Below are 288,358 nucleotides of genomic sequence, written 5' to 3' on the forward strand. Positions count from 1 at the left end.
AGCGTAAATCGGCCGATTCTGCTACAATTTCAAGTTCGATATTCTTATGAAGTTCATCAACCGTCACTGGCTATCATCCATTTGGCGCCAAAAATATTATGTTATCATTTAACATAAGCGAAACCCATTCACAATAAAGTGCCGGTCTTGATCATCACAGAAGGAATACAGCCCAATTACTCCGTCATACCATAAAAGACATTCAGGCAAAAATGAGCCTCATCGCTGAAGATGATTTTTCGATGAAAATCCGAATCATTTTCAAGTTGTTGCTCAGCAGAACAAACAAACATACTACGCTTCTGGTGGTCAAAAGGCTTCAGTTCTTGAGTCAATTTAATCTTATAAGTATGTAGGCTAAGATTTGTTCGCAAAATTCGGTACAACGATGTCATAGAGTTGGCCAACGCTTGAGAACGACGTGTGAGAGACATAGTTAAGTTAGGCTTTCTGCAACTGAAGCCTCAGGCGCAGCAATATTCTCAACACTACGGGCACTTCTTTGTCTCACTGGAACGGGGACATTTTGTACTGCGAATGTTGATTCAAATGTTTGCACTAGAAGCTCAATTGTTGATCTGGATTATGACAACGATAAATTGGACGTAGCGCTCTTAACGTTGACGCCACTGACTTCGAATTTCGGTAGTAAATTTTAATGATTTCGTTCTACTTTTGTAGCATGCCAAGTGGCCACTATTGCAGCACAATTCGGGCTTTCCTCCGGAAAATTTCAATGCTCCAAACTGCTCACAAACAACCTCCATTGGCTCAATGCAAAAGCTAGGATGCAAGCAGTAGGTAATCATAGCTGCTCTTAATGAAGATTCAGATAATTTGTAATGTTATCTATTTAAATGAGTGTAAATTATTGCCTCTATTCTTTCCCCATCATGGATTAGCCGTGTATACAGGAAATGATGTTGCATACCAACTTCAGCCACAATACAATTGTTGTTCTTACACAAATTTTAACGTCATGTGGTTAAACTTTACGGGAAATAGGCACATCTTCCGTCCATGTTTTCTTTATCGAGGTCGAAATCTGGACAAAAGTTCAACTTTTAACGAATGATACTCTGTCTGACTCTATTCAAAGAATTGTTGCTCATTATCCTTAAACTGAAATAGTCATTTCGGGCGAAGGTATATTGAAGTCTTTAGTGAGTTAAATCAATTAACTCAGCTTGTTGACAAGCCAACTCGATTTCCTGATGTTGCAGGCTTGCAGGTCAATCTGCCAACCCCCTAGACTTTTGCCAATTTGCTTGCAGAACAGATTACAAATTCAACGATACCACAGTGTGTTGCAAGTCCTTCTGTTCTTGGGAGTGTAGACAATTTCTTGGAAGAATCTACTTTCGCACTCGTGCAGTTGCGAAAGTACTAAAAGACCTTGACATTCACAAATCCGCTGATCCGGATGGTATCCCCCTATTGTTCTGAAGAGGTGTGCGTCAACGCTGATAAAACCACTGCGTAAGCTATTCCATTTTTAATACAACACAGGCCTCTTTCCAAGCGTATGAAAAATACCATTTGTCCAAATTGTGCCTAAAAAATGTAAATCCTTACCCCTAAAACTATCGTCCAATTGCACTTACGTCTCTTCTTTCCAGTGTCATGGAAACACTGATTAATTAAAATATTATACATAATTCTAGAAAACCGCAATAAACCTCAATCGACCTTTGCCCTCAGGCTGAACATAACACAGGCCATTGCTCAAATTCATCTGGGTCTATGCGGAAGTCATTGAAAACACTTAGATCAGTGCCATAGTAAGAATCCGATAGACGGGCATTTGAATGATGTCATATTCCATACTTAATGGCATACATTCGCCTTTTAAATTAAAAAATTTTGTTGTTAACACTTCACAAACAACTTGTTTCATTCCATTTCAACATCTAACCGCCCTTATTGAAAAACCATTTATATTCCAGATTTGATAAATTCGCTGAATTAAAGGAGAACTCCGATTTCTACTGACTGTAAACTTCTTGAAAAAATCAAAACACATCTGTTAATACCAAAACACAGTTTTAATGACTTTGTAAACAATTATACTTCCGATAAACTTTCATAATGTAACTATTCTTTTTTGTGATCAGACTTGATATCTTTTGGAAAACCAAATCTTCGAACCAACTTATTAAAACAATACTTAATCAACATCTTTCCCAACTTGAAGCTTATGTACAACATTAATAACAGGAACAATATAACATCGACACTATTCTCTTGGAGAACATTCAAATCCTTCAAAGGACTCTGCATATGAGGAGCACCTCTGTGCCTTATAACATATTCTATCCAATAGACGGCAGTTTGTTTCGCTGTCATTGGTCGATCTTTGTAAAGCCTCGAAAATGTCTGTACATTATTTTTGTATGTTTTATTTTTCAAAACTTCATTGATGGCTTCTCGAAACGTTTCCTTTGTCATTGTTGTGTGATCCAGGACCAGCCCATGACCCTTGGCTTGCATATTCCTTGCATTGCTCGGTTGGTCATCCATTATTGGCAATGCAACCATTGGAACTTCATGGTACTCTGCTTCGGTTACACCTCCTTTGCCAGCATGAGTTATGAAAAGTTTGACATTCTTATGTGGCAGGATATCGTCCTGAGGCAGCCAAGATTTGTAAAGGATATTTGATGCGTTTCCCGGATGTTTAATTTCATCGAGTTTCCATATGACGTTGTACTTAAGGGAAGAAAGTACTTCAAATATCATTTTGTAGGTGTGTTCCTTGACGTGCAAGCCACAGGCATTCGACCCAAGACTAAAATATATGACGCCTTGTGATGAATTGTCTAAATAGTCTTGAAGGTCCTTTAAAAATAAAGAAAAAAACTTATTAAACTAATCGAGAAAGTTGATAAAGTTTTGTTTTCGAAACCTTTGGTAATGGATCAGGTTTCTCCTTTATCTGAATGCCTCCGATTTCAATGAGACCCGGTACTAAAGGCCTCACTGGTGCTTCACTAAAATGATGGTTGTAAAATATAAGTGAAATATTTTTCTTAGTCTTCCAATATGATGGGTACTCCGGACTTGGATAAATTTGACTGAAATTGTACAAAAAAAATAAACAAACAGATTTTTGAAACTTGTTTCTTAACACAACAAAGTTGCCACTTACTCGTAATAAATTTTCAAAACGTGTTCAAAAATTTTAGTGATGATTCCTTCAACAACATAAAATATATAATTCAAAACCCTGTGGGTAAAATCCATTGCATTCGGTGGAATAAACGGCGAATAAGGGACAAAAGCCGGAAGATTCGGATTACCAATCAATCTGGAAATATGACCAAATGGCTGCATCATCCAGACAAGTACCGAAGGACACTTAAAATGAGCTGCCTCTCCCAAATTCAACTCATTGTATTGATACCCGAGCAATACAAGATCGAAATGGTTGTTTTCCTTTTTAAAGCTTATGTAATCCGGATCCAAATTGTAGCTCGAATATTTTTCTATCATTTCTTTGCCAACGAGAAAAAATTTGTATGGCTTGAGATAGAAAGGCGCACTGATGACAGTGTCCATCATAGTGAACGTGTCGTTTTGAGTATGTTCGAGAGTCTTTAGGTAGATATGCCTATAGCCAAAATTCGGATCTTTCAAGCGCATCGAAGTTACCACCGTGACATTGTGGCCCCGTTTAACTAGAGCCCGCACTACGCCCATGTGGACGATAACATGGGACGGGCTATGAGTGAGAAATAAACCGAGTATGTTTGATGAAATGACGTCATTTGTTGATAGAATCAACAAAATACCGATTATTCCAAGTCGGGGGAACTTCATTTTCGCGGTATATGTACTCGTAAGCTATTAGACGCTGAACAGCGATTGTTAGAACGCTTCGAGCACAAGTATCGAACTGAGAATGAGAACGAGAAGTTCATGAATGGAAAAAGTAACGCATGGCTGTTGGATTATATTTATAATAAATTTGTGTTTTTGTTTGTTTAAATAAAATGTGTATTGTTTTTTTTACATGTATCAAAATACAAAATTTTAAAATAAGTTATCGCTTAGATAAATGCTGAGTCCTTTGTCTAATATTCCAAAATGAAAGAGGTCGGGTATTAAAATAATTTATAGATCATATAAGCACTTTATCATAAAAATACAATATTTAAAAACAAATTAAGAGAAAAAGTGTTTAAAGTAGCATTGCAATTGTTGCTTTTCAGTTATAAAAATAGAATCGTAGATATTTGCGATGCACATTGTCCACATAGAACAGAAATTAACTGAGAAGTCGAGTTACAATAGGGGCGAGTTTTTCTTACAACTATAATTTCCGAACAAACTGCGAGCTTCTTATTTTAGAACACTGAAAGCTTCTAATGGTCATACATAATGGAACTCAGTATTATGCTTTATTTGCAGATAGTTTTCATTGAAATGCTTGTGATTAGTTTGTAAATTTTAAATATTGCCCGCTAAGCGTTTAAAACAGCTTTGCACATTTATTAAAAAAAAACTGACAAACGGAATAGTTTGGAAGTTCAGGTATGGTAGGCACCTATAAGTTCATTTTAAGCACTTGTTTTTTTACTTATCTAAAAGAAGTGATAACATTTAATAGATGATTCGATTTGTTTAAAAAAATCAAAGTCGAGTTAAGTATGTTATACATACAGTGGTGGACAAGAATTTAGCACACTTGTAAAAAGAAAATAAAAACCATTTAATTTTCAATTTGTTTTCTTAGGTATAGTGAAATTAGTTACATATATTTTATTTATACATTACATATTCACAGCACTATGTTTTCATAGTATTTCTTCAAATATGTTTAACATCTGTAAGAAGAAAAAAGTATGGAATGTAGAAACATCAATTTTTCGCCTGGACACGAATTTATCACATTCATTAGTTTCTTGATAAAATTTTACCTACCGTTATCAATTCTAAGTTTTTCTTGTTATTTGGTAGGAAACCCTTTATTTTGCAGTACAGAAGCAATTCTTCTTGGGAAACTTTCAACCAAAGCCTCACATCGTTACTGTGGAACAATTGTGTTAAATTGGTTGTTTTTATTTCCTCAATGTCAACATCATTCCACAATTTCTCGATCGGATTAAGATCGGGTGATTATGCTGGCCACTTCAAAACGTCGATTTTATTCACCTCTAAAGGCACACTTCACTTTGAAGGCACACGTTACTTACTTTGAAGTGTGTTTAGGGTCGTTGTCGTGCATGAAGCGCCATAATAACGGCTAATTGCCTTCTGTGTAGGGTATCATATGATCCAACAGGATATCTCTGTACATGTTCTGGTCCATTCTGGAGTCAATTTTTACGATGGGGCCAACGCCGCGCCGCGCCGTGCCATGAAAAAGCAGCCCAGACCATAACGTTGCCTCCACCGTGTTTCACCGTCCTAATGGTATACCTTGGATCATATTCCCTCTTTTTTGAACGCCATACATATTTTTTACCACCCGATCCGAACCGTCATAATTTTGAATTCATCGCTCCAGAACACGTTTTTCTAAAAACTAATTGGTTTGTCTATATGAACTTTGGCAAACTGTAAGCTAGATTTCAGATTATTTTTATACAAGCGGTTTTCTCTGAGCAACGCACCCACGTATGTAGATTGTTTTCATTTAATGGGCGGGTTATGGTCCTTGAGGAAACATTTACTCAATAGTTGGTTAAAAGTTCGCTTCGAATGGTACTGGAGGTCTTAAACAGATCCTTGGTCGGTAATCTATAAATAATTCTATCTTCATTTGTAGTTGTCTTTCTGGCCCGGGGGTTTTGTTTAACGTTTTCAATCACTCCAATCATTTTGAAATGACGAAGGGCATTCCAGCTTCCTGGAGCGTTCTAACAACTTAGAATATCTTAATTTATGTCCAGCTAAAAACAACGCAAATCACAAACAATCTTAGCTTTTAGCAAAAGGGTATTTTACTTTTCAATCATTGACACATTTTTATTACCATATAAGGTAGTCATAGTAACAACATAAAAATGAACCGTTACCTGCAAGTAATAAAGAATTAAAAGTAGAAAAATACTTATAGTCTTTTCAACGTAGGCTAGGCCAACGATATCGGAATTTAATAAATTCTATTTATCTATTAAACGTAGAACTCTTCAAATTTTCTGTAAACAGGAATTATTTTGCTGATACGAACTGCATAATAAGTACTTGTTAGCTTTATAAGAGGCACAATTAAATATAAACTATTCAACTAATTTTTATGAACATTTTGAAAACAAACAAATATTTTCCGAAAAGGAATTTTTAATCCTGAATTTTAAACTGGACCTATATGAATTCTTCATCACATTTTGTTGATTTTTTAATTCTTACCGCTAATTTCTTCACAAAGTTCTAATCCTCAAGGTCTAAAGCGTTAGAACTCTGATTAAGACCTGTGTTTGTGTAAGAACTTCGATTTATTATAGGCTCTCAAATTTCTGGGTCTAGAAATTAGCGTGCAACAATATTATATTCGATTTCAAAATCTATTAACGAGATTCATAGTCGTAAACAAATTTTTACAAAAAGAGGCTGGGATGCGACCTACACTGATAACTTCCCATCCCGTCTGCAGATTTGTCTTCCTTAAAAAGTTTGTAGGTTTTCGTGTTTTATTAAAAAAGTTGTCAGTTGAGTTATTTTAAAAAATTTAAAAATTACCAACAATGTTTTGCATATTATGAAATAGTTTTATTTCAAAATCTAGTTTTGTTAAAGAGATTTTTAGTCGAAAACCATTTTTTACCAATTTCAGTAGCATTTCTTAAATAGGTTGTATTTCTTATAAATATAAACACATACAAATTGAATAAATGAAATTAAATTGAGAGATATCGAGAACCGAACATCAATTCTTACTAAATGTGCGTATTATTTTTTTAGATTTTATTTTTTTTTATAAAAAAACGAACTGTTGGATTCTTATAAAAAATAACTGAATGGCGAAAGAAATATTTTCTGTGAGATAAAATAAGCCAATATTTTAAATTTTTGAAAAGATATTTGAGTCGAATGTTAATTTTTACCGAGTTTTAGTACTGTTTTTTTAGGTTTTTATGTTTTGTAAGAAAAACTGTCAGTTCGATATTGAGCAAAATTTTACAGAATATTGGAAACAATATTTTTTTTTTAATAAAATTAGTTTAAAGTTAATATTTCAAAGGTTTGAAAAGATATTTAATTCAAAAAACAGTTTTTACCAATTTTGGTTTTTTTTTTTAGGTTTTTATTTTGTATAAGAAAACTGTTTACTTGATTTTTCTCAAAATTTTACCAGATGTCAAAAACGTTATTTTCGTTGCACATAACTATTTTGGAGATAAAGTCAGTTCTTGTTCCTAAGATATTCGAGGTGTAAGATATTTTTTTCAGTTTTTTTGATTAAAAAAAAATACAATTAATTGGATGTTTTCCAAAAATATAATTTAAAACTGAATTCAAGTCCTAAGCGCCATTGGTTCTTGAGATATGTTGGGTTAAATAAAATGTTCAGCTATTTTTGTCGTGCTATGGACGACAAAAAATGTAGCGAACTTACGTACACACGGTCAGGCATCTCTCTAAAAATCTATGGACCTTAAAACGTCGAAAATGTCAAAATTTTCAATTCGACAAATTGGACCGATTACAGTAACTTCGTATGGAAAGTTAAGAAACCACTCACTCAAATTTATTGAAAGTCCTCTCTGCACCTTTCTGTGTTATTATCTGTATATTTGAAGTTGATATCTCTTCTGGTTCTTGAGATATGGAAGATGAAAAATGGTATATCGAACCTACAGACGTAGTAACGTAAATGCACACGCATACAAAAATATATCTCTAGCGTAGTAAGTACGGCTAAATTACGAATGTCTGTACTTGAGCCTAGCAGAAGTTGGGTTTGAGGGTATACTGATAACTGATGAGCATACCTAGATGCGTGAGTATTAAACTATTCAGCTAGAGGAATGCAGCTGGCTGTTCTAGAGCATAAACCGTTAAAATAACGGTAAACAATGGTTAGAGAAAAAACGTTCCGACGATGTTCAAGTGAAGTAAGTTAACTAATGGTGATATTATCACAAATCAATTCGAATGCTTTACGTTTAATATTGTCCAAGAGGCTATGGCTATAGTACGATGAAGGAGCACAAAGATGATAAGTCTTGTAAATAACAGCCAGATCAGAAGGGAAGACAAATGTATTCCATTGTGTCAAAAAGCCTAGAAATCTTTCCATAAGAGAACCTGATGCCAAACTCTATCAAATGCCTTTGATCGATTGCAATAATCTCACTTTCTCCAAAACGATGGATGAAATCACCAGTGGACCTATTGTTGCAAAACCCGTACAATCGATCATTCGAGATATTTCTTGAGGTGATAAATAATAATCAGCGTTTCCATGACCTTGGAAAGAAGGGACGTAAGTCACTATAATAAGAGGATGAAGAAGTTTCGCCTTCTTCAGGGATGGGCTGAATAAATGCTGTTTTCCATCTGATTGCAACTAGGCCTGTAGAGTATGAAATATGAAAGAGTTTACGCAGTAATTTTTCCAGCGGCGTTGAAGAACACCTCTTTAGGAGGGATACCATCCGGACCAGCGGATTTATGTGTTTTTAGATCTTTTAGGACTCTTGGCATGGTCCCCTAGAATCACCAACGCGCTCAAGTAAAGGTGGAGTCACAACACTTACTGGCAACGTTGATTTGGCGACCAAGAACCAAGGAAGAATTCCTCATGTTTATTGCAAATGATCAAACATTTTTTTGTCATGCATAAATTGTGTCCCTCGAATATGGGCGCTGCAGGCCTTCCTGACTTGCTTGAATTTTTTCCGTTCTTTCTCAGTTGGGTTGGGCTTAAAACAACGGAAACATACTTCCTTGGCCCTAATAAGCTCTTTACAGTAGGCATCGAACCATGCGTTTTCCTTAGGTCTTAATCTTTTAACCCTGTTCGGGATATAAGTTCTCATTTCCAGGAGAATCAAACTTGTGATCATATCAGCGCTGGCGTTTACTCCACTATCAAGAAAGCATAGCAGACAGTTTAAGATCCTGAAACAATTACGTGTGTTAGGACCATTCCAGTTGGCAATTTCGTATTGCCAAACGGTTCTCTTAAGAGCGCTTTCTTTAACTGTCGTTCGTTATTTGACAGTTCGTCTTGTAATTCCTATGGCTGCATAGTTCTATCTTAATTTACACTATGTCGAAGTAACAACAGTTTGCTTACATGGTAATTGAAAAAATCAATTCAAGCATCAAATAGAAGGATTTGTTGATCCTCAGTTCCCTAATCGAGTATGCAGACTTAAAAAATCTCTTTATAGGCTCAAGCAAGCAGAAAGAGAATGGAACAGGAAAATAAATGACACAATGCAAAAACTCAGTTTTCGGCGTTGTAATGGCGGTACGTGTGTCTACACAAAATGTATTGGTAAAATGTTATGCATTGTTGGCATATACGTTGATGATATGATAATTGCGGCGACGAAGATTTGAAATCTGTCAAGTCTCTGATCGGCTCTGAAATTGACAATGTGGACAAATGTGAGCTGAGTTATTAGTTGGGCGTTCAAATCAAAACCATAATGACCAAATCGAAATTCTTCAACAAAAATACATCAAGGAACTTACCATGAAGTTTAACTTATTGGAAAGTTAACCCCGATATACACCTTTGGACCCCGGCATGAAATTAGTGCAGGAGAACGCATAGATTCAACGAAGTAGCAGTCGTTGATAGGAGCACTTCTCTACATTGCGGTGTCAACCCGTCGTGACATAATGACCAATCTAACTGGATACGTCGATGCAGATTGGGCTTGTAATATTAATGACCGGCGGTCGAATACCGGCTTTGCTTTTCTTATGGGAGGTGGAGCAGTATCATGGGAATCGAAGAAACAAACTTCTGTCGGTTTGAGAAGAACAAAAGCGGAATATATGGCTCTTTTTTAGGCGTCTAAGAAGGAATCGTATCTTCGGAATTTGTTAAATGATTTCCAATATGAAAAGGTATCATTTAAATCTATTTTAATCCATTCTGATAATTTAGGTGCACATCCGCTTATAAGAAACCCCGTAATTCATCATCGAAGCAAGCACATATACATTCGATATAATTTTGTGCGTCAACTGTATGAAGATGTTGATTGAGCTGAAGTACACACAGAACAAAACACGAGAACCTTTCAACTTTAATGGAAATCAAATATTGAAATTTAAAATTTTGTTGCTTATGAAAACTTTTGATAATTGCATTCAGGGGGACTGTTATTCATAATTTTTAAGCACTACTGTGCGCTGTATATAAAAGTCTAAATTCTAGCAATGCAATTTTATAGTTTTTTCTAATGTTATATTAATCACTCTCAATATATACTTCTTTGAATAAATGTACGGCTTTTATAGTGTTGTTAAATCGTGGACTGTTTTACTTCCTTAAATTCCAATATAAATCATAAAACTTCTCAGAAGCCAATTTTTTCGAAACAAATTAAGTTTTCTTTTTAACACTCTCATCATTTTTGACAATTCTTTCGAGTTAACAAGCAGAGGGATGTGTTGAAAATAAATTTTCTCTGAGTACACATCCCTGGGTTAAATTGAAAATTAGTCGCTGTCTGCGAATAGAAATAAAATCTCATGTGAAAGAAAAGTCAAAATATGCGAACATCCACAGTTCGCAGTTCGTAGCTCATGTACTTAAAAGGGTCAGAGGTAAAAAACAAGTCAAGAACTCAAGAATGTTTTCTGCTCGAACTTCAACGTCGGATATTTGAATGAGTTCAACGCAGCGAGAACCTCAGCACACACTGCTTCGTGTGTTATCTGACCCGAATGTTTAAATTTTAAAACCCGGTACGAGTATGATAACTATGGTTACTAAATTTACAATCATTTTTTACTTTATAAACATTGACTTGAAATCTAAAAAGATATGTGACATTTTATTGACTGTACAATTGCTGAAAATAAGTTTCGTTTATTTTTACCAAATGAATTCCTGAATATGAAGTGGTCATGATACGAGAAAATTGAACTTGTCAAGCTGTTCAAGGAAAAGATAACAATATCTGCCAATTCATCTAGCAATACAAAAAAAAAACAGTTTTCAACTAGGAACTGTTTGAAAAATAAGACCATTATTATTATTTTTGTTTTAATTTTTATTCGAAATAAATTGACATGCACATCATTAGTAATTTTTATTGATTTCTTAATTATATTTATCATCAATTTATTTTTAGACTTTAACATTTAATAAATCTTATATATTTTACATGCATCTAATTTCTACACAATACAATCAAGTTCATATAACTTAACAGAGAGGGAATTATTTTATTAATTTATTATTAACAATCACAAAAACATTGTCAAGTTTTTCTATTTTTTGTTTTCCTCTAATATTAAGTTTTCTATATTTTCCTACATAAATACATAACCACATATTTTTTTTATATCTTTGTAAATTCTTTTAAGCTTATTAAATAAATTGCACTATATTTAAGTTTAAGTTAAAGTAAACAATTTATTATTTAGTAATAGTACATCATAGATACATAACTCTATAGGTTTTTATATTTTTCAAAAAAGTGAAAATGTGTGTTAATTTTATTGCTGTAGAATTTGTATTTGAAAATATATGTCTCACAGAATTGCGTTATAAAGATTAGTTATTTAGTTACAATATTTTTGTGTTATATACTAATCCTTAAAAATAGTTATTTGATTTTATTTTATTTTTATAACTAAGCAACTAATTTTAATTTAATATATCCATTTAAAATAGTTTTTAAAATTAAACTTTAATCAACTTCATTTTATTTATATATTTTTTAAAAGTAGATATAGTTAGACATTTTTTTAGAATTCTATAGTTTTTAAATTTACATTGTTTTTCATTAAATTTATGACTTAGTGTTGAATTGTAAAATGCGAAGCTTATCACTTAAATTATATAGTTTTATTTTTTAAGTATTTTATAAATACATAGTTTTTGTGTTAATATAGTTATTTTGTCGAGTGTTTTTTTTTCAATATTATTTTTGTAGTGTGTATTGTGTATAGTTTTGAAATCTATGAAATTCTGTTCTAAAAAAGTACAGAAATCTTTCTTTTCTTCGACCTTAAATAGATCACATATTTTGACATTTACATATTTAAAGTGTAACGGAAATGTAGTTATATAAGTACAACAATATTAATCTATTTTTATGTTTGTTTTTTGTTTTTTGCTATTTGTTTTTTAATTACGTTTCTATTTCTGAACTTTTGTAAACATTTTCCAATTTATTTTTTTGAAAAACTACTTTTGATTTGAGTTACATTTTGTGCTCACATTTTGATATTTGTTAATCGTTTTGGATTTTATTCAAGTTAAGTTTTTGTTATATTTTAGTTTAAATATAAACTAAAAAACTATTGTTGTTGAAATTCTATAAAAATGTTTTTTACTCAAATAAAAAAAAGAATCCTTATGAATGAAAATAAGAAAATCCAACGAAAATTTTAGTCCTGCTTTGGTAAGAATAAAAAACATTCAATCATTAAGAAAAGGACTTCTTGACGACATAAATGAGTGATGTGAAGAAAAAAGATTTTATAACCTTTTTTCAGAATGCTATAAAACGGCTCTAGTAGTTTTCCGGTGGAATTTTTAAGTAATTTTTTCATATAAACCTCTCAATATTCATAACTTCATCAAAATCTTACACATTTGTAAGTAGACTTCAATGCAGAATGAGCCATCTAAGAGCTTTGTTTTAAATCATATTGTCGGCTTAGCGTGTAAACCTGCTGACTCCACTTTTGAGCGAAATTGAGTTAGGTATGCAGTTTGAAAGGTATTAGGAAGCCGCATCGTCTGACATAAAAACGAACGTTCACTTGACGAAAACAACACATTTTATAGCTATAGTTATTTGTGGAGTAAAACTGAAGAGAACGCAAGGGCGAATCCAGACTTTTAATCAGGGGGATCACACATTTAACATATAGACGAGTTTTTACTCACTGCTTGAAAATGTTTATTAATGTTCTGTAAAGAAAGTTAACACAATTTAAATAACATAATGTGTATCTCAACCTTAAATGTACACATTTCAAGGGCTAAAGTAACAACTTTATAGCTATTAAATTATTTTAGAACGCTGTTGTCCAGCAAGGTATAGTCTAACTATTTAATTTGGTTGACTCTGTATACATGAAAGTATTAAAAGGGTTTTTGTTGTTTTCACGCAGAAATTGTTTTGAAAAAGAAAATATATTTTTTTTCCAATTTCTATTAATGCGAAAAAACGCTACAAAAATTAAAAACCCAGAAAATGAGGAAAAATCTGATATCAAGAATTTTCTGGCTTTTTTGACATAGGTTTTTCGTGCTCAATTTTTAGGAATCTATTGTTGCTATTGCTATAAATCTTATAACACGTAGATTGGAGCTGAAAATAAGTTTTTCTCAAAAATTTAAATGCCATTCTAAAAAAAAAAAACAAATTAACTTAAGTTTTTTTTTCCGAAAATCATTTATATATACGATTTTTAAACTTTATCTTTAAATATTTTTGGTATGCAGTTATTTTGTTGTTATAAATGTACATTTTATATTTAAGTTTCGTTAAATAATGTTCAGCCCTTTCTTAAATATAATTTGTAAAAAAAATTTTATTTTTTTAAAACTAAAACAAAAATAATGAAATTTTTGATCATCAAAAATCATCATCAATTTGAAAATTTGAGCAACGACAAGAGCTTGCACTGTAAGACAAGATTATTGAAATCGGTCAATTAGTTCTTGAAAAACTTAAAAAACAAGATAACGGTTTTATGAGGGGTCCATTTTTGAAAAAAATCGAATTTTTGGATTTGAAGTCGAAAATTTTGTACTGTTGTTATTTTTCGTATTAAAAAAATGACAAAAAAAAACTCTTTAAGCTAATCGGCTGAGAACCTTAATAACAATCGGCACAATGGTTTAGGCTGTAGGGGCCAGGACAGACAGACGGATGGAATCACGGGACCCACTTTTTTCAATTTATCTACCATCGTAATGTCATGTTTGATTCGAAATTTTTTGCGAATGCAATGCTTTCTATACGTAGCAGGTAAAAATCACTTCAATGTTCACTATTTATGTGCATAAAAAAAGATGGAATTGAAGGCCAGTTTCAGGAATTTAAAGGCAACTTAATATAAAATTTATGAACTCTTATCCAAGGTTTCTTCTTAAAAACCTCAATATTTGACATTTTTCTCAGAAACAAATTTTATTAAAATACTAAAGTTACTAATATTTAAGTTGTTTTGACATCAAACCATTTTTTGGTGAATGTCATTAAATTACTAACAAATCTTTAGATGAAATCTTTACTTTTATAACTTAACTGTAAAAGCTTTATGGCTCATATGATTCCATAAACTCAACACTATAAGTTTTGAATTAAACTCAATTCCTATAAAAATACAACAAAATTATCTGCCTGGTGGGGATGGGGGCGTCATGACTCCTACGACACCACCATTAAGGGGACGTTAATGCAGAAGAATTCGCTAGTATTCAAATCGATTTGATTGAAAAATATGTGGTTTTACAAACCAAAAGAACTTTTCCGATTAGGGAAATATTTTATAGTGTTGCTTGCACTCATCAAAACAGAAACTGTGTTATATCAAACGCTCTGTTTATTCTGCAAAATATCACAATATATTAATATGTATAGCAAAATTGTCTTGAAGTTGAATTAACTCAAATAGAAGCAGATTGTATCCATTCTAATGTCTAACGAGCCCTAAGAAATAAGAACAATAATGTTCATGCAGATTATCGCCCATGTTCGGAATTTCGAAATCACTTTTCAATTTCACGTGAAATGAAATTGCATGGTCTTTAATTCGATCGATTTCGAAAACTTCGAAATTGCTTCGAACTGTCACAACTGAAGGATCATCCATTTTTATTTTGTTTCTGAAGTAAAATTGTTGCTGTTTTGAAGATGGATGCAAGAGAAAAAATAAGAAGACAAAAATTTTGCGAGACAAATCAAATGATATTCGATTGTTGTAATAAATAAAGCAAATTCTTGATTTTCTCTTCCATTGTAATTTTAAATTAAGCAAAGACGCTTTTTTATATGTTCTAAGGGAAATAGAACCTTATCCAATTCTTCAATTTAAAAACTTGCTGCAACCCTCTGATTCCTAGCAGAAGGAAGCTATTTAAGATCAATCCAAAGAAATAAAAATTGTGATTTGAATGGGTATAAAACATGGAACAAACCGAAATACAGAACATCCATTTGCATGTTCGAAAATCCAATTCACAATAACGAATTGTGGAACACCCAAATTTCGCAAAATGCATTCACAATAAGTGAAATACAGAACATTGGCATATATATATATTTGCAAATCCGCCCGAAAAAAAAAACAAAGTTCTATGACGTATCATATCAGTATCACAACTTTTTAAAAATTTAAACAAAGTTCAATTTTTTAAAGTTATTGGTCTTGGTCACGGCTAAAGTTACTGATATTAAAGCTTCACGATGTACTTTCAATGGTGGTGAAATAAGAAAGAAATTAACGTCATTAACTCACTTAAACTTTAGCTCTCTTCAAAAACTGTACCACAACAGGAATTTTGGCGATCTTCATTTCTTGAAAAAACACCTGGAAACATGAAAATTACGACAACAACGACAACTTTCCTGAAAAATACAGACTACCGTCATTATTACGACAACCTCCTTCTTGATTGACATAAACTACAACTTTTAAATATCCCTATTTATGTATAATAGTGCTCGCTTAAAATAACTTTAAACACCTCTATTTGTTTCCTTTTATAACTTATTGTTGCTCTTTTAAATTTATTTGAAAAGTTCTTTCTTTCTCATTTCAAATTTCCTTTAATAGAGTTAGCAGGTTTACACTCTAAGCTAACGATATGTTGTTTTGACAAAAAGATAGTATCATGCCTTCGCGGAATGAAATGAGTCTTTTGAACAACGTTGGGAAACATTTTGGCACAAAGATGTTCTAAAATTTGTGGGACTGATATGCTACTATACTTTAACACTGCTTTCATCGTCGAACGGTGCATAAAGACATAAGGAAAATTAGGCAGCTGAATCCGATTCTGATTCTGTGACTCTGAGTTTACGAGCATCAATTCATCGTTAACCCCACCCCCTGGGAGATTATTCTTTTAATTTTAGTAGGAATTCCCCTGAAAACAAAACCAATATGATCACTCTTATTTTTAAATAATTTATTTTTTATATTTTAATGCTATAAACTCTGTTGCTAAAAATACTACTTATAACTAAGGACTGATGGACCAAGAACATAATATGAATCGGAAATCCAGACCTATTCCAATCGCTCAATATATATTCAAACCAGGGGGATCATCTTAAGATTTGTTAGTAATTTAACGATATTCACCAAAAGAAGGTTTGCTGTCAAAAACAACTAAAATCTTTGATTTCACACAATTTTGAATTTGAAATAACTTTAGTAATGCTTTAATTAATTTTCTGAGAGAAAGAGCAAATATTTTCTATCTTAGAACGAAACTTTGGATAAAAGATTGACAATTTGATATTAAGTTGCTTTTAAACTCCTTAAAGTCATCTTCAATTCCATCGTATTTTTTTTGACGCACATAAATAGTGAAAGACTTTCTTAAATCGATCTACTATTAAAAACCAAAACTTTTAAGATCTTTCAAAATAGAAGAAATCTATAATTTTTGAAGTGAATTTTCTTTGGATGCTCTATCTATCTATTAATTTAATATAAAAGCTTTGAATCTTTCGAGAACTGAAGTGAAAAGAGATTCTGCAACGTGTAATTTGTGAGTGAAACTTTAAAGTTTCTTCCCAACTTATTTGTTTTCATTTAATTTTTTGAGGAATTATGTACCTATTTCCTTAAATTCAAGAAAAACCTTTTTTTTCTCCACAATTTTTGAGTTTTGTTGAATCCTTTAAGATCAAACTATTTTGTAAAGGTTCTCACAAACCAGTCATATTTTAAAATTTGTCTTCTAGCATCAGCTCCAACCACGAGTAAGCAGACTGATAACGATAATAATAAAAGACTCCCGAAAATTGAGTCCGAAAAATAAGTCAAGAGCCAGAAAATTCTTTCAATCGGTTTTATTTTCGTACGAATAAAAATCAAAGTTTTTGGAAAACTTTCTCATTGCTCGGTATTTTTCATCATCATTTGTGTTTTTTGCATTTATAGAAATCCCAACAAGGGCAGAATATATTATCAATCGAAAAAGCAACTTTTCAACACAATTTCTAACATTCTTACATATTTAGAATCCTGTTGTTCTAACATATTTAGAGTGTTGCTTTCATGTGTAGTAAGTAGTCCAAATCAAATAATTAGATCATATCTTCTTGGACAACAGTTTTCTAAAATAATCTGATAACTAAAGTTATCACTTTAGAGAAAAAAATCTTAAGTGTGGAATTTGTAGGTGGCAACAAAACGTACTGATTTTCAGGAGATCCCTGGAACATTATATAGTAATATATATGTAGCCTATGTTACTCAGTGATAATGTAGCTTCCTAATGAAAAAAGAATTAATAAACGGTTCAGTACTTTTTGAGTTTATTCGTTACATAAAAAAATACAAATCTTTCCTCTTTATAATATTAGTGTAGATTTGTCAGCCTCCTTAAGTAAACATTAAATCACATTTTGACGAGATGCTCAAAAACTCTTCTTTATCTTAAGTGTGTGGAAACTATACCCCCCTGATTAAAAATCGGGATCCACCCTTATCCGGGATACAATGCAAACAATTTGGTGAAATCTTTTGACAATTTTACTTCGAAAATGTGGCTGAAAACTACGTTTTGGTCAAAAGTCGGCGTTACAAAGTTAACTTAAATTTTAGTTTTTGTTAAAATTAATACCCGTGGATTTTAACACAACTTTACACAGCTTATGCCAATATCGATCTTTTGTGTACTAAATTACTTAATTGTGTTATCAGCGCTCTTGGTAATGTCTTCGATAGTCGACGGATCCCATCGATGCTGTAGCATGCGCTACTGCGAAGCAAGCCGAGAATTGTTTGAATTGTTGGTCTACTGGAAAAGATTTAATTGTGTTCAAGTAACTTTTTTTCTGAATTTTTTTTTGATGGAATACAACATCTTATGAGTACTTAAGATAGTTTTCCTTGTGTCTTTAAGGGATTTTTTGTTTACTTAGAGTCTTTGATGTGACAAAATCAAATTATCTAAGTTGAACCAAGATTTCTAACTTTTCTAACAGAGGTCGCATAAATTTTAATAAAATTATGTGTCAAAAAAATATGTCTTAAATTATGAATCGTCGAATTCTATATACCAGAAGTTACGATTAAGTACATTTCTAAAACCCGATGAAGCAGCTTAAAGCCACATAAACAATTTAACTTTCTTAATCCCTTTTTCTTCTAAATTTTACTCCAAAAATAATTCAACCTTGAATATAAGAAATATGGAAATTATTGTAAACAAACAAAATCCATTCATGCCCAAGAGTGAAAAACACCTGGAGCGTTCGCATATTATTCCTTCACATATTCCAATGTTTATCCTTATCCCAACCGTATCCTTATACACCGTCCTCCTAGACACCTCGCGTGAATGGAACTTTTCTTCTGGGTTGTTGTTTTTCATATGCCTAAATTGATTTCTTCTGTTAAAAGGGAAATTTAATCAACATTAAACTAGGTACATTTTCAAAAACACCACCGCACATCATTATAATATGATGGCGGTACAAAATACGTTTACGTCTAACTTTTTGAGCACAGCATGATGTTATACGTAAATGCTGCTCATATTAAGGACACAACTCAAATTTGCAATCTCATTTAATTAAAAAACAAAAACCAAAACCAAAACCTAAAAATAAGTAAGAAAATGTTTTGAACAATACCAAAACTTTCTCTGTGTTCTATAGGATAAGCCCGCAGTCGCGTCGTCGTCGCAGCTCCTCGGGCGCAAAATTTGCTTCAACAGGTATACACGAGCGATGCACAAAAACTTAAATTATTATTATTTTCAGATATTAACACCGATGATGCTAAGAAAGGACGGAAAAGCAACTTTTGGGTTACAAGTTGTATACAACTAAGAAGTTTCTTGGAACAAAGTACATAGTTAACAATGAAAACAATCACTAACCTTCTCAAGGACTAAATGACACCACCGCAGCGGAGCAGCGGCGCTACAACGACGACGATACTGACGACAACGACAATAAAAATGACGCCGTCAATGACGACGCTGCTGTCACCGACAACGCTAACGCCAACGACAACACGAAAGGATTAAACTATTAAGTTAATCCTGGCTCCTAATACCTGCACCATTGTACCTGTTGCCTTTGCACATCAAGGACCAAATTTACCTCCTTTATTCACACAAAGTTTTGTTCTTCTGTTTTGTTAGTGTTTTCTTTTTGTGATAAAATTAAACCAATTAAAATTTGAAAAAGCCCCCACTCCCCTCCTTCAGACACAAACTATGTTGTGCTACCCGACGACGAAGAGGGGGCTTTCAAATTCTAATTGGACGGTTTTCGTCACAAAAGCGCACACAGCTTTGAGCGTTTCTTTGACTTATCAGGCATTTGGTTTGATGATTGTGGACTGGTGGGACTTTTATCAGCATTTGTTCCACCCCCTAAGCCTCCGCCATCTTGATGATGATGATGATGAGATGATACTTTAGAATCCTTAGACGTTTCAACATCTAATAGTGGTTTGAGGGGTGTTTTAGGCTTTGCCCCATCCATGCTATTGTACAAAGACTTATTTAACTTGGAACGAACCACTTTTCCAAATGCTCCTGGTTTTTTAATACTTATGCGGGTGCCTCGGTGTTCAGGTGTTGACGTATCATTTGACTCACTACCGCCGCTGGCATGTTGACAGTTTAATGTTGTAACGGTGAATTCAATATCCTTAATTTCCTCCTCCTTGCAAGCTGTGAAGGATAAAACAGTAAAAACAAAAAGACAATAGCATAAAGTTAAGTTTGAGTAAAATTGATTTTAAGAAAATAAAAAGAAAACGCATTTCAAAAGATAAAAACGGAGAACGAAGAAAAATAACCGTGAGGTTATTTATCTTCGCGTTTTTTGAACAGTGGGGTTTGTGGTATTTTTCCAGGGCTAAAGAAAAAAAAGAAGATTTTGAGGCAGCTGATCCTGGGAACTCTAAAAGAAAAACAATAGAATTTTATTTAATGTTGTGATATTTGTTTGAAACGAGGCTTGCATGTGCATATGGCCCAGAATTAAGGACCCTCTATGCCTTCTTTGAGACGAAATAAGAAAGTTCTTGTTAGACTTTTTGAAAAGTTTGACAGTTTAACAAAAATACTTAAATATTTCTCATTATGACACGTTTTTAAAAAATCGTATTAAGTCAAATACAAAAATTTCCTAGAACCAACTGCCCTGCACCCACTGTACCGGCATTAGTCAAGAAGTATTTTTGTCAGTTTTTTACTGTTTGGAAAAAGCTCGTAAAAAAGGACATGAGATAGAATTAATACATTTTTTCAGCAGCTGTCCTTGGCATCTTTCCTTTTTCGGATTCAAAATTTAAGTAAAACGAAAAAAAAGAATAACTAGCTTCATAAATTTTACCTGCAAACTCTTCCACAGGCTTATCAATGGTATCGTGGTCAATCCATGTCAAACCCATCTCGACTTTTTCGGCTAGATCCTGCCAATTACGTTTGTTTTCCATTGTACCCTCATATAATGGCGTTATCCATGGAAAAGCATCACACAGCACTCGATAAAGTGGCAAACAAATTATATCGATGAAACCAACTTGCATTTTTGGCAATTCGTCTTTACGTTCTCTGTGAAGAAAAAATAAGAATGGAAAAATTTAATTAATAAAGTTTACAAGAAGATCCATACACCCAATGCATTTTATGATTCAAGTACTCTTGTAGTATAAGTTAAATTACAGCTAGAATCCTGAAGTTGTAAGATACTTTGAAATTTCAAATTCATTATTTGTCAAGTATTTGGTCACAAAGGAGCAATAAAAACATCGAAGCAAAACTTTTAGTACCTGATCAAGTCAAAATTAATCTATAATTGGTCATGTTCTTGAAAGTAAATAATTGGAATATGTCTGAAGTACTTATATGTAAAAATGGTAGACATGTGCATTCAATAGGAAACAATAAGCGTCCAAAGTCTAGCTCCTACTCTCAGCTCCCCGCGGTGAACATAGGGTGTATATAGTACCACATCTGGAGATTGGGTTTCAACCCAAGTGTAAAGTTTTTGGAGTTAGCAAATGAAAGAAGGGGGAGGGGAGAGGAGAGGAGTTCCCAATAAAACACCTTTCCTTTCATCCAGACGGCAGCGGAGGAATTCCCAAGGTGGAATCAACGGATGCGTCTACAGTTCCAGTTAGCTACTTATTGAATAACTTATAGGGCTACTACGATATATTCAAAGCCTAGGGCTGTAATGAGCGGTTATGCAGTGTGGGCTCTCGCCCCCTAGAGTTAAATCAAGTGAAGGTCGTGCGTCAGTGTGACTTCCTGACCACGTAAAGAAAGCCCAGTTCGGGAGCACCAACAAGCCTCGAATACGGACAAACTTACTGCTGACTGACGTATTTACTGCTGGCAACGCACGCAAACGGTAGTATCCGTGGCATGATGGTTAGTGCGTTGGACTGTCATGCCAGAGGTCTTGGTTTCGATCCCTGCCTATGCCATCTAAAGTTTTTATCACCGGTACTGCCTGATGCGAGGAATTGACAAATTCTTCAAGAGTAATTCTTCCAAATGACTAATCGATTTTACTGCGAGGCAAACCGTCATGTTCACCAGTGCGCAATTTTCACATCTCAACATCCACAAACGAACTTGGAGTTCTCCAGATCAATCTACATCAACCAGAGTAACTATATTGCGATCGACGCTAGACACGCTTCTTGCATCATGGTTGTTCGAACTTTCTGAGGAGATAAATCGACTCGGACAACTACCTCGTTTCCGAAAAGATAGCACTTTTGGTTTATAGACCCAATGCAAAACAGGGATATGCTGGGAGAAGTTACAAACGGCTACAATCGTAAGAAATCGCCAAATCCTTCTCCAAATAAGTCACAAGTCACCCATTTTGGAGTTCCAAAAAGAAATCCCTGGTTTGATGAGGAATGATGGCAGACAAATACATCCAAACAACAGGCACACGAAAGTAATCAGCACCTGCTAACGAAACGAAAGTCAATTCTGAGGATATGGGAGGACCACTTTTGCAGACTGTATGTAGAACCGCATTCCGCTGTCAGGCAAATTGATCTATTCAATATGGACTACAAAAGCCAACAATCTCATCTTCCCGACTGAGATAACTAGAGACTGCCATATATAAGCTGAAGTCTAACAAAAGCCATTGGAGCTTTCATGTGATTAGTTTGACATCGTTCTTGAAAGAACAGTGCAGAGCTTTTTCAAAAGTTTGACCAATTAGGTACTTACATAAGCTCATGACATTGACATAATAAAATCAACTGAGGTTGAGGTCCGGTTACAAAAATGGGTTTAATTAAGAACTTTGTCTAAGTATGCTCCACTTCGAACACGGAAAACAACACCAGCGCTGAGATCAAACAAAAATTACTCTTACTGACCGCTGTTTCGTAGGGCTAAGAAATTAACTGAGGAGTAAAGCCTCTCTGGAGCGTCCAAAATGACTCTATATTAGATCCTCGTCATCCCCGTCCTACTATACGGTGCATAAGCATGGACTATGACAAAGGGGATGATAGTACCTTGTGTCGTTTCGAGAGAAAAGTTATTCGTGTGATCTACGGTCCCATATTTATTAAGCTGATAATTAATCAGCATTTCCATGACCTAAGAAAGAAGGGAAATTAGTCATATCGGCCGATAATTTGCGGGAGAAGAAGATTCTCCTTTTTTGGGATTTGCTAAACAAATGCTATTTTCTAACTACTCGGAACGAACCCAGAAGAATAGGATAGATGGAAAAGAGCGTGGAAGAAGACGGTCAGGAACCTTTTCTTGATTTACTGCTCGTTTTGTGTTTTACGTAGCTGTACAGCCCGTCTTGTTGGAAATAATCGCCGTTCAATCTAGTAAACTCATTCGAGTTCTAATAATATGAATCTTAGTCAACCGCAGCTCATTTTTTTTTAACCATTAAAGAGCTGACTTTAAAATTTGCACTGGCTTCTCGTGAGAATATCGATGAGCGTCAAACAATTCAATTTATAACCGATGATTTTCGCGATCGTTCAAATAATATAGCTGTTTTATATCCTGCTTGCAATCTTAATGAATTAAAACAGTTACCTATCTCACCGTTATTCTCAATTTCATGATATGAATTCCGTTCACGTAAATGTATCTCATTCAACTGATTTAAAACCTGCAACTTCGTCTAGAATAATTGGAAAGAATATTAGACAAAAGATGTTAATACGTATCCTAAACCGACACTTTGCTACAATTGTTTCTGGTGTTGGACATTTTTCATCATCGTGTCCTGAGTGAAAAAGAGAACGAGCATCATGTTTTTGATGTGGCTCCACACAACATGTAATCAACGATTGCCCAAAACAACCATCAACAATCCGACTAGTGGCATTAATAGATGAATTTCGATTTGGTTCCGATGCCGAACAAATTAATACTAGAAGTTCCGCAGAAACTACATGTATTGATGAAATAAATAACGTTAGTGTAAATTTTATGCCTAAGAGTTCTGTTGCACACTGTAGTACATTTGTTTCTCGTTTCGATTCCGGTACTCAAATCAGTTTAATTAAACATTCCGCTGTTCCCAAAGAAGTGCAGTTTGGACCCATTGAGCCATCTAGTTTTAGTGGAGTAGGCAATTTCAAAATCTGTACCAACGGTGAAATTACAATATACCTTCCCTTCCGTGAAGTTAGCAAACTAATCAAATTTAGGATATTCCTGATTATTTAAATAAAAATTGGTTATTATTCCGTTGAAAAAATATCGCTTTAGGAAGCAGCTCAGATAATTTAGACAATGATAAAATACCGCAGTTATTGAACACGATTACGAGATGAAAATACATCTTACTTCCGATATACCTATAAATCACGCTCCTCGAAGAATATCATATTCGGATAAAAAGAACATTCAAAATTCAGGAACTATTAGAAAAAGGTTTTATTCGTCCGAGTGAATCGCCTTACGCTTTTCCACTAGTTCTGGTTCCAAGGAAATGTGTCGAGAAACTCCAATTTGTAGACTATAGGCCATTGAATAAAATAACAGTTCGTGATAGTTCTCCATTACCTGTTATTGTTTAGAAAAGTAAGGAGGAAAAAAAACTACTTTAGACTTAAGAAAGGGATTCCATCAAATTCGTTTGGATGAAGATTCTGTTAAGTACACCGCTTTTGTGACCCCAGATGGACAGTACGAGTATTTAGTTATGCCTTTTGGTTTGAAAAATGGTCCACCTAAATTCCAGCGATTTATCACGTGCATCTGATACAATTGAAGAATATTATATTTTACTTAAACGTGTCTTACGTCATTAAACTAAATTCCGATTACAACTCAAAATTCACAAATGTCAATTTTGTTACACCCAAATAAAATATTTGGGATTCACTGTGAGCGGAGTCGGTATTAGACCTAACAATCAACATTTGAGTATCATAAAGTATCTTAAATTTCCTTCTAATGTTACTGAATTATGAAAATGTCTTAAAGCTTTTTCCACAATTTCCTACCCTTTAAGACAGCTGATTTAACCAAACAGAGTTTTCACTTCTTTCCGTGAACAGTAAATGACTAGCCCAGTACTAGCTCTTTTCGACACAACACGTGAAACTCTAATTGAATTGTGATGCTAGTTCGTTAGGATATGGGGGTATTCTTCTTCAGAGACAGGATAATGAAAAGTTTCATCCAATTGGATACTTTTTAATAGAAATTTCCGACGGTGAGTCTCGTTATCGCAGCTACGGTATTAGAAACATTAGCTATAATCTATTCTCTTGAAAATTTTCAAGCACACGTTGATGGAATTTCCTTCCGAAAAATCACTGATTGTAATTCATTAGATCAAAATTTAGAAAAGCAGGCTATTAATCCCCGCATAGCTCGTTGGGCCCCAGCTTTAGAAAAATACAACTAAACAATAAAGTACAGAAATGGGTCATTGATGGAGCACGTATATAAAGGGTGATTTTTTTGAGGTTAGGATTTTTATGCATTAGTATTTGACAAATCACGCGGGATTTCAGACATGGTGTCAAAGAGAAAGATGCTCAGTATGCTTTGACATTTCATCATGAATAGACTTACTAACGAGCAACGCTTGCAAATCATTGAATTTTATTACCAAAATCAGTGTTCGGTTCGAAATGTGTTTCGCGCTTTACGTCCGATTTATGGTCTACATAATCGACCAAGTGAGCAAACAATTAATGCGATTGTGACCAAGTTTCGCACTCAGTTTACTTTATTGCACATTAAACCAACCACACGAATGCGTACAGAAGAGAATATTGCGTCTGTTTCTGAGAGTGTTGCTGAAGACCGTGAAATGTCGATTCGTCGCCGTTCGCAGCAATTGGGTTTGTGTTATTCGACCACATGGAAGATTTTACGCAAAGATCTTGGTGTAAAACCGTATAAAATACAGCTCGTGCAAGAACTGAAGCCGAACGATCTGCCACAACGTCGAATTTTCAGTGAATGGGCCCTAGAAAAGTTGGCAGAAAATCCGCTTTTTTATCGACAAATTTTGTTCAGCGATGAGGCTCTTTTCTGGTTGAATGGCTACGTAAATAAGCAAAATTGCTGCATTTGGAGTGAAGAGCAACCAGAAGCCGTTCAAGAACTGCCCATGCATCCCGAAAAATGCACTGTTTGGTGTGGTTTGTACGCTGGTGGAATCATTGGACCGTATTTTTTCAAAGATGCTGTTGGACGCAACGTTACGGTGAATGGCGATCGCTATCGTTCAATGCTAACAAACTTTTTGTTGCCAAAAATGGAAGAACTGAACTTGGTTGACATGTGGTTTCAACAAGATGGCGCTACATGCCACACAGCTCGCGATTCTTTGGCCATTTTGAGGGAAAACTTCGGAGAACAATTCATCTCAAGGAATGGACCGGTAAGTTGGCCACCAAGATCATGCGATTTGACGCCTTTAGACTATTTTTGTGGGGCTACGTCAAGTCTAAAGTCTACACAAATAAGCCAGCAACTATTCCAGCTTTGGAAGACAACATTTCCGAAGAAATTCGGGCTATTCCGGCCGAAATTCTCGAAAAAGTTACCCAAAATTGGACTTTCCGAATGGACCACCTAAGACGCAGCCGCGGTCAACATTTAAATGAAATTATCTTCAAAAAGTAAATGTCATGAACCAATCTAACTCAAATAAAGAATCGATGAGATTTTGCAAATTTTATGCGTTTTTTTTTTTAAAGTTCTCAAGCTCTTAAAAAATCACCGTTTAGATACTTTAAGTCGATATTTTCGAGTTTGTACAGAAAATAAATCAAAGTCTTTTATACCCGCTATTGATATTGACGACTTTGATTTTCTACAAGCTACAAGCCACACAAAATCATAACGACCACATTGCTCCATTAAAAAAAAAAATAGAATTGGAATTAATTCCTGACTCTGTTTTAGATAATGGACTAGTCTATAAAAAAGATCAAAACTGTCGTTTATTATTCTATGTTCCTCGCGAAATGGAAATTAATGTTATAAGAGCTGCTCACGAAAAAATTTCATTTGAATACTGGAAAATGTCTTGATCAAATTAAGATGAATTATTGGTTTCCGAATATGAACGAGAAAGTTGAATGCATCATTTAAAATTGTTTAAAATGCATTAAGGATTCCATTCCGTCATTGTAATAATCGAACCCTTCATTCTATACCGAAGAAACCTATTCCATTTGACCACTTCCCTATATTCGTTCGAAAAGAAAACATATTCTAGTAATTGTAGATGCATTTACAAAGAATGTAAAGCTTTATCCTGTGAATTCCACTATTAGCAATAAAGTTCGTGCATGTTTAGATAGTTACTTGTCCTAAAGTCTATGCTCGCAAAGCTTTCCGAACCCATTCAACATTCTGATTGGACACAAATGTTAACAAACGTAGAATATGCTATGAATATTTCTGTGCACTGTAGCACCGGCAAAATTTTTTTCAAGCTACTATATGGGGTAGATCAGCTGGGTCCTAAAGTTGATATCTTTACTGAATACTTGTATAAAAAGTTTGAATCTTTTGATCGTGATTTAGACGGAAAAGGTGAAAATGCTTTCAAGCAATTTGAAAAGCTCAGCAAAGAAACTCAGAATGGATTAAAAAGAAATTTTTGCCACACATAAGATTCTTTGAAGGTGAGTTTATTATTGATTAATACATAATATAAGGGCCCATATAAAGTTTATAAAGTGCATCTGAATGACAGATATTTATTTAGGGTTTTTGAAGACTGTCAACTTACTCAATTGCCATATGACGGTGTTATTGAAGCTAGACACATAAGAAATTGGGCTGATTGGTGTTTGGATGATGATATTAATTCTGATTAAAACTAACACTAATTTTATATTAATTAGATTAGGTATAATCTTAATTTTTGTAACTAACATCATTATACTGTACTTATGATTTTTTTTTTTAATCATAATGATGTAATATTTCAATTGTTAAAAGTAGTTAATGCTCGCAGATGAAATGTCATGATTGGCCGAGTTATAAGTACGTTACTTTTTACTTGTTTATAATCTAAAAAAACCTTAGAACAGCTTTTTATTGAAATTATTTGATTTGATGTTTACAATTATTATTATTCTTCTTGAACTGAATTTGAACATACTTTGTTACTTATATATTATTATTTAAATAAATAAGCCTTTACAACACCTTTAAAAGTGACGATTGCTCAATAAGCGGGCTATTTTGAATAAGACCTCTTATTGAAAAACCCTTCAAAAGCAGAATTGTTTCTAAGAATCTATTATATTTAAAAAATTTAACAAGATGAAAAGGTTTTCATAATTGACAACTAACAAAACTTGTTTTATGATAAACTATACAAACGTTTTAGAGCAAAAAAAAAGAGTCACACTCGATAATGAACACATTTTTAAACGCTTACTTTTCAAAGCTAATAAATGCAAATGTCTCTTTATTGATTTTTGCATAAATTTGTTTATTTTCAAACACATCTCAAAACAATTCCAAACGTTTTATTCAACCCTGGCCGTTTAGTTTTTAAAGCTTTGAGCTTTCAACCATAAACAAAAATGTATAAGTACACATTTGTATGAACTTAATCCTTAATGTCGCATAAGAGCTGAAAAAAATGTAAAACCAAATCCCTATAGTGCTTACCTGTCCATCATTGCCACAGGCTGCGTGTTCAGCTGCAATTTTTCCAAATCGCCTTGATCAAAAAATTCATCAGCAACTAACTTTGCCACTCTATGTTGAACTTCCCAGGGCTTAGCAATTGCACTCACATCACAGGCTGTCATCATCATCCCACATAACACTACAAACAAAAGGATATAAATCAAATTTAAAAAGAAAAATGTGATTAGAAAAAATTCAAAACGGAATAAAGGACGACAAATATTATTTCGACTCCTTTGTCCCAAATACCAAAAAAATATAAAACATTTTATATTGGATTGTGAAATACGTCCACATATAGCTGATTCTATGAAAACAAATTTTCCAAAAAATATGTAAAGCTGGAAAAATCATAAACAAAAGAATTTCAAGGACTCTTGTTGATGGATTGATTTATTTCATTCGACAACGTTCGTCGCCGTCATCGTCATCGTTTGCTGTTCGATGATCAATTCCATCCGCGCCATAATAATCGCCATCACAGCGGAAACACGTTGTGCTCTGAATCATTTTTGAAATGGTTTCTTTTTTATGCATTATGCGAGTACGAGTATTATAAATTGCAAAGTTAGTATCATCGGGTATTGATATGAATAAATTTCGACTCGCGTTTTTAAAGTGGATTGAAGGAAATGAATGAAAAACATTCCAAGTATGTCGAAAGCAATTGAACATTATTTATTAACAAAGCTTGATGTGAATAAAATGTTTATTGTCATTTCAAAAATGTTTGTCTCAAAATCATCCATTTTTATATCGCATTTCTTTAGCAGATGATAATATTCTGATTTGCTTATTTCTTTCAGTTTTTACAAAATATTTACGAAAATATTGAGTAAAAGTGTTAAATCACTAAATATTGAAAGAAATACTAAAAGCAAGTGCAAGACCGTATTCATTCGAAGATTTTAAGTCAACTGGGTGTTCTTGCAGGAACAAAATACAAGTGTTTGTTCACTTTTTTCAACTGGTTTTTTTAAACACCGTTCTGTTTTCCAATCTACAAGAGTGTCTTTCTGTTCGGTTGTGAAAGTTAATTAATATAATCAAAAAAGCATTACAACAAACAACATCAAGAAGAAAAGTTTTAGGACAGAATCAAAAATGGTTCGACATTGAATGTTTGAGAGCTAGAAATACGTCTTTTGCTTTTTTGAAACTAGAAAGAACGACCAACAATTGTCACTTCAAATTGCTATATAAGAAAAAAAAGCGAAATGGATCGGAGAAATATTGAGGCAATAAACAAAACAAAATCTTTAGCGGAGTTTCGGAAAGCAGTTAGGCATGTAAGTGGAAAAAACATGACCTGCACAGTTATCAATATAGAAGAGTTAAAATGCATTGCTTGAATCTTCTCAACACAGCACAAATATCAACATCGCTTCAGTATGCGGCACCATACATATTTGAGGAATTATTAGAAGCTCCTATCACGCTCTCTGAGGTAGAATTGGTTATAGAGAAAGGATAGAATGCCCTTTGAATGTTTTAAAAATCTAATACCCGAATTTTAAAACTTTCTAACCGTGGAGTACAACAGACTTTTTAAGACAGGTGATTTTCCGGGAAGTTTTAGAAGAGCAATCATTTTCCCACTACACAAGAAAGGAGATCCTGAAGATCCGAATAATTACAGAGGCATTTAATTTCTCAATGTAGTGGCAGTTATTTGGAGCAATACTATTCAACTGGTTAAGCGAGTGGGTCGAAAACAAGCAGAATTTTAAGCTGGTTTAAGAAAAATCTATTCAACGATAGAACAAATTTTCTCTTTGGTAAATATTGATACATCTATAAAAAGAGAGGCAAAAAGCTGCATGCCGGCAGCTTTCAAAGGTATGGGATAGTAAATTCCTCTCAGACGAGTTTGAAACGTCAATGGGCGTTAAACAAGGTTGTGTTCTTAGTACTTTATTTTTTGTTTTGTACATAATCGACATTGTCGATAGTGTAACAGGGGGAATTGTTATGAGTGGAAAAAACATACCAGACTTAATGTTTGCAGATGATTTAGTCTTCCTATCGGCCATCGGAGACTATAAACGGGATGCAGCTAATGATAAACCGACTCGAACGGTACTGCAAAACCTGGAATTTATAGGTTAATCTTGCCAAGTCGAAAATTATGATTATGAGAAGGGGGGGGGGGGTGGCAGGTTTTCGATGTGTGAAAAGTGGACGTTTGACGAGGAACCAATAGTACAAGTACCTAGGAGTCTTAATTGCTTCTAATCAAACCTTAAATAAGCATCTTCAATACAAACTAACTGAAGCTAAACGAGCTATGTGTTCTATGTGGATAAGTTGTATTGAAAGGAAAAACATATCACATGGAGAAAAGTATCAAATCTTTTGTACAGCTGCATTATCAATTCTCTTCTACGGAGCCCTATTGGGCATATATTTCCTTTGAGGATGTGGAAAAATGTCTTGGTTTTTTATACCGAATACTTTCAAGCTGGCTGGTAGTTCACCAAATTATATGTTATACTTAGAAACAGGTATAGCACCGCTATTTTTGGTATCAACCACCGATAATAATGAAGCCATGAAGTTAAAATTCAAAGATTTGCTAAGGAAAGTTGGAAATATGATTTATGAAAAGTTCACTAAGGAAACAGAGTCGTCGCAACCTACTATAGCAAGCTGAATCATTTTTTTAAATACAAACACGTATTTCTTGGCACAAAACACAACAGAACAAATCAGTATGCTATTTAAAATTCTACAACAAGAAACTGGGATAATTTTCACAATTTTGTTATAAAAATGATAGCAAATCTTTAAAACTAACAAATAATTGTGAATTTGATCACAAATTCTGTTGAATATACAAATAAACAGTTAGTTGTAAATTTGATTGCATCTTGTTGTGAAATTTACTGTAGAGATTTTTTCGGGTGCTTTATTTTTAATAAAACAAACTGTGAATTCGATTTTTCCCAAATATTAAAATTCATTTTTTGTCCCCGAAATATTCAAGATGGCAAACTTTTGTTTTTGATTTATGAAAAAAACGTTAATACTCGTATACAAATATAAAATTTAATTCGAGTTTTTAGCTTTATTTGTTCGAGAGATATTTAGGATTAACAAAAATGTTCACCTTGTTCCAACTTGTTATATTTTTTAGATTCTAAAAAGTGTGAAATGTATATTTTAAAATACATTGGCTCTGCACATATCCGGAACTATACTTCGTGATATTACTTCGAACAGGATGTCCTTACAATTTTCTATGTTGTCAATATTTAAAGTAAAATGGAGAATACAGTTTTCGCGAGACTTGACAACTCTGTGTAAAAGCTTTAATTATCTTAGCTTTAAGAACCACCTTCCTAACAAAACGGGACTGAGGCATCTTGATGGCATTCATAAGATAGTCAGCGTGCAGTTTAAGTGTTTTATTGAAAAGAGAACAAGTCCCGTTTCTAACATGATAACGTTATTGGGCGTATTCGATAGTAGGCGAAATATTATCTTAAAGTGTTAGAGTTTTTCTACAATTTTAAAATTTTTGCAACCCCACACTAGACAGCCATACAGAAGTTTATTTTCAGCAACTGCTTCAAACTTTTTGAATTTGCTGCTGTGCGCAATGTTTGCGTTTTTAAAAATCTTTTCCACAAGCAATTAATACCAGCTTTAGCTTTTTGCAGTTTTTTTTTAGAATAAGCAAACATAACTACATCATCCGCAAATAATAAAGCTTTGATACAAACTCCTGTGAAATCGACCAGGAAGGTAAGGTCATTGATGAAAAGCGAAATGTGCAACCTTGCCTCACTCCTATTATTGTTGCGAGTTAGTCAGAAAGTTCTGCACTATTCCACACTGAGTTAATTTGTAAAACCGAATTTGAGTGTATCTCCAAAACCATACAACTTATAAAATAAAGCTACCCGGTTAATTGTGTCAAAAGTTGCTTTGACGTTGGGAAAAAATAAATACAGGTTCTTAAATTGCAAGCTAAAGCTCTCCTTTAGACGACTAAGAATGAAATTATTACCAATCGTCTAAAGCCAGTTTTTTTCAAACTTTCTCTGTTACTGTCCAGGTTGTGCACCGCTTGTGTAGAATCGTTTCAAAAATCTCCTACGTTGCGTTAGGAAAAGAAATTCCACTATTTTTTGAAGATTTCATCACTGATTCTTTTTTTATGGTAAAATTATGGATACATTTTAGAGTTAAATTGCATCTTAAGATTCCTTAATTCCCATATCTCCTTCAATAACTTTATTAAGGTTTAACTAGTGAATTTAGAGAATAATTTCTTCACTTGTGAATCGAGGTGACAAATAATACCAAATTTTTAGTGCCTTAGATTTTTGGGAACAGCAAATTTCCTGTCATTTAAGTCCCAGACCAATTTCAAAAATTCTGTTGAATTTTTGCAATTTGCCAATTTATTGGGTTCACCTTCCTTATATTTTTATCTTTCCATAGGAAGTTATTGTAATCGGTCCGATTTGTCAAATAGAAAATTTGACATTTCTCGACGTTTCAAGGTACCTAGTGTCGAAATAAAAGGTTTTTAGAAAGATGCCTGTACGTTCGAAACTTTTTTTTTAGTCGTCCATAGCTCAAGAACAAGTAGAGATATCGACTTCAAATAAATTTTGTTATACAGATAATAATGCAGAAAGATGCAAAAAAGGCTCTCAAGAAAATAGAGTGGGTGGTTTTTTACCATAACAGTTTAAAAAAAGGTGAACATTTTAGTTACCCTAAATATCTCACAAATCAAAACCGCTATAAAATTGAGTTATATTGTAACGTGATACCAAACCAGTATATTTTTGGAAAAAAAATCCAATTAACGGTTTTTTTATAAATAAAAAAAACTGAAAAAAATTGTCATCTCGAAATTTTTACGAATAAGAAATGATTTCATCTCCAAAACCGAAAAATAAGGTTTTTAACATCTGGTAAAATTTTGAGAAAAATCAAATTGATAGTTTGTTTTATAAAAAATAAAAACTCAAATAACTTTTCAAGACTTTAAGATATTGTTTTAAGCTAATTTTTTTTTTAAATGTTGTTGTCAATATTCAGTAACACTTTGAGAAAAATCGAATCGCCAGTTTTTTTTTACAAAGAATTAAAAACCAAACAAAAATTAACACAAGTTGATAAAAATTTATTTTCGACTTAAATATCCTTTCAATAAACTTTGAGATTTTGGCTTGAATCTAATTTTATCTTATGAGAAAAATAAAATTAAATCTTAAAAAAACAGTAAGAACATTTCGTAAAACGATGTTCGGTTCTCGATATCACGTGAAAAATAGAAGTTATTGACTTCAAATTCATTTCATTCATCCATTTTGTATTTGTTTATATAAGAAATAAAAACTTTTAAGAAAATAAGAAAATTTTAAGGAATGCTACTATTGGTAAAAATTTGTTAACGACTAAAAATCTCGTCAACAAAAATAGATTTTGAAATCAAACTATTTCATCATATGAAAAACATTATGATTAATTTAAATTTTTTTTATATATAATTCAATTGACAACTTTTTTAACAAATCGTACAGCAAACAATCAGCCAACACCCTTACGTTCAAGGAACGCAAGGGAAACATCGACGCGGTCTGTGAAAGTGTACAGCAGAACCCGCGGCAGTCTACTCGCCGTGCACAAAAACTTGGCCTTTCGCAGGCTTCAACTTAATGAATTTTGCGTCGGGGCTCTGACCTACACACGTACAAGGTCCAACTGACGCATGGGTCGAAGTTCATTATCATAGGCAATGCTTTTTTTCTCTGATTGGGCTTCAAATCGTTTGAAAGAGGACCCTTATTTTGGCCCAACAATCATTTTTAGTGACTAGGCGCATTTTTGGATGAATGGCTGTGTAAACAAGCTAAATTGCGGTATATGGGATAAACATAACCCACGAGAGGTTCAACAGGGAGATTATGCATCCTTAAAAATAACTGTTTGGCTGGTGGCGTAATTGGTCCGTACTTTTTTGAAAACGACGTTAGCAAGGCGGTCAACAACCGTCAACAGCGAGCGCTGCATTACGATGATAACTAATTTCTTGTGGCCCAAATTGAACCATATGAATTTAGACGACATGTGGTTCCAGCAGGACGGGGCTAGGTGCCACACTGCTACGATTTACATTGACAACATCTTCCCGCCCTTATTTAAAAAGCCTATATAAGCAGATCGGTTCGCACGACCCCATCTGTTGCACTGGGCACGCTACCCAACACCTCTTGATATACTTAGCAAACAAATACTTTTAAGCCCTGCTATTCACCTCAAAGCTTCATTGCCGTGGGCTTACAGCAACTTTGGCCACTCCATAATTCCTTAGTACGAGTATTTAGAATCAATTCCAAAGAATACAGACTACAGCATCCACCAACTGCAATTCTACAGAAACTTCCAGATTTCTATAACTTCCAGATCTTTCTGGGAGAACAGGGTATTCCTGGAAAAATAAACAATACACTTTTACACAGATGGATAAAAAAAAACGACAAAAACGAACGACTGAAATTAACTTTCTCATTCTGCGTTCCCAATTATTGTAGCGTGTTCCAGGACTAACTGTTGGCGATAAAAGTAGTCTTGTCACCAGAAATGGTACAGTACAACCCATTTTACCACTTCTGGTTAATGCTGGCATACCAATCACAACGCTATGAAGAAGGCAAATATCAACATCAACTATCCTTAAGAAGATCGGTTATAGGCTGGAGAATGGGTATCATAACCGGGCACTGTCTAATATTAAAGCACGCCTAACGGTTAGTCGTAATCTCAAATTACTTTTCCAGAAGCTGTATGGATGAGAAAGATTAGGAAACAGATGTTTACCTCCTCTATACATGCCCTGCTCTAACTCAAAAATGCAACACTTTCCTAGGAGAATTTTTCTTTAACGATCTAAACAATTTCAACCAAAATTAGTTTTCCACGTTTCGTGATTTGATAAGATTTGTGCAAGGTTTTCTTGTGAATTCGTTTTTCGGAAATTATTTTTCATTAAATTTTTTGAATTTTTTCGTGTGAACTTTAAAATTAATTTGATTAAAAATTGGAAACTCATATTTTGCTCTAACTTTGTTCTCACTAAAATTTTTCTCACTCTATCTGGGAAATGTCTTAACTTATTAAGATGGCGTTTTATAAGCTGAGCCTTATAAGTCTTTAAAAGAAATGACAGAACGAGTGAATTTCGATTTGCTCATAATAAAAATTCTAGGAAACCACTTCAAAGTCTTAGATGATTTTTAAGGATCATTATGTTTGGAGAAAAAACAACATTAAAAATGCCATCACACTTTTCGGACATTTTTCATTAAAATATTTTATCGCAAAATTTAACTGCTAAGTTAAGGATATGATTTTGCTATTTTTAAACGTATACAGAACCTTAAAGTCTTTTACAATTTTATTTAAATCAAGATAATTAAGATCGAATTCATTTTTTTTTTCAAACTAGTAAATAGCACCACTCTTGTATTTGACTTTATATTTTTAAAAATTGTAAAAATAAGAGCCATAAAATGCTTAATCCTGTCCCCTTCCCACGTGCTTTTTAAATGTTTTATTTTAAAGAGTTACTCACATTCCTTTTTCTCTTCACTCTGCCAATCGAATTCTCCGTTTTCAACCAATTCAATAAAGTTGTTTCGTTTTTTAAAGTACATTGCCAAATCCGTTGAAAGAATGGCATTTTCAACTGTTTTCATAACCGATCGATAATCGTCAGGAGAAAGCGCCTGAAATTAATTTAAAGAACATACAATTTTTATTATTTATCTAAATAAATAAAAGTATTTATTAAAAACCCTTTCAAACATACCTGAAAAATATTATTCCCCTCGGAATTTAATATCATAACACACTGATCGAAATGATGATGCTCCATCGTGCTGGTCGTGTACAATATCGCCAAAGGACTCTCGGTTTTCGTCTGAAACGCATTATTCGTTCCACGATGATCCAAGTCGTGGCACAAACAAGCCACCAGTAAACCTAATATCTCTAAATCAGTCATAAAGCGTTCCATTTTGCCAGTCTTGAGCATGGCAAACATGGTTTGGGACACATTCAAGGCGTGTCGCCAATTGTGATACTTAACAGGACGGTAATTCTTGCGAACACTTAGCACCCATCGACAAAGGACCTTTAAATTTTATCAACAAAAAAAAGAAATTGTAAACACTCACTTGAACCCATCACAAGCTGAAAAACGACTTAAATTAACATAAAAGCAAAAAAAGAACCTACATCATAGGGTATCTGAAACTGTTGGACCAAATTACACTGCAAGAACATCCTCAGTACCGCCTTACACGTGTCGTCGTCCTTGAGATCGAAATCTGCAATTTAAATGACACAATCATCCCTAAATCGCTTTGTCCGGCAATAAAAACAAACAAAAAAAAAAACAAACATCCATTAAGTCCAATACTCACCGATAAACTTAAAACTGTACAAGCTATAGTCCTCAGCACTGGCCACAGTGTCCTGAACCAATTGGTTTGTTTGCTCCTGACTAGCAGTGGCATGATACGAAAGACATTCGAGGGCGACTTTCTGCTTGGCCATTAATTTGCATGCGTTCTCGTACATTTGCGTGTTATGGATACCAAGTCCGCAGAAAATAGCAAACGCCTCGAAAATTGAGACATCCGAGTCAGTGAATGGCAGACCGTTTCCCTGTAAGCAAAAGAAACAAAAAAAAGATGAGAAGGACGCAATTATTTTTGTAGTCATAGTTGAGTCGAGTCAAGTATTCTTCATACAGATATTTTCAAGAGCTATGTCGGTTCAAATTGCCAAATAGTCGTACAGATTGGATTTTGTTTTTTGGGGAGGATACAGATACAGAACATTCTTCTTCGCCTTTGCACATTCGGATTCCAAATTGTGACTTTGGGCTAACCGAAATTGCAAACAGCAATTCATATTGATATGTTTATCTCATCTGGGGAGTAAAATCGATACATGTACCTATAAGCAGTAAGCACTGTGTTGGAACTCGAAAGACGGGCTAGAGATGAAATTAGGATTGTATATAGGTACTTCTTGGTGGTGCCAGCTGCAGCACATCTAAAATATACCCGATATGAATGAAACCCCAAAATAACGAAGCCATCCGATAAATTGAAAACTTGATTGGAAACACAAACATGAGACTTCTGTACCAGAAAACTTATGCATTGTTTATGTGAACTAAACCACTCAGGCGATAGAAGTCTTTCATATGTTCCAATTATTGACAAACAACAGCATTTTAACGGTATATTTGGAATTTCCTAGCATTGTTTGACAATGTACATTATACCTACCCATGATTTTATATAATTTATACGAAGATATTTTGGTTGTATTTAAAATTTCAATCCTTTATAGACCATAAAGAAGGTAAGTAAAGATTGACACATAGGAACAAGATATTTTAGATTTAAATCATTAAATATATCCGTAAAATAACGTGATCTTATAAAAACGGTTCCTTAAAGTTAACTCAATGAAATTAAAGAAAAATAATTTAAAAGTTAAAGTAAGTGCAATATTCAAAACTTAGTCATTTAGACTCCCTAGAGTATGCCTTACTTTATCATTTCAGCCTTATCATACAGCCTTTTTATCGACTTCTCCATTAACACAAATACAGCAAAAAGTTATAACAATGATAAAAGTTTTAACAGTTTAAATTCAAAGTATTTAAAATTCAACGAGATCAAGAAGTAGTGATTAGAATTAAAAAATATAAAAAATCAAAATGACAAATTATACTCATGAAAATGAAACTAATGATAGGTGTCTGAGATTATAATTTGCCTGAAAATTAATATTTGTTATTTTAAAACTGTTATAATTTACAACAATTACTTTTAAGACTTTGAAAAACATTCAAGTTCAAGAAGTTAAAAAAATTAATTTCTCTCGAGAAGTCAATAAAATATTTAGTAAAGTTTTAAGCTAACATAAAATTTGTTCAGCTTTTTCCCACGGTAATCTCTTAAATTTTCATTGTGAGCTTTTTTCACCTAGAAATATTTTTTTAAAATCAGTTTTCTTACTTAAAATCTTAAGTCATTAAATAAATGTAAAGGTTAATTAGTCTTCAATTTCTTTTTTCCGACATGGAAGAGAAGTTTAAAAAAGTGGGTCCTGTGAGTTCGTGTCTTCGCCCCAACAATATAAGCCATTGGGTCGATTGAGCTCAGATATGGAAATTAAGGTCAGAAGCAGACTCGCATTAGGCATTATTGTTTTCATATTTCTTAGACCAAAAATAAAAATAGCCCCCATACAAATTTCAAAAATTGGAACTTCGAGTTTTTGAAAAATTTTCTTTAAAAATTATTTTTTTAGCTTGATTTATTTCAATACCAAATGTGAACATTTTCAGTAGGGTACCACTAAGAAACATTATTTCGTTTTTTTCAGGTACTAATTCGAATCGAAAATCGATTTTTAACAAATTGAGCACAAAAACCAATCTACGATACTTTTTGAAATGTCGTCAGGTTCATGAAATTTCAAAATGTTTAAAGTGGAAGATGTTCTAAACCGAGCCGGGATTATAGCACTTAATTAGACTAAAAACAGAGTTAAATTAGCCCATCAATAGTTTGTTTAATTCCCATAGGAAGTTATTGTAATGGGATTGTTCGAATTGAAAATGATTAACATTTTTCGGCGATGGACCATGAAGTCCATATAATCTTAATAAAATATTTTTAGAGAGATGTTTGCGTGGTCGTACTTTCGGGAAGTTTTTTTCGTCGTCCATATCTTAAGAACCGCAGCAGCCCGTAGCATGATGGTTAGTGCGTTGGACTGTCATGCAAGGGGTCTTGGGTTCAATCCCTGCCTGTGCCACCTTAATTTAAAAAAAATTAATTTTCGCGGGTACTGCCTCTTGCGAGGAATTGACAAATCCTTCAAGAGTAATTCTTGTCATGAAAAAGTGCTTTCTCAAACTAGCCGTTCGGATTCGGCCTTAAATTGTAGGTCCCTTCCATTCCTGACAACAGTACTCGCACACAGGAATGGTTGAGAGTTGTAAGTCACTAGGCCCTGGTTCACAACGGACTGTTGCGCCACCCCATTTGATTTTTTGATATCTTAAGAACAAATCGACATGAAATAAATTTCGTTATACAGATAATAATGTAGAAATATGCAGAAAGGACACTCAAACCTATTAAGTAGTTGGTTTGTCCAAAATGTTATGAAATATTATAAATTGTGACGTGATACCGAACTTATATAATTTTAAAAATAAAAATCAAAAAAGTAATAATAATAATAATAATCACCTATACCTCTAGTGTGGGTTGCACCCCAGCCTTTATTTAAAAACCGTTTCAGGTTTAGAATTTTTAGACAGAATTTTTATTTTGAGCTTTAAATTTTGTGGTAAAGCCATAAATTGCCAAATTTAAAAACTGGACTAACTTAGACTACTTTCGGAGCGCAAAAATTAATCTTCGATTTTTGTATGTGAAAATTTCAAAATTTGTTGGTGTGAAAATCACTTTTGGAATGTACTTTTGAACCAAGCTAGGACTATAGCGCTAAATTAGCTTTGAATTTGTTCCGCGAGCTAAATAACCCAAAAATGTTTCTAAATAACCGCATCGTTAAAATGTCAAAAATTTCAATAATTTAGAGGGTAATGTCTTTTAAAACCAATCTGGAATCCCGCGAAACTAAGAGTCCATAAAGAGCATCCTTATCATTAGTATATAAATATAGTGAGAGTTAAGCTGTAGTTGTTCCACCTTGACCCAAAGTTTGGATCACCACAAGTTTGAGGGGGAAGGGGTTTTTAAACCAAGCCGGGCACTAAATTAGCAGACAAAAAACCCCAATATTATTGCATGAATGTTGTTTTTGATATCAATGTTTGTAAAATTTTAACCAACAAAATTACAGTTCATTTTCTAACGCAAAATTCAGTCTACAATCGTAATAATCTATGCAGAAAATTTTTGTTAATAACTGAAAAAGCTTAAGCATTAATAAATTGATAGATTTTTATTAAAACAAAATTGGGTTCCAATTTGTCTAGAGTTAATGGCTTCACTTACACAGTGTTTCAAGAATCAAATGAATTTTGAATAGAAAGTAACAGACAAATTTTCAAGTGAACCCACAAAATTGTTTCAAATAATCGCTGAAGAGAAAATATTAACGTAAACATGTTAATTTTAGAAACCGAAATATTTTAAATTCTTATTTATTTGTTTGGTTTTATTAAATGAGAATTCTTAAATTTTTGTTTCGCTAGAAATTTTAGTTTTTGACAGTAAAATTTTAAAAGCAAAACGGTTTTGGAAAAACTGAATTTTGTTGGTAAGTATTTAAAATCAATAATAAATTCGAACTAATTATCTGAAAGACTTAAAAATAATAAACTATTCTTTTGTTGTTCTATTATTAATAATTTTATAAATCAAAACAACTCAAAACTTTTTATGAATAGAAAATGATATTAATTCCAGAGTAAATATAACCTAAAAAAGCATTACTATGCTTGGTAAAGTTGGTAAAAATTGATTTACGACTTGAATATCTTTTTAATTATTAAAAATATTGACTTCAAAAAAATTTCATCTAAAAGAAAATAAATTGAGGTATTTTCTTTTGAAATTATTTAATTTTGTGCTAAATTTTGTTTTTAACTTAAGATATTGTTAACGAAAGACATGTATTTGTTTATATTAGAAATGAAAAATTTTAAAAAATGGTACGTAAAATGGTAAACATTGGTTGTCGTCTAAAAATATCGTTAGTAAAACTAAATTTTGTAATCAAACTATATTGACTTCAAATTATTTATTTCACACAAATTAATGTTATGAATATTTTGTTAAAGCCAAAAGACGGAATGGTAAGTTATTAGTGTGGGTCGCATTCCAGCCTCTGGTTCTCATTCCTTTAAGATTTAATTTTTTCTAAAATATTTTTTCTTAACTAGGCCTTGCTCCATAAGGGTAAACCACATAATTGCTATTAACTTCAAATTGAACGACGTTTCAAAGTTCCTAGAGTCGAAATAAAAAACCTTTAGAGCGATGTCTGTGCGTGCGTGTGTACGTACGTCCGTACGTTCGCGACGTTTTTTTCGTCGTCCATAGCTAAAGAACCAGAAGAGATATAGACTTCGAATAAATTTTGTTATACAGATAATAATGCAGAAGGTGCTATCAAGAAAATTGGTTGGTTGTTTTTTTTTACAATAGCAGTTTAAAAAAAAGGTGAACATTTTGGTTTACCCTAAATATCTTACGAACCAAAAACGCTAGAGACTTGAGTAAAATTTTTTATAATATATTGTAACGTGATACCAAACCAGTATATTTTTAGAAACAAATCCAATTAAAATTTTTGTATACATAAAAAAACTGAAACAAAAATTTGTCAACAGGAAAATTTTACGAATACAAATTTGTTTTATCTCCAAACAATTTTGTGCAACGAAGAATAACATTTTAAATATTTGGTAAAGTTTTAAGAAAAATATAGTTGACAGTTTTTTTATACACAAACTAAGAACCTAAAAAAAACAGTACTAAAAACTTGCTAAAAATTTACTTTAGACTCATTGCTTTCGATATTCAATAGTTTTTTTTATAAAAATCATCCGATTTATAAAAATTTATGAAATGCTTGGTACTAAAATTGGTAAAAATTGGTTTTCGACTAAAAAGCTCGTTAAAAAAATAATAATTTCATTGTATGCGAAATATAATTGGTAATTCTAAAATTTTTAAGAATAATTTAACTGACAACTTTCTTACAACACGAAAACCTACAAACTTTTTAGCAAGACAAATCGACAGACAGGATGGGAAGATATCAGTGTGGGTCGCTTCCCAGCCTCATTTTAATTATGTGCAAGTTTGTGTTATCCAGTCGTGCATTTTATTTACTAAACAATTTACAACCCCGAAGATTATTAGCAAAACACTCGATATTTTTCTTTGGTCTAACAATTCTTGAATCGAAAACCACTAGTTTTTAGTTATTTTTTGTTGTTTTCGTAAAAAAATTGTCTTTTGTAAGAAAAGTTGTCACTTGAATTTTTCTTTAAAAAATACTACAAGTTAGTTTTGCGATGTTGCGAATATTCGCAGCCGCAATTGCGGATTATTCACAGATTTGAGGATATAAAAGCTCTTGCTAAGTGGCCAGAGGATACAGTTTATTTTTATATATTAATTGAAAAATTGATACAAATAAATAAATAAACATTAAATAAACATAAATGCCATGCCGCCAACAACAAAAAGCAGATTTAGGATCCATTTTAATTTAAATAAAAATGATCCTGACAAGTCCGAATCCAAAATATGTCGTAAAACTTCTTCGTTGAAAAACCACTTGAAGTCAAAGCACCCAGAAGAGTTTCTTTTATTTGAGAGCGCCAACAATGAAAATCTTTTAAAAAAAAAGAAAGAAGATGCAGGTATGATATTTTTTTTGTAAACATAAAACAGTAGCTTCATCAACTGAAGACGAAGGTGAAGGAGAAACTGATAACTCTAGTCACGAAGCACTTTCCCGAAGGGAGTTAGCATGTTACCGAAATAAAAAAAGACTAGAATTGGATAATAATCCACATGATTGGTAGGAAGTCCATCAAACAGACTTTAATAGGCTCTCCAAAGTTGCACTGAGATATTTATCACTTCCAAAAGCCAGTGTTCCCAGCGAACAACTATTAAGCGGAGTTGGATTAATATACGATCCACAAAGAAACAGATAACAGTCTGAGAAGGCTGCAATCTTGCTTTTTAACTTCCCATAGGAAGTTATTGTAATGGGTACGATTTGTCAAATTGAAAATTTTGACATTTCTCGACGTTTCAAGGTCCCTAGAGTCGAAATAAAAGATTTTTAGAAAGATGTCTGTGCGTGCGTGTGTACGTACGTTTGTACGTCCGTACGTTCGCGACGTTTTTTTCGTTGTCCATAGCTCAAGAACCAGAAGAGATATCGACTTCAAATAAATTTTGTTATACAGATAATAAGGCAGAAAGATGCAGAAAGGGCTCTCAAGAAAATTGCGTGGGTGGTTTTTTTACTATAGCAGTTTGAAAAAATGGTGAAAATTTTGGTTAACCCTAAATATCTTACGAACCAAAAACGCTAAAGACTTGAATTAAATTTTATATAATAGATTGTAACGTGATACCAAACAGGTATATTTTTTTGAAAAAAATCAATATAACGGTTTTTTTTTTAAATCAATAAAACTGAAAAAAAAAATTTGTCACCTCCAAAATTTTACGACTGAAATATGATTTTATCTCTAAAACAATTTTGTGCAACGAAGAATAATGTTTTTGACATCTGATAAGATTTTGAGAAAAATCTAATTGACAGTTTTTTATAAAAAATAAAAATCAAAAAAAAAACATTATTCAAAGTTCGTAAAAATTGAATATCAATTCAAATATCTTTTCAAAAACTTGAAATTAAGGCTTCAATTTTATTTTATCTTATAAGAAATATTGTTTTCAACATTCTGAAAAATTTTGAGAAAAATCGAATTGACAGTTTTTTTTACAAAAAATAAAAACCTAAAAAAAAAATTTATAAAAGTTGGTAAAAATTGATTTTCGACTCGAATATCTTTTCAAAACTTTGAGATATTGGCTTTAATTTACTTTTATCTTTCAAAAAATTTTGTTGTCAACATACAATTAAAGTTTGAAAAAAATCGAATTGACAGTTTTTTTTACAAAAAATAAAAACCTAAACAAAAAATTTATAAAAGTTGGTAAAAATTGATTTTCGACTCAAATATATTTTCAAAACTTTGAGATATTGGCTTTTATTTACTTTTATCTTTCAAAAAATCTTGTTGTCAACATTCAGTTAAAGTTTGAAAAAAATCGAATTGACAGTTTTTTTACATAAAACTAAAACCTACAAAAAAAAATTATAAAAGTTGGTAAAAATTGATTTTCGACTCAAATATCTTTTCAAAACTTTGAGATATTGGCTTTAATTTACTTTTATCTTTCAAAACATCTTGTTGTCAACATTCAGTTAAAGTTTGAAAAAAATCGAATTGACGGTTTTTTTTACAAAAAATAAAAACCTAAAAAAAAAATGTATAAAAGTGGGTAAAAATTGATTTTCGACTCAAATATCTTTTCAAAACTTTGAGATATTGGCTTTAATTTACTTTTATCTTTCAAAACATCTTGTTGTCAACATTCAGTTAAAGTTTGAAAAAAATCGGATTGATAGTTTTCTTTACAAAAACTAAAAACCTAAAAAAAATAATTTATAAAAGTTGGTAAAAATTGATTTTTGACTCAAATATCTTTTCAAAACTTTGAGATATTGGCTTTAATTATCTTTTAACTTTCAAAAAATCTTGTTGTCAACATACAATTAAAGTTTGAAAAAAATTGAATTGATAGTTTTTTACAAAAAATAAAAACCTAAAAAAAATAATTTATAAAAGTTGATAAAAATTGATTTTCGACTCAAATATCTTTTCAAAACTTTGAGATATTGGCTTTAATTTACTTTTATCTTTCAAAAAATCTTGCTGTCAACATTCAATTAAAGTTTGAAAAAAATCGAATTGACAGTTTTTTTACAAAAAATAAAAACCTAAAAAAAATGTATAAAAGTTGGTAAAAATTGATTTTCGACTCAAATATCTCTTTAAAAATTTTAAGTATTGGCTTTAAAGTAATTTTATCTCATAAGAAATATTGTTGGTAAAATTTTTAAAAAATCGAATTGACAGTTTTTTTTTACAAAAAATAAAACTCTAAAATAAAACAATACCAAGTTTTACTTGGTAAAAATTTACTTTCGGCTCAAACAGCTTTTCAAAACTTAAAAATATTGGCTTGAAACTTATTTTATTTCACAAAATAATATTGTTTTCGATATTCAGTAATTTTAATATAAAAATCCAACAGTCCGTTTTTTCATATAAAAAATAAAATCTACAAAAAGAGTACGCAAATTTGGTAAAAATTGATACGAGTACATAAAGACAAACTTTTAAGCAAGACAAATCGACAGACGGGATGGGAAGTTATCAGTGTGGGTCGCATCCCAGCCTCTTTTTATTAAATGTAACTCAATCATTTTTAAATATAATTATTAAACGCAAAGATATCAATACAATTTTCCTTTATTTACGGACTTAAAATTGTTTTTATGTAATAAATTCTAAAATCCGCATCCGCATACGCATCCGCGGATGTGAGTCTCAAAAAATCCACATGATGTCAAAATTTGTACATCCGCAACAACTCTTATATGAAACAATAAGTTTAATTTTAAAATCTGTTTTAAGTTAATAGGATTTTAGTCGAAAACCAATTTTAACCAATTTTAGTAGCATTTTTTTTAAAGTTTTTATTTTTTATTACAAAAATACCGAAAATTTTGCAAATCATTTTTGTAGAATTTTTTGAAGATGCTTATTTTTATAATAAAAACCGGCTGTTTGATTTTTTTCAAAAATGTCAATAAATGTTCAAGACAGTAGATAATTTTCATTAAATTATATTATATCTTGTTACCAAGATATTCAAGTCAAAAATCAATTAAAGAAAAATAAAGTAGTGGTTTTTCGATTTTTCTGAAAATATTATACTTCGTTGCAATGGAACGGTGCGAACGCCCACAAATACATCTCTCTTAAGGTCTTTCATTTAGATTCTTGTGACCCAGAAATGTCAAAATGTTCAACTCTACAAATCAGGCCGACTATAATAACTTCTTTTGAAACTTAGTTATTTGAAAATATGTGTTTATAAACATTTTAATTTTCGAATTTTCAGCAATCTAAAAATTAAAACTAGAAAAGAACTGCAATAATAACAAATTCAAATTACCGAGAGCAATCAGCTTCAGCAATTAAACAAAACAAAAAGCAACCTCCAAAACCAATCGGTTTAAATACTGCAATTTGAATGGGTTCAGAATAAGTTCCACAATCTACATAACATAAAGTAATTAAATTAAATATCTTATCAGTTTTATTATTTTACAAATTTCATTCACATAAATTTGGTAGCTGCAATATTAATTATTAATAACAACGATTATCAAAATTCAAAAACCAAATATCGTGATAATCGAAGGAAAAAAAAGACATTGTCACAAGAGTGATTAGATGATATGAAATTTTATTGTTACTTTAGATTCGATTTTATCGCTGATAGGAAGGATCATGAGCGGAATCACATGAATTAAAAATCATATGCAAGTGACGATCGCTATCAATCGTTGAATTCGTGTAGAGTCAGATATAATACACAGAGATAGTTGTAAATTCAATTTATGGAAAGTGTTCAAAAGTAGAATTTTACAGTCTCGTTTACTTGATTAGGGATAGAATTAATTTGTGTGCCTTAATAATCAACAATGAAGTAAATTTGACAGGTTAACTCTAGGTAAAATATCTAAGAAACAATTTTAAATGTGAAAAAAGCTAAAGTCTTGACCATCGTTAAGAATTGTTTGATTTGGTCATCGTTTACATTGTGATAAGAATTTCTATCCCCTTTAATATGTTCAGATAAGTTTCAATATTACGAGCACAACATTTACTTAAATTGTACTTAATTTCGATTAAATTGACAGTGTGTGAAATTTAAATGTAGACCCAATAGTTGACTTGACATAAATTGAAGAAAATGCTATATTCAATCTTAAATGTTGTTGCATTATTTTTTTTTTGTCGTAAGTCTAACCAAGAGAACTGCACTGTAATATTTCAAGTATTTTTGATCTAAGCAATTGAAAAACACTTAAAAAGCTTAAATCTTCGATGAATACGTAAGTAGTTCAAGCACCAATATATTGTTGTTTTATACACTTTTATGTCAGGATTGATATTTGGATTATTAGTGTATGTCAAGGTCTCAAACCAACACTATCTCTTAAGAATGCAAATAGAAAACCATTGTAAGTGCAAACAATATAATAATGATAAATTTGCTGGAAAGAACTTCTTAGCCACATTTGAAATTGGACAACCATCCCGACTGCTTACTTTGTCCTTAAATTCCATTCATACATAAAATATAAAATGAATTTGCAATTAAAAAGCAGTTTAACAGTTTTCATACTTCTTATCCAACTCTTGAAAACGTCAGAAGCTTCAAATATCCTTGGTGTTTTCCTGACACACAGTCCATCCAATGTGATTCATCATATGGCCGTAGTTCGAGCTTTAGTTGAACGTGGTCATAATGTCACCGTGATAACATCGATCCCCTTGAAGGCAGTTGATTCAAAACCTCCTCGATATAGACACATATTTCTCAAGCAAGAAGAACTCTCCCAAAAGGACATGGACGCCATTATAAATGAAGCCAAATCGACACCGGCTCATTTGAAAATCTTCAAAGTGTATTCGCTGATCAGGAAAATAATCAACCAATATTCAGAATTTACATCGGATCCAGATTTCGTGAATTTCATGAAAGAGGATAATCATTTTGATTTGATGATTCTGGGTTACGCTTTCAATGACCTGCCTTTGGGAATAGCAGCTCATTTTAAGTGTCCAGTAGTGGTGTCGTTTCCCATTCAACCTTTTGGTCATGTGTCTCGGTTGATTGGGAATCCAACGCATACGTCATTTGTGCCGTTTTCACCATTCATGGAATCAAATCCAATGGATATTTCTGGAAGGATAATAAATGTTTTCCTCAGCACTGCCGAGAGACTTCTTACCATGTTATTGCACTTTTTTTCTGAGAGGCTTTATGAGTAAGTTATGACAGAGATATTTAATCAATTTCACATGATTAATGCCTTTTTCTCAGGAAAAACTTCCCTTCGGACCGTTATCGATCGTTATCAGAGATGAAAGAAAATATATCCCTAATCCTGTTCAATCATCATTTCAGTGAGGGTCCTGTGAGGCCTTTAGTTCCAGGTCTGGTTGAAATTGGTGGAATTCAAATAAAGGATAAACCTGATCCATTGCCTAAGGTTAGTCATTCATCTTTTGAGGATTGAAATTCATTTTAAACTATTTTTTCCATAGGATATTGAAAGGTTTCTAGAAAAGTCTGAAAAAGGTGCAATTTTGTTCAGTCTGGGCTCCAATGTTCGTGAACATCATTTAGGACCAAATAGCACCACCATCATCTACAAAGTGCTTTCATCCCTGCCTTATAATGTTATCTGGAAATTTGATTCTGATAAGGAGCTGCCAGGGAATTCAACAAATATCCTTGTTTCAAAATGGCTTCCACAGGACGATATTCTAGCTCACAGGAATCTTAAACTTTTCATAAATCACGGTGGCAAAGGCAGCATAACTGAATCAGAATACCACGAAGTACCAATGGTTTCACTGCCGGTCTATGGGGATCAGCCTAAAAATGCTGCAATCATGCAAAATAAAGGACATGGCATTGTATTGGACTATCGAATCCTATCAGAAGATTCTTTAAGAGAAACTGTGCTAGAAGTAATGCAAAATGATAAATATAGAAATGCAGTGCAAAAGTTTTCAAGAGTCTACCGCGATCGACCTTTGACCGCACGACAAAATGCCGTCTATTGGATTGAGTATGTGATAAGACATCAAGGAGCCAAACATATGCAAAGTCCTTTGAAATCAATGAATTTCTTCGAGGAAAACAGTCTCGATGTGTTTGTGATATTGTTTTGTGTTGTTTTTTTAATTGTTAAATTTGTAAATTTATTTGTTAAGTTATCATTTAGAGCGGCGGAGAAAATGGCTGAATTAGCTTTGAAACAAAAATTAGAATAAAATTTCTCAAATAGTTTTGTATAATTAATTTTCTATTAGATTAAGATTATTTTTGGACTGTTATTTATTTGTAATTTTAAAATAGAAATGTATTTATATGTTTTACTTTTGTTTTTGGAGAATAAGTAAAAGGTATAAGATAGAAATACTTGTACATCTATTTTGAAATTCAAGACAGAATGTTTTTAAGAAAAGTGAACTTCAACAATAAACATGTTGCTTTTGGAACCTAGAAAAAGTATTTTCGAGAAAAATAAAAACTGACCACGTTTAGATTAAGTCATAGTAAGATTGTCCAAATGTAGGATGTTTGTTTGCTCCTACAATTTCCTTAACCAGTTATTTCGATCTCAGAAAACAGACACAATGATTTAAGAATTCAATTAAAGAATTTAAAGGTCTGAAGTGTAGGGCGAAAGTTGGTTGAGTAAAAGTAATGTATTTCCTAACTCTAAGATTTTGAGTAATTTTTCTTTTGAATTGAAATATTGAAATTTTATTGTGAAATTCAATTTTTGAAAAAAGGCTATGATGTGACCTACACTGATAACTTCCCATCCCGTCTATCGATTTGTCTTGCTACAAAGTTTGAAGGTTTTCATGTTGTGTTAAAAAGTTTTGAGTTGAATTATTCTTACAAATTTTTAAATTACCAACAATATTTTTCATTTGTAGAATTTATTATATTATGACAAAACGGACTGTTGTATTTTTATAAAAAAAACTACTGAATATCGAAAACATTATTTTCTGTGAAATAAAAAAATTGAAGCCAATATTTTTAACTTCCCATAGGAAGTTATTGTTATGAGCCCGATTTGTCACATTGAAAATTTTGACATTTCTCGACTTTTCAAGGTCCCTAGAGTCGAAATAAAAGATTTTTAGAAAGATGTCTGTGCGTGCGTGTGTACGTTAGCGATGTTTTTTTCGTCCTCCATTGGTCAAGAACCAGACGAGATATCGACTTCTAATACATTTTGTTATACAGATAATAAGGCAAAAAGATACAGAAAGGGCTCTCAAGAAAATTGCGTGGGTGGTTTTTTTACCATAGCAGTTTAAAAAAAAAGGTGAACATTTTGGTTAACAATAAAAATCTTACGAACCAAAAACGCAAGAAACTTGAAATAATTTTTTAATAATATACTGTAACGTGATATCGAAGAAGTATATTTTTTGAAAAAAAAATCCATCAAACGGATTCTTTATAAATCAAAAAAACTGAAAAAAAAATTTTCACCTCCAAAATTTTACGATTTAAATATGATTTCATCTTCAAAACAATTTTGTGCAACGAAGAATAATGTTTTTGACATCTCATAAAATTTTGAGCAAAATCGAATTGACAGTTTTTTTTATAAAATCTAATCTATAAAATCTTTTATAAAAATCTAAAAAAAACATTATACTCAAAGTTAGTAAAAATTGAATATCGACTCAAATACCTTTTCAAAAACTTGAAATTTAAGCTTCAAACTTATTTTATTTTACAAGAAATATTGTTTTTAACATTTTGAAAAATCTTGAGAACAATCAAATTGACAGTTTTTTTACAAAAAATAAAAACCTAAAAAAAAAAAATGAATAAAAGTTGGTAAAAAATGATTTTCGACCAAATATCTTTTCAAAAATTGTAGATATTGGCTTTAAACTACTTTTATATATCAAAAACTATTGTTGTTAACATTCATTAAAATTTTGAAAAAAATCTAATTCACAGTTTTTTGTACAAAAAATTAAAAACCTAAAAATCATTAAACAAAAGTTGGTAAAATTTGATTTTCGACTCAAATATCTTTTCAAAAAGAGGCTGGGATGCGACCCACACTGATAACTTCCCGTCCCGTCTGTCGATTTGTCTTGCTTAAAAGTTTTTCTATATGTACTCGTATCAATTTTTACCAAATTTGCGTAGTATTTTTTGTAGATTTTATTTTTTATGAAAAAACGGACTGTTGGACTGTTGGATTGAAAACAATATTTTCGTTGAAATAAAATAAGTTTGAAGCCAATATTTTTAATTTTTGAAAAGCTATTTGAGCCGAAAGTAAATTTTTACCAAGTTTCAGGATTGCTTTTTTTTAAAGAGTTTTATTTTTTGTAAGAAAACTGTCAATTCGATTTTTTTTCAAAATTTTATCAGATGTCAAAAACATTATTCTTCGTTGTACAAAATTATTTTAGAGATAAAATCATATTGCAGTCGTAAAATTTTGGAGGTGACAAATTTTTTTTTTCAGTTTTTGTTGATTTATAAAAAAAAACCGTTGTACTGATTTTTTTCAAAAACTTTACCTGTTTGGTATCACGTTACAATATATCATATAAAATTTAATTCAAGTCGCTCTAGCCTTTTTGGTTCGTAAGATATTTAAGGTTAACCAAAATTTTCACCTTTTTTTCAAACTGCTATGGTAAAAAAACCACCCACGCAATTTTCTTGAGAACCCTTTCTGCATCTTTTTGCCTTATTATCTGTATTATGAAATTTATTTGAAGTTGATATCTCTTCTGGTTCTTGAGCTACGGAGGACGAAAAAAACGTCGCGAACGTACGGACGTACGAACGTACGTACACACGCACGCACAGAGATCTTTCTAAAAATCTTTTATTTCGACACTAGGGACCCTGAAACGTCAAGAAATGTCAAAATTTTCAATTTGACAAATCGAACCCATTACAATAAGATCCTATGGAAGTTAAAAATTTGAAATAGTGGCTTCAAACTTATTTTATTTCACAGAAAATATTGTTTTCGATATTCAGTAATTTTTATATAAAAATCCAACAGCCCGTTTTTTCATACAAAATAAAATCTACAAAAAATACTACGCAAGTTTGGTAAAAATTGATACTTTTAAACAAGACAAATCGACAGACGGGATGGGAAGTTATCAGTGTGGGTCGCATCCCAACCTCTTTTTAATTTTTGGAAAGCTATTTTAGTTGAAAGTAAATTTCTACCAAGTTTTAGTATTGTTTTTCTGTTAGGTTTTTATTTTTTAAAAAGAACCTTGATTTTAGTTTTTTTTAAATTTTCTAATAAATACAAAAATAAGTAAAATTTAAATTGAAGTAAAATAGATCTAAGGGCCGAAAGGCAAGTATTATTGTTTAACTTACAGTTTCCGTATGGCACCAGTAAGCTAGTTGTAAGTTATGGTAATTTAGGCTAGTTTTATTAATTTTTGTCTAGCTTTAAGACAGGTTTAAGATTGAATTAATAAAAATGAATTCAAAAAATAAAGTGCGGTGGACTGTCATGCAAGGGGTCTTGGGTTCAATCCCTGCCTGTGCGACCTAACTTTTTTCATTGGTACTGCCTTTTTCGAGGAATTGACAAATTCTCCAAGAGTAATCCTTTTCATGAAAAAGTGCTTTCTCAAATTAACCGTTCGGATTCGTTATATAAACTGTAGGTCCCTTCCATCTCTGACAATATTACTCGCACACAGTAATGGTTGAGAGCAGGGGCGAACGCAGAAAAAAATTTCGGGGGGGGTTTCAATAAATATATGTTATATTATTTTTTTTTATTTTAAATTTCAAGTCATAATCGATGTCTATTTCTTTGTAGATGTTAAGTAACATCAAGCCGTTCAGCCGCTTTTCACCGGTTTTGCTTCGCAGATAAGTCTTTAATCTGCGCAGACATGAGAAAGACCGCTCACTTGTAGCCACAGATACTGGCAGTGTCGCACCGATTTGCATATAGCGATGAACTGTCTTATATAAAGAAGCATCGCAAACACTTAAGGCGTCTATAAAGTTTTTGGGCCGTTTTTCATCTGACATACTCAAGCAATGTCTGCAACAATAGTTTATTTAACATTGACAACTATAAAGATTTTATAAGAAATAAGAGTAACATTTTAACCTGCGCCACATTCTCATCTCAGCTAAAAAATCATCAAAACATCATCCTCTTATATCATCTGGCCATTCATGAGTAAATACTTCAACAGTTCTTTTCATGTCTTCTTCATGAAGTTTGCAACATTTTTGTGGTAAAATATTTTGAATTTTGGAAATTCACGATGGTCGAGGAACCGACATTTTAACTCAACAATATGGTCCAAAAAAGGAACATAGACATACCGACGAAAATATTCTTCCGGACCACCCGCTTAATTGTCACGTTTTGTCTGTTTGGCAATAATTCGTGGGACTACCAATTGTAAGCCCATTTTATCAGCCATTTCCTTAGCTTCTGTAAATATGCTACCAAATCTTGTTTCGGAATTATGTCACATTTCGACAATTTCTTCGTAAAGATGGTTGGCATATTCTACGCAGCTGCTGAGATCGCAATCTTTTTTTTGGAGAAACTCACTAAGATTCTTAAAAAGGCTAAAAATTGGCTTTATCACTGTTTTTATATACAAAAGAATGTCAAGTAGTACCTATGTATTTATGCAGTATGCAGAAATAAATTCTAAAAAAAGGCACACGCAATTATCAAAAGACGCATTTTTGGATAGTTTTCAAAAAGTAAACGATTGTGTCTAGGTGCAAAACTAGCCCCGTATCTACGTAGCTTACCCGTATATAAAAAAACGATTGTTTCTAATTTCAATTTTAGGGAAATAACGTACTTTTCAAATCCTATATCTATACTTTTGTATATGTATGATAGATAAAGATATATATGTATGCTCAGTACTTGTTCTACTTTAAATACAAACTCAATATTGTGTGTCTTAAATACAGTCAGAGTGTACGTTTAGTGCCGGTAAAAAAATAGTACCACTAATACATTTTTCACCATAAGAAACATGGCGTAATTTTTAAGGACGGACAAAAGCAAAATTGTTTTGCTTGGAGGAAAATGATCACGCGGAGAACAACTCAAATTACACTCTCAAAATGGTAGGTCATGGAGGATAAAGCATAATGGTTTGGGCTTGCTTTTCCTACTATGGCTTTGAACCAATGTTGGATCAACACGTTTATATTGACATTTTCAAAAACATTATGCTATCCTATGAAGATCAAGAAATTCCGCTTTTGTCGGTCTTCCAAGAGGTTAAAGACCCAAAAATATGAGCAAGAAGGCTATTTGTTTGGTTTCAACTCCATACAATAAATGTGAAAAGTGGCCAGTCCAGTCGCCTAATCTCAATCCAATTGAGAATGTGGTGGGCTGACTTATACAAAGCAGTTCCAGAAATCAAACCAACTAGCAACGAAGCACTGTGGGACGTAATAAAGGTCTCCTGGAAAAATATTTCGCTATAGAACATTCCAGGATATGGATCGATGACCAGGCGATGTGAGTTGGTAATAGCCAACAAAAACTTTGTCACGAAGTATTAATTTTATTTCAACACATTATTTAGAATACAATTTTGTTGATTGTTTTTTTTCATGTTTTTCAAAGTAATAATTTTTTATTAAGAAATGTAGTAGTGGTGCTATTTTTTCACCGGCTATTTTTAGAGTAGGTTTTGAAAAAAAAATTTCGAATAAATTATATGTATGATTAAAATTTAATTTTTTTTAGAAGTCAGTTGCTTATTTTTCCATAGATATTGATTTAACTTTATTCTTAAAAGACAATTAAATATGTTTTTGGTTCTATTGTTTTTACAGCAGCTGTATACTGCAATATAATAACTTACATTTCGGTTTTCACTGTTCTGTGACACCTCTAGTTTTTGCTTTCTTGTGGGGGGACTTTTTTCGTCAGCATTCGTAACTGTTGCACTTTTAGCATTTGTGTTCACTGTCGGTTTAAAAAACTTCAGAATATTATTTTTACTCATTTTACTCTAAGTTTTCAAAAACTAAATATAAATCAGATCCAAATGTCAAAAAATGCTAAAAAATGACTTGCTTTCACGATTCACAAAACAGTTTGACTTTGACTTCAAAGCTAAAACTTAATTTTCATATGCATTATGCATGTATAATTTTTTTTTCTATTTTCACAGTTCCCTTTTTTTTGTTTTCGCATTTTCAAATTTCCCGTAGATTGCTTGATTGAACTTTGAAATTGTAGCAAATTTATTAAAATTTTTCGTTTAACATAGTTTGAGAAATTAATTTTGTATCATTTCTGTTGAACAATAATGGATATTTGTTTACTGCACATATTCTGATATTTCGGGGGGGGGGGGGGGGGGGATTTAACCCCCAACCCCCCCCCCCTGCGTTCGCCCCTGGTTGAGAGTTGTAAGGCACTTGGCTAGTGATAGATAGTTCCTCATGGACTGTTACGCCACCTAATTTATTTGTATATACTTGGTCTCGACTTCATTGACCACTAAACCCATCTTCTTCGCTTCCGTCGCAATGCTCAAAAACGCTCCACTGACATCACGCTTTGATCTTCCAATTATGTCAATATCACCTGCGTATCCGAGTAATTGGATGGACCTTTGGAAGATTGTGCTTCTAGTGTTGACGGTTGAGTTTTGCACAATTCTTTCCAGAACGATGTTGAAGAAGTCGCATGACAGTGTATCGCCTTGTCTAAATTCTATTTTGACATCAAATGCATCGGTGAGATGTTCTCCGACCTTAATTGAGTAGCGTGCATTCTCCATAACTGGATAAGTTTGACAGGGATGCCAAAACTAGACATGGCTCTGTATAGCTCTTCCCTTTGGATGCTGTCATACGCGGCTTTAAAATCTATAAATAGATCGTGGGTATCGATTTGAAGTTCCTGTTTTTTTTTTTCAAGATCTGCCGTGGTTGGAATATTGGTCGATAGTGGACTTTCCTGGTCTGATGCCACATTGATAAGGTCCCATCAGGTTGTTGACGAACGGCTTCAGACGTTCACATAACACGGCAGAGAGGATCTTATATGCAATGTTAAGTAGACTAATGCCTCTGCTAGTCAGCATTAAATGAATTAACCCCCAAGCGAGCCCTCTACGTTCAGATTTGATGTCAAGGAAAGCAATCTATGATGAAGGAAGTATTAAATGGTACATACTAAGGTGTGTATCGCCGCGGCCGTTTCCACCGATTTTACAGTAGGTCTTTGGGATAAAGACACAAGTTGAGTTTCAATGCTTGCCCTTAAATGGATATCAATTAATCTTTCTAAGGTTTTAAGAAGGAATGATGATAGACTTATAGATCGTAGAGTCATAAAGTTGATTTTCAGGCATTTCGCTGCTTTGGGTTTAAAAACAACAAATTTTGTAACCATCGAATTTCACCCGCCAGCTCTTCTATTTCACAGAATTATCTTTTGGGTACCTTCGGAGAACTCTACAAATCACATCAAATACCAATTCTATGAATTTTAAATTTAAATAAATCAAAAAGTCATCCCAACTTCGAAGCCCCAAGGCACTTATTTCACAACATATTGACTGAGATTCATCATAATAGCAGTGTTTGATTTTTCAAATTGTTCAGGAGAATAATAGACATATACATTCAATCAAAGGTCAGGCCAATGCGAGAGTGGATAAACAAAAATTCCATTAAAAGATCCTTGGTAAAAATTCTTAGAAATAATAATAATACAAAAAAAACGTTAGTAACTATTTTGTCCTTCTCAGTCTAGGGATTTTTAAAATCAACCTTTCGTATCACAATTCAAAAATATGTCGCCGACATATCCCTCTCCGAAAAAGTTCTGTTTTATTGTTCATTCTTTTCGAAAACTTGTTTCCTTGACTCGATTTCATGGTAAACATTTTTTCATCCAATTGATTATTTTTAATTCTTTCACCTTTTTCAATTCCATCTGAATTCTTTTTTTTTTGTTTGAGTTGAGTTTTTTGGATTGGGATTAATTAAGGTTTCGAAACTTTGTTGTTTGAATTTAGTTCCTTGTGGAACGTTTTTTTTTCAATTGTGTTTCGTATTCCCCGATGAAGAATGTAAAAAATGTTTGTTTGACTTTGTTTGTATGTTTTTATTTTATTATTGGTTTTGTTAACAATAAATCTACAAGTGTTTTTTGAGATTATATTTACTTTTATTGTTGAAGCGAACATGGGACCCAAGGTATGTCAGGTTTAACTTCGAGATACAAGATACTCCCACTTTTTTCAACATTTGATTGAAAAGACTTACAAAATACGTACATAATATTAATTCTGTTTTTTTTTTATTTGTATAGCTTAAAATTTCAAGAACGACTTAAAAGCGTGATTTGTATTTTGTAACTTTTACACAATATAATTTCATTCGAAGAGTTTTCTCCTAGGAAAAGGTGTATTCAAACAGTTTGCTCTTAGGAAGGTGTATCTTCCTTCAAATGAATGTATTTGTAATCAAATATGGAATTTCTAAGGAATTTAATTCTTTTTATTCGAAAAATGAAGGAGTAGGAAGTTTAAGTGGGAAGGTTTGTTTATTTCACTTTAAATATCTTTAGATTTCTCTTGAACACAATTTATAAGGAAATTCCTAAGGATTAATATTATAGGAATTTTGCAACGAGTGCAGCATCTTTTCCATTTTATTGGAAGGAGTACTCAAGGCTGCTTTAAATTTCGACTGAATTTTTATAAGAAAAGAGAAATTATGAATATAGAAAGCGAACTTTTGTTTTTAATTAATAACAATGAGCAAATTTAGTTTGATAATTTTCTTTATTTTCCGGGTTTTCTTCCCTTTAAGACAGTCCTCTCGAAAGGTCTCAAAAAATCGTCTGTCTATCAACTCCTACTCTTTGCCCAAAAACACAAAGAAAGAAAACCCTTTTAATTGAGCCATCTACAGAAGCTTATCAGTTTGGTTTAAGACCAAGAAAGTCCACCATTGACAAAATACGCCAGATCTTGGAAAAATCACAATAACTTCAAATCGATATCCACATTCTCTTTATTGATTTTAAAGGTCGGAAAAGATCGCAATGATGTATTTGATGTTAACAAAAACTTTTGACAATGCAATGCACTATCATGAGACTTCTTCATCATCAAGAATTGTGCAACACTCAGCTGTCAACACAATCTTCGAAAAGTCTATCCAATTACTCGGATTCGCCGATGATACTGAAGTTATTGGAAGATCAAGAGTGATGTGATGCGTTTTTGAGCATTGCGACTGTCATTAAAAAATTAAAATGAAACACGACGTCTTGGGGTAGTTAAGTTCTTTATCTACTTAGGCACCACTATAAATTCAGACACCGATACCAGCGCCGATGAAGCAGCGTAAAGTCCTCTTATAAGCATCTTAAGTCATCATTTTATATGACACTCCCGGTTTCGCATTTATGGGTTGAGGCTTGCAAACTGTCAAGGAAAAATGGGAGCGTCTTAAAGATGCGTCGAGAGAAAAATTCTTCGTGGGATTTTTGGTCCCTTCTGCATAGAATAAAGAAAATACAACAACGAACTGTACCGTCTGTACAGCGACACTGACATGTTTAAAAGAATAAAAGTTCAACAACTTGGATGGCTTGTTCATATAGAACGCATGGACATCAACAATCTCGAAGGACTCGGCTCAGGTGGCATCCTTAGGTGGGACAGGAGCTAAACCAAATAGGCGTGCGAAACTAAAAACGCATGTTGGTTGAGGCCCTGGTCGGCTACAGACTATAGCGTTACCTTTATTAAGTAAATTAATCGATTAGGCAACTATTTCAGATCCTTCTCTGACCGAGTTACAAGTAACCTCTCTCGAAGTTTTGTGCCGCCAACACAATGTATTGAAAAACAGTGGCCACATTGCCAAAATGCAATCAGAGAAGCCGCCTCTTATGTGCTGAAAACCACTAACAAGGAACCCCTGGTTTGATGAGGAATGTCGGCAGGCAAATGCAGCCAATAACAGGCACGCAAAGCGGCGCTGCATAAAAGGACGACAGCTACTTATGAGTTCTATGAGCAGAAGAGGCGAGAGGAACACTGGCTTCTCAGAACGAAAAAGAGAGAGCATACGAAATTGTTGAGAGGTTTAAAAGCAGGAATGAAGTTCAAAAGTTTTATGAACAGGTGAAACGAAATTCATGGGTACATAAACCTAGAGCCGAAGGCTGCAAAGACGAAAGTGGAAACATCATAGTGGAATCCCAGTCAATGCTGAGGATATGGTAGGACCACTTCTGCAGACTGTATAATAGCGACGACGAACCGAATTCCGCTGTCAGGTAGAATGATCAATTCAACAAAGACGACGAAAGCCAACAATCCCGTCCTCCCGACTTAGACGAAGTAAAGATTGCCATATCTAAGCTGAAGTCTAATAAAGCCGCTGGAGCAGATGGCTTGAATGCCGAGCTCTTTAAAGCAGCTGGAGATAAGTTGGTTAGGAGCATGCACCAATTTATCTGTAAGATATGGTGGGAAGAAAGCATGCCTGATGAATGGTACCTCAACTGGAGATTCGGTCTTACTCCAGTGGAAAATTGTTGAGGGTAGCAAACGAGGAAGGAGGTAGAGGTGTTACCACTAAGGCACCTCTTCCTTTCCAGACGGCAACAGAGATATTCCCGATAAAAAATCAACGGTGGCGTTAACAGTTCCAGTTAGGTTCAGCTTATTCGACATATTCGGAGCCCAGGCCTGTAAAGAGCGGTTTTTCCGGCTCCCCGACTTTTGAAGTTATACTAAGCAACTGCCCCTCCACGTTGGGGTTTGTGCCATCGAAGTGAATTCTAGACAACGTACAAATATTTAACTGTGACGCACTAACAAGCGGACGGATATACTTACGTGATGACAAAACAAGCAAACGAAATAAAGTCAACAAACTTCGTGGAATGTTAAGTCCCATAATTGACCACGTGCACCCGAACAGTTATCGGAAATCCTTAACTGCTGTAAGGCAAATATTACCGCCATTCAAGAAGTGCGATGAGATGGGGCGGCCAAACAATGAAAGCGTCTATTTGGGTGTGGTTTTGTTGTTGGAACTAGACTCAGGCAAAAAGTCTTGAGTTTCAACAGTGTGAGTGAGCGCATTACGACTATCCGCTTCATATGCGGTCATGTGCCAACAGAGGAGAAAGATGAAGACAACAAAAACAAGACATATGAGCAGTGCCCTAGCTATGACATTAAAATTGTCTTAGGAGATTTTTATTAGAGTTGGACAGAAGGACCAGACCTCCTCGTGAGCTCCACGAGTAGAAGAGGAGCACCGGCTACTTAAATGGAAAAAAATTAAGTATGAGAAGTACACGATCGAGGAGAAAGAGGTATATCATTACTGGAATGAGGTTTGTAAACAATTTCCCAAAGGCACCAGCCATGAACCGAACCGCTGTTAGGGAGATAGAACAACTCAACCTAGGCGACGGATAGCAACAATTCTTCCTACCCGACCTCAACGAAGTTAGGATAGCTATACCAAAACTGAAGTCCAACAAAGCTGCTGGAGCTGACGGTATCGCTGCCGAATTATTAAAGAATTGTGCAAAACTCAACCGTCAACTTACTTACTTACTTAAGGTGGCGCTACAGTCCGTGTGAACTAGGGCCTCACCCAACAAACTTCTCCATTTAGCTCGGTCCCTAGCTAGATGTCTTTTCGTGCTCCAAGTTGGGTGAGGTCACTTGATCCGCGGTCTTCCTCTACTGCGCTGCCCTGTGGGTGTGGATTCGAAGACTTTCCGGGCCGGAGCATTGGTTTCCATGCGCTCTACGTGACCCAGCCATCTTAGTCGTTGGACTTTTACCCTTCTGGCTAAGTCTACGTCGCTGTACAGCCCGTACAGCTCGTCGTTCCATCTTCTTCTCCACTCCCCTTCGATGCATACGGGACCGTACAAGAACTTTTCTCTCGAAGCGCCCCAAGGTGCACCGTGTAGCAGGACAGGGATGAAAAGGGTCTTATAAAGCAACACTTTGGTCCCTCGAGAGAGGACTTTACCACTCAATTGCTTTTTAGTCCAAAGAAACAGCGGTAAGCAAGAGTTATTCTTCGTTTGATCTCAGCGCTGGTGTTGTTTTCTGCGTTTTCAGCGGAGCCTAGGTAGACGAAGTCCTTGACCTACTCAAAGTTACGTCTGTCGATGGTGACGTTTTGACCAATACGTCGGTGTTGTAAGTCCTTTTTTGTCGCCTCTGCCTCAATACTCACAAAAGCCCCATTGACATCAAGCTAAGTTCTTCCGATTATGTCAATGTCATCAGCATATGCCAGTAATTGGACAGACTTTTGAAAGATAGTGCCTCTAGTGTTGACGTGTGGGCTCTGCACTATTCTTTCAAGCACGATGTTAAAAAAAAATCACATGACAGCACATCACCTTGTCGAAAACCTTTTTTGACATCGAAAGGTTCTGTTAAAATGTTTTCAACCTTTATGGAGCAGCGTGATTTCTCCATGGTCATCCTGTACAAACGGACTTGTTTGGCAGGGATGCCAAAACTAGACATGGCTTTATACAGCTCGTGCCTGTAGATGCTGTCATATTCGGCCTTGAAATTGATGAAAAGATGGTGGGTGTCAATTTTGTGTTCTTGTGTTTTTTCCAGGATTTGCCGTAATGTGAATATTTGATCAACTGTGGACTTTCCTGGTCTTAAACCACACTGATAAGGGCCTAACAGGTTGTGTACGATGGGCTTTAGACGTTCACATATTACTGCAGAGGAGATTTTATATGCGATGTTAAGTAGACAGATTCCTCTATAGTTGGTGCAGTTTAGAGAGTCTTCTTATTTTTGGGATCGGGCAAACAATACTAAGGTTCCATTTATCGGGCATGCTTTCTTCCGACCATATCTTACGGATAAGTTGATGCATGCTCCTAACCAACTTATCTCCAGCTGCTTTAAAGAGCTCGGCATTAGGGCCATCCTCTCCAGCGGCTTTATTAGACTTCAGCTAAGATATGGCAATCTTTACTTCGTCTAAGTCGAAAGGACGGGATTGTTGGCTTTCGTCGTCTATGTTGAATTTATCATTCTGCGTGACAGCGAAATTCAGTTCGTCGTCGCCGTTATATTGTCTGCAAAAGTGGTCCTTCCATATCCTCAGCATTGACTGCGGTTCCACTATGATGTTTCCACCTTCGTCTTTGCAGCCTTCGGTTCTAGGTTTATGTACCTGTGAATTTCGTTTCACCTGTTCATAAAACTTTCGAACTTCATTTCTGCTTTTATACCTCTCAACATCTTCGACCGCACGCTTCTCATGCCCTCTCTTTATCCTTCTGAGAAGTCGGCGTTCCTCTGGCCTCTTCTGCTCATAGAGCTCATGAGCAGCTCTCGTCCTTTTATACAGCGCCGTTTTGCGTGCGTTGTTTGGCTGCATTTGCCTGCCGACATTGCTCAAACCAGGGGTTCCTTGTTGGTGGCTGTTTGAAACCCATCACATCAGAGGCGGCTTCTCTGATTGCATCTTGGCAATGTTGCCACTGGTTTTCGATACATTGTGTTTGCGGCAGAGAACTTCGAGAGAGGTAACTTGTAACTCGGTCGGAAAAGGATTCTGCGATTTTTGGCGATTGTAGCCGTTCGATGTTGTACCTTCTCCCAGCACCTCCCTGTTTTGTCTTGGATCTGGAAATCCGAAGTGCTACCTTGGCTACAACGAGGTAGTAGTCCGAGTCGCTGTTAGCTCCTCGGAAAGTTCGTACTTCCATGATGCTGGAAGCTTGTCTGTCGTCGATCGCAATATGGTCAATCTGGTTGACGGTAGATTGATCTGGAGATGTCCAAGTTCCTTTGTGGATGTTGAAGTGTGAAAAACGTACTGGCTACCATGAAGTTTCGCCCCGCAGCAAAATCTATGAGGCTGAATCCGTTGTCGGAAGTGTTGTCGTGCAAGCTGTCCTTCCCGATTATTCCACCAAAGTTGTTTCCCCTTCCTAGCTTGGCATTAAACTCGCCCAAAACTATTTTAATATCGTAGCCAGGGCACTGTTCATATGTTTTGTCTAGGAGCTCGAAGAACATATCTTTGGTGTTGTCATCTTTCTCTTGTGTGGGGGCGTGCGCGCATATCAGGCTAATGTTGCCAAATTTAGCCTTGATGCGTATGGTCATGAGGCTCTCCCTGATGCACCTATAACTCAAGACTTCTTGCCTAAGTGTGGCTCCAATGACGAAGCCGCATCCAAATAAGCTCTGTGGGTTTTCGTGGTAGCAGCCAGCATAGTAAATATCGCAGTTTTTCATCCTCTTTTTGCCAGACCCATCCCATCGTATTTTCTGGATGGCGGTGATGTCTGCTTTATAGCAGTCTAGGGTCTCCGCTAATTCTTCGGCCGACGGCACAACCCTCAACCTGGAGGGCCAGATCCTAAGTATAACTACAAGGATGGGGAGCCAGATAAAACCGCTCCTTATAGGCCTGGGCTCGGAATAATTCGAAGGAGCCCTATAAGGTGTTCACTAAGTAGTTTAACCTTACTGGAACTGTAGACGCCACCATTGATTCCATCTCGGGAATTCCTCCGCTGCCGTCTGGATAAGGAGAGGTGCCTTAGTGGAAACACCTCTCCCCACCTCTCTCGTTTGCTTCCCCCAACAACTTTCCACTGGGGTTGGAACCCAATCTCCAGTTGAGGTACTAGGCACCCGATGTTCACCACGGGGAGGTTAGAGTAGGAGTTGATCGACAGAGGTGGGTTTTGAGAAAAACTTGTGGACGCTTGTGTCCTCTTGAATGCACATGTCTACCATTTGAACATAAACCGTCAACAGTAGAGGTAAAATCTTCCAAAGGTCCATCCAATTACTCGAATACGCTATGATATTGACATAATTGGAAGATCAAAGCGTAATGTCAGTGAAGGATTTTTGAGCATTCCAACGGAAGCTAAGAAGATGGGTTTAGTGGTCAATGAGGGGAAGACCAAGTATATGCTGTCATCAAAAAAGATCATTGAACAACGACGTCATGGAAAAAGCGTCACCATGGACAGCTATAACTTTGTAGTTGTTGGACTTTGTCTACCTAGGCACCGCTATTAACACAGACAACGACACCAGCGCTGAAATCAAACGAAGAATAACTCTTGCAAATTGCTGCTTCTTTTTACTTAAAAGGCAATTGAGTAGTAAAGTCCTCTCTCGAGCATCTAAAATCACCATCTATAAGACACTCTTTATTCCGGTTCTCATTTATGGCGCTGAGGATTGGATACTATTAAAGAAAGATAAAATCCCATTAGGATGCTTCGCGAAAAAAAATGATTCGGGTTATTTTTGGTCCAGTCCGCATGGATGCAGAGTTGAAGAGAAGATACAATGACAAACTGTACAAGCCGACACAAGCGACACTGAGTTGGTTAAAAGAATAAAAGCAAAACGACTTAGATGACGAACGAATCGATATCAACTTTCCAGCCCGGAAACTCTTCGAACTTAATACCAAGGGATGGCAATAGGGAAAGAGCTGGCTGAAGACGCGTGTTGGTTGAGGCAAACAACGTTATCGACCTGGCAATTATTTCAGATTATAATAGTAAAATTTAAGTTCGAAGTTTGAAGTATTTCAGGAAAGACAAGGATATTCAGTCGCGTACAGAGAGTGACGGGGCCGCGCAAGATAACGATTACGTTGGATATATTAAGACCTATTAGAATTTCAGAATATCTGTTTTTTTTTTTAACTACCCATAGGAAGTTATTGTAATGGGTCCGATTGGTCGAATTGAAATTTTTTCTCTGACAGTGAGGCTGCTATTAAATCTTTTGAAGGTGTCTCAACCAAATCTCAACCGGCCCTCGATTGGCGATCGTCTCTAATGGAGATGGCGTCGGGCCACAGAGACATCACTTGAAATTGTAGAGCCGATGAACTCGCTAAAAATGGAACCCTCATGCCTATTTCACCTGAAAAGGAGGAGATAGGTATACCGATAGCTACATGTAAACTCCTGCTAAAAGAAACAGCTTTTACGATAACAAGCTCTAGGTGGCACAATTACAATTAATTAGTATGACCTTCACTGGACCTAAAGCGCTCTAAAGACTTGTTATCTCAAAGCAGACTTCACATTAGCTCCCTAATAGGTTACCTTACCGAACACTGTCTTATAGGCAGATACGCAATACGACTTGGTGTAGCCTCAAATGACTTCTGCAGGAGCTGTATGGATGGGGAAAAAGAGGAAGAAATCTCTCACCTTCTCTGCACTTGCGCTGCTCTTTCACTGACTTCATCTGGGAGACTACCTTTTTGATAATCCCAGTAAACTAGCTAATAAGGATATCAAGTAATTTCTTCGCTTTATAAAAAGCTCAAAATGGTTCGACTAGTAAGAAGTAATTGTCTATGTCTAGATTCATGTGGTATCACAATGGGCCTTTTCTTTTGGCGTAAGTGTGTGGATTTTGAATCTTCAGCCACTTTAACCTAACCTAACCTAGTAAAAATTGATTTTTAACTTAAATAACTTTTCAAAACTTTGAGACATTGGCTTTAAACTAATTTTATTTTTAAAACTATTGATGTCAAAATAAAGTAACATATTGTGAAAAAATTTCGAATTGACGGTTCTCAATATCACGTGAGCAATAGAAAGTTTTGACTTCAAATTAATTTCATTCATCCAATTTGTATTTGTTTACATACGAAATAAAAACTTTTAAGAAATGCTGCTAAAATTAGTAAAAATTTGTTTTCGACTAAAAATCACGGAGACACGGATATTCAGTCGGGTACGCAGAGCGCCTGGGGCTGTGCAATATAACGATTACGTTGGATATACTATATATAATATACTATACGTATTAAGACTTATTACAATTTTTTGAAAATGTTTGCATTTCAAAAACATTGTTTTTTGTTTTTGAAACCTGTTCGAAGTCATGTTTTTAGACTTTGCTGGAAGATAACTAAAAAAGTTCTCAAAGTATTTTTTTCCAGTATGAAATGCAACTCTATGTGAACTAGCAATTTGAAAAAAAGTTTTCAATTATTAATATTTTTTTTTAATTTTCGATTTTTGAAAGTAACATATAAATTAAATATTCTTAACGAAGAAAACAAAACACAAATATTTGCCTTAAGTTGAAAATAACTTCTGTTTCGGTTATCATATGACCATAACGCTTTCAATTGACGGTGACAGTCGTTGCATCGTCGTTTTCGAAGAAGTAAGGTCCAATTACACCTCCAGGCCAAAGGCGCACCAAACAGTCACTTTTTTTTGGATGTTATGGTTTCTCTGTCATTACTTGAAGATTTTCAAAACCAAAAATACGACAGTTTTGTTTATTAACATACCCACCTATTGAGAAAAGTTCTTCATCGCCGTCCTAAGCCTGTTTTTAAGGACACATTCGATGTATCTACGACGACTCGACTTTGGGAATGGTCAGCTGGCTTTAGTTGTTTTGTTCGCTGGACTTTATATGAGTGTAGTTGTAGATCCAAATGCAAAATACTCCATGACGTGCCGTAAGACAGTTCTTATTCCTAAGAACGACAAGGAATTGACACTTTCGGGTCTTCAGTAACACTTTTACTTAAAGCAGCGATAATTAAAGTGCAACAAGAGAAACGATGATGCACAGGCCTTACAATATCTGCACCCTATCCAGTTTTTTAAAATTTCTTCACAATTTTTGCAATTGCTTCCGCAATTGCACGATTATGTAAACCATAATCTCCTCTTCAAGCACGATATGTGGCTGTTGCAGAATCACCATTTTTGTACTAGGTTTTAATAATTTGTATGTATAAATGTCAGACTATCAACTGAAAAAAAATTGGTTTAAGAACTTAGTTTGAAGGATGTCTAATTTCAGCCCTACACTTTTGAAAACGCTAAATAGATAACCCGTTATGTTAATATAGCTAAGAGTTCAACCTCAAGTTTAATATTTTTATATGAACAGCAAAGATTGTTCAATGTCCAGCATATTTTTTTGTGCTATTCCAAAATAAGTGCAATCAACACGTTAATTTTCCAATTATTTGTATTTTTGCTAATAATTTCCTAATTTGATTGTACATTTTTTAGAAACAATCCAAATAATTCGGTGACACTAAAAAATTGTTATTTGACACAACTAATCTAACAAAAACAACGGAACAATATTCCAAGGGACTATTTTATTCTTTCAAATGTTTCCTTATGCCATTTCCGGTTGTTCTTGTTATTTGCTTCTTATTATCCCGACAAACCATTTCTATTTATGTGTAATTTTTGTTTTCCTTTTTCTCACTTAGCAATTCTGTTTGTGTCCTTTTTTTTCTTCCTTTTCTGTTTATACATAAAAAGGATATGGCTTATATCTTTGTATTTAATTAAAGTAAGCAATTAGGATACTTTCATTCTTGGGTCTTTCTGATAATCCATTTATAATTGTTGTGTTTTTGACTTTGCATATTTTGTTGCTGAACAATTGCAACTTATAGCAATTAAAAATACATTAAACAATAATTTCTAACATGGTTGTCAAGTAAATAATATTTAATGATAACACGGATACCAATTATAATTTAGTGTACGTGAGATTAAACTTTGCTGTCCAAAACTATATTTTGCAAATTATTTACACTTCGAACATTTTGTGTTTTTAAATTTTGAATAATTCATTTTGATTTAGAGATACAATATAATTTAGATGGACAGGATATACATATAATCGATTTCGCATCTAAATTTTATTATTAAAACATGACAGCAAAATACATCAGCCACATCCGATTGCATCACCGGACAATCTATAAAATTTAAATTGCAATCGAATGCAATCCAAATGTAATTAGGAACGTTTAGCGGTTTATCAAAACGTGATGACTTTAGCTTTGACTATTGACATAGGCAGGGATGTCGAAAGTATTTTAATTGTTTATACTCCTATATCTGACTTTAAAATATTGATTGTAATTGCTGAAAACCCTTCTTAAATATGAATTGTAATGTGACTTAGTCTATTGGGCAAAAAATATAATACTTACAAATATGACTTATAATTCAGATAAGTAAATGGAATCAAAAGTTTCTTCAAAAGTTTGAAAAAATATAGCTTATAAAAATACGAGTTTTTTGTTTCTTTTATTTTTTAATGTACTTATAAAACAAACAACCAAATTCCAGGGCTGTAAAGTCAGTTTTGTAGGTTCCTCGTTTCTTGATAATTGGATTTTTCTAAATAAATAAAAGTAACAAAAAAATATTTTCCATATCATAAATAAGTTAGATTTCAATATCTGTTCTTGTTTGCGAGATACTTTAGTCAAAAACAAGTTCTTAACAATTTTTGAAGGCTTTTATGTCTTGTATTGAAAATAGAGTCATTTAGATTTTTCTAACAATGTTAGTAAATGTATCGAGAAGAACAAGAAGCTGTATGTGTGTTTTGTGGGCTTAAAAGCGGATACGACACAGTTAATAGGATTTTCAAGAAAAGTTGTTAATGTTATACATGATACGGGGGCGTAAACTTGCGGGAGATCTTATAAAAGTTTCTTTGCTATGCATATGACTTGGTGCTGATATCAGATAATCCTGTTTCGCTTCAACTTCAAATAAATTGATTAGAAACGTCCTTGAAGACATTTGATCTTCATATCAACATATTGAAAACGAAAATCATGATCTTCGAAAATTGACAGATAGGAAGACCAGAGAAGAAACTCCAAGTTTCAATAATGAGCGGATAGATGTGGTGACCGAAATTAAATGCCTCGGTGTATTATTATCATCAACCCAAAACTTTGGCAAAAATGTAAAGGAAAAAAAATTTAGATATATTGGTAATTAAATTGATGTGGTCGAAATATTTGGCAAATACAATCCATTGTTCTTACATCCAAATATCAAATCTTTAACGCTACTGTCAAAACGTGTTTGTGTTATGGAGAGTACGCGTTTGAGGTCAGTACTTTTGAAGAATTTGAAGCTGTTCAAAGATATTTTTTTAAGCGACTTTTCCATTAACTGAACTCTATTAAAACTTATACCATAATGTGGAAGTGCATTCAGATTATTTAATAAATGTGACGAAAAAAATATATAATAGGATTCATATATTAATCCCCAAGATCATATATATTACATAATGTATATATTCCATCTGTATCTTCTTGGAAGGATCTTCCATTGTTATAAAGTAGCCCGCAGCGAGCTTTAAAAGTTATGGAAATCATATCACGTGAATTGGAACCATCAAAGTAGTTCGGTATGCCACAGTATATCAAGTTGCAATATTCATCGTGAAATTGAGACTGTGTTGCACTAACTGTAAATTCAGTCCAGTGTTTTTCTTTCATTTCAGTAAGAGAATGTTATGTAAGCTGTGCCATTAAAGTAGATTCATTTCAAAAGAAAAATCCAACGAACATCCATGGAAAAGATCCAACCAATTCTTAGCCCAGAAGATTTTTTTGTTTTATCTCGCAGCAGTCTTGACCACGCGTTGATAGAATTTTTAGATACTGCCAATCTGTTTGCTAGATGTTCATTCCAAGACATGTTGTACTTAAACACTACGCCAAGATATTTGTATTGATTAGACATCTTCATTTCTGAATTATTGTAAAACCATTTTTCGCACGCTGCGAACAACATTGCGAAATATTACTATTTCCGACTAATCGAGATTTATTTCAAGATTCCATTGAATGCAGTAAGTCTTAAAACCCTCAATTAGCTGTTGCAAATTGGAAGGATCATCTGACAACAGTATGTTATCGTCCGCTTATAAGAGGACGTTAATTTGAAGAATGTGTCAAACAATACCGATTGGAAGATCATTTCAAAACAGAACGAAAAGACGAAAGCTTAGAACACATCCTTGACGAATACCTTTCTTCGTGGGGAGAAGTCTGACAAACACGAACCTTACCTTCCCAAACAGCTACAGTTGTATCCTTATAAAGATACTTTATAGTAGCCAGTTTCTTCGAAGATATTTCCAGAGTCGATAGTTTATAAATAAGAGCATTCTTGTAAATGCTATCAAAAGCAGCCTTAAGATCGATGAAAAATGCGTAGAGTTTCTTCTTTTGGCAAAGTTGAAGATGGATTATGCGTGAAAGATTATAAAATTCGTCTACAGTACAATAGTTGGTTCTATATGTAGCTTGAAATTCATTGATGTGTTGTTTTTTTCTAACCAAGAAAAAAAATATATGACCAGAAATTAACTAGAACATCATCATCAACCTATTGCCTGTTCACCGGCTCTTCATGGAGATGGAAAACCTAACAGTTACAGACTGTGGAACTGTGTTGTGGATAGATCAACATTTTTAAAAATTCACAATTTGACTGGCTCTCCAGATTTGACAACATTTGCTGTCAGGTTATTTTTTTTGTATGTAATTTACGGCTACTCAAGGGGCAGCATGTTTAAAGTTTAAACACAGTACGAGTTTTTGGAAAGTAAAAATGGATTAAGAAGGAAATCTTAAACATTGATCTTAAACTTTTGAATATCAAATAGGGAAAACAGAGTGGGGTAAAACATTTCACATTCTCGATGTTTGGTTGAAAAACGGATATCTTTACTTGACAGTACGTCCGAAATTAACTGAGGGAGGGAATGGATATAGTATCAAAAGTTATATTCAATTTTTGGAAATGAAGGCTTTGTAAATTACACCCAGATCAGAAGGGGTGAACAATTGCTTGCACCGTTGCGTTGGAGGAATCCTAAGCACCTAGCAGCGTTTTTGGCGATATCGACGATGTGATCAGTCCATAGAAATTATTCCGTAATAAAGAGTACTGAAAGTTGAAAGCGGCATTGAGGGTGGGTTACGCTTTGACGACAGCAGACAGCATTGAGTTTTTGAAGCATAAAATTCTACACGGATTTTAATTCCAATTGGAAAATGCAGCTTATACAGTTTGATGAATAAGAAGTGGAAGACAAGAGTTTGTTCATGAATTTCAAGAAGAGAGTCGGAGACAAAAGGGAGCCCTGGGGAACACCAGTATATATTTTATAAATTTCAGGCTTGAAACCATCCAAAACAACTTGTATTGAACTGTTAAAAAGGCATTTTCGAATTCAAAGAAGAAAAGAGTCATCAATAGAAATAAAATGAATCCATAAGAGAGCTTGGTGCCAAAATCTATCAAATGCTTTTAAAATATCCAGTGCAATAATCTCATTTTCTCCAAAACTATGTAAAGATTTGTTCCACTGTTCGGTGAGATGAACCATGAGAGAGATTCTTCGAAATATTTCTTAAGCTGATAATTAATCAATGTTCCAATGACCTTGGAAAGAAGGGACGTAAATGCTATTGGACGATAGTTGGAGGGGGAGAAGGATTCACCTTTTTTAAGGACATACTGGACAAATGCTGTTTTCCATTCCCTCGGAAAGAGACCCGAAAGTAGGAAAGATGCAAAAGAACACCTCTTCAGAACAATAGGAGAGATACTATCAGAGCCAGTGGATTCGTGTATGTCAAGGTCTTTCAGTAATCTTGCAACAGCACAAATGCGTAAGAAGATTGTTCCATAAAATGGTATACACTCTTAAGGGGAAAAGTGAACTGACTCATGACACTCTGTAATACCTTTGGTTTAATCCTTCGAGCTTACATAGGGAATGTCATAGTGGACGAGCGTTGGAACCGACGATGACATAGTTTTTCGTACGTTTTTTTGCAAATGACCAGAAACTTTTACTACCTTTAGGACATTGTAGTACTTTTTGGCATAATTCCAAAAAATTTTGTTCGTCTAATACGACTGTTGCAGGTCCTTCTAGCTTGTTTGATTCTATTCAGGTTTCATCAGTGTGGTTGGCTTTATAAGTACGGAGATTAACATCGCTGATCTTAAAAACCCTCCTTAAGCTTGAAATAAACCATGAGGTTTTTCAGGTTTGATTAATCTTGTAACCGTATCTTCGCTGGAATCCAGGTCACTATCGAGGAAAGAAAACGACCAGTTAAAGTTCTTAAAGAATTGGTTGAGTTTGGAGTGTATTAACCCTGCACTATAAAGAAGTTGGATGAGAACACTGCTGCTAAAATACAGGCTCTGAGCCCAGATATTCTACCAAGGTCTCTAGTTAATCCTCTAAAAACAACTCGTCTTTCTATGAGCATGAAGCTTTTTTCTTATCGAGGGACAATGTATTTCACCCTTAGTACAATAAAATCTCTATAAATTATCTTTTGTGATAGTGGTTGTAAATTATTAATACAAAAGTCTATACAAATAACTGTCAGTGAAAATTTTGAAGGTTTTCTTAACTCCTAAATTAAAAAATTAGTCATCATAAAAATATCCTAAGTTTCAAATCAAAAGCTACGCATTCAAATCCAATCTGTGTGAATTTAAAAATCGACAGCCCTGTTAGCTTCATCCACATTTTATTTTTATTTTAACATCTGTATATAAATCATCGATATAAATATATGATACATACCTTGTTTATCAGTTGTGCTACACCGATTACAATCTTCTGGGCATTCACAATGGGCATACATAAAATAGCCTTAGTACAATCGATTTCACCCTCACTGTGAATTTTATTGTGGTCCCGCACCCATTCCCGGACATCCGATATGTTCACAGTTTGGCCACTTGTCGCCACATATTGCGCTATTTGGGCCAAAGTTGAATTGCTTAAATCATTTACTGACGGTCGGGATATGTTAGCTGATTGATTCTCGGCGCCCAATTCAAAAAGCACTGTGAAACGAGTCCTTGAGTTTTGCTAAAAATTGAAATAAATTAATTACCATCAATTAAATAAATTATTATTTTGTATTGATATGTTTTTTGAGGGACTTAAACTATCAACAAATAAACGCTAAAATTGGTAAACTACACCTATTCTGTTATTGCAGTCAAAAGGATTAAAATACAATAAGTTGGCAGGTATATATTTACCCTTAGAAGGTGTGTTAAATTTATAATCACATTATTAGTACATAAATAGTCAATTAAAAGCTAATTTCGATGGTATGATGGCATGAGTAAAAATTGATACAAATGCTTGTGGTATCGAATCTAGACGCATGAACCCTGCGAAATTATATACTTGAAATTATCACACCATTAATTTTGAATGTAGATTAAATTTAAGTCTTTTTTATTACTGCGGCAGCAGTATATTTTTATTTATTGAGGTCTTAATCGGAATAACTTTATAGCTTTGGCATCATCATCGTTGGGGGAATCCACACCATAACAAAGAAAAATGTTATTCAGTTGGTCTTGTTCTGGATTTAAAATGATTTAAAATAGAACCGTACGAGCCTTATGAAATATAAAGTAAGCGTTTTTGAATAACATGGAACACTTCGAGTACATTTGTTGTGAATAATTAAAAAGGACAACAAGAAGTCAAAATAGAGAATTCACAGTGTTTTAAAAAACGTGATATGAATACGAGGAATTGAAATTTGAATAGAAGATCAGTTAATGGTGTAACTTCAGGAATTCAACCAAAACGTAATCATTTTCAAGCTTTAAATTTTAATTCACTTTTTTGGAAAACAAAAAAGGAGTTACACTTGCTTTAAATCCTTGAAAATAAAGGCTCTCAATTTGAATATCGAATAAGAAGAAAACTCCAAGCGAACATTTTTAATGTCATTTATTTCGTGACTCAAATTTTAAGTTTACTTCAAAACTCAAAAGTTGTGCAATAGAAATGTTATTTTATTTTTCATTTCAATGCTTTTAATGAACCAAAACGAAAGTTCGATGCACAATCCAATATGCAGACAAAATTTACTTATTAAGTTATTTTTATCTGTTTGTGAAGAATTTTGTAAAAGATTGTATGTCCAGTTCGACTTTACTCTTTCGAATGTTTACACAGCATACATTGGAAAAGTTTGGAAGGAAAATCTAAAGGCTTTATGCTAATGTTAGTGGAAGATAAAGTTTTTTAACTTTTCAACGAAAAAGGAGAGATATAAAAATCATTCAATTAGTTTTGTCATAAAGTTAAAAATGTTAAACAAACTTCAAAAAACTTAATTAGACTCATCTTGAAGTTTAATCATTTCATTCAATAAGACTAACGGAAGCTTCTACGAAACATTTCTAAAAGTTCTCAAGTTGGAAAACAGATCTAATTTGTGGGCCTGAATAGTTTTAAGGTCAATATAACTGGTCGGTTAAATAAACGGTGATTTTTTTGAGGTTAGGATTTTCATGCATTAGTATTTGACAAATCACGCGGGATTTCAGACATGGTGTCAAAGAGAAAGATGCTCAGTATGCTTTGACATTTCATCATGAATAGACTTACTAACGAGCAACGCTTGCAAATCATTGAATTTTATTACCAAAATCAGTGTTCGGTTCGAAATGTGTTTCGCGACAAATTTTGTTCAGCGATGAGGCTCATTTCTGGTTGAATGGCTACGTAAATAAGCAAAATTGCCGCATTTGGAGTGAAGAGCAACCAGAAGCCGTTCAAGAACTGCCCAATCATCCCGAAAAATGCACTGTTTGGTGTGGTTTGTACGCTGGTGGAATCATTGGCCTTTAGACTATTTTTTGTGGGGCTACGTCAAGTCTAAAGTCTACACAAATAAGCCAGCAACTATTCCAGCTTTGGAAGACAACATTTCCGAAGAAATTCGGGCTATTCCTGCCGAAATGCTCGAAAAAGTTACCCAAAATTGGACTTTCCGAATGGACCACCTAAGACGCAGCCGCGGTCAACATTTAAATGAAATTATCTTCAAAAAGTAAATGTCATGGACCAATCTAACGTTTCAATTAAAGAATCGATGAGATTTTGCAAATTTTATGGTTTTTTTTTTTTTTTAAAGTTCTCAAGCTCTTAAAAAATCACCGTTTAGTAGTACCCGTTGCATGATGGTTAGTGCGTTGGAGTGTCATGCAAGGGGTCTTGAGTTCAATCCCTGCCTGTGCCACCTTAATTTAAAAAAAAATAATTTTTGCGGGTACTGCCTCTTCCGAGGAATTGACAAATCCTTCAAGAGTAATTCTTGCCATAAAAAAGTGCTTTCTCAAACTAGCCGTAGGGATTCGGCCTAAAATTGTAGGTCCCTTCCATTCCTGACAACAGTACTCGCACACAGGAATGGTTGAGAGCTGTAAGTCACTAGGCCCTGGTTCACAACGGACTGTTGCGCCACCCATTTTGATTTGATTTGATAACTGGTCGGCAATCAGCATGTCTACAGTAAAGGTACATCGGTGGAAACGGCGTTATACACCTTAATACACACCTTAATTTCTCCATCTGAACTTATAAAGTTCGCTTTTACTGGCAACGGCCTAGTCACTGATAAAGCTTCGGTTCCCATCGATCACCGAGATCAAGCATCAGTGAGCGTGGTTAGTAGAAAGATGGGGGACCGTCTCGAAACCTACTGCGTGCTGTTGTCATGTGTTCTTTCTTTCTGTTGTTCTTTCTCTTCTGTCCTTCTGTCTTGTATTAATGTCTTATGTTGTTATCACCTTACATAGCCTAGTTGCTCAAGGTGCTGTGTTCTCTAGTCTGCACATTTATGTGCAGAGTAGTGTGAAATGTAATGTAATGTAATGTAGTTCGCTTTTGGGGAGTTAATTAATTTAATACTAAAATGCTTAACTTAAAACTGGGCAACTCTTCTACTAGCAGATTCCTTAGCAGAGGGACACTGCAGGCGGGTGTTCTGTCTCTTCCTCTGTGGAACCTGTGGTGGTAAATGAAATCCTAACTGGTCTTGATGCGCAGGGTTTCAGAGTGATTGCCTATGCGAAAGACGTTGCTATAGTGGTCTCGGGAAACCATCTTAACATTCTAAAAGATCTCTTATAAAACGCCCTAGGTAAACTTATACTTTGTGCTGGTCGGTGTGGACTGGGTGTGAACCCACACAAACCCTTTTTAGTCGTATTTTCGAGAAAATGCAAAGTTCGATATGTTAACCCTCCAAAAAATTAAACGGTGTGGCAGTTTGGTTGATAATTTTAGCAAAATCTATAAACCGTGAGAAACTAAAAAATGTTTCAACTTGCCTATGCACAATTGGATCTTTTCGTATACCACCCCACCTGCGACACTGAATACCCTACTTTACCTTACACCTCTTGATTTAATTAGCAAACAAGTTCTGCTTTTCGCCTAAAAGCTTCATCGCAGTGGGTTAACAATAACATTGGCCACTCCGTATATTTTCCAAAACACGCAAACTACACCACCCCTCAACTACAATTCGACAGAAATTTTCATATTTCTATACGTTTCAGCTTTCTGGTAGGATAGGTCATTTTTGGAGGACGAGTCAATCCCCTCTTACACATATGGATCAAAAATAAATGAATGGTTTAGTGTTGGTGTGTCTCTAATTTTGCCTTCCCAAGCATTGTAGCATGTTACAAGCGAAGCTTTTGACGATAAAAGAAGAAAGAAGTCTTGTACTGGCTTAAAAAAGACGTGATATTAACATCTGGTATCCGTATTATCTCAGATAGTCATGTCGCTATCAAATGATAGATAGACATGGCACAACAACAATGCTTGCCTTTGCAAGGCTTAGGGACATCCCAGGAATTTGTATGGCACGTTTGGCTAATGCAGGTATAAGAATCGCCTCACGTAAACTATTGCTAATGCAAAACGCTATGAAGAAGGCAAACATCGGTATGAATAGCACAGATCGCTTATAAGCTCGTTAATCGGGCACTTTCTAATAGGAAAAGACGCCATGTGACTAGGCGTATTTTCAAATGACTTTAGCAGAAGCTGTATGGATGAGGAAGAGCAGAAAACAGTCCTTCACTTCCTTTGTACAAGTACTGCTCTAGTTCAAAAACGAAAAGCTTACCCAGGAGAGTTCTTGTATAATAATCTTCTCAAACTGTTTTTATTGAGCTTAGAGGAAAGCTTCAAGTATCATGTGGTATTACACTAGGCCATTATACTGATTATTTATCGGCAAGGTTTTCATCCAAACAATGAAATTGGACTTTGATGTCCGAAATTCAATTGCAACTTCAAAATTAACGTATCAATTCGGGGTTTTACTTTTTAATATTAATAAAAAACAATGACATAAGAGTTTTCGAGGCTACCTTAAATTATGAAGTAGTTTTTTTTTTCATGAAATCTGTGAAAGTTTTCCAAATCTATAATCTTTGTCCTTAACATTCAATTCAAATATTTATATAATTTCATTTAATATTCGAAAAATCTGGATAAGTTTGTAGATAGACATGTTGTTTTACAAAAATCTAAAAGAAACGCTAAACTAAACGCTGGTAAAACGGTTCTCAACACAAAAAGACGAAACGATTTGAAAGTTAGTTTTATTGTTGTAAGGAATATGTTGTCTAAACAATTCCATTATATCAAATTTTTGAAATGTATTCAAAAATATGAAAATAAAAATAGAGTTGAAAGTATTTTAAAATCTTAAGCCAATAGTTAAAATCAAAATTCGGTTTTAAAATAAGTACTAAAAATTAGCGTCAAAATGTATGTTACAAAACTATGAAAATAATAAATTCAAGGTTTGTTCAAAACTTCATATACAGAGTCAAATAAAGGCTGGTAACTAATTAGAATTTCTAGAAACTAAGTGAAACACAAATCGATGATGAATGGGCATATTTTAAAAACCTGATAATATTTGAACTTAGGACATCGTAATCATTTTAAAAGGTACCTCGGTATGAATTTGAGTTAACTTAATATTTTTTTTCAGAAACGACTGGATTTATTCAAAAACTTCACTTTGCACTATCAAGTTTCTGATATTGAAATATTGTGAAAATTAAGACAAAACTTCTTTAAAAAGCTTAAAAATTTTTTTCTTTTAAGGATTGGACAAAATTGAAAATACTTACTTGTTCTTTAAGAATTTCTTCCACGTTAACATTATTGCTTAACCTTCTCGCAGTTGAAACTGATTGATTTGGTTTTTCTAGAATTTTTTCCAAATGGCTCTGAAAATATTTAAAAAGAAATATAATATTAATCAAATAGAATGTTTGCACAAGTATAGTTTTGATATACAATTTTTGTTTTCATTATCATTATTGTCTTCAAATGTTTATTAGATTAAAATTGGTATAATAAATGTATAAATTGAATGTAATTAAATAATAGAAAATAAGGATTGGATGCAACCCACACTGATAAATTTCCATCCCGTCTGTTGATTTGTCTTGCTTAAAAGTTTTGTATATTTTCGGTGTTTTGTTAAAAAAGTTGTCAATTGAATTATTCTAAAAAATTTAAAAATTAATAATAATATATGATAAAATAGTTTGATTTCAAAATCTAGTTTTGCTAACGAAATTTTTTAGTCGTTAACTAATTTTTACCAATTTTAGTAGAATTTCTCAAAAGTTATTATTTCTTATACAAAAAAATACAAATTGGATGAATGAAGTCAATACCTGCTATTGTTCACGTGATATCGAGAACCGAACATCATTCATGTTCGTACTATTTTTGTAGATTTTATTTTTTATAAAAAAAACTTGACTGTTGGATTCTTGACAAAAATTCACTAAATGTCGAATATTATGAGACTTTGTATATATATTTGCATAGTACTATTATGAAAAGGAACGCTCGACCTGACATCTTTTTACGACTTCCTTAACAGTTCGTTTCACATGTTTTGCATATGGAATGTATTGGGGTGGGGGTAAAAATGAGCGAGAATTACAATAGAAAATAATAAATTTCCAAATTGTTAAAGAACAGAAGGTGGAGAAGAATACATACAATTTCACCGAAAGTTCGGGGGCGGCAATGAGAAGACATTATTGTTATGATTTATTATTTTTATTTTGTATAGTGTTGTTTTTTCATTGGTTGTTTGGGAATGAAGAAAATTAAGAACAAAGACAACAAAATAAAAAAAAGAATTATAATGTAAAATTTTTGTGGTTGTTAAGTAGAAAAATTAAGGTTTTACCTATACTTTTATCGAATCATATTCAAATGAGACAGATATTTTTAAGAAATGCTTATAATAGTGGAACATTTATAATAATATTTCATTTCAATTTACATATTTATACATAAAAGTGTCATTTTAGTTCAAGCGAACATTGAAATGCACATGAACATCAATACTTTAAAATAATGAAATAAACGAAAATTTTATTTCGATTTTGGAGAAAATCTTAGTTTTTTCATTTTTTCATTAAATCAAGTAAAGTCTAGAAGGAGGCAATAATTATTTTTTTACTTGAAAAGTATTTTTTGTAAATATATTGTCCCTTTTCCTGAGAATGCAAAAAGCTATTACATTATAGTTTGCCATTTGTCCGTTTTTTTTTAAACCAAAATGATGGTGAGGAGGAATTTAGGTTCAAAACATTAATTTAACAAAATTATTCCCTAAAAACTGTCTTACATTTTTATCTATGCAACAACCTGCCAACCTAAACAGATACTATCGTACTTATTCTTGTACTTATTTCAACCCTGGGCCTATCTGCTTACAAAGGGATAAATATAGGAAAATATGTTTGCAGTGTTTTTTGCACTGAAAAATATTAAAGAAAAAAGTCTGAAGCTACTATTAGTAGGTTAACGTAAACGGCCAACGCGTTGACTATTTGCGTTAAAAATGACGTCATTTGTAGACCTACAATTAAAAAGTAAGCAATAATTATGTTATTTTCTTACTGTGTACCAATTTTAACATCTTTCACACCCTTGTATGAAAAAAAATAGAAATAACGTTGGCTTAAATAAATATTTTGTCAAATCGTGTGATAGTGTGATAGTCAACGTCTTAAAAATTGACGCTGTGAACGTTGACGGTGCGTTGAAAACGTAAATAGATGTTTGTATGACGTCAGAGAGTCAACTGGTTGACCCTTTAAGTTGATTGTTTAATTCTAACTTGAGTCATACCTTAATTCCAATTACGAAACAACTTAAGTCCTTAAATTAAATCTTAATTTAGTTACCGACTTTCCATCCTTAATACTTACTTTTTTACATAACTACCCACCCACTACCCACATTACAATAAAAGATACAAATTTAAAAAAATACCTGCATCGAATGTATTTGCTATATAGAAATTCAAAATATGGCAACGAAGCATTGTATCAAAACTTAAATTTGAAAACGTTGCTTTTAAATGTTCAGATTCCACAAAAATAGAAAATCTAAAATCAAATGAATACAATTTTCTGCTAACAAATCTGAAACACATACAATTAAATGTATTGTATATGCATAGTGCATATCTTTTATACATTGATGGGTATGAATAAAACAAATCTCAGGTAGAGTTGGCAATGACTGATTTTTGTTTACATTTGAGTAATTTATTTTATTTATTTTGTTCAATATTTGTATACTTCCAGTCACTCTTAGATTCCACACTTAATTTTCATACAGGCAGCACCCCTTTGTCCGCCTTCCGTAACAAAATTTTTTTTTATGATAGTACTATTTAAATATACATATATATAAAGTATGTGAGATAAAATAATTTTAAAAAAACAATATTTTTAAGTTTTGAAAAGACATTTGAGTCGAAAATTAATTTTTACGAACTTTAAAAAATACTTTTTTTAGGTTTTTATTTTTTTTTTAACCTTCAATTTGATTTTTTTTTTAAAATTACGGAATATTAAAAACAGTATTTTTCATAAGATAAATTAGATTCAAGCCAAGATCTCAAAATTTTGAAAAGATATTTAAGTCGAAAATCTATTTTTACCTACCTTTGTTAATTATTTTGTAGGTATTTAATTTTTTGTAAAAAACTGTCAACTGAATTTTTCTCAAAATGTTACTCAATTTTCACAACATTTTTAAAAATAAAATAAGTTTAAAGCAAATGTCTCAAAGTTTTGAAAATGTATTTGAATCGAAAATCAATTTTCATTAACTTTTATTATAATTTTTTTTTATTTTTTGTAAAAAAAACTGTCAATTCGATTCTCAAAATTTTACCAGATTTAAAAAATGTTGTTTTTCGTTGCACACAATTGATTTGAAGACCAATTTGTTTGGTATCACGTTACGATATGTTATATAAAATATAGATCAATTCTCGAGCGTTTTGCTTCGTGAGATATTTGGGGTTAACCAAAATGTTCACTTTTTTTTAAATTGCTATGTTACAAATTGTGTGGGTGTTTTTTTACCATTGCAGTTTAAAAAAAGGTCAACATTTTGGGTAAACCTAAATATCTCACGAACCAATGACGCTAGAGACTTCAATTAAACGTCATCTTAAATATTGTAACTTGATACCAAACCATTATCGTTTTTAACATCTGGTATAATTTTGAGAAAAATCAAATTGACAATTTTTCTTTATAAAAAATATAATCCCAAACAAAAACTAATACCCAAAGATGGTAAAAATTGAATTTCGACTCAAATATCTTTTCAAAAACTTTAGATTATAGCTTCAAACTTATATTATCTTATATGAATATTGTTTTCAACATTCGGTCTAATTTTGAGAAAATCTTATTGACAGTTTTTTTTACAAAAAAAAATAAAACCTAAAGAAAACAATACAAAAACTTAGTAATAATTTCTTTCGACTTAAATAACTTTTCAAAAATAAAAAATATTGTCTTAAACGTTTTTATTTCACAGAAAATATTGTTTTCGATATTCAGTAGTTTTTTATAAAAATCAAACAGTCGGTTATTTCAAAAAAGGAATAAAATCTACAAAAAAAGTGTATGCAAATTTGGTAAAAATTGATGTTGGGTTCTTGATATCTCATTGATCCAATTGAGAAAGTTTAAGAAATGCTACTAAAATTATTAAAAATTTGTTTTCGGCTAAAAATCCATTTAACAAAACTAGATTTTCAAACTAAACTATTTCTTTAACTGACAATTTTTTTAACACAACACGAAAACCTACTAACTTTTAAGCGAGACAAGTCCACAGACAGGAGGGGAAGTTATCAATGTAGGTCGCATACCAGCCTCTTTTTTAGTTATTGTTGATAAATTAATTGATTTTAGATATTTAACTGTACAACCTAAAGCTCTAATTTTATTTATGTTTAACATATTCCATACAATTTATATCCGAATACGTCAAAGTGGTGCGAAGGCACTTCGTTTAAAAGCTATCAAAAAAACCCCATTATACACGTTCATCATCTTTTTGGTATCATTTCCCCAAAAAAACATTTTCCTTAATAAAACATTTTTTTTTTAAATTTCTTATTAATTAAATATCAACTTAAAAAAAGAAAACTTAAATTAGTTTTGTACCAAACTCAAAGGTTATTTCCATGCAATGGTGCTGCTGTTTTAAAATTAAAATTGAAAAAAAGATGAAAAAAAATCTCATGCATATTAATTTTCTTTTAAAAAGCAATTTTTCTTTATCTATTTTTCATATAATAATAAAAAATATAAAATAAAAGAACCCAACTTGACTTTTGTTTCATCCTTTTTTTAGCTTTACCCGTTACGAAGAATTTATGAGAGAGAGGAAGTTTTAATTGATGAATTTTTATTTTCCCACAAAAATTAACCTCGCCCATGTTTTTATAGGCTATTGAAAAAAGTCGTCCTTGTCGCAGTCGCAGCACAAGTTAATTGAATATCGTTCGATAGCGTCAAAATTTCAAACAAAATGGTGAGGTTGAATATAAAATCGACAGACATAAAAGAAATATAATAAAACTTTGTAAACGTTACGTATTTTCGTTCATTATGAAAAGAGTTAACTGAAAGTCCTGCCTGAATCCTTGAATTTTTAATATTTTTAAAATTCAATTTGTTTTTCGGCAGGAGGCGTATCAAACGAAATGAAACGGTTCGATTTCAGTCCCAACAATTAGTTTATTCTTTTCCAAAAAAAAAGAATGTGAACAAATTCATTTGATTAAGTTAGGGTATACAAAAAAGACCCCACAGCAGCGTCCTTATCGAAGTAATTTTGAAGCAACAAAAATATGTTGTTTTCTTTCTATATTTAGTTAAAAACTCTACTTCCCTAGATAAATGATGATCACTCTTACTCGTTTAAGTTTTTATATATTTCAAAATTTGCATATAAATCTATCCTTTATCCGAGGATATTTCATATTATCAAAACTACCTTTGGCCCGTTGAGTTGCTTTGCGTTGAGTTGTTAAGGGAATGAGGAAGGCAGTAGGTTTCTCTATATAGGGATCGGGTATCGGGGAAACATCAGGACTCTAGGGTGAAAAGCTAAATGGTTTATGAAGTAAGGACATGACGCTGTATAAATTTGCATATTACTATAAAATCGTAATGCTCTCTTGTGTTTGCGATGACAAGCCAAGCGGTGAGGTGTGTTGTTTGTTTTATTTACAAAACTCTGTATGCTCTCAGAGGATCTTTCAAGTGTTACTATATGCACAAGCATCACACTTCACATACCTCTTACAACAGAGAACGTCCTGATGGGAGTTTACTTTAGTCCTATTTGTATACCTTACCTAGTACCTACTTCTTAGTCCTATATCCTACGCCTACCCACCCAACCTCACCTCACTAAAGTAAAATCATTTTAACATTTTTCGTTGTGGAAAACGAAGTCCTTATGGCAGCATTCATCTCCATTTTCCACTGTAATTTTTGATCTAAAAAATATAAGAAATTCAAATGTTTATGTATGTGGAAGGCAGCGTGGAGCAGCCGGAAATGAATTTGGTTAGAGCCGCAGTAATATTTACATTTTAGAGCAATTTTGTTTCTAAACTTTATATCACTCCTCTCGTCTGCAACTAGATAACTTATTTTTATAATTTGAAATAACACTCGTACAGTATATGTTAGCATCATTTTGAAATTTGAGAACAGAAATTTCAAAACGAAGCATAAATACAAAAGAATGAATTTTCAATTTGTAAACTTTACTTTAACTTGGTTTTTTTTTACTACCTATGTTTTAATCTATTTCAAAAATAAACTGAGGAAGTCCTAAAACTTTTTGCTCTCGATATAAATTGGTTCATAAACACTTGTCTACTACTTTTCTACTTTTTGTTGACTTTTAAAAAATTACGGCTTTAAAATATGTGCTCAGCTGGATACAAAATAAATTATGTGGTGCAACAGTCCGTAGAGAAGTAGGGCCTAGTGACTTATAACTCACAACCTCAACTATTCCTGTGTATTAGTCATGTAAGGAATTAGGGGACAAGTGCGGTTTTCGGACGGCTTAGTTGAGAAAACATTTTACATAGCAAGAACTACTCTTGAAGGGATTGTCAATTTCTTGGAAGAGACAGTACGTGTGAAATAAAGACTTTAGGTGACACATTCAGAGATTGAACAGAAGACCTCTTGCTTAACGGTTATACTCACTAATTTTTTTTTTTTTTGAATTCATTTTTATTAATTCATTCTTAAACCTATTTTAAAGCTAGACAAAAATTCATAAAACTAGCCTAATTATCCATAACTTACAACTAACTTAATGGTCCCATACGGACACTCTAAGTTAAACTATAACACTAACCACTAATGCCTTTCGGCCCTAAGATCTTTTTTAACTTCAATTCACTTTTATTTATTTTTGTATTCATTAGAAAATTTAAAAAACTAATATCAGTATCCTTTTTATATTTACTTAAAAACTACTTACAATTAGGTGCTTAAATAAAACTTAAAGCGAACTTAAACTACCTATTCTACCTATAAACTACTTAAAACTAGAACAACCACAGCAGCAAATCTAACTATCTAACATTTTTGTTTTTTATTATTTTTTTTTTTTATATGTTTTTTAATGTTTTTTTTTATTTTTTTATTTTTTTATTTTTATTTTTTTTGGTTTTGTTTTTTTTTTGTATTTTTTTTTTCGTGCCACCATGCCTATTCTACTTAAAACTAAACCCTAATACTATAAAACAAGTATGTAAGCCGGCCAAGGCTTAAAACCCCATCCCGACTACCGCCGATTGAAGCCACCAAAACTGGTTCTCCTGCTTCACCCTATCAGTTCGGTCCCGTTCGGACACAGCCCTACTGAACCGAAGGAACTCTGCTCCGCCTTGTGCCATAACGTCCCGATTGTACAGGAGTCGCCTATCCACGGTTCGTCGTCTGACGTGGTAGATTAACGGAACTGCCAATCTATCCTGTATCAGACCGCATTTGTTTAAAAAGAGGAATGCCTCTGGGGGAATTAAGCCGCTCAACGTGCACTCTCAAAATACTCGTCGTTCGGATAGAACGCCCCGAAAATTAAATTCTTGGTCGAAGACATAGCTCTTGTAATGTGACCTCGAACGAGTTTTATCACGAAATTGTCAATTCTGTTGCTTCAAGCCCCGTTGTATAGGACCTCATTGGAATAGTAATGCATGTAGGAAGATTCGGCTGTTCGATATAAGCCAGTACAGCGTCGTAAACACTGCCGTTCGAACACCCAAAACTTCTTCATCTGGGAAGGGGCAACATTGAACAACACAGGACAACCATAAACGATCATTGGCCGTATGAGGGCCATGTAGCAAATTACCTTCACTCGGGGTCAAGACGACTGCTAAAAAACAGCCGTTTCGCCAGAGCAAAGGCTCCTCTGGCCCTGGTCAGAGCAGCATTTATATGTCTGTTGAAATATAAATACTGATCTAACCAGATATCGAGGTACTTCACTACACTTTTGCTCGCTAATGGCTACCCGTGAAGATCAACCATGACCATCTTACGCCAATTCTTGCACGTATCCCTAGTGGCCCTAGCCAACGGAGTCCGAAACAGAATTGTCTCTGACTTCTGGACATTTATTTTCAGTTTCCAGTCTTCGCAATATCGCTGAATCTAGTCGAAATCACACTGCAAGAGAATTCTAATAACCTCAACCTTACTCGCCTGGGAAAGGAAATCAAAATATCACATAAGGATATTCTAGGGGTAAGTACTAAGTATTAGGTACTAAGGACTGCCATGCAAGAGGTCTTGGGCTAGATCCATGCCTGTACCATCTAAAGTTTTTTTTTTCACGGATACTACCTCTTGCGAGGAATTGATGATTTCTTCAAGAGTAATTCTTGTCATGAAAAATGCTTTCTCAAATTAGTCGTTCGGATTATTCGGTTTTAAACTGTAGGTCCCTTCCATTACTGACAAAATTGTTCGCACACAGGAATGGTTGAGAGTTATAAGTAGCCCTTGCACATTATTTATCGTCATAGCGAAACTAACTTTAATGGGGAATTGATGCCTTAAACGCCATGGTAGCCAGTACGCGTTTTCCACACTTCAACAAGCACAAATGGAACTTTGAGTTCTCCATATCAATCTATCGCTAACCAGATTGACCATATTGCAAGCAACGCTAGACACGTTTTCAGCTTCATTGATGTCCGAACTTTCCGAGGAGCTACCATCGATTCGGACCACTACCTCGTAGACAAGATTTTCACACCCAAGGCAAGGCACGGAAATTCTGGAAAAAAATACAACGTTGAACGGCTCCAATCGCAAGAAATCGCCAAATCCTTCTTAGTTACGAGAAACTTCTTTGGAAGTTCTCTGCCACCAACACAATGTGTTGAGAATCAGTGGCATCATTGTCAAGATGTAACGTGCTGGGTTTCAAGCAGCCACAAACAAGAAATCCCTGGTTTGATGTGAAATGTCGGCAGGTAAACGCAGCCAAACAACAGGAACGCAAAGTGGAGCTGCTTAGAAGTACAAAAGCAACTCACGAACTCCATTAGAGGAGGAGGAGGAGAGAGTAACACCGACTTCTCAGAAGGCATGAGAAGCGTGAGGTGGAAGATGCTGACAGTTTCAAAAGCAGAAATGATTTTCGAAAGTCTTATAAGCAGTTGAAACGAAAATTACAATTGCGACACGAAGGCTGCAAAAGACGAAAGTGGAAACATCATATTGAAAGGGGCAGACAATGCTGAAGATATAAAAGGACCACTTCAACAGAGCGTATAACGTTGTCGACGAATCAAATTCCTTTGTCAGGCAGGATAATCCATTTAACGAAAGGCAACTATCCCGTATTAGCAACATGTACAAAGTAAAGATTGTCATGTCAAGCTGAAGTCTAACAAAGCCGCTAGAGCAGATTGCTTTAATGATAACTTATCTGTTGGAAGAAAGCATGTGCGATGAATGAAAACTCGCAGTATTGTTTGCCCGATACCGAACAAAGTGCAGTGGACCCTGAAAACGGCCTACTTAACATAGCTTACACAATCTTCTCTGTCGTAATATGTGAACGTCTAAAACCGATCGTCAACAACCGGATAGGTTCTTATAAGTGTGGTTTTTGACTAGAAAAGTCCACATTCGATCAAATATTCGCATTACGACAGATCCTGGAAAAAAACCCAACGCTAATTGTGACGCATCTGTAGGAACAAACTGTATAAAGCCTTAAAGGCTTTAGGCAAGGTGTTGTGCTATCATACTATGAGTATTGAGGCAGATGCGCCAAAAATGAAATTGGTGGAAAAACAAAGTACATACGGTACAAAAGCTTGGACTTTTTTTTTTTTTTTATAATTAGCAAACACTAAAAAGGTTTCTTATACCTTTAATATGCCAAAGACACAGTGTGAGCATTAGGAAAAGAGGGAAGGGTTGGATAGGAGGTGTCGGTGTACATTGGTTTTAAATTTCTGAACATTGCAATGACAGGGAAAGATAGAGCGTGGCAAGGCGTTCCACATTCGTGTAGTACGGCTAAAAAAAGAATCTCTGTACTTCATAGTACGCCCGAAGTTGGGCTCAAGGGTAAACTGATGGGCATTCCTAGAAGCGCGGGTATTACGGTTAAATTGTTTAAGGGGAGGAATGCAACCGGCTATTTCACTAGAGCATAGTCCGTTAAAATAACTGTCAAAAAGGGTGAGGCAAGAAACCTTGCGTCGATGTTCGAGTGATGTAAACGAGTTGATGATGTTAATGTCACCAATCATTTTAAAAGCTCTTTTTTGAATACTGTCCAAGAGGCTTAAATAAGTTACTGGAGCACCAGCCCAGAGATGAGAGTTATATTCAAGTTTCGGACGTATATAGGTTTTGTAGATTGTAGCCAGATCAGACGGAGAAAAAAATTTTTTGCAACGTCTCAAAAAACCTAGACATCTTGCGGAATTTTTGGCAACATCGCGTATGTGATCGCTCCACAATAGGTGGTTGCAGATGCATATTCCGAGGATGTCAAGATTTTCTGTTTCGTTGATGCAAGTGCCACTCATAGATAGTGGCAAAGACGGTTTATCTCGCTTTAACGATGCAAGACAGCATTGCGTTTTCGAAGCATTAAATTCCACACGATTTTTTATTCCCCATTGTACAATGCTGTGTAAGTCGGAATTTAATGAGCTAATCATATTTTGCCGTTGCAGTTCCACATCCGAAGAGGAGGGTTGTGAGTCTGGAAACGAATATGAAAAGCTAAGAGTGCTATCGTCAGCGAAACAATGTATTGGATTAGAAGTAGCAGACAGGAGATCATTTATAAAAATAAGGAAGAGGGTCGGAGACAAAACGGAGCCCTGGGGCACACCAGCGTTTATTTTATGAGTTCCAGACTTGAATCCGTCCAAAACAACTTGTATTGAACGGTTCGAAAGAAAATTTCTAATCCAACGAAGAAGAGATTCGTCGATACCGAAACAATACTATGATCGTCGATACTATGACAAAAGTGTAATAAAGCACCTTGGATCTTTTCGACAGAAAAGAAGGGGAGGGGAGAAGAAGATGGATTTGTACTGGTTGTAAGACACCGTAGACTTAGCCAAAATAGTAATCATTCAACTACTGATATGTCCAATACTCTGGCACGGAAAGCCCTCGAAACTACTCCCACAGGACTTACAATTTGGAGTGCACCAACTGGAGACATCTAGCTAGGGAACGAGCTAGATAAAGAAGTTTGTTGGATGAGAGCCTAGTTCACAAATTGGAAACAAAATCTGTGGGAATTATTGGGATTTGGGGAATTATAACATTTTCCCCCTTTCCATCATCGGCGCGGCGGTTTAGATGTTAGCAGTAATAATGTTTCGATCCAGTTGTCTGACACGAAGTTTACTTAATCGAGTGAAATAATTTACATTAGCATTACTGGCGCTCTGAATTTCAATTCAAGCTATTGTAAAGGTGCACCGGAAAGCTCAAGTGAATTAAGAAAATCTACTGGGTATAAAATGTTCTTTTTCTGATTCCATGGCAGTGTCTTTTGACAAATACTTATTCATATCTACTGCTACTTGATCAAAAAATGTGTAATGTATTTTCAAAACAAAATCGGTTCTTGGTACTCTTATCAGTTTATCACTCTTTGACAGATAAATTGACTGTCATATATCAGATCATATATAATTTCAATATTCAAAATTACTATCTACTAAGTAAAAACAATCTTTCTTTCGAATATCCAATAATAACAAAAATCACGTCATTATACAGATCCGTTGCAACGTGAAGGATGAACAAACAAGCAAACAGACAAACAAAGCATGAAAACAGACATTATATGCCCAAATTCTTTATATTATATTACTAAAATTAGTTATTTTGCTGATAGATAGATAGATTCCACTGTACTTGAGTACATTTATTGCGACTCTTTTATCACACTTTAAATTTTATTGAAATCGATTTGGTCATTCAGGATTTATTACATAATTTCCACTCTTATACGCAACTAGCCATTACTGCGTGCAACGTTTCCCACCTCAAACACTTTATCTAAATAAGTTAGGAATTTTAAATGAAGACAATTCGGATTGTCATAATACAGTCTATATTTCTGTATATCTCTAATCACAATTACGACTCACAAAGTGCCATAATTTATTCTACATTGTTTTTTTCACAAATATTCCCCCCCCCCCCCACAAAAAATCGAAAAAAAACAAACTAAAATTCTTATACACCTAATTAGAGATGAATTAACTCACCGCTTCACAACAATCCAAATCCACCAAAAATACCGAACATCTTTCACACTTGAGCAGCTCTCTAGCTTCAGTCATAATTTTCGTCACCAGACATTCCAAATTATTTTGCTCCTCGAAAATACTCCTGGCCAAATTCAAAAGGATTTGATTTCGTCGATATTCCTGGACGGACATCTCGAAGAGCTGAGCATTTTGAATGCCAATACCACAGAATGTCAAATACCGTCGGAATATCTCAATATCGTGCTCATCGAATTCCAATGAACCTGAAATTTTATCCATAAATCAATCAAACCTCAACACACAACAAATACAAATTCTCGCTAAACAGAAATACGTCCAAATAAAAAAGGACGAAAACACAAAAATCTTACCATTTGTCTTATTGATGATTTGAGCCACGCCAATTATGTCGCCTTCGTAGTTGCAAATTGGCATCGAGAGTATCGTATTTGTTTTGTAGCCGGTTTTTAAGTCGATTTCACAATTGAAACGTGAATCCTTGTAGGCTTCCTTGATGTTAATCATCTCCTTCGTCTGGGCAACTGTACCAGCAATGCCCACACCAAATGGGATAATGATTTCCTCGGATCTCGCCTTGGTGACAGCTTCCCGCAGGGCTAAGAGAAACAAACAAAAAGAAAAAAATGTACGCCATCAGTTAAACCCTCATCTGTAAATCATCTCCTTTCGACTCACGATTCTCGTTAACGTATATCTTTTATTTATATTTTCAAAAACTGTCGCGAAACTTTTCTCGTGCAGTTGTTGTTGTTCTAAGCAACGAAATATGAAATTTAAATTGGGAATTGTAACTGAAAGGACTCAAAGTTCTCATAGAAAATAAAAAAAAAAAAACAAACAGGAGGAACTCCTATCAAGTTCAATTTGTTTCGCTCACTTTTAAGGATCATGATTTAAGCAACGACGATGTTGTTGTTGTATTAGCACAAGTTAATGATGCATAAAACAGCTGGCTTGAGAGCAGAGACAAATTAAATTCATTTCAAGAAAACCATAAATGAAAATGGAATTGCTTATTAGCAAAGACAAAGTTGAATCTTGGATACACTTCCACGCACAGAGTTCGAAATGAACGCCTAAAGGCGCGATGGTGATAGGAGGAGTGTGTATAGTGTAAGATGCCAAGGGAAAGACTGGATTACATGATAATTTAATTTGACAATTTTCTGGAAATTGTTGAACTTGTACTTGCCATGGAATTTTCTTTTACTCATGTTTCAGAATAATTTTATTCGGACACTCGCGAAAGATTATGATTATGATGAGTAAATAATTAGACTTACATTCTAAAGGAATGATAAGTCGTTGTGGATAAGAAAAAAAAGTCCAAGTAGGTAAGGTATCATTTTGTTTTTAAGATTTAACTTCTTAAGACTTTGTACAGACAACAACAATGTCATTTAAAATTAATTTATTGTTTAAAACAGGTAATAAACTTAGGGACCGACTTGAAAATTTTAATCAAAATTCATTGAACAACGTTTAATGCCAAAAATCTTTTTGTTATTGGAAGCAGATTTTTGACATAAACAAAATATAATAATCGATATTCAGAAAAAAATGGTATTAAAAAATTCTATATAAGCTGAGAAAATATTTTCGTGAAAAACTAAATTTTAGAAAATGTTCCTCAAGAAATCCTCGAAAGAATAAAATCACGTAATAAATGTATGGTTAAAGTAAGTTAAAATAACAAGAATTCCAAATGTAAGAACCTGGTTCCTCTGCGGTGATTCTTTAGCTATTACCTCTTTGGCAATACTGGTTTAAGCAGCTGACGCACGTTTCATGTTTTGTTCCACTGTCAAATATCTTCAATTTGGTCTTTAATTTAATAACGAATAGTCTTACAAACGAACATCGCTTGCAAATTAATGAATTTCATTATTAGAATGCGAGCTTCTCCCATTTTATGGTCAGTTTATTCGGCTCAGTGAAGCGGCTATTCGGGCTATTGTGACTTAATTTCGCACCAAATTTACATTGTTGAGTGCGCACTGAAGAAAATATCGCAGCTGTATCGGCCAGAGTTAATGATGACCATCAATTATCGATTCGTCGCCGCTTGCATTAATTTTGTGGAAGGATTTAGGTGTTATGCCTTTCAAAACACAGATCGTGCAAAGGCGAATGGTTTCTGCAACGTAACATTTTTGGGGAAAAGGTTCCTAGAAGTTTGGCCTGAGATGAACTTCTTACCAAAAAATTGTGTAAAGCGACGAAGCTCATTTTTGGCTCAATGGGTACGTAAATGAGCAGAATTGTCGATTTTGGAGAGAATATCAGCCAGAAGCATTGTAAGAGCTACCAATGCATTCAATCATGGTTAGGTGTGGTTTATAGGCTGCAAGGTCTTGCATGACATGTGGTTTTAACAAGAGTGTGCCACATGCCACACATCACGCGCAACATTGTACTTATCTTCATTATAATAACAAATCAACAAATGGCATGATGGTTAGTGCGTTGGACTCGTTTCAACAACGCCTTAGCGAGAGAACTTCGTTCGATGGAACGATGGAACGGACAATACCAAAGTACAAAGAACGGGACCAAATGGACGCATACAGAAACGCGACTATTGACGCACTGCGAAGGCACAAGATTGGCTTACTGACAAGACTCAAAAACTTGTACAGACGACTTACAGACCCACACGACTTGGAGGTTAAGACACTGAAGTCGTCAATAATAAATGTCAATCTGTTGATTAAGGAGAACTACAGGTTATCAATTAACAAGTACTGAGAACGCAAGATTCGGTCAGTTAATTCAAGTGACCCTAGTATGTTCCCTAAAATCAACAAAATATTCAGAAAAAAGAACGACAATGACCTTCCCTTTCTGAAACTCCAAAGAACCGAAGAGAACAAAGACGTACTCAGGACAGCGCAAATAGATCCAAAAGAAGCCATCTTTGACGATGACTTTTACATAATTGAAGATCCGAAGGAAAAAGTAGAGGCGGTTGGAGCTGCTTTCCAGCAAGTGTACAAGGTGAATGTTAGCATTCACCCCAACCACGACCTGGAAAACAGAAACCTACTTAATCACTTTTACCTCCGTAATGATATCACACATTGGCGATCTGAGAACCGCGGTTTCATGCGGTTCAATGACGATTCCTTGGCAAATGCCATAATCGCCGAGCAAACGGGACCAAGCCGCTTGTTAGTGACGAAGGTTGAGCTTCAGCTCATCTTCAATTCAATAAAAAACAAAAAGTCAGCAGGTGTCGATGGTATATCCAACGTTGTACTAAGACATTTACCGATGGAAGCAATTGACATTTACACCACGCTCTTCAATAATGCACTGAATAATGCATATTATCCAGAGCATTGGAAGACCGCTGTGGTTCATCCTCTCCCGAAAAAGGGAAAGGACAACTCCAACCCGTCAAATCTACGGTCGATAAGTCTTCTTCCGAGCATCAGCAAAGTTTTCGAAAAGATCATTAATAGGGCTCTGACTAAGTGGGCTGCGGACAACAAAATAATTCCGGATAATCAGTTCGGGTTCAAGGCGGGTCATGACACAATTCATGCTGCGTCTAAACTCGTTTCTGATATCCAATGGAATAAATCAAAACAACAATGCACAGGTGCTGTTCTGGTTGATTTGGAAAAGGCCTTTGACACCGTATGGTTAGAGGGTCTTTACCTAAAACTGAGCAGGCTTGGCATAAGCAAGCCATTGTTCTACATACTTTATGATATGCTTAACGGCTCTGACCAGGGCCAGAGGAGCCTTCGCTCTGACGAAACGGCTGTTTTTTAGCAGTCGGCTTGACCCCAGAGTGAAGGTAATTTGCTACATGGCCCTCATACGGCCAATGATCGTGTATGGTTGTCATGTGTGGTTCAACGTTGCCCCTTCCCAGATGGAGAAGTTTTGGGTGTTCGAGCGGCAGTGTTTACGACGCTGTACCGGCTTATATCGAACAGCAGAATCTTCTTATGTGCATTACTATTCCAACGAGGTCCTGTACAACGGGGCTCGAATCAACAGAATTGACAATTTCGTGATAAAACTCGTTCGAGGTCACATTGCAAGAGCTATGTCTTCGACCAACAATTTAATTTTCGGGGCGTTCTCTCCGAACGACAAGTATTTTGAGAGTGCACGCTTGAGCGGCTTCATTCCACCAGAGGCATTCCTCTTTTTAGACAAATGCGGTTTGATACAGGATAGATTGGCAGTTCCGTTAATCTACCACGTCAGACGAAGAACCGTGGATAGGCGACTCCCGTACAGTCGGGACGTCATGGCACAAGGCGGAGCGGAGCTCCTTCGGTTCAGTAGGGCTGTGTCCGAACGGGACCGAACTGATAGGGTGAAGCAGGAGAACCAGTTTTGGTGGCTTCAATCGGCACTTGATAGTGGGTAGTCGGGATGGGGTTTAAGCCTTGGCCGGCTTACATACTTGTTTTATAGTTTTAAGGTTAAGTTTTAAGTAGAATAGGCATGGTGGCACAAAAAAAAATACAAAAAAAAAATAAAAATAAAAAAAAACAAAAAAAAAAACATGGAATTTAAAAAACAAACAAAATTTAAAAAAAAAAACATACACAAAAAAGACAGTAAAATATAAAAATATAAAAAGTTAGATTTGCTGCTGTGGTTGGTCTAGTTTTAAGTAGTTTATAGGTAGAATAGGTAGTTTAAGTTAGTTTTAAGTTTTATTTAAGGACCTTATTTTAAGTAGTTTGTAAGTAAAAATAAATAAAAAAGGTTATTGATATTAGTTTTTTTTTCAAAATTTTTTTAAAATTTAAATTGAAGTAAAATAGATCTTAAGGCCGAAAGGCATTAGTAATTAGTGTTATAGTTTAGCTTAGAGTGTCCGTATGGGACCATTAAGTTAGTTGTAAGTTATGGATAATTAGGCTAGTTTTATGAATTTTTGTCTAGCTTTAAGATAGGTTTAAGATTGAATAAATAAAAATGAATTTACAAAAAAAAAAAAAAAAAGTGCGTTGGACTGTCATGCAAGGGGTCTTGGGTTCAATCCCTGCCTGTGCCACCTCAAGTTTTTTTTCACGGGTGAGGGATTGACAAACTCTGCAAGAGTAATTCTTGTCATCAAAAGTGCTTTCTCAAATTAGCTGTTCGGATTCGGCCTATAATTGTAGGTCCCTTCCATTTATGACAAAAGTTCTCGCACACAGGAATGGTTGAGAGTTGTAAGTCACTAGGCCCTGGTTCACAACGGACTATTGCGCCACCCCATTTGATTTTTTTTTTATTTTTTTTATGGAAAAACGGACTGTTGGATTTTTATAAAAAAAATACTGAATACCGCAAACAATGTTTGTGAAATAAAAAAAGTTTGAGTCGAGAGCAATTTTTTACCAAGTTTTAGTTTTGGGTTTTTAGAAACCCAAAAACTGTCAATTAGATTTTTCTCAAATTGTAACGGAATTTTGACAACAATATTTGTTTAGAGTAGTAGTAGTTTAAAGCCAACAGCTCAAAGATTTGAGAAGATATTTAAGTCGAAAATCAATTTTTACCAAGTTTTGTTAAATTTTGTTTAGGTTTTTATTTTTTTCTAAAAAAACTGTCAATTCGATTATTCTCAAAAATTTACTGAATGCTGACAACAATATTTAGAAAAAAGAGGCTGGGATGCGACCCACACTGATAACTTCCCATCCCGTCTGTCGATTTGTCTTGCTTAAAAGTTTGTCTATATGTACTCGTATCAATTTTTGACAAATTTGCTTACTATTTTATGTAGATTAAATTTTTTATGAAAAAACGGACTGTTGGATGTTTTACATAAAAATTACTGAATATCAGAAACAATATTTCTGTGAAATGAAATAATTTTGAAGCCAATATCTACAATTTTTGAAAAGATATTTCAGTCGAAAATTAATTATTACCAACTTTCGTTATTTTTTTTTTGTAAAAAAACTGTCAATTAGATTTTTTTCAAAATGTTACCGAATGTTGACAACACTATATTTTGAAAGATAAAAGTAAATTAGAGCCAATATCTCCAAGTTTTAAAAAGATATTTGTGTCGAAAATCAATATTTACCAACATTTATTCATTTTTTTTTAGGTTTTTATTTTTCGTAAAAAACTGTCAATTCGATTTTTTTCAAAATTTTATCAGGTGTCAAAAACTTTATTCTTCGTTGCACAAAATTGTTTTGGAGATGAAATAATATTTTAGTCGTAAAATTTTGGAGGTGACAAATTTTTTTTTCAGTTTTTTTGATTTATAAAAAAACCGTTAAATCGATTTTTTTCAAAATAAATACGTTACAATATATTATAAACAATTTAATTCAAGTCTCTAGCGTTTTTGGTTCGTAAGATATTTAGGGTTAACCAAAATTTTCACCTTTTTTTCAAACTGCTATGGTAAAAAAACCACCCACGCAGTTTTGTTGAGAGCCCTTTCTGCATCTTTCTGCCTTATTACCTGTATAACAAAATTTATTTGAAGTCGATATCTCTTCTGGTTCTTGTTCTATGGAGGACGAAAAAAAGGTCGCGAACGTACGGACGTACAAACGTACGTACACACGCACGCACAGACATCTTTCTAAAAATCTTTTATTTCGACTCTAGGGACCTTGAAACGTCGAGAAATGTTAAAATTGTCAATTCGACAATTCTGACCCATTACAATAACTTTCTCTGTGGTAAAATTAACGATTATTTAAAAAAAACTATCGGTTTGCTTTAGAGAAAATTTCAATTTTCGATTTTGTGTTGAAAACCTTAATTCAAAATTTAAAATCAATCGACCAAATGCATTGGTCTGCATTAAGCAGAACAGCCACATAGGCAGACGGGCAGAATCGGGGGACCCACATTGTTTGATTTCTGCACCATGGAGTTTGAAATTTTTTTCGAACATGAAATGATATTAATTTCAAAATATTTTTTATAATGGAAAATAATGTTTTAAACATCTGGTAATTTTTTTAGTAAAGTCGAATTGATAGTTTTTGTTACAAAAATAAAAACTTAAAAAAGGAAAAGTGATTTTCCACTCAAATGGCAGAAACTAAAGATATTGACATAGAAATAGTTTTACCTTATAATGGATGTTGTTGTTACTTTTATAAAAAAAATTCAAAAAATAAGACTTAAATTTAGTACAAAAATTAATTTCGAGTCGAATCGAGAACAAATTGATTGATTGACAAAAACACGATAGTCTAATAATACATTTTTGAAAATGAAAAACAAACATTTTTGACGCCAAACTCTGTTTATTTTAAAAATAAATCCAAAAAAATTAAGATAAAAACATATGTTGTTTAAATTAAGATAACTAAAAAAACCTCGCACAAAAAAGGTATTAAGAAGTACTAAAGATTAAATTTTGAGTTAAATATATTGATACTGTCATTCAAAATGTGTCAAATAGCAAACCTACATCATAATAAATTGACGATTTTACTCACGGAATTTTTTTTAATAATAAACTGCACTCTGCGAGTGTAAGGAAAATAGGGAAGGATTAAAGAGGAGATACCGATGCACATTGGTCTTAAAGTTTTGAATATCAAAATGATAGGGAAAAACAGGGCTGGGTAAAGCAATCCACATTCTCGATGTGCGGTAAAAAAAAAAGAATCTCTATACTTGACAGTATGTCCGAAATTGAGCTCAAGGTTAAACTGACGTGCATTCCTAGAAGTACGAGTATTACGGCTAAATTGTTTGAGGGGGCGAATGCAACTGGCTAATTCGACAGAACACTGTTTATGATAATATCGGTAGAACAAAGAAAGGCATGAAACATTGCTGCGGTGTTCAAATGACGTGATTGTTTCGGTTATAGTTCTATCGCCTATCATATTTAAAGCTCTTGTTTGGATCCTGTCCAAAATACTTAAACTTGTTTAAGGGGCATCTGCCCAAATATGCGAGTTATATTCAAGTTTTGGACGAACGAAGGCTTTATAAATTACAGCCAGATCAGAAGAGGTGAAAAATTTCTTGCACCGTCGGAGAAATCCTAAGCACCTAGCAGCATTTTTTCCAATATCGAATATGAAAGTTGATAGTTTTCTGGATGCAAGTGCCGCTCATGGATAGCGGCATCGGATGTGGGTTACGCTTTAGCGACAGGAGACAGCATTGATTTTTCGAAGCATTAAATTCCACATGGATTTTGATTCCCCATTGTACAGTACAATGCTGTCGAGATCAGAATTTAATGAGCTTATCATACGCTGCCGTTGAAGTTCCACATCCGAAGGACAAGGATGAGAATCTAAAAACGATTATGAAAAGCTGCTGAGCAACTGTCATCAGCAAAACAATTTAGTGGGTTAGAAGTTTCAGACAAAAGATCATTTATAAAAATAAAAAAGAGCGTCGGAGACAAAACGGAGCAACGTTTATTTTGTGAATATCAGATTTGAACCCTTCCAACACTACTTGAATTGAACGGTCAAAGGTAATTTCTTACCCAACGAAGAGGGGATTCTTCTGTACCAAAAGCACGCATTTTCGATAAGAGAGCTTGATGCTAAACTCTATCAAATGCTTTTGAAATATCGAGTGAAATAATTTTAATTTCTCCAAAACGATGTAAAGATTTGTTCCATTGTTCGGTGAGATAAACCATGAGATCACCAGTGGACCTATTGCTATGAAAGCGATACTGCCGGTCATTAAGAAGCTTCCGTTCTTCAAGATTTTTCTTAAGCTGATAATTAATCAGCGTTTCCATGACCTTGGAAAGAAGGGAAGTGAGTGCTATTGGACGAATAGAGGTGGGAGGACGATTCGCCTTTTTTAGGGACAGGCTGTACAAATGCTGTTTTCCATCCGTTTGGAAAGGGACCTGTAAAATTTTTTTATTAATGCTAAAAGAGCTGACAAAATAACAACTTATGAGTATTTTTTCCAAGTCTCTGTCTTTTCTTTACACTTAACTAAAAAAATAATAAAAACCATATCGAGGACAAATCTGCTTTTGTTTCCATTTCCATACATCTATCTCGTCGTCGTGGCATAGTCCTCAATTCCGTCATCAACATTCAACAAGCTTAAAAGTCTCAAATTTTGTATACCTTACCTACTCGTATTCTCGCAATTGGTAGGTTAGGTACCTTATGTGTGTCATTGTCAATCATGTCAGCTGTGTAAACAAGAGTCATGTGATACATTATACAAAGCTAACCGTTTGGCAAGCTTTTAGCCAATTCAATCTTTGTGCATAGATGCCGTTAGTTGGTTGGCTATAACTACACTATACACCATTACGGCAGAGGATAGGGCTTTAATCAAATATGTCAATCACTAAAAATAACAAGTGAGGTGATGGTTACTGGCTCGCGATGATGATGGCTACATAGCTGAAGGGAAAAGGACCAAAAACCGATGGTGCACATCAGAGACGAGCAAGAGGACAATGTCAGTGACGGTCTTTCTTGTTTTAAACCATATGGTATCGAGTTGTGTTGGTATTTCAAAGGACAGAAAGGCAGTAGATTGTACAATTATTTATGTAATTTTGATTTTTGAATTAATTACTTAAATGAATCTATAAAATCAACTCTTTGTATTTACATATTATATTGATTGACAAAGTTTTGAAATTGACAGCTATCGTATACTCAAATGTTTAACTTCCCATAGGAAGTTATTGTAATCGGTCGGATTTGCCGAACTAAACATTTTAATATTTCTCGACGTTTCAAGGTCCTTAGAATCTTAATAAAAGATTTTTAGAGAGATTTGTGTGTGTACGTACGGTCGTACATTCGGGGCGATTTTTTCGTCGTCCATATCTCAAGAACGAGAAGAGATTCAACTAAATTTCGATATACAGGTAACAATGCAGAAATATTTTTTTTTTATAATTAATAAGCACTCAAATGGTTATTAATACCCTTAACATGTTTACGTTTACAGACATTGCGGGTGCTAGGAAAATAGGGACGGATTTAAGAGGAGATACCGATATACATTGGTCTTAAAAGTTTGGATATTAAAATGGGAGAGAAAAACAAAGTTCATTAAAGCATTCCATATTCTCGTTGAGTTGTTAAAAAAGAATATCTTTACTTAACATTACGTCTAAAATTGAGCTCAAGGGTATACTGCGAAGGTTGCGGCTGAATTGTTTGAGGAGGGGGAATGCATGTTCAACAATGAAAAAAAATATTTGTAAAACAACGAAAGGCATGAAACATTGTGTCATTGTTCGAGTAATGTATGTATATGTTTCGGTTATAGCTCTATCGCCTATCATTTTCAAATATTTTGAATAGAGCCTTGCTACCTTACATCTCTTATCAAATGCTACTAAAATGGGTCTTGCAATAAAACAACTACAACTTCCCGAAGCACAGAAGTCGAGCCCCAAAATAATCGCTACGAATAAACGTAATTAAGGTTATAGGTTGGCCGACACAATCACCCACTTATGGAGAGATTTAAAGAAAGAGATAAGAAAAGCCAAGTCTACAAATAATCAGGAACTGTTTTACAAAGGAATCTTCAGAAAAAAATTCCAATTGCGTCTGAAAATAAGATTTGCATACCATTATTTTTTTTTAATTCCAATTTAAAAACGGAAAAAAAAAAACAAATGAACAAATTTTAAAGCGTCAGCAATCTTCAATCATTCGATTGGATTTATATCGTGATGCAACTTTGCAATAGTTATACATCTTGGAAACATCCATCTCATTCAGAATGCTAAGGACTTTTTCCACTGATAAAAAGTCACTTCCAAGAATACTTCTTCGAGTTTCCCTTAAAGTTGGACACGTTCAGACGAAATGTATGACGTTCTCTCTTTTTGCTAAATTGCACACTCCAGTGATAAATTAGGTCTATGCGGTATGAAGTTCAGCTTTAATAGTTCGCTTCTTAACTTGACCATTGTAGCAATGACGTTTGCATTATTTGCGAGATTATGGTTAAGCCTACTGTAAGTTGTTCTGCAAAAGGAACCAACTGCTTTGGCTGCATATTCTGCTCTACACTTCTCATCTACAGTTACTATAACTGTTCGATAGCTTAGTAGAAAAAGAGAAATATTAGAAGTTTATTTAAATTTATTTTAGTATAATAAAAAGTTAGAATATTTGTATTAATATATGCAATTATGAGGAAAAGAACTTATCCCGATGCGGTATGCAGCCAAAGTGAAAGAGATTACGGCCAACTTGCTCTTGGCTTAAGCTAAAGGTGTTGCCATTAGTTTCGTTAAGATTTACAATATTATTTTCGGACATAATTGTAATAGATCTTAAACATACCGCCGGGGAAGAACAACTGTTCTTTACTTAAGATACAATAAAAGATAGATTCTTTGATAAAGATAAAAATAAAGGTATACAAGCATTTCCTCTTATATACATTAGAATGAATGTTGAAATAAAAAGGATCAGGATTTTTAGCGCCTGATACTCGCTAACGTTGTTGAGCATATTGAATCCTTTTGAAATTATTAAAGATGTGTAAATAAAGTTGAATGTTGTTATGTTGTGGAATTGTCGTTACATGCCGAATTTGGTGTGTTAACTTCCGGAAGTAGACATAACTTTGTGATTGGGCGTTTGAATTGTTTTCCATTTGCATACACAGATACCACCCTGCATATGCCGTCTGCACCTGGATGAGTCTCCACTACTCTAGCCAGTGGCCACTTCGCTGGAGGATATCTTTCATCTTTGATGATTACTATGTCGTTTCTTTCGATGTTTCTTTTGGATTTGGTCCACTTTGGACGTTGTTGAAGGCGTGATAGATATTCCTTGTGCCATCTAGCCCAAAAGTGCTGGAACATTTGTTGGATATGTTGCCATCTGTTGAGTCGGTTGGTCTTAAGATCAAGTAGTGATGGTTCTGGAACAATATTCGTAGGCTCTCCAATAAGGAAATGGGCAGGAGTGAGTACACTTAAGTCCGTAGGGTCATCGGTAAGTGGGCAAAGCGGTCTGGAGTTTAGTGAGGCTTCGATTTGAACTAGAAGTGTATACATTTCTTCATATGAATGAATTCTATTTAATAATATACGTTTAAGATGGTACTTAACTGATTTTACTCCTGCCTCCCATAATCCACCAAAGTGTGGTGAGGCAGGCGGAATAAAACTCCAGGAAGTTCCTTCATTTTCCATCTGGGCACGGACGTCAGGCGAAAGAATTTGAAGAAATTGATGATTCATCTTTATAAGCTCTTTGTTGGCTCCCACAAAGTTGGTTCCATTGTCACTGTATAAATGACTACAACTTCCTCTTCGCGCAGTGAACCTTCGGAATGCAGCCAAAAAACCTTCGGATGTCATATCTGAGACAAGCTCGATATGAATAGCTTTTGTGACCAAACAAATAAATATGCAAATAAAACCCTTGTAGGTCTTCGTCGATCTACCTTTGGAAAGCTTAAGGTCGAAAGGACCAGCATAATCTACACCGCTATGTCGAAATGCCCTGCTTTTATTCACTCTTACTTTGGGAAGTGAACCCATTAGTTGCGTGGTACGCATTTTGTTAAAGCGAGTGCAAGTAACACAAGCATGAAATTCTGCTTTTGCAACATTTCTTAAGTTTGTTATCCAATACTTGGTTCGAATATAGGTCATAATTAATTGTTGTCCACCATGTAGGGTTTTTAAGTGCGCGTCAGCAACAAGAAGTTTTGAAAGATTACAAGAACCTGATAGAATCAAAGGATATTTTGAATCGTCGTCTATGTTCGCAAAACGAAGTCGACCTCCAACACGAAGTTGGTTATTTTTATCAACGAATGGATGTAAATTAAGAATTTTACTTTTGAAAGAAATTTCCTTTTTAGTTGTAAGACTTTTAATTTCGTTAGGAAATGATAAGGATTGAGATAAAGTTATGAGATGTTTTAATGAAGTTTGAATTTCTATAGCCTTTAAGTAACCACTGAAAATTCTCAGCCTTTTAGGTCGAAGTCTTAGGATATAAGACGTCACTCGTAGTAAACGGTTTAATGAACTGAATCTACTTAAGAGGTTAGTGGAAAATTGAATAATTACATTAGTACATGCAAATATTTTCGTTTTTTGCTCAAGATCAGTAAAAAATCGAGAGGTATCTTGACTGGGCCAATCGACTTTTGAGCAACTTAACCACCGAGGACCGTTCCACCAGAGTTCATGGTTTTCTAAATCTTGAGGTTGAACTCCTCTAGAAGCACAATCAGCTGGATTGTCCTCTGAACTTACATGAAACCATTGATTTACATTCGTTATTTCTTGAATTTCACTTACACGGTTGGCGACAAAAGTTTTCCAACGAATAGGTAAAGCATGAATCCAGCTTAGAACTATGGTAGAATCTGTCCAGAAGTATGATTCTAAGTTATAAGTTTCAATTTGAGTAGCCGATATAAATTTTTTAAACAACTTAGCCAAGAGAACTGCACCGCACAACTCTAGTCGCGGTAATGAAATTTGTTTAATTGGTGCAACTTTAGTTTTTGCAGTAATAATATTGACAAAAATCTGTCCGTTAGGTCTATGAGTTCTACAATAGAGAACGGCAGAATATGCATTGTTCGAAGCATCGGAAAAGCCATGAATTTCTATAGATGAAGAACTTATAGTACCTAGCCATCTAGGTATTTTTATAGTTTGTAAGAATGATAGATTATTTCTATACTGTTCCCATTCGGAACTTAATTTATGTGGAAGAGGATCATCCCATCCAATACCTTCCAGCCAAAGTTGCTGAAAATATATTTTAGCCAGAATTGTTGTTGGCGCCAGTAAGCCAAGTGGATCGAAAAGCTTCGATGCATCGGAAAGTAATGTTCTTTTTGTGAAAATATTACACATGGAAAGCGATATTTTGAAGAAGAAATAGTCATATTTTGGATTCCAATATAAACCCAACGCTTTAACTGATGAGTTTGAATCATCAAGATTGAATGAAAACTCACAATCTTCTGGTTGTAAATCAGAAAGGAGTTCTGGACAATTTGAAGTCCACTTTCTTAGATTAAACCCTCCGGAACTTAAAAGCTTCTTGAGTTGCTTTTGAATTGTCTTTGCTGAACTGAGGTCGTCAGCACCAGAAATTATATCGTCAACGTAAATGTCGTTTTTCAAAACTTCAGCTCCTTTAGGAAAATTTTCTGCTTCATCATTTGCTAACTGTTGCAAAACTTTGATTGAAAGATATGGAGCACAAGTTGTACCATAAGTAACTGTTTGCAGTTCATACAGTTGAAGTGAACTGAACGTATCGGGACGCCATAGGATCCTCTGGAACTTTGTTTCTTCAGGATGAACAATGATTTGTCGAAACATTTTCTCAATGTCCGATGTGAAAACGAAGAGAAATTTACGCCATTTCAGAATGACTGATGAAAGATCGTTTTGTAACGATGGACCGGGAAGAAGCTCTTCATTGAGAGAAGTGGAGTTGACTGGTTTTGATGATCCATCAAATACAACTCTTAACTTTGTTGTAGAGCTACTTTCCTTCCATATTCCATGATGTGGTAGTATGAAACCATTTTCAGTTGGAGGAAGATCTTGAAGATAACATTTAAATTTCATATGACTGAGGCTTATGTACTCATTAATGAATTTTGAATACTCTTCTTTAAGAGTTTGATTTTTTGGAAACACTCTTTGTTCAAGATGAGTGAACCTTTTCTGCGCATTAAGCAAGGAATTTTTAAAGATCGGGTAGTCTTCATTGAGCACTTTGGATTTGAAAGGAAGTTTTACTATATATCTTTCATTAGCAGAACGAGAAAATGTATTTTGAAAGTAATTGTCACAAGCTGTTTCTTCAGGAGTAGAAATTCTTGAAGTAGAAACTTCTTCTAGTTCCCAGAACTTTCGAAGTGAATTATCAATTGCATTGACTTGTGTATGAAATGAGCTTGTGTTTTCAATAGATAAACTATTTTTTGAATTAATAGGACCAGATAATATCCAACCCAATTCAGTATGCTGGGCTAAAGGTCCGTTTTGAGGCCTTATTACACCATCAAGAATTATTACGTGGAAGATATCAGCACCGATGAGAATATCTATATTACCAGGCTCAGAAAAAGATGGATCAGCTAGAGTAATATTGTCGAATTCTTTTGGTAAAGTTGACGAAACTGGATACCTTTGTAGGTAGTCACTAATGGATGACATAACTAGTGCTTTTACTAGCGTTTCGAAACTAGAATTTGTGCAAGATTTCAAAAGAAATTCTACAAAACTTTTACAGACGTTTGAAATTGATGATCCGATTCCACTGACTACGCTGTGTTTTGGACGTACCATTATTTGAACTTTGTACACTGGAAGAATTATTGTATGCGGCAGTTGTATTTAATTTTACACTGTGATACAGTATGTCCTTGGACAAGACAATTTAGGCAAAGATTATTGTTTTTTGCAAACTCTATTTTTTTGTCGGAAGAAAAAGCCTTATATTGTGGACAAAGATATAGGTAATGTGTTTCGTGACAGCAAATGCAAGATGGAGTTTTGAAATTGCGCTTCGAAGTATGCAAAGATCTTGAACAAACTTGAGTTTTATTTCTTTTCTTTGCTATGTATTGAGATCTTGGTTTCAACGGCTTCCAAGGAACGAAAAGAATCTTCTAGGAAAGTGAAAAAATCTTCGAGTTTTGGTAACTCGTTTGTTTTATTTTTGAAACTTGAGTTTTTATGCACCAGGAAATTTTCCCAATTTCGTCGAGATGATTTATCTAATTTTTGGGATATTAGAAAAATAACAAAGAGATCCCACGAATCTGTCGAAACACCAAGATTACTAATTGAATCTAAACACTCTTTTGTAGTATACAAAAGCTTACGAATAGAAGAAGATGATTCCTTTTGCATATCAGGTTGCTCACATAGAATTTTTAGATAAGAATCAACAAGAAACCTTTTATTGTCATAACGATCACAAAGAGTTTTCCATGCAGTAGCATAATTGACATTTGTGCACTTTATGGATCGAATGAGAGCTTCAGCATCACCACTTAAACACTTTTTTAGAAAATAAAGCTTTTGTGCATTAGAGATATTGGTTTTTATATGAATCATACTAGTGTACAAATCATGAAACATTGACCAATTTTCATAAGTTCCATCAACTTCTGGAAGTTTTACTTTTGGAAGATGAATGTCGTTTTCATCGCGAAATGAATGTTCAAAGAATGTTTGGTTAACTGAACTAGAACTAGGTTCTTTAGAAGTAGAGGCTTCTAGAAGTAGAATTTTATCTAAAATATCTCCTTTTATGTCCATAAATTTTTGTTCAAATTGTTCATACTCAGAATCAATGAAGTAACTAAAATCATTTTTAGTTTTCTTAACACCTTTAAGTGAATTAAAAATCTTCAAGTGGTTACTTTTATATGGTGCCATATAAGCCTCACATTGTTCTAATCTGCTACGTAGGTAGCCCATCTTTGAAAGATTTTCCGGTCTGGACTCAGTGAAACTTATTTGGAAAGCTGTTAAATCAGCTTCATTTAATCTTTGTTCTTCAATTAATGCTTTGATTTGTTCCATATTTCAAAATTGAAAATTTAACGAATGAAGAAGAAAAAAAATATAACTCAATCAAAAACCAAAATAATGTAATCGTAGAAAAAATTTGCTTTGATTCACTGTAGCAAAAGCTAACCACCAAGGAGAGTAACGATTCTAAAGTATTAAATTGATAAAACGTATTAAATCTAATTCGTACAGTTTAGCACAAAATATATAGTTCACAAACGATGAAATTGAATACTAAGAAACACACTTAGTATTGGATTTGAACATAACGTACTAAAAGTACTGAACACAAATCAAACTTTTTCGACAGCACTGTGTTTTTTGTGCATGTTTTTGCAACAAGAGAAAACACTGATCAAATTAGCGATAAGGTGTATGCACTGAGAAAAATATTAGAATCTTTTGTTCTATTTTATTTTTTAATTTTCAGAATCATTGAAAGAAAATTGATAGCACTCAATAAACTTTATATAGTTTTTAACTGTTTAAAATAGTTTTGCTTCAATTTAAATGAAAATTAAGCATGTGCTTTAAGTTCAATTATAAAAGTACCGCCATATATATGTATTATAACTGATTTTTAAAACTGTACACTTTAATTTACGATTAATTAAATCAATCTTTACGTTATCACAGTTAATATTTTTAGCAGAACTAAAACAGAATAATTTAATCAAATTTTTTTTCACTCCGTGTAACCCAAAACTGATTCAATCAATCTTAAACTAGTGCACTTGTACGAAAAAATATATATATGTATGTATATAGAATATGTAGGTACAATGTAATTTCTTTTCTACTTTCCCAATTGAAATTAAGAAATTAATTATCAAAATTACTGAGAAATAATGAATTTGCGTATAGAATTATATATCAATATTCAATATATAAAATTATTTATGTATAGAATTAATATTATAAAGAAATTCTGCCGAATTACTTTAATAAAATTGAAACAATTTTAAGAAGAAAAAAAAAAGAATTATGAGAGAAAGAGAATAGAAAGAAAATGAATTTACTTTTATACTATTGTAAGAAAAATGAAATGAATTTACTTTGATATTATGAGAAAACTATTGCAAGAAAATAAAAGTTAATTAAATATTAAATTCGGATCTGAAGGACCAAAATGTTCGATAGCTTAGTAGAAAAAGAGAAATATTAGAAGTTTATTTAAATTTATTTTAGTATAATAAAAAGTTAGAATATTTGTATTAATATATGCAATTATGAGGAAAAGAACTTATCCCGATGCGGTATGCAGCCAAAGTGAAAGAGATTACGGCCAACTTGCTCTTGGCTTAAGCTAAATGTGTTGCCATTAGTTTCGTTAAGATTTACAATATTATGTTCGGACATAATTGTAATAGATCTTAAACAATAACCTTGTACATAGGGGCTTTACTGTGCGAAGCATCTTCCGCATTTCAGTTGATATTTAAATTGCTATGACTCAACCACTCACCGTAACAGTGATTTTGGTCTTTTTCAGTCGGTATTCGTTCATACTGAAAAGGTGCATCTTTAGGGTCTTTATAAATAGAGGTCCGGTTTCGAGCATAATCACGTTAATTGGCGTATTTTTTGGCAGATAAAATATTGTCTTCACATAGTGTGTTTCTTTACCGTGTGAAACTTTTTGCATCCCCATACATGCAAGCCATACAAAAGTATACTTTCTGCAACTGCTTCTTATACCTTATATTTACTACTGTGAGCTTTGTTTTCGTTCATAAAACATCTTTTCCATGAAATATCAATTGCAGTTTTTGCCTTTTTGGAGTTTCTCGCTAAAATATTTCTCCAAATTCAGGTTTCTAAAAAAAGTACTCCTAGGTATTTGTATTCGTTAACACATTCTATATCTTCTCTCTCCGACTCAGTCTCCGATGAAATTCCACTTTCCATTCGATGCACTTCGTCCACCACGCTTGTTTAATATCATCACCTTAGATTTTCGAGCATTGACTGTAAGGTTAAATAGGCAGCAATAGTCATATAACGCGTCCAAACTTCAGAGACAAGCCCAGCCAGACCATATAGCTTGTAGAATAAAGCACCTCGGTTGATTGAGTCGAATGCTGCTTTGAAGTCAATAAAGAATGCATATAAATATCTTTCCTGATATTTGGAGACCCTCGGCTAGCCTCCTGACAGTGAAAATGTTATTTATTGTAGAATACCCAAATCTAAAACCTGCTTGAGTCTCTTTTTACTGGTTTTGATATGCAATCCACGTTGTGAGTCTCTTTTGCAACAGCGTTGCAAAAATCTTGAAAGTCGAATTAAGAAAAGAAATTCCACGATAGTTTGCTGCATCCAACAATTATCCTTTTTTGTATATTGGGAAAGATTATAGCGTCTTGAAAATTGACGTTTTTCAGCGTGGCTGTTCCGTATTTATAGAACTCAACCTGCCGCTTTTCCATCTATAAGAGATCCTAGAGATAATTGCACTTCTTGAAGGTTAATTTCGCATAGTGCCAATTTGTTTATATACTGCTTGGATTCAATAATTCTTTGAAATGAGTGGATAGAATGTTTGATGCACATAGTTTCTTATGCACTCCGAATAGCTTACCATTCAATTCCCACACAAGTTTCTAAAAATAGGTGGCGGTTCCGCAGGTTGCCAGTTTAGATGCCTGCATAGTTTTTCTTGTCGGTTTTACACAGCTCCTTATATTGAGAGTTGGCCTCTTAGTAGTTTTTTCCCAACAAACCTTCGGAATTCCTCAAATTTATCAACCATGCAAAGAATTTCTTACGAGCTTTTTGACGTTCTTCATCAAACCAAAGCTCTTTTCTAAATTTTCTTCTTTTTCCAAAGCCCTGTTGTTAAGGGTAAAATAACGTTAAAATTTGCTCTAACATAGGGAAGTCTGCATTTTTGTGTTTGAAGTTTCGAAATAAGTTGTTGTCTATACACAGAACGAAAACAGTCATCCTATTGACTATTTTGGTAGTCAATATAACTATTTGGTAGTCAATTTTCAGCCGATAACCGCGATAGTCAATAGAACAATTTTCGAATGTCAATTTTGGAATCCGAAATTACAATTTGGTAGTCAATATTACAACTTTGGTTGAAAGAATTTGAAACTACGGTTGTTGTATTGACTATTGTGGTATTCAATACGACAACTGCGGTAGTCAATATGACAACTGCGGTAGTCAATACGACAACTGCGGTAGTCAATATGAAAACTACGGTAGTCAATATAACAACTGCAGAAGTCAATATTACAACTTTGGTTGAAAGAATTTGAAACTACGGTTGTCGTATTGACTATTGTGGTATTCAATACGACAACTGCGGTAGTCAATATGATAACTGCGGTAGTCAATATGACAACTGCGGTAGTCAATATGACAACTTTAGTAGTCAATGTGACAACTTTGGTTGAAGGAAATTGAAACTACGGTTGTCGTATTGACTATTGTGGTATTCAATACGACAACTGCGGTAGTCAATATGACAACTGCGGTAGTCAATACGACAACTGCGGTAGTCAATATGAAAACTACGGTAGTCAACATAACAACTGCAGAAGTCAATATTACAACTTTGGTTGAAAGAATTTGAAACTACGGTTGTCGTATTGACTATTGTGGTATTCAATACGACAACTGTGGTAGTCAATATGACAACTGCTGTAGTCAATATGACAACTGCGGTAGTCAATATGACTACTGCGGTAGTCAATAGGACAATTGCGGTAGTCAATATGACAACTTTAGTAGTCAATGTGACAACTTTGGTTGAAGGAAATTGAAACTACGGTTGTCGTATTGACTATTGTGGTATTCAATACGACAACTGCGGTAGTCAATATGACAATTGCGGTAGTCAATATGATAACTGCGGTAGTCAATATGACAACTGCGATAGTCAATAGGACAACTGCGGTAGTCAATATAACAACTGCAGTAGTCAATATTACAACTTTGGTTGAAAGAAATTAAAACTACGGTTGTCGTATTGACTATTGTGGTATTCAATACGACAACTGCGGTAGTCAATACGACAACTGCGGTAGTCAACATGAAAACTACGGTAGTCAATATAACAACTGCAGTAGTCAATATTACAACTTTGGTTGAAAGAATTTGAAACTACGGTTGTCGTATTGACTATTGTGGTATTCAATACGACAACTGCGGTAGTCAATATGACAACTGCGGTAGTCAATACGACAACTGCGGTAGTCAATATGAAAACTACGGTAGTCAATATAACAACTGCAGAAGTCAATATTACAACTTTGGTTGAAAGAATTTGAAACTACGGTTGTCGTATTGACTATTGTGGTATTCAATATGATAACTGCGGTATTCAATATGACAACTGTGGTAGTCAATAATATAACAATTTATTTGGAACCCAAAATAACACCCTCCGATTGCTCTGCCTCGCGTGCTACTTCTGACAGCCGGGATCCGTTTAAACTTAAAATCTATCAATTTATTTTCAATAGTCACATAATCTTTTTCTGTTACAAAAGTTTCATATACAAATATTATATCAAAATTGTGTACAAATTTATAAAACTCGTTAAATATATTTTGAAATCCTGATGTGATAGAAAAACTATGATGTAAAATTTAAACTTAGTTGTATAATAACTAATATAATAATTTGTCATAAGACTTGGTATATTTAAAAAAATGTAAGGAGAATATTTGTCCGAATATGAATAAAATCCCAATTATTTTATCAAAAAAAAATCAAAAAAATTTCATTTATTTCCTTCCTATTCCTTGCCTAAATTTAATTCCTCTCCATAATTTATTATTCTACCTCTATGTATGTAAATATTTAATAAAACATCTTAAAATGTAGTTATCATCGTAAAACTAAACTGAAGGAAAAACAAAATATATAAATAAATAAACATTATGTCCATATGTCTCATCATACAGATTAGAAAATCAATTAAAGAGAATACCGCACATGAACGCTTATCTGTTCTGCATATTTAATGCTTCTTAATGAATTAAGCCCGACACCATCTTCAGTGGGGGTATAGATGGTGGATGGTTTATGGAAATGGCAAGACGAAGGCGAAGTTGAAGGCATCGAAGCATTATTTTTTGTTACACCTCCCATTCCACTACATGTACATATATAAGTATAGCCATCAGACACCCAGACCCATCAGACTTATGTAGACCCATATACCATGGTACTTGTCTATAAAGATCATTAATGATTTTGTGGTCCACCGCCCACAAATGACAAGTTACAAGCTCCTTTTGGAAACTTAATACTTATAGATATATACTCGTACTTGCTGCTGCAGAAATGGGGGATAATTCTGGTGCTGTAGCTGGATGTAAATTACTTTAATTATTATCAGTTTCTATACCTAAACCTAAACACTCATTGAATCGTAACGAGTCTCTTTCATTTCGTGTGCCTTGTGTACAATGTGCGAAAAACGGCTGGATTTGGTTTATTTGTTTCAAGTTAAAAAACTTGCTATCCATCTAGAAAATGGTTTACTTTTTAATAATCATTTGCTTAAATTTTGTTTGCTGATCTATTAAACGTATGAAAACTTTGACTTTAAAAAATATTTAAAGGCCTTATTTTAAATAGTCTACTGCACGCACATAATAGTGGTCTTACAGCCAATTAAATTGCACTTTACCAAAGGGCTCTGATGGCCTTTATTCAAATTCGACTACAAAAATAATGATTTACGTCAGGGTTTTGAGAAATTACCTTTAAAATACGAAATACAACTTTTGAAAGAGTTTTTGAGAATATCTAAATTTATGAAATAGCTTTTTTTAAATAAAATTCGTGATGGTTTTCCAAATCTATAATTCCTTTCTTCAATATTTAGTTGAAATATTAATATTGCTTCATACCGTATTTGGAAAATCTTCATAAGTTGTTAGATTTACAAAAATCTAAAAGAAATGATAAACCATTAAACTTTAAACGGTTTTCCCCAGAAAAAGGCGAAACGGTTTGAAAGTATGTTTTATTCTTGTAACGAATCTGTTGTCAAACAATTGTATTATATCAAGTTTTGAAATATGTTAACATATGTATATCGATATAATGTTGAAAACGGGTATTTTCAAAACTTGAGCAAATAGCTAAAATTAAAACAAAGAATTAAGTCCAAAAGGTATTTTTCAAAACGAGGAAAATATCAAATTTGAGGTTTTCATAAAACTTCATATAAAGGCAAATAAAAACTCATAACTAACAAGAATTTCAAGAAACTAAACAAGATATAAAGATTTGTGTTTTGAAAAATTATCATACAATTTATTGTCAAGAAATATTTGTTTGTTTGCTTTAAACATTTATAGAAGGGCATAGTTTTTAAAACGGGATGGAATAGATACGTTTTAAAGCAAGAATCCATTTTATAAATATCTTAATCTTTTAAAAAGATACCTATTGCTTTCTTTCTTGTCGACCAGTGATAAATAACTCTATATTGATGTCAACGCACGAAAGCTCAAGCAAAGATTTATGGTTTTAATATGCCATTAATTAGCCGTGAATTAAGTGTGCACAATTTATCGTGCAATGTTTTTTTTTCTTACTTTAATTTCCCTAAAAGAAATAGGTTTGATTGTATTATATTCGATTGTTTACTGGTTGGTAGTTTGCTGATTGTTAGTGAAGAATTATTAGTGTTAACTTCGACTCAATCCCATAAAAACTTACTTAGACTTTATAGCCTTGCCTTAAATAGTCCACTTGTTTGTTTGGAAGGAGTTTGCAACAACGTACAGAACAGTGTAGTCGAAAAAGTGCTCTAGGAATAGAACAATCTATTGCAAATCATGTTTTGACGTGATAGTTAATGCGTAGAGCTGTCATGCCAGAGGTCTTCGGTTCAACCCCTGGCTGAACCATCAACATTTTTTCACGGGTTCTGCCTTTTGCGAGGAATTGTCAAATGCTCTAAGAGTAATTCTTGTCATGAAAAGTAGTTCTCAAAATTATATGTTTGTATATGCCTCAAAAACTGTAGGTCACTGCATCCCGTGCAACAATACTCGCACATAAGAATGGTTGAGAGTTGTAAGTCACTAGGCCCTAGTTCTTTACGGACTGTTGGGCCACTAATATATTCATTTATTACAAACTAGATCATGTGTAAGTTAGAGCATAGACAGATTAATAGTAAACTAGGAGGTTCACAGATCAAAGTATCAACATCTGGAGGATCACCTAAAGGAGGTGTACTCTCTACACTTCTTTGTATTCCGGTCATGTACGAGATCCTTACCAAACTCGAATAAAGTGGTGTCAAAGCAGTTGCATACGCTGATAACGTTGGTCTACTAGCGCCATTTAAATTTCTAACTTCTATAATTGAACAACTGAACCAATCCTTATAAAATGTTGCTTGACGATTAATCCCCTCGAAAAAAAATTGAGTGCTCTTTACAAATAAGGAAATAAGGAAAATACCAGATTATACAATTATTATGTGGAAAAACCCCTCTTATATAACTAAGTCAAGCGAAATACATAGAAGTAATCCTAAACATAGAGACACAATACTGTGAAGGAAACTGATTCAAAGACACACCACTTGTTGGAAAACCAGCCACATCAGCCATGTCAGAATTTCAATAAACCCTTTAGTGCTATCTTCCCTGATAGGAACGAATGGTTGAAAAATGTCCCACCCATAAGTAGGTCCTTAGTATCCATGCATACTGACGGATCGAAAACTGATGCGGTAGTAGGTGCAGGTTGGTTTCTTTTCTGGATCACTCAATCTCAATCCGTAAGTGAAGATATTGGCCGTGACAAACGCTGCAAAACAAGTCTCAATGATGGCATTATCACTAGCTGAAAGCAATACAATCGATTTCTGTCACTGTCACAAGAAATAGGTTAGTTTGAAAATCTTGTTTTGTTAAATAGATTTTTAGTCGAAAACAAATTTTTACCAATTTTAGTAGAATTTCTTAAATTTTAAAAAATTGGATAAATGAAATTAATTTGACAGATATCTAGAACCGAACATCAATTTTTACCAAATTTGCGTATTATTTCTTGTAGATTATCTATTTTTATGAAAAAACGGATTGTTGAATTTTAATAAAAAAAAAGTACTGAATATCGAAAACAATATTTTTTGTGAAATAAAATAAGTTTTTGAAAACTATTTGCGTCTAAAGTACATTCTTACCAAGGTTAGGTTAGGTCGAGGGGCTGACAGTTGATGTCTTTACCGTCACACTTAGACCAATGCAGATCCATTGTGGTACCCGTGAGTATTGCTACTCAAGCTTATAAGAAAAACCTATGTGTTCAGTTATTCAAGCCATTAAGAGGCTTTGACGAAGTTCAGAATGTTAGTACCTGACGAGCTAGAGAATTCTTCTAAATCCCCGAAGAAATAGTTGCCAAGCAGTTTCTTCCTTTCATGGGAGAGTTGGAAGACGCTACTGTAGTTTGGAAGCCTAAGCGAGGTGATTAACTTGATAGATTCAGAATAGAAGCCTGCCCCTATACCAGTGTCCATTTTAGAGGCATCAGTATAGATAGCTATTGACGACTCACTGGATTATGGTATATTATCTATCCATTCCTCTCTTCTTTGGATGGCAGCCTGGAATGGTTTATGAAAATCAAGTTCGGCTATTTTATAGTCTGTTTTAGTACTTTGAACCATAAATTTATGAAGGATCTGGGGGGGCATGTCCTATGGAACTGTTTATCCAGACTTTAGTTTGACTAAGATTCCTGAACAAGGAGGTCTAGGGGAATTAGATTGAATATAACCACGCAGTTAGAGTGAATCTCATTGCTCCCGTAATGCTAGTGCACGCAAGTCTTTGAACTCTTATCAAAGTTTTCAGGTTCGTGCTCTTTTCTAAAGCTTTCCACCATACCAAATTACCATAGGTTAGTATTGAGGAATACATTCATCTGATAATTTTAGGGTTTGGTCCCGAGGTTTTCCCAAAAAATCAATTGCAGAAGTAAAAACTATTGCCTTTTTTAATCTATCTTTGGTGTTTAGGCCCCAGTTTAGTTTTTTATCTAAGATCACTTTGCGTGATTAGAGATTTGAAGAGAGCAGCTTTTAATTGAAGGTATTTTAATATCAGCTATTTTGCGCTTGTTAGTAAATAGCACTAGTTCTGTTTTAGCTGGATTGACTGCCAGCCCACAGTTCCTTATTGTCCATTTGCTTACCAACGAGAGCGCGTATTTGGTTTATTCACTGATAGTGGGTAGGAACTTGCCAGCCGCTAGTAATGCAAGATCATCAGCGTAGGCTATTATCCTTCCTCCACTTGATTTCAATTTAGAGAGCTTGACGTTCATGACGAGAAACCAAAGGAACGGTGAGAGAACTCGACCCTGAGGGGTGCCCTTGGATGTGGTTACTTTCCCTCTTTCTTCCGGTAGTTCAGAGTTAATATGTCTCTTTCTGAGCATACAAATTATACACTGTGTTATTACCTTTTCGACTTTGTCGTAGTACAAGGCTTGCTTCACTGTTTCGTTCTTCACGTTATTGAAAGCTTCTTCAATATCCAAGAACGTTGCAAGGGTGTATTTCTTGTCATTCAGTGATTTTTCTATGACGCTGACAACACTGTGCAATGCTGTTTCAAAGCCTTTTCCTTTAATGTAGGCATATTAAAATTCCGATATACAGTCCGGTTTCAGGGTGCTTCGGATGTGTATATCAATTAGCCTTTCAAAAGTTTTCAAGATAAACGATGTGAGACTAATGGATCTATAGTCTTTGGCCTCCGTATCGCTAGGTTAACCAGCCTTAGGGATGAAAACTACCTTTACCTCACGCCACGATAAGGGAACATACACCCATTTAAAGCTATTATTGAAAATGCTAGCTAGGTGTGGAATGATAAGGTTTATGCTCTTCTGAAGCATCATAGGGAAGATTCAGCATTTCGCCACCGGATTCAGTTTAGCTGCCAAAAACTTGGCCCTGGCTACAAGTTTTTGGATTGTCTTTTTCTTAGGTTTTTATTTTTTGTAAAAACCTGTCAATTACATTTTAAAATTTGATTAAAACAAAACTATATTTTTTGTACACAAACATGCAAATAAACAGACTATAATGCATTATCTGTAAAACCAACTCCTCCACAAAGGTTTTTCTTCACAAAATTTTAATCGACTGCGATCCCCGACTGGAATCAAGTCATATTAAGCGTATTCAGTTAGACGAGCTTTAATATGTAAATGTAGTAGTCTACGAACAAACTCCCTTCTTGAAGTTTTTATTTTATGTCAAAGCTGCAATTGTCGAATGAACTTCTTTTATAGAACCTCATTTTCCAGATGTTTTCTTACCATTTCTTCTGGAAAATTTTTTAGTTTTAGTTATTTTTTTTACTGAAGTTAATTTTAACTTTTGATTTTCATAAAACTTTCTTCTATTTGCGTGTTTTTTTAAATTATTATTCAGACAGATCTTCTTTCAGTTGTACCAATTTTTAAATACAAAAATCTGGCTACTGCCGATGCGTTTTCCTGGGAATTTTCTTCTATACTATTTATAGAATGCCAAAGAAACACGGGTACTGTCAAGTTTTTAATAGTTTAGTGTATTTTGTATGATTGTGCAGTTTTGTCTATGATACTTTGAATAATAGTTGTCAACTTTTCGAAACATCTCCCAACAAGGGCTAAAAGGCAGTAAGTTGGTTTGAAACTAGTTCTGGCAATTTGAAACTTGTTGTTTTGTTAGTTTGTCGCTCCTTTGGAATGAGATAAAAAGCCTCAAAAACGTAATCTTATCTTGAATGATTTACTGGCAAATATTTGTCCGTAGCGACAAGTTCAAATTTATTAAATTTTACAACCATTAACTTATTGTGGCAATTTAGACTTGGTTTTCTATGTCATAATTATAATTGATTTGTAACTTATTCTAAGTACTCATTGCATCGTTCAGCTTTTAATAAAATAATATTCTTTCAGAGTTCTCATTTGTTTTTATTCTTGGAACCTTTGTCAAATCCGGCCTTGTCCAAAAACCGCGAACAATTCTGTGCACATTCACATAGAGGTTCTGATGATTACACATCAGAGCACAAGCAAATAATTAATTAGAAAAGTTAGAGACTAAATTCGCGTACTTCACTTTCGGGGACATATAATTTAATTATACCCATTCGAACCGCTGATTATATGCCGTCATTTTATATTTTGTGTAATGTAAGTATACAGACGTATATTATAGGTATTCATAGGTATGTAATGTTGATGTAGTACAATATTCATCTGCATAGATGACGCTTTTATTCATCCTATTTGTCATCAAGGATCTCATTTCGCAGTGTTTTTATTGTACAGGTAGAAGAGGGTAGATACTCGTATAATATTAAGTATTGAAGGTAAATATTCCTTAATTCGTTAAGAGATTAAGCGACATGGGTTTCTTTCTAGTAAAATATACGTGTGTATGTAGGTATATAGAGTTTAAAAAAAAGTGTTATGTGGAAAGATTTTAATTTTAATTGATATTTTTGTTAAGCCTGATGAAGAACTGAAAATATGGTACTTAAAGGTGTTTAAGAAACTTTTGGCGTAGAAGAAGTTTATTAAATGCTTTAAATTAGTTGTGCTTGGGAAACCCAGAAAATGAAGCTCATTTGAAGGGCTTTATATTCCATATTTAGACCTATGGATATCTTTGTGAATAATACTTTGTGATTTTTAACAAAGTCATAAATAAAATTTTAAATAAAAAACTTACAAATTATTGGAAATATTTCGAACTCAATATACTAAAAACAGGATAGAACTTTAAACAATTCGACAGCCCAAATAAATTAGAACTTATGTGTTGGTTAACCATAGCGAATCTATAACAAGTTTCTTAAAATAAGACTTATTATGTGAAGGGGATATTTTGGCCCCCTAGAAACGCGTTACTGATGAAGTAGTTAAATACTGGCCTCTTGGATAGTATTGAACGTAGAGCATTTAGATTAATTGGTGATATTACCATCATAAGATCATTTACGTCACTTGAACATCGTCGAAATGTTTCTTGTCTCACCCTGTTTTACCGTTATTTTAATGGTTTATGCTCTAGAGAAATAGCCAGTTGCATTCCTCCCCTTAAACAGTTCAACCGTAATACTCGCGCTTCTAGGAATGCTCATCAATATACCCTCGAGCCCATCTTCGGTCGAACTGTCAAGTACAGAGATTCGTTCTTTAGCCGTACTATGCGAATGTGGAATGCCTTGCCACACTCTGTCTTTCCCAGCTATTGCAATATTCAGGAATTCAAAACCAATGTGCATCGACATCTCCTTTCAACCCCTCTCTCCCTTTCCTAGTGCTCACACTGTGTCTACATAATAAGGGTAATATATCCCCTTGAGTGTGCGCTTATTATAAAAAAAAAAAAAAAAAGAGGATATCTCAGATGAAAAAAAAACAAAGTATGTGACGAACGTGGGATGGAAAAATAAAAAGTAAAACTGCGATATTTACTTTTTAGCCAGATATAGATAACATGGCTATAGGCGCCCTAACGAGCACCTCTTGACAATCCCCATCAAGGCTGAATCCGATAACATTAGCCTAATATGAGCACATGACTCACGAAAGAGAGGGATGACAACACCAAGGATGTGTTCTTCGAGCTTTTGGACAAAGCAGTAGTGTCCTAACAATTATGTATATACAAATTGTTCTGGGAGATTTTGATGTCAAGCTAGAAAGGCCAGACATCTTTGGTGAAAAAAACAGCCTGCACGACAACACTTCTAAAAACGGCTCATCTAAATTCAGGCTCAAAAATTTTACTGCGGGACGAAACGTTATGGCAGCAAGTACGCGTTTACAACACCTTAACATCCACAAATTAATTTGGAGATCTCCAGACTAATATCCCGTCAACCAAATTGACCACTCTCTGATCGACGGTAGACTGGCCTTCAAAATCATTGATGTCCAGACTTTTTGGGAATCTAGTATCGACTCAGACCACTACCTCGTTGTAGCCAGGGTAGCACTTCGAGTTTTCAAGGCAAAATAGGGAGATGCTGGGAGAAGATACAACGTAGCAGAGCTTGAATCGCAAGAGATCGTCATCTTTGGCCGTAATCTATCTTGAAGTTCTCTGCCGCCAACAACATATATCAAGAAAAAGTGGTAATATTCCCAAGATGCAATCAGAGAAGCCGATTTTGACGTTCCGTGTTTCAAGCAGCCACCAACAAGGAACCCCTGGTTTGATGAGGAATGTCGGCAAGCAAATGCAGCCAAACAACAGGCACGCAAAGCGGCGCTGCATAAAAGGACGAGAGCTGCTCATGAGCTCTATGAGCAGAAGAGGCGAGAGAAACACCGACTTCTAAAAAGGAAAAAGAGAGGGCATCATAAGCGTGCGGTAGAATATGTTTAGAGGCTTAAAAGCAGGAATGAAGTTTGAAAGTTTTATGAACAGGTGAAACGAAATTTACAGGTACATAAACCTAGAACCGAAGGCTGCAAAGACGAAAGTGGAAACATCATATTGGAACCGCAGTCAATATTGAAGATATGGAAGGACCACTTCTAACTAATATAGCCGCTGGAGCGGATGGCTTAAATGCTTTTTTAACATCGTGCTTGAAAAAATAGTGCAGAGCTCACACGTCAACACTAGAGGCACTATTTTTCAAAAGTCTGTCCAATTACTAGCATATGCTGATGACATTGACATAATCGGATGAACTCAGCGTGATGTCAATGGGGCTTTTGTGAGTATTGAGGCAGTGGCGGCAAAAATAGGCTTAACGGTTAATGAGGGCAAAAAAAAAATACATGCTGTCGTCAAGAAAGGACCTACAACACCGACAACTCGACGTCTTGGTCAAAGCGTCACCAGCGCTGAGATCAAACGGAGAATAACTATTGATAACCGGTGTTTTTTTGGGCAATTGAGTGACAAGGTCCACTCTCGAGACCCTCATCATCCCCGTCCTGGTATACGGTGCACAAGCATGACCTATGAGAAAAGCAGATGAAAGCACCTAGGGTCGTTTCGTGAGAAAAGTTCTTCGTGTGTTACCTGCGGTTCCGTATGGAAAGAGGAGAAGTGGAGACGAAGATGGAACGACAAGCGGTACAGCGACGTAGACTTAGACGGGACGGTAAAAATGAAACGACTTAGACTTAGAAAAGTCACCTTACGCAACTTGGAACTCGAAACAGGAGACATATAGGTAGGGACCGAGCTCGGTGCAGAGGTTTGTTGGGTTCACACAGAACTGTAACGCCACCTCAAGATAGTTAGTCATCATTACATTAAGAAAGTTTAAAAAAAAAGCTTATAAAAGCTGGTTTAAACAGCTGACGCATGTTTCGTGTTTTGCTTCACTGTCAAACATCTTCAGTTTGGTCTATAATTTAACCATGAATCGTCTTACAAACGAACATAGCTTGCAATTTATTGAATTTCATTATCAAAATGCGTGCTCTCTTAGGAAAGTTCATCAGTAGACCCACTGAAGCCTCTATTCGGGCTATTGTGACTAAATTTCACACCAAATTTACATTGTGGAACATTAAAAAACCAACATGCTTACTTAGAGTGCGAACTGAAAAAAATATCGCAGCTTTATCTGCCAGTGTTAAAGATGACCATCAATTACCGATTCGTACCGTTCGCAGCAACGTGGAAAATTTTGCTGAAGGATTTAGTTGTGACGCCTTTCAAATTACAGCTGGTTCAAGAATTGAAGCCGAACGACCTTCTGCAACATACAATTTTTAGTGAATTAGCCCTTTTTTACCGAAAAATTGTGTTCAGCGACGAAGCTCATTTTTGGCTCAATGGGTACGTTAATAAGCAGAATTTTCGATTTTGGAGTGAATATCAGCCAAAAGCATTGCAAGAGCTACCAATGCATCCAGAAAAAGTCACAGATTGGTGCGGTTTATGGGCTTGTGGCATCATTGGACCGTACTTCTTCAAAGATGATGCGAAATCGTAAAGTAACTGTGAATGGTGAGCGCTACAGTGAGATGATATTCAACTTTTTTTCAAAATTGCATGAGCTTGACTTGCATGACATCATGACATGTGGTTTTAACCAGACAGCGCGGCGGCGCCACATGTCACACAGCACGCACAACAAAGGACTCATTGAGACAGAGTTCGGTGAACATTTTATATCATTCGGGACCGGTCAATTGGCCGCCTAGATCGTGCGAATTAACGCCTTTAGACTTAAGCTTTCTAAAACGACTTCTAATACAAAATGTATCTAACAAAAAGGGCGGCCTGTCACCCAGAGGTTAAGAAAATTCCACTCCAATTATGGGTAGGGTTCTATAGGGTTAAGTAAATTTTAACTTACATACATTCTTCGCCAAATTAAATCAAAATTTAATTTTTAATGAGCGACCTAAAGTAATATTATCGAAAAGAATACACTAACAATATAACAATTTTTCAAACTTAACTGCCTCAAAAATCTCACATCTTTAGATTTTTCTTTTTGTTCTCCTCTCATTACATAAAAATAAGGCACTTTTATAAAATAAAAATAAATTCAAGAAGAAATCTACCTATTAGTCTTTTATTAATTTTAAATTTGTAAGGTATATACTCTTTCTCTCTTTTTCTTCCTATGGCAGGAAAGTATAATTAAAAGATGATAAAAATGAAAATTCTCTTGTTTACCTTCTTATAATATTCATAAAAATAAAAAAACAAGAACAAAAAATCTGCAACTAAAGAACAACGCTAAACAACCATAATTCAACATCTTAATTAATATCCTTTTATCTTTACCCGGTATTCATCGACTTTATGCCTCTAAAGGTAGGCACTGGCTCATACATAATATACTTTCCTAAATCCTCGTAAATATGTATTATGCTACCTGCTGCTGTCAGGCTAAACAAAATAAAATAAGAAAAAGAAAAGAAAATAATAATAAGAAAAAAGCCAACATTTTGTTATCCTTTATTATTCTTTAAATCCTTAACATTATGCGGGAAAGCAGAACTGAAACAATAAAGATGGTTTATGAACCTAGCAAACAGTGATGTGCTAATTTTGTTTCCTTTATATTTTTAATACAAATTTTTTATCAGGCCTTTCAAAAGTTCAGGAAATCAAAATAAGTAACATGATGAAATTGTTCATAAATTAAAAATCGACAACGTGTTGTTCAAGATGGACCATTTCCTCCAGATAATAATGATAGTAGCGGAGGACATCACTAAAAATCATACTCTACGATCTTGAAGGGATTTTATTCCAGACAGCAAACACTGAATACTATAGGCCGGTCTTGGAATCCACCATTTTAACTTGAGAAGGCGTACCTCGTACCTCTTTTAAACTCTCTCGATTCTGTCACTTGAATTATTATATAGGAGGATTCCAGACTCCAATATTCCAGAATCAACCTTACTTAAGAATTATATACTGATTTTATAGGGATGTGAGAATTCTCTAGTATTTCTTTTGATAAATACAAGTATTTGATTGGCTTTACTTACCATATGGTCATAGTGAGGTAAATATGACAAGTTGGTATCTACTCGTATGATAACTCCTAGGTCTTTCATTTTTTTCACTATTTTTAACTTCATGTGATTGATACTACAATCAACAAAAAAAAGTTGGTTAAATTACTGAAGCACGACAACGCTTGACACTTTGAAATATAAGAAGTTGATGCCGTTTACACCAGTCATCCAATCTTGTTACTCGTAGATCTTTTAAAATCAGGAAACAAGCAGATTCACAGCTTATTTTACGATAAAGTTTGAGGTCATCCACAAAAAGGAGAAAAATTGAATCATTGAAAATATTAGAAACGTCGTTTACAAACAACAAAAATAGTAATGGCCCTAAAAGGCTTCCTTGTGGAACCCCTGATGAAACAGTGAAGTTATATAAAAACGAGCGATCAATTTTAACTTTTTGGATTCTACCTACGATTTTAGCCATTTCAATAAAGAAGAGTGAATACCTAAGAAAGATAATTTATGGAGTAGTACTTTATGATTTTATCTATCGAATGCTTTCGTAAATTCTGTGAAAATAATATCAGTTTGGCACATCTTTTAAATATTTGATATCATGTCATGAGTAATCAAAGATAAGTTTGTAGCGGTTGGCCTATCTGTCATAAAACTGATATTGGACTACAAATCAAATCTGAAAGTATTTGAACAACACTTGTCACACTTAAAGCAAACATTTGTCTTTGATTTTAAGACGTTATATTCCGTTTTTTAATTTTTACACGAGTCAAATGCAGCACAGAATAGCAGATAGCACACGAAATTGATTTGTTATCAGCAAATGATGCAATTCATCATGATTTAAGTTAAGATTCAATAATTTATGATAAAAGAAAAAAACGATAATTTACAGAAAATAACTGAAAGATTTACAAATAACTTAGGCTTATCACGAAGTACATTTTCCGGGCTGCGAGAATTGCAACCCAGAAACGCTTAGAACCCCAAGTACTTATCTGGTTGATGTAGAACGAATTACAGCCATATTGTCTATCACTTTGAATAATCCGATTTAGAGGATATACTAAATGTTAATCTTGAAAACCTGGAAGACATAGCAGTAACATGGCTGGAGACCATCTTTAACTATCTCAATTAGGTACCGGAGACATGGAGACAGGTTAAAGTAGGTTTTATTCGGAAATTGGGTAGGTGTGGCTATGAATACGCTAAGGATTCTCGGCCAATTATCTTGAACTCATTTGCGTTTATAACACTGGAACGCATTCTAGACATCCATGTCAGGGAAAATCTAAAAGACTGCCCGTTAAAAGAATCTCAGCACGCGTATAAAAGGCAACCCTACTGAGATAGTAGTGCGTACCATTGATAATGACAATTCATTATAAAGAATTTACTTTAGCTACCTTCCTAGACGTATAAGATGCTTTCAATAGCGTCCTTACTGAATCTATTCACAAATCACTTACTTCCGGGGAAGACGGTATTATCAAGAAGGAATCATTTCTAAGGAATCATTGCTAAGTGATAGAAGAATTCAAGCTTCGTTAGGTAACAAACATGTGAGTAGATAAAGACCCTAGGGCAGTGCAGTGTTCTCCCTTCGCTCTTATGAATTTAGCCATAAACAAGATCCCCCTAAAGTTAAAAAGTTATGACATGAAGGCGGTAGCTTATGCTAATCATTTTGTTTTACTGGTGTAGGGGACAGTTCGTTACCGTAAATAGCATAATCAGGGGAATAGCTCTGAAAAAAGTTAGCAGTAGACGAGATGTTAATCAGAGCAAAACTGTACTGATACTTTTAAAGACCAAAGCTAAAATACCTGCCTTTCCCGACTGAACAGTCAAATCCTGTCTTTATCTTAAAAAAATACTCCTGTAGAAAAACTTTTGGTAAAAAATAGGGCCTTAAGTCGAAGATGATTTTGTGGACGTACACAGTCGTTGTACGTCCTATTTTGTGTTATGGATCGATTGTGTGGTGGCTTGCGCTTATCAAGAAATACAATATCGAGAAACTAAGGAATTTTGAAACCCGTGGCATGATGGTTAGTGCGTTGGACTGTCATGCAAGGGGTCCTGCCTATGCCACAAAAAGAGTTTTTTTCACGGGTACTGCCTCGTGCGAGGAATTCACAAATTCTCCAAGAGTAATTCTTGTCATGCAAAGTACTTTCTCAAATTTGCCGTTCGGATTCGGCTTAAAACTGTAGGTTCCTTCCATCCCTGACAACAGTACTCGCATACAGTAATAGTTGAGAGTTGTCAGTCATTAGGCCCTAGTTCTCAAACGACTGTTACTGTTACACCACTCAATGGTGTGGGCACTAAAGATGCCTTAAATGTTATTCTGGACCTCCTAATAGTAGACTTGCACAATAAATATTTAGTATCGTGCAACACGCTTAGAAGAATTAAACTATTGGTTTTCCAGACCTTATGGGAATGGCAGAAGTAAAGAACTGATTCCAGCGGATATTTTTATTACGGACACAGACTACTGCATTACTGCCTTGAACCTCAAGAAAGATTTTATAGTCCTCTTTCCTGCCAAAATGAATTTGGACAATTTTTTTTGAAGGGTCCAAGAGGGATTGTGGAGTCAGGTCAGGAATCTTCTCTGAGTCCTTAAATGTCTCTAAGTCTTTTCGGATACCTAATTGTTGATATTGTATTTCAAGTAGAATTACTAGCGATCAGAGAAGCATTCCAAATACTCAAGTCAAACTTAAATCAAAATAAAAACACGGTTTTCTGCAGTGACAGCCAGGCTATCAAATCGGCTACAAAATCCTTTACACTGTTCCAAAAATGACACAATGAACTTACCAGCCTCAACATCGACGTCCATGTATTTCTTATTTGATTTCAAGATCATATTGGGATTGATGGAAATTAATGAACTGATGTGTTGGCACGGTAAAGATTGGCATTTCGTACTTCACTTATGGAAAGGATAAATATTCCTCTTGGAGCTATTAAGGGAAAAAGTTGCTCAATTTTTCTGACAGAATACAACCACAGGCGGAATAGTCTAAGCGATTGTACCACATCTAGGAAGAGATGGCCTACATATAAGAAAAATCGTTCTATCTAACTCTAATGTAGACCCAAGCATGATACAGCCAGAGTCACTATAATATGTACCGGACGTTGGCTGATTAGAGAGCAGTCAGCAAAGCTGGGTATCACTCACAATACAAAGTGCAGTAGCTGTGGAAACTGTGATTCACTTTGTCCCTAAATTTCCGGCCCTAGCAAGTTCTAGAATGTTAAGCTTTGAAAGGAAGGGAAGATCTTGATGAACTTTCCGAGATTAAAATCAAAAACCTTATTTCCTTTCTGAAGGTTACGAAATAGTTCTCGAATTGCTAGTTTTGTCGTTAAATATATGAGACCTTCAGAAGTGGCAGCTGTCCAAATAGTGGGCTATTCAAAATGAAACTTCTTATTAGAAAACACTTTAAAACTCCAAATCTTGTGTTCTATTTTAAAGTAGTTGTATTTTGACTTACATATAACTTTACATCCCAGGGACCTTGGTTAAGAAAATAGAATTGAAAATAAAGGAAAAATTTACACAGCACTGTGTATGTGGGAGTAAGAAGCATGTTATTGCCTTTTTTGTGTTTGGTACCTGAAAACGATTTTCCGGTAATTTAGAAATGGCTATAGTTTTTTTTTCATTTTTTCATCTTAAATTAAGAATATTAAATTAGTCGATGATGAAAATTGAAATTTCCAATTCTCTATCAGGTATAAATTCCTTTGAAATCACGTTGTTCACGAATTTAAAAACATTCCAAATTTGTGGTATTAAAACTTTTGCGTATAATACTTGATTAGGAGGCTTCTGTTGTTAAAAATAATATATATATGTACCTATAGATAGAAAGAAAAACTTACCTGTGGTTTGTGTAACATCAAAAAGCTTCGCCACCAAATATCGATTATTGGGTGTCCCTTTAGCCAAAAACAGTGATCCCCTATCGGCGTGCGTGAGTAAGCCAACATTGACCAGAATCTTGTGGCAAAGGATATCAATATCCAATTCATTGGCCACATCACGAATCAATTCCATGAACAGTTCACCCTCATCCAGATCCATTAGATGCTGCCGGCTATCGATTGTAGATACAACCGACGAGGACGACCGACATTTCTATAAAAGGCAAACAAAATAGAAAAATTCAGAATAGAAAAATGTTGGTTGGAAGAAGAAAAATAACTCGAAACAATGAAATCCAATTTTGAAGTAGATTTTCATTTTCATTTTCATAGAAATGGAAACACAGAGAGAAAGAGAGGCCACAATATTGCACATTCCATTAATTCAATATTTATGATTAGAACGAGTCAGTCCATAATGGTAATAGAAAATTAATATTCTCATGTACTCCAGAATAAAGCTCATGATTATAGTATTTTCAATTCCTTTAGGTTGTTTGGTATACTACAGGAAACGTTCGGGTTGCCATAGTAGATTATTTCTTAAAAACCATTCAAAAAATATAAAAACGGGTAATTTTCAAAATTTTGAGCAGAAAATTGATATCAAAGTTTGTATTCGAAATCAAATCTAACGAATTACTTTTCGAACATATTTTTCAAAGCGAAATATTATAAAAGTAGTAAACCACTCATATAGGTTTTATTAGTAAATACGAACATTCAGATTTTTTTAAAAACTTATTTTTTCGAATACAGCTGTATTCGAAGTTGCTTATTCTGTCACTACAGTTCCAGAGACTTCTTAATACTTTCGGGGCCTTTAGTTCACTGATGGCTTGTATGGTTTTTGCCTTTCTCTTCTCTAAATTGTTGGAATCGGTTCTACATGGTTCAACACAAAAATAAAGTCAAAAAGAGGCGAATGGCAGCTCAGCTCCGCAGAAAGCAATATTGTCTTCGTCAAGAAGGTTGTAATCCTTACATTTATGATAGAATTGGAGCTTCAATAATACGCGATCTTGACGAAAAATCCTGCTCAGTCTAGACCGTTTATAAATTAGGTGGTGCAAAAGTAAATAGAGACAGACGACGCCAAGGCGGGGTAGAATGACCTAAAACGTGGCATCAAATTAACCGTAAGTGCTAGAATATTGAAATTTTTGCACGATGACTTTTGAGCCTAAGCAAAAACGGCCCCTTTTCTTAATGTGCCAATTTGTATTTTTCGACTTAAGGAATTTAATTTGTTTAAGATTTATTTTTTGTCAACTAAACTGACCTTACTCACCAACTTGTGCCTTTTTAAAAAAAAATAAAAATTTAAATTTTTATGAATTAAGGCATGATGTTAATTTTAAGAAAAACAACTTATTAAATACAAACTCAAAACAAAGAAATGTTTGCAATGTATCTATATCGGAAGCAGAGGGTTTCAAGGTGATTGCCTATGCTGACGATGTTGCGATATCCGTATCTGGGAAGCATCCCCAAGTTTTCTCGGAGCTCCTACAAAATGCCCTAAACAGGCTAACTAAATGGGCTAAGTAATGTGGATTGGACGTCAACCCACACAAAACAGAATTAATACTCTTTTCGAGAAGATATAAAATTCCTCAGATTAGCCCAAGAGGAATACCATTAAGCTTTTCCGACCAAGCTAAATATTTGGGCCTCATTTTAGACAAAAAACTAAATTGGAAGGCAAATATTGATGAAAGAGTAAAAAAGGCTACTGTAGCGCTTTTTACTTGTAAAAAGGGAATAGGATCAAAATGGGGCTTCTCCCCAAAAATAACATACTGGCTATACACTTCGGTAATCTGACCGATACTCATTTATGGAGCTGTCGTATACCGCACTGGACAAGATGGTAAATCTTAATAAGCTCATCAAAGTCCAGCGGTCAGCAGGTATGTGCATCACAGGAGCACTTCGCTCAACACCAACCGCAGCACTGAAAGTGCTTTTAAGCCTAACACCACTTGACATCTTCTCCAAAAAGGTGGCTGCCAACTGATGTGTAAGGCTTAGAGCCACCTCTCAATGGACCAGTAACAATACTGGACATACTACTATTCTAGATAGTTTCAGATCTATCCGAGATCGCTTAGACCTTACCACCCCAAAAATGTTATTCGGTAAAAGCGTCCAGTCCATGTGTCCATCCCTTCAAGATCCTCCTGGGAAGAAGAGAGACCCCTGGAAGACGATGCGGTACACTTCTATACTGACGGTTCAAAGACCGATCACGGAGTTGGAAGTGATATCTTTTCAGAACAACTGAATCTCAGTCTATCCTATAGACTTCCCAATCAATGAAGTGTATTCCAGGCAGAAGTAATGGCGATTAAAGAAGAACTATCCTGGCTCAAAGAAAACGTTATATTTTGTAAGGATATACAAATCTTTTCAGACAGCCAAGCCGCTCTTAAATCTCTCGCGTCTGTCTCCACAAACTCTCAAACAGTCCATGATTGTCGATCATCTATGAATGAGCTGACGGAACAGTTTAACATTCACCTCATTTGGGTGCCGGGCCACAGAGACATTCCGGGAAATTGCAAACGGAACACTTCTGCCTAATGTTAGACAAAAACATAACATAGGAACAGCACTTCCTACATGCAAATATCTTCTCAAGCAATATGCTCTAGAAACAACAAATGCTAGATGGTCCCAAGTACCACCTGCCTAGCAACCAAGCAAATATGGCCAAGTATTGACTTAAAACGGTCAAAAGGCTTGATATCACTGAGCAGACAAAGTATAAGCTCTACAATTCGAGTAATAACGGGATACTGCCTCATAGGAAGACATGCTCTGAGGCTAGGGGTCTACACAAATGACTTCTGTAGAAGCTGCATGGACGAGGAGGAAGAGGAAACGGTCCAACACCTTCTATGTACATTAAGATTTAAGATTTAAGATTTATTTCCATTTCATGTTTACAATTATTGTCTTAGCAAAATAATGTTTAATTATAATGATTGATAGCATAAAGGTAACAATAAGCATTAAATATATCTTGTACATAAAGTATTAACAAATTCATTATTTAAAGGTTAACAGTATTTAATTATGCATAATGTTTTATACAAATCATTACTAATTAAATTAAAATTATAAAAACTATAGAAGACAAAAGAGCGTTTGACCATGAATTATTATGTCCAGCACTCTCCATTAGAAGGAATAACTTTTTCGGTAATCCCTCCTTCGATAACACCAGTGAACTGGCAACAATTGACACAAAACGTCTCTCTAACTTTATTAATAGTACAAAATGGTTTGTTTAAATTCATTACTCTATCACAATGGACCCTTGAGGTCTACGTGCGTCAATGACATCTGGACAACCACTCCAACCTAACCTAACCTTGCAATGCATCTATAATTAAAAAACATCGCTGTCATCCTCACTGTCATCCTCATCACAATCGAGCTCAGTATAAAGAAATTAAATAATATCTTCGTTCGTTTCTTCACGGATGGATTTTCTTAATAAGTTCTCATTGAAATTTTTAAAATCTTTTTTTCGTGCTTCAAAAGTGCAAATGATATAATTTCTGGGCCATTAATAAAATATGCATGCACCTGGCATGTGATACCAGGGATATTTATTGACGAAGTGCCTAGCTGTGTCAAAAGCAAATTCTCTGTACATTTCAACACCAATCTCATATCCACTGGAAACAATGTGTGCATTTTTTTAATGAGTTCAATGTCTAATTTAGTTATTTCAGCTGAAAGTTCAGGGTTTTGTAAAAATCACCTAGCTGTGTTGTCGTACCAAATCCCGGCTTTGGATCATCTACAATTGAGCCACAACTTTCTCGAAACACCCTTGAATTCGAGCCTTATTTGCTGCCACGACTTCTTTGTCGCCTTCGTGCTCTGTTTTTATTGGACGTATTATCATATGATCGACATTGTTGAAGTCTTTCGAAGTCGCAAATAGCATTTATGTGTTGATGTTGTCTCGGTTAAAGCTTTGCAAACCTTAGCATCTATCATTAAAAAAAATTAATGAGTGCTAAACCTTTAAAACACCTGTTACCGCTGAACATGGACGTTTGTTGAAGGTTTTGGATCTCTACATCCACTCGAGCTTTTTCGGATTTTGCAACATTAGTTGACTCTTTAGTGTATTCAATTTTGAATGGTCTCTAAATTTGAAGCTGGGCGAGGGTTTTGCCAGACTATATGCATATCATTTACTAGATAAAGGGGGACGAAACAGGTTATAAAAACAGAAGAATCATTTGCTTATAGACCGTGAAAAGCTTGTTTATATGATCTATGTAACGAGCTTCCATCGAAACCGCACTTTGATATTAAATAGCATTTTTCAAGCTCCAAAAACACAATCCAACATTGAAAACAGTCGTTTTAATGTTATGTAAAGCAAAGCCTAAAGACTCACATGTAACTGTGATTTTCACCACATTTCTTACTTTGCATTTCGCAGAATTTTTTAAGATGGACATTTTTCCTTGGCACTCATTCTTATTATGTTATTGTATGTTAAGTATTGATACCATGATAGTTCCGCTGCATAATGCCGCAAAAGTATCTTCTCCTGTCATACAACTTCTCTCGCTTGACTGCGAATTTTCAAAAGCTCGCCTGTATATTTAAGCAGAAGTAAGGCTTACACAATCACTTTTTTTAAAAGTTTTGAGGCTTGGATCAGTTCGGAAGCTCGTAGACTCATTTGGGTAGCATAACTGAGGACACCAAGAGCAACAGAATCTCTCAAGTCGCGGGTTTTTTCCCTTTTCGATCGCTGGTAAGAATTTTCAAACTCTACTTCCATACGACCTCGTTTATTAGCTGCGTCGGGTGCTCTACAGAACGATAGACATGTGTTTAGCCAACTTTCATTAGTTTTAAAAACTTTTTATCGATTTTGCAAGCTTTAACCCACCGCGTTTTAAAATTCGCCTTGAAATGCGGCAATATATTCGTCTTAACTTTGACTTTTCTGAGAGCTTTTCGTCATTTTGATCAATTCTTCTTTTAAGAAACTGAATTTTTTCAGCATTACAATACTCTCAGACAAGTGCTACTACACAAAAATCCAAATATAAAAAAAAGTTCAAAAAAGTAGCAGGATTTTTTTTCAGAAACACAGAGTAAACATAACACACATTTAAATTACACATATATTATAACCCGGACTCACCCAGAACACAACTTTTAATCGACGTGACTTTGGAACTTTCTAAATAACACGTGTATTAAAACTGATCACAGAGCTTCCAATCTAATTAACAATTTTGTTTGTCTTTTCTTGTGCTTTGCACATTGCTTCATACCCGATGTTGAAGATTCCATAATAATATTTCAAAACTATTTAAAGATAAAAAAATCAGCCTCAATGCAAACACGAAAAAACACTTTTTTTCCTTATTCAGAAGAGTAAAAACAAGCTTCAATTAAGCTTCGCTGCGATGAATAAAAGATATCTAAAAATGATTATTTTTTTTAACTTCCCATAGGAAGTTATTGTAATGGTGACATTTCTCGACGTTTTAAATTAATCGAAAAATACAACAAATTGAGGATATTTTTAATTTTTATTTTTGAAGTATTGCCAGCTTTTGGGTCGTTTTGCCCCAATGTGACAACGGTGTAATGGCTTACAAATATTAACCATTCCTGTGTGCGCGCCATGTCAGTAATGGAGAAATCACTTTCAATGACAACTATTACTCTTCTAAGAGTAATGACTTGTCAATTCCTTGGAAGATACAAACTTTTAAGCTGACACAGGCAGTGATTGAAGCCAAGATCTCTCAAGCGAGTTGCTGTTCGTAAATTGAGGCAAGTTTTACACGCTTGGCTTGAGAGCCACATTCTTGTCTGTGCGTACCGTTTGACGATGCGGAATTGTTATTGTTTTCAACAAGCATATTGCACTCATGAATTTCTTGCAATTTCCTTCTTTTTAAACTTTAAACGCATTATTTGCAAATAAGTGTTCAATACTTCCCAACGTAGCTTCAGTGGTAAAGTAACTCATTTCGTTTCGTCTGCGGAAGAACGGAATTGACTTTAAAACCATTTAACCACAGATTTTCTTTGTAAAAGGAATTTGAAAGGTCAAATCTGAGAAAAACATAAAATTCATTTTAAACAAATCATGTAAGTTGTGACTTAAGGAAACCTTACAAGTCTATCGGGACAAATTGGATGATCACTGTTACTATAGACTTAGGAAATGCCACTAACTATCTTAATTATGGTGATGCTGAAGTTCGTGAGAACTAGGCCCTCACGCAACAAACTTCTATATCTACCTCGGTCTCCAGTGGAGCACTCCAAGTTAGTTGAAGCCACTTTACAACTACATCACTGTCCTGTAGGCGTGGATTCAAAGACTTTCCGGCACAGAGCATTAGTTTCCATGTGCTCTATGTCACCCAGGCATCGCAGTCTATACATCGCATTGCTATCCAGTCCTCGTTTTATCTTCTCTTCAACTCATCTTCTTTGCATACGCGACATTAGATCACGCGAAATTTTATTATTTATTTATTTTATTTATTTTTAGATTTAACACTGGTGTTGTTTTCTGTGTTCATAGCGAGACAAAGTCCTTATAACTACCTTAAAGTTACATCCGTTGATGGTGAGGTTTTGACTAAGTCTTTGGAATTGTAGGGCCTTTCTTGATTGCTGCATTTACTTTTTATGCTGAGTTCTTCCGATTATATCATTGACATCAGTAAATACCAGTTATTGGACAGGTTTTTGAAAGATAGTGCCTCTTGAGTTGATTTGAGAGCTCTGCACAATCGCAGGTTTCAAATTGGTTCCAACCTTAATGGAGCAACACGAATACTCAATGGTCATCTTGCACAAACGGATAAGTTTTCCAGGGATGGCAAAACTAGACATGGCTCTATACAGCTCGTTCCTTTAGATGATGCCATATGGGGCCTTGAAATCTATGAAGAGATGATGGGTGTCCATTTGATGTTCTTGGGTTTTTTCCAGGATCTGCAGCCTTCCCTGTCTAAAATAAAACTTATAAGAATCAGGTTGTTGACGATTTTTAGACGTTCACAAATTACGGCATGGAAGATTTGATAAGTGATGTTAAGTACACTGATACCTCTATAATTGGTGTTATTTAGATGGTTCCCTTTTTATCAGTTTCGGGCAAACAATACTGGGTTTCCTTTTTTAAGGACATGCTTTTTGTCAACCATATCTTAGACATAAGTTGGTGTATGCTTCAAATCAAATTATCTCCAGCTGCTTTGAAAAGCTGTACGTTCAAGCCATCTGCTCCAGTGGCTTTGTTAGACTTCAGCTTAGATATGGGAATACTTACTTCGTCTTAGTCTGAAAGATGGGATTGTTGGCTTTCGTCGTCTGTATTGAATTTTGCCCTACAGCATTATTTATTTCGTCGTCACCGTTATACAGGCTGCAGAAGCCCGTCCTTATTCTTAGCATTAAATGCGGTTCTACTACTTTAAAATTTCCATTTTGTGTCAAAGTTTGGATTTTCTCTATTGGAAAAACCTTTATTTATAAGAACAAGACGGTTGTAATTTTTCTCCATCAAATAAACGTTACCAAAATCAATAAAACCTTCAAGAAGGTATTTAACGAAATTATTGTTTTCGAAGATAAAGGAAAAATATTTATCATACCTAAGAAAATCTATTATTATTTTCATCGAACTTACCATCTTGTTATAATTCACTAACTCAACAAATTCTCGAATTTCCAGTTGGGTAAATGACTAAGAGTATAATATCTATAAGCAGGTTGAAATGGTTGCCTTAATAAAATTGATTTATGTTAGGATTTTGTGCTTTGTATTCGAATGTATACATACATGCCCCATTATCCAGAATTAACTCCTTCATGTTTTTCAAAGGAAATAAAAGTTTTCTTTTTCTATAGTTTATCTGAGGTGTACGTTGTTCAATGTTCATGAAGTTTTTATGTTTTTCCTAATACAATATTGTACATATGATTTTGACAAGGTTATTATATGTATGAACATATTGAAATGTGTTTTTGAATTCAGATCTGGTTGAGAAAAAAATGTGGTAAGACAATAATTTTGTTAAAGAAAGTTCAAAGTATAGCATTAACAGGTTTTAGCATTTTTGGAATTCCAAGTTAGTCGTTTATTTAAGGTCAACAGTATTCAAAAGAAAAAACGTACCAAGAATACCAGTGTTTTCAGAACATTTGTAATAGTCTTTTTAAAACAATTTTAGATTCCTTGATAAGCAAAAATAAGAACAGCTTTCAGATTAGGGTCAAAATTATATTATTTTTGTTTATAATTTACACCCATCATCCAAAGCATATATAAATACAGTCTTATGCAAAAAAATTGGTGGTTAAAACATTCAACATTCTTGATGTGCGATTAAAAAAGAATTTGTTTTATATAGATCAAAGAAACATTTTAATATTGTGATTTTAACGACCCTAACACAAGTCAGAAAATTTTACGCTAAGATTTGACAATGCAGTTTTGTTTGGTTTGTTAATACTGATTTAAGGAAAAATCATTTTTATTTAAAAAATTATATGTTTTCGGTATATTATATAAATAAAAAAAGAGGCTGTGATGCGACACACACTGATAAATTCCCATTCCGTCTGTCGATTTGTGTTGCTTAAAAGTTTGTAGGTTTTCGTGTTGTGTTAAAAAAGTTGTCCGTGGAATTATTCTTAAAATTTTTTAAATTATCAACAATATTTTTCATATGAAGAAATAGTTTAGTTTGAAAATCTAGTTTTGTTAAATAGATTTTAAGTAGAAAACAATTTTTACCAATTTTAGTAGAATTTCTTTTCATTTTTATTTCGTATAAAACAAATACAAACTGGATAAATGAAAATAATTTGAGAGATATCGATAACCGAACATCAATTTTTAAAAAAATTGCGTACTATTTGTTGCATTTTTATAAAAAAAATTACTGAATGAAATAAAATAAGTTTTAAGCCAATATTTTTAATTTTTGAAAAACTATTTAAGTCGAAAGTAATTTTTTACAAAGTTTAAGTATTGTTTTTTTTTTAGATTTTTAGTTTTTGTAAAAAAAATTTGTTAATTCAATTTTTCTCAAAAATTTATCGAATGGAGAAAGCAATATTTCTTATAACATAAAATAAGTTTGTAGTTTAAAATGTTTGAAAAGATATTTAAGACAAAAATAAATGTTTACCAACTTTGAGTAATTTTTGTTTAGGTTTTTAGTTTTAGTAAAAAAGCTATCAATTCGATTTTTCATTTTACTGAATGTTGAAAAAAATATTTTTAAAAGCAAAAAATAGTTTAAAGCCATTATCTCAAAAAAAAAACCCACGCAATTTTCTTGGGAGCCCTTTCTGCACCTTTCAGCATTATTATGTGTAAAAAAATGTATTTGAAGTCGATATCTCTACTGGTTCTTGAGCTATCTAGGTAAAAACAATGTCGGGAACGTACGGACGTACGCACTTACGAAAGTACATACACACGCACGCACATACATCTTTCTAAAAATCTTTTATTTCGACTCTAGGTACCTTGAAACGTCGAGAAATGTCAACATTTTCAATCAAACAAATCGTTCTCATTAAAATAACTTCCTATTGGAACTTAATAAGGGGGGTATGACGTCTAAGACCCTCATCACCACTGTATTCGCTATTGCTCTGTACTAGGGTATCTATTCAAGATAAAATTGAAAAATACTTGAAGAAAAACAACTCTGAAACAACTTAACCAATTTCAATGAAGTTTTTATATACTTTCAGTAGGTATGAGAATAGGTTTTTATCTATTTTTTATATTCTTAAGTGCTATGGTTAAATTGCATCAACATCGTACACGATGCAACAATCTTACGATAGTATTCAGTTACGGTAAGTATAATGAAGCATTGATTAAGGATATTGGCATTATCATTGCCAACTTACCACGCAGTCATTTCGATAATGCATTCACCAAATCGAAACGCATCTGATTTAATAGACACTGAATTGAACTTGAACTACAATACAATAATGTAGAAATAGCAGCGATTGTTGCTCGCAATGTCTTACTAATAAATGGAGAAAAAAGAACCATTTATGACCCCATCATGCTCGCAATTTTGGCAGGACAAGGTATTTCTTTTTTTTGGATGTGCCAGGTGGAACTGGCAAAACATTCCTTATTTCGCTTAATTCTTGCTAAATTACGATCAAATAATGGTATCGCATTGGCCGTTGCATCTTCTGAGATTGCAGCAAGTTTATTGTATGGAGGCAGAACGGCTCATTCAGTACTTAAACTGCCCCTAAATTTTCAAAATAACCCAGTAGCGGTGTGCAATATAAAACAAATTATGAATGGCCACAGCGCTGAAATAGTTTAAATGTTCCCCTTATATGTTTATATTTAAACACATTGCAAGCGTTAGGAAAATAAGGAAGGATTTAAGAGGAGATACCGCTGCACATTGGTCTCAAAGTTCTGGACATCAAAATGGGAGGGAAAAACAGAATTGGCTAAAGCATTCCACATTCTCGATATGCGATTTAAGAAAGAATCTCTATGCTTGACAGTACGCCCGAAATTGAGCTCAAGGGTAAACTGATGAGCATTCCTGGGAGTGCGAGTATTACGGCTGAATCGTTTAAGGGGTGGAATGCAACTGGCTAATTCGCAAGAACATTGTTTGTAAAAATATCGATAAAACAACGAAAGGCATGAAACATTGCGGCGGTGTTCCAGCGATGAAAATGTTTCGATTATAGTTCTATCGCCTATCATTTTTAAATCGCTTTTTTGTATTCTATCCAAGAGATTTAAACCTGTTTTAAGGGCACCTGCCCAAATATGCAAATAATATTCAAGCTTTGGACAGATGAAGGCTTTGTAATGACTAATAACAAATCTCAAGGCCAAACGATGTGTGTCTGCGGCTCACATTTGGGCACTTCATGTGGCAAACCATCCAGTATGTTTGTATTGGCGAAAGATGGGATCAAAAAAAATATTGCACACTCTGTTGCATTAAGAGATTGATATTGTTTTTTTTGTAGTATACTCATAATTAGCGATATGTTTATAATTTCATTAATTTTTATAAATTAAAAGAAATAGTTTGGTGATTTGTTATTTTAATATTTTGTCACCGTTTACAGTGCTCTGTACCTGTCCCACTTATATATCAAATCCTTAAACATTTACAATAAGTTAGTAATTTAATTCTAGCAAAATGTTCTCTAGAAATTATTTATATGACAAAATAACGTTTGTTTGGTAACCTAGGTCTATTAAAAAACTAATTACCAGGATCTTATTCTACAGACTCATCAGTTAGGTACGATCAATCGATTGCTAAAGCATTTTGGATTATGGTTTTCGTAAGGACTTTATAATGGTTGACCATATTTTCACCTTATACCTTTAAATAAAATTAAGAGTTTTTTATCTTCTCATAACGTCTTACTTCAAGAGCTGAATCACTGCTTGCATACTTTCTTAAACAAAAAATCAGATCTCATTTAAAATATACGGAATAAGAGTGATCTATTTAGTATTTAATATTCCAGAAAACCTCGTTCTCGTTGATTCTCATCAATTGGTGTAAAAAGTCTATGCTAATAAATTTAATATCATTCGAGGACGCATGGTATTGCTCACACCATCCGCTACTGATCATCATTAAACATTAATTAAACTTAAAATGTTAGCCTCACATATAATATTTAAAAAAATTTATACTTTAAAACTTAACTAAATACCTAAGCAGAGCCCCTTCTGTGCTCGCAAATTCTTATCAATGCCATAGCTCGTTTCTCCAAATTGTATATACATAATTATCTTTGAGTTTATAATAAATACCACTAGAATTAAATTTAATATCAAACTCGATTACAATTCCCTATCGTGTGACAAAGAAAAGGTTACCGCCTTTTGTGACAAATTGGAAAGCGATTTTTATGCTAACTTTCACGACCATCGACGACTCTACCCATCCACTTGATATCTTCAAAACAAACTTCGTGAATTGCAGATTCTTAGAAAACATCACTTACTCAACCAGTCACCGGGTGTAGTGCAGCAAACATTTCCCATTCAACGCATTGCTTAAACAATGAAGAATTTGATTCTGTTTAAAAAGAAGGTCTGGTCTTTAAGCGGAAATCTTTTCAACTTCCTGTCCACCTTGTCCGCATTATACACAATTTCTTTTCAAATCGTAAATTTTACGTTTCGGTAGAAAACACCGACTTCACTCTTAAAAATTAAAGTATTACCTCGATTTGAGAATTGAGATCAACCTCTCCAAAGCAAAACTAACAAGTCTCAGAACAGCCTCAAAGAATGGTTGTAAACTCTTATCCCTGATCCTCTCTGACAGTACGGTAGTAAGACCCAAACAAAGCGTGAAATATTTTGAAATACAATTTTTTGAGAGATTTAAATTCAACCAACTTTGGCACGTTACCCTTCGAAAGGCAAATGCTGCCTTTTCTCTCATACGACCCCTTTTGCGAAAAGAGGTCATCTTCAAACCCAAAAAAAACTCTTGGTGTATATACAAGTCATCAATCCTTTTCTTATCAACTGTTTCCCCATATGGTACACAATAAGTCCCACTTAGATGAAGGATGTATAAGGTACAGCCAAGGAGTCACTGTTTAGTAAAATTTTTGTGCTGAGGTTTATTTGGTTCATAAATACAAACATTGGGAAGGTTGTCACAGTCAACGAAGCAATCGGGCGGTGTTAATTGATTTAATACTACACAATTTAAATAACGTACTCAACAGTGGTTTTTTTTTTTAATTTTTCTTATGTAAAAGCCATCGGAGTTGGCATTTTACTTCGTAAGACATATTCTCGTTAAATTGTAGCAAGTCAAAAATCTTTCTATTAAACAGAGCTAAAAAATAATTAAAGTTTCGGATGTCTTCAAAACATATAACAAAGTATACTTTTAAATTAATTAAAAGAGTATCAAACATATTTTACACATACATAGATGGTTAAGTTCAATATTTAAAGATTATAAACATTCAGTTCCAAAACATTATTAAAACTAAAACTTACAATTTGCTTTAAGCTAGGACACTAGATTAGTCTAAGTGCTAACCTTACCAAGTTTTGGTTATCGGCCATTTAAATCAACAAAAAAAAACGCGAACATAAATAATTAAGATAGAATGCCATAAAACCGAAGTATCCATCAAACACTAAATTTGTAAAAAACATTTAATAGTTTTTTTTTTGTTTATTAATGAATTGCCGGTAGATATTTAATTGTTTGTTTTGTTTTAGTCTTCTTTTTTTAATAACTCAATAAACCATTAAGCACCTCTAAAAAACTATCTAAGCAAAGCTCATCAAAATGTTGGTAAGAAAATTGTAGACTGTTGAATATCTATATTAAATACAAAAATTAACATTAAAGTTATGCGTCGCAGCGCGTAGGTAATTATTGTGCGACTATAATTTGTTTGTTCGGTGGTTATTGCGCGTCGCGTTTGTTGTTATGGTAGGTCTTTTATGGAAAGTTAAAATTAATATCGAAAATATTAAGCACTTTAACAGAGACTCATTCATGCTTTAAAAAGTTGACAAACATTAAAAATTTTCACTCGTTACTAGCTTTGATGTATAAGCTATCTCGATACTTTATTTCTCACGAATTACCGAAGTTCTGATAAGATCGACGCTTTAACGAAGACTGTTGAATTGATTGATATTGAGCTAAGATTTTAATACGAAAACAAATTAATTTGTCGGTGTTTTTTAATGGCAATGCCTAATAATTGTGAATAATATTAATTTTTATAGCTACATATGTTTACATCTACACATAAATTCAATGTAAACAAATTTTAAAAAAGTTTCTTGATTCGATGTTCAATACACCGAATGTTGAAGCCATCACAAAACACCTATTAAATGAAACAAATCGATACTATTTTTACTTTGCAAGTGTGCTTTAAGGTCTATAAGACTACTGAACCAATTGAGTTATAAACTGTTGTCTACCGTTTGTATGATTTCTTTGATTAAAATCGGTTCAACTGTTTTTGTATCCTAGGTATTAATTCCGAACACTGTTTTTTTTAGAAAAAATCGAATGCATAAAGAAACTACTATTCCATAACCAAAGTTAAATTTGTTATCACACCAGATAGATCTAATAAAAATGATGTAGATCAAGGTCGAGAAACACATTTTTATAAAAATCGTAGATTTCATAATGCAGTTAATACATTTAACGTGTTCATCAGATAAGGAATACAGGTGCAATAGCTACAACAAGCAATCAATTCTTCAGTTTTTCTATTAGACAGTGACCGATTGTGACACCTATTAACGAGCTTATAGTGATCTTCTTAGAGTTGGCAAGCATCTTGAGAGCATTGAATCAAGTGGATGGCAGATGTTTTTTGTTACCTGACACGTGGTGATGTTGTTCCACCTGGTGTTAGCCTTTTTTAAAGCGTCTTGGTATGCAAGCATTTGCCAAACGTGGTAGGACGGGCTGTACTATACCGTTCCTGGCGGGTTCATCTGCCTAACAGTTATCTGAATGTCTCTATGGACCGGCACCCAGCAAAGGTGAATATAAAAATGTTGTGCCATTTCCATTATCGATAGTTATGGACTGTTATAGAGTTTGTAGAGACAGAGTCCAGAGATTTGATAACGAGCTGAGTATCAGCTTTTGATATACCGTTTGCCTTAAACCAAAACAAGACTTCTTTCATCGCCAAAACTTCCGCCTGGAACAAACTACAATGATTAGGAAGGCGGAATGAGAAACCTAGTTTCAGTCGTTCAGAGTACAAACCTCTACCAACCGCTTCTTTGTTTTGATCCATCTGTATAAAAATGGATTGAATCGTTTTTCAGGAATGATCTATCATCCCAGAAAGGTCTTTAAGGTACAGAGATCTGGAAGTTTCTGTCAAATTGTTGTTGGGGATGGTGAAATCTGTGTGCTTGGAATTGATTCTAAATACCTAACAATTAGGGAGTGGCCAATGTTGTTGTTAGTCCACTGCGACGAAGCTTTAAGGCGAATAGCAGAGCATGCAGCTATTTCTTTGCTAAGTATATAAAGGGGTGTTAGGTTGAGTAAGGTGTCCAGTACGCAGATGAGGTCGTGCAAAGCGATCCGCTTATACGAGTACATAGGCAAGCTGAACGTTGGACTTTGTTTAATTTGTCTCGGTTTATAGCTTTCATTGCCACACCGTACATTAAAATCGGTCTAATTACCTATGTGTTTAGCCAATGCGTGATTCTGGGTTGTAAACCCCGTATGTTACCAATAGCTTTTTTAGAATAAAAGAGAACTACCGTAGCTTTTTTGGCTCTTTCCTGTCCATTGCGTTTCCAATTTAGTTTCTTATCTAAAATAAGTACCAGGTATTAAGACTCGTCTGAGAATTATAATAAGATTCATTTAATAGAGGGGTTGACAAATGGAATTTTTATATTTCCTCAAAAATAAGACTAAATCGGTATTGTGTGAGTTAACACTCAGTCCACACCGATCAGCCCAAAGTATTAGTCTGTATAAGGCATTTGTTAGAAGTTCTTTTAAGGTGTTAATATGCTTTCCTGAAACTACTATAGCTATGTCATTCGCATAGGCAATCACTCTGAAAACTTCCGCATCAAGACCAGTTAGGATTTCATTCAATACTACGTTCCGGAAGAGAGGGGATGGAACACCACCTTGCAGTGTCCCTCTTCTAACGAATCGTCTGCCAGAAGACTTGCCCACTTTTTGAGTTAATTATTCTGCTAGTCAGCACTAAATGAATTAACTCCCCAAGTGAACTATCTACGTTTAGAGATGTGCAGACGTGATTGCAGATGTGTCCACGTTGTAAAAGGCAACTTCGATGTCAGGGAAAGCAACCAAAGTGAACTCTTTATGATGGGGGGAATATTCGATGGAGCGTACTAAGGTGTGTAACGTTGTTTCCACCGATTTAGCTTTACAGTAGGAATGCTGATACGAAGACAGAAGTCAATCAATAAATCTTTCCAAGGTCTTAAGAAGGAATGATGATAGACTTATAGGTCGTAGGTCTTTACGATTGACTTGAGAGCATTACATACTTGAACGTTGCAAATTTCGGTTAGAGAACTACAAGGAAAGTGTGTGTCCAGTAGTAAAACCTGCGATTTATTACTTGAAGCCGTCTGTATCTTTCAAGCAGCTTGGCATCGCTGGATTAGTTGAAAAAATTTTCCGTAACCTGGAGGCTTCAGAATTTTCTTTCCACGGAAAGATCACCATTAGATCGCTAAGACTTCCTTTGATTGCAGTTTCCTCTTATGAGCATAAATGGACAATAAATTCTGCTCAAAAAGCCATATATGCGTTCTTTTTTTTTTAAATACATTCATTTTTAAATCGGATATGAATTAAGGCTGTCAAAATCCATTGAAAAATGCAATTAAATTGCCAGGAAGAAAACCTCGATGACCAATGTTATTTAATAGCTACTATACTAATATTTGAAAAAAAAATGTCTTTAAAGAATAAAACTAATTTAATTTATTTTAAAATAGGTCAAATGTTCTGACGTTTTAGTTTAAGAGATATGACAGCTCAAAAGTAAAGCTATCATTAAATTATTCCTATAAGTTTATCATCACTTTTTCTTTAAACTTTAAAAAAATGGTTGATATCCATTTAAGCGTTACTATTAATACAAGACTTCTGTCTATTCAATTCACTACGGTTGCTTTCCTGGAAGGTGCGTTTAACAACTTGGAAACATCCTTAATCAAATCTGCGCTATCGTAGAGGTTTCGTTTAGGGAGTTTATTCATTAAATACTAATAAATCAAAACTAGAACTTGAGCAAGAAGATTCTTTAGATACTGAAAGATGGTGTTTTATAACCTCTACTTTGAAAAGTGGTGGTAAATGCAAGCCTTGCTAGGTTTGAATGCGGAGGGCTTCAGAGTGATTGCCTATGCGGATGACGTTGCTAGCATCTTAACACATTAAAAGAACTCTTATATAATGCCTTAGACAAAGTAATACTTAAGGTTGAATTGTTGGACTGGCTTCAAACCACACAAAACCGAATTAGTCCTATTTTCTAGGAAATACAAAACTCCATTTGTTAACCCTATTTATATTTAATGTATCCAATTAAAGTTCTCAGACGAGGCTAAGTACCTGGGTCTTATTTTAGATACAAAATAAATTGGAAACGCAATGTTCAAGAAAGCTACTTTAGCACACTTTTCTTGCAAAAAATCTATCGGTGATAAATGGTGCTTACAACCTCAAATTACGAATTGGTAATACCCATAGCTAATGTGACCGATTTTAATGTACGGTATAGCAGTATGGTGGATTGCTTTGGAATAAGCTATAAACCGCCACAAACTGCATATAAGGGGATTGCATCGTGGATACCTTACTCCGCTTAAAATATCTTGCTATACTTAGCAAAAGAATTGCTGCAAACTCTTCTATTCGCCAAAAAGCTTCATCGCATTGTGTTAAGAAAAAAATTGACTACTCCGTAGTCATTTAACATTTAGAATCAATTCCGAAGCGCACTGACTACATAATCCCCCATCTGCAATTCGACAAAAACTTCCAAATCTCTATAACTTCCAAATCTTTCTGAGAAAATATGGCATTTAATGCAGACGAGTATAAACAAGTGAAGGGGTTGGGGAATGTGTGTACTCCAAACGACTGTATTAAAGTCTATCATTCCGCAGCATGTTCCAGGCGGAACTTTTAACGACAAAACAAGTCTTGTCCAGTTGGAAAACGTGATACCAACATTTGATATTCGTATTTTCTCGGATATTCAGACCGCTTTCAAATCTCTGATTCTCGATCATGTGTAACGCAGATCGCAGAACAGTTAGAGAAACAGGAAATTGTAAGGCAGATGAACTCGCCAGAAATAGTTCAGTACAACTTATTTTACTATTTTTGGCGAAACAGCTACATATAAACTATTTATAATGCAAGTCGCTTTGAAGAAAGTGGAATAACATCATCACGTGTCAGGTCACATCTGCCCTCCACTAGAGCGCTCAAGATGCTTGATATCTCTACGCACCTCGCATATAAGCTCAATAATCGGTGTCATAACGGTGCACTGTCTAATAGAGAAGAATAAGAAACAGTTCTTTAACTCCCCTGTACATGCCCTGCTCTAGCTTAAAAACGTAAGACTTACCTAGCAGAATTCTTCTATAACGACCAAACCAATCTGAACCATATAAACATAAGTTTTTCACGTTTCGTAAGGGACTCAAACTGGATTAATTGAGCTTAGAATAAAGCCTCAAGATTCATGAGGTATCACAATGGGTCATTAAACTGGCCTTAGTGTGAGTGGGAACTCTATCTGCGCAGACAGCCTGTTTAACCTAACCTAACTTATTGAGACCTTACTTAAATAAGGTCAAATTCGTTGAATGAAAAAACTAGTCCACAAGGGTGCAAATTACATTCTTGGCTTGAAGTCGAAATACTGAACATCAAAAACAACAAACACAAAAAGGACTTCAAAACTTTCATATAGAAAATACGGTTTGGCCCTATTCATGAAACCAAATTAATATTGCCATGAAATGTTGAACGTAAAATCATAAAAATTAATTAATTATTAGTATGCTTACAGAGTTTATTAGAAACATCATGAATATTTATAACAACGTCAACGTTAATTATAAAAATAACTGACCTCACAAAACTTATAAAAGAAATTCTTTTTCTAAAAACATATTGAAATGGTTCTTTGAACTCTGCGTCCACATGATTTCAAAAACTCGCTGGAAAGGAATGATATTGTAAGTTATTATATTGAAAAAGTGACATATACATAATAAACTTTGCTCCATTGACAATTCTGTCACATCGAATAAAAAATTGCCTCAGTTGTTGTAAAAATATTTGCAATATCAGGCTTATAAATCTTTTGGAAACGAATATACACGAGCCGTTATAGTTGAAGCTTGTTCTTAGGTCTACGTACAACAAAAATGTCTCCTATTTTATACATAGTACCTTCATGACTGTCCCACATAACACAACCATTTTTACCTGAACACAGTGTTCAGGAATAATGGTGCTATTTCGAAAAATGTTGTCTGAACAATATCCTGTATCCTGTATGGAGACACAACGACAGATATCAGTAACAAAAAAGGACATCAGAATATGGCTCAACACGGGGATGCGTGCCAAAATCGAATAAACTTTGGCTCGTGTTCGTTTACACTTAATAACATCAAATCACCCACGATAAGGGTCGTCCGGTTTTGGTATATATTCTGGAGCATAGCGGACGTAAAAAAAAAGAAATAATAGAGCAACATGACTCCTCCATAGTCTCTCTCTCTACTATCATCATCAGAATTCAGGACCACAGGAAAGCCACACTTAATGCTCGAGGTTGTAAGTTTAATACTTGCAAATTGACAGGGCATTTGTGCTGCTGAGGTCGTTTTCGAATGGAAGAGCGTGTTCATTATGGCCGACACGATGGCTCTATGGGGAATTATATAGACAGAGCCGTAGGTAATGTACCTTCAATGTATTCTGTACACTATATACCTATATAATTATAATAATCGTACACCATCTGAGAATTTTTAGAGCTATGTACATCCGTTTATACAAAAATAAATGTAAGAATGCATACATACATACCTACCACCTAACCTAGCACCATATTTTGTATCCTTTTTAGATGGTGTGGTCGAATAAATTAGTGTGATTGTCCTTTTTTTATATATTCGGTTTTTGTTTAAAAAGGAAAAGGTAAAGTGGCCAAAAGTTCTTGGAAATGACTTCCTGTATTGTTGGTTGGGTTTGTGCGATCACGATAGCGGCAAATGTTCAAGATTGCGACAATATAGATAAGATAGGCATTTCCTGCTCTAATTGATTGGCATTGTTTTGGGCAAAATACCACATTCATCAGATAATAATTTATATCTTTAACTTCCTACAGCATTCAGCAAGGTGTAAGGAGCTTTTTTTCTGGAAGTTTCTATAAACCTACTTTGTTCGTGTTATAAGGCTATTATTTTTGCTGAAGAGCATTAAATTTAAATGCAAGTCTTTGAGACTTTTGTCATGAAAAAAAAAGAAGTTATTTTAATTTTCACCCAATGATCAAAAATATAAGAAATGGCTGGGGGCGTCCCACACTGAGAACTTCCCATCCGAACAATACTGTCGATTCGTCTAAAACTTTATTAAAATATTAATAGCAATATTTTATGTGAGATACAAATGTTGAAGTCAATAAATTTCTTCGTTCTCCTTATACTGGAGTTATAAATCTTTTCTTAATATTCGTTAAGGCCATAAGGTGTGGTGAGTTGGTTAATAGAAGAGGCCAGAGTTTCTCAGGTTGCGGATGTAAGTGTTAAAAGAAATTGAACTATAAAAAGAGGAGCAGTCAACTGAGCCAGAGAGAATTTCCTGTAATAAGTTGAGGTTAAACAGACGGACGCGATCACGATAAGCGGGTGAGGTCCAGTAAGGCATCGAATTTAAAAACGAAGAAAAATTGATTTGGAGACCAAACCTGCGACGCATATTCAAGTAATGGTCGGACAAACGTCATTTAAAGCGATCGGGACACGTAAGGGTTATAAAATACTTTGAATCATCTTTTGACAAAACCATATGCAGAGTTGGCCTTGTGAATTATTTCGTCAATGTGAGATATAAATTTCGGTTCATGGTCAAATAAAAGGCCAAGATCCCTTATGATTTCTACTTTATTAAGATATTAAGGATGGCGAACTGTTTGAATGCATTTACGCGAAAAGTCATTGTCTGGTATTTGCTGATATTGAGCTCTAATCAATTTTTTGTGCACCAGGTTGAGAAATTGTTGTAATCTTTTTGGAGGACCTATAGGTCTTCTTGATAAGTTCCAACGATTTTGAAAAATTTTGTATCATATATCGGCGGCGTAAAGGGATATCTGGCAATATTTGAAGACCATTTCATTAATTGTAACGATGAAAAAATAGGGGGCCTAAATGACTACCTTGGGGAACACCAGAATTGGCTAAATAGGATTGAAATGAGCGGATCTAAATCAGACATAATATTTACGATTTTTAAGGAAAAAAGTAATCAGTTTGAGAAACGGCGGTTAAAAACCTAAGGAGGATAATTGTGGTGGTAGAACTTTTTAAAAGGGAGTCCTGTGCTGGATGTTTGGTAAATAAGATCCCGTCTGTCGATTTGTCTTGCTTAAAAGTTTGTCTATATGTATGTACTGGTATCAATTTTTACCAACTTTGCGTACTATTTTTTGTAGATTTTATTTTTTATGATTTTTATATAAAAATTACTTAATATCGTAAACAATATTTTCTGTGAAATAAAATAAGTTTGAAGCCAATATTTTTAATTTTTGAAAAGCTATTTGAGTCGAAAATAAATTTTTAACAAGTTTTAGTATTGTTTTTTTTAGAGTTTTATTTTTTGTACAAAAACTGTCAACTCGATTTTTTTAAAAATTTTATCGAATGTTGAAAATAATATTTCTTGAAATATAAAATTATTTTGAAGCCAATATTTCAAATTTTTGAAAAGATATTTAAGTCGAAAATCATTTTTTACCAACTTTTGTAATTTTTTTTTAGGTTTTTAATTTTTTGTACAAAAACTGTCATTTCGATTTTTTTCAAAATTTTACTGAATGTTGACAACAATATTTTTTGAAAGATTAAAGTAAATTTAAGCCAATGCCTCAAAGTTTTGAAAATATATTAGAGTCGAAAATCAATTTTTACCAACTTTTATACATTTTTTTAGGTTTTTAGTTTTTGTAAAAAAACTGTCAATTCGATTTTTCTAAAAAATTTTCAGACTGTTGAAAACAATATTTCTTATAAGATAAAATAAGTTTAAAGTCTAAATTTTAAGTTTTTGGAAAGATATTTGAATCAAAATTTAATTTTTGCCACCTTTGAGTATTTTTTTTTTAGATTTTTATTTTTTATAAAAAAAACAGTCAATTCGATTTTTCTCAAAATTGTATCAGATGTCAAAAACAATATTCTTCGTTGCACAAAATTGTTTTGGAGATGAAATCATATTATAGTCGTAAAATTTTCGAGGTGACAAATTTTTTTAAATTTTTTTTTTGATTTATAAAAAAAACCGTTCAATGGATTGTTTTTTTAAAAATATACTTCTTTGACATCACGTTACAATATATTATATTAAATTTTATTCAAGTCTCTAGCGTTTTTGGTTCATAAAATATTTTGGGTTAACCAACATTTTTGAGTGCGTGAAGTTAGCCCCCCTTTTTTGATTTTCCAATTTTGGAAAATTTTTCCAGGTTGTTCGCGGTTCGTTCCGCATTGCTCCAATGTTTTTTTGAAAATACCCAAAAATGGGGGTTTAAGAAACCAAAAACTGTTTTTGACCTAGCCCCCTCTTTTTCGAAAATCGTTTTTTTTAAATTGTTCCAAGTTGTTCTAGTTGTTCTGAACATTGTTCCAAATTTTTAGACCTCTATGATCAAAATTATAAAAGTTATGGGCAAAATTTGAAAAAATTCTAGCCCCCCTTTTTCGAAATTCTAACTTTTTTTTATTTTTTTTAGATTCTAAAAAGTGTTCTAACCATTGTTCCAAAAAATGAGAGTCGTTAAATGTATATTTTAAAAGATATTGCCTCCAATTTTTTTTTTTTTCAAAAATGCAATATACATCTCCCAATTTTTTTGTTTTTTTTAAGCCTACATTTTAATAAAACGTGATTAAGCACATGCACAGAAACCAAAACTTGGCTTATAACCTATTATTTACGCTGATGATTGATCTTTCAAAAAAATCTCTATTTTGTAAAAAATATTTTAGCCTCCCCTTTTCAAAAATCAAAAATTAAAAAAGTGTTCCAAGTCAAACCATACTTCTCCCAGCTCGTATCCAAATTTCGTCCAAAACCATAAGCAAATAAAGCTGAAGGCGCACAAAAAAGAAACAAATAATATTTACCCTCCCGAGTGCCCCCCTTCGAAAAATTTTAAAATTTTAAGCCAAAGCTGTATTCTTTCAGCAAAGAACAAAATGTCTTTAAGATTCCGACTCTATGAAATTAAAAATGATTATGCCTACATTCAAACATTCAGACAGTGAAGATTTTGAGGAAGCTTTAGATAACCAAGATGTTAACTGCATCGATGTTGAAGCAAATTATTTGTGCAAAAGTACACCGAAGAAAGGAGTTACAATGGACGGGGAACTGTTTAAATGCGTTTCCCCGAAAAGGTAATAGTCCGGAATATGCTAATATTGAGCTCTTAGTAATTTTTGGTACACCAGGTTGAGAAATTGAGCTAAGTCTTGATGAGTTACAATGATTTTGAAAAATTTCGTATCATGCATCGGCAGCGTAATCCGGCAATATTTGATGACCAGAACATGTCATTCATTGTAACGATAAAGAGAGAGTTGTGGTGGTAGATCTATTTTTTTAAAAGCCGTTCTGTGGTAGAGTGGGCTTTCAAAACTGTTTATGATATAAGAAAGTTTAGCAATTTTTCAATAGTTTATCACCTCCTCTTTCGATTCAATTCTTGTGAATTGGAGTTTTAAGAGATGTTTTCCAAATTTTTCAAAATGAACCTTAAGATAGAATAAATGAAAAATATTGTATAGAGTTGTTCAAAGAAAAATGGCAGGAAGACCATCAGGGTCCGGAATAAACTCAGCCTTTAGTTCAAAAAATTTGTTTCCAATGGCTGATGGAGAAATGTAATCGGGTAAGAGAGAGGTTGAAAGGAGTTGTCGGTGAACATTCATTTTGAGTTCCTGAATGTTGCAATGGCTGATAAGGCATTCTACATTCGCTTAGTACGGCTAAAGAACGAATCTCTGGACTTGAAGTACCACCGAAGTTGGGCTCGATGAGCATTCCTAAAAGCGCTAGTATTACGGTTGAACTGTTCAAGGGGAGTAATGAAGAATAACTAAATTATGGAATAACGGTAAAAAAGCGTGAGACGAAACATTATGATGATGTTCAAGTGACGTAAATGATCCTATGATGGTATTATTATCAATTATTTTAATTCTGTTAAGGTCGGAATTTAATGGGCGTCTCATATTTTGTCGTTGCAGTTCCACATCCGATGAACGGAGCCCTGGGGCACACCATCTTTTATTTCGTGGTTTTCAGACTTGAACCCATCCAATACTACTTGTTTTGAACGACCCAAAATGTATTTAATTACTAATTCTATAAGGCAGGGATTCATGAAAACCGAAAGCACGCATTTTCAATGAGAGGGCATGATACCAAAATAAAATAAAATGCTTTTGAAATATCAAGACGAATAAATCTTACTTTCTCCAAAACGATGTTTGTTTCTCCACTGTTCGGTGAGATGAACGACGAGATCACCAGTGGATCTATTGCTGCGAAAGCCGTACTATCGGTTATTAAAGAGTTTTCGATCTTCGATATAATTTTTTGCTGATAATTAATCAGCGCTTAAATGACCTTGCAAAGAAAGCACGAAAGTGAAATCATTCGGTAATTAAAGGATGAGGGAGATTCGCCTCTTTTGTTGATGGGCTGAACAATTTTTGTTTTCCATCCGTTTTTAAAGCTTAGGGTTTTACTAGCGTAGAAGAACACCTCTTCAGAACAATAACGGTTATACCATCCGGACAAGTGGATTTATGTATGTTGAAATCTTTTAGGACTCTCGCCGCAGTACGAGTGCGAAAAAGATTGGCCTCATAGAATCATTAACGCGATTCATAAAACTCACTGGCAGCGTTGAATTGGGGGCGAAGTGACTAGCAAAAAATTATCTTTCTCAAGAGAGCTAACATATGGTCTTTTGAGTCTGAGGAAGAACCCAAAACTTTGTCCTCACACAGAAGAACCATATTGACCAAGGTAGTTCTCAGAGGTCTAACTGTTGTCGACATTAGTAGAAGGTCGACACTATCTGTGGCAGACTCATCTTTTTTGTAAATATGAATAGTAATCGTTTCATAACCATAATTGGTCGAGCCATTGGTGAGCGCTAGATAAGCAACGTATTCTTTATTGAGTACCAAAATGGCACGTCTATAAAGACCTTTCGATTCCTTCCAGAGGTCTTTATGATTTTTGCAGTTTACCACCTTTGCTTATAAAGGTTATTGGAGGGTCTCCCCTTCACATTTATGGACTTTTGTAAGAGAGGTGTACTTTTAGAAGTTGTGCCACTACTGGTATTAGGTATTCCTTTCTACTCTCGTTACTTCCATCAACAAAAGAACAGGGTACATGGATAACCACGGCTCCTTTCGCTGTGCTGGCCGCAGGAAAAACGGTAACTGTCTCCAGCGCAAGACTACCACCAACTCCAACTCCAAACTGTTCAATCATTAAAACTTGTATTGATATAAGTTAAATCTTATAATAATATCAAATATCGAATAGGCCGAATTGTTCATTCTTTGGTATAGTTAAAACACGAGTTTGTGGCAATACTTCCTTCTATAACAACTAATCTAACCTTATACCTGTTAACTATAAAATGTATCAACCATTGAAAGAAAATAACAAGATGGAATGAAAACCTAATCTTTCTTAACTTAACAGCAATTTATCTTAATGTACTGCATAAACAACTAAATCTCTGCAAAAAAACGCTTAACTTGGTCTATTAACAAAAATCTCTGCTGTAGGTAAACCTGAGTGCAAATAAGCACTCAAGTACTGTATACAATGAAATCCCTGAAAAGCACCACCATCATCATCATCATCACAGACCGGTAAGACCTCATTATAATATACTCTTTTAAGATTGCTTCTAATTAACAATAATCTCAAAACGTTAAAAGGTACCTACCTACTCCTGCGACTTACTACTACGAGTATATAAATTAAGTCTGAAATTATTTACGAAAAGTTTCTGTAGAAGAAAGCTTTATCCTTGGTTCGTATGGCAAATATGGTATGTACGAGTATCTCAAAAAACAACAACCCTTGTCCTTTACTTTTCTTATTCAACATTCAATTCCAAAAACACGAATTGTTTGCAGTTTTGATTGCTTAGATTGCTACGGGTGCATTTCAAGACCTATATACGTGCGCCTGTAAAGTTTCGGATGTAGAATCTTTTGTACTCGCATGGTTGGTGAATACTCGTACCTACTGAATGTCATGGGAGCGTTGAATTTTCGCTTGTTATTATGTTCTGCCTGCATTGAAATAATCTATAGAAATAAAGGTGGATATGGTGGCGGTGGGTGGCGTTTTTCGTTGAAGTTGGACCCGGCCGGAAACACAGCACAAAAGTATGATTATCCTTGCATGCCAATTCACCACCGCCGCTGCTACTGTTGTCATGCTAAAGCTCATTATAAACGTTATGATATGACATTTCCCGATGTTATCCTAGATTGTACGCAGACAAAAGAAAGACACGGCTTTAATCTTATTCACATAACACACCTCTGTCTTGACAATTTCATTGCAGTATTCAGCCTTGCAGCACATCCACATCCGCATTCTATAGAAACTGCATTATTGTTTTTGATGGCAATCCTTTTGAATTTTCTATATTCATCCTCGTAGATAGGTTTATTTGTTGGTATAATTTTAAATCAACACAGATTAGATATGCATTTGAATATTGGATGATTTGAACAGACAGGCTTTTTGTATGGAAGGTATTGAATAGATAGTGGAGCAATTATGCATTAGAAATTTAATGATGCCACAAATAACGAGATATGTGAGCAATTTTCTGCTTGAGAATTTGATTTGTTTAAAATCCCAGATCTATGAAATAAACTACTTTTTATGTGCTGGAAAAAATAGTTAGTAAAGACAACTACAACATTGTTTATTGAAAATATCCTAACGTAATTACAATAAAGTGAGCAAATTAGAAGCAATTTCTGTCAATTTAAAAAAAAATAAATAAATATACAAGAGACATGCAAATTATTTCTCATATACCATAGACTATTAGAAGAAAACTCATGGTTTGAGCTGTTAAGAGGTTATTAAGATCAAAGACGTTAGTTTCCCGATTCATAAAGCCAAGCCCACTGAGGAAAACCGGGATAAGTTCAAACAAGCTAGAAAGACCTGTAACGAGCAACTCTACGTTATCGTCGGTTCCTACGATTGCCTCAAATGTACACTCCTTTTGTAAGATCGATTGATAAAGCCAATTATCATTAAAGAAAATAAGATTATTTCACTTAATATTTCAAAGGCATTTGATAGAATTTGGTATCAAGCTCTCTTATCGAAAATACGTGCTTTTGGTATTGATGAATCCCTTCTTCGTTGGATTAGAAATTACCTTTCAGACCGTTCAATTCAAGACGGGTTCAAATCTGATACACACAAAATAAACGCTGGTGTGCCCCAAGGGTCAGTTTTGTCTCCGATGCTCTTTCTTTTTTTTATAAATGATCTCTTGTCTGATACTTCTTAAACACTTAATTGTTTCACTGATGACAGAAGCCTATGATTTTCAAATTCGTTTTTAGATTCTAATCCTTGTTCTTCGGATGTGGATTACCAAACAGTATTATCCAACGGGAAATCAATAACCGTGTAGAATTTAATGCTTCGGAAAGGCAATGCTGTCTTATGGGACAAAAGCGTAACCCTCGTTCAATGCCACTATCCATGGGTGGTACTTGCGTTGAGGAGACTGAGCAGCTTCCAGTTCTATGTGCATCAAACAACCTTTTATGGAGTTATTTCATATTGGACATAGTTAAAAATGGTACCAAGCGACGATGCAAGAAGTTGTTAACACCTTCTGATATGGACGTAATTTACGAGGCTTTTATATGTCTGAAACTCGAATATAATTCTCTATTTGGACTGGTGCCCTTATTATAAAAAAAAAACTGCTCTAAAAATGATGGGCAGTCCTTCTATTACTGAGACATTTGCTACTCTTGAATTGGATATTTACACAAACAATGCTCTATCAACATTGCATCCACTCAAATAATTCAATCGCAATACTTCTAAAAATCCTCATCAGTTTATCTTTGCACACAATTTTGACGTATTTTTAAATACAGGATTCTTTCTTTAACCGCACTACACGAATGCGTAATGGTTTTAAATTATTTTTTTTTAAAGCGATGTACAGTTGTGTTCATGAAAATAGCAGTGCTCTCCCAATAAAACAAAATGGCCTTCAATGTCAACGTTATAATATATTTCATTAAACTTCTAATAACAAACTAAAATATTTTATTCATAACTAGCGGACCCGGCAGACGTTGTCCTGTCTACACGTCTTTAATTTGAAAATTTCAAACTTTTTTAATAAGCTAAAACATTCTGGACCATTTTGATGAAAATTATTATTCAAATGTTATGACAATATCTAACGTCATTGCATGTAAATTTATTACAATTAGACTAATCGATAGCGTGTGAGTATGTGTAATGAAATCTTCAACTTGTTAAATTAAAGGTAAAAAAGCTTACACTCAAACTATTTTATTTAAAAAATATATTTTTTTATTTACAAAAACTTAATTTATCGTAATGTCATTGGATGTACAATATTTTTGGTTAAACCCTGAGGTGTATAAATAAATAAATTCGATGGTTTTCCAACTCTGGAACACGCAACATATAATTGGCCGTGAGAAAAACATGGGTTTTCTAAATCTAAGCCACAAATTGTCATTGTTTTGCCAAGCGGATTGGAAATTGTAAACGTTTGAATGGTATAGGCGAATCTGAAGGAATCATTGGGATCCGTGGTAAAAGTACAACTTCACCTTGAAATTTTCCACTCAAAATAGTGGCTTCAAGAATGTTGCCCATGATTTTTTTTACAACTAATCGCATGCCATTACACAATTTTGGGGCATTTAAATTTCGAAGCAAAATTATAGGTGAGCCAATTTTCAGTCCCAAATTATGTGGTGGCATTCCAGGTAAATCTAGTGAATTTAGAAACTCTACAGGATAGTTGACAACTTCGTCAGGATCAACAACAGTGTCAATCGATTTAAATGTAATTTCATCACCAGGCAATCACTGTTGTATTTTAAAATTGATGGCGTCAACATCTAAATTTTTTGCGGCTAAAAAAGCTCGCTCTCGCAGCCATTCATGATTAGTATAATTATGTCTTAAATCTGGAAAGATACTTGTTATTAACTCATCTTTGGTAGCCACCATGTTGCAAAAATTCTCTGGAAGTCGAATATATTGTGTACCTTCATACAATTGAATTTTACCGTTGCCAATGTCTAACAATTGTTCAGAGAATCATGACGCTAATGGATCATTTTGAAGTCGAACGCGCATATTAATAGTAAGGCATAATTTGTGACACCTGGTCATAGATAAGATCCTTTAAAACATGCGTTTATTGCGTCTGCATATGTCGAGCGTGGAATGACTGGTAATGTTTGTCTGAAATCACCAGACAGCAGCAGTAGAGCACCACCGAAAAGCCGAGCATTATTTTTAATATCTTTTAGGGACCTGTCGAGAGCTTCAAGCGAATGCTTGTGGGCCATTGTACATTCATCCCAGATAATAATTTTACATTTTCTCAAAACTTCAGCCATGCCTGAATGCTTCTTTATGTCACTCATTGAGTCTTTATATTTGTTCCACAGAGCAGATGCATGAGACGGAAAACACGTTGTCAATATTATTGAAAATAATTGACGAATTTGTTATGGAGATGAGCTCAGTGCTGCATCTGCAAATGTGAGATCCCAATATTTATCGTCCTCCAATAAATGTAACTCACAACACGCATCGAAGAAAGAGTCGTATGAAGTACCATTGACTTTTCGCAAATATTGGAAGTACGTCGTCGGTTCAGGCCCAGGGACGTTAACCAGTAATAAACGCAAAAAGAAACATTCGCGTTGCTTAGGATGAACTGTATATAATCGACCTAAAGTTTTTGTCATATATATATCAGCGAATCCTGGTACTTGAATGCCTCGTTTCCGCGGTTCCCAATTCTTTGATTGTTTATTCCATGCAAAAAATTTAGAAACATCAGTGTTCATCAACGTCCTAGTTGGCCAACAGCATCTTGTCGACTACAAAGGTTAAAAAATTGAGTAAGAGTTGTTTTTGGAGCCGTCAAAGCCTGTTGTAGTGCAGTTTCCTCTGTAAAGTAAACACGCTGTCCGTTTTCAAGATGCACAGCCAAATGTATAACAGCAGGATCCCTTCCATGTATAGGGAACGTAAAAATGCGCCAAATAGCTTCGTTGCTACTTATGTATCGACCCATTTGATAACGTGTTATTTCGTCATTGTCGTTAACATTTTGAACAGCAAATATAGCTTTATCACTACCCTTGTGAAGATACTTACAAATGTATTTGATAGACTTCACCGTACTGCATAGTGCAACGTTTATGTGCGCTTTGTAGGTTTTGCACAGCAATGGCGAATATGGAACTACCCAGCGATTATCAATATCTACTCTCACACCATTTGACAGACGCAATCCATATGATTGACCACCATCTCTCCGTCGATAAGATGGATAACCGTCCATATTGGTGATAGTATCAGTTTAACATGGTTTTGGAAAATGTTTTGTACATTTTCCATTATCCATACATGGCGACATCATGTTTAGAGTGCCACATGGACCATGGATCATATTTGTAGTAACAATGTTAAACAATTCTGGATCAACATTCGGATCTGGAATTTCGGCTGAAATAATTTTGTCAATTTCTTCTGCGCGTATTTTCCACCAACCAAATTAAAATATGCGCATGAGGTAAAACTCGTTTTTGCCATTCAACAGCCACCAACGCGTTTCACCAAATACCGAGTAATGTGTAATCAAATTCATCAAAGATTTAAATTTTTGTTTAAAGACACGTGCAGTGACATCATGACGGTGCATCGATGTTTGACCTGGCAACAGTAAACTTTCATCCCAGTTTGGATTACACGTAAATGTGATGAAAAGATCAGGTCGGCCGTATGCACGTACTTAAGTCATGGCATCTTGAATATATTCCTGCATATGACTCGGGCTACCAGTGTATGATGATGGGAGAATATATGCGGTGCCAATATTTTTTATGTCATTCGTTGCATCTACGTTGCCGATTACGGCGTCACGTAAATGAATGCACTCCTCAGCACGAAGATTTACTTGATTAAATTTTATGTATCGTAATCTCTCAATTTCGATAAAATCAACAACTACTAATAAATTAAAAATTAATTAAAAAAACATTGTCCAGCGAACAAAACTTTGAATCTAAACCATTCTCAGATCCCCTTGAACACACACAAAAAATTTCATCAAAATCGGTCCAGTCCTTTAAGAGAAGTTCAGTGACATACACACTCACAGAAGAATTATATATATTAAGATAACAGAAAATAAGAATTATCGATTTTTTATCGTTAGCTTTATCACAGTAAAAACCATTTTTTAAATATATAGCTGTCTATAAAAATAGCAGTGCATGACAAAGTACTAGATCTATTTTGAAGAAGTAAGAAAAATTGTACTTGTGTTGGGGGAATTGAGCGGGCCACTCCATAACGGATAACTTCTTCTTGTTGGTATACCCAAACTAACGGCTATTCCTCTTCAGATTTGAGTAACATAACCTCCTCGAGAATTTTCACACACTCGGTTGCATCCCTTATACCCCCCATGGGATAAATAGGCCTGACCCCGTAATATGAAAAGCAAGCTCATATCATAATTTTTCCTCCACCATACTTTACTGTTTTTATAGTGTACCGTGGATCTTACGACCCTTGGAACCAAAAAGGACGACGTTGCTTTTATTACTCCACAGAATATTCCTCCATTTCTCTTTTGCCCAATCTTTATGTGCTTTAACAAACTCCATTCTCTTTGCCACATGCCTATTCGTCAAGAATGGTACCTTGCGTGGACTTCGGGCTGGTAACTTCGTATTATGACAGCGCCTATGGAAAGGTTCTGTTTTGCTAACTGAATAATTTTTCTGTCAGTTTTTTCAGTAGTCATTGGGCCTCGCGTTTTCGGTTTATTTTGCCATTTTAAGGCGTTACTGACCATTTTTGCTGAGGAGCACAGGATGTCTTGAATATTTTGGTAGGTTTTTCCCTCCAAACGACGACTTTTTTTTCGTCGTCCATAGCTCAAGAACCAGATATCGACTTCAAATACATTTTGTTATACAGATAATAATGCAAAAAGATGCAGAAAGGGCTCTGAAGACAATTACGTGGGTTTTTCCTTTTTACCATAGCAGTTTAAAAAAAAGGCTTCAATTTTGGTTAACCCTAAATATCACACGAACCAATGACGCTAGAGACTTGAATTAAATTTTATATATAGTTATATATATAAATTTTAACGTAATACCAAACCAGTATATTTTTGGAAAAAATTCGATAAACGGTTTTTATTTTATTTTATTTTAACTTATAAGAAATATTATTTTCAACATTCGAAAACATTTTGAAAAAAAATCGAATTGACAGGTTTTTTTTACAAAAAATAAAAACCTAACAAAAAAAAACGATACTAAAACTTGGTAAAAATCTGCTTTCGACTCAAAATGCTTTTTTTATTTCACTACCGATACTCGGTAGTTTTTTTTATTTTTTTTATAAAAAAATAAATTCTACAAGAAATAGTACTAAATTGGTAAGAATTGATGATAGATTCTTGATATCTCTCAAATTAATTTAATTCATCCAATATGTAAAAATTTAAGAAATGCTACTAAAATTCGTAAAAATTTGTTTTCGACTAAAAATCTATTTAACAAAACTAGATTTTCAAACTAAACTTTTTCTTTATATGAAAAATATTGTTGGTAATATTTAAATTTTTAAGGATAATTTAACTAACAACTTATTAAACCTAACACGAAAAACTACAAACTTTTAAGCAAGACAAATAGACAGACGGGATGGCAAGTTATCAGTGTGGGTCGCATTCCAGTCTCTTTTTGTAGTTTTATTCTACGCTTAGGCTTGGGCCTAAAGAAGGCCCACACATTAATTTTTAATGAACAAAAAACTTTTAAAAAAATCTTAAAACGAACTGTGGTGATATCTAAAGCAAAAAAAAACTGTTTTGTAGTCAAAGGTGTTATGCACGTAATTAGCTAAGTACGGCATTCTTATAATTAAGTTAAAAAAGGCATGTCTGACTTTCCTGGGATCTGAAGAAATCTGCGTTGTACAGTTTCAATTCTTTGAGAGTGAGAGTTCTGATGTAGAGTTTAGGCTTGACTAATGACTTGAAGATGTGTAGTGTGTAGTGATTTAGAGATATAGGGGTTCGAGAATTCTTTAGACGAACGTTTGATGAAGCCAAGGAATGAGTTAACATATAATCAAAAGGAGCTCGAAAATTTAACTCCTTGGTCGCGAATAGAACAGACAGAAATAATAATAATGCTATGAATTGGCACAAAACAAATGTTTCCAAAGCTTTGGAAAAGTAGCGCAGCCTTTCTGTAATAAATATATTAAGAAAATGTTTCAACCAAACAATTTGACATAAAATAAAAACTTCAAGAAGGGCATTTGTTCGTAGACTACTACATTAACATATGGTGTTAGAGCAAGCTTGAAGCTCGCCTAAATTCTTTATATACCTGAATCGAGTTGAAATGAGCTTGATTCGACTCGGTTCCCGTCGGGGATAGGAGTCGAGTCAAAATTTGTGAAGAACAATCTGTGCGGATAAATTGGTTTTACAGGTAATTTGTTATGGTCTGTTTATTTTTGCATGTTTGTATTCAAAAAATATTGTTTTGTCTTGCAAAATAAACACAGTTAGTCAATTTTCATTAACAAAACTAAATAATTTCAACAGTAACAGATTGATTTTTTCACCAATGGAGAAGACATGATCTCAAATGCACAACTACTCAACGAACACTGTCATCGAGATACGAATGCAATATCAATCGTACCAACATTATTGAGAACGAAATCACATAAGATTCATTCGAGACTCGTATAAATGTCAAAAACCCATCCGTAGTGAGATTCTACTCTAACTTTTATCGGTAGTATTCATACTGCGGATATTGTGTTTCTTATTCGTGTAAAATCCTACTACACTATTGTTAGATTTTCCAGCAAAACACGGGTATTGGTTTTTGAAATATTAAGCGTTAACCAATTTTTTTCACTTGTTTTAAAATTGCTTTACTTAAAATAAACTTGGTGTTATAAATTTGAACAATTTAAATGATGAGCTTAAGAGAACACAATTCATTTCTCTTAAATATGTTATTGTAAGATATTTGGATAAGACATACCTCGAAAGTGTAAAGATTCATTAGAACCCTGATTTATTGCAAAAAAGCAGATATTTGTGTCAACTTTTGAATATACCTGTCAAAAAATTAGATTCCAAGTAAACCAATTTTTTTTCTTAACGTCAAATCAAATTATAACTTTATCCAAATTTCTTTATAGGTCATAATCTGACCTTTAACTATATTTTCTTTGAAAAAATTATCATGAAAGACCGCATCATGTATAGGTTGACAATTTTCAATTCAGCTATCGGTTATTTGTTTTATTTGTTTAAGGTTTTTGTTGGTCAACTTCATTTTTCTGAATTAAATAAAATTTGCTTATATTTTTGTTTGTAATATTTTCAGAGAAAATACTCTGCATATTTCCGCTAACATTGTCACTCGTATCTAAAATCAACAAAAACTGTATTTTTAAAATATTTGTATTTATTCAAATAAAAAACACATAAAAGTAATTGGTTTTTACATATTTAATTGGAATTGAATTGTTATTACAAATCAAAGAACAACATTTAGTTGTATTGACAAAAAAAGATACATTGGATATGTCGCATTTTTCTATTTTCTATTTTTGTGTACATAATGGATATGCCAGTGTTTAAAGGAAAACCTCAATAACCCACAAAACCTTTGCGGTAGCTTTAGCTGAAAAAATTAATTGGATATGGAGGATATTGCATAAAGTCAACAAAAATAAATAGAAATATTGAGCTTCCGCATGTGAATGAAAAATAATAGACAAATATTCACAGTGAATGAATCTCTATGATATCTTTTTTCACATAAGGAAAAAGTTGTAATAGTTTTGTTAAAAATGTTTTTAAAGGGAAAACTAATAAAGGCGGATTTATGGTTTGGTTGTAGCTGCAATTCATTAAGTTATTACATTACAATGAATTTAAAAGCCATTTCCAGGAAAATAGGCTTTTCCAGTATAAACCTAGAACCTGACTTTTTCTGTCATATTTTCATAGCTGTTATTATTATGTATAAACTGTGCCTTAATAATCTTTAAACAAAAAAAAATGTATTGTTCTCGAAAAAAGGGTTTAAAAAAGATTAAGATGAATTCTTAAAAATGATTATATCGCCAAGCCTTATAACACACTGCACTAAAGAGCCAACAAATTACTTTTGAAATAAAATAGCAAAATGCACCTAAAACTACATACATCATTTACGAGTACTTGAAAACTTAAGTAGGAATTAGAAATTACAAGTAAGTTTTAAAAAGCATTATTTTTTAATCTCTCGTCTTACGAATTTTTAATTTTGGTTGACCATAAATATCTCACGCTGGTGGCGTTATACCAAATTGGTATGAACTTAAAAAAAAAAACACAAAGAAAATTGTGTGCGCAACGAAAAATAGTGTTTTTTTACATCTGATGTATTTTTTTGAATTCAGTGAAAATTCGAATTGAGAATTTTATTACAAAAACAAAGAATCTAAATAAGCTGTACTTAATATTTTAAAAACTTGATTCTCGAAAAGAATAAAAGTACAGGCTTCAAACTTATTTAATATTAATAGACAATATTTTTACTGGCAACATAAAGGAAATACATATATGGCAGGTTATACATTCGTAAACAATTTTAAACTCGAGATTTTAATCAAACATGACATTACGCTTGTAGAGAAGCTTGACGGAAGTGGGTCCCCGATTCCGTCTGTCTGCCTGTCTGCCCCCGATCTTACATACCAAACCATTTCGCCGATTGACTTCAAAAAAATGTTTTTTTTTTCCATTTATCTAAAAATAACAATATAATATTCACAAATACAAATTTTATGATCAAAAGTTTGAATTTTCTCAAGGCCAAACCGATAGGTACCGCTAGTTTAGTTACAAGCATGCTTATTAAAATTGAATTACTATATTAGAAAAAACTGCATCCTTATCTTAAAGACTGCCTGTACACTACTTTGGCTGTGGATTTGTAGGTGGCAACAAAACGTATTGATTTTCAGGAGGATATTCCTTTAATCCATACCAAGTATGGAAAAAGTTTGTCCCTGGGATTTATTTATTATTAGGGAAAAGGATATTTTCAAAGGGAACTGTAACCTTTTAAAAGATATATGGACTAATGAGTTAATAGCATCGGAATCCGCGGAACATGTGCGAGCTGACCCGTGCCGTAATAATAGTTGCTACTGTCATATTATTTCTTAATTCTTTGATCAATAGTCTTCTACCATAACACATTATTGGGATTGCTTAAATTTCTTAAAAGCATAACAGGCGTATCTATTTTTAATCTTAGTTCATGAGGTGGTAAGCCAGCTAGATTGAGGGAATTTAAAAATTCCTGTCGGTAATACACTGTATCTTCGATGATGCACACGGTGTCCACAGATTTGTAACATTTAAAATCACCTGGTACTTTTTCAATAATAATTTTGTTTACCTCATCTACTGATTCGTTTCTGGGTATCAATATTGCTCTCAAACAGAGCCAATGGAAATGTCTCACTGTAAGATTATTTATGTCGGGATGTGTCTATAAGAATTTCTTTACTGCGAACAGTTTGAGCCAGTTCAATATCCAACAGTACTCGTTAGCTGTTTGCAATTGCAGTAGTAAATTTGTCGTCTCCTAAGTTTCTGAGAAATTCCCACAGCGGGTATTGCATAAATGTGCTCTCATATTTGTGCGCAAATTGAGAGTTTTAATTCATAGCCACAAAAATGATGATTTGAGGCACGCTTTAATAACGTCGGCACTGGTAGAGTTTCCCGAAAGTCTCCAGCGAAAACAAAAGTTACGCCAAACATCATATTGCTTCAGAAGGGTACCCCTCATGTGGAGCAATACAAAAAACAGAAACGTTATTTTGTTTCTTTTTGCCCAAAACCATTACACTCAAATTTAAATAAATATCATAAAGCCCAAAAGGCCTTAACTCCCAAATAAATTTAAAACAAAAACTCGTAACCTGTTAGTTGTCATTTTGACAAAAGAATTTAAAATTTAAAATTTGGGTTTTTGTAACATTATATTTTGGGCATTACGACAAAAACGATGTCTATCCTTTTTTATAAACAGTGTGGTATGTATGAGGGGCATGCAGTCCGCCCGTGTCTGGGCTAGCTATAGGATTCGGGATAGGTGCCTCTCACCTACTCGAAATCATATATCAAATCGACAGGTTTTTTGAAAATAAAAACATATAAAAACATTACTGAAACTTGGTAAAAATTGATTTTCGACTCAACTATATTCTCATTTAGTAAGAATATTGGCTTCAAACTAACTTCATCTTTCCAAAAATACAGGTGGGTTATATATTTCTTGGATGCACCTGGTGGTACAGGCAAGACTTTGGTGTATCATTGATTTTAGCGACTATTAGATCGGAACAGAAAATTGCATTGGAACTTGCATTTTCGGTAATTGCTGCTACATTATAAGAAGGTGGTCGGACCGCCCACTTTGCATTAAAATTGCCATTGAATGCATTGGTTTTTTTTTTTTATAATAAGCGCACACTCAAGGGGATATATTACCCTTATTATGTAGACACAGTGTGAGCACTAGGAAAGGGAGAGAGGGGTTGAAAGGAGATGTCGGTGCACATTGATTTTGAATTCCTGAATATTGCAATAGCTGGGAAAGACAGTGTGGCAAGGCATTCCACATTCGCATAGTACGGCTAAAGAACAAATCTCTGTACTTGACAGTACGACCGAAGATGGGCTCGAGGGTATATTGATGAGCATTCCTAGAAGCGCGAGTATTACGGTTGAACTGTTTAAGGGCAGGAATCCAGCTGGCTATTTCTCTAGAGCATAAACCATTAAAATAACGTTAAAAAAGCGTGAGGCTTAAGTAAGTTACAGGAGCACCAGCCCAGATATGGGAGTTATACTCAAGCTTTGGACGTATATAAGTCTTGTAAAAAACACCCAGATCAGAGGGGGAGAAAAACTTCTTGCATCGCCTTAGAAAACCCAAACATCTTGCGGCATTTTTGGCGACATCGCGTATGTGATCGTTCCACAAAAGGTGGTTGGTGATGCACATACCAAGAATATCGAGATGTTCAGTTTCCTCGATGCAAGTGCCATTTATGGATAATGGAAGTGGGGATATGTTTCACTTTAACGATACAAGACAGCATTGCGTTTTCGAAGCATTAAATTCCACGCGGTTTCTTATTCCCCACTGTACAATGCTGTTTAGGTCGGAATTTAATGAGCTTATCATATTTTGTCGTTGCAGTTCCACATCCGAAGAAGAGGGGTGTGAATCTGAAAACGAATATGAAAAGCTAAGAGTACTATCGTCAGCGAAACAATGTATTGGATTAGATGTTGCAGACAGGAGATCATTAATAAAAATGAGAAAGAGTGTTGGAGATAGAACAGAGCCCTGGGGCACACCAGCATTTATTTTGTGGTTTTCAGACTTGAATCCATCCAATACTACTTGTATTGAACGATTCGAAAGGTAATTACTAATCCAATGAAGGAGGGATTCATGCAAACCGAAAGCACGCATTTTCGATAAGAGAGCCTGATGCCAAACCCTATCAAATGCTTTTGAAATATCTAGTGCAATAATTTTACTTTCTCCAAAACTATGTAAAGATTTGTTCCACTGTTCGGTGAGAAGAACCATGAGATCACCAGTGGACCTATGCTACGAAAGCCATACTGTCGGTCATTAAGAAGCTTTGGTTCTTCAAGATATTTCTTGTGCTGATAATTAATCAGCGTTTCCATGACCTTGGAAAGAAGGGACGTAAGTGCAATCGGTCGATAATTAGACGGTGAGGAAGATTCGCCTTTTTTAGGAATAGGCTTTACAAATGCGGTTTTCCATCCGCTCGGAAACTCCAACTTGCAATATTTCGAGAAATTCTGCTATGGCAAAAGTTCTGCGATTAACGTCAATTATTTTATAGGATGAGTGCACAATGGCGAATAAAAAAACAATAAAAGCATTTAATCGAACAATGCAGCTGTTTTGGGGACTCTCATCAAAAATTGCCTGGCATTCCTCAATCAACTCCTACTAATAAAATAAACGCCTGTTTGAAGTCATCAGTTTTTTTGAGATATGTTCGAAAATTGATACTGAACATAAATATTCGTATTCACCTTCATAATGCAACTGCCCATGAGTTATCAAAACAATTGTTAGAAATTGGAGATGGCAAAATACCAATCGACACTATCAATGGCTTGATCACTTTACCGAACAATTTTATACAATTGCGCAATCTATATAGATTAGTTGATTAAATGTGTTTTTCTGAATATTATTCTTTAGTTCTTTGATCATACTGTTGCGAAATATTAAATTACCAAAACTGTGTAATGGCACCAAATTGAGAGTGAAAAAGTTATTGCCAAATTTGATCGAAGCTACAATCTTAACTGGTAAATCAAAAGGAGAAGTGTGTTTGATACCGAGTATCCCTATGATTCCAACTGATATGTCATTTGAATTCAAAAGATTACAATATCCTGTGGGTTTATCATTTGCGATGTTCATAAAAAGACCGGAGGGCAAACACTTCACGTTTGTGGTGTCAATTTTAAGGAATAATGGTACCCCCAACTGTTTATTTATTCATGCTCAAAATGGAAACACTAAAAATATTGTTTATCCAACTGTTTTAGACTAACCCTAACCCATATAGACCCACCATAGTAAGAGTACCCAAGCCTTTTTGATTTTTTAGCTTTTACTCTTTGCTGATAAATATAATATAATCAATATTTCATTTGGGTAATTTTTTTGTTTAAATTAATGAACTTAATAATATTTTTTTTTATTATACGTAGCGAAGCACGTTCCGAGCCGCTAGTATATAATAATATTTAAATATATAACAATTACATTAATTTTAAGAACTTATCAACCGAAAAGTGGTATGTTTTTCGGTTTTAAAATTTCTCATATTATGAGCCTGCAGGATTACATTCTTTTATATATCCTTTTTATTCAGCCAATAAATCAAGAAAAGAAACATAGTCAAACATTAAATTAAGACTCTTTTCAAAAGATTCAATTGAATATATGTAAACCTATTTTATTGGTTGTATATAACAAAAAGGGCACAACGACATTTTCATTAAGTATATTTTATACCATAGTCCCAATGTGGGTACCTTACCTATACCAATGCACATATCCTTTTGTTATACAAAGCCTTATTTCATTCTTATACTATTATACATACATATGTGTACACATGTATGTATGTACATACATATGAACAGTTTCTTATTTCCTTAAAACGTTCGGTATCCTCGTCGTCGTAGAGAATAGTTTTCGTATAAATGAATAATCCAGCCTGTTTCGTTGTCCTTTTATTTTTTTTTTATTGAAAAGTCAAATTAAAATTTATTCCTTAAGTGTCCTTCGGTTGCCATTGTTGCACACGACACACGACACGATATGTGTGCTCGGTGTTGTTTGAATTTAAAATCTTTAAAGGGTGTTCTGGTACAATACTTAAAATACTTCGTTTCAAAGATTGTTCTGTTCGTGTCAAAAAATATTTTAAAGCCTTTTTGTCGTTATTTTATACGAAATACAATGAATGATATTATGACATTGCGGCAATGTAATGGAGCTTCTAAAAAGTCAATTAATTGAAGTTGATGATGTTTCTGTCGAAATATTTAGAACGTGTGGTATTTGATGTAAGTTTTTGTTTGTTTTTAAAAAAAGCCAACAATTTACTTTATAATAAAACCAAAAGGTTACAAAGATAATTTGTATCAGGTAACATAAGTTTAGTTGCTTTCAAAATGTTTGACCTGTAGAGGACCTGGCTTAAGAAACATTTAAAGAATAATTTATGCTAAACACGGTTGAAAAGTTAGTTTTGCTCTTTTGTAACGAATCTATGGTCATAACAAATCTATTATATTAGGTTTTTGAAATATATTAAACAATTTAAAAATAATGTTGTATGTGTTGGTTTTTCTTAAATTTGAGCAAATAGTTAAAAGTCAAGTTTGTATTCGAAATCAGCACTAAAAATTAACTCGAAAATGTATTTTCAAAACAACGAAAGTTTCAAATTTATGGTTTGCTCAAAATATATTGAGTCAAGACTCATAACTAATGAGAATTTCCATAAACTAAGTAAAATATTATAGTACCCATAGTATAATCGTTAGTGCGTTGGACTGTCATGCAAGAGGTCTCGGGTTCGATCCCTGCCTATGTCATTTAAAATTTTTTCACGAGTACAGCCTCTTGCGTGGAATTGACAAATTCTCCAAGAGTAGTTCTTGTCATAAAAAGAGTTTTCTCAAAGTACGCCACCGTAAGTCATTAGGTCCTAGTTCTCAACGGACTGTTGATCCACCTAATTCATTTATGGATTTAGAAGAAAAAGATTAGTACTTTGTAATATTCTCATACAGTTTATTGATATAAAATATTTTGTTTTTTAAGTTAGCCTTAAAACCGTGTTTTTGGTTGTCTTTAGAATGTCTAAAGGGTCATATTTTAAAAACTTGATGTGATACAAATATTTTAAGGAAATATTCGAATTGAGGACATCTTAATCATTTGAAAAAGTACTGTTTTCTTTGTCGGACAGATCGTCAAATTATTTGTATTTTTCAAATCACAGCACTAACGTTGAAGATTCGAATTCTGTGCAAGACTGACATGTTTTTTCGTGCACTTTTATGTTTTTAAAATTATATCTACAAAACACCCTCTGCATGCGAATGAATTTATTTGCACGCAATTGACTCTGCAATTTAACTGCAGCAGCATTTTGGTTCGTGTTCTATGAAACATTCATATGTGAAAATCCTATCATCGAACGGAATCGCTATCGCTACAAAACTTTTCTTTCATTTTCCTTAACTGTATATACTCTGTACATTGATGCATGGTTTGTCTCGTACTGCATGCAGTCGGCAGTGCAGTAGAATTGTCCCCCATACAGTAATTTTCACCTGAGTGCTTTAAGCAACATGCATTGCATATCGCTATCGAATAATATATTCGCCTGCAATATCTTAGTTTTCTATAAATTGTATGTTTGTCAAACTAAGAGAACATCTATAGATAAGTTTAGTGTTGCGTTATGTTGGTAAGGTACCAAGCTTTGTGTGTCCCGAGAGTGCCATAGGGAAAATTGTCGATTTACCTTTTTTTGTGTTTTAAGTTTTCTTTTCAAGTTTTGCAATATAGTTAAAGCGATTTTCTTCATGCATATTAAATGTCGTAAAGGTTCCACCAGTATCGGAACTTTTATGTCAAATTCTCTTCAGGGGAAGATTAAGAGTAATCACTAATTCTTTTGGTAACCATGCGACCGTATCGTTTTCGGTTTCTAAAAATGTATTTACCTAAATTCTTTTTATGTGCACCATTTTAAAGCGATTTCTTCATTCATGACCAAGGATCTTCTTTTGATATAACCTGAGGGCGTCTTTTTACAAATCTAAAGGTCTTTTCTTTATTGTCATATTTGCATTAGGGAAAGGATTGACAAAAAAAAAGGATTTAAAAGTTTCAATGACAAATGAACTATTAGACATTGAACCCTGTTAGTTTTTTGTAGTTTTTTCAATAAGAAGTTTCAAACTGATTAAACCACCATTTTTAAAGGTGTCATCACTTTGGAGTTATCCGCTCTGGACATTTGGTTATTAAATTACGTTACTACTGTGACAATATGTACTGTTTCAAAAATGCATTGAAATTGTGGCTGCGTGCCACTCAAGCATCAATTACAAAAGATTCCTCACCTGAGTTGAACATAATTGGCTACCGAGGTTTGTTGGATTAAGAATTAAGGATTTTTATCTGTAGGAAGTTATTGTAATCGGTCCGATTTGTAAAATTGAAAATGTTGACATTTCTCGACGTTTTAAGGTCCCTAGAGCCGAACTAAAACAATTTTATAGGGATGTCTGTGCATGCGTGTGTACGTAGTTCGAACGTCCGTTCGAATTCGTTCGGGAAGACTTTTTCATCGTCCATATACCCCAAGAACCAGTGGAGATATCGACTTTAAATAAATTTTGTTACACTGATAATAATACAGAAAGATGCAGAATGGACTCTCAAAAACATTGAGTGGGTGATTTTTTTACTTGCGACTTTAAGGAACTATATGGCAAGTTTTGCATTCGTGCAAAATTTCGAACTCGAGAACTATGGTAGAGAAGTCGAAAAAAGTGGGTCCCGCGATATCGTCTGGTCGGTTTTGTCTTTCTGTCCACGCTCCTAGAGCCTAAACCTTTGGGTCGATTGAGGTCAAGCTTGGAAGTTAAGGTTTTGAGCAGATTTGCGTTAGGCTTTTTTTTCATTTCTTTTTAAGATCAAAACTAACAGTGGCCCCCATACAATTTTTTTGGTCAAAAAACGAAAATTAGAGTTTTGACAAAAACAAACCCATAGATTTTTTTAAATTTGTTTCTAAAATTTTATTTATTTATTATTTATTTTGTTTTAACTTGGCTTCTTTAACCTTTTTTTGAATTGCTCAGGAATGGTACCGCCCATAGAACCGTTATTTTGTTTTTTAATTTGCTTAGCAACTCATGAACTGATTTCAATAATTTTTTGTTTTTGAATAATTGCCTTAACAATACTTGATTATCAAAAGTGCAATTTTTATTGTTTGGATTTAAAAAAAAAATATTTTGGATTTTTTTTTTCAAAATTCGATATCTTATAAACGGGTCAACATTTTTTTACAAAATTGAAATGTATAGCGTATATTTTTAATTTCTAAGCAACAGCATACCAAAAATATTTTTAGAATAAAATTGAAAAAATTTATATATAAAAATTAATTTAAAAAAAAACGCTCTAACGATTTTCCAAAAAAAAAATGAAAAATTAACGGTTTTTTTTATTTATAAAATGGTATTTAAATTTTTGAAGATAAACTTATTTTGCAGGTAAAATTTTGAATTCTAAAATATTTTCTTAAATTATTTTAACTGTATTTTGTATCGTTAAACATGTCATTATAAAAAGCTAAGTGAACTATTCTGTGTTCGTTTTAGACACCTCAAATCAAATGGGATGGCGCAACAGTCCGTTGTGAACCAGGGCCTAGTGACCTACAACTCTCAACCATTCCTGTGTGCGAGTAATGTTGTCAGGAATGGAAGGGACCTTTAATTTTAGGCCGAATCCGAACGGCTAATTTGAGAAAGCACTTTTTTATGACAAGAATTACTCTTGAAGGATTTGTCAATTCCTCGGTAGAGGCAGTACCCGCAAAATTAATTTTTTTAACTTAAGGTGGCACAGGTAGGGATTGAACCCAAGACCCCTTGCATGACAGTCTTAACCATCATGCCACGGGTACTACAGACCAAGACGTCCTAGAAAAAACGTCACCATGGACAGTTTTAACTTTGAAATAGTTAACGATTTTATCAACCTAGGCACTGCTATAAACACAGACAACGAAACCAGCGGCTTCTTTTGACTTAGATGGCTAGGTCATCTAGAGCGAATGGACATCAACGCTCCAGCCCGGATGGTCTTCGAATCCAATCCCGAGGGACGGCGGGAGTATGTTCGTTTAGGTTCAGTTGTGCCCCGGACTGTAGCACCACCTTAAGTAAGTAATACACTGAACCAAAAAGGTACGTAAATATAATTAAAAAGTTCGTTGAGACAATGAATATAGTGATGGAATTTGTCCAATAAACATATTAATTGTGTCAGTGAATTATCGTTTATTATTCTCCATTTCCGGCTGAAAATTTTACAAACAATTTAAAATTTTCGTTTATAACCACAATAAACTGAGTTTATTGATTTTGAAAAATCCATTAATAAAAATAAACAACCGTTTATATTTTCGTTTATAATATTAATAAACCCGTTTATAGCCTTAATGAACAGAGTTTTTTATTTTTAATAAATGCGTTCATAAATATAAACAACTGTTTATTATTTCCGTTTATAGTATTAATAAACCCGTTTATAGCCTTAATGAACACAGTTAATTAATTTTAATAAATGCGTTTATAAATATAAACAACCGTTTATTATTTCCGTTTATAATAATAATAAACCTGTTTATAACCCCAATGAACACAATTTATGAATATTAATAAATGCGTTTATTAATATAATCAATCGTTCATTATTTTCGTTTGTTATATTAAAAAACTCGTTCATTGCCTTAATGAACAAAGTTTATTGATTTTAATAAACGCATTCATTAATATTAACAATTTATTTATTAAACCTGTGTATAAAATTAACAAATAAGTTTATAACCACAATAAACAAAATTTATTGATTTCAATAAATTTGTTTATTGCGTTTATTAAACCAATTTGTTACATTCAAAAACAGGATTATTAAAATAAATCCCTTTTTTCAGGAGGATTTACATGGCTGCAAAAGTTTATTACTTTTGCCATACTTTTACCATATATCGTCAAAAGCGTGTTTTTTGACAAAACATAGTAAAGTTATGGCAAAAATGATGACACTTTTTCAGTCGTGTAAGTCCAGCATAAGATTGATCTAAAACGTATAAAAGAAAACATTCATATTAATATTGTTTAAAAAAAAGTTTCCAACTTCCAGTTACAAACCTGTTTACAGCGCCAATGAGTGACTTCATCCTGGATCTCACTATCGAAGTCTATGCTGAAAATTATAAAAATCTGAAAATAAAGAATTCCGAACTAATAAAAAGGATCTAGTTAATTTAATTTTACAGTTTTTATTTTTTGTAGTTAAGTTCATTTATCAATAAATGAGTCTTTGCGTTCATTTTATTTTGAAAATATTGTGTCTCAATTGATGATTCCATGTGATATTCGATTGCTTGGATCGTTGCACCGACCCAAACAAACGAATTCTGGGAGTCCTTGATGGTAAATCGTAAACGTTTTTTTCTCCTTTTTGTATTTCCTCAGAGTAAAGCTCAATCTTGAAAATCTGAGAAATATAAACAATTTTATTTAAAACATTTTTCATATCATCGATTAATAAAAAAATGAGTTTGTTTATTATAATTTAACAAAATTGTTTTGCGAATAGTTGTTAATAGCTGTTAAGCAACATAGTAAGTCTTGACATAAATTTTTTGAAATATTGTGTTTCGATAAAACTAAGAAATGAGGAACAAGCGATTGGGTAATGAAAATTAAAAAGTTAAACAAATTTAACAAATATCTATTGCTCTCAAAAAAGCAGTAGGTATTGTTATATCAATAATTCAATACAAATTAAACTACGTATGTACATTAATACTGTATCCGGTATGTAATATAATTTATTTATTTTATATCATGCTCAGATAACAATTTACTTTTATACCGTTGGTATCATTGGCGGATCCAGGGGTGGGTGGTCGTAGGGGTCATGACCCCCACTGGGAGATAATTTCATTACTTTTTCGTAGGAATACCCTTCAATTAATTTTAAATTATTTATTTTTTGTACATATATGAAAACAATATTTGTATTTTACTTCCTTACACTTTGTTGCTAAAAGTACTACTTTTGACAAAAGATTGGACCGAGAACATAATATGAATCGGATATAGCCCTATTCCAAAAACACAGCACAAATTCATCAACTTTTGACCAATGAACGATCCAGGGGGGAGGTCATATGAGCCATAAAGCTTATACAGTTAAGTTGTATAAGTAAAGATTTTATCTAAAGATTTGTTAGTAATTTAACGACATTCACCAAAAAGTGGTTTGCTGTCAAAAACCCCCCGATGAAAAGTCTTGATCCGCCCTTGGTTGTTATAAAATATTTTACAAATATAAACAAATTGTTTGCTCTGTGTTAACATGAGAAGACCCAAATCCAAAATATTAAAATTATAAAAACGAAATATATTACTCACTGTTAGGTATTGTGCATATTAATGCTTCATTTGACAATTTTTCCAACACTTCCAATATGTTTTTTTCCTTCACATTGTTGTCATTTAAAAGGAAGTTCAAAATTTGGGGCTGTATTAGTTCGCAATTTTCAAGAACTGGACCAGCGTTTTGGTGCAAAAAACAAAAATCCATGTCAATCTAGTTAATGAAGTCACAGTTTTATTATTAGCATATGGCATGCAACAAATATCTAACTTACCATACGATAGCCAATTAGGCATTTGTATTGCGGCCATTTCAAAAAAATTTCGGTAGTAGAGCTTGAGTTTCTTAAATCCAATAACCTTCGGTTTGTACAAGCTTTCCAGCATCGATCTAACGCTTCTCCCGCTAAATTATCATATTTTAAATAACAATATTTTTTAAAAGATAGGAGTTGTTTTAAGCCAATATCTGTAATTTTTAAAAAGATATTAACGTCGAAAAAAAAGTTTTACCAACTAATGTTATTTTTATCAAAATTTTAAAGCATGTTGAAAACAATATTTTTTCAAGGTTTAAGTTGTTTTAAGTCAATATCTAAAACTATTGAAAAGTTATTTTCGTCAAAAAAAATTTGTTTACCAACTTATGTTAATTTTTGTTTAAGTTTTTATTTTTTGTAAGAAAACTGTCAATTAGATTTAGACGAAAAAAACGTCCCGAACGTACAAACGTGTGAAATTTTATGGATGTAAATAGATGAAATAGATAGAATAGAAATGAGATGAGAATTTAAAAAAAATGTGTAGTTTACTGACGCGCGCCGCCGAAGAGTTGCTCGTGGCGGTATGCAATCAACAGATGGCGAAACCATTTTGTTGGTGTTGCGCGTTGCATTAAGGAGATTCGCAATTATAAAAATAATAACTAATAATATGACTAATAATAATATCTAATAATAATAACTAAGAAATAACTCACCTTATTAACTAATCTAATTGTTAGCTGATGCACAAATACTTTTTTAATATGTTCACTTCACTTTTCTTAATATTCACTTTAAACCACTTTTTCGTCTCGGCTTCTTTTGCTAAATGATTTGCGTTCTATTCGTTGTTGCTCGTTGAAATTCGGCGGCACTTCATTTGTTCGTTCAGTTCGGCAAAAAAACTTCTTACATTGAAAGTATTGTTAAGCTCCGTTTATACTGCCAATTTTCAAAGAAATGTTCATATTTTTTAGCTAGGAATTTGATAGTTAATTAATGGTTTATTTAAATTAATAAACAAGTTGTTTATTTATATAAACGGGTTTTTAAACGCAATAAACGATTAATTGATTTTAATAAACATGATGTTTCTCATTTCTACTCCGTTATGTTTATCAGACGCTTCGTTCAATTTGTAAATAACCCCCACGAAAATTAATAAACTGTTTATTGCCATAGTAGTAATTGGGTTAGTTAAAATCAATGAATATGGTATTTATTTATTCTATAATATATTGCCGACTTATACCACGTGTTCACTCGAACAAAAGAAAAAACTAGGAGAAAGGAAAACTTAAATCAACATTTATTTGAAAAAAAAAAGCTCATCACATTAGTAGGATTAAAACTAGATATAAAAAGATGGCGATCGAGTATACCTTAAAAATGTAAGAACTTGGTCAAGCTAAGATAAAAGATAAAATCTATAGTTATTCTTAGAACATTTAAGATATGAGTATTTTAATAAAAATTAAAATAACTATGAAGTACATTGGTTTTGGCTTACCTTATTTTTAACAACACTGTACCTACACAAATATTATTACTATTGTTAATTTTATTATTATTATTACTGTTAATATTATTATAACTTAATTGAAATATAAAATAAATAATAAATAATTAGCGATTGCTGCCAGGAATTTACGCTTGCACACATTAACACAGCAAACACTGCAAAAAACAAATGTTTGTAAATCTGAACGAAATTTTAGCGAAATTCTACACACTTTTTTTTTTAATTCTTTTTTACAATTTAAATAATAAATACACATTTACGTACCATGTAATCATGAACGTTCGTGCTTGCCAAAAGATGAAACAACCAAAAAACGAATCGTGTAATCAGACGCTTATTCGATCACTCAGTCATAGAAGATAAAACATTATAAAGATACAAATCCTTACGTTCCGTAAATACTACCGTAGATGTGTATATTTACAATGGTTAATCTATGGTATTACATTTTCTTTGGAGTGCTGAAATGGGCTTAAAGTTTCCTTTGACCCTTTGTATATATGTTTTAACTTGAAATAAGTTTGGTTTGGCTGGTTAATGTGAGGAGGTCCGGTAGAAGTAGAAGTTGATATGAGATGTGTGACATTCAACATTTTTTTTTAATAAAGGTGTGAGTAAGAGAAATGCACTATAGTTGGACATTTCACAAATTAAATTAGTCTCAAAAAATGTTTGCTCTTGTTCTCACACTCTGAGTTCACATTTCTGGGAATCATGTATACTGTAGGTGTGACATATTACGATTCCCAGCAATTACATTTTAAATATTGAATAAATAGATTTTTAGGAAAAAGTGTGAACTCTGCATCTAGGTAAAAAATACAATTTTTCGTTAAATTTTAAAAAACGATTTATTATTTTTGATAAATTGTTTATTATATATAATAATTATTAATTGAAAACACTGCCATCTACAACACACATGGTAATTACACCCAGCTTATATTACTATTATAATTAAAATAGTAAGGAAGCCCAGAAGATGCCAACGATCGAATATAACAATTATGAATGAAAATACTAATTGAAAGCTTGTGTTTTTGTTTCGTATTTTAATGTCTTTAATTGCAAGTAGAAAACTCTATATTATGATTTTATTAAGCTCTTATGATTCCTTATCATATAATATTAAATGCAAATGTTTCACATTAAAATTTAACTTAAAGATCGATTTTATAAAAAAAATGGTCTGCTTACATAAAATATAAAAGTACTTAGCCAAAATTATTACCTATATAGAATTAAAAACAAATATAAAAGACATCAATTAAGCTCTAGGACTTTTGCTCTTATAGAACGAGTTATAAATATAAATAAAACTCATCACTGAACATTTTACTTATTTTGACTGCAGCGTTACTGCGATTCACAAGAATTCGTATAAAATGATATGAAGTTTAGCAAAATACCTCATACAATTTCATAAAAATAATGTTTTTCGGCATCGTAAAGTTTAGTTCCGCTGAGTTTGAGCGCAGTGTTATCTTTATGATTTGATAATTGATTGATTCAAGGAATCAATTTCATTTTTGGAGGTTGGGATATAATATTTAGCAATTTGCCTCTTTATAATGTTGTTCATAGCAACAATAAATGGTTCACTATTTTCCAAATACCAAAGTTTATTGTGTCAGTGAATAAGTTTATACAAAATAATAAATTGCTTGTAAATTTTCCAATTCGTCTATTAATAATGTTGTTCATTACAACAATAAACAGTTTATTATTTTTTAATTGCCAAATTTGCATTTGGCAGTGAATAAGGTTATAAAAAATAATAAACTATTTGTAAATTTAAGAATTGGTTGTGATATTAGATGAAGGTTGGGATATAATCTTTAATAGTCCCCTTTCAAACGTTTTGTTAATTGTGGCAATAAACGATTAATTATTTTTAATAACAAAAATGTTTGCGGCAATCAATAGAGTTATTAATTTTAATAAACGGTGATTAAGTACTTTATTTTTCATTTAATAAACAGCTGTTAATAGTATTAACAAATGATTATCAATCGCTGAATTTTTTTTTAATAAACCGTTCACTCCGACAAGAAAAAGTTTGTTGTGACAATAAATAAGCAGTTAATAAACGCCGTTTTTTATATTAATGCACGTTTGTTTTTTCAGTGTAGATCTCTTGGTTTTATAAAGAGATGGTTAAAAGATTTTTCCAACCCCTATGTAACGAAAGCGCTTTACATTTCCCTAGTCCGTTATATACTTATATAAGTATAGGTTGCTTAAGAAAGCCTGAGTGGTCAACGTAAAATGTCTCGGATTCCATTATTGACATAAAAAGCACATCAATTCTAAACATTTTCAACATTTTGACGCTATGAGAAGATATTAGGCTAACTTTTGTATTTAATTAGTATAAGCATCATAGTCAAAAATTGATATTTGTAAAAGTTTTATAACTCAATAATTTAAGAAATTGTTCCACGAAATAGTTTTTTGAAAGTTTGTAGAACTATAATTTGATTTGAATTAATTAAAACTATTTTCTATTATTTAAAGCTTTTGACTCGTATGGATTTGTACGTCTTCCAACGTTTTATTTATAATTGCCTTTAACTTTTTATCATTAACAGAAAAACAAAAAATAAACTAATTTGGTTAATTTAAAATGTTTAATGGGTTAAGGCATTTCCTCATTTCATTCAAACAGAAATTATAAAAAAGAGTAGAAGAAGAAAAACTCAAAGTCATGGATAAATTAAATTTGTCTTTGACTTAAAAATAAAGGATCATTCATTTTAAATGCTTGTTAATACTTAGGACACACAACAACCAAAAAAGAAGAAAGGATAAAGCAATATTTTATTTTAACCTTAAAGAATTTTCCAAAAGAAAATTAAATCATAAAAGAGACTTTGACTCGTTAAAAGGATGAAATGGGAAGAAAGAGGTAAAGTTGTTGTTAATAATTTATGGGCTTAAAAGTTGAAATAAGTAAGTAACTTTATTCCAATTATAAATTATGTTGATTCTAAAGAGAAACATTAAAAATGCTTAAGAAATCATCAAATGCTCAAGTTTTAGCAAATTATTTTGATCAAAATAACTCTGAGATATCAATGCTATTAAAGCTTTTTAGAAAATTTCTTCTAACAATTTGAAATGTTTCGAAAAATTCGATTATTCTGATTTTTTGTGAGTTCGTTTTCTTTTATAATGTTAACTTAGTTGTTTGAGAAGTGAAATTCACATGCGACCAAAATTGATAACCTTCCCCCCAGACTGCCCGTTGATTTGTTTTAAAGTTCATCATAATATTATTAACAATATTTTGTGTAAGATGGACAAATTTGAAGTAATTATCTTTCTTTTTTTTCTTACTTCTTGAGTCAAAACCCATTTCTCATCGGTTTTGTTTCGTTTTTTTAAAATCTTCTTTAAGTTGAATAAAAAAACGAAAAATTACCGACAGTATTTTGCATATGATGAAATAGTTTAATTTCCATATCTATTTTTGTTAACGAAATTTTTAGTCAACACCAATTCCTATAAATTTTAGTAGCATTCCTTGAAAGTTTTAATATCTTTATGTGAACAAATACATAATTGAATTTTTTAAGAAAATTTATCACAGAATAAAACCATTTTGAAAGTCTATCAATAGTATAGTAGGATATACAATATCCGCAGTATTATTACTAACAATAACATTTAAAGTAGAATCTTACTACGGATGGGTTTTCGACATTTATACGAGTTTTGAATGGATTTTATGGGATTTCGTTCTCAAATGTTGGTAAGATTGGTATTGTATTTGTATCTCGATGGCGATGGTAGTACCCGTGGCATGATGGTTAGTGCGTTGGACTGTGCGCAAATAGATCCAGAAGAAGCCATCTTTGACGATGAATTTTATATAGTTGAAGTTCCGAAGGAAAAAGTGGAGGCGGTGGGAGCTGCTTCCCACATATGACACAATGGCGATCTGAGAACCGTGGTTTCATACGGTTCAATGACGATTCCTTGGCAAATGCCATAATCACCGAGCAAACGGGACCAAGTCCCTTGTTAGTGACGAAGGTTGAGCTTCAGCTCATCTTCAATTCAATAAAAAACAAAAAGTCAACATGTGTCGATGGTATATCCAACGTTGTACTAAGACATTTACCGATGGAAGCAATTGACATTTACACCACACTCTTCAACAATGCACTGAATAGTGCATATTATCCAGTGCATTGGAAGACCGATGTGGTTCATCCTCTCCCGAAAAAGGGAAAGGACAACTCCAACCCGTCAAATCTTCGGTCGATAAGTGTTCTTCCGAGCATCAGCAAAGTTTTCGAAAAGATAATTAATAGAGCTCTGACTAAGTGGGCTGCGGACAACAAAATAATTCCGAATCAACAGTTCGGGTTCAAGGCGGGTCATGGCACAATTCATGCTGCGTCTAAACTCGTTTCTGATATCCAATGGAATAAATCAAAACAACAATGCACAGGTGCTGTTCTGGTTGATTTGGAAAAGGCCTTTGACACCGTATGGTTAGAGGGTCTTTACCTAAAACTGAGCAGGCTTGGCATAAGCAAGCCATACTTACTTTATGATATGCTTAACGGTAGAAAGTTTGTTGTCAAAAGTGGCAATGTAACTTCTACCACAACATTCTCAATTAAAAATGGTCTTCAACAGGAAGCGGTGAATTCGCCGATTCTCTTCAGCATTTACACCAGCGATCTGATAGGTAGTCTTACAAAGGAAATTGCGTACGCCGACGATCTTATTGCGTACAGAACGGCCCGAAAGTTTGAAGTTATTAGAATTCTCTTGCAGCGTGATTTCGACAATATTCAGCGATATTGCGACGACTGGAAACTGAAAATAAATGTCCCGAAGTCGGAGACAATTCTGTTCCGGACTCCGTTGGCTAGGGCTACGAGGGATACGTGTAAGAATTGGCGCAAGATGGTCATCGTTGATCTTCACGGGCAGCCATTGGCGAGCAAAAGTGTAGTGAAGTACCTCGGTATCTGGTTAGATCAGTATTTATATTTCGACAGACATATAAATGCGGCTCTGGCCAGGGCCAGAAGAGCCTTCGCTCTGACGAAACGGCTGTTTTTTAGCAGTCGGCTTGACCCCAGAGTGAAGGTAATTTGCTACATGGCCCTCATACGGCCAATGATCGTTTATGGTTGTCCTGTGTGGTTCAACGTTGCCCCTTCCCAGATTGAGAAGTTTCGGGTATTTGAGCGGCAGTGTTTACGACGCTGTACCGGCTTATATCGAACAGGCGAATCTTCTTATGTGCATTAGTATTCCGACGAGGTCCTATACAACGGGGCTCGAATCAACAGACTTGACAATTTCGTGATAAAACTCGTCCGAGGTCACATTTTAAGAGCTATGTCTTCGACCAACAATTTAATTTTCGGGGCGTTCTATCCGAACGACGAGTATTTTGAGAGTGCACGTTGAGCGGCTTCATTCCACCAGAGGCATTCCTCTTTTTAGACAGATGCGGTCTGATACAGGACAGATTGGCACTTCCGCTAATCTACCATGTCAGACGAAGAACCGTGGATAGGCGACTCCCGTACAATCGGGACGTCATGGCACAAGGCGGAGCAGAGCTCCTTCGGTTCAGTAGGGCTGTGTCCGAACGGGACCGAGCTGATAGGGTGAAGCAGGAGAACTAGTTTTGGTTTCTTCAATCGGCCTTGTCCGGCTTACATACTTGTTTTATAGTTTTAGGGTTTAGTTTTTCAAAATCGCAACATGGAATGCAAACGGTCTCTTACAGCATGTATCAGAACTAAACATCTTTTTAGACATAGAGCATATAGACATTTGTTTGGTGTCCGAAACCCACCTCGCTATTGAACAAAATCTTGATAATAAATTACCAAACTATACATGTTACCACGCTCCGCACCCAGCTGACAAAGCTAGGGGAGGATCAGCAATACTTATAAAAAAGTGCTTAACACACTTTGAAGAACCAAAGTTTACTAAAGAAAACATGCAAGTAACAACAATTAGTATTGGTATAAAAAAGAAAGAATTCAAAATAGCAGCTATATACTGCCCTCCGAGGCGCTCTCCAACTGAAGAAGACTATGCAGAACTCCTACATTTGTTAGGACATAACTTCCTTGTTGGTGGCGACTTCAATGCTAAACACACCCAATGGGGATCTAGGCTCATAACAACAAAAGGTAAACGGCTATACCAAGCAGGCCGAAAATACAACTGCGAATTTTATTCTTCTGGTTCGCCAACATATTGGCCATCTGATACTAACAAAATACCAGACCTTATAGACTTTTTCGTAGTTAAAGGTATTAAACGAAATCATATAAGTGTCGAAGGTAATTATGATTTATCATCAGATCATACTCCAGTAATTTTATCACTGAGCGAAACAGAAATAATAGAAAAAAGTAATCCCAAGCTCGTGAATAACAGAACAAACTGGAACGAATTCAGAGACAAACTTGAAAATTTTATAAACCTAAGATCCCCTATGCAAACAATTGAACAAATTGATCATGAAGTAGAACAATTTATTGCTGATGTGCAGCAGGCTGCAGAAGAAAGTACTCAAACTATTTCGAATGCGAGAGAAAAAGAAATAAAATATCCTATCGAAATAAAGGAGTTGATATTGGAAAAAAGAAGAGCTAGAAGAAAATGGCAATCCACGAGATTCCCAGATGATAAGGTAGTTTTTAACCGTCTTAACAACGAATTAAAAAAAAGAATCTGTGAGTTTAAAAATGATTCACTAAGTAGATTCCTGAAAAGTCTGACGACGGATGCTTCTACAGAATACTCCTTATGGAAAGCAACTAAGCGCCTAAAAAGACCTCAGACACAAAACCCGCCGATAAAATCTCAAGATGGTAAATGGATCGGAAACCCGAAACAAAAGGCTGATCTCTTTGCTGAACATCTCGCGAATGTTTTCAAGCCATTCCCAGCAAGCACAGCTACAGATCCCTTACAGTTTGTTGACAGAAACGATGAATGTGAAATACCTTTTGTCACGCTCAAAGAAGTAAGAAGCATGTGTCAACATAAGCTGTCAAACAAAAAATCACCAGGGTACGATCTTATAACTGCTCAGGTTCTGAAAGAAATGCCTCTTATAGCCTTCAAGAAACTCCAATTTATAATAAACGCATGCCTTAAACTAAGATATGTGCCACATAATTGGAAAATTGCGGAAGTCATTGTTATACCTAAACAAGGTAAGCCACCAACAGAAGTTACATCTTACAGACCAATATCGCTTATACCAATCATGGCAAAAGTTTTTGAAAAACTGCTACTTAAAAGGCTTAACAAAATAATTGAAGAAAGAAGACTAATTCCGAGCCATCAGTTTGGATTTAGAAATAAACATTCCACGATAGACCAAGTGCATCGAATTACGGATGTTGTGGAAAAGGCACTTGAAGAAAAACAAGTATGCTCGTCTGTATTCTTAGATGTTGCTCAAGCTTTTGACAAGGTTTGGCACTTGGGACTTGAGTACAAACTGCATAGGGACTTCCCCAGGCAGTACTACGAAATACTGAAATCCTACGTTACGAACCGACTCTTTAGAGTACGGTACGACCAAAATTACTCGGAACTTAAGAAAATTGAAGCCGGTGTACCACAAGGTAGTGTCCTAGGACCAACCCTGTATCTGTTATATACAAGGGATATTCCAGTGGACATCAACGCTATCATGGCCACCTTTGCTGATGATACTGCAATATTGGTGCCAGATAAATCCGTTACGAAGGCTACACAAAAATTGCAAAATGCAGTCGATAAAGTTAGTGATTGGACGCACAAATGGCGTATCAAATTAAACGAAACAAAATCGACGCATATAAACTTTACAAACAAAAACATAAACAATGTTCCAATTTTTATAAACAGTACAGAAGTACCTTACTCCAATACCGCCAAATACCTTGGAATGAATTTGGATGCAAAGCTTAGATGGAAAGAACACATCAAAAAGAAAAGAGAAGAACTAAACTTGAAGTACAGAAAAATGTACTGGTTAATAGGAAAGAACTCTGACCTATCTATCCAGAACAAACTAATGTTATATAAGCAAGTATTGAAACCCGTTTGGACATATGGCATCCAACTATGGGGCTGTACAAAGAAAACAAATGCTGAACCCATCCAAAAATTCCAAAGCAAGGTCCTTCGTGGAATAATAAATGCCCCTTGGTATATAAGAAATAGCGATCTACATCGTGACCTTCAAATTGAAATGGTTACAGAAGTGGTTAAGAAACACGCTGTATCACACAATAAGCGGCTGCAAAGTCATACTAACTCTGAAATGGAGACCGTATTAAATGTACGAGACAATGTTCGGAGATTAAGAAGAACCAAGCCTCATGAGCTGATGGGCTAAAAGCTACGGGAAAGTGTTATAACCTTAAACTTCCCCCAATGCGATTTTAAAAATTAAGAAATAAAAATCATTTGTCGATCTTTCATAGATTGGTCCTGATTCACCGGTGGTTTTAGTGCGGTAAGAGTCCCACACTACTCGGTACCGATTCTTACCGAGTGTCTTTTGAAGATTTCCATCGGATATAAAAAAAAAAAAAAAAAAAAAAAAAGTTTTAAGTTGAGTAGGCATGGTGGACCAAAAAGAAATAGAAAAAAAGGAAATAGAAAAAAAAAACATTAAAAAACATGGAATAAAAAAAAAAAAAAAACGACAATAAAATATGAAAAACAAAAATGTTAGATAGTTAGATTTGCTGCTGTGGTTGTTCTAGTTTTAAGTAGTTCATAGGTAGAATAGGTAGTTTAAGTTAGCTTTAAGTTTTATTTAAAAACCTAATTTTAAGTACAAATAAAAAGGATATTGACATTAGTTTCTTTTTTAATTTTCTAATGAATACAAAAATAAATAAAATTTAAATGAATTAAAATAGATCTTAGGGCCGGAAGGCATTAGTTTTAAGTGTTATAGTTTAACTTAGAGAGTCCGTATTGGACCATTAAGTTAGTTGTAAGTTACGGATAATTAGGCTAGTTTTATGAATTTTTGTCTAGCTTTAAGATAAGTTTAAGATTAAATAAATAAAAATGAATTTGAAAAAAAAGTGCGTTGGACTGTCATGCAAAGGGTCTTGGGATCAATTCCTGCCTGTGCTACCTTAATTTAAAAAAAAAAATCGCGGGTACTGCCTTTTGCGATAAATTGACAAATCCTTCAAGAGTACCTATTTCTTGTCATGAAAAAGTGCTTTCTCAAATTAGCCGTTCGGATTCGGCCTAAAATTGTAGGTCCCTTCCATTTATGACAACAGTACTCGCACACAGAAATGGTTGAGAGTTGTATGTCACTAGGCCCTGGTTCCCAACGGATTGTTGCGACACCCAATTTAATTTTAATAATCTCGATGGCTGTGTTCGTTTAGTAGTTGTGCATTTGGAATCATGTGTTTTCCATTGGGGAAAAAATCCTTCCGTTACTGTTGATATTATAGTTTTGTTATTGAAAATGGACTAACTGGGCTTATTTTGCAAGAGAAAACAAAAGAAAAGGTTTTAAGTTTTGCTATGTTTTCACTAAAAGTTTAGATTAAATAAATCTTGTTGGTGTTTCCACCGAACAAGAAGATTTAAAAATTACTAAGTTTGACAGCGCTTTCTAAAATGCAAATGGTGTTTCGATGTTTCTTATGAAGTGCAAGTGAGATAGTTTGATTCGTGTTAGACATTGAACAACTAATAGTTCAGCACCATATAAGAATAGGCTACCTCCATAATTTTCAAATCTTCTTGTTCGGTGGAAACACTAAAAGGATTTATTTAATCTAAACTGGGATAAACCTTTAGTGGAAAAATAGAAAAAATAATTATCTTTCCTATTGCAAAATAAGGCCTGTCAGTGCATTTTCATTAATAAAACAAAATAACATCAAAAGTAACAGATTGATTTTTGTCCACAATGGCAAACACATGATTCCAAATGCACAGCTACTTAACGAACACCACCATCAAAATACAAATGCAATATCAATCGTACCAACATTTTACAACGAAATCACATAAGATTCATTCGAGTCTCGTATAAATATCAAAAAGACATCCGTAGTAAAATTCTACTTCAACTTTTATCTTATGTGTTATTGATAGATTTTCCATAAAAACACGGGTATTGTTGTTAATGTTTTGTAATATTTTAACACAGTGCTTTTCTATTAAATTGTATTGATTTAACTTCTCAAAAACATCTCCGCATGAAACCACTTAAACTTTTAATCGGATATTTACACTTTCAATTCGTCTTGATAATAAAATTGACTTGTTTCAAAAAATAACATTTGAAAACGTTAAGTGTGTACCAGTGAGAAGTTGTCATTGTAGGTTGCATTCCATCTTCTTTCTTATTTTAAATTCATAAGTTTTTTAATTTAATCTGAAAGATATTTAAATGTTTAAGACAGTTAACAATACCCAGATATTAACTTTTTCTTTAAAACATGTTCAAAACATCACATTCTTTATTATAATCCAATACCAAACCCATGACTATGATATAACTTTTTTACACGAAAAAAAGAAATCCTTCAGCTTTTGCCATTCACTCACAGTTGAATCTCATCACATTACTAGATTTTGTCAATCCTTTTTGTTAAATAAAGTCAAAAGTTTGATAAGATCTATAACCAAAGTCGTACTGCCAACTGCCCAATGTCCTGTCCATATGTCTTTATATCTGCACTCATCAGCCACATACACACAATAACATTTCAAGATTAGTTTTTCCCTACTTCGAAACTTCAAACTTAAACAAAATATTTACGACCAACCATTAGGACATCAGGAGTTTGTTCCAAACTAATTTGGTTTGTTTTTGTTATTTGTTTTGAAAACTCTTAAGTTACAAGGAAATTGAAGGAAATCACAACAAAGTATCTAAATTTCTACATATGTTTCTGTATGTATGTGTATCTAAAAGCATTCTATATATGTATGTATATGTAAAACTAAAAGTTGTAAAAAAGTAGATTACATTTGTGATTTATTGACACACGTTACATCGAGTAATGGCACACTTTGTAAAAAACCAAAACTGTTTTCGGGGCAAATCTTTCTTGCCTTATTTTTTATTTTTGTTGTTTGTGTCTTCGAGGAAAACAATGAAAACAAAATTTCTCACAGTAAAACAAAAACCAAAAAATAAGACTATAACAAATCGTTTAATCCTGTATCTCAAAAAAGGGACACTTGCTTTCATTAACTTTAATTTGACTACTTTGTTTGCATAAGGAATGTAATTCTAAAGCTGAAAGGTACACTCGGAGAAATCATTTACACTTTGCTTTTTAATTTCCTTTGAAGTGACCTAATAGAAGTTGTAGCTATGACTGCAAGGATCATTATATCATATTAAAAACCGACTTTAAAGATTTTTTAAAAGGTGAATTTTGGTTAAAAATGAAAAAAAGGTTAATTAAAAAAAACACTGAATTTCTCTCCACTCTATCGCCAAATTAATAAACATATGGGACTAATTTTCGCATAAGTTCAACATTACAAAATCACAAATATTATTCTACAAAAAAAATTTAAATGTCTGTTTTCAAAAGCACTGTGTTTTATAATAATCGCTTTCATTTTAATAATTTAACACAACACGAACGTTTCTTAAAGAAATCAATGGATAGTTATTTTGTTGCAGTCGCATGTCCTTTTCATGAAGTTTTGTTTGACAAATTCGCACATTCGAGGATGAAAGTCAACGATAACTTCACGAATTGCATCTTCAAGGACCTTAATTGATTGTGGGGCATTGGCATGAACCTCGTTTTCCACGTTGATTCAATTAAAAAAGTGTAAAAGTGTTAAATTATACTAAATTGGTGGCCAATTGTGATCAAAGCTTAAAGAAATAACACAATGAGTGAACTTGTCTTGCAAATTTTGATAATTTCAGCGTAATCTAGTTGAAAATACTACTACTACGCCAACATCAACATCTGCCGATTTAGACAATTTACTGGTGGCACAAGCTTTTTTTAAAATAAGTAAGGCCCAATCACAAGACAGTCTGAAAACCGTAATAAACAGTTGCACCTTGACGACGGTACTCCATCTTTTCAATAATCATTCTTGGATCTTACGAGCTCCAAAAAAGACAATTTTGCTTATTATCTCAAGCTCCGAGTTGGAAATGGGACACTTCTTCTGGAGATGATATTTCAATAATCTGGATAATTTTGATGCACTAAGGAAACAAGGCGCAAAGATGACAGCGAAAGAAATTCCAAGATGGAATCAACGGTGGTGTCTACAGATCCAGTTTGGTTGTACTACTAAGTTAACACTTTATAGGGCTACTGTAAGGAGCAGTTATGTTCGAGTTCAAGGACTTGGTCCATCAGGTTGAAGGTTGTGCGTCAAAGTGACTTCCTGAAAGAAAAGACCAGTTGCGAAGGAAACTGTTTAAGAACAACGAACTTTAGATATGCACGTGGATTGTTAGGTTCTTTAATAAACCACATGCACTGATGAATAAGGGCAGACCCTAGACTGCTATACAGAAGATATCACTGCCATGGAAAAGAGGATGAAAAACTGCGATATTTACTATGGAAACTGTTACCAACAACGCTCATTTGGAAACTACTTCGTCATTGGAGCCAGACTTAGGCAACAAGCCCACCTCATGACCATCCGCATCAAGACTAAATTCAGCAATATAAGCCTAATATCAATATGAGCACATGCCCCCACAGAAGAGAAGAATGACAACACCAAGGACCTCCTCGAACTCTTTACAAAGCATATGAGCGGGCTATTTTAATGCCAAGCTGGGAAGGGAAGACATCTCTAATGGAATAATTGAAAAAAAAACAGTCTGCACAGCAACACTTCCGATAACGGATTCAGGCTCATCGATTTTGCTTCGGGGCGAAACGTCATGGTACGTGTAAGCGTTTTAAACACTTCAACAGGCGATTTGTAGTTCGCTAGATACGCTTCCAGTTTCATGGATGTCCGAACTTCCGACGAGCTAACATAGACTCTGGCTACTTCCTCGTTTTAGACAAGGCAGTGCTTTGGGGTTCCAAACCAGTGGCAACATTGCCAATATATACATAAAATGACCACTTCTGCAGACTGTTTAACGGTAGCCACAACATAGGCTCGGAAACCCAAAAATCCTGTCTTCCCGACTTAGACGAATTATAAGGATTCCCATATCTAAACTAAAGTCTACCAAAGCTGGTGGAGCAGACTGCTTGATTGTTCAAAGCAGATTGAGATAATTTGGTTAGGAGTACGCACCAACTTATCTGTCAGCTTTGGTCAGAAGAAAACATTCGTCTTGAATGGAATCTCAGTATTGTTTGCCTGATACAAAATCTTCTCTGTCATAGTATCGAACGTCTAAACTCCATCTTCAACAAGCTGATAGGTCCTTATCTGTATGTTTTTAGACCATGCAAGTCTTCAGTCGATCAAATATTCACATTACTGCAGATCCTGGATTAAAACCCAAGAACATCAAATCGACACCCACCATCTTTTCATCGATTTCAAGGCCGCATATGTCAGCATCTACAGGAACGAGCTGTATAGAACCAAGTCTAGTTTTGGCATTCCTGCCAAACTCGTCCGGTTGTACAGGATGACCGGATTGCAACTTTACAGAATAATGCGCTGTCATGCGTTTTCTTTAACATCGTAATTGAAAGAATAGTGCAGAGCTCCTATGTCAATACTAGAAGCAATATTTTTCAAAGTCTGTTGAATTGCTGCCATTTGCTGATGAACTAAACATTATCGGAGTAGCTCAGCGTTATATCAGTGAGTCTTTTGCGAGTATTGAGATACAAGCGGCAAAAATGGATTTAGCGGTTAAATAGTCTAAAACTTAGCACGTGCTGTCATCAAGAAAGGGCCTACTACTCCGACGTCTTCTGTCAAAGCGTCACCATCGACAGACGTTGCTTAGAGGTAATTTAGGATTTTGTCTACCAGCGCTTAGACCAATCGAAGAATTACACTTGCTAGAGAAAGGGCTAGATTGAGAAGTTTGTTCAGACAAGACGGACTCTAGCACCACATTAAGTAAGTACATAGTAAGATTATAATAAATTAAAGTAAAATCCTATTAAATCAAGTAAAAGTATGGGAAACTAATTCAAATGTAAACTTTAATCTTAAATTTATACAACATATTTTGCTCAGTGTGAATAGCACTAAACCTGATGAAGTCAAAACAGACATAAGCTTTTAACTATACAAAATGAATAAACAAAAATAAAATTGAGGATTGCGTTGTGCGAACAACGAAAAGGACACAAAACTGAATTGCATCTGAGACTGAGACTAAGACTGAAAGGAGAGTGCCATTTGCCATAGTATGCCATTAAGGATATTTCGTGCTAAGCAGTGGAATTACTACTTGAAAACATTTTCACCATGAAAAGGATTTCAAAAATAAAAAATAAAAAAAGGATAAATAAATTGCTTCCTTTCATTTCTTTCTTTTTTGGAGAATCCTTAATATATGGATGGAAATGGGATGAACATTTTTTGTATTCTTAAATTCTATTTTCGTTATACGAGTACAAGAGCAAAATTGTTGCTTTTGAATTACTTAACTAACTTTAACTTCATGTCTTTTTATGTCCTTGTTTTGTTGTTGTTGCTGCTCCTGATGGTGCTACTGGTCCTGTTGTTGATTTTTCTTGGCTTGGTCCTTGTTGCTCATCCCTCTGCTTTATTATTACAACTTGAAGTTCAGCGTTTTGCATGTAATTTAAATTAAGTGCCAACTGCAGGAGAAGAGATTTTATTCTCTCTCCGTTAGTGTTTATTAAGACAATTCCCATGAAATAGCTATATTTTTTCAGCTGGTTTAACCCACCAAAAACCCAGTGTATATAGATACAAGAAGATCGAGAAACATATACAAAACCTAGATACGACTAAACAGTCAGACACACATCAAAGCACTGAAAAAGCTGTATGATGATGATGATGAAAAGGACGAAAAAGAAGGCAGGAGCAATAATTTTGATGGTTAAATTAGCAGAGAAGATTCTATTATCTTTTATGGGCAATCCTTAAGCTACTTTGATGATTATGATAAATTTGTTGAAAATACAATCATAATGTTATTTATGTGCCAAAAGGTAAAATTTTGATGGGTTGATTTTAAATTGTTTAATGGGCACCATTGGGATGGTTTTCGAAATGATTTTCATCTCCATTAATATGGACTTTAATATAATAAAGATAAATTATTTAGCTTATTTACGTAAACATATAATAGTTTAGCTTTAAAGTTATTTTAAGAGTTTATGAAAGCAGCTTTAGTTAGAGTTTTTCTTAAAGATTTGACTGAAAGTGAAAGAGTCCGTAAATTACCTTTATTTTTGACAAATTTAAGTTAAAACTTAATAAAGGACAAACAAATATGATGTTGGAAGAGGATAACGTAATTTAATGCTATTTAATAAGACGTTTTTGAACCGAACTTATGTATTTTTATCAAAACGTCTAGATGTTTGAACTTAAGGACGTACGGACGCACGAAAGTAAGTTCACAAGGCATCACGCATATAAATTTCTCTAAAAACAGTGGATTAATGTTCTACGAACTTGTAGGAACGTCGAGAAATGTCAAATTTGTCAAATCGGACCGATAACAATATTTTCCAAGTTCAAAGAAGTTTATATAGAAGTTTGTATCGGTAGCCTGCAATATGTAATATGTAAAAAAGAAACCTCGAGTCCTTTCTTGGAGGCTAACTCTCATCAACTCGGCGCGCGATGTAACCTTGCCATAAAACTGCTCACGTAGAATATCTATTGTGCCCGGAGATGTGTGTGCACATAGCGTCATTTTGTTGAAACCACATGCCTTCGGTATCATCCAGTTAAGGCCAAATGTTTCGAGTTTCTACAGGTTAATCCGAATCAAGGATAGATTCGCCAACACAAGCCTTACATTCGTGCTTGCCCCAGCAGATGAAAAAGAGGAAGACACCAAAGACATGTTCTTCGAATTCTTGGACATGACATATGAGCAGTGCCCTAGCTATGACATTCAAGATTGTCAACTCGATCAACGCAGCAGTATACAGGATTTCCAAACATTCCGAGGGCCCAACATTGACTCGGACCACTACCTTGTTATAGCCAAGGTACAGCTACGGATATTCCGATACAATCCAAAACAAGGAAGTACTGTAAAAAGATTCGACGTTAGATGGCTAAAAAGGCAGAAAACTGTCCTTCTACAAAAGAGTCTAAAACAAACTCTAAAGAAGTCCTAAGCTGACTGCATTAAGCATTGAAAACCAGTGGCAACATTGTAGTTCAGCCATCAGAAATGCCGCCTCTGAAGTGCTGAAGTGTTAAGTTTCATACGGCCACCACAGCAAACCCCTGGCTTCACGAAGAATGCTGGTAGGCATACAGGCATACAAAACGTCGATGACAATTCAAATTCCGCTGTAAAGGAGATAGCACCACTCAACCTAAGCGACGCAGAACAACAATTTTGCCTACTTGACGAAGTAAAGTAGCTATATCGACATTGAAGCTCAACAAATGTACTGGAGCTGATGGCATCGCTGCCGAATTATTCAAAGCAGCAAGCGATGACTTGGTAGGGAGTATGCTCCAACTCATTTACAAAATATGGTGGGAAAAAACATTTCGGATGAGTGGAACCTCAATATCGTTTGGCCAATACACAAGAAAGGAGATCTTCTGAATTATGCCAACTACATTCAGGCATCAGTCCTGAATATTGCATATAAGATCATTTCTGCCGTATTATGTGAACGTCTGAAGCCGTTCGGCAACAACTTGATTCGTCCTTCTCAGACCAGGAAAGTCAACCAATGACCAAATGTTTACATAACTGCAAATCTTGGAAAAAACGCAAGAACTTTAAATCGATACCCACCATCTTTTTGTCAATTTTTAAGCCACGTATGACAACATCTATAGGGAATAGCTTTACAGAGCAATATCTAATTTTGGCATCAATGTCAAACTTATCCGTTTGTGCAGAATGACGATGAAGAGTGCACGCTACTCTATCAATATCGGAAAACATTTTACCGGTGCGGGTTTGATATCAAAAAAGGTTTCAGGCAAGGCGAAGCATTATTATAAGACTTCTTCAACCTCGTTCTATAAAGAATTGTGCAAAACTCAACCTTCAACACTAGTGGTACAATCTTCCAAAGTTCCATTCAATCACTTAGAAACATATAAGATAAGTTTAGTGGTTAATGAGGGAAAGACCAAGTAATGCTGTCATCAAAAAAAGACATTAAACGAGGAAGTCTTGGATAAGACATCACCATGGACAGCTATAACTTTGAGGAATTTAAGGACTTTGTCTACCTAGTCACCGCTATAAATTCAAGCAACGACTCAAGGTCTCTTTCCGAGCGGATGGAAAATAACATTTGTCCAGCCTGTCCCTAAGAACGATGAATCCTCCTCTCCCTCTAACTATCGTCCAATAGCACTAACGTCCCTTCTTTCCAATGTCATGGAAAATCTGATTAATTATCAGCTCAAGAAATATCTCGAAGAAAGGAAGCTTCTTAATGACCGACAGTATGGCTTTCGTAGCCATAGGTTTATGTCACCAAACAGTGGAACAAAACTTCACATGGTTTTGGAGAAAGTAAAATTTTGATAGAGTTTGGGACTAATCTCTCTTATTGAAAATGCGTGCTTTTGGAATTGATGAATCTCTTCTTCGTTGGATTAGAATTTACTTTTCTAACCGTTCAATACAAGTTGTATTGGATGGTTCCAAGTCTGAAATTCATAAAATAAATGGTGGTGTTCCCCAGGGCTCCGTTTTGTCTCCAACTCTCTTTCTTATACTCATGAATAATCCATTACACTTTTTTGCGGATGACAGTACCCTCAGCTTTTCATAGTCGTTTCTAGATTCACATCCTTGTACTTCGGATGTGGAACTTCAACGGCAGCGTATGATAAGCTCATTAAATTCTGATCTCGACAGCATTGTTGAATGGGGAATCAAAAACCGTGTAGAATTTAATGCTTCGCAAACTCAATGCTGTCTCCTGTTGTTAAAGCGTAACACACCACCGATGCCACTATGAGTGGCACTTGCATCCAAGAAACTAATCAACTGTCAGTAATTGGAATGTGTATCACAGATCACCTTCTATGGAATGATCGGTGCAAGAAATTTGTCACCATTTCTGATCTGGCTGTAATTTACAAAGTTTTCATCCGTTCAAAGCTTGAATAAAATTCGCATATTTGGGCAGGAGCTCTTAAAACAAGTTTAAATCTCTTGGTTAGAAATCAAAAAAGGGCTTTAAAAATGATAGGCGATAGAACTATAACCGAAACCTGTTCATCGCTAGAACACCGCCGCAATTTTTCATGCCTTTCGTTGTTTTATCGATATTTTTACAAACAATGTTCTGTTGAACTAGCCAATTGCATTTTACCCCCTAAACGATTCAGCCGTAATACTCGCACTTCCAGGAATGCTCATCAGTTTACCCTTGAGCTCAATTTCGGGCGTACGGTCAAGTATAGAGATTCTTTCTTAAATCCTTCCCTATTTTCCTAATGCTTGAACTGTGTTTAAATATAAACATATAAAGGGTATTAATAACCCCTTGAGTGCCTGTTAATCATATAAAAAAAAAATAAGAGCTGATACCAAACGGATAATAACTCTTGCAAATCGCTGCTTCCTTGGACTTAGCCGGCAATTGAGATGTTAAGTACTCTCAGGCTCTCGGGAGCATCTGAAATCACCCTCTATAAGACATTCATCATCCCGGTTCTCATTTATAGATCTGTGGCCTGGAACTTGTCAAAGAAAAATACGAGCGTATTAGGATGCTTCAAGAAAAAAATTCTGCGGGAGATTTTTGGTTCCGTCTGTATAATAGGAGAGTGGCGGAGAAGATGCAACGACGAACTGTTCGGGCTGTGCAGCCACACTGATCTGGTTGAATTAAAATGTAACGACATTAACGCTTCAGCCCGGAATGTTTTCGAATCAAATGCGAGGGACCGTGCTGGAGCACACAAGTGGAAGAAGAACTCAACCAACTTGGCATGCGAAACTGGAGACGGGTAGCTAAGGATCGAGCTGGCTGTAGACTCATGTTGGTTAAGTACCAGATCAATCCAGGACTGTAGCGCCATTTTAAGTAAGTTAGTAATACTGATTAAAAAATCTGCTTTATCATAAAGTTAAAGAAACAATTTGGCCACTGGAGCTGTTGAAAAATCAACCTGTTCTTATTGGAGAACCCTAAGTGAATAGTTTTGGGTACAATTTATTTACATAAACAGGGCATTCGAAATTAGTTTAAAATCAATTGTGATATTATATGTTTTTACAATTGTTATTATTAAAACAAATATTTCAACTTGTAGCTCTCCCCAATTTCTCCCTCTTTTGAATTTGAATATGTTCAAGAGGGTGAGAATCTACGTGCGTCGATACATATCACACAACTTCATAAAATGAATATTTAAACCCTATTTTTTAGCTTCCTTATTGTCGATTCGTAAAGGGGATCATTTTATAGGACTGCTGCTTGAACAAATCCTTTTTTAAATATGTAACATCAATCAAACTTATCTATGTATTTGGGATTGCCTCCTGAAATTCAGTGTTGAACTGAGCAATAATCCCAAGTAGCTGTATTTTTAGTATTCTTCTAAACGTTATTCGAGTTTATGTTTCCAACGTTTCAAAATTCATTAATTTTTCCCCAAATGAGACCTAAGAAGACCTCGGTTTTTAAGTAATCCACAAGAAGATTTATTGGCTGATGTTATGGAGCCTTTAACTCAACAAACACAAGCTCTAGAGAAACCTAGGATAGCTTTCAAAGTTAACTAATTTCAAAACACTCTAAATAAATCATAAATAGCTTAGCCAGACCCCTTTGACCGCATGCAAATGAAAATATTGTATTTTGTTCTCCAAAGCAAAAACCTATCTTAGGAGGAAAGTTGTTCGGGTCTACTTTTAAAGCAATTGAACTTACTTTGAAATAGTTCAAATATCTTCTATAGTTCTTCAAAAGAATTCATCTTATCCAAACTTAAAGCACATCGTATTTAGAGTAAGCAGAAGAGTGTTGAATTACAAAGGACAAATTAAATTTTACTTGTTTTCATTTCATTGAATCCTTGGTTTTTATTACAAGAACTAAACTGAAAAAAAAAAATGAATTGCTTTTTCTTAACTCAAGTCCTTTTTTGCCCTGAAGTCTATTTTCTTAAGGTTTTACTAAACTACTTAAATTCAATTTTACAAACCTGAATCAAAGGATCTCTTTTTTGTCTCAAAGTGAATCCTTATTGTGTAAGAACAAAAACGAAATTGAATGGAAGTAACAATTTTTTGTGATGTTTAATAAATTAATCTCAGAAAATATTTATTAAAAGAGATGAAAGAAAAAAATAATAAAATAATTTACTTGTACAAATATCCTTCGGATGTCCTTTCTCGTTCAAAGACCAAACCAACAAAAAAAAGAAAACACTTTTTATTTTGTTTTTGCTTTTTTTAAGAGAGGACACTTTCTGATTGTCGATAGTACTTCTGGTTCTGGTTTTGATCTTATGGTCTGCCATTAAGTGGATACCTGCTACTTCTTGTCCTTTTGTTTTTATTTTAAAAACTTCAGGAGGTTAAAGTGGTCTTCTCTTCTGAAGATGTTTTCTTTTTTGTTCTAATGGGGTGAGTAAATATGAAGGTAATTTTATTGTTTTGTTTTATATTTTTTTTTTTTTATACAAATTTAATAAACATAAAAATCGGTTATTCGAACTTGAATGAATTGGAGCTACGATACTTGAAATGCTCTTTTGTTAATTTTACTTTGACTAATTTTATTCTTATTTTAATAGAAGTGCAGACAAAAATGTTTTCTTAGCTCGAAAAATGTTTCTTGAGTTAGCCATAAAAAAAGGAACTTGAATGCGACTCCCCTTTCTTGCATTTCTGGATAAAAATCAATTCTTACCAATGTTATTTAATATTTTTGTAGATTCATATTTTTAATTAAAAACTGTAATATTTGGTGGCGAAAGTCCATTGAGAACTAAGGCCTGTGATATTGTCAGGAACGAAGGAGACCTTCGGTTTTAAGCCTAATCCCAACTGATAATTTGAGGAAGAACTTTTCATGACAAAAGTTACTCTTGGATGATTTGTCAATTCCTCGCAAGAGGAAGTACCCGTGAAAAAATGGTATAGTAGCTATTAAATCTAAGACTTCGGTCATGATAGTCCCACGCACAATTACGCTACGGGTACAACTAAAATATTCCTTAGTTGCTGTCAGGATATCTAAGTCGAAAACCAATTTTTACCAACTTTTAGTAGTATTTTCTTCTTTTTTTTCTTTTTTGTAATACAAAGATCTGTTTGATTTTCCTAAAACTTTTAGCAGATTACAAAAACGTTATTTTGGGATGCACACAATTATTGTGCAGATACAATAATTTTGTGAACCCAAAATATTTTATATAACAAATATTTTTCTCATTTCTAATTTGATTTGAAAAAAAAGTTAGTTGAATTTCTGTCGAACTTATACCTATTTGGAATCAGATCAATTGTTTTTTTGAGATTTTTCCGAAGAAAGCCAACAACCCCAATTTCCTTACATAGACGAAGTAAAGAATGCCATATTTAAGCTGAAATCTAACAAAGCCGCTAAAGCAGACAGCTTGAATGCTGAACTCTTAAAAGCTGGAGATCTAAAATACGGTTGAAAGAAAGCATACCCGATGAATGGTATTGTTTTCCAGATGCAAAAAAGGTGACCCTTTAAACTGCACTAACAATAAATGAAGTAGTCTACTTATCATCGCTTACATAATCTTCTCTGTCGTATTGATATACAAACGTCTAAAGCCCATCGTTAAGTACATGAAAGGTGAGGTTTTAAACCAGGAAAGTCCAAAGTCGATCAAATATTCAACCTACGACAGATCGTAAACAATGCATATCCACCACTTTTTTGTCGATTTCATGGCCTTATATGACAGCATCTACAGTCTAGTTTCGGCTTCCCTGTCTAATTCTCCTCTGCTGAAAGACCACAGAGAGTACGCGGTGCTCCATAAATTTTGCAAACAACTTAACCGAACGTTTTGATGTCGAACAAAGATTTAGACAAGGTGATGCACTATTAAAGAATAGTGCAGAGCTCCCACATCAAAACTAGAGGGACTTTCTTTCAAAAGTCTGTCTAATTACTGGCATAAGCTGAAACATTGACATAATCGGAATTACTCGCCATGATGTCAATGGGGTTTTGTGAGTATTGAAGCTGAGGCGGCAAAAATAGGTTTAGCGGTTAATGAGGGCAAAACAAAGTACATGGTGTCATCAAAAAAAGGACCTTAAACACATTACCAGACGCATCTTTAAGTAAATGACTTTGTCTACCTTGGCTCTATTATGAGCACAGAAAAAAACATAAGTGCTGAGATCAAACGAATAATTGCTCTTACTAACCGCAGTTTTTTTGAACCAAGAAAGTAATTGAATAATAAAGCTCTCTCTCGAGCAACTAAAATAGTGTTTTCTAAGACCCTCGTGTTTTCTAAGACCTTCGCGAACAGGCTATACACTATACAGCGACGTAGACTTAGCCAGAAGGATAAAAGTCCAACGTCTGAGAGGCTGGGTTACGTAGTGCTCATGGATACCAATGTTTCGGACCGGAAAGTCTTCTGAATCTACGCGCACAGAACAGCACAGTATAGAGGAAGTCCGCTGATCACACGGCGCGCAAAAGTGGAAAGTGAGCTCACCCAACTTAAAGTGCACAACTGAAGACATCTAGATAGGGACAGAGCTAAAAGGTGATTTCTTAGCTATTATCTTTTTGGCAACACTGGTTTAAACAGATGACGCACGTTTCGTGTTTTGTTTCACTGTCAAACATCTTCAATTTGGTTTAACCATGAATCGTCTTTAATTATTGAATTTTATTATCAAAATGCGTGTTAAGAAAGTTCATCGCGCGCTTTTTCCATTTTTTGGTCAATTCAATCTACCTGCATTGAAGCGGCTATTCGGGCTATTGTGACTAAATTTCGCACCAAATTTAAATTGTTGCATATGTTGGACATTAAACCACCAACACCCTTTCCTAGAGTGCGAACTGAAGAAAAAATCGCAAATGTATTGGACATTGTTACTGATGACCATCAATTATCGATTCGTCGCTGTTAACAGTAATTGGGTCTCTGTTACTAAACAAAATGGAAAATTTTGCGGAACAATTTGGGCCGAATTAAAACTTTTGGTGAATGGGCTCTTGGAAAGTTGGACGAAGATCCATTTTTGGGAAAAATTGTGTTCAGCGACGAAGCTCATTTTAGGCGCAATTGGTAAGTCATATCAGAATTGTCGATTTTTTAGTGAATATCACTCAGAAACATTGCAAGATCTAACAATGCATCCAGAAAAAGTCACAGTTTGGTGCAGTTTATGGGCTTGTGGCATCATTGGACCGTACTTCTTCAAAGATAATGCGAATCTTAACGTAGCTGTGAATGTTAAACGCTATCAAAATACAAGAGCTTGACTTGCATAACATGTGGTTTCAACAAGGCATGGCCACATGCCTACACAGCACGCGCAACAATGGACTTATTGAGAGGCGAGTTTGGTAAACATTTTATTTCAGTTCTGGACGCCTAGATCGTGCGATTTAACGCCGTTAGACTGTTTTTTTAAGACTATGTTAAAGCTCATGCCGCTTCAATTGACGCATTGGAAGACAACATTGAAGCATTTATTAGTGAGATACCGTCTAAAAGGATAAACTATCTGAGGCGCAGTCAAGGTCAACATTTGCATGAAATAATCTTCAAACATTCAATTATATGAAACGTAGTATCGATAAAAATAAAGATTTCATGCAGATTTCTGAACTGTATGTGTTTGTTTTTTGAAACACTTTCCCGTTGCTTTTAAAAAATAAACCTTTATTTGTTTTTCTTGTGAATTGTGTGTCCTCCATAATTATGCAATAACCTGCAGAACTATTAATTATTTTACTTAATTAAGGACTTACATTTTATATTGAAAAGCAACAATGCTTTCCTATGAATCCTATTAAAAATGATTATATCAACATTTTTCTACAGAAAATCTGTGTTCTTTGCATTGAAGAGACAAATATAGACTCCGAAACTTTTTTGCATAAAGTGTTATTTCTCGTTAAATTGTAAAAAGATTGAATTAAAAAAATACTGATATTTTTTAAATTTGTTTTTATGTAAAATGCTCGAAAAATAACAGCAAATAGATTTTTACTTTCACTGCATTGAACATATAGAACTAGTCAGACAAAAATATTAGTTTCCGATTGGAAAAGTTATGGATTCGTACAAAAAAAGAAGCTGGGATGAGATCCATACTGATAACTTCCCATCCCGTCTATTGATTTATATTGCTTAAAAGTTTGTAGGTTTTCGTGTTGGGTTAAAAAAGTTATAAGTTGAATTATTCGTACAAATTTTAAAATTACCAACAATATTTTTCATATAAAGAAATAGTTAAGTTTGAAAATTGAAAAAAAAAACTGTCAATTCAATTTTTCTCAAAATTTTAGCGAATGTTTAAAACAATATTTTTTATAAAATAAAATAAGTTTGAAGCCATAATCTCAAGTTTTTGAAAAATATTTGAGTCGAAATTAAATTTTACATTAACTTTGGATAATGTTTTTTTTTTAGGTTTTCATTTTTTACAAAACAATTTGATTTTTCTCAAAATTTTACCAGATCTTAAATACGTTATTTTTCGTTGCACAAAATTGCTTTGGAGATAAAATCATTTTTTATTCGTAAAGCTTTCGGGGTGAAACATTTTTTTAAGTGTTTTAGATTTATACAATTTTTTTCTAAAATATACTGGTTTGGTATTACGTTACAATATTTAATATATAATTTTTATATTACATTTATTATACAATTCAAGTCTCTAGCGTCATTGGTTCGTGAGAAATGTAGGGTTAAGCAAAATGTTCACCTATTTTTAAACTACTATGGTAAAAAAAACCACCGACGCAATTTATTTGAGGTTCTTAAGCTAAGGACGACGTAATACCAATTAAATATAATTTTGAAAACAAAATTCAAGCAAAGTTTTTGAACAACAAATGATATTACCTCAAGAAAAATTAAGTGGGACAAAAATAACGTTACGCGTTTTTGTTTTACAAAAACTATAACAACATTATTAAAACTTGGTTAAAATTTATTTTTGACTCCAATATTTTTGCAAAAATCAAAAGCATTACCTTGGAACTACTTTCATCTTATGAAAAATGTTGTTTTCTGCATTCAGTACATTTTTTTTATAAAAATTACAACTCAACGAAACACAATTAGTAAAAAGTGATGTTCTATATTCTATGCTTGTTGTTAACGTAAGATAATGGTTTTACAAAAATCCAATTTATAACTTACTTTCAAAAAATGTTACTAAAATGTGTATTCGTTTTCGAGTATAAATCTCTTTAAATTTTAAAAATAAAACTTTTTTTACCAAACCTTAAAATGTTTAAAAACAACAAGAAACTGATTAAAAATAGTTTCGACCCAAGTATTTTAATTGTTTTTGAAAGTCATAATTAAACATCTTAATGTTAATAATAAAAACATATTCAAAATCAGACCGCTTCTTGTTCTTCTTCATATAATATTTAATATTTTAATTAATTTTCATGTAAATTGCGCAATCAAAAAAGTTGTTTAAATTTTCTTTTTTTAAATCCTAAGACAATCATTGTTTTATTTTCATTTAAAAATGATTAAAACTCTACCTTTATGTAGTTTAAATATTTAAGCAAGCCCTAGCGATGCAGCTTTTTAATTTATTTCATTTCGATTACTCGCAGTTTTTACCACGAAAAAAGTGGAAATGTGGATTTATGAAATAAAAGAATTTATATACAAGTTTCATCTACCGTATTTATGAGGAATGCATTTTAATTATTTTTCGTTCGCCATCATTTTCATTTTTTCCATTGCCGTTTTTCATTCCCATTTCATAACCTCATATTTTTTTTTACTTTTCTCTGTAACTATGTAATGTTAATGTATGCTGCAAGCTCTCTTTTTTATTTGTTTTTAAAGCAAAAATGTTGCCAGAACCGTAATATGGTTCTTATTTTCATAATTGGAAAGCTAAAAGCTAAATGATTCAATTCTGTCTTTTTCGAGTAGTCGTTTTCAACGTCAGATCATCAATGCGACCATACTTTCAATATTAAAATGTTCAGTAAATTTAATATTTTCTTACATGGTAGAAGTTACGACCGAAGAAAGAAATATTGGATGCGTTTTTAGAATTAAAGGACCAAAGACAAATATCGATTTAATGGAGCCGTTTTAAAGACTTGTTCACAATTCATCCACTTCTTGGACTGAATTGGACTGACAAATGGCGTTCATTAGGTCCTCTTAATATTTTAAAATACATCACTCGTATGAAACAAAAATCACTCGAAACTTGAAAAATACAAAATTAAATGAAGACAATATGGTACACGGTCAACTCCCTCTAAGACGAACTCCATCTTAGTCAAATGTTCATAATTTTTGCATTTCCCATACAAAAACCATCCTCTTAATCGAAATTACCTCTAAATGGAACAAATTCTTGGACTTTTTTTGAAATAATTCTAAGTTGTTTTTTTATGTGAAATTCTAAAATTTTAATTTTACAAAAGTTATCTTTAAAGAAATTGATTATGAGTTTGGTAGGTAATGCATTGTTCATGTGAGGGAAATTCTTATTTTTTACAATTCAATGATAACTTTCAGATAAATTATGGCCAAACGAAAATTTAATACCCTAGATTTTCACTTGAAGATTCGTTTAATTGAAGAAATTGAGAAAGAAGCTGAAAAGAAATGGAAAATTGCTAAAGATTTTGGAGTTTCCAAGAGTACTCTTTCTTTGATATGAACTGAAAGAGAAATGTTTAAGACTTGGCAATCACATTAAGCGAAGCAAAGTTTGTGAGTCTGAAATTGTTGATAAAGCTTTTTTCAAATGGTTCGAAAGTATTCGGGGCAATAGTTAACCTGTAAGCGGTCCAATTTTAAAAAAGAAAGTCCTCAAATTGACTGCAAATTTATAAATTTTTAGGACTTCCTTATTTCAAGGCAAGTGATTGTTAGCTAACTAGATTTTACAACAAGGCATAATATCCTGCAATAAGTTTTGTCTGATGAAAGTACTTTTGTTGATATTATAAAGAAAATTAATGGAAACAACAGATTTTAGAAGTTGTTCGAGGATTTAAACTGGACGACGGTGGGGGCTCCAACATGACAGATACAGACAAATTTTTAAGATCTTATTCATCGGTAAGATCAAAAATCCTCACTGTTTTATTAAATAATCTTAAATAAAAGCAGTCAAGGATAAATTAAAGTTTCCCCCCAAAATGACCTCAATAATTCAACTGATGGACCTGGGGATTATCATCATTATAAGCGACATATACCAACCAATATCTTAATTCTTTTCGAAACCAAATAGAGGACCAAAAGATAAAATAAAATAGTTAAAAAAGGCAATCTTCAAGGACACGACTTGGGACTAAGAAAATGAAATTCCGCTTAACCCACTAATCTTACACAAATTTTAAACTGCTTCGTCAATATTAATTACTTAAGTCCAGAAAAATGTCCACAGATAGGTTATATTTATCAATATTAGTAATTCCTTATCTAGATTTAAGAATAAGAGTACTAATAGTTTCAGAAGAAAATACTAAATCTATAATTTTATTTTTTGAGTTTTTCAATAAAACTTATTTACAAGCAAGTTACAAGGATTTTATCGAGAAAAGATAGTTCCAATTGTGAAGATGAGAGAGAGAAGCTTAAACGTAGAATTCGTCTTTGGATGGAATCCAGTCAATGTGTGGTACATTTAAATGACCTTAAAGTGAAATATTGGTGTCAGATTAGAACAAACTTATAAGAAAGTCTAACGTCAATCAGAGTTTGCTATTAATAGACTCTAAACTTGTTGGTGGAATTTTAACCTTTAGAATAAGAATATTCTTTGTCTATATCATTATTTCTACACAAACCAGTCCAATTGATAGTTCAAATGAAAAAGATATTTATTTATTTGTCATCTTTCTTATAACGGGTTTTCCATTTTGCGGTATCAAAAGTATAGGTCTGGAATTTGACACTTGTCAAACTACATTGTTAAACCATTTTTTTTTTCAGTTGAAAGTCTAAAATTTACGAAAATGGATCCCTCAACTATCGCACAACGCTGATTCTGTAAAAGCCACATATCTTTGAGCTTTGAGAGGAAATTACGGATTAAATGATATTCCAACTACCCAAGCATTTGGCAAAATTTTGAAGAAATTTTAAGAGACTGGTTCAGAGGCTTACAGATATTGTAAAGCCTGTGCAATATCACTGTTGCCGAAGACCCGAATACGTCGATTCCTCGTGGTTCTTAGGAATTAGGACTGTCTTATGGCACAAAATGTCGTATTTTGAATTTGAATCAATACCAACATCTATACAGAGTTCAGCTCAAACTACAACTGAAGCTAGCTGACCATTAACAACCTCGTGTGATTGGACCCTCGTTCTTCGAAAACGCCTAACAATAGAACGACTTTTGCTGTCAATTAGGAGCGTTATGGTCATATGATAGTACCCGTGGTATGATGGTTAGTGCGTTGGACTGTCATGCCAGAGGTCTTGGGTTCGATCCCTGCCTATGCCATCTAAAGTTTCTTCACGGGTACTGCCTCTTGCGAGGAATTCAAAAATTCTCCAAGAGTAATTCTTGTCATGAAAAGAGCTTTCTCAAACTACGCCTTGCAATTACTCACTCACAGGAATGGTTGAGAACAAACCAACCATCCTAACAGGGAGACTCCAAGCAGACTTTATAAATTATAGAAGACTTAACGACGAGAGAATGCAGAGGCATATCAAGCAATATATATCCTGCCAACGAAAACCTTCAGAAAAATGAAATCGATGGTGGCACTAAAACTCTGAAAGCAACAATGGGTAACGCTCTTGACGTTCAAAAGATGCCCATGACAGCCAAAGATAGGTACCAAAATCTCCCGGAATATAAAAAAGAAGTTGTATTCGCACCGACACAAAATCTGATGAAAAGGCTACAGACAATTCACCAGAGGGAACTCAACACAGTGAATCGGGGATATCGAACAATGAAAAGCGAACTCGAATGCGTTAACATCATGTTCCAAAACTCTATTCGACACTACAATGGCAAATCTATTAAGAAGAGATTATGAGAAATCAAACCCGAACCAGATGCTAATAGACTACTACAAACCAAAGACGTCAACAGGGCTGGATGAGGTTTCTTACTCCTTCCTGAAAAGGCTCCCTCAAGCAGTGTTTCTGACAATCGTCTTCAACAACTTTCTTTATAACGACTACTTTCAACTGTCGTCCGTAAAGGATCGCAAAAAGCGACAATATGCAGAAACTTGAATTTGAAACTCCCAAATGGATATTACGTTCAGCCAAGATTACCGTTCAGTACCTGGGAATTTATTTCCACGAGTTATTCAAGCTTAACCCACTTGGCCAGAAAGTTCTTACTAAAGCCAGCTGGGTCTTTCATCGTGTCCATCCATTAATGAAGAAGAGCAAAAGACTAAGTCAACAGACCAAGATTTTGATGTACAAACAACTGCTGAGACCAGTCATTGGAAAAAGCTTTCCCGTTTAGTACACCATCTCCGAAACGGCCATGAAGCGGCTAAAACCCTTCGAAAGGAAGATTCTGAAAATTTGCACTGGGTTGTCTTTGACTGGGAGCGTCAAAAATACTTTAAAAAAGACCGAATCTATTCTGAGAATAAATACATTGGACAACTTCCTATTACTATTGGCTAAAAATCTAAGAATAGTTGAGAATTGTAAGTCACTGGGCCCTGGCTCTCTACGGACTGTTGCCCAAGCTAATTTATTTATTTTTTGTGTGGCCATATTATAACCGAGCTTTTCTTTTCTTGTTTGCTATTAAATAATACGACTTGAAGGATACGTTGCTTAAAGAAGACGGTTACACATGCCACACAATTCGAGCGAAAATAGCTTTATTGCAAGAGACATTACCTGCCTGCAAAAGATTGTATTCTTGCAGATAAATATTTAACTCTTTAGCACTTAAAACGCAATATTCGTCATGTAATGCCTAAGACAACGACCAATATGTGTCAAAAAGCGTTCAAAAATTACCTCAACAGAATCGATGCTTGCAACACACATAATGTAAACGTTTATACTTTATAATAAAAAAGAAATATCATGAAAAATATTTATATGTGTTTTATCAACGTTTTCTTTTTAAACCATGGATAACACTGTATTAATTTAAAAAATAATAATCTCTAACTCGAATGTTTTAAAAACTCCCCCTAACTCGAACTTATTATGATATCCAATCGACTCAGAGAGAGTTCACTGTAGACACATTATTTTAAGTTGCATTACGTTACAGTCAATTGAAAATTACTAGGAAATATGGCAGCGATATTTCGGCGGACAATTAAATGCGAACTAGCTATAAGGAATTTATAATTTAAAAAACACGCTTTCGACGGTCCTGTCAAATGTGATTGAAGACCTCTTTAATTCCTTATGGGGATACGTTAAATGCGGAACGGTGTCAGCATGTGATAAACTCGCCTTTATATTAATTAATATCTGCATTTAAAATGATATCATATAAAATATTGAAGGAGTTAATTGAAACCAATTGAATCTTCATCTGACATTCAATGTGTTCACTATAGAAATCAATTAAAATAGGTATTTATATAACTTGTATATATAACTTTATTATTTAATTATTCTTTTGTTCCATTAAGTTTATGGCAACAATAAAATTTTGTAGAATACACAAAAAATAAATAAAACAACATTTAATTAATTAATTGATGAATTATTGACACTCATATGTTTACTTTATAATTTAAAAAAAATATTAATAAGCAAAAAACAAAATTAACCATCGGTTTTGTTTTTGTTTTTTTAACTTTAACTGAAACAAAAAAATAGCCTCAAGTATAAATTTTTGACTGCGGCGTATGAGTTTCTTTTTTCCCTATTTTTGTTTCGTCCTTTTTTTTAACAACATGACTTTGCGTCAAAAGGACCTAAAAATAAAATACATACAAAACACATTTAAAAAAGAGAAATCCATACAAAAGTTATATTTCCCTGTGTCAAAGGTGAAAGTCATCAGCATCATTAAGAGATTCTTTTGTTTTACTTTTTAAATGGTATTTCTTTTTTAGATTAATGGATTTTTCATGATTTCAGATCCTGATTTCGATTCCGATTTGAATAAATTACAATTTGTCATTGAAAATAATTATCCTCGATTTTCATTCAGAAATGGATACATGTAAGGTAGGTGTAGAATTTTTAACATACCTGAATTGATGGTGGAGTTTGCATCCACTGTTGAAAGAGATCCGATGTCACCGAAGGCCGTTTGACCGGTTTTCGGCTTTCAATAAATTGTTGCAGTCTTATCAAAGCCTCAGCAGGAGCTCTCTCTGTAAGCCACTTCTCAAAGGCTTCCGGTTTCTCTTCGAACAACTTGGCCACCTCATCGACATCCTGCGCCGTAACTGCTGGTCTACTGTTAGTTGTTGTTGCTGACACATTGCTGATGTCCTCTGATGGCGGAGACAAGTTTATGGCAATCGGTGATAAATGACCCCGTGTTGGGGAGCTCACCGAAACACTACTCATTCTTTTATGTTTTTTGGACGTTACTGATGATGACTCATCATTGTCATCTTCATCTTCTTCAGCTTCATCGTTAACTTCAACTTGAACTGTTCCGACATCCTTAAAATCTCTATTATTGCTTTGGTAAGAAGAAGAGGAAGAGTCTACAATTTTTGGTATTGTATTAATGATTTCCGTTTCCGCCGAGTGGATGTGGCTTTTGGAATTTCCGTTATGTAAGCCATTCGAGAGACGGTGAATTTCAACTTCAATTTGGGATTTTTCATTATCGACGGGCTTGGCTATACCCGTATTTGTGGTCAGTATTGAACTCGTTGAAGTGGCTGATACTGATGATGATTCTGGGGGTTGTGCTGTCGTTGTTGGTTTTGAGAGGTTCTCTGTCATTTTGATTTGGCTGCATTATCTATTAGTAAGTCTTAGATTTTGATTTTGATTTTATTCATGTATGCTTTTGTCAATATTCATAGCAATTTTAATGATGTCAGAACTTGTGCACTTGTTGATTCTATGTCTGTTGGTGGTGGTTATCGTAGGATATCGATAGTTTTCAAAAAAACTTTGTGTTAGACCACAGGATGTTAAATGTTTTTGGATGCTTTAAGAACCTGAAAATAAAAAATAAGGATGTTGAATTAATAGTTCACAAAAACTTGAATTTTTGAAATGTTACATAAATATTAAGTTGGCGATTGTTTTAGAATTCAATTAACTATCAAAAAATTGGAGTCAAATACTTCTTCAATGGATATAAAGGATTTATTTATTGGAGGTTCATTTTTTATAGCTCACTTTTTGGACAGCTGTCAATTTTAAAGCTGTTATTTTTTGACACTACGAGTTTACCTAAAATGTAGGGATACATGTCGTAACCACAAAGTAAAATGGTTTTAATTTACTTCAAAAATGATACAAAATTCGAAATATTAGAGAACTTTTGAATTATCTTTCTTCTCGGCCGACCATAGTTAAACATTTATAAGAACTGCACTTTTACGGCAAGTTAGTGATTTGGGGAATTGAAATTACGTGGCTCCCAAGAATATTGCTTCTGTAGCCCAAAGTGTTGAAAAAAGAAATGAGTTTTGTCGAACTTTCATGTAAGGCATTCAATCTTTGCATCACACTTTACACAAAGACTTAATTTAAGTGGGGGATAGACTCCACTTTATTTCGCTTAATTCAAGCAACAAGTATAGCTTAAAAATTACTTTAATGTAAGCTTATAACTAAAACTGGGGATGGGTCAAAAGAAGTTTGTGGTTATAAGTGCTGATGTTGAAATCAAATGAGTTTGGATTCGAATTGACCAACCAGAGCATACGGGTCAGAGATTCGTTAACGCCATAGGAGGTGTCATAAGTTGATAAACAGAGGGGGCGAGGTTTTTTCAGGTTGTGAGTTAGCGTAAAATAAATGGAATCATAGAGAGAGGAGCAGTCAATTCAGCCAGAGAGAAGCCGATAACAGTGTGCAATTTTCCTACCTTTCTGAGGTTAAGTTAAGGCTTTGTTTTTTGGTCGAAGTTGACCACGAAAAGGGGTAAGATCAAAGAATTCAACCAAGGAACGTATTGCAGTACAAAACTAAGAAACCCTCATTGGATGCTTACTATTCTTCATATGTGTATATCGTGATATGGAGACCAAACCTGAGACGCATATTCAAGTAGTGGTCGGACAAACGTCATGTAAATCGATCGGTCGTATCTTTTAACAAAACCTAATGCAGAATTGCCCTTTTGAATTATTTCGGTAATGTGAAGTGGAAATTTCAGGGTTACGTCACACAAAAGACTGCGATCTCCTATGTGTTCTACTGTATGCCTCGGATGATTATAAGTAATGACGGGGAGCTTCTTTAATGTGTTAACTCGAAAAGGTCATAGTCTGGCATTTGCTTATGTTGAGTTCTAAGCAATTTTTGGTACTCGAAGATGAGAAATTGTGCATATGTTTGGAAGAGAGATACGTCCTCATGAGTTCCAATTGTTTTGAAACATTTCGTATTATCAGCGTAAAGAGGATAGGGCCTAAATCACTACCTTGGGGAACACTAGAAGTGACTAGAATAGGGTTGGGATATTTACAATTTTCAAGGTAAGTAGTAACTTCAAGAAAAGAGGTTCAAAACTTAAGGAGGAGAGTTTGAAATATATAATAACAATATTGACTTCACTTCAGTTTTCTTAGGCTATTAGAATAAATGAAACGATCTCTACAAGGTTTATGGTTTTAGATCTATTTTTAAAGGAGCTGTTCTGTGCTGAAGTAATAATATGTAGATCTGCAACGGAAGCTGAGAAGTTCGTATAGAACGCTTTCAAAAATGTTTGGGATATGAGAAAGTTTAGCAATTGCCTGAAAGATGAAGAATGTTTTAAATATTGTAGGAAATGAACAATTTCAGATAGATGAATTGAAAGAGAAGAAAAGAATGTCATTAAGTTGATAGAATTTGTTTTCAATGGCTGATGGAGAAATGCAATTCGGTAAGAAATTATCCAACGAAAAATTTGGGCAATACTCAAAATTGGTCCGATCTGGTGTAAAAGAATCTTGTGAAATGAGGATGGATTGGATACCCATCTTATTTTTTGTTTATGATTAGCGAACTGAAAAAAGGTTCTGGAAGCGTTGACAAGGTTAGATTGAGTTGTATGTCTTTTTGGAGAGAGATTTGTACAGATCGTTGATATGAAGACAAGCACCAAAGTACTTAAAGTTGACAGTTGGGCATTAAGAGAGTAGGAATATTTCCCTTAGCTTTATCCTTATGAGTGGCTCCTTCAACAAACTTATTTTTTTTTATCAAATGAAACTCTGGATAATATAATTGTTAATTTGGGAAATTTGGACTTTATGAAAATCAAAATACAAAATACGATGTGAAGGGGGAATAACTTCTAGGCACGAGGTAAGGTAGAACGTTCTTGGCAAGAGAGGGTGATTATTATAAGTAGCGAAACAAAATTGGGACATAGAGTGACTGATAGGGTAGGTTGAGAATATAAGGTCAAGTTGTGAGTTTATATTATTTAGAACGTCACTCACTTAGCTGAGGCTTGAATCAGTTAAATGATCTACAAAAAAAAATTCTTTTGCTGCGAAAAGATTACAACTGTAATTTGATCCGTTGTCTGACACTGTCCATTTAAGGTGTGGAAAGTTGAAATTAAGAAAAAAATATACATTTCATCAAGGGGTTGCATTGTTTTATTACGTGATCGATCACAAGATCATTTGTGTGGAGAGGTTGAGAGGCCAGTATGTAGAAGCACATATGACTCCTTTGCAAGGAGAACCAACGGTAGAGCGATCATCCTCACAACACACATTAAAATGTCGTAAAGCTTCAAACTTCAGTTTATACAAGAACTCAACTCGGTCGAACGCAAGCCGGTTGAACATCAGTCGATCATTTCACATGTAAGACTAAGGAACAAGGGATCATTTTTACTGTTTATCTTCAGAAAGGAAAAACAATCAAACAAATTAATCCCTGAATCAAAGTAAAAATGAGATCGTTGCTGCAATTAAAGTACTTAAGAACAACAAAGTGGAAGGACTTGATATAATTCCTGCAGAGCTTTTACAAGCAGCGCCAACGTCATCAAGCGAACGGCTTCATCCGCTCATAAAAGAAGCCTGATGGACCACCGAAGCTTCCCCGCTGATTGGAAGAAGGGAATTATCGTCAAGCTCCCAAAAAATGAGATCTAACAAAGTGCGAAAACTTGAGATGAATTTGCGTTCTACCAACCGTTGCCGAAAAAGTAGATGAAGTCATACTGGAACGCATCACAGAACACCTTGAAGCCACACTCGATGCCGAACAAGTAGGATTCCGCGCTGGATGCTCTTGTATTGATCACATCAACCACCATGCGGATCATTATTGAACAGTGTGTTGAATATCGATCACCACTTTACCTGCTGCTCATCGACTTCGAGAAGGCCTTTGATAGCGTTAACAGGGAGTACATCTGGTGAGCTTTGCGGAGGAGAGGAATTCCAGAAAAACTAATCGGTATTATTAAAGCAGCATATGATGGATCCAAATGCCACGTTCTGTACGATGTCAGATGATATTGAAATCCGTAGCGGACTCAGACAGGGCTGCATTCTGTCCCCATTATTGTCTTTGTTGGTGAAAGCGATGTTGTGCGCGCAGCTTCGTCAGGTATAATTCAGGTGACATTCTATTTAAACCACTTGGATTACGAGGACGATGTTTGCTTACTCTCTCATAGGATCATGGATCTCCATCAAATGACAACAAGTGTGGAGAGAGAAGCAGAAGTTGTGGGGCTGAAAATTAATTTTTTTTTTTTTATAATAAGCGCACACTCAAGGGGATATATTACCCTTATTATGTAGACACAGTGTGAGCACTAGGAAAGGGAGAGAGGGGTTGAAAGGAGATGTCGGTGCACATTGGTTTTGAATTCCTGAATATTGCAATAGCTGGGAAAGACAGAGTGTGGTAAGGCATTCCACATTCGCATAGCACGGCTAAAGAACGAATCTCTATACTTGACAGTACGACCGAAGATGGACTCGAGGGTATATTGATGACCATTCCTAGAAGCGCGAGTATTACGGTTGAACTGTTTAAGGGGAGGAATGCAGCTGGCTATTTCTCTTGAGCATAAACCATTAAAATAACGGTAAAACAGGGTGAGACAAGAAACATTTCGACGATGTTCAAGTGACGTAAATGATCTTATGATGGTAATATCACCAATCAATCTAAATGCTCTACGTTCAATACTATCCAAGAGGCTTAACTAAGTTGCAGGAGCACCAGCCCAGATATGGGAGTTATACTCAAGCTTTGGACGTACATATATAAGACTTATAAATAACAGCCAGATCAGAGGGGGAGAAAAACTTCTTGCATCGCCTTAGAAAACCCAAACATCTTGCGGCATTTTTGGCGACATCGCGTATGTGATCGTTCCACAAAAGGTGGTTGGTGATACACATACCAAGAATATCCAGATGTTCAGTTTCCTCGATGCAAGTGCCATTTATGGATAATGGCAGGGGGGGTATATTTCGCTTTAACGATACAAGACAGCATTGCGTTTTCGAAGCATTAAATTCCACGCGGTTTCTTATTCCCCATTGAACAATGCTGTTTAGGTCGGAATTTAATGAGCTTATCATATTTTGTCGTTGCAGTTCCACATCCGAAGAAGAGGGGTGTGAATCTGAAAACGAATATTAAAAGCTTAGAGTACTATCGTCAGCGAAACAATGTATTGGATTAGATGTTGCAGACACGAGATCATTAATAAAAATGAGAAAGAGTGTTGGAGAAAGAACAGAGTCCTGGGGCACACCAGCATTTATTTTGTGGTTTTCAGACTTAAATCCATCCAATACAAGTTGTATTGAACGATTCGAAAGGTAATTACTAATCCAATGAAGGAGGGATTCATGCAAACCGAAAGCACGCATTTTCGATAAGAGAGCCTGATGCCAAACCCTATCAAATGCTTTTGAAATATCTAGTGCAATAATCTTACTTTCTCCAAAGCTATGTAAAGATTTGTTCCACTGTTCGGTGAGATGAACCATGAGATCACCAGTGGACCTATTGCTACAAAAGCCATACTGTCGGTCATTAAGAAGCTTCCGTTCTTCAAGATATTTCTTTAGCTGTTAATTAATCAGCGTTTCCATGACCTTGGAAAGAAGGGACGTAAGTGCAATCGGTTGATAATTAGACGGTGAGGAAGATTCGCCTTTTTTGGGAATAGGCTGGACAAATGCGGTTTCCCATCCGCTCGGAACGAGACCTGAGGAGTAGGACCAGCAGATTTGTGTATGTTAAGATCTTTTAGGACAACGAGCGTAGGAACCGAGGAAGAGGAAGAATTCCTCATATTTTTTACAAATGACCAAAAATTTGTACTGCCTTTGGGACATTGCAGTATTTTTTGCCGTAATTTTTGGTCATGTAAAAATTTGGTCCGTCGGATATGGGCGTTGCAGGCCTTCCTGTCTTGCTTGAACTTATTCCGGTTTTCCTCTGTTGGATTGGCTTTAAAACAACGGAAACTTACCTTCTTAACCCTAATAACCTCTTTACAGCTCGCATCGAACCATGTGTTTTCCTTAGGTCTGATGCTTTTAACCCTATTCGTGCGTAAGATGGGTACCACGGTTACTTTCATATCAATAAGGCAAAATATCGATTCATAAACACGGATGAAACATCAGTCGATCATTTCACATGTGAGACTAAGGAACAAGGGATAATTTTCACTTTTCAGAAAGGAAAATCAATCGAACAAACTAATCCCTGAATCCACATCTCAAAGTAAAAATGAGATCGTTGCCGCATTTAAAGCACTTAAGAACAACAAAGCGGAAAGACTTGATGAAATTTCTGCAGAGCTTTTACAAGCAGCGGTAACGTCATCAAGCGAACTGCTTCATCCACTCATAAAAGAAGCCCGGACTACAGAAAGCTTCCCTGATGAGTGGAAGAATTGAATTATCGCTAAGCTTCCAAAAAAGGAGATCTAACAAAGTGCGTAATTTAGAGAGGAATTTGCGTTCTACCTGCAATTGCCAAAATAGTAGCAAAAGTCATACTGGAACGCATTAAAAAACATCTTGAAGCCACACTCGATGCCGAACAAGCAGGATTCCACCCTGGATCCTCCCGTATTGAATACATATAAACACCCTGCGGATCATTATTGAACAGTGCGTTGAATATCGATCATCACTACACTTGCTGTTCATCGACTTCTAGAAGGCCTTCGATAGCGTTAACAGGGAGTATATCTGGTTAGCTTTGCGGAGGAGAGGCATCACAGAAAAACTAATTACAATTATTAAAGCAAATATGATTGATCCAAGAGTCACGTTCTGCACGATAGTAGGTTGTCAGATGATTTTGAAATCCGTAGCGGAGTCAGACAGGGCTGCATTTTGTCCCCAATATTGTTTTTGTTGGTGATAAGCGATGTAGTGCGAGAAGCTTTGGCAGGTAACGGAGGAAACCAATAGACTTTGACATTCTATTTGAAGGACTGGGATTACGCGGACGATGTTTGCTTACTCTCTCATAGGATCATGGATCTTCATCAAATGGCAACAAGTGCGGAGAGAAGCAGAAGTTGTGGGGCTGAATATTAATTCCGGCAAAACTTCCTCTCAAATAAATATTTACTCGCAACAGGTAGAAAAAGTGGAGACCTTTCAATACCTTGAAAGTATCGTTTCCATCGAGGGCGGAATCGAAGAAGACATCATCTGACGCATCGGCAAAGCAAAAGCGGCCGTCAGTATGCTGTCAAAAATTTGGATGAATTACTCTATCAGCTTAAGAACAAAGCTACGACTGTTTCGCACAAATGTCTAGTCTGTGCTTGTTTTTGGGTGCAGCAATTGGAAGGTTACTTCAGCCATTACAAGAAAGCTGCAAACCTTCGTAAATACATATCTTCGTAACATCCTAAGGATTTTCTGGACAAACCGATATCAAATGAGGTCCTTTATAGAAGGACAGGCCACGAACCTTTAGACTCTATAATACGAAGAAGTAAGTGGCAATGGATTGGACATACGCTTCGAAAAGATAACGACTGCATTGTAGGCCAAGCAATGCAGTGGAATCCGTTCACACAAGAATTAAGAAGAGCTTGGTGATCGAGAAGCACATGGCACAGGACAGTCGAGGTAAAATCGGTGTCACTAGCAAAAGTTGGAGGGAGCTGAAACACATCTCCGGAAATCATTAGTGGGGGCCCTATGCCCCTTAAAGGGTTCCCAACGGATTTAACAGGTCTGAGGACCTAAGTGAGTATCGAATAAGACTTCTTCTTAGGGGGTTAACATAAGATACAAACTTTCCTCTTAATTAACATAACTAATTTCATTGTTTAAGGTTAGTCAAAAGTATGAACCAAAGTTATGATAAATTAGACGTTTTGGCTTTTTTATAGAAAAACTAAGACGTGCCTTCGAATTTCCAAGAATAAATCTCAAGATATCTCAATTTCACTTTCTGTTTCTCAAGTTTAAAGATTAAAAACGCTTAATGTGAAACTCTTTTTTTTCTTACAAAAATCAACATTAATTGAATTAAAAATTGATAAATTAATTGATTTATGTGCTTTCCATTTACATATGTTTGCATTCAAAAACTGTTAGTGCTTCAGTACTGCTATTACCCCCAATAAATAACCTGTCAGCAGAAAAAAAATGTATATCAAAGTAATTTAATAGAACCTTGAATGTGATTCGTCTAAAAATCATCCCCTGAAGTCAAATCGAACAATAAATTAAATTTCTTATAGAAGTATACATACATACAAACGTATTTGAATTTATGTTTTTTTTTTAAAAAGATTTTTCTTATAAAATTATTTTCATTGAATCAATCATTTTCTCTTTTATTATTTCCTCACAATTCTTGTGAAATGACAAATAAAATTCCCATTAAGTAGGTAAGGTTGCTTCGTATATTTGTCACAGCAAAAACAAACCTAGAAAACAGTCAATAAAGAATACGATTGGCTAACTCCTACCATCGTCCTGAGTAAATAGATTTTCTGAGAATAAAATCCTTAAGGATTCATTTCTGTACTCCTTTATTAAAATTAAAACCACAGTGGAATCATTTATGCTCGTACCTGATTTCTTTTAATTTATTTTTTGCTTAGGGGATTATTATCATTTTCTAATGAGACACAAATTATGCTTGGATAAGAGTTTAAATGTTGAAATATTTTAATGAAATTAATACCTTTCGTATAAAATTTTAAAAACAAATCTATAATTCTTGAAGAAATGCAAATTTTTGAGAATGTAGGTTTAAATAGAACACATTTTGAACTCTTCGAGAAACTTTCCTTCAATATCTGACTGGCCGCTCGTTAAAAGACGAACAAAAACTTAGCGTTTCAATTGTTTTGTTCTGATAAACAGGTTGTCCGTTAAGGGTGCAAGAATTGAATTCGGAGATAGCTAAGGTTACCTTCAGAACCTACTTTTAGTCGGTTTTTAACTCACCTTGTCCGCAAAGTTAATTTTGTTTTTAATGTTCAAGAAATTTATTATATTCAACAAATATTGAAACTCTAGTTCTTCAATGAGATTCAATCAATGTTCGGTTCAAGAATAAAACTGAAAAATACTTTTAATATTACTTACTTCAAGAACTTTTCAATCGATGAAACCGCGTGAAGAACTTTAATTTTAAGTTTTGAAAACCCTTATTGATTAAGCGTTAAGAATTTTTAAACGGCACCACTTTTGACACTGTGAGACTGATGAAGTGTTTTAAAGTGAACTGCCGAATTGTTCAAAGCAGCAGGCGATGACTTGAAAGGGAGAATCTCCGCACAGTTTGTTACAATACACAAGAAAGAAGAACCTCTGAGTTGCGCAAACTTCTAAAGCCGTTCGTTAACAACGTGATAGGTCCTTATCAGTGTGGCTTCAGACCAGGACCTTCGTTGACCAAATATTAACATTATGGCAAATATTTCAAAAACTCAGGGACCATCTCTTTATCGATTTTTTAGTTTAGCTCTACAGAACAGTTTTAGCATTTCTGTCAAACATATTCGTTTGTGCAGATTGACGATGGAGAATGCACGCTGCTTTATCAAGGTCGGAAAAGATTTTACTGATTTGATACCAAAATTAGACAAGGTGATGCACTGTTATGCGACTTCTTTAACATCGTTCTGGAAAGAATTGTGCACAACTCAATCATCAATTTTTCAAAGGTTCGTATTATTATTACGATGATATTGACTTAATTGGAAGATTAAAGCTTGATGTAAGTGTAGCGGAGAAGATGGGTTTAGTGGTCAATTTGAAGAAGACCAAGTAAATATACCTATGCTGTCATCTCAAAAGGACATTTAACGACCGCTGACCTAGTTTAAAGAATTAAAGTCCAATGACTTGGATGGCTGGGTCAATATATGTCAACACTCCAACTCGGACAATACAATCTCAAATGACGCGCAGTAGAGAAAAACCATGACTCAGCTGGTGCACGCAGGAGACTGCGGACGACATAGCTGGAGACGTTGAGGCCCAGGTTCATCCAGGACTGTTCCTCACCTTAAGTAAATACTCTCTAATCACAAAAGATATGCTCTCCAACCTTGGTAAGCAGATCACGAGTCTTGGAAGTAAATTTTTAAGATTTGTAACCATTATAAGGTGATTTGATAATTCAAATATTTTAAGGCTATATATAACCAAAAAAAACTAATATCAATGTGTTTCCAAATGTTAAAAGATTATCAGCTAGGTTCTCAACATCGAGTGAAATGTAATCGAAATTTTAATAGAAATTCGATTAAAATCGTTTTCAGGATTCTACTCTTCGATCCATTTCATAACTTTGAAAATTTTTCGAAATTACTTTAAGTGAAATAACTAAAGCAGCTGCCATATTTCGCATCAGTTAATTATTAATTCAGTTGATTGTTATAGTTTTAAATAAATTCTTATGTTTTTTATTTGTTATGTTTTTTATTTATTTATTTTTGTATTTTTGTCTTTCATGACTGCATTCAAATCAAAAAAGAGACTGGAAAGCGAACCACACAAACTACTTCCCGTCTGTCAATTTGTCTCTCTTACAATTTTGTAGGTTTTCGTGTTGGGTTAAAAAAGTTGTCAGTTGAATTATTTTTAAAAAATTTTAAATTACCAACAATATTTTTCATATAGGGAAATAGTTTAGTTTGAAAATCTAGTTTTGTTAAATAGATTTTTAGTCGAAAACTATTAATTTGAGAGATGTCAAAAACCGTATATCAATGTTTACCAAATTTGCGTCCTATTTTTTTATGAAAAAACGGACAGCTGGTTTTTTTAAGTTGAAAGTAAATAGTATTGTTTTCGTCGAAAATCAATTTTTACTAACTTTTATTGATTTTTCAATCCTAAGGATACTTTATTCAAATAAGGGATTCCATATAATGCAACGATACTCCAGCAAAGGTGTGACAAGGGATAAATGAAGGGTTTTTAGTATATGGAAAAGACGAAGTTATAGAAATAAAAGCCAATATCGCGTTAACTCTAGAAATAACGTGGTCAAGTAAAAAACTCATTTTAAAAACAAAGATAACTCCAAGATCTTTTTGTGTCGTTAACCTTTTTAATGGATGATTATCAATTATGTAATTGAAACTAAATGGATCTAGTATCTTACAAACCTTAATATTAAAATATAAACCATTTATTGTACACCAGTTAACAATGCAGTCAATATCAGTTTGAACTTTACTCGCATCTAATGGAGATCTTACACAGCTAAAAATCTTGAGATCTTCGCTATATATGAGACAATTTGCATAAGAAATGTAATTTGGCAAATCATTAATAAAAAGAAAAAAAGAAGTGGTTCAAGGTGGCTGCCTTGTGGTACACCTGAAAAGTTTGATAAAACACCAATTATTTTAACATATTGACTACGTCCAACTAAATATCTTCTAATTCAATTAAGGACAGTCGAGTGAAACCGTAGCAGCTCAAGTTTTTTCAAAAGAATATTATGTTGAATACAAATGCCTTTAAAAATTCTGTGGAAATAATGTCGACTTCCGAGCGATTTTCTAAATACGCAAGACAATAATTCGTAAATATTGATAAATTGGTTTCCGTCGTCGACTTACCGCTCATAAAACCATACTGATGCTGAGAAATATGGTTTCGAACTAAACTATAAACTGTATTATTTTTATCAATTGCTTGAAATACTTTTAGGATTAACTAATTAAAATTTTCAACAGAACCCTTAGATTCAAATTTATGCATAGGAGTAATCAAAAAATATTAGTGGAAAATATTTGCATTAAGTTGATGGACAAATCAGCTAATTGTAGGCTTGCAGTTTTTTTCCAAAAGAAGTTTGGAATAATATTGTTTTGGTGTCGAAGCTTAGTTTGTGTATGTGTAAGTTTTTAAAAGAACATTGTTTTTTCGAAATGATATGGAAAAGATATTTTCATTTCATATGCTTTAACCATTACCAAAACTACAAAGTAAAAGCTTCAACTTCTCACGAACTAAGTGCACTCCATAAAGAAGTAGAGGTTCATTTCCTTGGTGAAAATACTACTACTTACTTTCTACTTAGGTCCTTAGACCTGTTAAGTCTGTTGGGAACCCCTTAAGGGGCATAGGGCCCCTACAACTCCTGCGAACCATTGTGTATGATTTCCGGAGATGTGTTTCAGCTCCCTCGAAATCTTTCCTAGTGACGCTGATTTTGCCTCGACTGTCCTGCGCCACGTGCTTCTTGGTCGTGCAGCTCTTCTACCTTCTTGTGTGAGCGGATTCGACTTGGCCTGCAATGCAGTCGTTACCTTTTCGAAGCGTATGTCCAATCCTTTGTCCCAATGGTAGTAAAACTTTCTGTTCATTTGTAAAAAATGTGCGCAACACTACGTCATCGTCAGTTCCTACGCTCGTTTATAATGACACTCCCTACGTAAGCGCGATTGATAAAACATATTTGCTTGCAGCACAGTTTGCTGTTAATTCGATGCTGCCAATTAGTGACATGACTCCGCCTGTACTTGAAACCGTAAACGATTCTATGGGACGGATCTTCTTTCGCACTCGTTCAGTTACTAGAGTACTTAAAAATCTTGACATTCACAAATCCGCTGGCCCGGATAGTATCCCCGCTATTGTTCTTCAACGCTGGCAAAACCACTGCGTAAGCTTTTCCATCTGTCCTACGCTACAGGTCTCTTTCCGAGTGGATGGAAAACTGCATTTGTCCAGCCTGTTAATAAAAAAGGCGAATCCTCCTCACCATCTAACTATCGTCCAATTGCACTTACGTCCCTTCTTTCCAAGGTCATGGAAACACTGATAAATTTTCAGCTTAAGAAATATCTTGAAGAACGGAAGCTCCTTAATGACCGGCAGTATGCCTTTCGTTGCAATAGATCCACTGGTGATCTCATGGTTTATCTCACCGAACAGTGGAACAAATCTTTACATCGTTTTGGAGAAAGTAAGATTGTTGCACTTGATATTTCAAAGGCATTTGATAGAGCTTGGCACGAAGCTCTCTTATCGAAAATGCGTGCATTTGGTATTGATGAATCCCTTCTTCGTTGGGTTAGAAATTTCCTTTCGGACCGTTCAATTCAAGTAGTCTTGGACGGGTTCAAATCTGATATCCACAAAATAAACGCTGGTGTGCCTCAGGGCTCCGTTTTGTCTCCGACACTTTTCCTTATTTTTATAAATGATCTTTTGTCTGAAACTTCTAACCCACTTAATTGTTTCGCTGATGACAGTACCCTCAGCTTTTCATATTCGTTTCTAGATTCTCATCCTTGTTCTTCGGATGTGGACTACCAACGGCAGCGTATGATGAGTTCATTAAATTCTGATCTTGACAGCATTGTCCAATGGGGAATCAAAAACCGTGTAGAATTTAATGCTTCGAAAACTCAATGCTGTCTACTGTCACAAAAGCGTAACCTTTCCCCTATGCCACTATACATGAGTGGTACTTGCATCGAGGAGACTGAACAGCTTTCAGTATTAGGTATTTGCAATACTAACCACTTGTTGTGGAGTGATCACATATTAGACATCGCCAAAAATGCTGCTAAGTGTTTAGGTTTTCTTCGAAGGTGCAAGAAGTTTTTTACTCCTACTGATCTGGCTATAATCTATGAAGCCTATATTCGTCCGAAACTCGAGTACAATTCCCATATCTGGGCAGGTGCTCCTATAACCTACTTGAGTCTCCTAGACAGAATTCAAAAGAGAGCTTTAAAGATGATAGGTGACCGTTGTCTAACTGAAACTTTTGTATCTCTCGAGCACCGTCGTAAGGTTTCATGCCTGTCTTCAGTCGCACCACACGAATGTGGAATGCTTTAAAAGAATTTTTCCCACTCATTACAATATGCAGACATTCAAAACCAATGTGCATCGGTATATACTTTCTAATCCTATCCTCCCTTCTTAATTGCTCGCACTGTGATTTATCATGATAAGGGTATTCATATCCCCTTGAGTGCGCGTATTATATAAAAAAAAAACTTACACCTTCGTAAGATAGACTCTATAGTTTCCGGGCCTATCCCTATATGAAAGACCTCATTCGATATACGGTTTGGCCAGAATATCCTTAGGATGTTACGAAGAAAGCTATTCACGAAGGTTTGCAGCTTTATTGTAATGGCTGAAGGAACCCTCCAAGTGCTGCAACCAAAAAGAAGCACAGATTAGAAATTTGTGCGAAACAGTCGTAGCTTTGTCCTTAAGCTGATAGAGGAACGCCGCTTGTGCTTTGCCAATACAGCAGATGACGTCTTGTTCGGTTCCGCCTTCAATGGAGACGATACCTTCAAGGTGTTAAAAGCCCTCCACTTTTTCCACCGGTTGCGAGAAAATATTTATTTGCGAGGATGGTTGCGTTCCGAGGCTGATCATTTTTGTTTTGCCGGAATTGATATTCAGCCTCACAACTTCTGTTTCTCCCTCCAAACTTGTTGTCATTAGATGGAGACCCACGATCCTATGAGAGAATAAGCAAACATCGTCCTCGTAATCCAAGTGCTTTAAAAAGGATGTCAAAGTCCATTGGATTCCTCCGCTACCTGACAAAAACAATATTGGCGACAGAATACAGCCTTGTCCGACGCCGCTACGAATTACAAAATCATCAGACAACCTGTTATCGTGCAGAACGTGATCCTTAATAATATCAATTAGATTTTCGGGGATGCCTCTCCTCCGCAAAGCTAACCAGATATACTCCCTGTTAACGCTGTCAAAGGCCTTCTCGAAGTTGATGAACAGCAAGTGTAGTGGTGATCGATATTTAACGCACTGTTCAATAATGATCTGCAGGGTGTTGATATGATCAATGAAGGAGAATCCAGTGCGAAATCCTACTTTTTTGACATCGAGTGTAGCCTCAAAGCGTTCTCTGATGCGTTCCAGTATGATTTTTGATACTTTTTTCGCAACTTCAGGTAGAAGATCCTTCTCAGTCTCAGGTTTTCACACTTTGTAAGAATTCTTTTTTTTTGGGAGCTTGCAGATCACTCCCTTCTTCCATTCATCGGGGAAGCTATCGATGGTCTTGGCTTCTTTTATAATCGGATGAAGCAGTTCGCTTGATGGAATTGGTGCTGCTTGTAAAAGCTCTGCGGGAATTCCATCAAGTCCTACCGCTTTGTTGGGAGGTGCGGTGCGATAAGAGGATAAGTTTGTTCCGGCGCTTCTCGGTTTAAAACCGAGGAAAAGTGTTCTTTCCACCTTCTGACTTGCTCATCCACCGAACTTATCACATTACCGTTTACTTCTTTCACCAGGTGTTGCTGTGAGCTGTGTGCACCGGTCAGCTCTTTGGTATTCTGTAATCGATCCTGCTGTCGCACTTGTTTGCAGCATCTTCTGCTTCTTGCTCCAATGCGTTGATGTAGTTACGCTTGTCAAGGCGCGGGCACACTGCGGTGAAAATACTACTGTACCTAAACAATTTCTTCTTGTCGAATTTAAATCATACCAAATTACTCTTCAAATTTCTTGACAATTGCCAATATCGAAATGTAGAACACAGATATTCACTTTGTTTTGAGTTCGAAAAAGTGAATTTGAGAACCCCAATTTATTCAAAGTTCTTTTATTTTCATGCAATGGAACTCATATGATATATGATATAAGTATTGGCTTGACATTAAAATCCCCTCTCCATTTTTCGTAGAATTCAGACATTTTTAATGATTAAAGGGAACAACATATTCTCTAAATAACAATTATTAAAATGATGCACATAAAAAACTGAAGTAAAATTTTCGTTACTTATTTTTGTTTCTCATTAGCTGTGAGCACCGTTTCATTTCCGAAATTTCGATTTCTGGCTTTGATTTCATCACAATGAATAAAAATGGTTAATCTAATCATCAAGTTCAAAATCCATAATCCATATGACAATAAAATTTGAAACTTACTCATACGCAAAACAAAATCACATCTCTCAACAAAATTTTGTCACGTTTCTAATTAATTTGGTGGATTTGCTTCCGAAACGAAAAAATAAAAATCCTTTTTAATTGATTTAAATTAACTCTTCTTTATTTTAATATCAAACTTTTGATAAAATCAAATCTTTTTGAATTTAAATCCCTCAAGCAAAGTGCAGAACCAGGAACTTCTTTTTCACAACATCAAAAAAATTATTATAATCGTATTCTAACCTTTTTTTCAATACTAAAGTTTACGGTATACAATACACTTGTGTTCGTGTTGGAATACAATCAGATTTACAAAAATAAAAGAAAATCCCTACATTATGTAAGTTTCGCCCTTAGGACAGGTATACGTATAGGGTCCACCCTGCACCTAGTAAGTCTTATGTATAACCCAAAATTTAATGCAACCTCACATCAACACCTCGTTGAATTTTAAATTGTCACGAATACAATCATTTTTGGGGATTTCCAAAACAAAAAAAATGAAAATGAAAGAAAAGTTACATGACAATGGTGTGCCTGCCTACCTATAAGTTTACCTCTGTAAGAGCAAAGGACATCAGAAGAAGTGGTTTCCTGGTTGGTAGGTTGACCTAATGGAAATTTGTATCGATTTTCGTTGTTGTTGTTCTTACTTGAAAATAGTCCCTTGTCGTTTGCCTGTAAGGACTTACACCTAACAAATCGCGCATTCCAGGGACGTACGTAAAACATTGAAAACTACAAATTCCACAAGAATTTCGATTTTTTTTGAAATGAAACGAGTAATTTTAGCAGGAAAACCTTATTTAATCCTTATTTTAAAATAAAAGCTTAGTTTTATTGAGTAAGCTTCAAGTTTTTCAAGTAAAGGACATTCCCTCAAAATAAAAATTGTCATCAATGTTCCTTTTAAAACAAAATCCCATTTAGCCACGGGTCACAAGAGTGATGCATAAAACATTTGTGCCACAAAAATAATGTATCAAAAGTTTTTCTTGTTTTGTTGCCTTTTGCCTCATGATCCTGTGGTTTTTCCGTATAAAGGATATGAATAGGTAGGAATGGTCCTTCGTTGATGGTCCGTTGGTCACGAGTCATGACGTTTTTACTTCAATTCTTGACAAAGACCAAGCAAAACAAAAATAAAGTGAAAATATATATAAAAATAAAAATGAACTTCCAGCTGGGTAAATTAACGCCCCGGAAATTGTAAACACCATTATCAATTAGTGTGACAGGAAACCACCTAAGTCAAGTGTACACACATACACATACTTTTATGTGAGGTAGATGAACAAAGTGACGTGATTGTGTGTTATAGGGTATGACATGCAATAAAAGTTAAAAGGCCAAACATACAAATGCTATTTTTATATGCAATGGAGTTTAAGTTGAGGTGTAGAATGAAATCAAGGAATGGTTAAAGTTTTATTAACTAAAAATAGTTGACATTTTACTTTTTATTTACGAAAAAACATTTTATAAGGACTTAGAGTTTTCAAGAATCTGTCAGAAATTATTACTCATAGCATTTCTCTATACCACTGGATCAGGTACATTGGACAAGAAATTAATAACTCGTGACAGATTTATTATAGATTTGACAGGTGATTGCGACTTTATTGCTAAGTCGGCAGCTATCATATTTGCTGTCATTAATTGATTCCCTCCCGTCAGTTTGATGTGAAGTAATAGTGTTTGATAAAATGTGAAAATAATTAAATTGTCTAATACAAAAGGGTAACCATCGGGTGCCTAGAACCTCAACTGAAGAGTAGAAAATTGGAGTAGAAAACGGGAGAGGGTTCTTTTCACCTCTGCTTTCATCCAGACGGCAGCGGAGGAATTCCCAAGGTGAAATTAACGGTGGCGTTTACAGTTCCAGTTAGGTTGAACTATACTTAATGAACTTTATAGGGCTTCTACGATACATTCGAAGCGCAGGCCTGAAAGGAGTGGTTATGCCGGTTCTTGCTCTTGGAGTTAAATCACAGACCTGGTCCTTCAGGGTGAATGTCATGCGTCAGGGTCCCTTCCTGAGCAAGTATAGAACAACCAGTTGCGAAGAACCAACAAGACTTACACACGAACGGACTTACTATTGACAACACACGCACAAAATTTAAGGACAATGAACTTCAGATATTTAAGTAGAATGTTAGGTCCCTTAATATACCACGCGCAGCCTGAGAATCAGCGGGAGCCTTAGGCTGCTATAAAGCAGATATCACCAATATCAAAGAAATGCGACGAAAAACTAAGATATATGGTGATTGCTACAGAGAAAAGCTACAACGCTAATTTGGATGCGGTTTGTATTGGAGTCAGACTTAGGCAAGAAGTCTTGAGCTAAAGGTGCATCAACGAGCGCCTCATGACTATCCGCATCAAGGCTAAATTCGGCAACATTAGCATAATATGCACAAACGCCTCCACACGAAGAGAAGGATGACAACACCAAGGATATGTTCTTCAAACTCTTGGACAAAGCATAGCAGCAGTGTCCTAGCTACGATATTAAAATTGTCCTGGCCGATTTTAATGCCAAGCTAGGAAAGGAAGACGTCCTACAAAGAATTCAGGCTCATAGATTTTGATGCGGGGCAAAACGTCATGGTAGCCAGTACGCGTTTTCCACACCTCAACATCCACAAAGGAACTTGGACATCTCCAGATCAATCTACCGTCAACCAGATTGACCATATTGCGATCGACGACAGACACGCTTCCAGCATCATGGAAGTACGAACTTTATGAGGAGCTTACATCAACTTGGTCTACTACCTCGTTGTAGCTAAGGTAGCACTTCGGGTTTCCAAGGCAAAACAGGGAGAAGGTACAACGTCGAACGGTTATAATCGCAAGAGATCAACAGTTACTTTTCCAACCGATTTATAAGTGACCTCTCTCGAAGTTCTCAGCCACCAACACAATGTATGGAAAACCAGTGGCAACATTGCCAAGAATCAATCAGAGAAACCGGCTCTGATGTGCTGGGTTTCAAGAAAGCACCAACAAGGAACCCCTGGTTTTGATAAGGAATGTCGACAGGTAAATGCAGCCAAACAACAGCACGCAAAGCAGCGCTGCCTAAAAGGACGAAAGCTGTTCGTGAGCTATTTGAGTAGAAGACGAGAAAGGAAAATCGACTTCTCAAAAGGAAAAAGAGTGGACATGTGAAGCGTGCGGTCGAAGATGTAGACGGGTTTAAAAGCATTAATGAAGTTCGAATGTTTTATGGACAGGTGAAACGAATTTCACTGGGACATAAACTTAGAACCGAAGGCTGCAAAGACGAAAGTGGAAACATCAAAGTGAAACCGCAGTCAATGCTGAGGATATGGGCCACTTCTGCAGACTGTATAACGGCGACGACGATCCGAATTCCGCTATCAGGCAGGATGATGATTCAAGATAAACGACAAAAGTCAACAATCCCGTCCTCCCGACTTAGACGAAGTAAAGATTGCCATATCTAAGCTGAAGGTTAATAAAGCCGCTGGAGCGGATGGCTTAAATGCCGAGCTTTTTAAAGCAGCTGAAGATAAGTTGGTTAGGAACATGCACCAACTTATCTGTAAGATATGGCCGGAAGAAAGCGTGTCCGATGAATGGATCCTCAGTATTGTTGGCCCGATCCTGAAAAAAGGAGACCCTCTAAACTGCACCAGCTAAAGAGGAATCAATCTACTTAACATCGCCTACAAAATCTTCTCTGCCGTGATGTGTGAACGTCTAACGACTATCGTCAACAACCTGATAGGTCCTTTTCACTGTGTGGTCTTACATCAGTAAAGTCCACAGTCGATCAAATATTCACATTACGGCTGATCTTGGAAAAAAAAAACAAGAGCACCAAATCGACACCCACCGCATCTTTGCATCGATTTCGAGGCATATGACAGCATCTACAGGGACGAGCTGTATAGAGTCATGTCTAGTTTTGACAACCCTGCCAAACTCGTCCGTTTTTAAAGAATGCCCATGGGGAATTCACGCTGATCCATAAATGTTAGAAACAATTTAACCGATGGAAAAGTTTGTTGGGCAAGGTTCTAATTCCCACAGGTCTGCAGCGCTACCTTAAGTAAGGTGTGTTTCATAGGTTATTTAGAAACGTCTGAACATTTTTACTACAAATAGTAGTTCATTGTAGTATTTTATGCCATAATTATGTTCTTTTTAAGTAGCCGTGGCATGATGGTAAGTACTTTGGACTTTCATGCTAGAGGTCTTGGGTTCAATCGCTGCATATCCCATCTAAATTTTTTTTCGGGTACTGCCTCTTGCGAGAAATTGCCAATTTCTCCGTGAGTAATTCTTGTCATAAAAAGTGCTTTCTCAAATTTGCAGTTCGGATTAAAAAACTGTAGGTCCGTTCCATCTCTGACAGCAGTACTCGCACACAGGAATGGTTGAAAGTTTTAGGTCCCTAGGCCCTGGTTCTCAACGGACTGTTGCGCCACCCAATTTATTTATTTATTTTGTATGCTCTTCGTATATAATTGTTATGGGTCAATTACAATTTTTCTCATTAGGTTCAGCTTTAACCATTCTGAAACGAGATACTCTAACTCTTAAAGTTCATAAGTTTTCTCATGGTTCGATAGATCTCATCCTGCATTGAGTAAAATTTCTCATGACGATAATTTTGAGGTTTCTTTTTGTATTATGGAATACAAGCAAAGAAATATTAAAATTATTATGCGCTTGTAAAGAGTTTCTACAGCATTACAATGTTAAAATTCACGCTTAAGAAACTAGTTTAACTATGCGAATAATTAAGGTTAAATTATGCCCTAACAACACATTTTTGTTATGGTCTCGTTTCTGGGTATCCTTGAATTTTGTTGAAGTTAAAAAACAACAACTTAGAATCTTAAGTGTGCATTTAAATTCTGCATTCTGCATCATAAATCATAATTTTTTTGTATGCAACTTAAGCCTTTCCCTATTTTATCCTAAATGAAAATACGTATTTAAGAAACTAATTTGAATAATAAACGCATTTAAGTTCAGCTGTTATGTACATACACAGGACGTTAAAGAGTTAGGTACAACATTTTTTTCTTCCTATGAAATCTTCTTAAAATAAATGAAATATATTTTAATGTTGTATGGACAACTTTTTCGACTTTACTTCTCGTATAGTCATATCTAAACCATCATAAAGCGGATATGTCAACCTTTATAAAGCGAATATGTTAAACAAAGATTCTTATACGTAGTTCCGAGAATTTACACAAGTGTCAAGGAATTAGCAAAAGTTTTAACTTTAAGTGATGCTTTTTGAAACTTCATCCAACATAAGATTCAAGTTATTTTTGTCACTTTGCAAATTAAAGGTTAAAACAGCATAATAAATGAAAGACATCGACATTATTCAAACTTCTCCTTTTTCCCAGTACATATACGAGTGTATATATGTATGTGCACGTATTTGAGAAAATTTGATATCCTTATAAAAGAGTTGCAAACATTTATACTTATGTATATGAGATGTAAATATATGAGATGAGAGCATATAACTTAAATTGATATAAAAATGTCTTGCATCAAAAATGTTTAACTTTTACATACATACAACAGAATGCTTGCATTAAGTTATGTGATACGATATGTGAATGGTATTGTTTTAAGATTAACTAGGACTCATTTAATTACACTTCAAAAAAGTAAAATAAATAAATTGGGTGGCGCAACAATCCGTTGAGATCCAGGGCCTAGTAACTTACAACCCTCAACCATTCCTAAGTGCGAGTACTGAGTTAAACTATAACACTTAATACAAATGCCTTTCGGCCCTAAAATCTATTTGACCATGCCTATTCCACTTAAAACTGAACCCTCAAACAATAAAACAAGTATGTAAGCCGGCCAAGGCTTAAAACCCCATCCCGACTACTCACTATCAAGTGCCGATTGAAGCCACCAAAACTAATTCTCCTGCCTCACCCTATCAGTTCGTTCCGGTTCGGACATAGCCCTACTAAACCGAAGAAGGTCTGCTCCACCTTGTGCCAAGACGCCCCGATCGTTCAGGAGTCGCCCACCCACGGTTCGTTGTCTGACGTGGTAGATTAGGGGAACTGCCAATCTACCTTGTATCAGACCGAATCTAACTAAGAAGAGGAATACTTCTGACGGAATTAAGCCGTGAAGCCGTAAAGCGTGTACTCTCAAAATACTCATCGTTCGGATAGAACGCCCCGAAAATTAAATTGCTGGTGACCTCGAACGTGTTTTATCACGAAATTTTCAATTCTGTTGATTCGAACCCCGTTGTATAGGACCTCGTTGAAATAGTAATGCACGAAAGAAGATTCGGCTGTTCGATATAAGCCGGTACAGCGTCGTAAAAACTGCCGCTCGAACACCCGAAACTTCTCCATCTTGGAAGGGGCAACTTTGGACCACTATTACAGATCATCGGTCGTATCAGGGCCATGTAGCACATAACGTGCACTCTGGGGTCAAGCGGACTGCTGTAAAACAGCAGTTTCGTCAGAGCGAAGGCTCCTCTGGCATTGGTTAGAACAGCATTTATATGTCTGTCGAAATATAAATACTGATCTAACCAGATACCGAAGTAATTCTCTACACTTTTTCTCGCTAATGACTGCCCGTGAAGATCAACAATGACCATCTTGCTACAATTCTTGCACGTATCCCTCGTGGCCCTCGCCAACGGAGTCCGGAACAGAATCTTCTCTGACTTCTGGACATTCATTTTCAGTTTCCAGTCGTCACGCTGCAAGAGTATTCTAATAACCTCAACCTTTCGGGCCGTTCTGTATGCAATTAGATCGTAGGCGTATGCAATTACTTTTGTAAGACTACCTATCAGATAGCTGGTGTAAATTCTTAAGAGGATCGGCAAATTAACCGCTCCCATTTGAAGACTATTGTAAATTGGGAATGTTGTGGTAGAAATTACATTGCCACTTTTGATAAGCAAACCCTTGGTAGAAAGTCAGAGCCCTATTGATGATCTTTTCGAAAACTTTGCTGATGCTTGGAAGAAGACTTATCGACCGAAGATTTGACGGGTTTGAGTTATCCTTTTCTTTTTTCGGGAGAGGATGGTCAAAGCGGTCTTCCAATGCACTGGATAATATGCATTTATGAAGAGTGCGGTATAAATGTCAATTGTCTCCATCGGTAAATGTCTTGGTACAACGTTGGATATACCATCGACACCTGCTGACTTTTTGTTATTTATTTAGTTGAAGATAAGCTGAAGCTAAACCTTCGTCACTAACAATGCGATTATTGCATTTGCCAAGGAATCGTTATGGAACCGCGGTTCTCAGATCGCCATTGTGTCATATCATTTCGAAGGTAAAAGTGAATGAGTAGGGCTCTGTTTTCCAGGTCGTGGTTGGGGGAGCGAATGCTAACATTCACCTTGTACATTTGCTGGAAAACAGCTTGCACCACCTCTACTTTTTCCTTCGAATCTACAATTATGAAAAAGTCATAATTGACCGGATCTTGCGGTCGCAGTACTTATCAATTAGTAACCTGTAGTTCTCCTTAATCAACATATTGACATTTTGTTATTAACGACTTTAGTATCCTAACCTCCAAGTCGTGTGGCCCTGTAAGTCGTCTGTACAAGTTTTTGAGTCTTTTCAGTAAGCCACTCTTGTGCCTACGTAGTGCGTCAATAGTCGTGTTTCTGTAAGCGTCTATTTGTTCCGTGAGAAGATGCGACGTTAGACTACTACAAAAGAGACTGCCATGTCCTTTTCCGATCGAGTGTGTAATAACCTCTTAGGAGGTCATATGCTGCCCGCATTAAGCATTGAAACCCAATGGCAACATTGCCTTGCCCCCTTCAAAGATGGAAGCCCACGTAGCTAAGCAACAGGCAAAGAGGCATTGCAAAAAAAGACCACAGCTGCTCGCGAGCTCTAATCTAGTCGAATCTTAGCATAGCTTCCTCAATACACAAGAAAAGTCTCCTGAATGTCTGAAGTCGTTCGTCAACAACCTGATAGTTACTTATGAGTGTGGCTTTAGACCAGAAAAGTCCACCCTTGACTAAATATACACATTACAGCAGATCTTAGAAAAAAATTGAACTTTAAATCGATATCCACAATATTCTTCAAAACTAGAGGCACATTCTTCCAAAGGTTCATCCAATTACGTAGATACGCAGATGATATTGACATAAATGGAAGATCAGAGCGTGTTGTCAGTGGAGCTGGGAAAATGGGTTTAGTATGGTCAATGAGAGCAAGACCAAGAAGACAAAAAGATAACCTGTTGGACAAAACGTCACAACGGACAGCTATAACTTTGAGGTAGTTGAGGACTTTGTCTACAGAGGCAGCGCTTACTATTTAGTCAATGACACTAGTGCTGAAATCAAACGAAGAGTAATTGAGAGTGTTCTACAGGGTTTTTCAACAGGGACGGTACAAAAGCAGAGCGTCAAGGACGGCAAACAACGCCAAATTTCTTACCGCTCTTTTGACATTTATCTCCAACAAAATTTGCCATTTTATTATGGAAAGATTTACTAGCCAAAAATTTACCAACGATATTCGGAGTCAATGGCCTTAACGTTAAGAGCGCTATGTCCAATTTTTAGTCGTCATAGTTGTTCTAGCAACAATTGAGCGGCTAGTGGACAAATTTGTATCCACAGGAACAGTAAAAAATATTCCCGTGCCAGTGAGACAAAGACGATACCGTAGTGTTGAGAATATTGCTGCTGCTGAGGCTTCAGTTGCAGAAAGCCCAACTGTGTCTATCACACGTCGTTCTCAAGCGTTGGCCATCTCTGTGACGTCGTTGTGACGATTTTTGAGAAAAGATCTTGGCCTACATCCTTACAAGAATACATTGACAAAAGAACTGGACCCGCTTCACAACCCGAAGCGTTGTATGTTCGGGAATTGGGCTGATCAACAACTAAAAAATGATTCGTATTTTCGTCGAAAAACCATCTTCATCGATGATGCTCATTTTTGGCTGAATGGCTTTGTCAATAAACAAAATATGTGGTATTGATCAAGACCGGCACGTTACTGTGAATGGGGATCACTACCGTTTAATGGTAAGAGAATATTTTTGGCCCCAATTTTAAGATATGGACATGTTCTTCCAACAGCGAATGCCACAATCAATTCATTGGAAATCAAGTTTGTTGCCTCACAAAATGGTCTAGTCGCTTAACCGCCCGGTTGTGCGATTTGAACGCAGCGCGCGCCGCCGTTAGACTATTTCCTGTGGGCGACGAAAGAAAAAGTTCTTACGAATATTAAACTTGAAATTGCAGCAGTATCACCTGATTTATGCTTGAAAACCGTCGAAAATTGGGTTGAGCGTTTTGACTTCTACAAGGGTTCCCATGATGGTCATGCAAAAGAAACCAAGTTCCACACATAATGGCATCAAACTTACTTTCACAGGAATAAAGAATTTCATTGATATCATAAACCGTTTTTGTTTTATTTACAAAAAAAAACTTTTGTAACGTTCTTATTGAAAGACCCGATATAAACTTCGCAAACAGCTTTATTTGTTTCAAAGTAAATTTCCACAATTTGGAGAAGTATTTTCAAATCTTTTAAAACAGAAATGTCAACACACTTTGATTCTCTCAACTTACAAAACCATGCAAAAACACAATTGAAGCCTTGCCAGTCAGCTTTAAATAAACCCTATTTAAGAGCCAAGCAATTAGATTATTTTAGAAGAATTTTCTTAAATTACTTCAAAAATAAAAAACCATTACAACTGCTCCATCTTGTAATACATTAAACTAATATTAAAAAAAAATTGCCTTACCTTGACAAGCTTAACACTTCAAAAATACTTATCCAAGCTAAACTTTATGGAATAATCACCACAGAGTTGATGCACCATCATAAAGCTTATTTTACGAACCAAACACCCTCATCTAAATAATGCACTCAATTAACCTCAGAAGATGTAAAACCTGGAAAAAACATGGAAAAATCATATTGTTCTGTTTTCATACAAATCATGCTCAAGTTTGTTTAGTCGTAGCCTTAAGAATTCTCGTGGTAAACCTTTCTAACCTCAAAATACTTAAGATTTTTCATTACAAGAAATAAAAAATACTTCGCAGAGGTAAAATAATTTCAAAGGTTTTCTGTGAACTTATATTTTAATTTAGTGCAGCTGGTGGTTGCATTCTTTTGGTTTAATGAAAGAAATAATTATAAAGAAGTTTTTCTTGCGATAAAATTTTCACAGGTACTTTTATTTGTTCATAATAATTTTATTAGCTCTTTGATAAAACAAAAGTAGAAGTATGTAAGTTGTAGTTGAAGAAAATTGTTGTGGTTTCTTTGAGGATGGCGAAAATTTCTTTCGCAAAACATGGCGTGATTTGAATACAGTTTTTTCGGTACGAATATATATTACAATATCGTTATACGATACCTTCTTTGAATAATTTTGCTGTAGCATAATTAATTAGATTAAAAATGTGTTGTAAGATTGGACTGTATACACAGTATGGGGTTTTTCAATAAGAGGTTGTGCTAATCTTGTTAGATTCATAGTTGCAGAAAATGACCACGAAAATATTGCAATATTGCAGATGTACATATAAAAAATAAATAAATTAGGTGGCACAACAGTCCGTAGAGAACCAGGATTAATCTCTCAATCATTCCTGTGTGTAAGTAATTGCAGGCTAATTATAGAGATAGCACTTTTTCATGACAAGAATTACTCTTGGAGAATTTGTCGATTCCTCGCAAAAGCGATACTACCACTGTTGATCCACCACATTTGAGGGTTGCAGGTGAGACGGAGCATCTTGGCCTAATATTCCCACCCCTCCGTGGAATCCGGCAAGCTGTTGGAAGTCCGGATTCCCATTATCAAACCTGAAAATGTTATTTTCGCCACTTCCATAGAATAAAGCTTCAAATCACCATTAAGCTGTCGCTCAACCAAAAAACAATGGCAAAAATTCGACTTTGTTCGACTTAAGGTTATTTAAACAATACTCAAAAAAACATCAAAAAGTATCAAAAACCAAAACAAAATATGGAAAATTTACCAGTTTTCTTTGGCAGACAAAACCCTGCTCAAAAGTCTCGCAATTACTTGATTGGTGTATCACTCATAAAAACAAGGCGAAGACCCTTTTTATCCTACCTACAAATAGAGCTCTATACGTGGTACGTTTCTAGGATTAAAATCTTGCTTCCCACTCGTGAGATTGGAAAGATTTCCTCCCCGGAATCTTATCAAATTGCCGGTAAAATAATTTCCCACATTCTTTTGTGGCACGCAAAAAAAATTAAAATTATGACAATTACTTTAAATATTACACAAGGAAAAATTACAAAATGGACGTTAATATTTCACTAGAAGAATGAATTTCTAACACGAAAAAAAAAATATAAACACTTCGGACGCTCTTGCGCGTCGCTTCGCTCGACCTCGCGTTCTTGGCTGAAGTTCGTATGCGCTTTTGAAGGGGGATTTTGAGCTTCTTGCTTGAGTTCAGGAACTTTGTGCTAGAAAATTTGAGCTTGAAGAACTTTTATCTTGAGCGGCTTCGGTTTTTGTGCGTAGCAGCACACTGTATGACACGTCTTGGGAATTAGTGAATCTTCGGCCAAAATCGGCTCGGACTTCGAAATGAGGTGGTTTCTCAAAGATTTGCGTTTGGACCACAAAAAAAATATATGCATAAATACAAAAAAAAACCGAAAGGGGTGTCGTTCAGCGGCTTACCGCCGGAACCTAATTTTACGTTGAAATCTGAGTCACCAATATTGTTTTCATAAAACGACTTTACTTGGCAACCGGAAAATCACGGGCTAAATGTTCCTTCTTCTTCTGGGCTGAACTGTCCCACGGCAGTCTATTATTGGACGTTCGTCATCGTTGGCAGAATTTTCACCATGCTTACCCAAAACTATCAAAACTTTGATAAAGTCAAATTGTACTCTTCCTTTCTATTTGTTAAATATCGCTTAAAGTTATGAAGACTTAAATCCCAATTTCCTCGGGAACAATTAGTTAACGAAACACTTCAAGAAGAATTACTTCGTTCAAATCAAATCAAATGGGGTGGCGCAACAGTCCGTTGTGAACCAGGGCCTAGTGACTTACAACTCTCAACCATTCCTGTGTGCGAGTACTGTTGTCAGGAATGGAAGGGACCTACAATTTAAGGCCGAATCCGAACGACTAGTTTGAGAAAGCACTTTTTCATGACAAGAAATACTCTTGGAGAATTTGTCAATTCCTCGCAAGAGGCAGTACCCGCGAAAATTATTTTTTTTAAATTAAGGTGGCACAAGCAGGGATTGAACCCTAGACCCCTTGCATGACAGTCCAACGCACTAACCATCATGCCACGGGTACTACGATTACTTCGTTCACTCCAAAAAAACTTTCAACGACTTCTTTATATCACAACTAACTTCAAATGTCGTCTAAACGGAGAAAACCCATCCGCAGGCCTTATTTCTTTATCGCCGATTTTTTACTTGCGACGTATTGGAACTATGTATATGGCAAGTTGTTTCAAACTCGAGATTTTAATCAAACATGATATTACGATGGTAGACAAGTCGAAAAAAGTGGGTCCCGCTATTCCTGTCTGTTTTGTCAGCTTGTCCACCTACAGCCTAACCCATTGGGTTGAAGTTAAGGTTTTGAGCAGATTCGCGTTAGGCGTTTTTTTTCATTTTTTTTAGATCAAAACTAACAGTGGCCCCCATACAATTTTGTTGGTCAAAAACCGATATTTCAATTTTCTCAAAAACAAGCGGATAGATTTTTTTTAATTTTCTCTTAAATTTTATTTTGAAACTTGGCTTCTTTAAATAAGAAAGACATATGTTTTGCGCAGGAAAGGTACCGCTCATAGAACCGTTATTTTGTTTTTTAATTTTCTCAGCAACTTATGAAGTGATTTCAATAATTTTTTTCGAATAAGCTCTTATATTGCCTTAAGAATATTTTTGATTTTCGAAAGTACAATCAAAAGTGCAATTTTTAATTTTTTGGATTTTTAAAAAAATATTGATTTTTTTTTCTAAATTCTAAATCTCAAAAACGGATCAACATTTTTTTACAAAATTCAAATGTTGAGCCTATATTTACAAAAACAACTGCATACCAAAAATATTTTTAGAATAAAATTGAAAAAATTTATATTTATGTATACATAAATTAATTTAAAAAAAAAACACTAACGATTTTCAAAATTTTTTTTTAAATCAAGAATTTTTTGATTTATGAAATGGCATTTAAATTTTTGAAGACAAACTTATTTAACGTAATATTTTTAAAGCTTATATAGGTACTTTAAACAGAGTATTTGAATACAGGACCAAGTACGTGCGACCCAGTTGTGCATTTTATTTCAGTCGGCTTTCAGATTTATAGTTTTTTAGTGCTTGTTCGTTATATTTGTTTTCTTAGTTGCAAGGGTGTGTACAAATTTTAGTGCGCGATATAAAACCGGGAAATAAATGTTGTTAACAATAAATAAATTTGGAACCAAATCACGGTGAGCTTTTTAAATTAATAAGTTTTAGTGAAATAGTTATACAACATTTTATGGCTTTGAAACAGTTGGGGCAGATTTGAACAAATGTATTGGGGAACGATTGAACTGCCCCGATCAGTTTCTTTCACATATTTTTGAATTGTAGTCAATAAATGAGTTCAATGCATCAATTTCTTTTCTTAAAGGGAATAATGGTGCGCACTTATAAGAGAATAAAATTCACAGTTAAAAGTGTCATAACAACAGTTTTGGATAAAAAAATGTTGAGGGGCTGCTACTGCCTTCGGAATATTGCCAACTACATTGTATAACTGTACTAAAAAGTTAACAAGTAATAAGAAGCCACAAAACATACAATTTTCAAGAAAATATTCAACACAGCAGAAGATGAATTACGGACTGACCAAAATTCAAGCTCGAGTATTAGCTTTTAAATACGCCACACTGTTGCAAAAATGTCCCGAAGCATGGAGGGAAAATCAAATGGCTGGAATTGAATGGATTTATGGCTTTATGAAGCGTCACTCAACGCTTTCAATATGAAAACCAGAGAATACAAGATTGTCAAGTGCTACTAGTTTTAACCAGAACAATCTTGAAGAATTTCATTCAAATTATGAAAGAGCACTCTGTAAGTTTAACTTTACAGCTGATCGGATTTTCAATTTGGATGCAATCAGGGTCACTACAGTAGTTCAAGCTCCAAACAGCTCCATTAAAAGCTGGATAGAAATTAAAGCCAAGCTGCCTGAATCAATTAATGCCCCAGGTACATCAAGAACATCCCCATTTTTATCGTTTGCATTTGATTTTTCAAAATACCCGTTGGGTTGAAGATAAATTATTCTATTTTAAATAATATACTATATTCTATGTTATCTTATGTTTAAATAAGGTTTTGTTGTTGTCTTTCAACTAATGAATGTGATAATTGAAGTATAAATTTTAATTTTTACGATTTTTGTTACTTTTTGATTGCTTGAAGGTGATGTCATTTTTATTTTTTAAGTTTTTTTTTAATCATTTTACTAATAATAATACTGCTGTTCAAGAGTGCCCCTTCCAATTTCAAAAGTGCGCCATACATGGCCAAAATATCGTAAGTTTACATTCATATGTGTTTTTATTTACAGCCATTATCAATACATTGTTTTTTTCCTTTCGTTTCAGGTAATTTTCCTATCGCCGACGACGCCTTGCTTACCAAACGACACCGTGCTAGGCTGCCATAACAAAGCTCTGGCGCTGCTTGAAAGTCTTACGAGAAATAGTGACGGCTGTGACTCAGGACTTTTTGGTGGGGAAGAACCCACGTCTTAGCCTACGTAAGTAAACGTATGATTACTTACTTTTTTTCATTAAATTGACTCTTTTGCTTTATTTCCATTTTAGATCTTTTCCCAGTTCTGAAGACTTCTCAATTTGTTAACCGCTCCACCAGCCGCGCCAACGCCGTTCTAGGCAGCGATAACAATTCGAGAAGAAGAATTACTTCATCATGATTTTTTATATACATATATCCGAATCCTTTGATGATTTTCAGGAACTCAATTGGCTGTTAACTAGACCTAACCCAACAAATTTTTCTATTTAATAAGGCCTCTAGCTAGATATCTCCAGATTTGGTCCACTTGATTCGCGGTCTTCCATAAGCTCTACGTGATTCAGCTTTTTCAGTCGTTTGACTTTTGTACTTCTGTCTAAGTCCATCTTCTCCATCACTGACCTTCTACGTATTCGGGACCATAGATCACCCAAAGAACTTTATTCAAGAGAGGGCTTTAATAATTCATTGCTTTCTTAGCCCAAAGAAATAGCGGTTAGCAAGAGTGATTTTTTATTTGATCCCAGCGCTGGTGTTGTTTTTTTGTGTTCATAGCAGAGCCTAGGTAGACAAAGTCCTTAAATACCTCAAAATTACGTCTGTGATGGTAACGTTTCGTTGTTGTATGTCGTTTCTAGATGACAGCATGTGCGTTGTTTTGCCCGTCGAGAAGATGCGATTGTTAGCTTTCGTCATCTATATTAAATAGATCTTCTTGTCTGACAGCAGAATACGGTTCGTTGTCACCGTTAGCAGAAGTGGTGCTCTATATTTTTAGCATTGACTGCGGTTCCACTATTATGTTTCCACTTTCGTCTTTGCAACCTTCGGTTCTAGGTTTATGTATTTGTGAATTGCGTTTCACCTGCTCATAAAACTTTGAAATTTCATTTCTGCGTCTGAACCTCGACCGCACGCTTCTTGCTCTCTCTTTTTTCCTTCTGTGAAATCGGTGTGCCTCTCTCCTCTGTTGAAATAGCCATTTGTATTTTTCCCCCCATAGTCTTCAACCAAAATACTCGTACTTTCTATTTTAACTTATCAGCTTTAAAAAAAGATCCTTTTTGAGCCGTACAATACGGCAACAATACAATATGTCTTGATATTTCCCTGATTGCAATATTGTTCAGACGGTCGAAACCTAATGTTTCGCAATATTTTAACGCCCAAATCCTTCCAAGATCTCCCCAAAAATTAGAAATGTTGCAACAGACAAATTTTTTTAATTCCTTCCACAAGTACAGAAAAAATAACTTTCTTGAGGACAAGTAGTTCTTAATAAGATGTGCTCTGGACACTTATGCATATTATTAAATTTTTATATTTTAAATTACACTTACCCCAATCAGAAGCTAAACGTTTACTTCTGAAACTTTGGTAAACAACTTCAAGCTTTACAAAAGCAACCTCTCAATATATAAATATATGCGTAGGTCCTTTAAACTTTGTTGAATGTTCTACGTCCTTCTCTGACGTCTTTCAAATATAAAACTCTATAATTAAACCACCATTTCAGAAGTATGTACTTGAAAATAAATTTAAACGCCATCCAATCTTTTTTTAAGGACACCTTTTTCTTCTTTTCCAACAGACCTGAACTTATTTCTCATTAAACTGAAACTTAAAATCATGTAATTGACATGAGTGTCAAATGTTTACGTTTAGAAAACCATTAACAAAGTCGAAGATTCTTAACGACTTACGTGGAGATAAACTGTGTATAGATATAAGAACTCTCATAAGACCACTCCAATATTACAATAAGTACTTCTTAATAGGCTTAGCTTAGTTTTGTATAGTCAAAAAGGATTAAGAGGAAGGAACAGACACATCTTATTTGTAAGTAAAATCAAATTTGAATATCCTGTTGAGGTTGTATGAAAGAAGGTGCTGAGGATGTTGACGAAGACTTCGAGCTGTAAAGACGACGATGACTACGAACGTCTTGTCTGCCGACCGCGTCCTGCCCGTCCAATGAATGAATGATTGAGGGGCACATTGGCGTGGCGCACGCACAGCACGTCTCTATAGCATCCAATTAGATCTGCTTTCAAGATACCTAATAGCACCACATTATTGCAAATCTGTTCTCTGCCTCTTCTTGCTGGCCTCCCTCGCCTTCTCGCAATATAACCCTTCCTGACAAGCAAAACCACAGTGCAACGGTTAATGAGATTTCCATTAGAACTTGAAGAAAAGTTCAACCAGGCAATCCAAGGCAAGGCAAGACAAGCCAAACCACCAAACATCCACATCCACATCGACAGCACCAATTGGAATGCCAAGGAGCAGCTAGCAGATGATGTTCGAAGAAATAGGAGGCCAAGGTCAAAAAAAAAAGATAGAATATGCTGGAACTGGAACTGGTACTGCCAATGGCAGAAGAAGAAAGACATGGGGCTGGGGCTTCGGCTGGGGCAGCATGATGATGAGATTTCTTGCAGCAAATTCGTGTTGGTTAAGGAGAAATATATAGAAAACGGAAATAGAAAACCTTATTTTGTGGGATTTTCTTGGATTTATCGAACGGAACGATGTTACGTGATCCTTGTCAATCATCATAGCTGCTGTCTGCTGTGTCTGGCTGCTGAGCTGATGGTGGTTTCTTAACTAGGAACGAACTTTAGTATACCTATAGCATTTAAAATTGAATAGGATGTCCGTAAACGACAACGGCAATGGCAATGGCAACCACACCAACAGTCTATAACAGTAAGATGCTTATTAGTGCTGACCAGTGAATTAAGGTACGTATTTGATTAGTTTGCTGACCAAAATTGTTTAAATAAATAGAATCACTGATATCTGCTGCTACTGCTTCTAGTTTTAGTTGTTCTTCTGATTGACAGGGAGGAAACTGCATTTAAAAGGACACACAAATTGAATCATTTGGTATGGACTTGCGGACTCGTATGTTTTCTAAGAGTTTCAGATATTTAATTAAATATAAAAGTATGGGTTCTTACAGGGATAAACTTTAGTTTAGTTGTCTTTTATAATCTCCTTGAAACCAATTTAGAACAAGATCTTAGAAAAGCAAGAGATATTGTTTCATCTGAAGCACTTTTTTATCCAAGAGAATTTTTAAACTATTTCCAGTTAAATTGAACTTATGAAAAACATGTTTGTCATTGGAAAAAAAAAACTATAGAAAATATTTACCACATTTCGTTTTGTAATTCTTGAACATGAGATATAAAAATTCCGAAAAACTGAACTTTGATTGAGAGTTTCATTCAACCATTCTTAACGCTTCTAAAGGCTAAACGATATTTGAAGCAATGTGCGAAATTGGGGCAGGGAGGAGGTTTGAATTGGAATAAAGTATATATATATATTAAGAGCGCACTAAAAGCGTTATGAAAATATGAATACCCCTATGATGACTTAGGGCAGTTTGAGCAATAGTTTTAAATGTCTGCACATCGTAATGACTGGAGAATATTAGGTCAGTTAAACAGTTCCACATTCGTTTAGTGCGGCTTAAGAAAGAAGCCATATACTTAACACAGCTCGTCAGGAGTTGGGCTTACGCGGTAACTGATGAGCATTCCTAAAAGTACGGGTTTTATGTTGAATTGTTTGAGGAGACGAATACAACTGGCTATTTCACTGTAGCATTGTTCGTAAAAATATCGATCAAACAATAAAAGGCATGCAACTTTGCGGCGGTGTTCAAGAGAAGCAAAACTCTCGGTAAAAAAAAACGATCTCCTACAATTTGAATAGCTTTATTTTCAATTCTATCCAAAATTAAAAGCCTTGAGTAATTTAATGGAGCTACAGCCCAAATGCGAGTTAAAGACCAATTAAAGTTTTTGTAGTATAAAACTTCTTACATCGTCGAAGAAACCCTAAGAACTTAGCAGAATCTTTGGCGATGACGAATATGTGATCACTCCACAACAAATATTTAGCGATTCTATCACCTAGAACTCAAAGCTGATAAGTCTCCTCGATGTAAGTACCACCCAACCATAGTGGCATTGGGAGATGGTAACGCTTTTTGTAGACAGCATTTATCGAACCATCAAATTTTACACGGTTTTTGATTCTCCATTAGGCAATAGATTATAGATTATAGATTATAGATTAGATATTTTAGTTACAAAAAATTCAACTAAATATACAAATTTGGTTGATAATATATACAAATCAAATAAGATAAAATACAAATTATAGGCTGTGGCATAGCCGTCTGCCAGATTTAGGCAAAACTGTCAAGATCAGAATTCAGAGAGTTTATCATATCGTTGTCCACATCCTAAGAACAAGGCCAAACGAATATGAAAAGCTGAGAGTACTGTCATCAGCGAAATAATTTAGTAAGTTACAAGTTTCAGACAAAAGATCATTTATAAAACAAAAAAAGGTTTTTTTTTAACTACACTGATAACTTTCAATCCCGTCTGTCGATTCGTGTTGCTTAAAAGTTTGTAAGTTCTCGTGTTTTGTTAAAAAAGTTGTCAGTTAAATTTTTCTTACAAATTTAAATATACCAACAATACCTAACGAGATTTTTAAACAAAAATAAATTTTTACCAATATTAGTAGCATTTGTAAAATATTTTATTTCTTGTATAAACAAATATAAATTTGATGAATGAAATTTATTTTAAGTCAATATCTCCTATTGTTCACGAGATATCAAAAATCGAATATCAATTTTTACCAAATTTGCGTACTATTTTTTATAGGTTTTACTTTTTTATGAAAAATGTACTGTTGGATCTTAACAAAAAAAATGTACTTAATGTCGAAAACAATATTTCGTGTGAGATAAAATTGATTTGAATCCAATATTTTTAATTTCTGAAAAGCTATTTGAGTCGGAAGTAAATTTTAACAAGTTTTAGTATTGTTTTATTTTTATATTTTTTTGTAAGAAAACTTTGAATTTCATTTCACTCAACTGGATGTTGGAGACAATATTTATTATAATACAACATAAGTTTGAAGCCATAATCACAGCATTTTGAAAAGATATTTAAGTCGAAAGTCAATTTTTACGAACTTTTAGTATACCTATTGGTTTAGGTTTTTTATTTTTTGTTAAAAAACTCTCAATTCGATTTTAATCAAAATTTGTAATAAGTCAAAAACGTTATTCTTCGTTGCACAAAATTGTTTTGGAGATAAAATCGTTTATTGTTCGTACATTTTCGAAGTACATTTAATTTTTTTAATTTTTTTTTTATTTATAAAAAAAACGTTAATTGGAATTGTTTCCAAAAATATATTGTCAATTCGACAAATCGGACAGAGTACAATTACTTCCTATGAGAAGTTAAAAAGAGGCTGGAATGCGACCCCCACTGATTACTTCACATTACATTTGTCGATCTGTCTTGCTTGAAACTTTAACAAAATATTAATAACAATATTTTGTGTACGATACAAAATATGAAGTCTCTTACTTTCCTTCCTCTTATACTACTTGAGTCGAAAAATATTCCTTATCAATTTTTTGTTAGTTTTGAAGGCGTTGTTCGAAAGCATTTCACCGTAAGGCAACCAGAAAGAAATAAGAATTATTTGGTGCCGGAAAAGCACCAAATATACAATTTAATTGGTGAATCATTAATGGCTTGATCCATATATGGCAAATTTATATGACTGTCAAGTTAGAACTACATTTTTCGAAATTTAAGAAACTGAGTATGAAGTTGATTGTAGCCTTTTTCTTGTAAATTAGTTGTGGAGAAAAAAAAATTTAGCTCGACGATTTTTAAAAAAAAGTGCTATGTAGTGCTAAGTGGATGTCAATAAACATTTTGATTTTGTTAAAAATAAGTACGCAATTAGTTGACAATTATTTGTTGTAAATTAGTTGTCCAAATAAAAAAAATCCAACATTTTTTTACTTTCATTCAAACAAGGGGGTAAGTAGTGAGTGCGTCAAGTTAGCCCCCTTTTTTTATTTTCCCGGTTTTTCCCGGTTCGTTCCGCATTATTCCATTTTTTTTTTTTTTGAAAAAGACCTGGAAAACTATTTTTAACCTAGCCCCCTTTTTAGAAAACAGATTTTTTGAAATTGTTGCAGGTTGTTCTGAACATTATTCCAAATATTTGGACCTCTATGACCACAATTTTAATAGATAAAGGCAAAATTTCAAACAATTCTAGAACCTCTTTTTCCATGTTCTAACTTTTTATATTTTTTTAGATTCTAAAAAGTGTTCCTACCATTGTTCCAATTTTTTTTTTTTTTTTTTCAAAAAACCCAAAATACGTCTCTTCATTTTTTTTAAGCCTACATTTTAATTAAACATGAGTAAGCACATATACAGGAATCAAAACTTGGCTTAAAAACTATTATTTACGCTGATGATCTAAATTTCAAAAATATTCTCGATGTCTTTTTTAATTTTGTGAACATTTTTTTAGCTGCCCTTTTTAAGAAACCAAAAATTCCATGTTAAATTTCCCCTAGTGCGTGTCCAAATTATTTGCAAAACCATTTGCAAATATAGCTTAAGGCGAACAAAAACAAATGTTTTGCTTCCTTAGTGCCCCCAATGGCGGATCCAGGGGTCATGGGGGTCGTGAACCACTTTCCCTCCCAGCGGGGAAATAATTTGTTTGCTTTTTCGTAGGAATTCTCTTCAATTTAAAACTAATCGTATTGCGTTAATGGATATGACCCCAATTATATTTTAAATTTGTTTATTTTTTGTATATCAAAACAACATTTGTATTTTACTTCCTTAAACTTTGTTACTAAAAGTACTACTTTTAACTGAGGACTGGAGCAAGAACATAATATGAATCGGTAATTCAGCATTTTATAAAAACGCAGTACAAAGTCATCAACTTTTGACCAACTGACGACCCAGGGAGGGTCATATGAGCCATAAAGCTTATACAGTTAATTTGTATCAATAAAGATTTCATCTATAGATTTATTACTGATTTAACGACATTCCCCAAAAAGTGGTTTGCTGTCAAAAACAACTAAAATTTTTGTTTTCACTTAATTTAGTATTTAAAAAATCCCTATTACTTACTTACTTACTTACTTACTTAAGGTGGCGCTATAGTCCGGGGCGGACCTGGGCCTCAACCAACATGTGTCTCCAGCCAGCTCGGTCCCTAGGTAGCTGTCTCCAGTTTCGCACGCCAAGTTAGTTGAGGTCCTCTCCCACCTGGGTGCGCCAACTGAGTCGCGGTCTTCCTCTACTGCACCGTCCCTCGGGATTGGATTCGAAGACCTTCCGGGCTGGAGCGTTGATGTCCATCGGCTCTACATGACCTAGCCATCTAAGCCGTTGGACTTTAATTCTGCTAACTAGATCAGTGTCGCTGTACAGCCCGTACAGTTCGTCGTTATATCTTCTCCTCCATTCTCCAGTGCAGTGATTTGCAAGAGTTATTCTTCGTTTGATTTCAGCGCTGGTGTCGTTGTCTGTATTAATAGCGGTGCCTAGGTAGACAAAGTCCTTAACTACCTCAAAGTTATAGCTGTCCATAGTGACGTTTTGTCCAAGACGTCGTTGTTCAGTGTCCTTTTTTGATGACAGCATGTACTTGGTCTTGCCCTCATTGACCACTAAACCCATCTTCTTCGCTTCCGTCGCAATGCTCAAAAACGCTCCACTGACATCACGCTTTGATCTTCCAATTATGTCAATATCATCTGCGTATCCGAGTAATTGGATGGACCTTTGAAAGCTTGTGCCTCTAGTGCTGACGGTTGAGTTTTGCACAATTCTTTTCAGAACGATGTTGAAGAAGTCGCATGAAACCTTTTTTGACATCAAATGCATCGGTAAGATCTTTTCCGACCTTAATAGAGCAGCGTGCATTCTCCATCGTCATTCTGCACAAACGGATAAGTTTGACATAATATAAGATAAGATGCCAAAACTAGGCATTGCTCTGTAGAGCTCTTCCCTATAGATGCTGTCATACGCGGCTTTAAAACCGATAAAGAGATGGTGGGTATCGATTTAAAGCTCCTGGGTTTTTCCCAAGATCTGCCAAATATATTTATTTGGTCGATAGTGGACTTTCCTGGTCTGAAGCCACACTGATAAAAACCAATCAGGTTGTTAACTTTATTAATGCTTTAAATTATTTTCATGAAAATTGTTTCTATAAGAAAAAGAGCAAACATTACGGTTCTTAAGAAGAAGCCTTGAATAAGAGATCATCAATTTTATATTAAATTGCCTTTTAATTCCTTAAACTAGCCTCCAATTTTATTATTCAATTTTTTGACACACATAAATAGTCAACATTGAAGTGATTTTGACTTGCGACATATAGGAACTATATGGCATGTTTTGCATTAGTAATCAATTTCGAAGTAGAGCATTTAAATATAGCATTACAACGGTAGAGCAGCCGTCCGTCTGTCTGTCTTTCCTGGCTCCCACAGTCCAAACAATAGTGTTTTTTTGTGAGTGCCACGCACAAACGTTTCTTCTTAACTTATTTTTGTTACCCTAATTTGTTTTAATTTAATTTTTTAGAGAAATTATGTAGGTACTCAAAAGCACCTATTAACTTTAATTCATGAACTAAACATTGACCTTTCTAAAATTTTTAAGTTTTGTTGACTCCTTTAAGATTAAAATACGAGTAAGCAGACTGATAAATAAAATTAAAATAAATTGGATGGCGCAACAGTCCGTTGAGAACTAGGGCCTAGTGACTTACAACTTTCAACCATTCCTCGTGTAATGTTGTCAAGAATGGAGGGGACCTACAGTTTATAATGCCGATTTAGAACGACTAATTTGAGAAAGCACTTTTCTTAGAGAATTTGTCAATTCCTCGCAAGAGACAGTACCCGTGAAAAGACTTTAGATGGCAAAGGCAAGGATCGAACCCAAGACCTCTGGCATGACTGTCCAACGCACTAAGCATTATGCCACGGGTAAGCAGACTGATAGCGATAGTAATAATTGGCTCCCGAAAATTGAGTTCGAAAAAACTTCGTCAAAAAAGCCCGACATTTCTTCATATCTGATCCTTTCTCATTTTTTGGATTTTTGAATTTTTTTAGGGTTCTAAGCATAAATTGAAATGGATACAAGAAACGTATATTTTATTTTTGGAAAAAAGCTACGTTTCCAAACAATTTCGCACATTTCTGCGTGAAATGCAGCAAAAACCCTCTAAACTATTGTGTTTTTTAGCTCTTAAATATGGCATATTTAAAAAAAAAATTGGAATCAGGGAATGTTTTCGTATGTAGGAGTCATACAAATTAAATAGTTAGACCATACTTTGCTGGACAACATTTGATAACTAAAGTTATCATTTTAGCAATTGAAATGTGTAAAGATTAGGTTAATATACTCGTACCCATTATGTTATTTAAATTTAAGTGTGTGACCTTCTTCAACCCATAGACAACAACAGTGCTCATTCTAAATAAACTCACCCAAAACTTTAAACATAAATTTGTCGCAAATGCCACTAAATTGTTGACCAAATTTAATATATTTTATCATAACTATATAATAAGGAAACTGATTAATTTTATCAATTCTTGTAAATAATTTAAAAATCCTTATGTCATTAAATGATACATGATTGATTTACGTGGCAGAAATACACGTGTTATTAAATCATTATGTCAAAAATTAACCCGACAATCGAGAGCTCTTGTGGAAACTCAATTATGTCCCTATACATTTATATTGATTTTACCCACCCTAATAATATATATGAACCCTCCAAGGTATCACGAGTTCAAGTATAGGTATAAAAGTTCGTTTTCATCAATCGATCGATGAAGAAATAATTAACATTGCACACGCTCGTTACATAAAAAAGTCCTTTTTGCTCCTACCTGCCTATGTATTTGTATATATTTAAAAAAAAGTACTTTGAATTCACTTAAAACGATTGAAATTGAAATTCAAATAAATAATTTTTGAATAAAAACTATCCCTTCACAACGCAAATACCGCCATTAAGTCAAAATGAATCAATGTAAATTTGTGTATCTTTCTTTTTCGTCCTTTTGAAACACGCACTTCTTTGGTTTGCCTCAAAAAAAAAAAAAAAAAACAAAGAAATATCAAAACAGAAATAACAAATCACATTCCCAACCTGACATGAATAAATTGTTTCTTCAGTTTATGATTCCTGAATTCCTTTGGGGATGGAATAAGGACAATAATATCTCAGAGTGTTGGGTAGTAGGGATATACTCTCGCCTCGTCGCGTCGTGTCGTATAGAAGGTATACCATGATAAGCGGGATTCATAACAGGCACCATTGAAAAGGACTTCTCATATTTCACATTCTATGTACATAACTGTATGTACGAGTCCCGAGAATGTCCCTAGATAAACAACAATAATATAGAAATTGCCTGTGGGACTAATGCGATGCGGGTAGGTTGTTGATGGTAGGTATCTTTGGAATGTCCGAGTTAGCTTTAGATCTGGATCTCAATTCCGAACAACAAAAAATAAAAATATTGAAATACTTTATTTATGAAGAAGTCTTATGTATTTTTGTTGTTGGCCGGGGCTATCGTTTTTTTCTTTTGTTCAATACTGAAGAGTAAATAGCAAATAATAAAATAAATCAGAATACTATCAATTTTATTAGCTTCTTATATCAAATAGTTATTAATGTACATGGCTTGTCCTCTGTGTGTATTGTGTACATGAACATCAGGATTGAATGAACTTTTGAACTTGAACTTGAAGAAGGTACGAGTACTATAGGGTTTGATTTTTTTATTTATGATTGAAATTAATGCAATAGATATGAAGAGAGAGCAAACAAATTGAACGAATCTTGAATGATTGATAAACTAGAATAAATCAAACAATGGAATCATTTTTTGATTGATCATCAGAAAACGTAAGGCTTATGTAAGAAGCTATCAAAACTTCCAGAAGCATTCATTTTCTAGTCGTGAATATTTGAAGACAAGCTTTTTTTGTAATACAATTTGGATTTGATTTTTTGAAAAACTAATTGTGTTTGGTGAGGGTGGATGGATATACCAGAACTATTATTGGTATATTGTCGATCTCAACCAATTGAACAAATTCTTCTATCAAGCGTTTAAGTTTATTCATTAAAATAATCTTTTCTTGTCCAAAATCCGAGAACATAATTGTGAAAAGTATAATATTATGCAACGTACTTTTTGTTACCACTGTACCTACTCGGAGTTGTTTAATACCTCCCTATTTACATAATATACCAATTCTGTGGTTACATAGTGTTAATAATCTTCTTAATAAATTATCACACTTTTCTGTAAATATTCTCAAGGGAACGGTCGTCTTTTCATTCTGCTAAGTTTAATAGGTTATGGTACGATTTTTTTGTCAAAAATAGTTAAGAGAAATTATTGATATTAAAAGTTTCGCAAAACATATAAATTATTTTGATATCGTGTTAGATACTTTTGTTTCAAGAATAATTTCTGAGATGGACACTGAGTATGCAAAAACTGCAAGGGTCAGAACAATGGAACATTTGGAAGTTCCACGTACAAATTATCCTAAACGCAAGCGAGGTGGTAAATGGGGAATAGATGATACCGGCAAACACTGAAGTTGTAAATTGAGGGCATGGCGTACTAAAGATCGTAAGGCTCAGAATGTCATTGGAACTTGTAGTGGACAGCAGCCAATGGTTCATATTATGAACTGTTTGACATCTTGTGACATGTGGAACAAATTATGTTCAGTTTACGAGCAGAGATCAAGCGCAAGTATAAGTTCACTTCAACAGCGTTTCTATAGCTTTCATCCAGCGAATGACATGGCCACGCACATGAGCAAATTAGCCAGGAGACGTGGGATAAGTGGTTTCTTCGTCAATGCTTATTGCAAAATTTTTAATGGCTCTGCCCAGTCGTTTCTCCTATTTTTTCAGTGCTTGGGAGTCCACAGATATTAAAAGTCGAACATTTAAAAATCATGTCCCATCATGGAAAAAGCACCTCTTGAGGAAAGAAGAGCACTTGTCGCACGCAGCTCATGGACAAAAATTTCATCAAAATACTCGGAGTAAGAAAAAATGTCCAGGTAAGTGCTTTGCATGTAATCAGTATAGAAAATGGAAGACCGAAATCGCAAGCTTGTGTGAAGACTGAAAAATCAATAAACTTTGTCCGTTTTCAGTTTGATCGTCATATTAAAATTTAAAGAAGTTAAAAGCTTGCTTCAACGCCATGGAATCTTCATAATAAAACGATTTGGACTTAGTCCTGACAAGTCAAAAACTCCCTATGAATTGTCTTGTAATAGAAAAATGTCTTTTGTCAATTTTTGGAAGCGAAGTTTTTGTACATTATAGCAAAAGATAAAAGACAGCAATTAGATAAAAAGTCAGAACCAGGAATTTTTGTTGGATACCTTGACAATGTTAAAGATTACCGTGAATGGTTTCAAAAATTGGAAAAGAGGCTGGGATGCAATCCACACTGATAAGTTCCCATCCCGTGGATAGATTTGTCTTGCTTAAAGGTTTGTAGGGTTGGGTTAGAAAAGTTGTTAGTTAAATTATTCTTAAGGCTTTTAAAATTACCAACTTAAGTTTGCATATCTAGTTTTTTAAATAGATTTTTAGTTTTTTAGTAGTATTTTGTAGATTTTAATTTTTTTTTTATGAAAAAACGGACTGTTGGATAAAAAAAAGCTGAATATCAAAAACAATATTTTCTGTGAAATAAAAATAAGTTTGAAGACAATATTTTTAATTTTTGAAAATCTATTTGAGTTGAAAGTAAATTTCAGTATTGTTTTTTTATTACGTTTTCATCTTTTGTAAAAAAATGTTTCAATATAAATTCGAACCGCCCCATCTTATGGAGCACTATGATGTTGGAAGTCTGAAAAATTAAACAATTATTAGACCTGAAAAACCCAAGAGAAAGGCACGTATCGTGCTGAGCCCAGTAACTACCGAAAGAAACTTCAAATTCATTCTTAAAGCGTCAAAAGACTGTCTAATAAGGTTGATGTATGTGTTGAGGCAAAACTAATAGGAAGCAGCTTTTGAGAAAAACTTATTATTCATTCCCAAAATAACTTAAAAGCAAGTTCTGGATTGTACACTAACGCCTTAATTCCAGTTTTTACGAGCCAGAAACATTTGAAGATGCTCAAAAATTAGATGAAGCGGATGACTTGAACAAGTCTATGGATGCATAGATGGAATCTCTGCGGGTTAATTTAACATGAGAGCTAGTTGACCTACCTCCAAAAATAATCAAAAACTAATGAGTTTATAAAGCGAAATTGTCATCGTAGTATACCAGGCACGTCTTGTTGCTAAAGGGTTTAATCAACAGTAAGAAGGAATCGAATATGCGGAAACCTATAGCCCTGTTGCAAAGTTCACATCGATTTGCACAATATTCGCTATTGCATCCAGTCAATGCTAAGAACTCTACCAATTCGATATCAAGACTGCGTTCCTAAACGGTGAGCTGTGAGGTGTTAAAAGTCTTTACGGCTTGAAACAAGCATCCAGATGTTGGAATACCAGATTCACAAGTTTATTAAAATTTTGGTTTTAAGATCTCTAAAGCTGACACATGTGTCTTCGTGCTGCAACACAAGCAAAGACCTGTTTATCTTGCAGTCTTTATTGATGATGGTTTGCTTGCTGTGCGAGATGAAAATGATATGGAGACCATCAAAAGTTTTTTAACTCAACATATCGAAAATAATTTAATTAACTTGTCAGGGTTTTCTGAGTATTCTGACCACTTCCCAACCATATCCATCTTTTTATTTTTCTAAAAGTGCCAGAAAATATCAATACACTGAGTTACGAAAAAAGTGGTGCAGTCATATTTAGCAATAGAGGAAGACTGCGAATCAGGTGGCGCGCACAAGTAGAAAGTGACCTCACCCAACTTGGAGCGCGAAACTGGAGACATCTAGGACCGAGCTGGATAGAGGCATTAGTTTGGTGAGGCCCTAGTTCACACACAGGACACCTTAAGTAAGTAATTAAGTACCCATGACATGATGGTTGGGTTGGGTTAACTCCCTCCCTGTGGCCTCTATAGTAATTCTTGCTTAGAAAAGTGCTTTCTCAAATAAACCGTTAAAATAAGGCATACAAAATCTTCAGGTCCCTTTCAACCTTACATAACTCACACCGAAGAATGCTTGAAAGTTGCAAATCACTAGGCCCTGGTTCTCAACGTCCGGTTGCATCACCAAATTAATTTATTTAAACTTTTTCTTAAATCTTTATATCTAAACGGTCTTAATTAGTATCACCTTATAAATATATGATATCGTTAACATTTGAAATTCATTGTTTTTGTAGAACTATCAAATTTTGCAAAGTGCATTAGGGTTTGATGTGTATGCAAAGACAAAAACCCTAAACCTGAGATTATTCACTAACGGCCGTACCTTAATTTACTACTACAAAGAAGGCTTAACTTCATTAATAGTAATGAAGTCTCAGGTAAACACAAAATAAAATACTGAAAACTTAAAATCATCATGAAGTGGCAGTGGTATCCACCTACTTTTGTGTGAATTGTTATCATTTAGTTTGAACAAATATTATAATGAAACTCAAATACAATAAACGAAATATCATTGACAAGAAAAGAGGCTTTAAAAATAAATGTCAAATTCCCATCATTATTTAGAATTTTCACGATACGAGCTTAGAATTAATGTATGTAAGACTTACAGCTTGGAGTATTTCTACTTAGGTACCAAAATTTCAAGATTAATATTCTTCTTCTAGGATCCAAAAAAAAACTGATAGAATAAGCTTAAACATGACTTATAAAGTTTTGTGACCTTTTCTATTTCAGGACTTTATAAAAGTTCGTTATTAGTATTACAAAAAAATCTTATATAAAAAACACCATACTCCGATAAGTTATATTCAAAAAGCCACCAATTTTATATTTTTGTTTATTAACAAAAGTCTCGCTAAGCTATTGTACATGAATAATTATTTAATTTGATTAATTGACCTTTCTGAAAGTTGTCATAACAAAAATAGAACAGAAAACCTATAACTTTATGCCACAACAACTTTGGCTTTTATACGAATATACCTCTCACGCACATTTTCCCCAATTATATAATTAGAATGCAAATTACTTTTCATCCCATTTTCCCTTTCCACATTTCCTTAATAACCCTTTGCATTCAAAAATATAAACCCAACCTTCAAAATTGTGTATTTCATTCATATAAGAAAATGTCAACTTATAATATTAGTCAAGGGGTAAGGCTTTTGATATAAAAGTCGGGAGTCATAAGAGTCATAGTCCATAAAGTAGGGTTTAAAATGTTAGACGAACCTAATATCAACTTATTAACCTTAATCGTTTTGGGTTTTGGGATTGACATGTTTAAATTTTGAACGAAAAAGAAATTGATATTGACATTTTGTTCAGAGTTTTAAGAGTATTTATAAACTTTTCAGCAGAATAACTCTCATTTTTCTTTTACCAATTTTTAATCAAGGAAGACAAAACAATTTTATAGTAAAGCGTCTTTCAATAACAGTTTTCATTTTGAATATTTCTCACTTTTGAAGCTGTCGAATTTTAACATTTGACAGTTTCTAACTACGACATTACTAAAATCGTCTTTTGAATGAAGTGTTCCACATTCATAATCATCTTTCCCTTAAAAAAATATAAGAACTTGAGCATTTTTTCAAAATCGTCTTAACTATGAATTTTATAGCCTCAACTTTAACAGCGCTAATCACCGAAAATGGCCGCCTTAACTTTCATTTTTAATTCAATAATAACTCTCCAACTCTATTAAAGAGTTATTGGCTTGTAAATTTGGTTTGTCGTTAACTGTAAGGAAATAGAAAACCAACAACAGTGGAAAAAACAGTTATTTTCTTGATGTTTTCCATTCTTCAAATATATACTTACGACTAAGTTTTTAATGAAGATTTATTGCCTAGAATGTGGCGCTAAAACAATAAGGAATTGTAAAAATGTTTCCGCTATTTGCAAAAGCTTTATCTAAGCCATTATACTTTCTGGTTTGTGTTATCTTTTCTTTTTTGTTTTATTTTTCCAACTCTTAATGCTTCCACTTAGGTACTTCGGGTAATTTGAGAAATTTTAATTTCCCTCCAACACGAACAAGCTATTAATTCTTCAAGGAACTTTAAAAAACACTTAATATTTCAATAAAGGTTCTACACAGAAGGTACACGCTAGAAAGGTCTTTTAAAAACAGGAATAGAAATTTGGTGTAATCACGACATAGGTGGTCAAAGTACATAAAAGGTATTTCTTGTTGGATTTAATATAATATGATGGGAATGGCTAAAAATTATCATAGTTGCTGGATGACACATAAGAGGACTTCTACAACTTCTAATATATTGCATTTCAAAAATATATGTTTTGTCTCAAAACCCACGTTTTACCAACTTCTATTTTCACCTCCCCATTGTAACATTAGATGCCTAGCAGCACTAGCACAATTGAGTTATAAGCCCAATGGAAAGAAATCAGAGGGTTGCAAACGAGAGAGTGTTGAATAGATGTTTGCACTAAGGACGGCAGCGAAGAAATTTCCTAGATGAAATCAACAACGTCTACAGTTCAAGTTAGGCCGAACTACTTAGTGAAAATAAGGCTGTGAGGAGCCGGCTCCCCGTCTCAGAATTTCAACTTAAAGTGCGGAGGAATGGACCTAATGCAAAGCGTCGTTATGTAGGTTATGTCCAAACCTTTCAAATGATGTATAGTATTTTGATTTTTGCATTTGTACAGAGAAGCGAAATGAAAAACATCAATTCCGCCTACACGACCTCAACGAAGTGAAGATTGCTCTATCGAAATTAAACTCCAAAAAAGCTGTTGGATCTGACAGCATCGCTACCGAACTATTCAATGAAGCAAGCAATGACTTCGAAGGACCAATGCACCATCTGCAAAATATTCTTCAAAGAAAGCATGCCTGATAAGTTGAATCTCAGCACAGTTTGACCAATACACACAAAATCTGATCGTCTGAAATGTGCCAACTAGAGTAGCATCAGTCTTCTGAACATCGCATATAAGCTCCATTGTGCCGTTTTATGTGAACCCAGGAACATCTAATCGATAACTACTGTCTTTGTGTCAGGAAGAGCTTTACAGAGAAATGTCAAGTTTTGTCAAACCTTTCCGTTTGTGCAGAATGACGATGCACGCTGCTCTATCAAGTTCGGAAAGGATCTCACTGATGCGATTGATATTAAGAAAGGTATAAGACAAGGCGATGCCATCATGTGACTTGTTCAACCTTGTTCTTTAAAGAATTGTGCAAAACTCAACCTTCAACACTAGAGGCACAATCTTTCAATCTCGGATACGCTGATATTTGTAAGATCAAAGCCTGATATTAGTGTTGCTTTTTTGAGCATTGCGAAGCACGGAAGCAAAAAAAATGGGTTAAGTCATCAAAAAAGAACATTGAACGACTACGCCTTGGACAAAACATCGCCATGGTCAGCTAAAACTATGAGGTAGTTAACGACTTTGTCTACCTAGACACCGCTATAAATTCAGACAACGACACCAGCGCTGGATGTTTAAATGGTAGACATGTGCATTCAAGAGGACACAAGCGTCCACAGATTTTCTTCAAAACGCACCTGTGTCTATCAACTCCAACTCTCATCTCCCCGTGGTGAACATCGGGTGCTTAGTACCTCAACTGGAGATTGGGTTCCAACCCCAGTGGATAGTTGTGCGAGGTGACTTCCTGATCTCCTAGTTGCGAAGCACCAACAAGCCTCGGATACGGATGAATTTACTGTTAACAACCCAAGCAATGCAAGTGGAATGTTCGGTCCCTTAATAGACCACATGCAGCCAAAAAATTAGCCGAGCCCCTAGACTGCTATAAAGCAGACATCACCGCCATCCAGGAAATACGATGGGATGGGCAGGTTAAAAAGAGGATGAAAAACTGTGATATTTACTTAATGGTGACTGCTACCGAGAAAACCAACAACCCTTATTTGTAAAAGGCTTTGTCATCCACAACAAGACTAAATTAAGCAATATTAGCCTAATATGCGCAAATGCCCCCACAGAAGAGAAGAATGAAAACCCCAAGGATATGTTCTTCGAGCTCTTATACAAAGGATATGAGCAGCGTCCTAGCTGCGATATTAAAGTTGTCCTGGGCGATTTTAATGCCAAGCTAGGAAAGGAACACGTCCGACAACGGATTCAGTTCCATAGATTTTGCTGCTTGGCGAAACGTCATGGTAGCCAGTACGCGTTTTCCACACCTCAACATCCACAAAGGAACTTGGAGTTTTCCAGATCAATCTACCATCAACCAGATTGACCATATTGCGATCGACGCCAGACACGCTTCCAGCATCATAGATGTCCGAAATTCCCGAGGAGATAACATCGACTCGGACCACTACCTCGTTGTAGCCAAGGTAGCAATTCGAGTTTCCAGAACCATGGAAAACAGGGAGATACTGGGAGAAGGAACAAAGTTGAACGGCTACAGTGAACGCAAGAGATCGCCAAATCCTTCTTCGACCGAGTTACAAGTAACCTCTCTCGAAGTTCTCTGCCACCAACACAATGTTTCGACAACCAGTGGCAACATTGCCAAGATGCAATCAAGGAACCCCTGGTTTGATGATGAATAACGGCAGGCAAATGCAGCCAAACAACATGCACGCAAAGCAGCGCTGCATAAAAGGACGAGAGTTGCTCATGTGCTCTATGAGCAAAACAGGCAGAAGGAATACCGACTTCTCAGAAGGAAAAAGAGAGAGCATGAGAAGTTTTCGGTCGAAGATGTTGAGAGGCTTGAAAGCAGGAACGAAGTTCGAAAGTCTTATGAACAGGTGAAACGAACTTCACAGGTGCATAAACCTAGAACCGAAGGCTGCAAAGACGAAAGTGGAAACATCATAGTGGAACCGCAGTCAATGCTGAGGATATGGAAGGACCACTTCTGCAGACTGTAAAAAGCCGACGAGACGGACCGAATTCCGAATTCTGTCAGGTAAGATATCCCTTCAACAACGAAAGCCAACAATCCCGTCCTCCTGACTTAGACAAAGTAAATATTGCTGAAGTTTAACAAAGCCGCTGGAGCGGATGGCTTGGAAGCCAAGCTCTTTAAAGCAGCTGGAGATAAGTAGGTTAGGATTATGGGCCAACTTATCTGTAAGAAAAGAAAGCTGTAAGCTGTAAAGCATGCCCGATGAATGGAACATAAGTATTATTTGCCCGGTGCTGAAAAAAGGAGACTCTCTAAACTGCACCAACTATAGTCTACTTAACATCGCTACAGTGTGGTCTTAGACCATGAAAGTCCACAGTTGATCAAATATTCACATTACGGCAGATCCTTGAAAAAACCCAAGAACACCAAATCAACACCCACCATCTTTTCATCGATTTCAAGGCTGCATATGACATCATTTAAAGATACGAGCTGTATGGAGCCATGTCTAGTTTTGGCATCCCTGCCAATGACCATGAAGAATTCACGCTGCAACTTAACAGAACCTTTCGATGTCAAAAAAAGGTTTTAGACAAGGTGATGCGCTGTCATGCGATTTTTTTAACATCGTACTTGAAAGAATAGTGCAGAGCTCACACGTCAACACTAGAGGTACTATCTTTCAAAAGTCTGTCCAATTACTGGCATGTGCTGAAGACATTGACATAAACGGAAGAACTCAGCTTGATGTCAATGGGGCTTTTGTGAGTATTGAGGCAGTGGCGGCAAAAATGGGTTTAAAGTTTAATGAGGGCAAAACAAAGTACATGCTCTCGTCAACAAAGGACATACAACACCGACGTCTTGTTCGAAACGTAACCATCGACAGACGTAACTTTGAGTTAGTCAAGGACTTCGTCTACCTAGGCTCCTCTGTAAACGCAGAAAACAACACCAGCGCTGAGATCAAACGAAGAATTACTCTAACTAACCGCTGTTTCTTTGAACTTAGAAGGCCATTAAATAGTAAACTCATCTCTCGAGCTTCTAAAGCCATTTTATATAAGACACTTATCATCTAGGTTCTCATTTAAAGCGTTAAGATTAAACCCTTTCATAGAAAAATTAGAGAATCTTAGGATGCTTCGAAAAATTAATGTGGACAGAGTGTAGGAGAAGACTCAACGACGAACTGTACGGGTTTGCAGCGAAACTGACCTGGTTAAAAGAATACAAGTCCAAGCAGAACGAATGGTTATCAATCCAATTCCGAGGGACGGCGCAGTAGAGGAAGACTGCAGCTCAGGTTGTCCACGGAGGTGCGAGAAAACTTAGACTAACCGGCCGTGCGAAACTAGACAAACCTATAGCTAGGAACCGAGCTGGCTGGACACTCATGCTGTTTGACTCCCAAGTCCACCCCGGTTTATTGCGCCTTCTTAAGTAAGCAAATTTATTGGCAATTACTTGTTTATATAAAATGTAAAAGAACCTTGGGAAGCTAGTTCTTAGCTCATTTAAATAAGTGATTTCAAGTTCTTAGCAAAAAGTCCTTTTGTTTCCAAAATATTGACTTTCGTCTTCCATCTTAAGGCTATTTTTTATTTTCTATTTTAATAACCGTCATTGATACAAAATTCTTGTAGACTTGGTTTTTATTCCTACAGGTACTTAAAAATAAATTTATTTCCGTATTGAACATTTTAAGATCAATTCAATTTTATATATAGAAAGGCAATTTAGTGTGACAGCATTATTAATATTTACTTTTATTTATCATAATTCTCAGGATAAAAGGAAAAGACGTATGTATGTATATGGAGAGACATACAGGCTTATCCTTATAAATTGGAAAATGGAGGGAAAATATAAATAAACACAAACAAAATAAGGAAATTCAATAAGGGATCCTCAAAGAAAAAAGAAAACTCCCCACAAAACAAAACAAAACAAAATATAAATAAAAACAACTTTATTCTTTTTTTTTGAGAATTTTCCTATGTTTTCCCTCGTCAAGGTTGAAGTGTCAATTTCCATTGACTGATTGCCCAAAATCTACTGTATCTCAATTTTCACATGTTTCTCTTATTGTGGGGTTGTTTTATTTTTCGTATTTAATTTTTGATTTACTACACCATTGAATTAGGGGACCTCCCTTCTTTGGTGCAAAAGAAGGTCCTTGTTTCTTTTTTTTTCTCGATGGATGAAAATGTTATGTAATGGAAAGAGGAGGAGGTGTGGGGAGGTTCGTAACGTCATATTATTTATTTATGTTTTCTTTTTTTTGTTGTGAAAAATCATTTTTTATCACCATCTTTGCTCTTGAAAATGACAACGAATAGGAAAAGGGGGAGTGGATTGCAAGTTTATGAATAAAATTTAAAATGTTTCGAATGCCGTACCTTTTTGGAAAGACAGCTTCAGAAGGACAACACAAAAGGTTATGATTTAGGTAATACAAGATTTCAAGTGAAAAGTCTGTGTTCTCTGTTCGATTAGTGAAGCTTGATTTGTTCATATTCAAAACTCATCAATATGAAACAATGCGGGGAAGAGAAATTGAATTGAATATTTTGAAGTTCTGTTTTTCTTCTTTTTTTTGAAAAAAAGTTTACAGGTTTTCCTTCAGCTGCTTTTTCTTTTGCAATAAAAGAGACAATCAAGAATTTATTTGCATTAAAATTTCAAAAACTTTTATTTTCTTCAAAGTTTTATTTTAACAAAAAATCATGTTATCGTTTGTGAAAACAAAGTGAAGGAGAGATAAATAGGAACCTATGTAACTTCTTCGTTACAAATGTATCTGAATTTGTGTAATTTAAATAATTGAGTTGAAGTTAAGTATTTTATGTTGAATTCAGCATAATGGATTTCTAGTAAATTGAAAAGGAATGTTGATTATCATGTAGGAGGCATCGAAGGCTTTGTAGTTATGGGAAAATGACGAGGGACTTCTGAATGAAGGTTTATCGAACCATCATTGATTATCTTCCTTTGAACCGAAGCCATTAATTTAAGAATTAGTAAGAATGATTGATCTTTTTGTTGTGAAAAGAATGATTTTCGATATCAGAGTAAGCACTAATTTTGAACAAATTGTTCTCTTGACAGAAAAAATCGTATTAATTCCATTTTTTTATGGGAGGAGTAGAATCATTAGAACAAAAAACTTTTGATTTGTCGATACAAAAAAAAAAAACAAACAAGGCCACAAATTGTGACAAATCTTCTGAAAGTATGTTGATAAATTTAGAAAATTAACATTCTAAAATAAAATCTGACAAGTTTCGATTGTTGTCATAAGAATTGATGTCTTTCGAAAAATCTAATATATCATTATTTAGAAAATTTGAATACTTTAAGATCGTCGTTGTTCTATATTAAAACTCCTTTAGCCCATTTTTTGTGTGTTTAAAATATTTGCATTTAAAGTTTGAAATCAATATGCAATCGATATGCGACCCACACTGATAACATCCCATCCCGTCTGTCGATTAGTCTTGTTTAAAAGTTTGTAGGTTTTCGTGTTGTGTTAAAAAAGTTGTCAGTTGAATTAGTCTTAAAAATTTAAAAACTACCAACAATATTTTGTATATGATGAAATAGTTTGATTTCAAAATTTATTTTTGTTAACGAGAAAGTTTTTATTTCTTATATAAACAAATACAAATTGGATGAATAAAAATTGTTCACGGGATATCGAGAACCGAACATCAATTTTTACAAATTTGTGGATACTTTTTTTTGTAGATTTGATTTGATTTGAAAAAAACGGAATGTTGAATTCTTAACAAATTGACTGAATGGTGAAAACAATATTTTCTGTAAAATAAAATAATTTTGAAACAAAAATCAATTTTTACGAAATTTCTGTTATTAATAATTTTCTTATGTTTGTATTTTTGTGTTAAAAAACTGTCAATCCAATTTTTCTCAAAATGTTACCTGATGACAATATTTCTTATGACACAAAACTAGTTTGAAGCCACGATCTCTTATTTTTTGAAAAAACTGTCAATTCGATTTTTTTCAAAATGTTATTAATTGTTGACAACAATAATTTTTGAAAGATAAAAGTAAATTAAAGCCAATATCTCTAATTTTTGAAAAGATATTTGAGTCGAAAATCTATTTTTAATATTTTTTATTCATTTTTTTTAGGTTTTTATTTTTTATAAAAAAAACTGTCAATTCGATTTTTCTCAACATTTTATCAGATGTCAAAAACATTATTCTTCGTTGCACAAAATTGTTTTGGAGATAAAATCATATTTTAGTCGTAAAATTTTAGAGGTGACAAATTCTTTTTTCAGTTTTTTTGATTTATAAAAACAACCGTTTGATGGAATTTTTCCAAAAATATACTTGTTTGGTATCACGTTACAGTTTATTTCTACAATTTAATTAAAGTCTCTAGCGTTTTTGGTTCGTAAGATATTTAAGGTTAACCAAAATTTTCACCTTTTTTTTAAACTGCTATGGTAAAAAAACCACCTACGCAATTTTCTTGAGAGCTATTTCTGCATCTTTCTGCCTTATTATCTTACTTACTTACTTAAGGTGGCGCTACAGTCCTGTGTGCACTAGGGCCTCACCCAACAAACTTCTCCATCTAGCTCGGTCCCTAGCTAGATGTCTCCAGTTTCGCGCTCCAAGTTGGGTGAGGTCACCTTCCACTTGTGCGCGCCACCTGATCCGCGGCCTTCCTCTACTGCGCTGTCCTGTGGGTGCGGATTCGAAGACTTTCCGGGCCGGAGCATTGGTTTCCATTCCAGCCATCTTAGTCGTTGGACTTTTACTCTTCTGGCTAAGTCTACGTCGCTGTACAGCCCGTACAGTTCGTCGTTCCATCTTCTCCTCCACTCCCCTTTGATGCATACGGGACCGTAGGTCACACGAAGAACTTTTCTCTCAAAGCGACCCAAGGTGCTTTCATCCGCTTTTGTCAAGGTCCATGCTTCTGCACCGTATAGCAGGACGGGGATAATAAGGGTCTTATCTTTGGTCCCTCGAGAGAGGATTTTACCACTCAATTGCTTTCTTAGTCCAAAGAAACAGCGGTTAGCAAGAGTTATTCTGCGTTTGATCTCAGCGCTGGTGTTGTTTTCTGCGTTTACAGCGGAGGCTAGGTAGACGAAGTCCTTGACTACCTCAAAGTTATGTCTGTCGATTGTGACGTTTTGACCAAAACGTCGGTGTTGTATGTCCTTTCTAGACGACAACATGTACTTTGTTTTGCCCTCATTGACCGTTAAACCCATTTTTGCCGCTTTTGCTTCAATACTCACAAAAGCCCCATTGACATCACGCTGAGTTCTTCCGATTATGTCAATGGCATCAGCATATGCCAGTAATTGGACAGACTTTTGAAAGATAGTGCCTCTAGTGTTGACGTGTGAGCTCTGCACTATTCTTTCAAGCACGATGTTAAAAAAATCGCATGACAGCGCATCACCCTGTCTAAAGCCTTTTTTGACATCAAAAGGTTCTGTTAAGTTGTTTCCAACCTTTATGGAGCAGCGTGAATTCTCCATGGTCATCCTGCACAAACGGATGAGTTTGGCAGGGATGCCAAAACTAGATATGGCTCTATACAGCTCGTCCCTGTAGATGCTGTCATATGCGGCCTTGAAATCGATGAAAAGATGGTGGGTGTCGATTCGGTGTTCTTGAGATTATTTCCAGGATCTGCCGTAATGTGAATATTTGATCAACTATGGACTTTCCTGGTCTAAAACCACACTGATAAGGACCTATCAGGTTGTTGACGATGGGCTTTAGACGTTCACATATTATGGCAGAGAAGATTTTATAGGCGATGTTAAGTAGACTTATTCCTCTATAGTTGGTGCAGTTTAGAGGGTCTCCTTTTTTCAGGATCGGGCAAACAATACTGAGGTTCCATTCATCGGGCATGTTTTCTTCCGACCATATCTTACAGATAAGTTGGTGCATGCTCCTAACCAACTTATCTCCAGCTGCTTTAAAGAGCTCGGCATTCAAGCCATCCGCTCCAGCGGTTTTATTAGACTTCAACTTAGATATGGCAATCTTTACTTCGTCTAAGTCGGGAGGACGGGATTGTTGGCTTTCGTCGTCTATATCGAATGGGTCATCCTGCCTGACAGCGGGATTCAGTTCTTCGTCGCCGTTATACAGTATGCAGAAGTGGTCCTTCCATATCCTCAGCATTGACTGCGGTTCCACTATGATGTTTCCACTTTCGTCTTTGCAGCCTTCGGTTCTAGGTTTATGTACCTGTGAATTTCGTTTCACCTGTTCATAAAACTTCCGAACCTCATTCCTGCTTTTATACCTCTCAACATCTTCGACCGCACGCTTCTCATGCCCTCTCTTTTTCCTTCTGAAAAGTCGGCGTTCCTCTCGCCTCTTCTGCTCATAGAGCTCACGAGCAGCTCTCGTCCTTTTATGCAGCGCCGCTTTGCGTGCCTGTTGTTTGGCTGCATTTGCCTGCCGACATTCCTCATCAAACCAGGGGTTCCTTTGTTGGTGGCTGTTTGAAACCCAGCACATCAGAGGCGGCTTCTCTGATTGCATCTTGGCAATGTTGCCACTGGTTTTCGATACATTGTGTTGGCGGCAGAGAACTTCGAGAGAGGTTACTTGTCACTCGGTCGGAAAAGGATTTGGCGATCTCTGGCGATTGTAGCCGTTCGACGTTGTTCCTTCTCCCAGCACCTCCATGTCTTGCCTTGGGTCTGGAAATCCGAACTGCTACCTTGGCTACAACGAGGTAGTGGTCCGAGTCGATGTTAGCTCCTCGGAAAGTTCGTACATCCATGATGCTGGAAGCGTGTCTGCCGTCGATCGCAATATGGTCAATATGGTTGACGGTAGATTGATCTGGAGAAGTCCAAGTTCCTTTGTGGATGTTGAGGTGTGGAAAACGCGTACTGGCTACCATTACGTTTCGCCCCGCAGTTAAATCTATGAGCCTGAATCCATTGTCGGAAGTGTTGTCGGGCAGGCTGTTCTTCCCGATTATTCCACCAAAGATGTCTTCCCTTCCTAGCTTGGCATTAAAATCGCCCAGGACTATTTTAATATCGTAGCTAGGGCACTGCTCATATGTTTTGTCTAAGAGCTCGAAGAACATATCTTTGGTGTTGTCGTCTTTCTCTTCTGTGGGGGCGTGTGCGCATATCAGGCTAATGTTGCCGAATTTAGCCTAGATGCGTATGGTCATGAGGCGCTCATTGATGCACCTATAGCTCAAGACTTCTTGCCTAAGTCTGGCTCCGATGACGAATCCGCATCCAAATAAGCGCTGTTGGTTTTCGTGGTAGCAGTCACCATAGTAGATATCGCAGTTTTTTATCCTCTTTTTGCCCGGCCCATCCCATCGTATTTCCTGAATGGCGGTGATATCTGCTTTATATCGTTCTAGGGCCTCCGCTAATTCTTCGGCCGCACGTGGTCTGTTAAGGGACCTAACATTTCACGTACATATCCGAAGTTCGTTGTCCTTTATTCGTTTGCGTTGGTTGTCAACAGTAAATCCGTTCGTATCCGAGGCTTGTTGGTGCTTCGCAACTATGAAATCTTTTACGTGGCCAGGAAGTCAGCCCGACGCACAACCTCCAACCTGGAGGGCCAGATCCTAAGTATAACTCCAAGGATGGGGAGCCGGATAAAACCGCTCTTCGAGTAAGTCGAAGAAGCCCTATAAGGTGTTCACTAAGTAGTTCAACCTTACTGGAACTGTAGACGCCACCGTTGATTCCATCTCGGGAATTCCTCCGCTGCCGTCTGGACAAGGAGAGGTGCCTTAGTGGAAACACCTCTCCCCACCTCTCTCGTTTGCTGCCCCCAACAACTTTCCACTGGGGTTGGAACCCAATCTCCAGTTGAGGTACTAGGCACCCGATGTTCACCACGTGGAGGTGAGAGTAGGAGTTGATAGACAGAGGTTGGTTTTAAGAAAAACCTGTACAACTAAATTTATTTGAAACCGATATCTCTTCTGCTTCTTGAGCTATGGAAAACGAAAAAAACGTCGCGAACGTACGGACGTACGAACGTACGTACACACGCATGCACAGACATCTTTCCAAAAATCTTTTATTTCGATTCTAGGGACCTTGAAACGTCGAGAAATGCCAAAATTTTCAATTCGACAAATCGGACTGATTACAATTACTTCCTGCTGAAAATTAATAATCTTTTCAACTTCAATAGATAGATAATTATTACTTTCATTACAACTTGTTATTTTATTTTAGTTTAGGTGTTTTGATAAGATACAAACAACAATAAGATCGGATAACTTTCTAATTCAATCATGTTGAAATAATAAACTTTCCTTATCAACGGGTTACCCTGTTTAAGTATTTCATTTTGTAAATACACGAGGTCATTAGATTTTTATGAGAACATAAGAATGAAATTGTAATAAAATTGGTTATAAAACAAAATATTTCCAACATGGAATATATTGTTGTGCTTTTTCTCAAGATTGTCGAGCAAATTTTTTGAAATTTTGTTGGAAAAAAAATCACTTGAATAGAAATATTGAAAAAAAAGACTCTAACTGTGCAACGGGTAAACGATATCCTAGGTTAGGTTAGGTTAAAGTGGCTGTCCGTGATGGAGTAGGACCTTTTAGGCCAATTTAATGACCATTGTGTTACCACATTACACCGGAACCTTTCTTTTTAACTCAATGGAAGCAGTTTTAGCCCCTTACGAAACATGAAAGACTGATTATGTTAATGACGCACTTTCCTATTAGACAGTACCCGGTTATGACACCGATTATTGAGCTTATAAGCGATCTGCTTAGAGATAGTAATCGACTTTAGCGCTTTAAATCTAGTATAGGATAGTCGGTATGTTTTTGTGACCTGAAATGTGGTGATGGTTTATCTTGCCTTCTTCATATAACGTCTTGCATTACCAATACTTTACATTTAACTACTGGTATGCCAGAATTAGCCAATCGTTGTGGAATGAAATGTACTGTATCATTTGTGGCGAGATCATTTGCCTTACAATTTTCTGCAATGTATCTATGGCTCGGCACCCAGCAAAAGTAAATTTTAAACTGATGTGCAAGTATGGACTGTTATAGAGTTTATAAAGACAGAGTGCAGGGAGTAGTCAAAGTTGTTATTTAACCACTACTATGAAGCTTTGAGGCGAATAGCAGAGCTTGCAGGTATTTGTTTGCTATTAAGAGGTTTTATTTAAGTAAAGTAGGTTATCCAGTGCCGCCGATGGGGTCGTGTGTCAAGCTATCTTCTTATACATAGTCAAGCTAAACGTTAGACTTTATTAAGTTTGTCACGGTTAATAGCTTTTTCAAAAGCGCCGTACACTAAAATCGTTCTGATCAACGATATGTATAACCAATGCGTAAGCGGGGTTGTATAGGCCCAGTGTGCTACAGTAGCTTTTTTACTATTTCTTGTAAAGGGTGATTTTTTATCTATTATCTTTTTGGCAACACTGGTTTAAACAGCTGGCAACACTGGTTTAAACAGACCGGTCAACTGGCCGCCTAGATCGTGCGATTTAACACCATTAAACTATTTTTTGTGGGGCTTTTTTAAAACTCATGTATATACAGACAGGCTAACTTCAATTGACGCATTAAAAGACAACATTGAAGCATTTATTCCTGAGATACCAGCCGAAATGTTGGAAAGAGTATGTCAAAATTGGCTTAAGCGGATGGACCATTTGAGGCGCAGTCAAGGTCGACATTTGCATGAAATAATGTTCAAATATTAAATTGTATGGACCGTACTATCGATCCAAATAAAGATTTCATGTCGTTTTTTTTTTTAAAAACTTTCCTATGGCTCTTAAAAAATCACCCTTTGTTAGACTTTATTTAGTTTGTCGCGTTTTATAGCTTTTGCATTAACTGGTTTGTAAGCCCAATTTATTAGCAATAGTTCTTTGGCAAGAGAAGAGTGCTACAGTACCTTTTTTGCTATTTCTTGTTTCTTACGTTTCCAATTTACTTTTTTATCTAAAATAAAACACTGATTCTTAGCCTCGTCTGAAAACTTCCATTGCATAACATTTATATAAGGAGGGTTTAAAGATGGAATTAAGAAAACATGACATTATCGATTTTGTCTGGGTTGACTTGACAACCAGGCTACATTTATCAGCCTAAGGTATAAGTTGGCCTAGGGCATTTTGTAAGTAATGTTTAAGGCTGTTAAGATGCTTTCCTGAGACCGCTATATCAATGTCATCCGCATGGGCAATCACTCTTAAACCCTCCGCATTCAGACCAGTTAGGATTTTATTTACCACCAGGTTCCAGTAAAGAGGGGATAGAACACCACCTTGCGGTATTCTCCTAGTGAGCAATAAATGAATAGAGCTGGCCTTCTCGTACATTGTAAGTACTGAACGCCTTCGCTGGACTTCAATATTTATACCTTCAGAGTTGTTGGAGAAAGTAATGCAAAATTGGACTTATCGATTCGGTCATATGCTACAAATTTGAATTAAAAAATAAAATAAATGAAAATATATCCACAAGAATATAATACCACAAAATGTAAAGCAAAAATATTTCTTTCTTGTAAATTGTCAAGCTCTTCAAAAAATACCAAATATAAATTCTGCATAAAATATTCCTATATTTAAAAACAAATAAAAGTACAAACACGCGTATAATTTGAAATAATCTTTTTCTTTACAAAAAATTACTCTTCGAAAATTGTGTCAGTTTTAAGTCAGAAAAAAACTTTCTGCATGTGGAAGAACTGAACACAGACCTCTGACATTATATTTCCTGGCTACGCCCTATTCCAGCACGCTCTAATCCAACATGCCTGCGGAATTTAGAATTTAATATAAAATCCTTGGATTTAAATAAAAATGATTAATGCTGTTTCTCAGAAAGTCCCGCATTTTGTTTATATATTATTTTATATTTGGTCAAATATAATTGCTATTTTTTACATTAAGCTATTTAAAATAGGTCCATTAAAATTAAATCTTTAATCTTATTACTATTGTGAGGACAATTTATTCAACACTACCCTATGAATTAGCTTTCCAGTCTACACTTGAATACATTGTTGTTACATTAACTTTTTTAATCGCTTTACTTTCATAATCTTTTGTAACTTGCATTCTATCATTAAACTTTATACATTGAACATCGACTCTTGGCTTTTTACTCTGCTTATCAGGTTATGGGCCCAGGTCTTTGAGTTTTTTGGAAATAGACATTATTGCAAAAGTGTAACTAGGTATATAGACATTTCGTGGGCAGAGCAATTTTTGACTAATCTCTTATTTTGCTATACATAAAAAAACGGTAGAGAAGAGTTGGTGGTTACGGTTTAATATCATTCGATATTGAGAGTATATAAAGATTAACGATAGAACAGTTCTTGATCTTGCGATTTCTTTGTTCTTGAACAGTAATATAATAAAAACGTTGTTCTAACGAGTGTACAAATTTTTCTATTATATCAAATATTTTTTTTGTTTACGGCATATATTTTTTTTTGAATAATCATGGAGAATGAGTCCACGTTTAAGATTGACAAGCTTCTCGATGCAAGTCAATGGTCCGTATGGAAATTTCAAATGCGTATTTTGCTGAGCGCTAGCGATTTACTAGACGTTGCAACTGGACTTTCTTTGAGGCCAACCGATGAAGCTAAATTGGTAGCATGGAGGAAATCTGATGTCTTGGCGCAAAAGCAAATAATCTCGACCATTGGACAGCAGCCCATGTTGCACATCATATATTGTGAGAGTTCCAATGCTATGTGGAATAAACTCCACAGCGTGTACGAGCAAAAATCGGAGTCTGGGGTTCACATGCTACAACAACGATTTTACAGTTTTTCGAAGAATCCTGGTGATAGTATGGCGTGCCACATTTCAAAATTGGAAAAGATCGTGCAGCAACTCAGGGATTTAGGTGAACCTATTTCAGAATCTATGGTTATAACAAAAGTATTAATGACTCTTCCTCCGAGTTTTAATTTTTTCCACAGTGCATGGGAGTCCACAGACAAAAGGCAGCGCACATTAGATAACCTCATTACACGTCTTATGATTGAAGAGACCCGAATGATATCACAAGAGGAACCAGCACCAAGTGAAGCCCTAGTTGTGAATAAGTTCAGACGTTTTGGAAGAAACAGCAAGCAAGAAAGCAGCAACAACAAACCTTTCACTAAACCAGGAAGAAGCAGCCTTCGGTGCTACTTTTGTAACGAGAGAGGTCATTTCAAGTCCGATTGCCCAAGGCGGCAAGGTAATACGAGTAAGTCCTCAAGATTTGACAAGAAAACCAGTGACGCTTTTATCAGTGAGCTCATGTTATCTGAATGTGTGAACGAGAACGCGTGGTTTCTCGACTCGGGGGCAAGCGATCACATGACCAACAAACGATGTTGGTTTAGTCATTATGAAGCTTTGCATGATGCCATTCCCGTTAGAGTTGGAGATGGTAGCATAATTTATGCGCATGGTAAAGGTACTATAGATGTATTAGCTTTTGATGGAAATCAATGGAATGAAAAACAACTAAAAGATGTTTTATTTGTACCGTAGATTCGACTTAATCTATTTTCAGCAGGATGCGTTTTGGATAAGGGTTTTGATTGTATTTCAAACAAAGATCAATGTGAGCTGAGAATGGGTGATCGTACGGTTGCAGTGGGAGTCCGCAAAGACAAATTTTTTGAAATGATGTTCAAGGTTGTGCTGGGAAAAAGGTGTGCAGACAAGGAAGTTGGTGGTGGTGGTCTGGTTTGTGACGCTAATGTTGCTTCTTGTCAGTCGTTGAGGTTGTGGCATGAGAGACTGGTACATCAGTCTGTGGCTCATGTGAGAAATTTTCTGGAAACTGCGAAGATTAAATATAAGGACGAAGATAATTTCCTCTGCGAAGGCTGCATTTTCGGCAAACAGCATCGTGCAGTTTTTCCTCGCAGCGAAAGCAAATCAACAAAGTGTGGGCAGCTTGTCCATGCCGATGTCTGTGGACCCATGCAGGAAACGTCCTTGGGTGGTTCGAGGTATTTCCTTCTCTTCAAGGATGATTTTTCTAATTTTCGAACTGTTTATTTCATGCAACACAAATCGGAGGTCGTAAAGTTTTTTAATCATTTTTTGCAATCTGTTAAGAATGAAACTGGGCACTACATCAATACCTTACGAAGCGATAATGGTCTGGAGTTCGTAAACAAGAGTATGGAGGAGATACTACAAAAGAAAGGCATTCGTCACCAGCGTAGCGCTCCATATTCACCGCAGCAAAACGGCCGAGCGGAGCGTGATATAAGGACAATAGTCGAAGCAGGACGAGCGTTGATTTATTCATATCACATTGGACTCAAATTTTGGGCGGAGGCTGTAAACACGGCGGTATATGTCCTAAATCGCACAGGTAAGAGTTCAGTGTTTGGTAAAAGTCCTTTTGAAATTTGGTTCAATACTCTACCGAAACTTGATCATCTAAGAATATTTGGATCTGAGGTTTACGTACATGTTCCTAAAGAGAGACGTCAAAAATGGGATTCCAAGTCTGAAAAATGCGTATTCGTAGGATACTCTGATAATGTCAAGGCCTTTCGGCTATGGAGTCCATCGCAAACTAGAATTATTGTTTCTAGATATGTTATTTTTAAAGAGTGTGAAGAAAACCCATTAAACCAACAAGTAACTGTTAAAACAACAAACCCAATAGAAAAATGTGACATTGTTTCAGACGATCGTGAACCCAAGAAAGAAGCAAGTGATTTTACACCGGCCAGTGATGAGACTACAGATAATGCTGAGGAAAACAGCCATTATAGGGACAAACTTCGAAAATTGAATCCTGTAAGCTACGTTTACTCATCAGATTGTTTTTCATCTTCGACAGGTGCCCAAGAACCATCAAGTTTTGAGGATGCAATCAACTCTAACCAAAAGACCAAATGGATTGAGGCGATGGATGACGAGTTCAACTCCCTATTACAGAATCAAACATGGACTCTTGTTGATTTGCCTGACAATAAAAAGGTAATTGATAATCGCTGGGTATACAAGATAAAGTACAAATCAGACGGAACAGTGGACAGATATAAAGCAAGGCTTGTTGCCAGAGGATTCACCCAGCAGTATGGGATCGATTTTCGTGAGACATTCAGCCCAGTAGTGAAATTCGAATCAATTAGGGTCATTTTATCGATAGCGGCAGCAGAAGATCTTATTCTCCGACAATTTGATATAAAAACCACATTCCTGTATGGAGAACTACAGGATGAAGTCTTCATGAATCAACCCAAAGGATATGAGGACGGGAGTGGTAAGGTTTGCAGGCTACTTAGAAGTCTCTATGGACTCAAACAATCATCTCGATGCTGGAATAAGAAATTTACCGATTTCATCAAAAATTTTGAATTTCAAGCTTCTCAAGCGGATCCATGTGTTTTTGTCTTCCGAAAAGGTAAAGATAAAATGTACTTGGCAATCTACATAGACGATGGATTAATCGCGACAAGTTCTGAAGATCTTCTTAATCCACTTATTGATTACCTGAGCAAGGAGTTCAATGTAAAGTGGTGTGATGCGGAGTGTTTTTTGGGGTTGGAGATAAGCCGTCTTTCCGATGGAGGAGTGCATATTTGTCAGTCTGGATATGCTAAGAGGATTCTTCAACGTTTTCATATGGTGGATTGCAATCCGGTCTCAACACCAACCAATGAACTTCAACTTTCAAATAACAATTCTGATACACCGGAAGGTCTTTCCCCATATCGCGAGGTGGTCGGCAGTTTGATGTATCTGGCTGTAGCAACACGACCGGATATTAGCTTTGCCCTTAACAATGCAAGCAGATATATGGAACATCCATCAAATCAGAATATTGAGGCTATAAAACGTATACTACGATACATCAAAGGAACCATCTATTATGGCATACTTTTTACTTCAAAGCTCAATAACAATTTTTCTGCTTTCAGCGATGCTGATTTTGCTGGTGATCCTGATACTAGAAAATCAACATCAGGCTATGTTTTCATGATGGGTTCTGGCGCTGTCTCTTGGTCATCGGAGAAGCAGAGGTCGGTGGCTCTTTCGACAACCGAATCGGAATATATAGCAGCAGCACAAGCAGTAAAGCAATTACTATGGTTACGTCAACTTTTGCAAGACATTTCGCCAAGCATTTTGGGGGAATCACCAACGCTGTACGTGGATAATCAAAGCGCTATCAAACTCATTAAGAACCCAGAGTATCATAAAAGGACCAAGCACATCGACGTGAGGTACCATTTCATCCGCGACAAGTTTGAGGATGGATCTTTCACTTTAAGCTATATTGGTACAGATGAACAACTTGGGGACATATTCACGAAGAGCCTGCCTAAGGAAAAATTTGAATTTTTTAGTGGTGCCATTGGCATTCATCCTAAAATTAACTGAAATTTTTTTTGAATAAAAGTGGGAGTGTGAGGACAATTTATTCAACACTACCCTATGAATTAGATTTCCAGTCTACACTTGAATACATTGTTGTTACATTAACTTTTTTAATCGCTTTACTTTCATAATCTTTTGTAACTTTCATTCTATCATTAAACTTTATACATTGAACATCGACTCTTGGCTTTTTACTCTGCTTATCAACTATTTATGTCAGCCTCGGGAGATTCAATTCCTACAGTTCAATGTTCAAAGGTGTCTTTAAGTAAACATATTAAGCTTTGATGTAATATTTTCTAGTTTGTCTTCTTATTTACATAAAAAATTCTATTATAGAGGTTTACAATCTTTCTTTTTTTTCTTAATTTAAGATAAATTAAAACTCGGCATAATATTGATGCCCCGGCTTCATTCAAAACATTACACTGACAAGAAAATAGACGTTATTATATTGATTTCATAACTTGAAAATCATCGTTGATGAAAAAAATGGAGGAATACAAAAGTTTGAAAACGGTTCTTCAAAACCCCAGTTTCTGATTATTATTCATCATATTGATAAATCCTGTCATCATATTGATGACTATAGTTATAATATTGATGATAATGTTTTCATCATAATGATGAATCCTTTTATAAATTGAAAATTCTTCATCAAATTTATGAACGATTTTAAAAAACAATACGTCATTAGATAAAAAATGTAAGGGGGCATTTTTTAATTATTTTACAAAACAATGAATGATGTAAGAAATTCATCAGTTAAATTTTCACCATATTGACGAAATGTGTTTCATCAAACATGAAAGAGTTCTGAGGACTAAAACTGAAGACTTTTATCATCATATTGAGGACCACTGATTTGGTTCAGTGTAGATCCACATAAATAAAGTTGAGAGTTATGATCAATCTTACGAAATCTTAGACCACTCATACTCATAATTGTTTGTTGACATTGCTTGAGGCCTAAGGTGCTTAAGACCTATGTATTTCCACTTTTTGAAAATTGTATATGAATAAGTCTTCAGATTGGCTACAATATCAAAGAATATCAAAGAGACTGTAATTACAGAAAGATTGGTTTTAGTTTTTTACTCGAATAGTCACATTTCGAATCTAAAGCCGAATTGCACGGAAAGACAGTTTGACCAAAAAGGTTTGAACAACATTTGAAACATCAGTTCTCTTTCAAAAAAATTTTATTTATGGTAATTTTTGGAAGTGCACTTAAGTTGGTATGCACTCGAATTTATTGCCATAAGCAATGAACCATGTGGTGACACTTTTACAAGACAAGAGGAAATCGAGAAAACAAATTACGAATTTTCTTTTTTACCCGCAGTAAATACTTACCCCCATTTGCAATAGGTAGGTTTTGTTTTCCGTAGGTTAAGGTATACCTATGGAAATATGTAGTGTTTGGGGATTTGGTTGATGTAGAAAAATAAAATATGTTAAGCTGCAACCAACAACATCATCAACAACAACAACAGGACTAACTCTGCAGTATGTTATATATCTTACTCACCTGACGTTTTGGACGTCACGTCATCTCTATCACGTTCCATATCCGGTTCACTCACCTGAATCTGAATAAAAACATCACAGCAATCACTTTCAGTTCGGAGCGTTACCGTAGCCTCCGCCCGACCTACCGCCCACCGCAATCCGTATATTTTGTTTACTTGGTTTTTTGTTCAATCAATGAATACGATGTCACACTTAAAGTCACAATCTCTCATCTTCATATGGTACATATATGTACTCTATAGGTAGGTAAAGGTGCTCTGTAAATATGCACTGAAAAGTGAGCTCTTACACGATGATGGCAGCGGTTGTAGATTTCTATCAGATAGTCAGAGAATTGCGGTTGGATTTTAGGTTTTCCTTAAAACGGTTCTATTTATTTTGTGCTTAAAAAATGTTAAGTACTCAAAAACAAATATATTTTAAAGTACATTTTCAAAAACTTACAAAAACAAAATGAAAACTCCCTTTTCACAATCTGGAGGTTTGAAATAATTGGCCCACAGTTTACATTTTGATTCAGTTCATTTGCAGTACTTGATTATGACAACTAAAATGTAAATTCAATGTCTACAAAACTGAGTCCTGAAATGATCCGCATTTGAATCATAATGTACTTTTATTTAGTTCATGTACTGTACATAACCCTCTCTTCGTGTATTGCCTTAAACACGTGTAACAGATCTCTCATAACTTGCGCAACGCTCCCCATGAGACTATAATCGATATAATACTCGTATCAAGATGAATCAAAAACCCCCATATCACTTAAACACGATAGTTTCAGGGAAGGGTAGGGTCTTTCGATGGACAATATTTTCTTTTTTGATGTCATGCACTGCACATCAAAAGTGACATGTGAATTTGTATAACATGCACATTGCATATATGTAATATACACTCTGAATCCTTCTCCGCAATCTGGTGGCTCTGGAGGTGCTCGAGCTGGAGCTGTAGCTAGAGCTAGAGGTCTGACCTTGACAGATGGACAGTTCTTTTTGATTTATGCATTTGTACGTAAAGTACTTTTCAGATTTTGCATCAGATTTTTTGTTGTTGTTATTGTTGTTAAAACTAATGGAAAGTAAGAAAGAATGAAAAGGTGCAGTACCCAGCTATCAAACTGATTTATTAATTCATCGCACTTAAGACAAGAACTGTCACCTTGAGAAATGGAACAAAATGACATTATAATGGTTTGCAACGGGTTGTTTCTTTTGAACAACAAAATACGTTTTTCTTTTAAAAGAATTGTTTGTATCTTTATGTAATAAAATATATATGTATAAAGTAAGATAGTTGTAGTGGAATAAACCTTCTTAGTTTTATTCTTTACATAAATCTACATCTAATCAAAGGCACCCGGAGGAGGAAGACACTTGCCATTGCAAGAACTTGGTTGATTTCAGGTTCCTTAAATTTGTTTGACTTAAAACAGAAGAGCATTGGGTCTTTTATGTAAAGGGGTTTCCAATAAGTTTGATTTTGAATGTACCCTTATTAGGGCATACGTCAGTTTTTTTGCTGACATCTTTTAGCTTTTGACAAATCAAAACTACGCCATTACTAAAAATACGAGTAGAACTATACACGGTTTAACAACACAATGAAATGTTAAAATCTTTTTTAACTTCCCATAGGAAGTTATTGTAATGGGTCCGATTTGTCAAATTGAAAATTTTGACATTTCTCGACGTTTCAAGGTCCCTAGAGTCGAAATAAAAGATTTTTGGAAAGATGTCTGTGCGTGCGTGTGTACGTACGTTCGTACGTACGTACGTCCGTACGTCCGTACGTTCGCGACGTTTTTTTCGTCGTCCATAGCTCAAGAACCAGAAGAGATATCGACTTCAAATAAATTTTGGTATACAGATAATAAGGCAGAAAGATGCAGAAAGGGCTCTCAAGAAAATTGAAATCATATGTTAGTCGTTAAATTTAGGAGGTGACAAATTTTTTTTTCAGTTTTTTTGATTTAGAAAAAAAACCGTTTGATAGATTTTTTTCAAAAAATATGTTTCTTTGAGATTATGTTACAGTTTATTATATAAAATTTAATTCAAGTCTCTAGCGTTTTTGGTTCGTAAGATATTTACGGTTAACCAAAATTTTCACCTTTTTTTCAAACTGCTATGGTAAAAAAAACCACCCACGCAATTTTCTTGAGAGCCCTTTCTGCCTTATTATCTGTATACCAAAATTTATTTGAAGTCGATATCTCTTCTGGTTCTTGAGCTATGGACGACGAAAAAAACGTCGCGAACGTACGGACGAACGTACGTACACACGCACGCACAGACATCTTTCTAAAAATCTTTTATTTCGACTCTAGGGACCTTGAAACGTCGAGAAATGTCAAAATTTTCAATTTGACAAATCGGACCCATTACAATAACTTCCTATGGGAAGTTAATAAAAACCTAAAAAAAAATTAATAAAAGTTGGTAAAAATTGATTTTCGACTCAAATATCTTTTCAAAAATTGTAGATATTGGCTTTTAATTTACTTTTATCTGTTAAAAAATATTGTTTTCAACATTAAGTAAAATTTTGAACAAAATCGAATTGACAGTTTTTTTTATAAAAAATTAAAAACCGAAAAAAATTAACAAAAGTTGGTAAAAATTGAATATGGATTCAAATACCTTTTCAAAAACTTGAAAGTTAGACTTCAAACTTATTTTATCTTATAAGAAATATTGTTTTAAGCATTCTGAAAGATGTTTAGAAAAATCGAATTGACAGTTTTTTTACAAAAAATAAAAACCTTAAAAAAAATTTATAAAAGTTGGTAAAAATTGATTTTCGACTCAAATATCTTTTCAAAAATTGTAGATATTGGCTTTTAACTACTTTTATCTTTCAAAAAATATTGTTGTCAACATTCAGTAACATTTTGAAAAAAATCGAATTGACAGTTTTTGTAAAAAAAATTAAATACCTAAAAAAAAATTTAACAAAAATTGGTAAAAATTGATTTTCGACTCAAATATCTTTTCAAAAATATAAAATATTGGCTTCAAACTAATTGTATCTTATAGAAAATATTGTTTTCAACATTCGATAGAATTTTGAAGAAAATCGAATTGACGGTTTTTTACAAAAAATAAAACTCTAAAAAAAAACTTGGTAAAAATGTGCTTTCGACTCAAATAGCTTTTCAAAAATTAAAAATATTGGCTTCAAACTTATTTTATTTTACAAAAAATATTGTTTTCGATATTCAGTGATTTCTATATATAAAAATTCAACAGTCCGTTTTTCATAAAAAATAAAATCTATAAAAAATAGTACGCAAATTTGGTAAAATTGATACTAGTACATATAGACAAACTTTTAAGCAAGACAAATCGACAGACGGGATGGGAAGTTATCAGTGTGGGTCGCATCCCAGCCACTTTTTAATTTTACAAATGAGAAAGTCAGTTTGTTTGTTTGTTTGTTTGTTTGCCCGACCTTCACATCACAACGGAGCAATATTATGGCTGAATTTTTTGGGTGGAAGTAGTTAAGAGGTTGGATAGTGTTTAAAGCTATTTTTAACCGCGGTAAAATATCTCATTTACTGCTCATTCGAGCAGATCTGCCAGTAACACTTATATCACAAACCTATATCATCGTTGCCTATCATGAGGCGTTTCTTAAATTGAAATTTAAATGCCCCTCAATTCTGTTACCGTGCAATACTTTGTGTCACAAAGCCCTGTGGAAATATTATTAGTGCCTGTCGTGTTCAGTTAAACACGCCGATTGGGTGTTTGAAATGCATCCGAATTCTAGGTGAATATATTTATCAAAAAATCTTCTTAAGTGATCAAAAATTATCTCCATTCTCAACCTGTCACCCCTTTAATTTGATTTTTGGGCTTGCGCGACGTGGCTGTATGGTACTTATTCTAAATTGAGGCTGGTGCAATTATTGCAGAGCTATGATTTAAATTTATGAATGGCACGATTTCGGTGGCTTGTCTGAATCACCTTCACGTGAACGAAATATAGATACTGCCTTCGAAAAGCTCATGTCATATTTCCAATGTGGGGATAAAAACGATAATTTTTATAGTTGATTTGCGCATTCATCTAAGTATGGACTTCACCAATGTTGTTAGGTTGCAACCACCAATGTTCTGAGTTGCGATTTCAATGTACACAATTCTTCTTGGCTTCGCTTTTCTGGACACACAATACCCTAGGTAATGTATGTTAAAGTTTTTGCTAGGCTAAATCAATGAACCCAGCTTGTAGACGATCCCACTAGAATACGTGACGTTGCAAGGTCAATCCGTCTGGTATCAAACCCTTGTTTCTTAACATTGACCCTAATAAATACACAATCAGTGTATTACCCCCTTTAGGCACATCAGACCATTGTATAATATCAGCAAATTTCTCATGTCAAAAAGCCCAGCAAAAGAAAAAATTTATACTAGCACCGTTTGAGAAAGCCAGCTGGGATGTTCTCAAGAAATTCTTCACGAACTTTAACTGGTCATTATGCTTCCTAGATAAATACGTGGATTTCAGAGCAGGTATGGTTAAAAATGTAATTCCTTGTGGAATGAAAAATAGGGTGAAATCCATCAAACCCAAAGAAAACTTCTGGTTTGATTTGAGATGTAAAGAGGTTATTAGAATCAGAGACTGAAGAAAATCGGAGTAACTTCAAATAACATAGAAAGACCCGCAACTATTATATTCGACGAACCAAATTTCTGCATGACAGAAAATTACGGCAATAATTACAACAATGACCCAAAGGTAGTAACATTTTGGAGTCATTTGGAAAAAACGTACGAAACACCACGTCACCTTTAGATTCATTGCTTTTCCACAATGACAGCTACTTCCTATAAGTATAGTACGTAAGCTCGATTAATAAAGCTAATTTGCATGCAGCACAATTCGCTATTAATTCGGCGTTACCAGAGTGTGTCATAAGTCCTCTTCTTTGGCACTCGTGTAAATGGAAGAGTACTAAAAGACCCTTGACATACACAAACCCGCTGGCCCGGATAGTATTCCCATCATTGTTCTACAGAGGTATTCCTCAACGTTGGCAAAACCACTCCATAAGCTCTTCTATCTTTCCTACTAAGTAGGTCTCTTTCCAAGCGGATGGAAAACCCCATTTGTCCAGCCTGCCCCTAAATAAAGCAAATCCTCCTCTCCCTTCAGCTATCGTCCAATAGCACTTACTTCCCTTCTTTCTAAGGGCATGGAAACTCTGATTAATTATCAGCATAAGAAAGATCTCGAAGAACGGAAGCTTCTTAGTGACCGGCAGTATGACTTTCGTAGCAATAGGTCCGCTAGTGATTTTGTGGTTTATCTCGGCGAGCAGTGGAGCAAATCTTTACATCGTTTAGGAGAAAGTAAGATTATTGTAAGAGTTTGGCATTGAGCTCTTTTCGCTTTTGGTATTGATGTATCTTTTCTTCGTTGAATTAAAAATTACTTTTCTAACCGTATCCAGGCGGGGGGCCGTATGGGTCATGACCCCCCCTGGGCGATAATTTATTTGTTTTTTTTCGAAGGAATTCCCTTTAATTCAAAACTAATTGTATTGTGTTAATGGGCATGACCCCAGTTATATTTTGAATCATTATTCTTTTGTATATGTAAAGAAAATTTGTATATTTCTTCCTTAAAATTTGTTGCCAAAAGACCAAGAACATAATATGGATAGGATATTCACCCCTATTCCAAAAACACAGCTAAAATTCATCGACTTTTGACCAAGGGGCCATCCAGGGGGGGGGGGTGTCATATGAGCCTTAAAGCTAATGCAATCAAGTTGTATAAGTAAAGATTTCAAATAAAGATTTTTTAGTAATTTCACGGCATTCTCAAGAACTAATGGACCGATTTCAATAATATTTATTTTTCTGTGCAAGCTCTTGTCGATGATCAAATGTATGATGATTTTTGATGATCAAAAATGTAATTTTTTGTTTGATTTAAAAGAAAAATATTAATTTTGTTTAAAAAATTTTGATGACTAAATTTAAATCTAAAATGTTTATCTATAAACATTTTAGCATGCTATAAAATATTTTTAAGACAAAATTTAAAATTTAAAATGATTTTCGAAATTAAATTAAATTACATTTTTGAATGTTGAAATATATGAACTATTTTTAAACAGACTTTTTGGAAGACATTAGCAAAGTTGTTGCGACCCAGTCGTGAATTTTATTTCTTTAAAAATTGATTTTCTGTTGAATACAAAAGATCCTAAAAGACCTTAAGAAATTAAGTAAGTCTACTTTTAAAGTGAATTTGCTTTGGATGCTCTAGAACTGAGTTTAAATACGAATTTCAATAATATAATTTTCCGAAAAACAGCAAAAGTGACACTTTTGTTAAAATAATGGGTAATTGAGAAACATAATAAACGCTTTAAATATATTGAGGTTTAAAGTAAAAAAGATTCTGAAACGTTTAATTTATGAATGCCACACAAACGTTTCTTCCCAACTTATTCGTTTACCTTAATTACCTTAATTTGTTTTAATTTAGTTTTAAAAACTCATCTAAGTGTGTGATCAGCTACCCCCCACCCCTTCCCCGATTAAAAACCTGGATCCGCCCTTGCATTTAATACAAGTTCTATTGGATGGTTTGAAGTCAAGTCTAATAAATGCTGGACTCCGGTTTTCAAATTCGTTTCTAGATTCACATCCTTGTCCTTCGGATGTGAAAATTCAACTGCAGCGTTTCATAAGCTTATTAAATTCTATCTCGACAGGATTCACCAATAGGGAATTAAGCCGCTATCCGAACTAATGAGCTTTCAGTACTCAGTATGCGTGCGACTGATCACCTTTTATGGAATGATCACTTATACGATATCGCCAAAAATGCTGCTTAGCATTTCTCCAACGATGCTACGGTGTTAGGAATTTGTCACCACTTCTGATCTGGCTGTAATTTCCTAAGCCTTCATTCTCACATATTTTAGGCAGGTGCCCCTAAAACAACTTTAAGCCTTTTGATAGGCGATGGAACTATTCACATCACTCGAACATCTTCGAAATGTTTGATGCCTTTCGTTGTCTTACAAACACATTTCTTTCGAATTAGCCAGATGCATTCTTCCTCAAAGAATTTAGTCGTAATATTCACACGTCCATGAATGCTCATCAGGTTACCATGAGGTCAATTTCAGACATACTTTTAGAGAGATTTCTAAGCTTTTAAAGGCAAAATCGAATAATTAAACACTGTTTTAGTAAAGTCAAAAGTTTGAATAGTTTTATTATTGAATAAAATCTTCCTATGGCGCCTTCTTTGCATTTTCAGAAATAGATTTTTTTTTCGAAATACCAAACAAGGACTCACTTTTCAAACTACTTTATCTCACTAGAATCCATCATCAGCTTTCCATTCACTCTTGTTCTTATTTCTTTTTGTATGTGATTTGGCCTAAATACCAACAACCAACTGAAATATCCCTATTTCCGAGATGAGATCCTTCTTGCAATCACTCGTCTTTCGCTTAACTCATTGGATTCAATTGACTCTGCTTAGGAGTGTCACTTTGCTTCCGGCAGCGTTGGCGTGTGCCACTCTCATGCTACCCCATCTGGCTTTTTTGTTTCCTTCTTTTTTTTTAGGGAGCACGTTTCCAAAGCTTATATATTCTGAGGCATTAGAACAGGTGGATATGAATAAGAGTCAAGTCGGTATGGTATGTAGGACGAATCTATTATGCTGTGTACCTGGTATCCTGCAGTGTATGGCTTACAATCGTCTGGGATTCTGTAAATAAATATGTGTAGGTTGGTATAACCTTTGTTAAAGAGCTCAAATAATGTACAAGTGAAAATATGTACATACATATTCCCTGTGGACAAAAATGCCCTTAAATCTACAGGAGAGAGTGGAAGTGAAGTTGAAGGAATTTCGAAGGAAAATATTGAGAATAAGAAACACACTTCACTCTGTGTGCCACCTGTAAAGAAAAAGGTCCTTTCCTATAAACATTTACTTTCAAAACAGAAGCTTGAGATTTTTGTCTCTTTGCTGGAACTGAGACTGAGATGAAGACGAAAAGTGGTTAAGGTAGTTGGTATCTTGTCAGGTGACAAGCTTATACTTATGTTTATGCTTTTGTTTGTTTTTGCTTTGTTTTATATCTGTTCCTGAATATTGTTTGTTTTGTCTCAGGACTTTTCTACATCAAGCCCTCTAACCACCATCAGGATAAAAGATATAAAAATGTTAACGAATGGGTAAATAAATCGATTTCAGTAAAGGTATAGAGGTAATTCCAGATCAAAACGTTGTTGTTTGTAGTTTTTATGTTGTGATGTATCCACTTATTCATGATGCGTCCTTATTCCTGGAAATCACTCGATATGTGCCACCTACATTGAGACCGACAACGACACCGTCATCATCATCATCATATTGGCATTTTGAGACTCCTTGAAACAGGCAGTTCGGGGCTTTTTTGCATTTGTTCACTTGGATGAAGATATGAATTTGTTTGTTTTTCGTGCCTCAATGCCACCAAAAAGGATAGGTTAATATCCGTAAATATTTCAAGGTGGGTAATTGAGCTTTTGAGTCACGTGTGCGCCATATAAGGACAATATGATATGTATAAAACACACATAATGTATATTTAAACTGTAATGGCTCAGATATCTGAGCCACAATATTTACCTCAACTTTAAGCATGAAATATGGAAAAATAAAACAAAAATGCATTTATAAATAATTACTTATTAAAAATTATAATTGCATTGGTTTATAGCAGCTGGGGTTTTCATTCATCACATTATTTAATTAATTGACCCAAGTTTAATTAATTTTTGTAAGTAAATTGCACAGATAAAAATCTTTTTAAAGTCGAATTTAAACCTTTTTTTACTGGAAGATTGAAATTTCAACCATGAAAACGGGCTTTCTTTTTGACGTTAATTCGTTTAATGCTTACTAGCAGAATAATCCACTCAAGGCTGGACAACTCTTCTGATAGTAGATTTTTTTAGTAGAGGGATACCGCAAGGTGGTGTTTTCAAGGGTTTTTTCAATTGGTGCGGGTAGATTTTGGCGCTTCGTGGTGGCCATTTTGTTTTGGTGACATCTGTCAAATTATTCAGTTGTTTATGCGAAATCATCATGGCAAGTTACACGACTGAACAGCACGTTGAAATGATAAAAATTTATTATCAAAGTGTTCGTTAACGCAAACGTTGCGCGCACAGTCGACTCTTCATCGTTGGGTGGCCAAATTTAAGACGGTGCAGTAAACAATTAGCCAACAACCATATGTTCACGGAATACAAGATCGGCCGAGAACATCGTCGTGGTCCGTGAAAGTGTAGAACCTGAGGCAGTCTATTCCTCGGCCTTTAGGCAGACTTCAACTTGGCGAATTTTGCGTGGGGACTTGAGCCTATACCCGTACCAGATCCAACTGACCGAGGAGCTTAAAGTCCATGACAACGCCGCCGTTCGCTGATTGAGCTCCGATTTTTGGATGAATTGCTGCGTTAACAAGCAAAATTGACGCATTATGAGACCTTACCAATCCACGTGAGGTTGACCAGGTGATAATGCATCCTGTAATGCAAAAAGGAACCGTTTGGTGTGGATTTTGGGCCGGCTGTGGTTTACTCGTAATTGGTCCGTAATTTTTGAAAACGACGTTAAAGCGGCGGTCACCGTCAACATCGAGTGTCTTAATTAATTTTTTATGGCCCAAATTGAACCACATGGACCTAGACGACATGTGGTTCCAGTAGGACGTGGCTACGTGCCACACAGCAAACGCCACGATTGATATTTTGCATGAACGATTTGTGGGTAAGGTTATCTCTCACAGGTGATGTGGCCGATGACCTTAAGGTGAACATAAGACAGGCCATCGCTCAAATGCAGCCGGATCTATGCGGAAGAGTCAATGAAAATTGGACCACTCGGATCCGTTCCACCGTAAGAAGCCGACAGAAAACACCATTCTCCGACTACCTTCCAGATCATTTTGGAATGATAAGGCATTCCCGGAAGACGAGTCAATTCATATTTAGACAGATGGAACAAAAAAAAGGAAGGGGTTGGTGGAGGTTTGTACTAAAAAAACGTTATATAAACATCTGATATCCATATCTTTTCAGATAGTCAGGCCGCTATCTAATCTCTGGACTCGGTTTCCACAAACTGTATAAAAGTCCATTACTATCGATTATAATATATTATAATTAGTTAAAAGGGTTTTGTATAACTTTAATATTATAATGACACAGTGTGAGCATTAGGAAAAAGGGATAAGAGGTGTCGGTGTAGATTGGTTTTGAATTCCTGAACATTGTAATGATAGGGAAAAATAAATCGTGGTAAGGCATTCCACATTCGCGTAGTACGGCTAAAAAATGAATCTCTGTACTTCATAACACGGCCGAAGTAAGGCTCAAAGGTAAACTGATGGATATTCCTAGAAGCGCGGGTATTACGGTTAAATTGTGTAAGGGGAGGAATGCAACTGGCTAAACCACTAGAGCATAGTATGTTAAAATAACGGTAAAAATGAGGAAAAGTGTCGGAGACAAAACGGAGCCCTGGAGCGTACCAGCATTTATTTTATGGGTTTCAGACTTGAATCTGTCCAAAAAACTTTTATTGAACGTTTTGAAAGAAAATGTCTAATCAAACGAAGAAGAGATTCGTCGATATCAATTTCGGTAAGAGAGCTTAATGCCAGACGTTACTAAATGCCTTTGAAATATCAAGTTCAATAATCTTACTTTCTCTAAAATGATGTAAAAATATGTTTCAATGTTCGGTGAGATGCACCATGAGATCACCTTTTGCTACGAAAGCCGTATTGCCGGTCAATAAGAAGCTTTCGTTCCTCAAGATATTTTCTAAATTGATAATCAATCAGCGTTTCCATTACATAAGAAAGTTCTGACGTTAGTGATATCGTTCGTGTTGAAAGTTGAGATTTGATACTTTGTTTTTAAATACTTAGTTTATTTTATCGTTATCAAATTGTACTAAATTTTATATGTTTGATGTATTTAAAATAAACATTATTACTGTTCAGAATCTTAAAACATCAGGTTATGGGCCTTATCACGATCTTAATACAAAATAATAAGGAAATTTGTATTGAGAAAAGATGTCTGAACGAAATTCAGTATTGAAAAGCTTTGGGAAGCGAAAATTCGAAGGCTGGAAATTTCCCGTTGGAGCTTATTTCCAAATGAAAGGCTTTGAAAAGCTGTTTCTGATCGTAGTGAGAGGGAAAAGGATACAACGAAGCTCTTAAACGCAAAATCGGAGCTTATAATGCTTGTTGAAAGATCCATTTATCCTCATATAAGACATTGCAAAAGCGCTAAGGAGATATGGGATTCTCTTCAGAAAATTTTTCAAGATTCTGGTCTTGTGAGGAGAGTTGGGCTCATCCAAAAATTGAAAGATTTCTCTACCGTAGATGCGTACGTTAACGATGTTTTAAATACATCGTACAAGCTCAGGTCTGTTGGTCTTAACCTAGATGAAGAATGGATAGGATAAATGCTTTTAGCTGGTCTTCCCGAAGAATACAAGCCAATGATAATGGTAATCCAAAGCTCTGGGATTCTTATTACAGGAGACAGTATTAAAACTAAACTTCTTTAAGACGTCCATTTGTTGGCAACAACAAGAAAAACTTTGGGAATAAGAACTTTAAGGGTCCTAAATGTTACAACTGCAACGAATTTGGCCATATTGCTGCTAAATGTCCAAAAAAGAATAAGAACCATCGTGAAAAGAAGAATGCGACGTTAGGATGTTTTTCTGTCACGGCTCTTGACAAAGAGGAATGGTATTTCGACTCGGGAGCGTCAGCTCAAATGTGCTCAAATAGTGCATTTTCAAGTAAGATGGGAAATAGGAGGTAATTGTTGCAAATAATTCAACAATGCAAGTCCAAGGTATTGGTAAAGTTGATATGAAGGTATCTATTGAAAAATTTAAAGAAAGTGAGGTTGAATTTTCAAAAGTCCTTCACGTTCCTGACTTATGCATTAATCTTGTATCTGGCTCGAACATTGTTCAGAAGGGTTTTTCAATGATTTTTTCCAAGAATGGATGTTTGGTGAACAATATGTTCCGACTCAACAGACCACCCAACCAAAGTGCATATGTTACAAAAAATGTAGATTCACACTTTGAACTTTGGCACAAGCGTGTTGGACATCCAAGTATTGAAACCACACAAGCTATGATTCCGAAAGTGGTGCAGAATATTGATTGCAATAGTTCAAAAATCAATTGCATCACATGTATCAAAGGTTAAGTGGCACGCCTGCCGTTAAACTCAATTATGGTACTAGAGAAGAATCAATATTAGAACTAGTACTTTGTGGTCCGATTGAACAAAAATCAATTGGAGGTTAACAGTACATGCCTTGTTGAAAATCAGACTGGTAACAAAATAAAGGCCATTAGAAGTGACAATGAAAAGGAATATTGCAATTTTAAGAACGGTTCCAAGGGAAAGAATGAATAGAACCATAATCGAAAAAGCGCGTAGTCTTCACATCGAGTCTGGTTTACACAAACGTTGTTGGTCTGAAGCTACAAATACTGCAGTTTATTTAACAAACAGAACACCTTGCAAAGGTACAAAAGAAAAAACACCTGAAGAAATCTGGAGTGGAAGAAGTGTGAATCTGCAGCATCTTAAAGTTTTCGGTTGTCAAGCTGTTATTCACATTCCAAAAGAAAAGCGGAAGAAACTCGATGCCAAAGGAAAAGAAGTAATTTGTATCGGATACTGCACACACTCAAAATCATATCACTTCTATGACGTTAAAAAAAAAGTCATAATAATACGAGACGCAGTTTTCCATGAGCAAATTGTTTTCAAAAGATGCTGAGACAAAAGATACATCTTGTTGTGATATTTTTACAGGATATGATTCAGTGGGGAATGAAGGCGAAATTCCTTCAGTGAATTCAAGCAATGAAATACCAATCAAAATAATTGACGAAACAGCAAGTGAAAACAGTTTTTTGGATGCCCAAGATGATTTCACAATCAAAAACCGATCCATGTATTTATTTCAAGATAAACAGCACAGATAAAACTTTCGTCGCTATTTACGTAGACGAAAAACTGATTTTTACAAATAACAAAGATGAAAAAAGAATTATCAAAGAAAATTTGGCTAAGTCATTCGAGATGAAAGATTTTGGAGAAGCTTAATTTGTGCTTAGTATGCAATTAGTCGTAACTCGTGATCTAGAAAAGGGAAAGTTATGAATAGACCAACGGACATACTTAAAGAATATTCTCAAGCGATTCAATATGGAGGATTTTAATCCGGTATATTAACCAAAAGCTTTTAAAAGAAACACATCAACAAAGCAAACACGAAACTGATTAAATGAAAACCGTTCCATATCAAGAAGCTATTGGAAGCATTTTATATGCAGCACAAGTTAGTCGCCCTTTGCAGTGGGGGATTTATCAAGATTAAATAATAATCCTTCAAAATCTTATTGGATAGCGGTTAAACAACTTTTCCGTTATATAAAAGGAACAACAAATTACAAGCTAGAATACACTCGAGACATTGAAGGATGTTTAGAGGGATTTTTGGATGCTGACTGGTCTAGTGACTCAGATGACAGAAAATCAACGACATGTTATCTCTTTAAATACCAAGGAGGACTTATTTCGTGGAATGCAAAGAAACAACCTACTGTCGCTCTCTCCACCACAGAGGCTAAGTATATGGCCTTAGCCTCAACATCTCAAGAAGCACTTCGGCTCCAATCTTTATTACGAGAACTAATCAATTGGAGTCAAGAACTTATATTGCAATGCGATAGCAAGAGTGCAATAAACATATCTAAAAACAACGTTTATCACGCAGGTTCAAAGAACATCGATATAATTCATCATTTCATTCGAGATCTTATAGAAGATAATAAATTAAAATTAGAATATTTGAAACCTGAAGAGATGCCTACTGATGTTCTAACCAAAGGACTCCCTGCTACAAAAAATAACAACTGTTGTACTCTCATTGGTATAAAAGTATAAAAATCTAGTGGGGGTATTATCAAATTGTACTAATT

At 34.5% G+C, this 288,358-nt stretch overlaps 4 protein-coding genes and 1 long non-coding RNA gene across 11 annotated transcripts; 1 reads left to right on the forward strand and 4 right to left on the reverse strand.

The window, feature by feature from the left end:
* Positions 1 to 2,026: 2,026 nt before the first annotated feature.
* LOC129941639 (UDP-glycosyltransferase UGT5-like) lies at positions 2,027 to 4,240 on the reverse strand. The gene is made up of 3 exons (XM_056050328.1): positions 3,149 to 4,240; positions 2,906 to 3,074; positions 2,027 to 2,838 (listed from the first exon to the last, which is right to left on the reverse strand). Exons 1-3 carry the CDS (start codon positions 3,817 to 3,819, stop codon positions 2,095 to 2,097), a joined length of 1,584 nt encoding a protein of 527 aa, XP_055906303.1. The 5' UTR covers positions 3,820 to 4,240; the 3' UTR covers positions 2,027 to 2,094.
* A 6,933-nt stretch (positions 4,241 to 11,173) lies between these two features.
* Positions 11,174 to 208,171, reverse strand: LOC129952671 (cGMP-specific 3',5'-cyclic phosphodiesterase). 3 transcript variants are annotated; one of them, XM_056065428.1, is made up of 13 exons: positions 207,246 to 208,171; positions 126,816 to 127,071; positions 90,288 to 90,533; positions 89,914 to 90,179; positions 77,888 to 77,986; positions 72,492 to 72,782; positions 36,937 to 37,180; positions 36,749 to 36,840; positions 36,321 to 36,644; positions 36,084 to 36,237; positions 28,469 to 28,628; positions 20,694 to 20,914; positions 11,174 to 20,026 (listed from the first exon to the last, which is right to left on the reverse strand). In XM_056065428.1, the coding sequence occupies exons 1-13, from the start codon at positions 207,954 to 207,956 to the stop codon at positions 19,623 to 19,625; spliced, it is 3,468 nt and encodes a 1,155-aa protein (XP_055921403.1). In that variant the 5' UTR covers positions 207,957 to 208,171; the 3' UTR covers positions 11,174 to 19,622. The 3 variants fall into 3 exon arrangements, with proteins under 3 accessions (XP_055921403.1, XP_055921410.1, XP_055921420.1); XM_056065435.1 differs by lacking the exon at positions 207,246 to 208,171 and adding an exon at positions 139,981 to 140,527; XM_056065445.1 differs by lacking the exon at positions 207,246 to 208,171 and adding an exon at positions 139,933 to 140,020.
* On the forward strand, positions 47,427 to 49,286 carry LOC129952701 (UDP-glucosyltransferase 2-like). The gene is made up of 3 exons (XM_056065479.1): positions 47,427 to 48,244; positions 48,301 to 48,469; positions 48,525 to 49,286. Exons 1-3 carry the CDS (start codon positions 47,559 to 47,561, stop codon positions 49,257 to 49,259), a joined length of 1,590 nt encoding a protein of 529 aa, XP_055921454.1. The 5' UTR covers positions 47,427 to 47,558; the 3' UTR covers positions 49,260 to 49,286.
* LOC129952690 (uncharacterized) lies at positions 100,953 to 105,144 on the reverse strand. 2 transcript variants are annotated; one of them, XM_056065464.1, is made up of 2 exons: positions 101,969 to 105,144; positions 100,953 to 101,898 (listed from the first exon to the last, which is right to left on the reverse strand). In XM_056065464.1, the coding sequence occupies exons 1-2, from the start codon at positions 105,059 to 105,061 to the stop codon at positions 101,878 to 101,880; spliced, it is 3,114 nt and encodes a 1,037-aa protein (XP_055921439.1). In that variant the 5' UTR covers positions 105,062 to 105,144; the 3' UTR covers positions 100,953 to 101,877. The 2 variants fall into 2 exon arrangements, with proteins under 2 accessions (XP_055921439.1, XP_055921431.1); XM_056065456.1 differs by having other exon boundaries at positions 101,964 to 105,144.
* On the reverse strand, positions 172,396 to 175,356 carry LOC129952706 (uncharacterized). 4 transcript variants are annotated; one of them, XR_008782363.1, is made up of 4 exons: positions 174,943 to 175,356; positions 174,239 to 174,432; positions 174,000 to 174,177; positions 172,396 to 173,076 (listed from the first exon to the last, which is right to left on the reverse strand). It is a non-coding gene; the product is annotated as an uncharacterized LOC129952706 (long non-coding RNA). The 4 variants fall into 4 exon arrangements; XR_008782364.1 differs by lacking the exon at positions 174,943 to 175,356 and adding an exon at positions 174,604 to 174,732 and having other exon boundaries at positions 172,397 to 173,076; positions 174,239 to 174,369; XR_008782365.1 differs by lacking the exon at positions 174,943 to 175,356 and adding an exon at positions 174,608 to 174,717 and having other exon boundaries at positions 172,397 to 173,076; positions 174,239 to 174,369.
* Positions 208,172 to 288,358: the final 80,187 nt, after the last annotated feature.

This window comes from Eupeodes corollae, chromosome 1 (genome assembly GCF_945859685.1).
Source record: "Eupeodes corollae chromosome 1, idEupCoro1.1, whole genome shotgun sequence".
NCBI classification, from domain to species: domain Eukaryota; kingdom Metazoa; phylum Arthropoda; class Insecta; order Diptera; family Syrphidae; genus Eupeodes; species Eupeodes corollae.

Excerpts from the sequence above, each read along its gene's own strand:
- LOC129952701 (XM_056065479.1), top strand. The coding sequence starts at position 47,559 with ATGAATTTGCAATTAAAAAGCAGTTTAACAGTTTTCATACTTCTTATC. Across the intron at positions 48,245-48,300 it reads TTTTCTGAGAGGCTTTATGA|GAAAAACTTCCCTTCGGACC; the intron begins GTAAGTTATGAC and ends CCTTTTTCTCAG. Across the intron at positions 48,470-48,524 it reads AACCTGATCCATTGCCTAAG|GATATTGAAAGGTTTCTAGA; the intron begins GTTAGTCATTCA and ends TTTTTTCCATAG.
- LOC129952671 (XM_056065428.1), bottom strand. The coding sequence starts at position 207,956 with ATGACAGAGAACCTCTCAAAACCAACAACGACAGCACAACCCCCAGAA. Across the intron at positions 127,072-207,245 it reads AAACTCCACCATCAATTCAG|AAATGTCGGTCGTCCTCGTC; the intron begins GTATGTTAAAAA and ends TGCCTTTTATAG. Across the intron at positions 90,534-126,815 it reads TGATGTTACACAAACCACAG|CCCTGCGGGAAGCTGTCACC; the intron begins GTAAGTTTTTCT and ends TGTTTCTCTTAG.
- LOC129952690 (XM_056065456.1), bottom strand. The coding sequence starts at position 105,061 with ATGTCATCCATTAGTGACTACCTACAAAGGTATCCAGTTTCGTCAACT. Across the intron at positions 101,899-101,963 it reads GCAGGAGTAAAATCAGTTAA|TTCAAATCGAAGCCTCACTA; the intron begins GTACCATCTTAA and ends ATACACTTCTAG.
- LOC129941639 (XM_056050328.1), bottom strand. The coding sequence starts at position 3,819 with ATGAAGTTCCCCCGACTTGGAATAATCGGTATTTTGTTGATTCTATCA. Across the intron at positions 3,075-3,148 it reads GTTTTGAAAATTTATTACGA|TCAAATTTATCCAAGTCCGG; the intron begins GTAAGTGGCAAC and ends GTACAATTTCAG. Across the intron at positions 2,839-2,905 it reads AACCTGATCCATTACCAAAG|GACCTTCAAGACTATTTAGA; the intron begins GTTTCGAAAACA and ends TTATTTTTAAAG.